The sequence below is a fragment of the Mustela erminea genome, chromosome 20 (genome assembly GCF_009829155.1).
Source record: "Mustela erminea isolate mMusErm1 chromosome 20, mMusErm1.Pri, whole genome shotgun sequence".
NCBI classification, from domain to species: Eukaryota; Metazoa; Chordata; class Mammalia; order Carnivora; family Mustelidae; genus Mustela; species Mustela erminea.
Window position 1 is genome coordinate 14,896,157 of NC_045633.1, and position 280,760 is coordinate 15,176,916.

At 53.3% G+C, this 280,760-nt stretch overlaps 5 protein-coding genes, 4 long non-coding RNA genes and 1 other non-coding gene across 15 annotated transcripts; 6 read left to right on the forward strand and 4 right to left on the reverse strand.

Moving 5' to 3' along the window:
- The first annotated feature begins 11,147 nt into the window (after window positions 1-11,147).
- LOC116580920 lies at window positions 11,148-149,539 on the forward strand. Of its 5 annotated transcripts, XM_032327786.1 has the most exons (73): window positions 11,148-11,297; window positions 14,271-14,324; window positions 15,492-15,652; window positions 20,781-20,851; window positions 22,465-22,630; window positions 22,716-22,850; window positions 23,445-23,625; window positions 25,616-25,761; window positions 30,493-30,596; window positions 32,846-33,011; window positions 36,679-36,864; window positions 36,998-37,150; window positions 38,402-38,546; window positions 40,593-40,751; window positions 41,281-41,405; window positions 42,412-42,606; window positions 45,757-45,912; window positions 46,555-46,739; window positions 47,747-47,929; window positions 49,068-49,159; window positions 50,449-50,612; window positions 53,297-53,456; window positions 53,594-53,673; window positions 57,197-57,383; window positions 58,254-58,409; window positions 58,770-58,903; window positions 60,007-60,165; window positions 65,766-65,946; window positions 70,404-70,615; window positions 72,256-72,444; window positions 72,860-72,999; window positions 73,938-74,100; window positions 74,210-74,296; window positions 77,807-77,944; window positions 78,040-78,159; window positions 79,193-79,285; window positions 88,746-88,963; window positions 90,756-90,949; window positions 97,456-97,764; window positions 98,489-98,718; window positions 98,805-98,966; window positions 99,883-99,960; window positions 101,243-101,602; window positions 102,563-102,916; window positions 104,120-104,473; window positions 106,351-106,482; window positions 108,655-108,804; window positions 108,919-109,035; window positions 111,311-111,518; window positions 114,082-114,248; window positions 115,375-115,487; window positions 116,586-116,667; window positions 119,536-119,673; window positions 121,267-121,429; window positions 123,186-123,313; window positions 123,848-123,988; window positions 125,536-125,649; window positions 125,750-125,878; window positions 126,471-126,638; window positions 128,133-128,297; window positions 129,586-129,754; window positions 130,166-130,350; window positions 130,582-130,674; window positions 130,805-131,009; window positions 131,936-132,075; window positions 132,150-132,247; window positions 132,837-133,018; window positions 134,546-134,751; window positions 134,899-135,076; window positions 135,977-136,086; window positions 136,300-136,413; window positions 136,567-136,708; window positions 136,822-137,664. In XM_032327786.1, the coding sequence occupies exons 1-73, from the start codon at window positions 11,201-11,203 to the stop codon at window positions 136,944-136,946; spliced, it is 11,544 nt and encodes a 3,847-aa protein (XP_032183677.1). In that variant the 5' UTR covers window positions 11,148-11,200; the 3' UTR covers window positions 136,947-137,664. The 5 variants fall into 5 exon arrangements, with proteins under 5 accessions (XP_032183677.1, XP_032183673.1, XP_032183676.1 ...); XM_032327782.1 differs by having other exon boundaries at window positions 72,842-72,999; window positions 123,189-123,313; window positions 136,567-137,664; XM_032327785.1 differs by lacking the exons at window positions 11,148-11,297; window positions 136,822-137,664 and adding an exon at window positions 147,333-149,539 and having other exon boundaries at window positions 14,079-14,324; window positions 57,176-57,383; window positions 72,842-72,999.
- Window positions 92,550-92,618, reverse strand: LOC116581568. The gene has a single exon (XR_004282111.1). It is a non-coding gene; the product is annotated as a small nucleolar RNA SNORD103/SNORD85 (small nucleolar RNA).
- A 9,925-nt stretch (window positions 149,540-159,464) lies between the features above and the next one.
- RMI2 (RecQ mediated genome instability 2) lies at window positions 159,465-180,289 on the reverse strand. 2 transcript variants are annotated; one of them, XR_004281974.1, is made up of 4 exons: window positions 179,935-180,289; window positions 177,199-177,462; window positions 165,374-165,376; window positions 159,465-159,475 (listed from the first exon to the last, which is right to left on the reverse strand). XR_004281974.1 is itself a non-coding variant. In XM_032328370.1 (2 exons), exons 1-2 carry the CDS (start codon window positions 180,248-180,250, stop codon window positions 177,314-177,316), a joined length of 465 nt encoding a protein of 154 aa, XP_032184261.1. In that variant the 5' UTR covers window positions 180,251-180,289; the 3' UTR covers window positions 176,262-177,313. The 2 variants fall into 2 exon arrangements, 1 of the variants encoding a protein (XP_032184261.1); XM_032328370.1 differs by lacking the exons at window positions 159,465-159,475; window positions 165,374-165,376 and having other exon boundaries at window positions 176,262-177,462.
- Window positions 180,290-222,855: 42,566 nt separating this feature from the next.
- Window positions 222,856-223,402, forward strand: LOC116581177. Its single transcript, XR_004281935.1, has 2 exons — window positions 222,856-223,082; window positions 223,208-223,402. It is a non-coding gene; the product is annotated as an uncharacterized LOC116581177 (long non-coding RNA).
- Window positions 223,403-226,781: 3,379 nt separating this feature from the next.
- On the forward strand, window positions 226,782-227,238 carry PRM3 (protamine 3). Its single transcript, XM_032328246.1, has one exon. It carries the CDS (start codon window positions 226,862-226,864, stop codon window positions 227,138-227,140), a length of 279 nt encoding a protein of 92 aa, XP_032184137.1. The 5' UTR covers window positions 226,782-226,861; the 3' UTR covers window positions 227,141-227,238.
- A 3,008-nt stretch (window positions 227,239-230,246) lies between these two features.
- Window positions 230,247-231,744, forward strand: TNP2 (transition protein 2). The gene is made up of 2 exons (XM_032328244.1): window positions 230,247-230,700; window positions 231,566-231,744. The coding sequence occupies exons 1-2, from the start codon at window positions 230,322-230,324 to the stop codon at window positions 231,580-231,582; spliced, it is 396 nt and encodes a 131-aa protein (XP_032184135.1). The 5' UTR covers window positions 230,247-230,321; the 3' UTR covers window positions 231,583-231,744.
- A 9,297-nt stretch (window positions 231,745-241,041) lies between these two features.
- Window positions 241,042-244,647, forward strand: SOCS1 (suppressor of cytokine signaling 1). The gene is made up of 2 exons (XM_032328245.1): window positions 241,042-241,175; window positions 241,732-244,647. Exon 2 carries the CDS (start codon window positions 241,782-241,784, stop codon window positions 242,442-242,444), a length of 663 nt encoding a protein of 220 aa, XP_032184136.1. The 5' UTR covers window positions 241,042-241,175; window positions 241,732-241,781; the 3' UTR covers window positions 242,445-244,647.
- Window positions 244,648-256,348: 11,701 nt separating this feature from the next.
- Window positions 256,349-262,771, reverse strand: LOC116580818. Its single transcript, XR_004281801.1, has 3 exons — window positions 260,812-262,771; window positions 257,852-257,959; window positions 256,349-256,596 (listed from the first exon to the last, which is right to left on the reverse strand). It is a non-coding gene; the product is annotated as an uncharacterized LOC116580818 (long non-coding RNA).
- Window positions 259,366-260,840, forward strand: LOC116580819. Its single transcript, XR_004281802.1, has 3 exons — window positions 259,366-259,968; window positions 260,070-260,153; window positions 260,621-260,840. It is a non-coding gene; the product is annotated as an uncharacterized LOC116580819 (long non-coding RNA).
- A 334-nt stretch (window positions 262,772-263,105) lies between the features above and the next one.
- On the reverse strand, window positions 263,106-278,028 carry LOC116580817. The gene is made up of 5 exons (XR_004281800.1): window positions 276,714-278,028; window positions 272,336-272,574; window positions 271,628-271,846; window positions 271,106-271,196; window positions 263,106-263,709 (listed from the first exon to the last, which is right to left on the reverse strand). It is a non-coding gene; the product is annotated as an uncharacterized LOC116580817 (long non-coding RNA).
- Window positions 278,029-280,760: the final 2,732 nt, after the last annotated feature.

The window sequence follows — 280,760 nt, forward strand, 5'->3', positions numbered from 1 at the left end:
CTTTATTTTGTGAAGATAGAATCCACCCATTTAAAGTATACACTCAAGGGGCGTTTTGGGGGTTCTCATTCATAATTGCATAATTGCAACTATCACCATAATTGGTTTTACAACTTTTTAAAAAATATTTTTTTTATAAAATATTTATTTGACAGCAGGAGCACAAGCAGCGGGAGAGGAAGAGGGAGAAGCTGGGTTCCTACTGAGCAGGGATCCTGGCACCATGGCCTGAGTTGAAAGCAGACTCTTAATGACTGAGCCACCCAGGCTCTCCCAATTTTACAATATTTTTATCACCCCAAAAAGAGACCCCGTTCCTTAAGGTTGCCAACCCTCAAATCTATCTCCAGCTTCCCAACCTCCCACCCCCCACCCCGCCACCAGCCCTAAGCCACTACTAATCGACCTCATCTCTATGGGTTTGCTCCTTCCCGGATATTTCATACAGTGTGTGGTTTTGCGCGTCTGGCTTTTTTTTCCGCTTAGCAGAGCGTCTCCGAGTTTCATCCTTGTTGTAGCAGGTGCCGGGAAGTCTGCTGCTGTGTGGATAGACGGCATTTTGTTTCTGTTTTGATGGCGACGTTTTGCTGAGAAATTCACGGTTGTGAAATGGCTACTTGTAATGGGCCCTTCAAAAGAGAATCACCTGTGTGCTGTTTATTAGTAAAATGGTTGCTTGTTAGAGGGTTTTTTGTTTGTTTTAGTTTTTTGTTTTGTTTTGTTTTGTTCTTAATTGTGGCAAACCAAGTTAGGAACTTTTGAGGATGAAAGGGGTTGCTGTTTATGATTGTACCAGACGGCAGGTGGGCAGGGGGGCGATCCTGGGCAAACCAGGAGGCATGGACGCCCCGGCTCCTGGACCGCATGGGGGCAGGGAACTATCTTGCTCCAGCGGACCCTCGATAAGGGTGCTAAGGAGACCAGCTCCTGCTGAAGACCCTGTGTGTGATTTCTCAGGCCTGACCACCGGGCTCAGTGCTTCCCACTCTTCTCCTATCGCCCTCCACCCCAGGGTCCATAAAACAACCAGAGCCTTGTGTTTTGGGAATCCCCCAACAGTGAAAAGACTCTCCCACAGTTGGCCGATGCACTTGAACCTCAGTGGGCCCCTGTTTCCCAGGGCGGGGGCGGGGGGGGGCTGTTGAGGGAGGAACGGGAGGGGATCCCCCTTACCCCCTCACATTGGGTGAGGAAAGCGCTTTATGGTATCCTTTTGGGCTGGTTGCTTTAACTCGCTGCTCCCCACCTGACAGCAGCTGGAATGGGTCCTTGATCTTCGACTGTGACATGGTGACTGTGTTGGGAGGCCTGCAGTTGGTGTGTGAAATTAACCATAGGCAGGGCCACCCCACCCGCTGAATGAGTGGGGGGCCAGCCCCCCACGTGGAGTCTGTGGGCAGATAGTTCCCTCTGCATCAGAGCTCCCACCTTGGGGAAGTGAAACCCACTGCGTCGTTTTCTTTGAAGATGTGGTTTCAGTACACCCGCACAAGGGAAGTAGAGTCACGAGATTTATTAGGTAAAGCAATGGAGAGGGACCCCATTGAGTTGGGGGGGATGGGCCTTCCTCTGCTTCAGGTCACCAGGGAGCAGGAGAGCGAGAGCAGGGTAAGCCTACACTGAAGACTTGATGCGGGGGAGGACCCTGACCTTTTTTTTTTTTTTTTTTTTAAAGATTTTATTTATTTATTTGACAGATCACAAGTAGGCAGAGAGGCAGGCAGAGAGAGAAGAGGAAGCAGGCTCCCTGCTGAGCAGAGAGCCCCATGCAGTGCTCGATCCCAGGACCCTGGGATCATGCATGACCTGAGCGGAAGGCAGAGGCTTTAACCCACTGAGCCAACCAGGCGCCCCGGACCCTGACTTTTTGAGTGCTCAACTCTAAGTGGTTAGTGTAAAAGGTGCCCCCCCACCACCACCCTTGGAAAGCAAGGTGGGAACTTGGAGCAGGGATCTTAATCTCTTAAATGTGCAGATACGGGGTGCGAGCTGGGTTGTCCTAGGGTCTCAGGCCTGCGTAGCACTCAAAAGAGCTAATTTCTCATCACAGTCGACCTGCATTGAGGGATGCAGAGAGAAGGGTGGTCTTTGCCCTCGACGTTATTACGCTGTTGTTTAGGGTATTGTGTCCTTGGTGCTTACCTGCCTTCCCTCTTTGCTGCAAAACATCCAGTAGCCTTTTGTGTTCCTTTTCTCTCGTTCTTCACTAGCTGCCAGTATTACATGCAGACTTCTTGGTCTCTGACTCATAAGCAGGTAAAAATGTTTACATGTTCCCAATAATATCTTTTAGAGTCTTTTTTCAACTTTATTTTTTATTTTTTTTTAAGATTTTATTTATTTATTTGACAGAGAGAGATCACAAGTAGGCAGAGAGGCAGGCAGAGAGAGAGGAGGAAGCAGGCTCCCTGCTGAGCAGAGAGCCCGATGTGGGACTCCATCCCAGGACCCTGAGATCATGACCTGAGCCGAAGGCAGCGGCTTAACCCACTGAGCCACCCAGGCGCCCCTCAAGTTTATTTTTTAATAGTCTCTGTACCCAACATGGGGCTCAAACCCACGGTCTCCTTTCAACAGAGCCAGCTGGGGTGCCCCCCCATAAACCGTTAATTTTCTTTTTTTAAAAAAGATTTTATTTGTTTTGGGGGACCTGGGTGGCTCAGTGGGCTAAAGCCTCTGCCTTAGCTTGGGTCGTAATCCTGGGGTCCTGGGGTCGAGCCCCGCCTTGGGCTCTCTGCTCAGCGGGGAGCCTGCTTCCCTTCCTCTCTCTGCCTGCCTCTCTGCCTACTTGTGATCTCTGTCTGTCAAATAGATAAATAAAAATATTTAATAAAAAAGGATTTTATTTTTTTATTTGACAAAGAGAGCACAAGCAGGGGGAGCGGCAGGGAGAGGGAGAGGCAGGCTCCCCACTGAGCAGTGAGCTGGACATGGGGCTGGATCCTAGGACCACGAGATGATGACCTGAGCCATTGGGGCGCCCCAAACAGTTAATTTTTGAATAAGCATTCCGTGTCCCAGAGCAAAATTCAAATGGTGCAGTAAGAATGGACTCTTCCTCACACCTCCAGCTCTCATACCCAGTCCCCCCTAACTCCCTCCCAAGACAAAACCACGCTTACCAGTTCCTGGCAGTGTCTTGCCCACAGAGCTCTACACATGAGCAAGCCCACACATTTATTTTCTCTCTTCCTTCAACCTTTTAACACATGATGATGGCTTAAAACCTGCAACGCTCTGCATCTTGCTTGCCTCGAAATACAGGCAAAGCCAGAGGTGTTTTGCAGCTATGATAAGGTCATTCTGATCCCCAGACCCTGTGAATGTCACCTTTATATGACTTTGCAGATGATGAATGTAGGGGACCTTGAAATGGGGAGAATATCTTGGATAATCTTTCAGATGGGGCCAGGATCCATAAATCAATGAGCGTAGGAAGCCTCTAGAAGCTGGAAAAAGCAATACAATGGGTCCTCTCCACTCAGAGCTTCCAGAAGAAATCAGCCCAGCCAACACCTTGATCTGAGCCCACTGAGATTCACGTTAGATTTCCTTTTTTAATTATTATTATTATTTTTTAAGATTCTTCTTTTTAGGGGTGCCTGGTGGCTCAGTCATTAAGCATCTGCCTTTGGCTCTGGTCATGATCTCAGGGTCCTGGATGGAGTCCCACATCAGGCTTCCTGCAGGAAGCCTGCTTCTCCCTCTCCCACTCCCCTGGTTGTGTTCCCTCTCTTGCTGTGTCTCTATCAAATAAGTAAATAAAAATCTTTAAAAAAGATTCTTATTTTTAAGTAATCTCTACACATTGTGGGTCTCAAATTCACAACCCTGAGATCCAGAGTTGCATGTTCTACTGACTGAGACGGCCAGGCTCCTGAGTTAGTTGGATGGAAGTCTACTGATGTGTTGTTTTCTGTGAACAGGGTGGTCATATACCTTGTTTATTTATTGAATAATCTGTCTTCCTCTCCAATTGTACATGATGCTATTTTTATCACGTGGGAACTTCTGTGTGTACTTGATTTTTTTTTTTCCTGGTCCCTCTGTTCTCCACTTGAACGCAATATGGAGCCAGAAGACGCTTGACCAATAATTTCCAGCTCCTTTATTAGGCCAGTGAATAAATATATCCAGAGAGGTCATGTGACTTTTCTAAGATCACACTACTAATTGCACAAGTTGAAAGATGAACTAACACTCCCCACCCCACGTCAGCTTTTCCAAACGCGTTACTCAACAGGGAGCAGGCTTCATTACAAGGATAAAAGATAGGGCAAAAAGTAGAACTCATACAGTGCCAGCTCTGAGATGACGATGAAATTTAATTGGAAACTAATAGCAAGATAGCAGGAAAATCCCAAAGTACTTGGAGATGAAACAACACACTTCTAATAACATATGGGTCAAAGAAGACATCTCCAGAGAAACTAAAAAACATTTCAAACTCAATGAAAAGGACAACACAACCAAAATTTGTGGGGCTCAGCAAAAGCAGTGCTTCTAGGGAAATTTATAGCATTGAGTGCATTCATTAGATAAGCAGAAAGACCTACAGTCAATAATTTAAGCTTCCACCTTAGGAAACTAGAAAAAGCAGAACAAAGAGAGCAGAAGAAATCATAAATATGAGAGCAGAAAGCAATGAAACTGAAAAGGGTTATCAGAGTCCACAAAACCAGAAGCTGGTTCTTTGAAAAGATAAATGAAATTTACAAGCCTAGAGCCAGGTTAAGAAAAGGAGAGAAAGGATACAAATTAATAACAACAGAAATGAAAGCAAATGCATCACCACAGATCCTGTGGACATTAAAAGAATAGTAAAGGGATCTTAGTCACTCTATACCCACAAACTTGATAACCCAGATGAAATGGGCCAGTTGAAAAGCACAATCTCCCAAGAAGGAACAGACAAGGGGTGCCTGGGTGGCTCAGTGGGTTAAGTATCTTCCTTCTGCTCAGGTCATGATCCCAGGGTCCTGGGATAGAGTCCTGCATCAGGTTTCTTGCTCAGTGGGGAGCCTGCTTCTCTCTCTGCCTTTGCCTGCCACTCTGCCTGCTGTGTACTGTATCTCTTTCTCTGACAAATAAATAACGAAATCTTAAAAAAAAAAAGGAACAGACAGTTTGACTAGGCCTATTTCTGTTAAGGAAATCATAATTAACCAAACACTAATTAACCTTCTTATTATCAATAATTAACTTTCCAAAGCAAAGCAACCCAGATGAGCTTACTGGTGAATTCTGCCAAACATTTAAGGAGGTAGGAATACCAGTTCTCTAAAATCTTTTTCTTTCTTTCTTTCTTTTTTTAAGATTTTATTTATTTGCCAGAGATAGAGAGAGTACACACAAGCAGGTAGAGAGGCAGGCAGAGGCAGCGAGAGAAGCAGGCTCCCTGCCAAGCAAGGAGCCTGATGCGGGACTCAATCCCAGGACCTTGGGATCATGACCTGAGCCGAAGGCAGCGGCCCAACCAACTGAGCCACCCAGGCATCCCTCTAAAATCTTTTTCAAGAGCTCAAAGCAGAGGAAATACTCCCGAGCTCTGTGAGCCCAGATTAACCCACTATTGAAATCAGACAAACACATTACAGAAACAAAACAAAAAACCACAGACCAATGTCTTTCATGAGCATAGATGCAAAAATCCTCAACAAAATATTAGCAAATTAAATCTAACAATGTGTAAAAGGAATTAACGTATCACGACCATGTGGGATTTATCCCAAGTTTCAACATTTGAAAATCAGTAAATCCAATCCATCACATCAAGCAGGCTAAGGAAGAAAAATCACATGATTATATCAGTAGATGCAGGAAAAGCATTTGACAAAATCAAATGCCCAGGGGCACCTGGGTGGCTCAGTTGTTAAGTGTCTGCCTTCTGCTCAGGTCATGATCCCAGAGTCTTGGGATGGAGTCCCTCATTGGGCTCCCTGCTCAGTGGGAAGCCTGCTTCTCCCTCTCCCACTCCTCCTGCTTGTATTCTCTCTCTCTGTCCAAAAAAAAAAAAAGACCAATACTCATTCATGACCAAAAAATGGGTCAACCAGAAATAGAAGGGATATTCCTCAACTTGTTAAACAATATCTACCCCAAAATCTGCAGTTAAAACTATACTTAATGGTGAGAAACTAGAACCTTTCCCACTAAGATCCAAAATAAGGCAAGGATGTTCCTCTCATCACTCCTTTTCAACATTGTTCTGGGAGTTCTAGCCAATGCAATAGGACAAGAAAAGGAAATATATACAGATTGGGAAGGAAGAAATATAACGTCTTCCCAGATGACCTGACCATCTATGTATAAAATCTGAAAGAATTAACCAAAAGACTCTTGGAACAATTAAGCTATTCTAGTAAAGTTTCAAGATACAAGGTCAATACACAAAAGTCAATTGCCTTCCTCTCTATTAGCAACAAACAAGTGGAATTTGAAAATAAAAAACACCATTTCTAGTAGCATCCCCCAAATGAAATACCTAGGTATAAACCTAATAAGATACATGTTCATATATATGAGGAAAACTACAAAACTCTGCTGAAAGAAATAAAAACTAAATATATATGCAAAAGACCCTAAGAGACACCTCACCAAAGATTTATGGATGGAAAATAAGTGCATGAAAAGATCCTCTATATCATATTTCACCTGGGAAATGCAAATTAAATGAATGACTCTTACTTGATGCTTGTTTATACCTATTTGAATGGCTAAGTTCTGAAACACTGACAACATCAAGTGATGGTGAGGATGTTGAGCAACAGGAACTCTCCTACATTGCCTTTGGGACCATAAAATGCTGCAGCCACTTTCAAAGACATTTAGTGGTTTCTTAGAAAAGTAAATGTACTCTTACCATGGGACCCAGCAGTAATGCTCTTTGGTTTTTACCCAAAGGAGTTAAGAACTTTCGTTCACACAAGGGGGCCTGGCTGGCTCAGTTGGTAGAGCATGTGACTTTTGATCTCAGGGTCATTAGCTCAACCCCCACGTTGAGCATAGAGCTTGCTTAAAAAACAAACTTCCGTCCACACAAAGCTTGGCACCCAGGTGTTTACAACAGCATTATCCATAATTGCCCAAACTTGGGCAAGTAACCAGGGTGTCCTTCAGTAGGTGGATGGATAAACAAACATGGTACATCCAGGCAACGGAATATTCTTCCATTCTAAAGAGAAATGACCTGTCAAGCCAGGAAAAGACCGGAGGAAACTTAGATGCATATTCCTAAGTGAAAGAAGACAACGTGAGAAGGCTATGTGCTATGTGATTTCAACTATATGACATTCTGAAAAAGACAAAAATATGGAGACACTAAGTAAAGAGGTCAGTGATTTCAGGGACTGGGGGAGGGAAGGTTGGACCAGTGACTCACAGATTTTTATGGCCGTGAAACACTCTGTATGATACTGTGGTGGTAGATACAGATTATTATACGTGTGTCCAAACCCACAGAATGTACGACCCCTAGAGTGAACCCTAAGGCAAAGTATGAACCTTGGATGATAACAATGTGTCAGTGTAGGTTCTCCAATGGCCTCAAATGTCCCAATGTGTTGGGGTCATTTGCTAACAGGAGACATTCTGCATGTGCAAGCACATGGGAAACATCTATGCCTTGCTCTCAGTTTTGCTATGAACCTAAAACTGCTGTAAAAAAAAAATGAGGACTTGAGAAGTATGATGAGTGTGGTTCATTAAGGATCAAAATGTTTTGGGACTTCCTTTGCCCATGTAAGTAGAGCTCACTGCGCCCCCTACTGGTTAGTTGTCTATGATGGACTACCTCTTGCCCCACCTATGCAAAAATAATGCCCTCTCTTGATGGCTTAAAACGAAATCTTGTTAATTTTCTTTCTTTCTTTCTTTCTTTCTTTTTTTTTTTAAGATTTTATTTGACAGAGAGAGATCACAAGTAGGCAGAGAGGCAGGCAAAGACAGAGCGGGAAGCAGGCTCCCTGCTGAGCAGAGGGCCCGATGCAGGGCTTGATCCCAGGACACTGAGATCATGACCTGAGCTGAATGCAGCGGCTTAATCCACTGAGCCACCCAAGCGCCCGCTTGTTAATTTTCTTAATTCAGACATGGGCGTGATAGGCCCTAGTTTATCCTCTGCCTGAATTCAGAACTGGGAGCTCAATCCTCAGTTCCTGGCAAGCCCAACCTTGCCTCCTGCCATCCCCCCCCCCCACCCCAACCCCGAGGAAGCTGGTCTTTGCTTTGTTGGGAGGATGAGGGGATGAGAAGGCTTGTCTCGGAGGGTCTTTCTGTGAATCAAGTCCTTGAGTCCTGGTGCTCCATCCAGTGGGTTCCTCAGCTTTTTGTCGAGTAAGGATAGAAACATGGAGAAGGGGGACCAGAGATGCGGGGAACCCTGTCTTGGCCAGCTCTGGTCCAATGCGGGTGATGGCACTATCAGCGAGTCATCAGCATGTTCTGGAGGGAGCTCCTCCTCTTCCTTGGTGGTTCTGATTTTTCAGGCCTAGAATGTGATGCCACCATGTTGTCTGGGAACAACCATGTTGTCTGGGAACAACCATGTGAAACATGGCAAAGTTTTCTCTCCAGTTCCTGACTGTGAACAGGGGAAGATTCTAGGACTTTGGGCAGAGACTAGAGGCTCCTGGAGGAAGAGGAGGAGGAAGTGATAACCACTGAGCTAAGCAGCAGAGTTGAGAGAAATGATACTTTGGAGCCAGGTGGAGTCCAGCTGTGTGATTTGGGACAAATGACTTAACCTCTCTGTGTCTTACTTCCTTGTCTGAACTATGGGATGATATTAGTTCCACCTCACTGGTGATTTTTGGTGGTGGGGTGCAGGGGAGCTTTGATGGAATGAGTTAATACTCAGCGCAGGGCTTGCCCAGTGTCTGATACAATTTTTAAAAATAGATACGTTTGACATAGAACATTGGATAGGTTGGAGGTTTACAAGGTCTTGACCTGATACATGTACATTGCAACATGGTTGTTTTTGTAGCATTAGCTACCACCACCAGGGTACCCCATAACCATCATTTCTTCTAGTATCAGGGGCAACTCAGATCTAATCTCTTGGGGAGTTTAATGCTTATAATCCAGTTTTCTGATCTGTGATCATTGTCCTTTGCATTAGGTCTCTAGGACTTACGTATCTACTAGTTGCAAGTGTCCAATTTTCTAATAACATTATTATCCGTCTTTTTGAGGTTTCAAGGCAATCTCTCTGTCATAAATTCCCAACGATCCCCTGGCATAAAAACCATTCTCTCTCAGAACCAGGGCTCTCCTTAGTACGCTTCACATCTTGTCTGTATCTCATTCCCCCATTGGGATTTTAGTTCCTAGAGGCCCGCCCTGTTTGATGCAGTTTTCTTCTTTCCTTTATAGCATTTGGCACAGCCTTGACCTAGCTGTAAGATTACTCTTAAATCTCCAGCCCTATGGGTTGGGGGGCCCATGAACATGTTTGAGCTGCAGGATGGGAAGGCAGAATTCCTGGTTTCAAAATATAAGCAGGAAGTGGACCTAGTATAAAATTTGAATTGTTTTCTAGACAACATCATGTGTCAGCCTGTCAACTGTGTCTCAGTTTAACTCCAAGAAAGTTGCATTGAATGGTCATTTCACTCTTTGTCAAGGGATGAGTGAATAAACAATCTGGTTTCTCTCTCCTGTGGAATAGTACACAGCCATGAAAAGGCAGGAACCACGGTCAGCCTGCTACAATGTGCATGAGCCTGGGAAACATGACTTCCGGTGCAGGAGACCAGTCACTAGAGGCTACCTAGGGAGTGATCCCATTCCTATGAAATATCCACAGTCAGCAAATCCATAGAGACCGAATGCAGATCAGTGGTGACCAGGAACTAGGGTGACAGGGAATAAGGATTCTCCTGGCGATGGGGTTTCCTTTCCTGGTAAAGAAAATGTTCTAAAACCATTGTGGTGATTGTTGCCCAGCTTTCGGTGGGCCAAAAACCATTGAGTTGTGCACTTGCAGTGGGAGAATTGTGGGATCTGTATTGTATGGTAATAAAGTGGTTTATAAAAAGCAGATTTAATGGGAGGGGGCGGGGTAGGTGCTGGTGAGGAGGTGCTGGGCCCACAGCCCTGAAGGAGATGGTGGCCCAGGCTGCCTGGAGCCTAAAACCAGAGGTGTGCGTGGAGGCCACTATGAGCTTAGAAAGAGGAGGTGGGGTCTGGGAAAGGACACGGAGCACAGGTGAGCAGACCTCCCCCATCTATTTTTTTTTTTAAAGATTTTATTTATTTATTTGACAGACAGAGATCACAAGTAGGCAGAGAGGCAGGCAGAGAGAGAGGAAGGGAAGAGAGCCTGACGCGGGGCTCGATCCCAGGACCCTGGGATCATGACCCGAGCCGAAAGCAGAGGCTTTAACCCACTGAGCCACCTAGGTGCCCCTATTTTTTTTTTTTTAAAGATTTTATTTATTTAGCAGAGAGAGAGAGAGCACAAGGAGGAGGGCCAGCAGAGGGAAAGGGAGAAGCTGACTCCCCGACATGGGACCTGATCCCAGGACTCCGGGATCATGACCCAAGCCAAAGGCAGATGCTTAACCAACTAAGCCACCTAGATGCCCCTCCCCCTCCCTTAACTGCTCATCCTGATGTGTCAGGGAGGGAGGCATTGGGCCTGAGCTCTGAGAGACCCTGCTGCTGTCCCCTGTTTGGTGACAGCCATGCCTAAGGCCTGGCTTCGCCTTCCTGGAGCAGTGGGACAGACTGGCCAGACCTGACAGCGATGATGGTTCTCTGGACATTGTGAATTCACTCAATGTTATCAAATTGCCATTAAAAATGGTTAAAATGGTAAATTTAATTAGCATTTAAAAAAGAAAGAAAGGAAAGAAAGAAAGAAAAGAAAGAAAGAAAGAAAGAAAGAAAGAAAGAAATCGGACCATGGCCTTGTTTGCCTTCTGGCCCGAGAGCTCCATTTACAAGGCTTGAAGAGGCAAACCTTTCTTCTCTTTCCCCTATCCAGAAAAGGGATTATCCCCCTCGTTGGTCAGAAGCCACCTCTCCCCCTGCTTTCCCGGGGAGAGCGCTGAGAACTTTATCGGACGCTTCTGATTGGCTGGGTCTCTGCTTAGGAAGCCCCCTCCCTGCCTCCACCACCAGTCCTGGGTTGGGAGCATTGATCCAGGCTGAGCCCGCCCCTTTGGGAAAGCTCAGTGCCCTCGGAGAGAGGCTGATGGTGTGGGGCTCCCTTGGGCTGGTGGCGGTGCTGGTGCCCATGGGGCCCCTGGGTCTGGTCCTGCTCTGGGCGCTGGTGGCAGTGACTTCCGGGAGTAAGTAAAGCTGGGGCGCGGCTGGGACAGCAGCTGGTCCACCTGGGACGGTGTATTTTGCAGCTGGATACCTGGTCACCTGTTCCTCTGGCTCCCTTGGTTTGGCCTCTGATGGGGAGCCAGCTTCTGAGTGGTCCTGCATGTTTTGCTCCTATCTTGCACCAACATCCTCTGAAACCTGAGACCAGATCTGCAATCCTGAGCGAGGAAATGCTGACCTTGGGTTGCAGGGATGCTTCACAGTCCGCTGGGGTATAGGGGTAGTGAGCTTGAAGATACTAAGTAGCTCTCAATGCGGGGTGACTGTATGGAATGAGCTTTTATCTGCTGTCTGCTTCCTGCAGAAGGGCCCAGGGCAGCACTATCCAATAAAATATCATGGGAGCCAATGTGTACTTTGAAAGGTTCTAGCAACCATGTTTTAAAGATGTTAAAAAGGAACAGGTGACATTAATTTTTAGAATATATTTTACTGGGCCAAAGTCTCATTATAAAATATAATCAATGTAAAAAAATATTAATGAGACAAAATTTCCATTCTCTGGAATCTGGGGTATATTTTATACTGAGAGCTTATTTCAATTTTTTTTTTAAAAGATTTTATTTCTAAGTCATCTCTACACCCAACGTGGGGCTTGATCTTAAAACCCTCCAAAACAGGAGTCGCGCCCTCTGCCCAGTGAGCCAGGCAGGTGCCCCCCACCCCCCGGCATTCTGGTTCGGATGTTAAATTTTCATTGCAAGTACTTGATGTATATTTTGATTTCCTACGATTTAGAGCTGAAAAAAGAGTTTTGTATCCTAAGTTGTTCTAAACATAGTTAAGTTTTCTAGTGGCTGACTTTAGGATCAGTTTTTAACTTAAATTAATAACAAAAAATTAAATTACAGAACAGAAAGCACCCCCATAACACCAGTCACATTTCAGATGCCCGATAGCCGTGCGTGGCTGGTGTCTGTCTGTCGAGCTGGATGGTGCAGGTCAGATTATAGCTGTTTTTCTGTTTTGCTTTGTTTTTTTTTTTTTAATTTTTTGTTGTTTTTGTGGGGGATTTGTTTGTTTGTTTGTTTTTGCTATATTTTTAGCACTTACCTGCCCAATGTACAGGAGCTCTTCCGTCAATCTGTGCGGGATAAATGAATGAACAGGGACCAGAACTGACATCGGAGAAAGCCGGAATGAGACCCGATCTCATTTCCAGGCTCTAGAGACAACCTCAGGTTCAGTCTCCTTCAACTCCCCCCCCTAGAAATGAGTAGGATCCGATGGGAAGATTTGTTACCGCCCAAGATTCTGTGTTTCCCCCTCCTTTGTTGATCTCTTGAGTAGGATTATTGAATCGTTTTGAAACTTTTTTTTTTTTAATTAAAAAATTTTTTTTTAAGTGCGTGGGAAGTGGAAGGGAGTGGGACACAGTTTGGGCACTAATGCTCTTTGCAACACACCTGGTTTCTGAAGCTCATGGTGGATGGGGGTTCGAGGGCTTGGCTGCTCTTCAGCCTTAGCTGGGGGGTAAAGCAGGTATAGAGGTTGTTGGTGGAGCAAGCAGGCAAGCAGAATGCTGGATCTGTGCACGATTTGGAGTTTAAGCATCATGCGTAAATTAACGATTATACATCAACAGGTTTTATTTGGTGCCCAGAGTACATGTCACAGAGCTGGAGGACAACTGGAAGAGAAATGCACTGAGTTAAATGTCTTTGAAATGTAGCTTTATCCATCAGTAAATGCTCTACTTGAATGCAAAGAGCATCTTGTTAGACGACACACGTTTCGGAGGTGGGAACATCCTAGCATGTTTATTTCATTGCAAAGGGTCTGTACAAAATGGTATAAATTGCACTTTCCCGGACCCGATGGACGTGCTTTGTCTTTCAAGGGATTAAGCAGGCTGGCGCGGGTCATGATTGGCAGTTGGGGGACAGTGAGGTGGTTTTGAGGATAGAAATGATGTTACTGAAAAGCCACTGTATGAAAATGGCTGTGGATAGAAGGATCCTCGGAGCTGAGGCTGTCCCAGGAGGGCAGATGGTAGCCTGGAAAGACCCAGAGAGGAGTGGCTAGAAGGAAGGACACACGAGGGTGACAGCAGGTGGAAGTGGCCTCTCCAGCAGGCTGGTGTGGCTGGAGGGAAGAATGCTGGGGAGGGGGGCTGGGAGATTCCCTGCAGAGGGACCTCAGCGGCCCAAGGTGGGGGCCAAGGAGGTCGGGAGCCCATGCCTTTCCTGCTGTGATCATCTTCTGCCACTGAGAAGGCGGTGGTGGGCGGCCAGGAGAAGGTGTCCTGAGACGCCCCCTCCCCGGCAGCAGCGCTAGACCCCACTGCGGCCTCTTGGTTTGGCTGTGTTGGTTCATGGTGGTCGGGGACTAGGGCGAGACAAGCAGGAGGAAGAGTGTTTGGGCAGGAGGGAACAGGATGGGCGGAGGCCTTGAGCTGACGGAGAGCCAGGGTGGCCGGACAGTGAGGGCGGCCTGAGATGTGGCCAGAGGGCAGAGCGAGGCTGGCGCTTGCACTAAGGATGTCCTTACGAGTGCACGTGGTGGGCAGGAGGCGTAGGAGCTGTTACACCACGAGTGTTGCGATCAGGTTTAGGTTTTTAAGAGGCCTCTAGCTGCGGACGATGAACGGGGGACATGGGGACTTGTTAGGAGGCTGCTGCGATCATCTGGGCGAGAGAAGGCATGGCGTTGCGTAGAGGGATGGCCGGGGAGACTCCCAGAGGAGTGATGGAGAGAGGGAGGGGGAGAGAGACGGAGGGAGTGGGGAGCTGTCGGGACGGTGGTGCTGGCGAGCAAGATGGGGAAGAGCAGGTTGGGTAAGGAGCGGGGAGGTTACTCCCAGCCGTCCGGGGAAGAGGGGAGCCGCCGTTGCCTCTTATCCCCTCGAACCGGTCAGGGTCCCATTCACAAGTCGGTCAGTGGGTGGTCCTCCTCCTGGCCTTGCCCGCCTTCCGTCTCATCTGTGGTTTCAGAAATTCCAGACTCGCTGGAGAGACCGGCGGCCTCCTGCATGATGGCGTGCCCAGGTGAGCAGCTCTCCGGGGAGACCTTATCACACCTCTGGTGACCAGGAGACGGGATGGGGCGGGGGGTGGTGGTAGGAACAAAGGCGACCAGCTGCCAGGTGTGATTAGGGACAGCCTCGGAGGAGGGCATGTCCCCATTCCCAGGAGAGGCGGGGTGGGCGGAGCGAGGCCAGTTCTGGACAGGCCACCTGGTCGTCAGCAGTTGGGGAAGCAAACAACACACCCACGGTAATACGCCTCGGGCTCGGGCCTCATGCCTCTGTGGTCCTCCGGTGCAATAAACATCTGTGCTGGGTGATTCTATTTGCATTTTGGGGTGGAACACATGAGAGAACCTCAGGCAAATTCTTTGGAGGGAATAGAGCATCCTGGGAGTGGAAGGTGTGTCTCTGTCTGAGCTCAGGAACACGGTAATTCACCTGGGAGCCCCAGAGAAGGGTGGGGTGTCGCACTCAGGTTTTGCAATCGGTCCCCTGGCCTAAATAGAGGGTTAGAGAAGTACAGAGCTGTCTGCTCCCTAAATCAGCCCTTTCTGCCACCTCAGTGCCCCTGAGGTCAGCTTGATGGTTCTGCCCCCAGTAAGGGCTCAGGGCAATGTTCTCCTCACACACACGCCAGTCCTTAAGGCAATAGACGAGGAGTCCCAAGGTTGGCATCCCAGCTGTGTGACATTGCATGAGTTAGTTAACCTCTCTGGGCCTCTGTTTCTACCTGTGTAAAATGGGGAAAATGAGAGCACCCACTCCAGAGTTGGTTAAGAAGCCTGAACGAGTTCACGTAGGTGTAGATCAGTGGTTCTGAACCAGCACGACTGTTCCCTTCAGGGATGTTTTGCAAAGCCTAGAGGTGGTTTTGGTTAGGGCAACTGGGTCCCCCATCAAGTGGGAAGAGGCCAGCGTTGACATTTAAAGCTCTTTGAAGGAGCTCTTAGTACTTGAGAACACGGGTTACCATTTATTAAGCACTAACTGTTAATATTTTAATTTTCTTTTTGCCTTCATAGGTGGGTACAGCCCCCCAGCCTTCTCCTGTACTTGGGGCAGGCAGTTCAGGACCCAGATGGACGGAGGGAGGTGGGAACAAGCATGTCCAGATAGTCTCCATGGGTTGGGTACCCAACGGTGATGGGTTGTCAAGGTGACCCAGTGCCCTCTGTCTGCTCTCCAGGGTCAGCTGATCCCCACCTCCCTGTGGACACCAGATACATCTATCAGTTTTCCACCAACACCAGTACTGGCCTGCAGGGGGACCCAGTGAAGGGGAGCGGCCTTGGCCTCCAAGGCTTAGTCCTCATTGATGTGCTGGGCCCATGCCAGATGGCCTTGTGGGTGAGTGTCTTTGGGCAACAGAGAAGTCACAGTGATACTGGGGAGGGCCAAGGGGAAGCCACAGACCCCCAGCTTTCCAACAGAGAGGAGATTTCGGAGGATTCTCAGAATCAACAAGTCAGGACTCTGGAGGGTGACGTGGGAACATGGCGCCATTTTGGTTGAAGGAAGTGCCCCGTGGGGGGAATAGCAGTGGTTAAAAAAAGAGTGTCGGTATTCCGTGTAGCAAGTAGACCCATGGGATGGGGACAGGGGAATGTGTCTTTGGTAGGAATGAGGGTCAAAGCTGGGGAACCTGCCAGCCTCAGGAGTGAACAAAGCCAAACCGAGTCAAGAACCTTATAGACAAATGAACACTGGAGTGGATACCTGAGGCCTGGATGGGGCCCCCAGGCCTGCTCCAGGCAGCTTTATACTGGGCACTGGGCCTTGCAGTGCCTGGGTCCACGGCTCGGATTAAAGGCAAATGGTAGGTGATGTGGTGGTGGTGTTTGCTCTGGGTTCATTCAAGGCAGAACTATGAGCTAGACTTGGTGGTCACAATTGCCTTTCATCAGGATTTCCGCAGAGCTCCCTTGTGTTCTTGGTAGTGGAAGTGCCTGCCCCTTCTTTCCTGTCTCCTTCCTGCTGATTCTGCTGCATAGACCCTCCCACCCTGCGTAAATGGCCACTTTGTTTCACTGGAGTCTTCTCTCAGGCTTGAGAAGCAGTTTCGATCTGGCTGGAGCGCTTGCTGACAAGAGTTTCTCAAAAATTTTTATTTTTTTATGTTTCACGTAGATCACAGGGTGGGGTATTCCATGGGGTGACTCTGAGCTGCCTCTGAATTTTTTTTTCCTTTTTAAAGATTTTATTTATGAGAGAGAGCGAGAGTGAGCGAGAGAGCACACAAGTGGGGGTAGGGGAGGGACAGACTCCCCACCAAGCACGGAGCCTGATGTGGGGCTCCATCCCAGGACCCTGAGATCATGACCTGAGCCAAAAGCAGATGCTTAACTGACTGAGCCACCGAGGCAGCCTTGCCTCTGGATTCTTAAATCATCCAGAATGTTTGGCTCAGACCTGCCATTTTGGTGGTGTCTTTGCCTGCTCGTGTTCCTCAAAATACCAGCAGCTGCTTGTTTTTTTCCCCCACAGGGCCAGTTTTCACAAAGCAAATGGTGTGCTGCTGCTGATTGATTTGGTTGCTTTGTTCTTAGCATTAAAAAAAATTGATGGGGGGCGCCTGGGTGGTTCAGTGGGTTAAAGCCTCTGCCTTCGGCTCAGGTCATGATCCCAGGGTCCTGGGATGGAGCCCCGCATCGGGCTCTCTGCTCGGCAGGGAGTCTGCTTCCTCCTCTCTCTCTGCCTGCCTCTCTGCCTGCTTGTGATCTCTGTCTGTCAGATAAATAAATAAAATCTTTTAAAAAAATATATAAAAAAAAATTCATGGGACCCTGGGTGGCTCAGTCGGTGGAGTGTTCGACTCTTGATTTCATCTCCGGTCACGATCTCAGGGTCATGAGATGGAGCCTTTGTCGGACTCCACACTGGACGTGGAGGCTGGTTAAGATTCCCTCTCTCCTTTTGCCCCTCCCCCTGCTGCACTCTCTAAAAAATAATTAAAAAAAAAGCAGGTATTGTCCATTGTTTTCAAGAATAGAAAAAACTGGCTTTTATCAAAGATTTTTGGTAAAAATGGAAATTTTACGTGCATGCAGGAAGCCATCAATTAAAGTGTGAAAAGAAGTTTCCAGAACAATGAATTTTCACAAACAAAACATGTGTGTACTCAGCACCAGATCAAGAAATGAAACACAAACCCTCTAACCTTGCCCCATTCTCCCTTCTGGTCACTTTTCCAAAAATCCTGCTGAGTTCTAACACCGTGGGTTAGTTTGGCCTGTCTTTGGACTTTTTTTCTCTGATGGCATCAGGTGGGATGTTCTTTCTCTTCTGTGTCTGGCTTCTTTTTATTCTTTTTATTCTTTTTTTTTTTTTTTAAAGATTTTATTTATTCATTTGACACAGAGAGATCACAAGTAGGCAGAGAGGCAGGCAGAGAGAGAGAGAGGAGGAAGCAGGCTCCCCGCGGAGCAGAGAACCCGCTGCGGGACTCGATCCCAGGACCCTGAGATCATGACCTGAGCCGAAGGCAGCGGCTTAACCCACTGAGCCACCCAGGTGCCCTCTTTTTATTCTTTTTTAAAAGGTATTTATTTATTTGAGAGAGAGAGTGAGAGAGAATGAGCAGTAGGATGGGGCAGAAGGAGAGGGAGAAACAGACTCCCTGCTGAGCAGTGAGCCCAAAATGGGGCTCGATCCCAGGACCCCAAGAGCATGACCTGAGCCACAGGTAGATGCTTAAACTGAGCCACCCAGATGCCCTTAGTCCTTTTTAAAAATTATGGTAAAATATATATCACAAAATTTACTAATTAATTAGTAATTTGCTTAATTATTTAAGCAGACTCTGTGCCCAGCGTGAAGCCCAATGTAGGGTTTGAACTTAGGACCCGGAGATCAAGACCTGAGCTGAGATCAAGAGTCAGACAATTAGGGGCACCTGGGTAGCTCAGTGGGTTAAAGCCTCTGCTTTTGGCTCAGGTCATGATCCCAGGGTCCTGGGATTGAGCCCCGCATCAGGCTTTCTGCTAAGCGGGGAGCCTGCTTCCTCCTCTCTCTCCGCCTACTTGTGATTTCTGTCTGTCAAATAAATAAATAAAATCTTAAAAAAAAAAAAAAAGAGTCAGACACTTAACCCACTGAGCCACCCAGGCGCCCCTCCTATTTCATTAACCATTTTCAGTGTATAATTCCGTGGCAACAAATGCATTTACGAAGTTCTGTAAATGTGTACGCACGTACAAATTACATATGTGATTACAGCTACCGTCTCCAGCTGCTTGTTTATCATCCCAAACAGAAGCACTATACCCACCACATGGTAACACCCCCTTCCTCCTCCCTGCCGGCCCCCTGGATCTCTAGTTCACTTCCTGCCTCTGGGAATTTGCTGGGGAGGTGCCGCCCAGAAGTGGAAACACTTATCACTATCAATACCGCCATCAACATGTCAACGTCTGTGTCTGGGTTCTTTCACTCAGTGTAATGTTTTCAAGGTTCATCCACATCACAGTCTGTATCAGATCTTCATTTTTTTATTGTTATATTTTAAATCAACATATAATGTATTACTCGTTTCAGGGGTACAGGTCTGTGACTCATCAGTCTTACACAATTCACAGTGCTCACCATAGCACATACCCTCCCCAATGTCCATAACCCCACCACCCTCTCCCTACCCCCTACCCAGTACCCCCCAGCAACTCTCAGTTTGTTTCCTGAGATCAAGAGTCTCTTATGGTTTGTCTCCCTCTCTGGTTTCATCTTGCTTCATTTTTCCCTCCCTTCCCCTGGGATCCTCTGTCTTGTTTCTCAAATTCCTCATATCCGGGAGATCATATGATAATTGTCCTTCTCTGAAAGACTTACTTTGCTTAGAATAATACCCTCTAGTTCCATCCATGTCATTGCAAATGGCAAGATTTCATTTCTTTTGATGGCTGCATAGTATTCCATTGTATATCTATACCACATCTTCTTTATCCATTCATCTGTTGATGGACATCCAGGTTCTTTCTATAGTTTGGCTATTGTGGGCATTGCTGCTATAAACACTCGGGTGCATGTGCCCCTTCGGATCACTACATTTGTATCTTTAGGGTAAATACCCAGTAGTGCGATTCCTGGGTCATGGGTAACTCTATTCAGATCTTCATTTTTTAAAATATATATTTTTAGAGATTTATTTATCTTAGAGGGGGAAGGAGTGGGGACGGAGAGTGAGTGAGAGAGAGAACCAGATTCCTTGCTGATAGGGGAGTCCATTGTGGGGCTCGATCTCACAACCCTGAGATCATGACCTGAGCCAAAATCAAGTTGGATGGTTCACGGACTGAGTCACCCGGGCCCCCTCCTTTTAACCATTTTGAAGTATACAGTGCAGTGGGTTTTCAAAAACGATCTTCCATGTCTCTATGTTTCTATGGAAAATCTGGGGCATATGGAACACAGTGGGCAGCTTTCAACCAAGTGGTCGGCCCGTAAGTGGTGTCCGTTCCGTGCCTGAGGGATCCATTGTCCCGGACAGCCTCTGGGGGCCAAGAGGGACTGTATTTCACCCCAACATTTCAAGCCTGGGTGACTGAGGAGATGACAGACCCTCCGCTGGCGGAGGGGAGCTGGTTTGCAGGGGAGAGAGGAAATGGGTTTTAGACAAGATGTGTGAAGATAAGTCACTTTGGAAAAAGCGAAATCCTGGGGCAGGGAAAGTTCTCTATGATGCTCTAATGGTGGATGCGTGCCGTGGTACGTGTGTCCAAACCCACAAATCGCACACCCCTCCCAGAGTGAGCCCCGGTGTAAACCATGGGCTTCGGGTGGTGATGATGTGTTTGTAACGTGTGCCATGCTGGTGGGGGTTTCAGTTTGGGGGGGGGCGTGGGTATGGGTATCCACAGGGTATATGAGAAATCTGTACACCCTTCTCAATATTGCTGTCAACCTAAGACTGCTCTCGGAAGTCTGTTTTTTACAAAGTGGGACCCGTCAGGTTAGGGAGGCAGTTTTTAGGGGCGGTTTTATTTTTCTTCTTTAGGAAGTCCACCTTCTTTGGCAAGAAGGACACACGCACACCCACACACGCGCGTGTGTGTGCGTATGCCCGTGGTGCTATGGGGATATCCAAGTGTTTTATTCATGGTGGGCAAAGTCTTTTTTTTTTTTTTTCTGTTTGTTTGTTTGCTTTACAGTCCAAACCTGTTTTGTTTTTATTGGATAGTCATAGGAATCTCTTACTCCAATTTCCAGGGCCTTTTGGGCAAAAGGAGAAAGTAGGGTGAACCTTCTGAACATTTACTGGGGAGCGGTAGGCCCTGGCTATTTTTCCTATTTACCCTTTGGAGATACTTGGCCTCCCCCACCTAGGAACTAGAACCTTCTGCCCAAGGGAGGGATCTCTCTGCCTACCCCCCTACCTGGGGCTGTGTCTCCTGCTGGACCCCAGAACTGCTTTGTGTGTAGGGGAGCTAGTGAGGTCCTGGGTATCCTGGGAGAGGTCCCTGACTCATGGGCCTTTCCGCTTCAGCTCCAAGAATTCCAGGTGACATCTATCCTGGGGTCCGAGGTGGCAGTTCTGAAGGACTCGGAGAATTTGAGGTAAGACACTAGGCCTTGCTCCTCATGGGACAAGATGTGCAAGCCCTGTATCTTCTTCTAACAGCTGCCAAGTGCTGGCTGCACCAAGTTAGATTGGAAGAATGACACCCCCTTTGATTTTGACCTTGTAGGCTCCCAGAGCAGATCATCAATGAGGACCAATGTAGGAGGCTTAAGTGACTCTCAGTGGCCTTCCCTTACCTGGTGGATGGAACTCACCTTCCATTTCCCTGCCAATCACCCCCAGCATGTCCAGATTCTGTGTTTGTCAGGCAACCTTGGGCATTGTCCTTGAGTGCATTCTGGAAGACACTGGTATCTTCCATTAAAGCAGCCCCCTCACCCCCAATCTCTGCTGAGATGGGGGTTTTCTTGGAGCCCCATGGCCTTTCCCATCCCAAGCTAAGCCTCCCTTTTGTGAGTCAACCAAGGACCAAGCCTGGAATTCTCTCTCCGGCTTGTTTCCCAGGACTCGCTGACAGTGGCCTCTGTGGCCTCAAAGCTCAGTCCAGCCGCCAGACTGAAGACAAGTCCATCTCTGCAGATTCCTCTTCCTTTTTTATTGCAAATTCATTTGTTTAAAAAAAAAAAGGCTTTGTGTGTGGGGGGTGATGGTGGTGCAGGGTTGGGGGACGCTGTGGGGGCAGATGGATCCCCGCTGAAAGGCCTAGGGTGGTCTCCTCCCCAGGGTGGGGAGTGCGGGCTATTGTCCGTGGGCCCCTCATCAGAAATGCTAAGTCACAGGGCTGGGGGCTGTCAGCTCCTTGAGGCCAGACTGACATTTGCGATTCTGGAAGGGGCGGGCACCATTAGCATTTCTCTAGGGCCAGGCCTGAGACCCAGGGGGGCTACTCCCAGAAGGCCCCCAGATTCCTGCTGGGGCTGGAGAAGGGGCAGTGACCTCCCCAGGAGGGGCAAGTAGGGACACTTCCCTGGAGTTTGGCTCTATTCTGCCCACCCCACCCCCCAAAATGGTGGGGACGTCCCTGCCCATCACCTCCCCCCTCCCATCCGCTCACCTGGCGGATGCAGGATGCAGGCTCCGTTGGTCCAGGTGATGGGTGGGTGTCTTTTCCTCATTTGCACAGTGATGGAGTCTCAAGTCACTTCCTGCGGTGGGTGGGGGTGGCGAGGTCGGGGGTGATGCCAGTTCTGAGACCCATGACACTGGAGCCCGCCTGTCTGGGTTCAAATCCCAGCGGGTGTCTGGAACCAGCCACATTCTGGTCCTTTCCTCTGTAACGTGTGTGTGGGGTGGGATGCTAGGTGCCTCCCAGGTGGGCTGGGCAAATGAGAATCTTTGTTCAGAAAGTTCTTACAAGTGCGGACTTGTATTCTTTGAGGCTGGGCACGCACAGGTAATTTGGGGGCAAGTGTTAATAAGGAGGGGGGCAGCTCTGAGCAGAGTCGGCTGCCCCTTGTGTTTGATTCCGAAGTTACCAGTTGCCAAAGAACACAGCTGAAGGGGGGAGCCAGGCTATTTGGGAAGATGCTGCGTTCCCCAGGGGGCTTCCTAGACCCACTGACCTAAAGCAAGGGGAGCAGGGGTACCACGGCCCTGGCGGCCTGGCGCCTCGGAGGGCCTCTGCGTGACTCCCGCCCACCGTCCCCAGCGCCGCCCTGGGCCGCCACCCGCTGCGCTTTGTCCTGCAGGCAGGGCGCGTGGCCCGCCTGTGTCCCCGCCGCGCAGAGCCGCGCTGGGCGCTGAACGTGAAGCGCGCAGTGCTGAGCCTCCTACAGGGGCTCCCAGACGCTCGCGGCCCCCAGACCCTCGAAGAGGTGAGGCCGGGAGCCTGGAGGGCGCGGGGGCAGGGGCGGAGCTGGGGGCTCCCGGGGAGCTGACGGGGGGGTCTCGCTCGCCCAGGTGGACGTCGTGGGCAGGTGTCCCACCAGGTACCAGCCACAGGGTGCCCGACTGCGCAAGACCAAGGACTTGGCCCGCTGCTCCCTGCGCCGAGTGCGCACGTCCCTGCGCTCCCAGGCCCTGCCGCGGGAGGAGGTAAGTGCCTCCGGTTCCCCCCGCCCCGTCCCCCAGGCCCGCCTTCCTTCTCCTCCTCCCTCAACTCCCTCTCCTGCCCCCTCTACACCTCTGCGCGGCCAGCCCCTTCCTTTCCCTTTCCTTCTATCTCCTTCACTCCACACTTCTCCCCTCCGCCCGTGCCCGGCTTTCCTTCTCCCTCGCTCTCCCTCCCCCTCTGCTCCCGCGGGCGGCCTGGCTCCCCACTTCCTCTCCTTGCAGAGAATATGTCTTGTCAACAGTATGTTTCCAGGGAAGAAAAAGAGATGATCCTTGATGCTCTTAAGTACTATGAGACAAAGTCTTGGGCGCAGGTGCCCGTTTCTGGGACCATCTTCCTTACCCTGCGCTCCCTCACCACCCCCACCCGCAAGCGGGCTTTGCTTGGGCTGCTGGTACCATGGCCCAGGTTGGTTGTTGGTGGTGGTGGTGGCTGCTGCTGAGGTCCCCTGTTGAAGGCCCCGGTGTGCCCCACCTCACTCCCTCCTGCCCTCCAGGGGCCCCATTAGCTGGCTTCCTTCCCAGCCTGGGCCCTCCCCTGAGCCCCTGCCTCTCCCTGCCCCTGTGGTCCCGCAGGCTGGCCCGGCCTCCGGCCTCATCTGCCTCCAGAGTTTCCAGGCTGGTGTGCTGAGGGAGGCCTCCTGCACGGAGCTGGACACTGTGGGGCCCCTCTCGGAGAAGGCAAGTGCCGTCCAGATGCGGACCCTTAACTCGCTCACCCTGCTGCGTGAGATGTCCCTGGAGCCGGCTGTCACAGGTGACCAAGGGGGGACGTGAGGGCCCTCAGAGGAGTCTTGGGACCTCCCTTTGTGGAGGGGCTCAAGCAGGCCTAGGCTTTGTCTTGAACCGTTTCTGAAAATGGCTATCGTCAGAAGAGTCAGGTTCTTTTTCTAGAAGTTTCTCCAGAAATTTCTGCAGGCTTAGAGGGCTCAGGCTTGGTCTTGACCTTCCCCCTGGGTTGTCTTCAGTGGAGTTAGAATCTTCTGGTTTCCTGCTTTTGTGGGGAACCTCCTCCGTAAAACCTTCCATCTGATGACCTGACCATTTTTGGGGAGCAGGGGGCAAGCTGACTCAGCTTTCCTGATTTTTCTGGGAAGTCTCTGCCAACACATAGCATTCCCTGGAGCCTGGCTCTCTCCTCCAGTTTTGCATGGGAAGAAAGAAGCAAGGTGTGCAGCTGAGGGGAAAAAGATAATTTTGCATGATTGAAAAACCATTTCTCTGAATAATGAAAAAATGCTTCTAACTGCTGATGCTTGGGAAGGATTTACTCGGGCCACGAGCTGTGCTGAGTGTTTTATGTGGATTATTTAATTTGGTTCTTATTGTGAGGGTACCATAAGGAAGATACTGTTATTAGTTGCATTTTCAAATAAGGAAATGGTACCTCCAAGGGTAAGAGGACTTGTCTGAGGTCACACGGCTAGTGAGAGGCAGAGCCGTGACTCGAACCCCCAGCTCCGTTCTGTAGCCCTGGACGGGAGCCCTTGTGCTTCTGAGCCCAGGCTCACTGCTCCACTGCGGGAGAGCCTGGCAGGTGCGGACGGAGCCCAGTGGTTTCCCAGCACCCTCTCTGGCCCCATGGAACACTGGCTAAGAATCTGCCTCCTGAGCGCTCCCTCAGGCACATTGGAGCCCTAAGGGGGCAGCTAGTTGTGTCCGGTTGTATCTTCACTAGGATAGGAGTGGTTTTATTTTGTTTTTAAAGGTATATTTATTTTTTATTATTCCTCAAAGATTTTCCATATTTATTTGACAAAGAGAGCCAGAGAGCCCAAGCGGGGTGGGGTGGGGGAAGGGAAAGGGAGAAGGAGAAGCAGGCTCCCCACTGAACAGGGAGCCCGATGTGGGGCTCGATCACAGGACCCCTGGATCATGACTGGAGCCAGACGCAGACTCTTAACTGACTGAGCCACCGAGGTGCCCCTAAAGAGTTATTTGTTTCGAGAGAGAGAAAGGGAGAGGGAGGGAGAACCTCGAGCAGATTCCCTGCTGAGCGTAGAGCCCAACGCGGGGCTTGATCTCATCACCCTTACATCATGACCTGAGCCAAAACCAAGAACTCAACTGACTGAGCCACCCAGGTGCCCCATAAGTGGTTTTATTTTTATTTTTTATTTTTCAGTTAAAATTTTTTTAATTGGCCTGCTGTACAATTAATCTATTTAAAGTGTATAATTCGATGGCTTCTAGTATAGTCAGAGTCTTACACCTACCATGGCAACCAACTTTGCAACATTTCCGTGACTCCACAAACAAATTTCACCCCCCACCCCGCCATCACCCCCTGTCCCCCCCCCAACCCCTGGCAACCCAGTCTGTCTGTCTGGATTTGCCCCATCAAGACATACCATGTGGATAGAATCATACAGTATGTAACCTTCTATCACTAGCTTCTTTCACTTAGTATGTTTCAAGGTTTGTTCACATTGTAGCAGGTGTCTGACCTTTTTGTTTCTGAAATAACCTTTGATTGCACGGAGGGACTTCTCATGTTTTCTCTGTCCATCCCACGAGGGCTTTGGAGTTACCTTATTGGACTATCACTCACAGTGTATAAAGGTGGTTTCCTGTCTTTTGCTGGTAGAAACAGTGCTGCCATGATTTTCCTTGCGCATGTCCCCTCCCCCACCTCCTTATGCCTCTTGTCAGAAACATGCAGAAGGAAGCATTGGTAGGGTTGGGGGTGGCTCTCAGGGGACATTCTTCTCATTCTGGCATTCCCCCATATGGTCATCCCCATCTAGTGCTTCCTATATCAGATCCAGATGATGGAGATGTGACTCCAAGCAGCCTGTTGTACGAATGGGAGGAAACACCGTCTCAGGCTACGGTGGTCATGGTGGCCGCATCAGTGAGGAAACTGTGTCTGTCTCAGACCACGAGCTTTGAGGTAAGTGCTTTCTCCAGCCCTAAGCCAGAATCTGGCCTGGGTCCCTGGCATACCCTGTTCTTTTTTTGTCAAATCTTTTATGGTCTACATGTTCACGATCAGAGCTGCTGTGTACAGTTGCACAGGTTGTGCACTGCATAGCCATGCCTGGTTACACAAGCAAAAGAAGGGGTGTGTGCCAAATTTTGTGCCTCAGTACAGATAGGATGTGAGCAAAGAGAAGACCTTTCTTTCCTCTCTATATGGACAAGTAGTCCTGTTGGGCTCTCAGGCTAGCTTTCTGAATGGGGGAGGGATGTGGCTGAGTGACCACTTTGGACTAGGAGTCTCAAGCAGAAGACACTGGAGTTGAGACCTGGGGTGGTCTCTTTGAAATCTAGGGGGAAGGAGTTCTGAAAAGACCTTGGAAAGGCCAGAATCCAGAGCCTGAGCCCTGAGGACAGGTCTGGAGAGCAGGTCACCCAGCCTCCCTGGAGCTGGACGGTGAGGACCAGTGGGGCGGCTCCTGCAGGGTCTTACGGTCAGGATGATTTCTAGAATGTTCCAGCCCACATACTGATCTTTCTCCCACCATCCTGCCCTTCACAGCACTGGGTGCCACCACCACTGACATTGTGGAGAATTCCTCCGCAGCCACGATTTCTGCCCCAATCCAGAGTTGCTGCTGACTTAGCATGGGAGCTCCGGCCTCCCATGGAAGGCATGAGAGATACGGGGATTTTTCTGATTCAGGCCCCAGCGCCTGTGTGCTGAGAACAGAAAGGGGTGTTTTTCCTCTGGTCCCGTAACAGCCTGGGAGGGTTCCCACTATCCTTGCTTGCTTATTCCAGATCATACCCGTTTCACTGGCTGCTTATGCAGGACCCAGGATTTGGGGAACCAGAATTGGTCACTCGGGATGGGCAGAGTTGGGTCTCTGTCCCCAGCTGTAGGCATGGTGCCAAGTGTTCAGGTACACCGTCGCCTTCCAAAGCTCAGCCGTCCTGGCAGCATGGGGTGTGGGCGCTTCTCAGGTACACCGATGCCCAGACCCTGGGCCCCGATACTCGGACGGGGTAGGTGTTGGCTGGGTGCCTTGGAGGGTGTTGTGCAGAGGAGGGAGGTCACGATCTGATGTGCATTTTAACGCTCACATGCAGGCTGGGGCTGGAGAATGGACCCAGGGCCAGGCAGGTTGCCGGGAGCCCCCCTAAGAGGTTCTTGCAGTAACTCGGGGAGACGTGACATGAAGGACGATGGTCTGGGTGGCAGGTGGGAGGCAGGGAGAGAAGGGTCAGATTCAGAAAGACCCTGAGAAAATATATAATATTTAACAATATATTGAATACGTAGGGAGATGATACTGTCTTTATTAACTACATATTAAATATGTAGTAGAAAATATTGAATAAGCAGACTGTATTACATATGAGTATATTGAATGCAGAGTGTACACACACGCACATATGCATGCACACACACACACTATACGTTTTGTGTCTGTGTGGATATCTATCCTCGGTGTTTTGGGAGGCGGGTTCCCAGCTTGTCTATCTGGTGGGCCTCACCGGGGGCTTCTGTGGGAGTCAGAGAGCAGCCCATGGGAAAGGGGCCACCTGCCTCATGAGATGGTCCTCCAGGCCACCTGCCAGTAAGTGACCGTGCCAGCCGTCAAGCCAGGCGGCCTGCCCCCAGAGTGGGGTTCTTACCTTGACGTGACTGGCCCCCTGGGCCAGATCATTCTTTACTGTGGGGGCCATCCTGTGCACGGTAGGGTGTAAGCAGGGCCCCCTTCCCCAGTTGGGAGCACCAAAATGTCTCCAGGTGCTGCCCGGTACCCCTCTTTGAGAATGGTCGCTTTACAGCCTCTGTGCTAACCGTCGTGCTGCTGATCCTCGTGACCCGCTGGGAAGCCGCAGGACAAGCCTGCTTCCTCTCGTCTGGCCCCCAGAGCACGCTCTGACTCCCAGACTGGGCATTTCCCCCTGGCAGAGGTGACTCAGGGTAAGGCGTGCTGCGAGCCTGCCGCTCCCCCTCCCATGCTCCCCCTCCGGGAGACTGGCAGCACCAGCCCCAGGGGGCACAGGTCCACTGCTGTGTATTTATAGCTCGAGGAAGGAAGTACATTGTTCCACTGGGGAGGTCCCCCCGGGGTGGGGGTGAGTGGCTGAGGACCTTGTTCCTGAAAATGGCTTTCCAGGGATGCCTCAGTTCTCAGCAAGCAGCTCCTTGCCTCCACCCCCCAGAGGGGTGAGGGGGGGCCCCCCTGGTTGCCGGGGGAACCGACCTCCGCAGCTTCAGCGTGGAATGCCCCTGCCCCTCTCCATTGTCGGTGGGCAGGAGACAAGATTGGTTTTTCAGTTTGGAAACAAAACCAGGACTCTGTGCTCAATAGAGAGCATATTCTCCAGACTGACCCTCCGCAGAGAGGCCCGGGAGCTTCGACGTGGGGAGCAGCGGGCTGCCTAGCCGTGCGCATCAGTCAGCGATGCTGGAGGGGGCCTGAGCAGAGGCAGGGTGGGTCAGCTCCCCCCTACGGCCGCCCGAACTCCCCCTACCTACCGCCCAAGGGCAGTAGGACTCAGGGAGACAGCACGGCTCAGGGTTAGCATCCAGTATTCTAAGAATAGGGAGCCCCAAATCATGGGTCTTTATTAAACGCCAACTGTGTACAGCCAAGGGTAGGTAGACCATGGTGTATCAGAGCTGATGGTAGGAATTCTGCAGCCTGGTTGTTCCATGGAGACATTATGAGCGATTGAATTAGAAATAAGTCCCATTAGAAACAAAAGTAGTGAGTATTCAGAACTGTCCCTTGCCGGTGACCTCCACCCTCGAGGTCTTTCGCACCTGTTGTCGGCGCCTGTGGGAACAGGACGCACCATGGCACCTCCACACTGCTCTTCCTGAGTCTGCATCCTGTGCCGCCCTTGGACCGCTGGGGTAGGGCCGCAGCGGGCATATTGGCACCATGGAAATCAGCAACTGCTACAAATCAGGGCTTTCCTTTCTCTTGTGATTTTTGGGTTTTTGTTTGTTTTTACTCCCCCTGCCCCCGCCAACCCGGAGGACACTGGTTAAGACTGTGGGTTTAGGAGCTAAGTGGTCTGGGTTCACTTCTTGACTCAGTGCTGAGACCCCTGGCCCCTGACTTAAGTGCTCAGAGAGTCGCAGATCTTCTCGGTTAAGTGGGGACAGTGACAGCTGCTCTGCATAGGGTGTTGTGAAGGTCAAACGGTCTGATGTGTGCACATGGCCTAGAATGGTGCCTGGCGCACAGCAGGGGCTCCGTTCAAGGTGACTGGTGCTTGTGGTATTAGTACTGTGTGTTCTTGTTATTAGTGGATAAACTACTCTCTTCTTTCCCTGCTGAGGGGGGAACCAGGACGAGCTGTTGAGATCCTTCCAGCCATGCCTGGCTCTGGAAAGCTAGTCTTGATGCCAACACTTCGAGCTGGAGGCCTCCCTGGAGGAGGCAACGTGCTTGGCTAGGGACAGCAGTGTGCGTGCTAGCTGGAGGACTTAGAAGCATGTGTGTCTGAGCCCAGAGGATCTTGGGTGTTGCTGGGGAAAGGAAGCCACCAGCTGGAAGGAAAGGGGTCTGAGCCCTTCCAGAAGGCATGCAGCAGGCCTGGAATTGAGAGGCCCCAGGGTAGCTGCCCCGAGCTGGGAGGACAGAGTCTTCAAGGCTGATAGCAGTCAGGGCCAGCTGTCACCTCCCCACCTCCCGCCCCAACAAGGGGCTGGCTTGTGTGTTCTGCACAGGGAAGGAAAGACAGCAGTAAGAGTAGCCACCAGCTCTGCTAACAGAAGGCACATGGGAATGCTGCCTGGACCCTGGGCGGCAGACGTGCTGGCAGGAGTCTGGGGGTGGGCTGAGCTGGCCGATAAGGGGTCTGGTTTGCAGCCTGTGTCTTGCTGAGCCAAGCTGTGTGCACGGAAACTGGGTCCCCACCACTCAGCACAGGAGGCTTGAGGCCAGACACGCCACTCCCAGCCCCAATGGACCCCTGGGTGTCCAGGAGGTGGGGTGGGGGAAGGGCTCAATCCTGGCCTTGGCCAAACCTGGGGAATGCGTGGGTGCTGCCAGCAGTCAGCCAGGACCAAACCATGTATCTCCTGAGATCTAAGCGGTGCAGGCTCTGAATATAGTCCTTTATTTCCTTGGGCGTGTTTGGACCTTAAGGGACTGTGCTGGTCAGGCCTGCCCACAAGAGAGAGAACCTGCAACATCATTCTTAGCCATCTCTGCTCGGAATTCTGAAAAACGTTCTTGTATTTCTTTTTCTCGATTATGTGTTTCTTTCATTACGAATACTAGAAATATTGCTGTCTCACTATACAAAATCTGCTAAGACTCCTTGTAATAACTAGATATGGTCATGGTGAACACTTACTGATTTTATTAGAGCATAAAGCCCACAAATGCGGATATCATGTCTGATTTTCTCCCCACCGTGTCCCTGGCTCCTAGTGCAGGGCCTGGCACACAGTAGGTGCCCAATAAATGCTCGTTAAAGAGTAAAAATGGGCCAGCCCATGAGCCGAGGATTCCATGGAGAAAAGCCCAGACCACGTGGCCTCATTTCATTGGGTCTCAGGACACCTTGGGTGGAAGATGATGCTGATGCCTTTCCCACTTTCTCTGCAGTCCTGCGCGAAGGCAGGGGAATGGCTGAGATGACCCTGGTGTCCCCTCCTGCCCCCCCAGGTTGCCTGGTTTCTCACGCTGCCCCTCCCTCTGATTCCCAGGCTGCAGAACTGTTCTCGACGCTGGTGTCCGAGCTCCAGGGCCTCTCCCCAGACGAGCTGAGGGCACTCTGGCGACAGTCTTCCTTTAAATGCCGGGACAACTGGTAAGGACCGTTCTGCGGGGAGGAGGGGGACCAGGAGCTGGCTGGTAGTCCGGGGGACGGGGGTGGGGCTGGCTGATCTTGACACTGTCCCAGGTCCCCGAGGAGGCGTGGACGGTGATATCTCCTCCTCTCTCATCCCTGGGATATTGACTTGTCCTTCAGTCTGGGGAGGGCTGCCAAGAAGGTGATTAAGCAGGGAGCTTGGAGGTTCCCACGGGCCCGAGCCCTCTTGGGACTGAAGCTGAAAGGCCTGGCAGGATAAATACAGGCTTTGTTCTCTCCCCAGACTGGGACCCTCTTGCCTGGAGCTGGAATTAGCATTCCAATGTGCCTCGGGTCCCCCTCTGCCTGTGGGTGGGGGGAGCCAGCCAGGCTAGGATCCCACCACCGGGACCCTCCTGATGTGGGGCCTGCAAAGGGGTGTGTAGAGACCCCGGGGGCCAAGTGGGATCTCTGAGGAGCTCTCTGAGCTCAGGGCTGTGCAGGTGGGTGGCAGTGGGGGGAAGCTTGGGGCTCCTTCTGGAAGTCCAGCTGCTCTCTAGGCCCTGAGATCCAGACGTCTGGGACTTTCTCGAAGGCTATCAAGAAGATCTCAAAAATCTTATTAGCTACAAAATATGAAAGGGGGGACCCCTGTAAAGTCAGCATTGCCAAGTGTCTAACCGAATGACTGTAAAACGGAATGGCAAAGTCATCTTCTGAAACCCTCTCTCTGTATTCTGGCATTTATTTTTATTTTTTCAAACATTATTTATTTGAAAGGGGGTGTGTGGGGTAGGGGGAGGTGCAGAAGGAGAGGGAAAGAGAGAATCTCAAGCAGGCTCCACGCTGAGCATGGAGCCCAATGCGGGGGCTCGATCCCATGACCCCGAGATCATGACCTGAGCTGAAATTAAAACTTGAACATTGAGCCGACAGAGCCACCCAGGCGCCCCCGTATTCTCTGATTTAACCCCTGCAAGGACCCCATGGGCTAGGTGGCTTTATTCTGTTTCCTGCTTTACATGTGCAGAAGGAAGCCAAGGCCCAGAGAAGTTGGGAAACTGGTCCAGAGTCACACAGCCGAGATGAGACTTGAACTTAAGTGGTCTGGGCTTCTCCATCTGGTACCCATGGGCTTAAATAGAAGTGATCCTGACTTAGGCACGTTTTAATGTTGTCTGATGTAGGCAAGGGCCTGGAGACTTTGGGAGGAACTGCCTCTTTCCCCAGTGACCTATACCCGGCCTGCTACTCTGGATTTTCCTACAAGCCCGTGTCTCCCCGGTCCACGTAGATGCTGGGAGTCAGGGAGGCGGGAGACCCATCCCAAATCTAGGAGTTTCTGAGAGCACAGATCCTTTTGGAGGTCTCTTGCCTCTGCTGTCTCCTCCGCACGGGACCAGAGCGTGGTTCTCCAGGGCCCAAATCTGTAGGGAAAAGAGGAGTGCGGAGGTGGGAGGTGGGAAGAACAGGTAGGACGTTACTCGGACAAAGTGACCTCTGTGTTTCCAAGGGCTCCTGGGCACGTCGGGGCAGGTTCATTCACCAGCATCCCCATTTTGCAGATGAGCAAACTGAGGCCAGGGACCATTTACAGGCAGAGGGTGGCTTGGCGGGTTGGGCTGGGGTGTCTGGTCCTCTCCAGTCACCGGCGTCACTCATCAGGGGGTGCGTGGCCTGGTCTACCCACAGCTGTGTGCCCTGCTGGCTCATGGTGCCTCCTGTTTCTACTGTGCCCCCGGGGACTGTCCTCTCCTTCGGCCCCCTCCCTTGTCAGAGCCACCATTGCATAAAAGTTAAAAACCTTTTCTGAGCTTCTGAACCTTTCTGCAACCCACAAAAAGAAAAGAAGAGTCTTGATGTTGACCTTGGGGAGAAAGCACCTCCTGGCTTTGGTTTCCCGTTTGACGGCAGGGGGTGCCGGCCCCTCCCTGGTGACCATGGCGCACCTTTTAGCAGAACAGTGGGCAGGGCTCGTCTTGCCGGAAGCCACTCTCTCCTGGGGGCGAGGGTGGGGGGCAGACCTGCCAGGGTTTGGATTGAGCTGCACTTGTCCCTGTAGACCCTAAAAGCTAGGTAGGGTCTCAGCCCTAGCTCAGGGCTGTGTGGATGTGTGATCCTGGACATGTGTCAGGGTTTGTGATCCTGGACACATGTCCGTCACACTTCCTGGAGCCTCAAAGCATTCCCGGGATGCTCAGAGGAGGCCTGGAAGGCGCTCTGCAGGTGCAGGCCACCTCCGTGACCTCCCTAGGCATCTCTTGTAGGCAGCCGCTGGTGGACGCCCTGCCCTCCTGCGGCTCCGAGCCCTGTGTGGGCCTCATGAAGGACCTCATCGTGTCGGGGGAGGTGGAGGCGGATGAGATGGAGGCGTGGCTCTGGTCGCTGGCCTTCGTCCCACAGCCCACGGATGCCATGGTCCACACGCTGCTGGTGAGCACCCCGCCCAGACCCGGCCCCCTGTCTTCCTTCCCCCACTCGGCTGCTGAAAGGATACCGGAGGTGACCCGCTTCTGTCAGGCCTTTGTGCCAGACCCTCGTGGTACCCGTGGGGACAGAGCAGAGAGATCTTGGGTTTGAGTCTCAACAGTGTTCTGCCCGCTGGGTGATTCTGAGCAGGTGACCTAACGTCTCTGAGCCCGTTTTTCTGATCTGGAAGAGGGGGATGGAACAAGTACTTTCCTCCTGGGCTGGGGTTCAGACACAGGACGGTGCATGTAAATTCGTTCTCCCAGAGTCCGGCACCGTATCTGAGCACTTTAACATGAGAGCCGCTCTTGTTACTGTAAACACATAAGTCCACTGAGTCTTGAAACCAAGAAACGTGTGTGAAGTCAAGGCTGAGGCTTTGTTAACCTGGAGGTCTTAGTGATCCTGATGATGCCTCTGGGAGGTAGGTGCTGGGATGGCTCCCCTGTGGCAGGAAACTGAGGCCCCCTGCTGCTCCCTCTTCTCCATGGGGTGTGTCCTCGCTTGCCCTAGGGGCACCATCTCTTGTCACCCCTCACCCTGCTGGGCCAGGGAGGTCATGGGTAAGGATTCAGAGGACACCAGCAGGGAGCAAGGGTGATCCAGATTTGGACCCCAGCTTTGTCCCTTACCGCGATGACCTCTAACCACGCACTGAGCTTTTCTGTGTCTCTGTTTCTCCATCATGTGATGGGGGCAACGGGCGGGGAGACTCTTGTGGATTAAGGAGTTGTGATGTGTCCCAAGTGTCTTGCACGCGGCACGGGACGCTGCTGTGACCCCTTGTCAGGGAGACACAGTGAGCAGAGCTGGCAGGGTCCCTGGGCTCACAGAGCCCAATATCTTCACCCCCTGCCTCACCTGTCCTCCAGGCCAGAGCTGACATCTCTCTGGATGGGTTTGGACGCGTGCGTGCGGGCGTGTGCTGGGCCTGTGCTGGGGGTGCGGGCTCGCTTGCTGCAGCCTGGAAGGGGTGGGGAGAGGATGGGGGGAGGGGCCAGGGAGAAGAGGGAGGGGGTTAGAGAAGGGTCGAGGAGGGGGATGGGAGGCAGGCAGGCGAGGGTTTTAATATACTTTTTATTGTGCAATAACTTTTTGTGTTCGGAAGAGTTGCAAAGCTAGACAGAGTTTCTGTGTATCTATGGCTCAGGGTCCCCCAGTGTTAACGTCCGCCGTCACCAGAGTGTCATTGTCACATCCAAGAAATTGATGTCAGTATGTTGTTATTAACCAAACGCCAGTGGTTCAGATCCCACCGCTTGCCCCACAGACTCCGTCTGTGGCACGGTCCCAACCAGGGCCCCCCACTGCAGGGAGAGGCTGCGTGTTTTAAATTACTCATTAAACCACACAATCAATCAGGAGACGGCGCCCCGGCGTCCTGCCTGATGGTTTTACACCCGCGCACCCTCTCCTGGAAGATGGGAGGACATTTCCCGCTTCTCCCCTCCCACTTCTCATGCCCCTCCCCATCCCTGACCTCACAGGTTGCAGGGATGCTGACCTTTCTGGTCTTGACTCAGTTTTGCCTGCTCTTGACCTTCATACCGTGAGCTCACGTGCACCTGAAGTGTGGCTGCTTTCTCCCGCATCCTCTGTGAGTCTTGTCCGTGCTCTGCGCGCATGCGTGCATGTGCATGTGTGCGCGTGCACGTGCATCCCCATGCAGGTGCATGCGCGTGCATGTGCGCGCGCGCATGTGCAGACTCTGTTCCATTGCTGGGCCGCATTCAACCTCTTTGCCGTTTCTTCTCCAAATGGTGTCTCTTGAAGAATGGGAGTTAGAAGTTCCTGGTTTGGAAAATCCAGCCCAGCGGTCCTTCTGAGCTCCCCAGGGTGCTGTCGCCTCCTCCTCCTCCTCCTCTTCTTCTTCTTTTTGTTTCCTACTAGTTTTGCGGTTTGGCGTCTTGGGGAGTGTTGTTTTGGGACAAGAGGAGTGAGTATTCAAGTCCCATTGGAAAAGGGAAATCGGTTGTGAAGAAAGCCTGGCAGTTTGGGGCAGACCCCCCCAGGACGGCCATCCACTCAGGATCATTCCTGTCTGGGCTTCTCCAGGAGCCTTGGCCTGAGCTGGCCTGGCTGTTCGGGTCCGGCAATGAGTGGAGTGGCTGCAGCCACCCGGCCTTCCCCACGGGGTTCTACCGTCTCTCCCTACCGTCTCTCAGGTTCCATCCGGGTCTGGGAGCCGGGAGGCCCTGAGTCCACCCCGCCTCCCCTCCGCAGCCTTGCTGGAGCAGAGCCTCTGGCCAGCAGGAACCCTCCTCCCATGTGCTCAGTGGCTTCTCTCCACTTTCCAGAACCCCGGCACTCTCTCCTCTGTATGCAGAATCGGGAGGGTTTGTCTTCACTTGCCCAGGCTACACTAACGGCGGACGCACTTTTCCAGCCCGTACATCCCCTTCCTTTCACAAAGAAAACACGCACTTGGAGACTCCTATACCCCAAGGACACCCCCCTGAGGCCACACGGGGCCACACCCCCCCCACTGAAACATATGGAGACATACCCACCAAGATGCACACACACATACCTGAACGTGTAGACGTCCACACCCAGATGCATCTTATATGTGCACACACCCCCCAGAATCATAGGGACAAGTGGGGACAGCCACCCGCACCTGGCTACACACGTGCCTCCCAGGATACACTGGGACGGGTACATATACACATCAAGACACACGTGTATATACGCAAGGCACACACTGATGTTGGCCCATGTGCACACACACGCACTGGGACACACTCAAGCACGTGCAGCTACATGCACAGGGTCACGCGCCCCAGAATAGACGTGTGTGCTGGAGGACAGGTGCACACCCATATGAGAACACACACGCTCGCTCATACCGCCCAATGAGCTCACACAGGCAGAAGTAATAGAGACTTAATTCCCCATTCTGGTCCTGCAGCGCGCGTCTGCTGCTGGGCTCCCGTACGCTGGCTGTGCGCGTGCACCTGCCGCGTGGCCGCCGCTCCCTGCATGCCGGACGCGCGCGTTCTTCTTGCCTTGCAGCACTGAGTCTGCAGAGAGCACGTGGTGGGAGCATTTACACCCCAGAAATTGGCAAGCGCTCCACGCTAGGGCTGGCATTTTCCCCAGGGTGGGGGGCAGCGGGTTGGTTGTTAACCATTTACCCTAATGTCCTGCTCTGAGGACGTCCCGCCAGCACCTCGCTCCTCCCTCCTGGTGGCCACGCCCAGGGATTCTCAACTAGGGCACTGTGGATGGTGGGGGTGGGCCTTTCTTCATCGTGGGGGGGGCCGCCCTGTCTAGTAGAGGGCCTCTGGCAATAGCCCAGGTCTTTGCCTGCTGGACACCGACAAGCCTGCTTCTCAGGCGTGACGGCCAAAACCGTCCTCAGACATGGCCGAGCACCCTGCCCCAGGTCAGCTCAATGGCGTGGTCTTCCCTCCTTGATACATAGGGCCACCCGGGTGCTTTAGGAAGGACACTTGTGGACAAGTCCCTGCTCGGAGTAGCCTCTTCAGACTCTCAGGGGGGCCAGGCCTCTGTCTTTTCAGGAATCCGTGGGCAGCCAGGGTCGGGGCTCAGCTCTCTGTGGGGAGACCTGGGAAGGGCCACCTCACCAGCCTTCTGGGCTTGGGTGGGGGCCGGTTTCTGTCCCCAGCCTCTTCTGCAGACCTCAGGGACCAGTCCCAGTGCCTTCCTTGGTGTCTCGGCCCTGACGCACAACCTCTGTGCCTCCCTGGACGGGCCCTGTGGACACCTGCCTGGTGTCAGCTCCCTCGTGAAGATGCTAGGAGAGGCTTTGGGGGCCAACTGCACCTTCCGGGAGCCCTCAGACCCTGAGCAGGTGAGGACAGGCAGAATCCTGGGCACAGCCCCTTGGTGGGGCCCAAGCCACGCAGGGGAGCCTAAGGCTGTGTGGGTGGGTGGGCTGAGCTCCCCCACCAGGCCTCAAGGCCCCACCGCAGTCTCTTTTCCAGCTCCAGCTCGTGCTGAAGGCGATTGGCAATGCGGGCCTGGCGGCCACAGCTCTCACCCCAACACTAAGTACCTACGCATCTCAGAGGGACTGCCCCCCTGAAGTCCGGCTGGGGGCCATCCAGGCCTTCCGGAGGGTCCCCTGCTCTGCAGATGTGAGCTCCTGCTTGTCATCGGCTAGGGTGACGATGGGGCGACTGTGGGTCTTGAACCACCATTTGCCAGTTCACCTCTTTATGTGGTCATTCATTCGTCACATGTTTACTGAGCACCTACTATGTGCTGGGCCCGGGTGTGAAGGAGAGCCCATGTCTCTGTTCTCACAGATCCCATGTCTGGTGGGAGGCACATACTTGTCCAATAAGCACACAGACAAACATATGATTGCAAACCACAGAGAAGCCATCCCTGCAAACCCTCTCGTTCAGGGGGTGGCGAGCTCTGGACCGCAGGCCCCTCCTCGTTTGCTGCCTGTTTTGTACACAGTGCTTTGCTGGAATGCGGCTGTGCCTGCTCTCTGTGTGTTGTCTGTGCTGCTGTCTTGCTCTCGCTGTGGAGTTGAGCAGTGGCAGGAGAGACGGTAAGGCCCGCAAAGCCAGAAAAATGTACCATCTGTCCCTTTGCCGAAAGGTTTGCTGGCCCCTGGACTAGTGGCTCCCTTTGAGAAGGGAGCCACTAGCCAAAGTCTTTACAGTGACCTAGCAGGGTCACTGTGCTCTGACCACAGGCCCGCTTAGCACCTTGTGGGTTCATCTCCTCCTTCCTTCACCCCCCACTGCTTCCAGGCACGCCAAGCTGCCTGTTGTTCCTCAGATACGCCAGGCCCACTTCTGCCACAGGCCCTTTGCATGTTCTGTTTCCCCTTCCCTTGGACATCCCCAGGCTTCCCTTCTTCACCTTCTATAGGTTTTTGTTTAAAAATCACTTTCTCCTTGGGGTCATTCTTGGCTCTTTCACCTGAAATTGCTTCCCCACTTAATTTTTCCCTTTTTAGTACTTAGCACCTAATGTGTTCTATACTTTGCATCTTAACCTTGTTTGCTGTCTGTCTTCCTGCACTAGAAGGTAAGCTTCGGGTGGCTTCCATCACCTAGCACTGTGCCGGGCACATAGTAGGTGCTCAGTAAATATTTCTACAAGAGTGGACGGTTGTGCTGGGAGGACTGGGGGAGGATGGGCTAAGCAGTGACCCTACCACTGGCCACAACTGGCCCACAGATGAGCGTGTCGGGGAGGCCTCCTGCGGTGAGTACTTTGTGACTTCGTGTGAGCTGGGACAGGGCAGCAGGGCCACCCCCACCCCCGGCCCCCAGAGCCAGAACAGCTCGGGGGACCTTGTGCTACTGAGTGGAGGGGGATGGAGGTGGACGGGCCCCAGGTGATGGCCTTTGCTCTGCCCAAGCCAGCGAGCTGCACTCTCCCATCTATACCAAAACCCTGAGGAGGATGCCGAGATCCGCATCAACGCCTACCTGGCCCTGATGAGATGCCCTGGCGAGGCCGTGTTTGCACAGGTGCGGCGGACCCAGGCAGCCGAGCGGTCCACCCAGGGTGAGCAGGGCAGCTGGGAGAGGGGGTGCTGGGGCCGGCCCAGAGCTTCCCGGAGGGTGCTCTCTTAACCCCATCCTGCTCTCCTATTCTCGCCACCCCACCTGGCCAACTGGCCTGGCATACCCCAGCCTCATACATATGGCAGTGGGTTAAACTTGCACGCATCCCTTTTCCTCTCTGGTCCTCCATTTCCTCATCTGTAAAAAGGGATGGAAGTCAGTGGCTTCCCTTGTAGCTCTGGTCAGTTTGCGACCTAGTACCTGGAAGGGAGACTCGAGACAGAGGAGGGATGGCATCTGCGAATCTCAGATCCCTGCCGGGGTCAGAGAGTTTCCTTTAAATGGGGGTCTCTGGCCACAGTTCCTAAACCTAAAAGTGAAAATTCAAAAAAGAAGTTCAGCTGATTTTCAACAAATCTTTCCCTGATGGACAGTGAGTTGAGTGCCTGGAGCCCAACAGCATGGGTTCAAATCCCAGCTCAGCCACTTCCTACCTGCGTGCCTTTGGACAAGTTACGAAGCCTTTCTGAGCCTCTGTTTCTGTATCTGTGAAGTAGGGATGATCACAGCCCCTTCCTCTTCGAGGGAGCATAAACTGAGTTAATACACAAAGACCTTTAGAATATTTTAAGGGCTGTGTGTGTGTTTGTGTGTGTGTGTGTGTGGCTGTTTAGAGTTTCAAAGCGGACAGGAAAGTAGAAGTGGCAAACTAAAACCTACCTGCTTCTTCCCTGGGCCCTCTAGTCCCACTGCCTGAATGCATTCATGGTGACCAGTTCTTTTCCATATCCCAGCAGAACTGGGAGCACACAGACGAGCCTGTCCGTGGATCTCCCAAACACCAGCACCTCAGGGTCATGTTTTAGAGGCTGTTGTGCCTTTGCTTTTTGCCTTTGGCATTTCTGGAGGCTCCTTCCATATCAGGACATGTGAACTCTTATCTCCTGTTGCATGATATCCTACTAGGATCTTACACTAGGCATTTCGGTCGTTTCTGGGTTTTTGTCACAAGAAACAACCAGCAAATTGAACCTCTCCATGCATCCACCTTCCGGACCATGTGCTAATCTAGCCGTAGGATAATTTTCCAGAGGGCATATGGCCAGTTACGGGGCGTACACATTTAAAAGGCCGTGATACTGCTGAATTACCTTCTAAAGAAACGGTACCCCCCAAAAGGAAAAGAAACGGTACTGCTAGAAGATGCAACTGTTCATTGGCAGTTTCAGGGATGGGGTGAGATGTGTGTGGGATAGGAGGCCACCGGGCCAAGCCCTGTCACTTGGGGATCAGCCAAAGGGCTCAGCTTTGATAGAGGCCCTGGGGCACCAAGCCTATGTGTGCTGCCCAGTGGAAACAAAAGCCTGATTCCATTCTCTTCCTTGATGGATTGTTCTAGAAGCTCTTTCTTGGGCCTTCTGAGAGCCTGAGACAACCAAGAGGATTCAGGGTTCCCAGTTAGACTCTAGTATCCCTAACTGGACTCTCCCCTTGGTGCTGTCATTTGATTTTTACTCCTCCAGAGAGCCTGAGAGAGAGGACCCCCATCACAAATTGCATATCACACCTTTGTCAAGCCTGAAAGACATTCTGTTCTTTGGGCCCAGGCTTGCTCTTGACTCGTCTGCACCATCAGCCCTGGGAGATGGGTGGTTACTGCATTTCACAAATGAGGAAACTAAGCCTCAGAGAGGGAGTGTACCAGCCCGAGGGCACACAGCTCCTGAGTGGTGGAACCGAGATTCAGACTTGGGTCTGACTGTCAAGCCAGAGCTTTCCCCACAATGCCTCCTTCTCCCTTTAGGAGAGGCATGTCCCAGGGCTATGCACAAGCTAGATTTCCATATTCCATTAAGGCCCTGCTGTGTGCCAGTATTTCTGGAAAGAAAATGTGGATACCCAACGGATACCCTGGCATGTGGACATAGTAGGACTTGGGATCGGGGCTCAGGGGGCTCTTTTCTCTGGGCTGTGTCAGTTCCAGATTCATCCTTCCCCTCCTCCATCCTTTTTCTTTCCCGGCCTGCTGGCTGTGACCCGACTCCAGTGGGCTCCTTTGTGTGGAGTCACCTGACACAGCTGCTGGAGACCGGCGACCCCCTGAAGCGAGCTCTCCAGGAGGCCCTCCCCGAGGACATCCTGAGCCGGGAGTTCCAGCCGGAGGCCTGGAAACACTCGTCCTATGCTGATGTCACCTTTCGCTCTGGTATGGCCATCCTGGGCAGGTGCGGTCCTGCTCTAGGGCCACAAAGCCCTGGGGACCCGGGAGCTCTAACCCTTTGAGGACACGTGGCTCAAGGATGTTCATTCCCTAGTGTCATCTGTTTCTGTGTAAATCGGCATTGATTCTGTGGCGCACCTGCGAGTTGGAGAACTTTCTCCCCGGTGTTACAAGGAGATTAGATCCACACTGGGGCTGTCACCTCCTTATCACAATGACACAGAGCGTCCAGAAGGAAACCCCATTCTAGCCCAGGCACCCAGACTACTTCAGCCGCTCTGGAGGTCTGGGGGCGAAGGGTGGGGTGCCCTGGCTGTGCCCTCTCTCTGCCTGTTAGCAGGGGTTGACCCTTCCAGCCTTTCCTGGGCTCTTGATGAGGCCTAAGGCTGAGACACGTGTCCTGCTGGAGAGGACACACCCCGTCCTTCCCTTTCCCAGGCTCTTGCCCCTCAGTGGCCAGACCCTGCTCTGTGAGGGGCAGGAGTGGACTGACTCTCTCTCTCTCTCGTCCTAGTGTCTGGCAGCCTGGGAGCCAACGTGGAGAGGACCATTCTCTTTTCTCCAGCCTCCTTCCTCCCCCGCTCTGCCACGACCAACCTGACCATCCACGCTCTAGGTCATGCCTTCAACCTCCTGGAGGTACGAGGGGGCCTGCTGTGATCTCTTGGGGCCTCTTCTAGACTTGGGGCCAGAAACAATCGCATCCCCCCCTCTTTCCACGGATGACTTCTTCTCTGTATAGATCGACTGCTCTGTCTTGTGCCTGTTCTCCCGGTCAGCCGGCCGTGCACCCGGCCGTGCACCCAGCCACCCACACAGCTGTATGCCTGTCGGTATGCATCAGCCATCCACCCCGTCATCACCATCCATTCATGTAGCTTCCCGTCTATTTCCCTGTCAAGCTCTCACCCTGCATTCTCTAGTCTCACACACACACACACACACACACACAAAACATGCACATATACACACAGAATTATGTACCCACACACTCATCTGTCTGTACCCTATATACATCCGTATATCTGTCCATCCATCTGTCCATCCATCCATCCATTCCATCTTTCCGTCGTTCCACCAAAAAAAAACGTTAAATTTATCCAGAAACACTCTCACAAAACACCCACAATTCTGTCTGACCAAATATGTCAGGACCCCATGGCCCAGTCAAATCCACACAAAATGATGAACCAACCGGGCCGTCAGCATGCCTAGAGAAGGAGACGTGGGTCCCTGCTCTCAGGGAGCTCAGAATCGTGCAAGGGAGACACACAGACGACAGCATGAGTGTGACCCAGAAATTCTGTGCTGGACTCTCAGAGGAAGCAGTGATAGATTTGGTCTGGGGGTGGGGAATATGGGAAGGGAGTGATGTGGGAAATCAGGGAAGACTTCCCAGAGGCGGTGACATAGGAACCAGGGCCTTAAGGTAAGGATTTTTGCTGAGGGACATTTGCCCAACAGTTGTGGAACTTGCTGGTTTGAAAAGGTGGTGCCCCTTGCCTTGGGCCCAGGTGGACCCTGGGGAGCCCAGAGTGCACTCCCCAAGTCTGCTACCCTCTCCCCCAACTTTGAGCCCCCAGGTCTGCAGCTTTGGATCAGCCAACCGAGCTGCTCCTGAGTGAGCCCTGGCTTTTCTTCCCAGCTTGGCCTCCGGCTGGAAAATGCAGAGAAAATCGTCCACAGGCTGTTTGGCAGCCAGTCCTTCTGGGGACAGGAAGAGGAGACAGAGCCCCAGCCAGAGAAATCCCCAGAGCCGGAACCAGAGCCCACACCATGGGGACCCCACCCTGACTGCCCAGGAGAAAGGTCCAGAAAGCTGAGAGACATACAGCAGAAGGTAAGGGGAGCGGGGAACTTGCACCCACCCAGCTCCCTCTCCTCACCAGGCTGAGGTTTTGGGCTGTGGACTCAGGCCTCCATCACCTCTGACCGGGACAGGCTCTGAGCCCTGGGGCAGGCTCATAGAGACAAGGAGCTGGTCCAGAGCTCAGTCGTCAGCTGTTGGCCTGCTTTATCTCGAAAACATATTGATCAAAGTGTCACATACAATTAGGAAATTGTCCAAGTCCTAAATGCATCTCCACCAACAGAACGCCTCCTTCTAATCAATGCCCGGCCCATTATCAGTCCCCCAGAGGCCCCCCTGCACCCCCTCCACCACTCTACCCGCCCCCAACAAGGATGATCACTAATCTGCCTCCTAACTGCGCCAATGAATTCTACTTTGTAAAAATCAGCTTTGCAGAGGTATCATCTACATTGAATAAAGGGGTGGGTGTTTCAAGTATACAGTTTGGTAATTTTGGACGCGTGGATGCACACGTACCAAGATGAGCAACACCAACTTCCGTCTGATTCTAGAACATTCTCATCACCCCAAAGGAGACCCCATCATGTCCTCCCCCACCCCTGGCAACCACTAGCCTGCTTTGGGTCTGTGTGGACTGACCTGTTCTGGACACTTCCTATAGATAGAGTCAGACGGCACGTGACCTGTCGTGTCTGGCGTCTCTCACTGAGCATCCATCATGTTTCGAGACGCATCCGTGTAGCACAGATGGGTCCTCCATCCCTCTTGAAGCCTGAAGAACATTGCATGGTGTGGGTAGACCTCCTTATGTTTACCTGCTCGCTCCTGATAGACATAGGGTTTGCAGGTGGTTTCCACCTTTTGGCAAGTGTGAATAATTCTGTTCCTGTCAGTGTGTGTGTGTGTGTGTGTGTGTGTGTGTGTGTCTGGCCTCTTTGGCTTAAATTTTGTGGGTGAGCTCCAGCTACGGGGCTGGGTATAGGCACGCTTTGCTCGTCCTCCCCGCTGTTCAGCGCTGCTGTGATGTGAACACAGCAGGATTTCTTTGTCCGTCCTACTTGCAGTGGGCTTTTGGATAACTTAGAGTTTCTGGGCTCATTGCAGATAGTCCTATGAATATTTTTTTAAAGATTTTATTTATTTATTTGACAGACAGAGATCACAAGTAGGCAGAAAGGCAGGCAGAGAGAAAGGGGGGAAGCAGGCTCCCCGCGGAGCAGAGAGCCCGATGCGGGGCTCGATCCCAGGACCCCAGGATCATGACCCGAGCCGAAGGCAGAGGCTTAACCCACTGAGCCACCTGGGCGCCCCTCCTATGAATATTCTTGCACTTGTTTTTTTGTTGAAGGCATGTATATGTTTCGGCTGGGGATATGCCTAGGAATGGAGTTGGTGGGTCGTGGGGTCTTAAAATATCCATTCTGTGGGTGGGAATTCTATTTTGCGTGATGATTCTCCCACTGATGGGCATTTAGTTGTGGGCACCTTTTTACTCTTGTAAGAGGCCATTGCCATGTACATCTGAGGGGGATCAAGGACGGGCGGGGGCATTGGTTCCCATGTTCACAGCTTTACCAGTCATCAGGTGTGAACCCCTGGGCCCAAGGGTGCAGAGATGGTCAGGACGCGGTCTGTGCCCTTCAAGCCTCTCGGACTGGAGCTGGGGCTGGCAGGCAACGAGGAGGAGGGTGGTGGGCGGTATGTGAAGACTTTTCCGTAGAATCCGCGTCCTTTTTGTCTGTTATTTTCCCACTCGGGATCGGGAGTCCTAATCCCAGGATCGGGTTAGCACAAGCACAGCGATAGTGGGAACAACGCTTGGCCTCAGTGTTGGAGGGGCGATAGGGAGTGGTGGGGGCTGTGGCAGGGGGGAAGTGCTCGTGCCTCAGTTAAAAGCGGGGGCCGCCATCCCACTCTGTTTTCTTACCGCCCCTTGTTGTGGTGGGCAGGAGGCCAATAGTTCTCTGCTTGGAGAAGCCAGAGAGTCTGGATTTTTTTTTTTTTAAGATTTTATTTATTTGACAGACAGAGATCACAAGAAGTCAGAGAGGCAGGCAGAGAGAGAGGAGGAAGCAGGCTCCCTGTGGAGCAGAGAGCCCGACACGGGGCTCGATCCCAGGACTCTGGGATCATGACCTGAGCCAAAGGCAGAGGCTTTAACCCACTGAGCCACCCAGGTGCCCCTGAGAGTCTGGATTTTTATAGGTAGTCTCCTAATTTTTAAACATTGGGAACAAACTCAAATTTCGTTATTTCTTGGCTAAAGATTTTATTCATTTATTTGACAGAGAGAGAAACAGTGAGAGAGGGAACACAAGCAGGGGGAGTGGGAGAGGGAGAAGCAGATTTCCCTGCTGAGCAGAGAGCCTGATGTGGGGCTCAATCCCAGGACCCTGGGATCATGACCTGAGCCAAAGGCAGACGCTTAACATCTGAGCCACCCAGGTGCCCCAACAAATTCAAATTAAAAAAAAAAATATATATATGCACTACGAGGGACTCCTGGGCGGCTCAGTCAGTGGAGCAGTCTGCCTTCTGCTCGGGTCGATCTCGGGGTCCTGGGATTGAGCCCCATGTTGGGCTCCCCATTCAGCAGGGAGTCTCCTTCTCCCTCTGCCCCTCCCCGCTGCTCGTGCTCTCTGTGTGTCTCAAAAAAACATGCACGGTGAAAAATACGAAGAAAGACAAATGGTCGCAGATGGGAGGAGACAGGAGAGATGGGACAAGCCAATGCACTGTGGTCGCTGGAACGGAGGGAGAGCCGGACTGGAAAAACGTGAAATTTGGGGTTTTCTTACTACTACATGTCCGTGTTGGCTTTTTTGCCTTCCTTGCATGCTGGCCATGAAAGATGGTGCCAGCAGAGACAGGGCGAGGGGTGTGGGGGAGCTCTCTGCACCATCTTCGTAACTTTTCTGCAAATGTAAGATGATTCCTAAACAAGAGGATGGTGAGAACACTCACAGCCACACACACTGCCCAGGGCATTTCGGCAGCACCGTGCAGCCCAAAGAAAACCCATCTGGGGATTCTGCCTGAAGGCCATGAGTTTTGCAAGCCATATTTCAGACACCAAAAGTCCTTGGCCTTGCCCTTCTGCTCCCCCCCCCGGCCCCCACCTGCGTCCAGGCAGCAGACCTGCTCCTAGTCACCCGTCTGGTCTGGGCTCTCCCTCAGGTGACCCGGAGGCGCACAGAGCGGCGGGCGCTGCGGTGCCAGCTGAGCGTGAAGGTGTTCGGGCACGAGCTGAGCTTCGTGGACTGTGGGGCGATGGCGAGCCGCGTGAACCGTCCATCCTTGAACGTGGCCGAGCTGGCCGTCAAGCTCCTGAAGGTACCTCCGCCTGGGCTTGGCCCCTCCCAGCCCCGCTGACCCCGTCTTGTTTCCTTCGATGCTTCAGGTTGGGGGTGGGGAGTACGATAGTCCGTTTCAGACCTAAGACCACGGTATGTTGAGCCAGGCTGAAGCTCAAATCGCGGCTCCACCTCTTACCTCCTCGGGAGAGTTCACGGGTCCTGGCCTCGGTGTGTGCATCTGTGAAATAGGCATGATAGCGTAACAACCACGGTAGCCGCAAAAGCAGCAGCTTCATGGGGCTGTTGTGTTAAATGAGATAATGCAGTAAAAATGCACCAAAGCATTTAAAATGCATCTGGCGCTTACTGGGTGCTCTGCATCCCGGGCATGGCCCACATTCCCTCTTATCTGACTCACCCTGGATCCCCGAGCTCTGACCCTTTCCTGCAGGAAACTGGGTTTGAACTGCGCTCTACCTGTTTCTACCCACGTGGGTTTGGCCAGGTGATTTCACCTGTCTGTGGGCTCCGTTTCCTCCTCCGGAAAGACGGCGTAATGATCTTGTCCCTCCCTCCGACACCGCTCAGGTGTGAGGATCTTATTTGATCAGATAAGACTGTGTGCTCAGTGTGTGCACCAGGGGCTGTCACCTGCGTCATGACGGTCCTCTGGCCGCAGGGGCAGGAGGTCCAGGTGACCCGGAGGCTGAACCTAGCGCTGCAGGAGCTCACCTTTCCCACCATATCCGGCCTTCCCGCCCGGCTGACCCTCCATGCCTCGGCCGCCGTCAGCCTCCGAGTCCGGGGGACTGCCAACTTCCAGCACCCTCTGGACTTCTCTGTGAACGGTTACGTCAAGCCCAGGTAGCTGGCTGGCTTCTTGGAGCTGGAGGAGGGAGGTGGGCGGGCGGGGGCCTCCCCCTACAGAGGGCCGCGGAGAGCTGAGCCATTAGCGCCGGGCTGGAGGGGATCCCCGCCCTGCAGACCGTCCCTCGTACCATCACACCGCCAATCCCATGACTGAGTGTTTTTTGTGTCAAGAGACTGTGAGAAGATGCTGGGCAGCTGTGCCCACTTGACGGGTGAGGAGACTGAGGCTCAGTGAGGGGACGTCATGTGCCCAAGGATGAAGCAGGGGCCAGGCCACGGGACTCTGGTGTCCTGCCACGTGGCATGCTTCCCTCTGCTCCACTCTGCCTCCGAGAGGAGACGAGGGAGGGGCGGAGGACCATCTGGGATGTATGGGCTGGGACTCTGGTGACCCCGCATCGCCACCGACCAGGCGGGCAGTCTCTCCGTATTCCCAGTAATGGTTGAGAAAACAGGCCCTAGGCAGGCGCGCTGCTGGTCCAGGCCCCACAGCATGGGAGCATGGGCAGAGTTGGTTCAGGGCTTGGTCTGATTCTGGAGGGGTCCGGGGCCTGCTGGGCGACTGTCCACTCACAGGTGTCCCCCGTTCACCTGTCCCGTCTGTGGTTTCTGGGTCCGATGTGGGGAGCCTGGACATCCCGTGCTACCCGCTCTTTGGCACGAAGACCCCAGCTGGGGCTCAGACAGCCTCCTGGTCCGGGTCCTACTGCCCTGCGTCCCGGTGACAGGGCCTGAGCAGGTGGTTTTGCTGCTCCCAGCCTGGGTCTGCGTCTCTAAGTTGAGGCCGGTGATGGCGAGGTCCAGATGGACCAGATGGCGTGCCTGGCACACAAGGGGGGTGTGGTGCCCAGAGAGCGTGGGGGTGGGGAGCTGCAGGGGGGTGGGAAGGGGGACAACGGGGCAGGGCTGCCGAGAACAGCAGGGGCGGTGCGTAAGGGGACGCTGTGTGTGTGGCCACCCGGGGCCTGCAGGCTGCAGCCAGTGCCTGGCTCTCCCCGCAGTGCCCTGCTCTGGATCTCGGCGCAGATGGGTACAACAGGTGTCCTGGGGCGGGCCGGGCTGCAGTGGGTGACCAGCGTCCGTGGTGCTGCCAGCCTGGATGGGGGGATCCACGCAAGGAAGGGCCGGGACCTCAAGGTGCATCTGAACACCCCAGAGGAGGCCGTGGAGCTACTCAGCTTCAGGTGGGGCGTCCTGCACACGCGAGAGGGAGCCCGTGCGCGGGTGGGTGTGGCCTGAGGGCTTGGGGACGTGTGTCTGGGAGCACCCATGAGCATGTGTGCGTGATCGCCCATGTTTCTGTGGGTGTGAGACGGTGTGTGTGTGACCACATGTGTGTGAGGGTGTGTGTTGCACCCTTGTTGCACGAGCGTGTGTGTTGCACCCTTGTTGCACGAGCATGTGTGCGCATGAGGGTGGATTTCTGAGTCTGTGCGTGCACAGGTATGTGTCTGAGCATGTGTGTGAGTGCAGTGTGCCTGTCTGATTGTGGGTGTGTGAGCGTGTGCATGTGTCTGTGAGGGGGTGTTGGCGTGTCTGCGAGCATCCTGTGTGTCTGAGTGTGTCAGTATGGGGGGGTCTGTGACAGGGACTGCGGGGTGGCTGAGGGTGGGGAGCCCCCATACTCATCAGCTCTTTATAGGGGTCCCTCCTGGGACCAGCTTGTCCCCACACAGGTGCTTTGTCTATGTTGTCCCCCCTAGCCAGGGACACTGTGTCCTCTGGCTGTCCTCTAGGCCCTTCTCCCAGCGGCAACCAGTGAGGTCCTTTAAAATGTCAAGTCATGTCACTCCTCCCTCGCCCCCCCCCCCACCAACTTGTTTAAAACCCTATACTTGTTTCTAGGATAACCCAAGACTTTATGATTGTCCTTCCTCCTGGGGGGCCTGCCACATCTCACCTGTTTCCTTCCACTACCTCCTGCCCTTCACTCACGCCCTCCCCCTGCACCCTAATCCCCCCTTGAACCACCCTTCTTCTTACTCTCCCAAAGAGGCCACATTAATCCCACCACAGGACCTTTGCACCTGCTGTTCCCTCTATCCAGCTCCTTCTCATCCTTTGAGTCTCTGCTCACACGTTAACCTCTGCAGAGACCCGGCTAAAGGAGGCCTTTCCCTGTCCCCAAGACAGACCCCATCCATCCCCATTCAGGTTTGTCGTGGCCCTTGTCACTGAGTGCTGTGGGTGAGTTCCCCCAAAGACCCAGGAATCCTGTTCATGACGTAATTCTCCCCATGTCAAGCTGTGGCAGCTCCAGGCCTAGCTGTCCAGTGAATGAATGAAAATGACCATCTGGGACTTTCCTCTTTCCTCACCCAGCTCTAAGCTATATCTCATCACTGGGGACGGCGTGCGGAGCCTCAGTAATGCCCACAGCCCTTCGGAGGCCCAGTCCTGTACTGACGAGAAAGGTAGGCGGCGGGGTCTTTGCCTTTGCCTCGGCAGACGTCTGGGTACCGCGGGGAGCAGTGTCGGCTCCAAATGCTGCAGTGGCTCTTCTGCCGTCGGAGTGTTTATATCCCTTAATTATTTGCTTCTGCTTCTAGAACTCCACCCCAGGAAAATACACCAAAATCACTTAAAAACGCACACTACACAGAGATGATCGCTGCATCGTTATTGACAAGGGCACGGTCATAGGTGAATGGGTCGTTATAGGAGCTTACAAGCTGCCAGCAGGTTGGCGCATTTTCAAAGGGTGGGAAAGTCATCGAAGAATAGTTCATACGTGAAACATTTGTGAAGTTGATGTTGCAATGGCCAGAAAGAAAGCTTTATGGGCACATGGCCACGCCCATTGGTTTCCCTGTTGTCTTTCGCCGCTGGGGTCAGTCACCAGCAGAGCTGAGCCATTGTGAGGGGACTCTGTGATCTGCAGAGCCTCAGGTTATCTACTGTCTGGCCGTGGATAGAAAAAAATTCTCCACTTTCAAGTTGAGGGAAAACACCTGAGCTATCCTGTAGCTTAAAAACCCCATCACGAAGGACATAGTTTGATAACACTGGAAAATTCTTTGATAGCAACATCCGGTGAAAAGCAACAAAACTGATAAGAGATCAGAAAGGAAATACACCAAACACTAGTGGATCTTGAAGGTCATTTTTTTTTTTAGTCAGGTGGGGGAGGGGCCGCTCTAAATGAATGGACACCTTTAGGCGAGGCGTTGTCATAAATGCTGACACAGACGGTCAGTCCCCACAGTTACACCATGAGGCAGGAACCCATTACTGGTCCCAGTGTACAGAGGAGTGACACTGAGGCACAGAGATGTTAAGTAACCTGCCCAAGGTCACACAGCTGGCAAGTGGAGGGGCTGGAATTTAGACCCAGGTGGTCTGACTCTGGAGCCTGCCTTTTACACTTGCACTCTCAAAGTCTCCCCCAGGGGGCCTCAAGAGGGGCGGTTTTGTCCCCCGAGGGGCCATTTGGCAGTGCCTGGAGACGCTTGGGTTGTCCGAACTGTTGTTGGGGTTGCTCCTGACTGACACTGAGCAGAGCCCGGAGCGGCTGCTCACTACCCTGCAGGACGGCTCCTGCTGCAAAGCCTTCCTTATCTAGCTCCGAATGTCAGAGGTGCTGAGGTTGTCAAAAAGACTGACAAAACCCTTGCCCTTGCTGGACAAGCAGCCAAGGCTCCCGCCTAGAATTCTCTGGCTCTCTGGTGACCAGAGCTGCCCACCTGAGCTGCTTTCTCCACAGCATCCCAGACCTGGGGCTGGCAGCTGTGCACGGAAGTCACCTGGCCGGCAGCCGGGCAGCCCTACCTGCTCTCGGTGCCTGTGTTTGCGGCCGTGACACTGACAAAGCAGGACCGGGGCCTCCGACAGTATCTGCTGGAAGCTACCTATACCTTCCATCCCCAGGTAGGCCCTGTGGAATGGCCCCTTCTTTCCCAGCCATGCTGTGGGTCTCCCTAGGTCTTCCCCTCCGGAATCAGCCTCATAAGGACATGGGGCTCCTCTCTGGAGCTGTTGGGCTGGGTTGGTCCATTCGTGGTCTCCCTCCTGCCTCAGGACCCTTGCACGTGCTGATCCTCTGGCTCTGGCTCTGTGACTTGTTAACTCCGAATCAGCCTTCAGAGCTCAGTTCAGGGGTCAGCTGCTCAGGGAAGCCTGCCTGAATTATCCCCAACTGGTCATGTTCTTTTGTTACTTGCTCTAATAGGACCATGTTTTTCCCCTTTAGATCAATTTTATGTTTTGTTTTTTTGTGGTTTGTTTTGTTTGGGGGTTTTGTTGTGTTTTTGTTTGTTTGTTTGTTATTGTTTTTATTTTATTGAGAGGGAGAGAGAGAAGGGGTGGGAGCAGAGGAAGAGAATCTTTTTTTTTTTTTAAAGATTTTATTTATTTATTTGACAGGCAGAGATCACAAGTAGGCAGAGAGGCAGGCAGAGAGAAAGGAGGAAGCAGGCTCCCTGCTGAGCAGAGAGCCCGATGCGGGGCTCGATCCCAGAACCCTGGGATCATGACCTGAGCCGAAGGCAGAGGCCTTAACCCACTGAGCCACCCAGGCGGCCCTAGGAAGAGAATCTTTTTTTTTTTTTAAAGATTTTATTTATTTATTTGACAGAGAGAAATCACAAGTAGATGGAGAGGCAGAGAGAGAGAAGGAAGCAGGCTCCCTGCTGAGCAGAGAGCCCGATGCGGGACTCGATCCCAGGACCCTGAGATCATGACCTGAGCCGAAGGCAGCGGCTTAACCCACTGAGCCACCCAGGCGCCCTAGGAAGAGAATCTTAACCAGGCTTCCTGCCCAGCATGAAACCTGGTACAGGGGTCAGTCTCACAACCATGAGAGCATGACCTGAGGCGAAATTAAGAGTCAGACGCTTAACCACCTGAGCCACCCAGGTGCCCGATCCCTCTTACGTTTGTTGCTCAAAGCTGCTTGACTAATACCAGTCTTCCCCCTTTTCCGTCCCAGCCACTCAGTTCCGAGGAAGAGCTTTAATGCCTGTGTTTCTCATTCCTGTGTCCTCAGCATCTGGCCCGGAATGGGCATTCATCACCCTCCTATGTGATCTCCCAGTTTCTGCTCGTCTCCTTGCCATCTCTTGTCTCCCAGAGAGGTGTTTCAAAATCCTAAAACAGTCTTGTCGCTTCTCTGCTCAGACCTCTCCAGAGGCTCTTATCCCTCTAAGTGGGAGCTGGATACCTAGACCTGCTGGGCTGTTCTCCCCATCTCCTGATTCTTCACGAGGCGTATCACTCTCCACACACTGACCTCTTATTGTTATTATTTTTTTTGATGCTAGGCACATTGCTGCCCCAGGACCTTTGCACTGGCTCTTCCCTCTCCCACACACCCACTTGGCGCTCTCACTGTCTCTCTCTCTCTCGCTTCCTTCGCTTTCTGAAATGCCACTTCCTCAGAGGCAGCCTTCCCTGACCACCCTGGTTGACCCCTTACTCCCACAGAGTTTGTTAGCAGAGCACCCATCCCCCGCTGTTGTGCAATCTTCATTTGTGTCTGGTGGTCCCGTGCTTCCCCTCCCCTGAATGTAGGTGCCATGAGGGGGCATGTCTTTGTGGGTCTAATGCTCATTTGCACTCCCTGTGCCTATAACTAGCCTCGTACAGAGGAGTGACCCTTTGCTGGTGGTGTAAGAATGTTCATCAGTGTACGGTCTTAAAGGGGGCTTGTGTCTTAGGCTGTGTTTTCCTTAAGGCAGACCTGAGCTAAGGATTTGGGTAAAAGTGATAGGTTAAGAAAAGTCTCCCGGGGGGACGCCTGGGTGGCTCAGTTGGTTAAGCAGCTGCCTTCGGCTCAGGTCATGATCCCAGCGTCCTGGGATCGAGTCCCACATCGGGCTCCTTGCTCCGCAGGGAGCCTGCTTCTCCCTCTGCCTCTGCCTGCCATTCTGTCTGCCTGTGCTCGCTCTCTCCCCCTCTCTCTCTCTGATAAATAAATAAAAAAAATCTTTAAAAAAAATTAAAAAAAAAAGAAAAGTCTCCCGGGGGGCCCAGTATAAGAGAGTGGGGAAGTTAGGTCAGGGAAGGGAAGAACTGAGTGTGTGTGGGGGTGATGTCAGGTGAGCTGGCAGCCCCCACCTGGTCCCGGGGGAGCCCTGGAGCATGGGTTACGTCTCAGAGTGTGGTCCCCTTGAGGCTGAGGAGCTGGGGTATTTTTTACCTCTGGGAAAACATAAAGGAGGTTAATGTTCTGGAGGCCCATGTGCCGGGTGTTAACAGCAGTATATGCAAAGGCTGAGACAGGGGCAGGCAGAGCTGGCTAAGGGATGTGAAAGGGTCTCTGCAGGGTGCCCGTGGTGCACGCCATACCTTGTGCCCCCCTCCGTGAGGCTATTTGCTGGACAAAATGAGACCCTGTATGCGTGGTCCTGAGTTGTCCCGCACGGTTTTGTTCTCCAGATACCGCCTGAGATTTCCAAACTCCCAGTGTGTTTTTTTTTGTCTTGTGAGGGCCAAGGAGGAGCCCAAGAACTTGCATTTTTTAATGGTGGGGCTGAGGGTCTTTTCCTGGGAAGAGGGAGAACCTTTGGAGCTAGATGAGGTTCTCAAGACTGAGAAGTCCTCTGCGCTTTCAGAAGGACAGCTGGCTCCCTCAGGAAGCTTATGTTCACCTTTTCATGGGCACGCCCAAATCAGAGGTACCCAGGGACGTCGGGGTGGACGTCAGGTACAGCTTGCCCCAGGGGAAGTTCCGCCTCAAGCTTCTGCATCCCAGGAAGAAAATGCAGCTGGATGGTAATGAGTGTCCCCTCCATGGGTCGGTTGGTCACTCGGTCCGCTGGGGCTCAGAAAACCTGGCAGGAGGTTATCCCCTGGGGAACGCAGGGGCGGAGCTTAAACCTTGGTCCCCAAACTCTTGTTTTGTTCCCTAGGAAAGATCGAGACTCTGCAGAGCACTTGTGTGGGTCACCTGGAGCTGATACTGGATGACAGGGATGTCTACTACATTAAGGTTTGTTCCACACCCTCAGGCCTCCTGTGTGGGCACCTGCCACCTTCCAGGCTCCTCCGGCCTCAGTCCCACAGTCCCTACTTAATACTCGACATCACCTTTTGTGTGTTAGTGGGTTTTCCCCTTCCTCCTACCGTAACATGTGTGACCTCTTGATGCTCAGAAACATATAAAGAAGAAAAACATGGGCTCGAAACTTACTACCTTTTAGGTCAAAAATTGATATACGAAAGTCAGTGGAAGAGGGGAAGTTGAAACATGGCACTCCCCGAATTCTCCGAAGAAATGGCTGTGTATGTCCCAGGCCATCTCTGTAACAGCGTTGCCCAAATGGGGTGTCTGAAACACCAGAAATTTCTCTTGCACAGCTCTGGAGGCCAGAAGTCCCAAATTAAGGTGTTGGCAGGGCTGGTTCTTGGGGCGCGGGGAGGGGACACTGTTGCACGCTTCCCTCCCCTCTCCTGGTGGTCTCGGGCATTCCTTGGCCTCTAGCATCTTCTCCCTGTGTTGTTGCATTGCCTTCCTCTGTCTGGGTACAAATTACCTGTTTTCAGAAGGATATGAAAAGGTATAGAACCGAGTATCCCACCCAAATGATAGCACACATGGTTATTAAAGTAAGTTAGGATTAACTTACTTCCCCAGTGGCACGAACCACTTCCCAAGAATGTTTTCATCCTTGTCAAAAGTTCTGTGGGTCAGGACGGGTCTAGAATTACAAACTCTCCCTGCCACACCTCCCCAGAGCCAACCACTGTTAGGTTTTCGCATGCGAGTCTTCTCAGAGAGACCTCCGTGGCGGAATTCCCAAGAGCAAAGGGCACTTGCATTTTTCCTCGTAGAAGCTACTTCTGAAGCTTCTACACCAGAGGTCCCTGGATGGGACTCAGCGGGGCCATTGAAGGCCCCTGCCATTGTGCATAAGTTTTGTGTCTTTCGGTCTGCCCTGCTGGGGAGAGGCTTGAGACATTCCATCTGGTGTTCAACCTGGTCTGGATAAAAACCGCGGTTTTAGCCTCACTCCCACCAAACAGGATGACGTCTGGGCACCAGTGGCATTGGGTCTGGCCTGTCCATCTTGGTCTCTGGGGGCTTCTCAGGTCTGGAGTTGCAACTCTGGCTGGGGCTGGGATTTCGTTGCACAAACAGACTCTCCACTCCCAGATCTGCTTCCTTTCCCCGGGGTGGGGAGAACACCAGGCATCAGGGGAGAGCGCCTTCCTCCTAAAGCCCCAGCTGCCTGACTCCTGAGGCTACAGATCAATGCCAAACTCCCAGGAGCCCGCCAGCCTCCAGGGTCAGGTCGTTTGCCAAATACACAAGTGCTAATTGCCTCCACTCTCCTGCAGACCTTCTGGCTGTCCCCCAGAGGGCTGTCTGCAGCCTGCAAATATTTGCTTGTAGAAAACCTCCAGTTGCAGCTGCCCCAGATGCAATGGTAACAGCCGGGGTCTGGAACTTTCCAAAGCCTGTTCTCAGGGAGTCCTGAGTTGCCTTGGGCTCGGAGGCCCTCAGTCCTCTCAGCAAGACCGTAGGAGATGAGGGCACCCAGGCAGAGGACTTGTCTGCGGGGCTTAAGAATGGCGTGGAAGAGCACATGGCTTTGAGTGCTTGCTCCCGCTGTGCAGGGATAGGACACCTCGAAGTCCCAGGCTGCCCCAGGAGCTCCAGTTTCCCTTCGACCCAGCTCCTTGTGGCTAGTGAACTCTTCACCTGCTAAAGGTCCCGGTTTGGATGAAATACTCCCCAGTCGTCCTGTTCACGGGCCGCACTTGGCTAACGCCACGCAGCCTTTGCAATCACAACATAAAATTATCACCAAGACCCCCCTTGAAGAGAGAGAGAAGCAGGGCAGAGTGGAGAGCCTCCATCTGTTTTTGGGAAGAGCAAGAGGGAGCCTCTAAGTGTATGCCTCTGTGCACACATGTGCCTGAGCTCACGCACACATGCATGCGTGCGCGCACGCGCGCACGCACACGCACACACACACACACACACACACACACACAGAGTTACCTAGGTCTTCCCTTCCCCTGGTGGGGAGAAAACCAAATGTCAGGGAGAGTGCCTTCCCCCCCGAGCCCCAATTTTCTCAAGAATGCACGAGAAGCTGGGCGCAGTGGCGGCCATGGACGGAGATGGGGAGACTAAAGGAAGGGATCAAACGCTGTATTTTTCAGTGTCTTCCTCCCCCCCCCCCCCCCACCAATAGCTATTTATCAAGTACCCACAATGTGCCAGGTACTGGGAAGATAGCTCAGTGAAGGAGACACACTTTTCTCCTCTTGGAGCTTACACTGTAATGGGAGAGCCAGTAAATGAGCTAAATAAGCAAATTGTACAGTGATGTGTGCTATAGGAAAAGGGAATCTTTGAGCTGGGCACAGGGGTCTGAAGTTATGAGAGAAGAGTCTGGGGCTTGGTTTCAGTTTTAAACAGGATGAGAAAGTAAGCCTGATGGAGAGGATAACTCTTAGCCGAGACATGAAGGATGTGCAGAAAAAAGGCACAGATTTCTCTGGGGGAAGGGTGTCTGGGTAAAGGGTGCAGCATGTGCAAAGGTCCTGAGGTGAGAATGTGCCTGGAGTGTTAATAGCATAGCACACAGGCTCATGTGTTTGGTGCAGAATAGGAGAGGGGACAGAGAGGTGGGGCGACAGATCATGTAAGGCCTGGCCACCGAGGAATCAGAAGAGCAAATCATGACTGTCAAGAAACAGGCAGAAATGGGATTTTGAGAGCGCTTAAAATAGCAGACAGTCTGGGAATGGTGAGTTCAGTTTTACACCTTTGGGGTGAGTGGGTCAGCTGGCAGTCAGCACAGAGGTCTGTGGGATTGGTCTACACTTGGCAGTGACCATCAGGAATAATGGTTGTAGTTGCTTATGGGTTTTCCAGAAAGTCTCAGGCACGGTGATGTGTAGCGTGTGTTTTGGGCTCTCTGTGTGTCCTGCCTGCCAGTGTCCTCCCACAAGCAGTCCCTTTGGCCAGGTCTGCACTGCTGACTTCCAGAGAAAGTCTCACCCTTGTTGGTCTTTGCAAGGACTTTGACTTTGACCCTTAGGTAAATGGGAGTGTGTGATCCTACATGCCTCAAAGGGGTTGCTCTGGTGGAAAGGGTGAGGAACAGACATCAGGGCACAGGGCAGGAGTCAGGACAGCCAGGACTGATGACACAGGGGCTGCTGGCCAGGGCTTGAGCTGGGGGAGTGGTGGAGGTGGAAGTGGTCAGATCCTAGAATATTCTGCAGGGAGAGCTGGCCTAGAGCTGACTGCTGAGAGAGAGAGAGAGAGAGGAGTTCTTAACATTTACATCTGAACTTACAACAGGGACTACCTACTTTGGAAAAGGGCAAGATGAAGAAACTGGAGAAGAACCAGCCAAGATGGCCATTGGCTAAGCTCTGTCCTCTGTTCTGTCTTAGTTCTTACGGTCAAAGCCAGCTCTGCTGGCCAAGCACCACCCCCATCCCCGGCCCAGCCGCCCCCTACCCCCACCCAGGTGATGCTGGGGCCTTTGCAGGGCCGGAGCGACCTGTGGCCAGCAGCCGGTGGTGAGGCCCAGCAGTTTGAGGCCCAGCTGGAGGGGAAGCTGGTGACGGCAGGCAGCCCTGTGGTCCTCCTGGCGAACCTCAGCTGGCAGGCCGGTCGCAAGTTGGCCTTTTCCGCGTCACTGAGCAACATGCTGAGCGACCAGGCCCACCTGTCAGGTAGGAACAGGGACCCCTCCTTCCACTCCCTCTCTTCAGCAGGCCAGGCTACAGGAGCCGGAGGGGTAGCCTGAGTAGCCCACGTGGGGTCCCCCCCCCCCCCGCCCAGAATTAACATCCCACCCCAGGGAAAATCAGGTTTGCGCATGTGCTCACAGCTTCCCGCCAGTCCCCCAACACTGACTGCCCTCCATGAGCCACAGAACAGCAGCTTTTGGACCATTTTGATTCTGGCCTGTGTTACACCATGCATAAAATACACATTTTGCGTCGTGACCCAAGTTGCCCGGTGCACGGTTTAAACCTTGAACCCCTGGCCTGGCCTGGGCCTGGCCGGTCAGATCCCCGCCCTGACAGCTGAGCTGGGATGCGGCCCTCAGCTATGCTCTGCCTGGGATGTTCTGGGAGATTCTGAGGGAATGATGTCAGGGGCTGGGGTGCTGGCCGCCCAGTGGGGGCACTTCGGGAATTGTCCCGGGCCCTGCTCTCCCTGTGTGATCGGGCTGGATGTCCACGGAGCAGGAGTGAGGTTTACCAGATGGCCTAGAAGGCCCTGTCGTTTCCCTTCTGTTCTATCCTTATTTTGTTCTACTTAAACATTTTGGCTGAACCCACCAAAGTGACTTTCGGGCCCCCCACCGTTGCCACCCAGTAATGCGGTGAGCTCTTGGACACCAGGGTTCCTCGGCAGAGACGCGGGCATGGGTTCTGCTAGGACCCCCCCCCCCCCTTTCTGGGTCTCCTGGACGGTTCCCATTTCCTTGGCTTCCCTGGAGCCGGGGTGGGGTGTCCGTCCTGGGGTGTGGGCTGTGGCCGCACCACACCTGCCCCTCTCACTGCCTGCCCCGCCCTCCCCAAACCTGCGTGCAGTGCGGCTTGAGAAGAAGGCGGAGGACAGGCTGCAGGTGGTGGCCGTGGGCGGCGAGCTCTCTGTGCCTAGTGTGGTGGCACTGCACCTGGAGGGCCTGCTGCGGACACACCGTGGCCTCTGGACCAGCTCCCTGAGGATTAAGTACGGCCTCCTGGGTACGGCGCCCCGTGCTGGGCTGGGGGGAGGTGGGAGGTGGCAGAACCCACATTATCTCCTGGGGCTCCTGCTCTGAGGGCTCAGGTGCCACCTGGTCACCTGGTTTGGCCCTCACCACACCGTCCCGTAGCCCCTGAGCACCGGCCAGTTTAAAAAACAAAACAAAACAGTGTGTGTTTGGGGGCCATAAGCCTGTCTTTTAAAACCTCTCCAGCCATAGGTTCCAATGGGCGACATGAATCGGAGTGCATCAGAGCAGGGGTCGGGGGTGGCTGAGACCGGGCTGGCCGCTCCTCTCCCTGGAATGGGGGTGGAGGGCTGGCAGAGGATGGGCAGGTGTCTCTGGTCACCCTGCACAGGTCAGGCAAGGCAGTTGGCCCACGAGTGCCGCACCAGCCAGAAGCTGCAGACACAGAGTGGCTCACAGGCGACCTATGAGCTGGAGCTGGATCATGAGCTCCACTGCACGCAGAACCCAGCCCTCAGCCACAAGGTGGGTGTCCTGGCTGGCCGGGGGTCTGAAGAGAGCCCTCAGCTCGTCCTCACGGAGAGGGGTTTGCTCAAGGTCATGTACGGGAACAGGGCTAGAATTGGAGCTTTGCTCTCAGGCTTCCGTGCCTTGGTTCTGTTGGTCTTTATTGAACGCCTGCAGTGTGTGTAACATTCAGGGGAGAGCTATGCACACGGCAGCACTAGGTCTGTGCCGTCCCATTGCTGGGCAGAGGGGCACAGAGAGAGACAGACCAGACCAAGAGAGCCATAAGTGACATGGGTGATAGCGCAGAGACTGAGCGAGTGGGACAGTGGGGAAGGCTTCTTTGGGAAAAATAAATTTTAAGCAATGCAACAGTTCCATTCCTATGGAAGCATGCTGCCGGCAGAGGGCATGGCAAGTGCAAAGGTCCTGGGACAGGAAGGAGAAATGAAACAACGGGACCTAGCAGTTCACCAGAGTGGCTGGCAGGGTCAGCAAAAGGGAGAAGCAGGCAGCTGTGCCTTTGTTAATTTCCTTAGTTCACATTTGCCTCTCCCGCTGGATTCTAGCCCCTGTGAGTGCGGGGTCTTCTCGATTCTTTATGCTTGGGTATCTGACGTCCAGTGCTGGGCATCATACTAGGTACTCAGGAAATATGTGCTCAGTGAAGGGATAAATGAATGAACCTGTATTGCTTGACCTGTATTTCGGAGATAGGAGAGGAAAGCCAAATGCTGAGTGTAAAAGCCTTGTCCACTTAGAGTCTATCTGGGGAGCCAGAGGCTGACATGGGAGAGTCCGGGGTTGAGGACCTGGGGTTGGAGCCATTTTCCCATGGCAGCTGGCTCTTTCAGACCCTTCATGGGGCATGCACCAGGGTGAGGCCCACCAGCCACTCGCCTCAGGCTCAGCATTTAAGGGTTACTGACAACACAGGAGGGTGCACCAGATTCGGGTGCCCCATCTTGCCAAATAAAAATCAACACAACGACCGTTCTCCTACACAACTGTCTTCCCAGAGAAACAAGCCCGCCTTCCCCAGGGTGGGCGGCTGTGAGGGGGCCCGGGGATGGACAGACAAGGCTTTCTTGGGGGCTCTCCCTGGTGGGGTGTGTCCCCAGGTTCAGGTGCGGCACGAGGAGGGCATGGACTCCCTGCACTCCCAGCTGGAGGTGAGCTACGGGGTGCGTTGGAACGAGAGCCGCGGTAAGAGGCAGCTTCGCATCAGCCAGACCTTCCAGAACAACTCGGGTCCGGCCCTGAGCAATTACTTTGTGGAGGTGAGCCCAACTCCTGCAGAACTTGAACTTGCCCCCACCCACTTCCCGCTGGGAGTCTAACATCTGCAAGGCAGGGGTGGGGTGTTCAGCCGCAAGGATATTTGCCATCAGCTGCCTGCCAGGGGACTTGGGAAGCACGGATCTCCATCTGTAAGTGCATTTGGGAAATGGCTTCGCTTTCAGGTTTCAGCCGAGGGTTCTCTGTTCCTGGTAAGTAACATACACATGAGTGCTTAGCCGCAAAACAGTCAATACGCTGCTGTAAGGCACGCACTTAGTGTGTTTCTTTTTAAATTGTTCCATATCTTTTTTTTTTTAATTGCAGGAAAAGAGACACAACATAAAATTGACTGTTTCTGCCATCTTTAGGCATACGGTTCAGGGTCATTAGTTACATTCACCAGCATCCGTCCCCAAAACTTGTTCGTCTTGAACATGTGAGCCTCTGTCCCCGTTCAATCAGAACTGCTCACTCCCCACTCCCCCCAATGTTTGTTATTTTCTGTCATTTTAGAGGGTAGCTATGCTGATAGGGGTTTGGGGGTACCCCGTTGTGGTTTTGATACTGAGTGATGCTGAGATCTTTTCTGCGCCCTTGTCAGCCATTGGTTTGTCATCTTGGGAGAAATGTCTGTTTAAGTCCTTGGCCAGTTTTTGAAACAGATTTTTTGCTTTGTTGCTACTGAGTTGCGAGAGTTCTTGATACATACGGATATTAACTTCTAATCAGATACATAGTCTGCAAACACATTCTCCCATTTTAACCCATTGCCTTTTCCACCTGTCGACAGCGTCCTTTGATCCTCCCCAAATTTTACCTGTGCATTCGGTCTGATTGATTTCTTTTTACATTTGTGGCCTGGGTTTTGATTGTCCTAGCTAAGAAATCCTTGCCACATCCAATGTTCTAGTTTTTCCCCTTTGCTTTCTTCTAAACGTCTTCTAGTTTCAGCTGTTAACATTTAGGTCTTTGATGCATTTTGAATTAATATCTGTGTGTGGTGTAAGTTAAGTCTCCAGCTACATTCTCTTGCCTGGGGATAGCCCCTGGTCCCAGCTGCGTGTGCTGGACAGGCTGTGCTTGCCCCCGTGGAGTATGCATGCTGTGTTTGTGGGAAAACCACTTGACAGATGTGTGAGTTAATTTTGGGGCACCCCGTTCTATCTCGTAAGTCTGTATGTCTGTCTGTATGTCCCTGCCATACTGTTTTGATTACCGTAGCTTTGTGAGACCTCCAACTTTCTGCTGCTTTTTTGAGATTGTTTGGGCTGTTTGGGGTCCCTTGAGATCCCATATGAATTTTAAGATGGATTTTTCTGTTTCTGCCACACACACGAAAATGCCATTCCAATTTTGATAGGGGTAGAGTTCAATCTATAGGTTGCTCTGGGGAGTACTGCCGTCTTACCAATATTTAGTCTGTCTGTCTGAGAACACAGGATGTCTTTCTCTGTATTTGTGTCTTCTCTAATTTCTTCCAGCAACATTTTGTAATTTCCAGTAGGCACGTGTTTGGCCTCCTTGCTTAACATTATTCCTAAGCATAAAATTGCTTTTAAATACCAATACTTTGGGGCGCCTGGGTACCTCTGTCTGCCTTCAACTCAGGTCATGGTCCCGGCATCCTGGGATCAAGCCCCGCATCAGGCTCCCTGCTCAGCGGGGAGCCTGCTTCCCCCTCTGCCTGCCGCTCCCCCTGCTTGTGCTCACTCTCTCTCACAAAAAAATAAAATCTTAAAGTAAGATAACAAAATCTTAAAAAAAATACCAATACCGTGTGATTAAATTCCCCTTGTGAGAAAAATGTCACACTTGAATCTAAAACTCCTTTTTTTTGGTCCATGACAAGCTATTTCCATACTCTGGCCAGTATTTTACTATGACCATTTAAAACACATTGCTGATCTGGATGGAAGGGGCATCTCGTTTGAATTTACATTTCCCCGATAATCAACAAGGCTGAGCGCCATCTTTCTATATTTTTTTCCTACCTCTGCATTACCCTTTCCGGGGACAGCTTTTTTTGTATTGGCATTGGAAGAAAATTAGAATTTTGACTTAATTGGTAGTTTTTTCTATAATCGCAGTATGTGTTGTGTTACTATTCTAAAGATTATTTATTTATTTATTTATTTGATAGAGAGAGATCACAAGTAGACAGAGAGGCAGGCAGAGAGAGAGAGAGAGAGGGAAGCAGGCTCCCCGCTGAGCAGAGAGCCCGATGGCAGGACTTGATCCCAGGACCCTGAGATCATGACCTGAGCCGAAGGCAGCGGCTTAACCCACTGAGCCACCCAGGCGTCCCCTATGTTACTATTCTAAATCATGAAATTTTTTTTTTTAAGATTTTATTTATTTATTGGACAGAGATCACAAGTAGGCAGAGAGGCAGGCAGAGAGAGAAGGGGAAGCAGGTTCCCCGCTGAGCAGAGAGCCCCATGCGGGGCTCAATCCCAGGACCCTGGGATCATGACCTGAGCCACCTAGGCACCCAATCATGAAAATTTCTTATTCCTGGAAAGCATCTGGTCCCAAAGGTTTTAGGGACAAGATTAAAGACTGCTTGTTTCTGCAAGCCCTCTCAGGTGTGGCAGACACCACGCTAGCTTCTGGGGAGACACGTGTGAGATACTGTTTACCCTTAAGAAGGTGACAGGGAACAGAAGAGGGAAGGGCAGAGTGGGCAGTGATGAGGCATTTGTTAATGCCAGGCTATGTTTTCAGATACGTTGTTTGTATTATTTCATTTAATCCCTGAGAAGTAACTAACCACTATCCTCATTCTGCTGGGGATAAATTGTGTAAACAGACTCATCTGAGGTCTCACAGTGACTATGTGGCAAGACTTTGAATTGAAACTTCAGTAGGTCTCAGTGCCCACCTCAGGCTCTTAACCTCTCAGCTGGGCTGGATTGTGCCAGAATTAATTGACTAGAAAATAATTTACTCAGTGATTTGTCAAGACAAGAAAAGACTTCCCAGTTAATTCTATGAGACCGGAATCATCCTGATGCCAAAACCAGACCAAGACACGAGAAAAGAAAAACTAAAGACCTCTTCTAAATAAAGATACAAAATCCTCAAGAAAACACTACCAAACTGAATTCAGCAATGTAGAAATGGAATTACACAATATGACCAGATGGGGTTTATCCCCCGAATTCAAGGTTGGTTTCACATTTGAAAATCAGTCAAGGTGTATTACACCATATTCATGGACTGGTGGAGAACACATGATCGTCTGAATAGAAGCAGAAAAAGTATTTGGCAAAACCCTGTACCCTTTCTTGATAAAAACACCCCATAGAGTAGCAATGGAAGAGCACTGATAAAGACCAACTATGAAAAAACCATGGTCAATGTCCTACTTCATGGTGAAAGGCAAAATGCTTTTCCTCTAAGATCAGGAAGAAGAACATCTGCTCTCCCCACCTCTATTCAACATTGTCCTGGAGGTTTTAGCTAGGGCAGTTAGGCGAGAAAAAGAAATACAATGCATCCAGATTGGAAAGGAAGAAGAACTATCTCTGCTTACAGATGACCTTGTATGTGGAAGACCCTGATGAATCCGCAAAAAGATCTATTACAGCTGATAAACGAGTTCCTCAAAGTTGTAGCAGACAAGATAAATACACAAAAGTCAGATGTCTCTCTCTACACTCGCAGTGAAAATTGTGAAAATGAAATTAAGCGAAAAATTCCATTTGCAACAGTGTCAAGAAAGGATAAACACTTCAGCATAAGTGTAACAAAAGAATGTAACCTTAATACTCTGAAAACCACGAGGCATTGTTGAATGAAATTAAGGCAAACTGAAATAAATGGGAAGGCATCCCAGGTTCTTGGATCGTAAAACAAATGTTAAGATGGCAGCATTTCCCAAATTCACCTAAGTTTCGCTAGTCCCTATCTGTCCCCATCAAAACGATGTGATCTTTTTTTTGCTAACATTGACAAGCTGATCCTAAAATCCATACGGAATTGCAAGGGACACAGACTAGCTCAAACCACCTTGAAAAAGTAGAACAGAGTTGGAGAACTCATTCTTTCCAATTTCAAAATTGACTACAAAGCTCTGATAATTAAGACAGTATGGTAGTGGTGTAAGGATAGACCTACAGACCAATGAAGTCTGAAAGAAACCCTTATATTTACAGTTAGTTGATTTTGGACAAGGCTGCCAAGACCATTAAAGAGGGGAAAGAACAATCTTTTCTCCAACGAGCGCTGGTACCACCGGATTTCCATGTGTGAAAGAATGAAGTTGGACCCTTACCTAATACCATATATAAAAACTAATGCAAACCAGATTGTAGAGACCTAAACTGAAGAACCATAAAACTCTTGGAAGAAAACTTAAAAGTGAATCTTTACAACCTCAGAGTAGGCAAGGGTTCCTGAGCCATGACACTAAAAGTGTATTAATCAACAACAAAAATGGATACACTGGGCTTCATCAAAAGTCAAAAAGTTTGTGCTTCCAAAAGAGAAATGACCCACAGAATGGAAGAAAACATCTACAAGTTAATGATGGGTAAGGGATGTCCCCCCCAAATATATAGACAACGCAACAAGAAAAAGGATTTGGAAAAAAAAAAAAAAAAAGGATAGGTATCTCTTTACAGAGGGTAGATACACGGCCAATAAGCATATGAAAATATGCTCAACATGATTAGGGAAATCATAATCACAGGGAGATACTAGTACAAACCCACAAGCAAGGCTAAAAATGAAAAAGACGGGGTGTTGGTGAGAATATGGAGATGTGAGAACTCTCGTATACTGCTTAAGATCATAAAATGGCAGGACGATTTGGAAAAACAGTTTGGTGTATCTTTAAAAATGTTAAGAACGGAGTTACCATATGACATAACCATTCTACTCCTAGGTCCTCGAGAGAATTCAAAACCTATGTTCACACAAATCTGTATGGATTATTTATAGAGTGTTATTTGTAAGAGGCAAAAAGGAAGAACATTGCAAAGTCTTCTCAACAATGAATGGACAGGGGCACCTGGGTGGCTCAGTGGGTTAAGACTCTGCCTTCGGCTCAGGTCATGATCCCAGGATCCTGGGATGGAGCCCTGCATCAGGCTCTCTGCTCAGCCATGAGAGAAGGCAGCCATGGCTCTCAGCCTGCCTCTCTGCCTGCTTGTGATCTCTGCCTGTCAAGTAAATAAAATCTTAAAAAAAAAAATGAATGGATAAATAAAATACGATTTATCCATACATAGAATTTTGTTCAGCAATAAAAAGGAATAAAGTGCTGATACACACTAGAATATATTCCCGTGTGAATCTTGAAATCATCATGGTAAGTGAAAGGAACCAGACACAAAAGGCCACGTGTTATGTGATGCCGATTCTATAAAATGTCCAGAATGGGCAAATCCATAGAACCAGAAAGTAGATTCGTGGTTTCCAGGGACAACGGGGAGCAACGGCAGATGGGTACAGGGCTTCTCTGGGAGCGGGCTGGGCAGCTCCTGAAAACCGGGGAACTCAGCCCAACCCCTGGCTGTCGTGGTGAGCCGGTGGAATGTTCTAGGTTGGGAATAGACTGATCTGATGAGCATCTCAAGCCATGGCTCTTCTCCAGTTTGTGCTGCAGGTGCCGGACAGGCAGGTGAACTACCGAGTGCAGCTGTATCACTCAAGCCTTCGCCAGCCACACGTGGAGAGCAGCACACACCTGAAGGTGCAGCACAACGGGCAGCTGCCCCTCGTGGCAGGTTTGCAGTGGAAGGACACATCTCGCGCTACCCTGTGGAAGTGGGACGGTGAGTGTCATCTAGGGGAGACTCTTGGGCTAGCAGTTAAGATCTGTGGTCCCCAGGCCTTTGCTCGGGCTGTGCCCATTACGTGGAATAACCTTTCCTTTGCGTTGGTCTGGCTGTCAAGACTCAGACCTTCCATGTGTCCCGTGACACTTACGGTTCTATCCTGACAGCTTAGCCTCATGGACAGAGCTCTGCGTTCCAGCCCTTTGCCTGGTTTTCTAGCCTATTCTTACCCCACTTTACCTGTTGCCTGTTATCTGCAGCCCCACTGGCTTCTTTCCCATTCCTCCAAACATACCACAGGGCCTTTGCAATTGCTGTCTCTTCTCCCCGGAATACTCTCTCACTTAAAAAAAAAAATGGATTTGCCATAGCTTATCCTTGAATTAATTTTATTTTTCTTGCAGTAATACGCAGTTTGAAAAATAAAGTAGAAACTATGAGTTGGTAGTTGTTGAAGGGGGTGAGTATTATGTAGCGGTTCATCATGTTATGTTCTGTACTCATATACATACCTGAAATATTCTTTAAAAAAGCTAGCGTATAACAAATACAGTAATCTCCTGTTCCATGTTTTCCTATCCCAAGTTTTGCCTAAAATAGCAACCACTGTAAACTGTTAGCTCTTTTTTGTTAAACCCTTTGGTTCTTAAAATACTGTAATTATATTGTTATTTCTTGATTGTTCTCCTTAAGGCATCCTCGATATATTTCTAACCAGAGAGGATGAGAATTTAACTCTTAAACCAGCCTTTTTCCGCATAACTATTTCCCTTCATTCCCCTATGAGAGCTGGTCAGTGAATAGTCAATGTTACTTAATTGTGACTGTATAAATGTCCTTCACAGCTGAGACACATGGTATTCTAAGATTCTAACTTTATGTTTTTCCTGGAGTTATAATTGTCTTTTCCCCGTTTGACTAATTTTCTAGTTTTCTCTTTATAATTATTCCCCGAAGTTTTAGTGTCAGTACAAAACTTTTTTTCCAGGTGGTCAGACACATCAGATTATGTATCAGCTTGAATTAGTTCTTGTATCTTTCTTGGAGACCTTCTTCCTGGATCCTCTGTCTTTCGGTTCCGACGTAGACCAGTTGCACAGCTTTGGTTCTGGGTCATCCCTTCCCCGTCATCCTGGGAATTCCTTCCACTTCCTTGGGGCACTGTCCTGTTTCTTACACTCGTGTCATCTTCTTTCTTGGTTTACCCTTTTGTTTTGATCGAGCACATCTTCTAGTAGCTTCCTGAGATAAGTGTGTTAGTTTCCTAGGGCGGCCTTACCAAAGGACCACAAACTGAGTGGCTTAAAACAACAGTAATGTATTCTCTCAGCAGTTCCAGAGACTAGAATTCTGAGTTCAAGGTGTTGTCAGGGCCATGCTCCCTCTGTTACCTGAATAGAATTCTTCCCTGCCTTTTCCTAGCTCCTGATGGAGGCCGTTGCTACTTGGAGTTCCTTGGCTTATAATGACATGGTTCTCATCTCTGTCTCTGTTGTCACATGGTTTTCTCCTGGGTGTGTGTGTGTGTGTGTGTGTGTGTGTGTTTAGATTTCCCTCTTCTTTAAGATTTTATTTATTTGAGAGAGAGAGAGAGAGATCACAAGTAGGCAGAGAGGCAGGCAGAGGGGGAGGGGGAAGCAGGCTCCCCGCTGAGCAGAGAGCCTGATCCAGGACCCTGAGATCCTGACCTGAGCCGAAGGCAGAGGCTTAACCCACTGAGCCACCCAGGTGCCCCTAGAATTCCCTCTTCTTATAGGGATACCAGTCCTATTGGTTTTAGGGCCCACTCTACTCTAGTATGACCTCATTGTAACTACTTACATCTATGATGACCTCATTTCTCAAATAAGGTCACATTCTGGGGTATACTTGGGGGGGGCAGTTGGCATTTTGTATATTTTTGAGAGACACAATTTAACGCATAGTGGAATATCACCCTGAATTTAAACTGTCTTCGTTCTACCTGGGTAATTTGGCTGAGGAGAGAATTATAGTTTTCCCCTTGGGATTTTGAGGACATCGCTCCAGTGTCATTTCAAATAGTTAAGATCCTATTTCTGGGTCATGATCCTTTTGTATGTGCCCACTTTATCACTGTCTGGATGCTTTTAGGAACTTCTTTGTATCCCGAGTGTCTTCAGATCTTTTTATGATGTGCCCTGGTGTATGTCAACTTTCATCCATTGTACTGGGTGCTTTGCTTAGACCCTCTCAACTTGGAAACGTCATTTGGGCCTGGGTAATTGGCTTGTACCATCTCTTGGATAATCTCCTTCTTTCTGGATTCTGGAATTCCAGTTAGACAGATGTTGGTCCTCAGAAACCGAGCCTCTAATTTTCTTTCTTTTCTCTCTTTTTTTTCCCCATCTCCTTGTCTTTTTGTTGTTGTTGTTCTGTTTTGAGGACGTATTTCCTGAACTCCATCTGCCCCCCCTTCTACTACATTTTAACTGTGGCTCTCTTGTATCTCCAAGAGCTCGTCTTGGTTCCTGAGAGTCCTTTTCTTACATGTCCTGCTCCGAGAACACAACTCCTCTTACTTCTCGAGAGAATACCTTACAGACCTGGGGGACTTTGAATTTGTTCTCCCTGAGTTTCTCTTAACTTTTTTTTCTGAATTCCTATTAGAGGCTTTCAAGTGTCGGGCAAGACTTCGGTATGTGCTGTGTTTAAGGACTGGGCACTCAGCCCTCATTTGCAAGAAGCTCTGCATGTGTTTGGGGGAGCACTTTGATGGGGTTCTTTGTTGAGCAGTTGAGCGGGGAGCCCTGTGGTCTGTATCTGTGGACTTTTCTTTTTCATTCTCTTCTTCCGCAGAGTATCCCCCGTGGGAGGGATGCAGCAGGGCAGGGCCATACGCCACTCTATTCAGCATCTCCCTGTCCTCAGCTGGGCAGCACACCCCCTGGCCTCCTTGTATCTGGTCTGCCTACCTCCAGGCCTCCCTGCCTCAGTTTCCCCAGACCATAAATCTCCCATCTCCAGCAGGTGGCAGGTCACCCTTCCCTTTGACAGACTCACACTGCTTCTCATTTAGGTCCCCAATTGATTGTCACTTCCTAATGGGAACCTTGGCCGACCTGGCCAGATCCTTATCAACTCCCCCCCCCCCCCGCCCTTTTATTTGCCTTCATGGCACTCAGGATTTTTTTTCCTAGGTCTCCTTATATGTTTATTTGTTCAAGATCTGTCCCTTCTGCCATCTGCTGCCTCTGGGCTGCAAGTTGCATGAAGGCAGCAGCCGTGCCTGCTTGTTCACTGCTCATCCCAAATGTCCCAAGCAATCTTGTGTGAATTACTACTTCAAGGGAATGGGAGTATTCATGACAAAAGACGAGACCTGCTTTTAGTGAATCCTGGAAGGGGAAAAGGTTATGTTGATTGTCACCTTTTTGATGATGATGTTGGTGATGGTATTTACTCTTTAAAAAAAAAAAAGATGTTATTTATTTATTTGAGAGAGAGGGAGAGACAGTAGATGGGAGAAAGCAGAGGGAGAGGAAAAGGGAGAAGCAGACCCTCCACTGAGCAAGGAGCCCAATGTGGGGCTTGATCTCAGGACCCTGAGATCATGACCTGAGCTGAAGGCAGATCCTTAACTGACTGAGCCACCCAGGCGCCCCAGTATTTGCTCTTCTTGATGAGTGCTTCCTCTGTCCCAGTACCCAGTGAGCAGTCTTCCTGTACCCATAATAGCAGCAGAGGCTCAAAGAGGTCACAACTTGGAAATTAAAAGCCACTTTCTTCATTACCACATACCTGTGCCCCCTCTCCAACTTCTTCGTGCATGTCTTTTGTCCAACATGTCCCTATGAAAAATGGTCAAACCAAGGGTGCCTGGGTGGCTCAGTGAGTTGAGCCTCTGCCTTCGGCTCAGGTCATGATCTTGGGGTCCTGGGATCGAGCCCCGCATCCCGCATCGGGCTCTGTGTTCAGCAGGGAGCCTGCTTCCCCGCCCCCCGCCTGCCTCTCTGCCTACTTGTGATCTCTGTCTGTCAAATAAATAAATAAAATCTTAAAAAGAAAAAAAAAGAAAAATGGTCAAACCAGAAAAGTGCAGTGGATCGTATTGGTAATGCCAACATGCGGTCAGCCCAGATTCCACTGCTAACATGTTTCTCCCACGTGTCTTTCCACTTATCCATCCGTCTTATTTGTTGGTGCAGTTCACACTAAGCTGTAGATCTCTGTGCATTCATCCCTTAACTAGGGTGGAATGCATACGACTCCAGGGTACCCCTGACTGAGCTCTGACAGGTGCACACACCTGTGTCACCCCCATGAGGATTCAGAACATGACCAGCGTTCTGTAAAGTCCCCTCCGGTCCCATCCTCGTCATCCTCCGTTCTGACACATGCCCACAGTGGCTGTGATGAGGCCACGGGGGACCCCTTGGTACCTGCCAGCAGCTCTTTTCCTACTGGGTGTACCTGCTTCTCTCTACCTCTTGCAGGAGCCTTGAACCTGGACTGTCCATGGCTGACGGTCTCCGTGGCTCACAGGCTGTACTGGCCGCACCGACCCACGTTCCAGGCTGTCCTGGAGCTGACGCTGGGCAAGGCCTGGACCCTCAAGAACCTGGTGATGAACGTGGCCTACAGGAACCAGGGCCTCGGCGGGGAAGGCAGGATTCACATCTACACCCGGGCTACTACTTACCTTCGGGTGCGCATGCTCGGCCACGCCCCCTGCTCTGCTGGCCACGCCCTCTGCTCCGCCAGCCACGCCCCCGGCCCCCCCCCCCCCCCCACCGCCGCGGGACTCCTGGCCCAGGAGCCTGGTTCCCTGACATTTAGAACTTCTTGTGTCCAGAGGGAGAAAGACACCCAGGCCTGGTACCAGCTCACAGATGTGGGCAGTTTGGATGACCCAGAATTAGTTGCCAAGTGAATTTGGGAGAGGGGACCGCCCTGTCCCGCCCTCTCCCGCCCCCCATCTCAGTTTCCCATATTCTTGCTTAGCAGCTGATAGATTAAAATACGAAAGCAGGTTGAAGGGGAACTCGGGAAACCAGTAGACATCAGGCCTTTGCTGAAAACCAGAATGAAAACTTCAAGGTCGTAAGTCAGTTTCACAGCCAATGCTGGGTGTAATTGGTTGTGCTTCTTTGCACCTGTTGGTTCTCTGAAACATAACAGTTTGGAAGAAAACCACCCCATGAAAGATGCCCCAGGGGTCACTCAGGGGGGCCTGACGCATAGCCTCTCCCAGTGCTGGGATGATGCGTGGACACAGCAGGAGGTCTGGCCCTGACTTGGACCCAGAGAGAGGCAGCTCTGTGGGTCCACCTGGGGACAGCAGAGTCCCCTCTGAGGCAGGGCTGAGTGGTAGCAGGGTGGGCTCAGCCAGCCAGCTCTGGCAAACCCCCAACCAGGGGCCTCACGGGCCCATCCTGGGGTGGGGGAAGGGCAGTAGAGATGGAAGCATGTGTCTAGATTCCAGAACTAGTTTGCAGGGGGAAACGAGAGATTTGCCGACAGACTTGCTGGTGATTGGGCGGTGGGGAGGGAGCGCAAGACGGGATCTAAATGACCCCAAGGTTTATAGCGCAAACAGCCAGGTGGACAGACGGAACTTTCCCTGAAATGGGAATCTGGCCGTGGGGGGCCTGTAGGTTCTGGGGCGAACCCAAGTCTGGGGCCCATGGAACAAGGTGCTGTGGAGTTCTAGAATATGGCCAGGGGTTCGGTCACGTCTAGACCCCATTTGACCCCATCACCTTCACTTGGGAGGCCCTGAGCCATGTGAACAGGGACAGTAGCCTCCAGGGTACAGGCACCATGCTATTCCTGATGGGGCTTGTGTGGGGCAGTAGGCTGGGGTGTATGGCCCCATGCAGAGCTGTAGTGCTCTAACTCCCTGAGCTCTTCCCAGGGCTCTGAAGACCACAGCAATGATGCAGGGAGAGAGGGCCATCCACTGGCACATGTCCCTCAGGACACAGAGACCCTGCCTGCTAATAATAGTGGCCCACTGAGATCATACTCCTTTCCGAGCCAAAGAGGAGAGAGGGAGAAGGGAGTTATCTTCTCTAATAACTGATGCTTCAGATTCTCTCTTGGCTCAGGGCTAAGAGATGGAAGGAAGTGTGTCCTTTTTCCTCAGGACCCCGTAGGGAACACCCCATTCTGCCTGGACCCCTCAGGAAAGGCCTCACAGAGGTGGTATCGATGGGGTTTTGAAGGATGAGTAGGAGTTCACCAAGTGGGAATGAGGAGAAGGGGCATCCCAGGGGAGAAAGGGCATCCCAGGGGAGGGCATAAGGTGTGCAAAGGCTTTGATTACCTTCCCCTGGCTTGCTGTAGGTATCCATGGTGACAACTGTGGCCCAGAGCCTCTTCCGCAGCCGGAGTGAAATAGAGTCAGCCTGGACTGCTGCAGTGCAGAGTGAGATCCACGCGGAGAACAGCCAGGACCTTAAGATACTTCACTGCTGGTTAAAGGGCCCCGTGCAGGAGATGAACCTAACAGCTGCCTACAGGCACACGGAGCAGGTGGGTCCAGGCGGGCTCTGCTGCTGAGAGACCCCCAAATCCTGGGGGATGGGAAAGCACTTAGTGCTTGGCCTATGACGCTGGACCTTCCTGAGCTCAGTTTCTTTATCTGTAAAACGGACCCCGGCCATATTAGCGCAGACCCTGGAGCAAAGCTCTGCCTCATGGAGCCAGAAGCCTGAGACCATTCCCTGCTGGGCACCTGGGGAGGTCCAGGCATGGCCATGCACCTGTGTGGTCTCGGGGTCTGCTCTGGGGCAAGACTGCGGTCCCGTTCAGCAGCTGCTTCTCAGGTGGTCACTCCCGGGACAAAGGGCGGGTAGTAGGAGCTGCTCCTTGAACCCCTGGGCACCATATTTAAGGAGCTCAGTCCCCGCTGGACCATCCTCTCCACCAGCCTGGTCCTTTGTTGCAGCCCCGGAAGACCCACGTGTCGCTGATGGCTCTGGTGACCAGCTCCAGGGGCCAGCCTCAGGGCCTGGAGTTGGAGAGCAACCTGAAGGAGGGGACACACGACAGGAACTTGTACCAGAAACAGGGGACCCTCCTCCTCAGGTCTGTGCGGCCCCTTCCCCTTATGCACGGCATCTGCCAGGCTTCTGATTCTGGGTCCCGGGGTATGGGGTGACTGATGCTACCTGGGAGACCCACGCTGGCCCATGGGGCCCAGGCTGAGCCCAGAGCTCGAAGACTAGCTGCCTGCCCTCCTCGGAAGTCCCTGCATCCCTGGCCCCCTTCTATTAGGATGCTTAGAGACCTGGGAGCAGAAGTCTGGCCTCAACCCAGTTTCTGGGGTGATCTTCCCAGTTCCTAGAAGTGTGGCTGGTTGAAAAGGTTGTTCCTGTGGTTGGGGGAGTGGAAGGGGATGGGGAGGGGGTGAGATCGGCAGACCTAACCTCAACCCCAGCCTGTGACCAAACCAGCTGCCTGACCGGAGTGATCTGTCAAAACAGCAGTAACCACGAAGTAACAGCAGCCGTCATCTGCAGAAACCTCATTCCTCTGTTCATTTCTCTCTGATTTGCTGAGCACCTTCTATGTGCCAGGGCATACTTCTCTGGGAAAACAGGGAATCAAAAGGACAGAGCTGCTGCCCTCAGGGAGCTTGCATTCACCGCACAGACATTATCTCAGTGATTCCAACCATTGTTGGGAAGGAGGGGGGGGCTTGTATTTGAACCCACATTTCACAGATGGGAAAACTGAGGCACAGGGAAGTCAACCATGTCCTGTGCTGCCCAAGGTAACAGACCCCAGGGGCTGTCCTTGGGTCTCTGCTGCCCGAGGGTGATGATGACCCCTGCTGTGGCCAGGTCACTCGGCTGTCACGAAGGCGTGGCAAAATGGTAAATGAGTGTGAGTTGGCGAGATGCAGGGCTGATGTGTGTCTTGACATTCTCCTCTCTGTGACAGGCCTGCTCGGAGCTCCAGTTGGGCCCTGACCCTGCCAGTCATGTTAATGGCTTCGACCCATTCTCCCCTCTCCATGCCAGGCACGCCTTGCCTCTGCCCATCCCGCAGAGTCTCCTCCTGCAGGAGACCTTCACAGCCGATGGGCATCACCAACGATGCTCCCTGGAAACCAGGCTCGTCCTGAACAGCCAAGAGGAGACCCTGCAGACCATAGTAATGGGCTACCAGGCCGGACACCCCTACGTGAGTGGGCTCTCAGTGCAGCCGGGAAGGGGCCTGGGAGCAGGGGATGTCCCCCATCTGTCGCTGACCCGTCTCTGTATGTGTGTGCACGTGTGGCCTTCCCTTCCAGGTCTGTGCAGGCCTGACTCACCCGTACGACGGCAAGGCCATCCCCAGGAATGTGGAGGGGTGCGCCGTGGCTTGGAACCAGCACGCTGTAAGTGAGCAGACCCCGGAGACCGGGCACCCCAGTGGTCCCCGATCCAAACTGCCTTCTCCTCTGAACTAGATGAGCAGCATGCTCCCCGGCTTGGGTTTTCTGTTCCACTCTGCCCCTGCTGTTCCTGCCTACCTGATAGCCAGAGGGGGCTTTCCCATATGTCAGAATTATTCTACTTCTTTTCTCTATATGAAGACCCCAGCCCTGCTTCTCTGGTCTTGCTCATGCTCCAGGCCACCTGAGACCACTCTCTCCCTTTTGCTGCCTCTTTTCACTCAGCCTCCTTCCAGTTCCTCAACTGGCTCTTTCCTGCCCCAGGACCTTTGCATGTTCTGTGCCTGGAGCTGTTACTCCCTCATCTTTGCCTCCTTCCCTTGTACTCATTGCTGAGGATCTGGCTCACACATTCTGTCTTCCAGGAAGCTTTTCCTGGCCCCAGACTGCCTCCCATCCCCTGGTCCTGCACACCCCACACTTCTGTTTCTAGCACTTTTCACAAATCCCAGTCCTATTTTGACATGATTCTTTAACCAATCAGTGTTCCCCCTGCTAGTCCCTAAGATCCATGATTGGGATCGTGTCTGCATTCTCATGGGATGGCTTTTTATTTGGTGACCCTTTGCAGATGTTGCCTTTTTAAAAATACAACTTGAAGGCCTGGGGCCACCCTGTGTCCGGCAAGGCCACTGGTGCCGTTTTTCCAAACAGCGTTTGCTCACTTTGTGTCTCTGGGTCGCATTTTGGTGATTCCGGCAATATTTCCCTTTCTCGTTATTATCCTATCAAGTGTGGTGATCTGTGATCACAGCTGGTTGGAAGCTCAGATGATGGTTAGCATTTATTTGCAATGAGGATTCTTCAGATGAGGTTACAAACGTTGTTTCTTCAGTTGTGTGGCTAGGACGCGTTTAATTGACGACTGTGTACACCAAACTTGCATGCGCTGGGAAAGCAAGAATTTCATTTGACTCACTTGTTGCCAGACTCGCTGTATCAGGGGCGGTCGGGAACCAAACGCACCTGCGCCTTGGTAGCACAGACACATTCTAGAAAACACACAAGGGAACGGGCACGACTGTGTTCCGATCAGACTTTTGCTTTGGGCTAACTGCTTGTGTGCCCCCTCTCCCAGATTTGTATGCTGAAGCCTGAATCTGAAGGCACAGGGAGGCGGGGTCTTCAGGAGGTGGTTAGGTTCCCCTCCCCCCGACCATGAGCTTTGTGTCCACCTTGTGAGGGCACAGGAAGGAGGGAGCCGCCTGCCAGCCAGGAAGAGGGCCTTCTCCGGAATCCAACCATGTTGGCGCCGTGGTCTCGGACTTCCAGACCGAGACTCGGACTCTCCAAAACCGGGAAGAATAAATTTTGGTGTTTCCACCGCCCCGTCCATGGGAGTTTTGTGAGATCAGCCCGAAATGACAAAGACAGCCTCATTTACAAACACGAGTCCGGCTTGGCTCCCTGGCCGGGGCTCTGGGACCCCTGACTTAGAGGGTGCCAATTGGCCTTAGTCATCCCAGGAGAGAAATTCATTCTTGCTCATGTGCCCGTGGTGAAGGATTCCACGTCTCTGGGCCCCCGTTTCCTCGACAGTAAAACGGAGACAGCAGTAGCCATCTTCTGGGCTGTGGTTGTGGGGACCGAGACATAAGGTAATAATCTGCTTCAGGTACTTGACACGCGTCCACTCGGCCGACTCCTTCCTGATCCTCGGAGGAGTAGAAGGCCTGGGAATTAACCTCATTCTCCAGCACGCATTGATTGAGCACCTACTGTGTGCCAGGCCCTGGATGAGGAAGTTCCTGGTGGATTCCCCCTCAGGGGAGATGCAGAGAGCTGCTGAAGGATGAAGGGGAACCCACTGTCGAGCCCCGAGATAGCCTTCTAGGGTCCCTTCTTCCCGCACCAGTTAAACAGGGCTGTGGAGGCTGCCAGAGGCTTGGTAGCCAGGAGCTTGGTAGCTCCTGAGAGGAAACAGAGCCCAACACACCTGCAGAAATGCCTCCCCATGGTGTTGAGTGGGGGTTTTTTTTCCCCCCCAAACCGGAGATCGCAGAGTCTGACGCCACGGGCCGGGTCTAGCCTGCAGATGTGTTTTGTTTGGCCTGTTTTGTACTTTACATTTTTCAAACCATCATCCCCATTTAAAAATCAGAAGATTTGGGGGCCAAACCCAGATTTCTGCTTCTAATTAAAAAGAAATCAGAAGATCGGAAGCACGGGGCCTAACATCCCACCCGCCGGCAGGAAGCGGCGGCAGGTCGCCAAGTCGACGGCGACCCTGAACGGAGCTGGATGTGGCTCTCCGTGCTTTCTAAAACCCTGTCTTTGTTCGATGACACACATCTATTTTTCTCTTCTTGGGCTTTTATTTATTCCTCTGCCATCTTGTTTCTAAAATCAAGCCACGAACTCTTCCAAAGTTACACGCCGACAATGAAATTCGGTGGCAAGACACTTTGAATGTCTCCGTCGGCACGGATGGGCGCAGCCGGCATCCCCCCCTGCTTCCGTGGCCTCGGCATGTGGCAGAGGCTGCAAAGTTGCTGAGTGTGAACGCGTGACGAACCGCGCGTGTTAGTGTCTTGTGGCCACTGTACCTCCGTATCGCAAACTTGGTGGCTTGAAACAACGCAAGCTCACCTTACCTGTCTGGAGATCCGAAGTCCAAAATGGGTGTCACTTGGCTAAAATCAGGCATTGGCCAAGTTACATTCCTTTGAGAGGCTCCAGGAGAGAACCCATTTCCTTGCCTTCTCTAGCTACTAAAACCCACCCACGTCTCTTGGGTCATGGTCCCTTTCTCTGTCTTCAAAGCCAGTAGGAGTAGCATTATCATTTTCTCTCTCTCTCTCTCTCTCTCTCTCTCCCCCACTCACTCCCTTCTGCCTCCCTATTATAAGAACGCTTACCATTACCTTGGGCCCACCGCTGATCTGTGATAATCTTCCCATCTAAAGATCTGTACTGAAAAGTCCCTTTTACCATATAAGGCAACATATTTATAGGTTCTGGGGAATCGAGATGTGGGTAACGTTGGGAGGGGGGGTATTATCCTGCCCGTCGCACTATGAATTCAACGTTCTTTCACTTCAGCCTGACTTTGGCTTTGGGGTTGCAGGCGATCCCATGGGATTCTGCACCCTTCCAGGTGTTAACCGAACGCCTGCTGTGTGCCAGGACCTGTGTTAAGTATGAGGGACACCGCAGTGAACGAAATAGACTAATACCAGGGCACTCCCTTGGAATGAGACGTGGGTCCTCAGATTTGCGCCCTCAAGCCCGTGCTGCTAACCCTACCTGCGGGCACTGACTTTGAACATCCCTGTCGGAAAGGCCCTCGTGCACCTGTCCCTTGCTGCTGCCCTGTGTGTGGATGGTGTAGACAGCTTTATCCCTTCCATCATGGGGCCATTTTCTTCTACCTGCTGGATTCTAAGCGGGGGGCTTCTGCAGGTACTTGGAGATGGGAAGTCCTCTCTCTGCCACCGCTTCTTGTTCACCCAGGCTCAGAACAGGGAGGTCGAGGCCACTTTGAAAGTCAACCAGAAGGTCGTACTGCACTTAAAGGGTCTGCACCGTGACCGATCTCAGCGTGGGGAGATGTGGCACAGCCTGGCGCTGGACGCAGCGCACGCCTCCCAGGTACTGGTCCCCGGGTTGGGCAAACACTGGTTTACAGCCTCTGAGTGGACCTCAGGTGTTGGAGAGAGGGAGTGAGTGGTGCTGTTTCTTTCCAGCTGAGGCTCCCCCAGGCCCTGCGTTTGGATGGGGACATCCTCTTCAGATGGGGTCCCCGGGGAGCATTTGATGGCAGCCTGGACACAAGGGCCACCATCAACCACAACGTCACATCCCAGGTCAGATGGCTCAGCTCTGCCTTCTCGCTGAGGGGGGTGTGATGTTCCTGTCAGAGGGCAGGGGTCCCCGTGTGCGGTGGCTGAAGAGGGGGTGGGATGTATCGGGATGCCCTGGCTGTTGTAATAAAAGCCTGTTTGCCTGGTCATGTCACAGTGCAGTGCAGCTCTGTGTCCCTGCCGCCGCTGGCACAGGGGGACACAGAAACAGTGAGAATTACTCAGGAGGTTTTCATGGGCTAGATCCTTAAAGGGGGGGGGCACTCCTGCCCACATTCCATTGGCCAGAACTCATCACATGACCCTTCTCAGCTGCAAGGGAGGATGGGAAATGTAGTTTCAGCTGTGTGTCCGGGAGGGAAAGAAAGTGCAGCTTGGTGACTTTATATAGAAGGTGCCATCCGTGTATTTGTTTGGTCCTTCATGCTACACGGACTGTGTCTCTGCCACATGCCGGGCTCTGCAGTGTGTACGGGGGATGCACGGGTGACTGCTTCTGTCTCCATCTCCAGGGAGGTTTCAAGTTCAAATCTTAGCTCCACTGCTGATTTGCTGTGTGACCCTGGGTAAATGACTCAACCTCACTGAATATGGTTTCTTCCCCACCAGCTGTGAAATGGGGTAGTGATACCAGCCTGTGAGAGCAGGAGCGGGGATTAAGTGAGGTGACAGTTACAAAGCTAGTAGTCCAGTGCCTGGTTCACGGTCGGGGTCAGATAGAATGCAGCCGTGGACATGGGAGGCATGAGCAGGCAACGTGGCAGGGGACGTAGGGTGGCCGAGGTCCCAGAGTTATCATTCCAGCCCCATGCCTGGGGCCTCGCTTCTCCTACTTCCAAGTAACGCAGCCTGAGTGAGATTGGGGCTAAGAAGCGTCACAGAAGGTCGTTTCTGGCATCTGCTCTCGGCTTGGGTTGTGGGCAAATTCTGGGATGACCTGTCCCTCTTCGGGTGCCCAGCCAGCTACCTTCCGGAGTTCCGCTGCTCCCTCCTCTGCTCCCTCTGACCCTCTTCCTCCGCCTCCCTTGTTCCACAGGTCTCGGTCCAGATGAACGGATCCGACTCCCACTTGGCATTCCTCTTCCAGCTCAGACATCCTCACAGACCAACATTTCCTCCAGACTTACAGGTACACACGTGGTCCCTCTGGGATGACCTCGGATCGCCGGCCAAGTGTTGTCTCCGAGCGGAGCAGCCAGCTTGCGGGGAGATGGGGCGGAAGGAGGGGAGGGCGGAGGCCCGGGTGTGGGGTGGGGGAGGCCACTGCAGGATGTTGAGCTTAGCCAGACAGCCAGTCCAAGAATCAAGAACAGATGGGCAGGGAGGTTTCCAAATCCATCATTTGGAAGTGATTGTCCAGGCCAGAAGGAGTTTGAGCTCCCTGGGGTCGGGGGGTGGGGGTGGAAGCATCACATTTCACCCTTGAAAATGGGGAGAGGTAGAACTGTCCTGTCAACCCTGTCCTGTATCGGGAGAAGCCTTCTGGACCTTTTTGGACTAGGGAGTATGTTTGCGTGGTGTGGGGTGGAAACAATGAAGGGTTTTACCCTATAAGGAAATAAAGGGCAGAGAAAGGGGGCCAGGCGGGAGGGCTGGGCTCTGTTGCCCCAGGGCTGGGTGCTTAGAAAACCCCACATGTTAGTTGCTTCACCGAGCAAGCCACATGGGCCATGTACACAGGAACCAGGCTGCGGATGGAGGTATAGAGGGGAAGTTCCATGTGGGATGAGGTCCGGAACTTGCCAGCAATGTTTAAATGCCTGCTGTGTGCTCAGCCCTGTGCTGGAGGCTTTGGGAACACTAAAGGAGCCCCAGAAGAGTTTTCGAGGATGGGAACTGGTCCTTCTTGGAGGCACCTGCTTTCACGGGTCAACAGCTTGGAAATCAGGATGTGTCTTCCAATTCCCGCAGGCACATTGTCTTGTTACCAGCTTTTTTGCTTTCATGGGGGAGGGCATTCCGGTCCATAAAATCCTGGCACACCTCAGAGTTCCTAGCATCCCAGATCCGAGATGAAGGGAGGCGGCGGAGCTCAGCCTTGTCAGCCCCTCCCCGCTCTGGAAGCCCCCGCACAGCATCCACTGGTGCACCCTGTCCGCAGGTGGCTCTGATAGTGTATCAGCCAGCTTAGTGATGATGCGTAGCCCCTCCCCTCTCGGCCAGCGCTCCAAGGGGATCAAGGCCTGTTATCCCGGCATTCTTCATTATCAGGGAGGTGCACCCGGTTGGCCATCCCCGGAGCTCCTGACCTTGAACCCTGAAAGTGTTTTTTCTACATATCCTGTTTGATGGAAATATAGAGGGAGCACAGCATTCGTACATTCTCAAGATGTGCATTGGCAACGGTGTTAGGGGTGGGTTTGCACGAACCAGTGGCCTGGCCTGGACCACACAGTCCTCCCTGATATACCCCGGGGGGCCCATAGGTTCTTGCCACGCCTCTCTTCCATGGTAATGCCTGGGCTGGCTACGCGGAGACGCCCTGCCACCAAATCCTGCAGCAACAGTGTAAGCCACAGTGTCCAGGTCCTAGGAAAACACAGATGGCTCAGAAACTCTTTGGCTGGGAAGAAGGCAAGTGATCTAAGCAATTGCTAAAAGGGTCAGTAGGGATTTCAGCAGCTTTGCTCTGTCTTTATGCCAGCCCTGGCTTAGGGAATGTTGTGGGAATACTCAGGTGTCTACAGGCAGCATTCTGTCTTAGGGAGAGCTCACGTCCCCCCTTGTGCTGTGGCTTACATGTCACGAGCCGTTCTGTGTTGCAGGAAGTTCCTGTCTTATTTGGGAACTCGCCAGGGAAGGAGGGGGACTGCCTTACAGGCGGAATTAGAGGCCGTGCGTCTGCCACTCTCATCTTATAAATGAGTATATGGCCCAGCAGGTAGGGGGAGCTCCTGGGTGTAGCATTCAGCCCAGTTATAGGGGAAGCAGGGCCAGGGTGTGCCACATGCTTGTAGCCAGGCCCAAGGCGAGGGGAAAGCACCTGTGGGATTGGGTGCATGCTGTCTCTCCAGCCAGACACCAGCGGTGACAAGTACCGTGTGATCGCATTGTTGTGTGGCTGTCTACCCGACATTACAACCTATAGGATTCGGGGTCCCGTAGTACCTCCCTGCTACATCTATAAATGGCACCGAGGACCATACCAGGCCTTCCCAAATAGCATCTTACTGGCGGAGTCTTGATTTATCTGCCCCCTCATCAGTTGGAAAATTTGCCTCTTTGTTTCTTTCCCCGAGGGGAGCCCGCCCAGCCCGGGAACACGGGTGGGCCCAGAGATGGGCGAAGAGGGATTATGTTAAGGGTAGAGGCGTTTCAAGGCCATTTGGATTCGCTGGGGTGGGCCCACGGTGACTGATAGTGGAAGTTCATGAGGCCCCAGCTGGCGGTCTGATGGTGGGTGGGAGCCAAGGTTAGCCCAGTCACCGAACAGCTTCCCACGCGGAATCGAAGCGGGAGAAGTGTGCCGTTGAGTGGGCACCAAGTCACAATTGCGTAACAGCACACGGGAGATAAAGCCACACCCCCCGCTGCGGTTGTGTTTACCGGCACCGGATTGTCCCCACTCTGTTACGCAGTGGGGCGAACCTGTTTCTAATGATCCCTTGTAAGGCGATTATGATAGTGTCCCTGTTTATATGAGGCCCGGGTTGTGTCCCTCTGTTGTTTTTGGCAGAATGGGGTAGAGGAATGAGGCAGTGGATAGGTCCTGTCCTGTCCCTTTTCCCCGTGGGACCCAAACCCCAAACCACAGTGGACTTGTCGGCCATTTCCAGGGTCATTTCTTTATATGTAGGTAGATCTTGTGTCAGGGACATGAAAGGTGACCTTGCGTCCCTGCCTGCAGCAGAGAACATTCTTCCCACATGCTGGGTCTGCTTGTATTCTAAGGGTGAGGAGCGTACCGGCACTGGGACGGCGGGAACGTACATGGGCATTCATGTCCGCACAGCTGTTGAGAGGAGGCATGTCCACAGGGCCAGGGAATGGGTTTGTCGTCCCAGCTGTGGCAACATTGTATCTGTACCCTGCTTCGGTCCATCGGTCCAGCTGCAGCGGGCTGGGATGGTACGTGGAAATGCCACTGGGGGCCTTGGTGGTTGTCCATGTCAGTGGACACCCCACGTGATGTGCACAGGTGTTCCAGGCCCCCGACGGTGGCCTCACTGGGGACCACGCTTACTGGGGCAGCCTTGCAGGCGGTCTTTTATTAGTGTCCACACACCTCCGAGCAGAACGGCAGCCACCAGAGAGACACAAGGGACCCATGCCGTCAGTCTGTGCCCTTACTCCCTGTCCAGTGTGTCTTGGCCAAGGTCACGGTGATTCCCGGCATAGGTTGGGCGTCGTTGGCAGACGGGCGTGAGGTCTTTGTAAGGAGGCAGACACAGGCCAACCCACTGGCCTGTTGCTTTCCAGCTGGGGTGTGTGCGGTGTGTGCACCCACATGGAAAACGGTGATGTTTATCCTTCTTAGGCATTGGAGTATGTCCTTCTGTAGGTCATTTCCCTGGAGTGGGCGCCCTGCCCCCATTCTGTCCTGTGCCTCTGCAGGAACAGGAGGTCCTCCTACAGGTCAGTCCTCCATAGGCCGTCCAGCTGTCAGCTGTCTGTGCACAGAACAGTGGCATCGTGGGGTATGTGGCTGGCTCAGTCAGTAGAGCACGTGACTCTTGATCTTGGAGTTGTAAGTTCGAGCCCCACGTTGGTTGTAGAGATTACTTAAAATCACTGAAGGGGCTCCTGGGTGGCTTAGGGTAAGTGGGTGCCTTCTGCCCCAGTCGTGATCCTGGGGTCATGGGATCGAGCCCCATGTTGGGCTCCCTGCTCTGGGGTGCACCTGCTTCCCCCTCTCCCTCTTCCCCTTGCCCCACCCGTGTTCCTCTCTTACTTTCCTTCAAATAAATAGATGAAATCATTAAAAAAACCCATAAAATCATTAAAAAAAAAAGGAACACTGGGATCAGGCTCACGGAACCATAGCGTCCATGCTCGAAGCTCAGTCCAGTGCTGGCATCTATGCAGACATTCCCTGTGGAGGGCGGGATGGCCGTAGGGCTGCCCCTTGCTGACTCATCAGGGTACCGCACGTGCTCAGGGATTGGTCTGTCTCCTTCTGGCCCAGAGGATGGCCCCTGCGGGGGCTCCGCTGCTCCCGTGAACGGCTGTCCTTCAGGATGACCTGAGTCACTGGGCCGTGGGTGGAGTGCTTCTCCCCACTGGGGGTTTTTGTCAAGGTACAGCATTGTTGCAAGCAGGCATGGTCTGTGCACTGCCTGACATGGACTTTTGGAACGTATCCTTGAACTTGCATGGCTGTCCCTGTCCCTGAATGCCCAAAGCTGGGGTCTGTCCACCAGCCACCTTGGCTGGATGATCACATGCTTTGCTTTGGGTGCTCTCTCTCTCTCTCTTTTTAACCAATCTAAAAGAGGCTGAAGCAATGAGGCCAGGTGAGGGCTGAGTGGACGCTGGTACCCTAACAGTCTTAGGAAGGCCTCCATCTGCTTTGGGGTGGCGAGGCATGGTATGCCTGTGTCTTTCAGTGGTCACTGCGGCAACAACTTTGTCTTCTCCAATCAGATAACACCTGAGTGCTTGGCTGATAAGCCAGGGCCCTGAAGTGTCTGTGGGTTCCCTGCCCATCGTCTCCCTCAAAGAAACCCCGGCAAAGCCTGCAAGGTTTTCTGCAGCCGAGGCAAGACTTTGGGTGCTAATGTTAGTATCATCAGTGCTAGGTGCCTGTCTCACTGATGCGGGAATGGGAGAGCAGGAGAGGTCGCGGGCTACCGTCCCATGACATAGTGTGGCAGTACACAGGTGGCCCAGAAACTTCCTTCCCAGAAACTTGTACCTGTCAAAGTCCTTTCCATGAATTTCTGGGGAGACGAGCACTTTTGCAGGAGCGCATTTTGCTAAAGCGTCAGAGTAGAACAGTAACTCTGCCAACAACCAAAGTCTCAAACAAATGGCCGTGGTTAAAAATCTCATGAGAGTTTCTTATCAGCCCAGTAAAGGCAAAATGTAGAAACTTTGTTTTTCTGGGCAGAGTAAAAAAAGAAAAATTGTTGACTTTTTTTTTTTTTTTTTTTTAATCAAGAGCAGACCAAGAAACCTTTTGTCATTTTAACAGAGGGATGAATCAAATTCTAATCTTACACCAATGTACTTTACAAACTTATTCCAATCTTAGTCCTGACCAGGCATAAAACTCTTTCCTAAGATTCCCCTTCGTGAACCTTCTACAGCTTTCTTTTTTCATTTAGATTTTGTCCTAAGCTTTCCTCTCTCTAAACAGCCAGTCTCATTTCAGGACAAATTTACTTTTTTTCTCTTTAACCAAAATATATTCTCATTCTGAAAGCTTTCTTAGGCATCTCCTGCCTTTCCTACATACCGAGCGGCTTTCCTTATTATTCCCAGCAATCTGAATTTTATTATTTTTTTTAAAGATTTTTTTTTTTAAATTTATCAGAGAGAGAGAGGGAAAGAGAGTGAGCACAGGCAGACAGAATGGCAGGCAGAGGCAGAGGAAGAAGCAGGCTCCCTGCTGAGCAAGGAGCCCGATGTGGGACTCGATCCCAGGACGCTGGGATCATGACCTGAGCCGAAGGCAGCTGCTTAACCAACTGAGCCACCCAGGCGTCCCCCAGCAATCTGAATTTTTTTTTTTTAAGATTTTATTTATTTACTTGACAGACAGAGAGAGATCACAGTAGGCAGAGAGAGAGAGGAGGAAGCAGGCTCCCTGCTGAGCAGAGAACCCCATGTGGGGCTCGATCCCAGGGCCCTGGGATCACGACCTGAGCCGAAGGCAGAGGCTCAACCCACTGAGCCACCCAGATGCCCCAGCAATCTGAACTTTAAAGAGTATCTTCCCTCCTTTTTTTTTCTTCAGTCTCTGTGTTGATGTTTGGTTATTTCCTGGGATGTACATGTTATAAAGATGGGACAAGATTGACAACTTCAAGGGACAGAGAAAGGATTTTAGTTTTTCTTCTAGGAGTTAGGAGGATAATGGCTGTATAAACTTTCTCTTTGTAGTGGCGGTTAGAAAACATGGCAAATTTTGTCTGTTTTCTCGTCAGTTTTCCCTAGATAGATAGATCGGCCACTTTTTAGAGATTCTACCTCTTAGTGTCCTAACTGGACTTTATTACAAGTTGCCTGGATTTTTTTTTTTTTTTCTTTTCCAAGACTATATGTAAATTGCAGTTAAAATACAATGTAATAAGGGCGCGTGGGTGGCTCAGTGGGTTAAGCCTCTGCCTTCGGCTCAGGTCATGATCTCAGGGTCCTGGGGTTGAGCCCTGTGTTGGGCTCTCTGCTCGGCGGGGAGCTTGCTTCCCTTCCTCTCTTTCTCTGTCTCTCTCTGCCTGCCTCTCTGCCTACTGATGATCGCTCTGTCAAATAAATAAATAAATAAATAAAATCTTTAAAAAAAAAATACAGTGTAACATTAGTTTCGGGAGCACAATATAGGGATTCAGCACTTCCATACGGCACCCGGGGCTCATCACAAGGGCACCCCTTCATCCCCTATCACCCGTCTCCCCCATTCCCCCCACCCCCGCCTGCCTCCCTTCTGGTGACCATCAGTGTGTTCTGTAGAGTTAAGAGTCTTTTTGTTGGTTCGTCTCTCTTATATCCCACTATGTGCATGTGTTTTGTGTCTTAAATTCCACATATGAGTGAAAGCATATGGTATTTGCCTTTCTCTGACTGACTTGTTTTGCTCAGTATAATCCCTTCTAGCTCCATCCATGTCATTGCAAATGACAAGATTCCGCTCGTTTTCTGTGACAGAGACGTATTCCGTTGTCGTTGTGTGTCCGCACCACATCTTCTTGATCCGTTCATCAGCTGATGGACATTTGGGTTCTTTCCACAGTTTGGCTCTTGCAGATAACGCTGCTGTAAACATCGGGGTGCGTGTTTCCCTTTGAATTAGTATTTTTGTATCCTTTGGATAAATACCTAGTAGTCTAGGGCCTGGATCTTAATCCGTAACATCCTGGGACCTCCTGGCTTCGCACAACGGTGCGTGGAGGTCTCTAACTTATTATCCTGCCCTCCCTTCCCTTCCCTGCCACAGCACGCAATTTCCCCCACATCCATTAGACTTGCTGGCATATCCGTCCCCGTTCTCATGCGGTGGTCCACAAGCGTCTGACCCATAGGCCTCTCCACCCCACACGGAGGTCACTGGCCAACTTGGCATTTCCCCCCACGGATTTCCCTTTTCCCCTTTCCGGCACCTCAGAACTCATAGGGTTTTCTCCAGCTTCCCAGCTAGCTCCCCAGTTAGGCCGCGGATCCCTGGCAGGCTCTAAGCCAAGGCTGGGGGATGGCCCAGTGATACAGGAAAAAATGGCCTGGAGATAGCAATCGAGAGAGAGGCTTAGCAGGGGAACTTATGTACGGGGAGTCCGGGAGCAGAGGACTGGACCCAGGCTCCATGGCTGGGATCTCCGCACGGCAAGCTTGAACAGCATAGCACCCGTTTGTAGCCTCTCGCTCCTTGCACGACCAGAGCTCCAGGGAGCTCAAGGCCTGCCATGTGGACATTCTTTGTTACAAAGGAGATGCTCTAAGCTGGCCACTGTCAGAGCCCATGACCTTGAGTGCGGAACATGTTTTTTGCTGCACATCCTGCTTGATGGGAATATAGCGAGAGCCCAGAATCCGTACATCCTCAAGACAGTGACCAACAGGGTCCTTCAGGGTGTGCTTGTACGATCTAGCCAGCGCGTCCCATAAACCCCCCTCTGCGATATTTTAATGGCACAGACATCCCGTATTTTTGCGTGCTGTATGCACATCGGTGATTTGCACATACGTTGTTGTTTTTTAATTTAAATCTACCCCCAACAAACAAGGTTTTGCATTTGGGGACTGCCCCTGTCGAGAATGCATGGTCTGTGGGAGTCTTCAGGTCCACAGAGAGGCCAGTCGGAGGAAAACGCGGGTGCACCCTAAAAGTTCCCAGCCCAAGCCACGTCGGACTCATGGGGACGTCATGGGGGATTTTAGAACCTGCCTGGACCCCAGTGTGGAGATGTTGTGTTGATTGGTCAGGGGATCTGAGGCGAACTTCTTCTTTTTTTTTTTTAAATCTTGATTTTTTAAAAGATTTTTATTTATTTATTTGACAGAGATCACAAGTAGGCAGAGAGGCAGGAAGAGAGAGAGAGGAGGAAGCAGGCTTCCTGCTGAGCAGAGAGCCTGATGCGGGACTCCATCCCAGGACATTGGGATTATGACCTAAGCTGAAGGCAGAGGCTTTAACCCACTGAGCCACCTAGGCGCTCCCTAAGGTGAACTTCTGAAAAAAATTAATAAAGCTTCATTTTTCAGAACACTTCGAGGTTTCCAGAAAAGTGGCACAGAAAATATGGAGAGTTACAATGCAACGCCCCATCCCCCACACTGTGTTCCCTCTTACAAACCTCTTGCGTTAGTGTAGTACGTTCCAACTGGAGAGCTGATATTAACACATTATTACCAGCCAAAGTGCCTCGTTTACATCCACGTTCACTCTTGGGGGTCTGTAGTTCGGTGGGTTTTGCCAAACGCAGAATGTCATGTACCCATCTTTACTGTACTACACAGAAGGGTTTCACTGCCCTAAAAATCCCCCATGTCCCACCTGTGGATCCCTTCTCTCCCCCCCGCCCCGCCCCAACCCCGCCCCGCTACCACCGAACCACCTTCATCTCTCGTTCTACCTTTTTCCAGAAGGCCGCAGAGCTGGGCTCATCCAGCACTGGCTGCTTTCGCTTAGTAAGATGCATGTAAGGCTTCTTCATGTCTTTTTGTGGCCTGAGAGTTCGTTTCTTTTCATCACTAAATGATACTCCCTTGTGTGGATGGACCCCTTTATCAGCTCGTCTTTGGAGGGACCAGGCGTGCTTTTAAAAGTTTCCCATGTGACTACAATATACATCCTAGGGCTGGAGCAACTTCTGCCTTGGAGATGGGTAAACTGAGGCCCGGATGAGGAAAGGGGCTTCAGGTCCTGCAGAGTTGGTGGTGGAGCAGGGCTCTCTGCTCCTATCCCCACACCTGGGAACCTGACCCCCAGTGTAGCTCTTGCTTGTGCCCTGGGCACCCTCCCCTTTGAGCTCCAGAACTTCTGTGGGTCTTCTGGGTCCCCCCTGGGGGTGGGGCATGGTTGGAGGCATCCTTTCCTGTAACAGAGTGGCCCAAGGTCTTCTGTTCCCACCCAGCTCCTCCCTTCCGGCACAAGCATGAGTTTTAGAGCCCAGGCAGGCCCATATTAAATATGTGACCCTCCTCAGGCCTCGGTCTCCCCAGCTGTAAGATGGTAATCCCCATTGTGCACATGCTGGGAAGGACAAGGTATGACTCTGCTCCTGGACCAGGAGCTGGAGTCAGGGAAGGCACTCCACCACCACTCCCTCCACCGCCCCTCTTCCTGTGTGCTTGCTGTCTGCTGTGCTTGGTGGTTCTCAGAGCTGGTGAGGCTCAGGAAGGCTTCCTGGAGGAGGGGCCCTCTCACCCAGCAGGCTTCCACAGATCCTTCCTGTCCTCCCTCCACTTCTAAGCCCTCTCTTGCCTCCCCTCAGGTGCAGGGAGCTGCCCGACGATACAGAGACCACGGCCTCAGTGGCTCCCTGGCTGTACACACGTCTAGCCAGGAGCTGCTTCTGCTGGAGGCCGACACCAGCCAGGACGCCCGGAGACGCAGCCGGGGCTGGGACACGACAGTCCTCCTCCACCAGGCAGTCTTCAGCGCCCCCCGAGCTGTTCACTTGCAGCTGTCCAGCAAGGTGGCCCCAGCCAGGTGAGGGTCTCTGGGGGCTGTGCAAGGCAGGGGAAGATGGGCAATCCTTGCGCAGAGAGGAACTCTCTTGCATCACTCAGAGACCAGGTCTAAATCCCTGTTCCTTAGGCCGTTCTTGATTTTAAGCCATTGAGGGAAAGGAAAGAGGAAGCATTCAGTTTTCCACGTTAATCTTTTTTCTTTGCTTTCTTAGTAATGACTGCATTCATTGTCCCTGGCTTGAAAGATGGCAATAAAGCATGAAGCATAAAACACGAGTTTCTGGAGATAGTCACAGGGAGTGTGTGGGTGCAGCCTTTCACCTCGGACTGTATCTTCGCGTGGGGGGTTGTCCATTACAATATGGCCCTCAGGATCCTGGGTCTGGAGCCAGCCGCCTGGGTTCACACCCCAGCTCAGCCTCTGGGACTTTGGGCCAGCCACCATGCCCTCCTGTGCCTGAGTTTCTCCACCTGCTTCTTGGGGTTGTCCTTGGGTTAACGGAGCGTTAACATGCCTGCCCCACCAGTGCCTGGCCAGCGAGGATGTCCACTGCCCAGCTGCCGTAGTCACTGGCCCTCTGAGTAGGACTCATTGTGGCATAGTTCGGTTCTCCATTAAAGGTCAGTGCCCTGTTTCCCCCGCCATCCCAGCGTTGGCAGCTTTTGTGAATTTGAGGAGACTCAAGGCTCTGGGGATGGTTCTAGATAACCCTGTCCCCAGAATTGCCACCTAGAGCTGTCCATCCGTGGATTCACCCATCTGTCTGAATGCCCGTCATTGTCTCCTGTCTGTTCTAGATTTTTCAAAGCACACGAGGGCGTGAGCGTGAGCGGAAGAGAAGAATGGAGGAAATAGGAAGGTGCTCAAAGTGGCTTTAGGAAACAACATGCATGTCATGAGGTCCCGGGAGTTTTTAGAGCTCAGCTTAAAATTTGGCTCTGAGTTGGGACGCCTGGGTGGCTCAGTTGGTTAAGCAGCTGCCTTCGGCTCAGGTCATGATCCCAGCGTCCTGGGATCGAGTCCCACATCGGGCTCCTTGCTCGGCGGGGAGCCTGCTTCTCCCTCTGTCTCTGCCTGCCATTCTGTCTGCCTGTGCTCGCTCTCTCCCCCTCTCTCTCTCTGATGGATGAATAAAATCTTTAAAAAAAAAAAAAAAACTTAAGATTTAAAAAAAAAAAAAAATTTGGCTCTGAGCATCCTAGTAGTCAAGGTGAAAAGAGAAACCAATGGGTGGTGTTATTTGCAAAGGCCATGGGGAAACACAGACACATGCCCGCTCACACCTGTGTGCGTGTGCATCAAGGAAGGCGTGACTGATCTTGTTTCTGGTGGTGACCCTCAAGGGAGGCGTCTCCCATGGTGTCCTATGAAGAACATCTGGGTGGATGATTGGGACCGTGTCCTCTTCCCCAGTTCTCCAGGGAGTTGAATATCAGGCTTGTTGAAGCTGTTTATTTTCTCATTGCTCATCATCAGATGATGCACTGATAACTTACCAGCACCATCAGCTCCGCATCTGTGGTTCTGTTTTATCCCCCGCTTTATGGAAGGAGAAACTGGGCCTCAGAGAGGTCAGGTCCTTGTCCAAGGCCACAGTTAGTGAGTAGCGAGCGGCCCTGGGATTCAAACCCAGGTTTGGCTGACCCCAAAGCCTATGATCTTAACCCCTATTACACTGTGTCCCTGGGGGTTGAGAACCCAGTAAAAGCAGTCCTATGATGGGTCTAGACAGTGGGGTTCAGGGACCCACCTCTTATAACCTGCTACAGGGGTGGGTTCTATCTGTTACCCTCATCACGTTCCTTCCTAGGGTTTGGCTGTTGTATAAAGTGCTGGTGGACCAGAGCACAGCTCAGCTGTTCTTCAAGGCCTCCTCAGAGCAGAGGCGAGGCCAGCTCCTGACCCTGCAGAGCCACGCCCAGCACACGGTGGCTGGTTGGACAGCTGTGCCCCGCCTCCTGACCGTCAAGGGCATGCTAAAGAACAAGGAGACGCTCAGAGAGGGTGAGCCTGGGGAACGCCACAGGGCAGGGTCAGGGAGGGTCTTGGGCAAGCACTTTCTGTAGAACCTCAGAGCAGACTAAACCCTGCATGTTTTCAAGTCCACTAATACGCTGTTTCAGCACCTCACACACTGATGTGTGAGAAACAAACACCCATTCTGGCAAAGATACCAAACAGGCTTCCTTATGCAGGACTTATCAGAGTCTTTAATGTACTAATGGATGTTGGAAAAAGCCAGGAGGAAGAGTTATGGGCAGTGTTTCCCAAGCATATATTTTTGAGTACTTTTAATTCTGACGTAATTTCTGACTTACAGAAAAGTGGCAAGAATAATACAGAGAATCCTATAAGCCTAGCTATATCAGTTACTGACATCTTACCACCATTGCTTTATCATTCTTTTTCCTTATCTCTCTCTCTCTCTCTCTATACGCACATATATGTGTGTACATACCACGTTTTTCATTTTATTCCTGAACTGTGTTTTACACAGTTGTAAGGTGCGGCCGTGATGGTTCTTCACCCCTAAATAGTGCAGTGTTTATTTGTTTATTTTTTTAAATAATATTTATTAACATATAATGTATTATTTGCCCCAGGGGTACAGGTCTGTGAGTCATCAGGCTTACACAATTCACAGCACTCACCATAGCACACACCCTCCCCAGTGTCCGTCACCCAGCCAACCCATCCCTCTCACCCCAACCTCCCAGCAACCCTCAGTTTGTTTCCTGAGATTAAGAGTCTCTTATGTTTTGTCTCCCTCCGGATCCCATCTTGTCTCATTTTTTCCTTCCCTACCCACAAACCCTCCATTCTGCCTCTCAACTTCCTCATGTCAGGGAGATAATATGATAATTGTCTTTCTCTGATGGACTTATTTCGCTCAGCATAATGCCCTCTAGTTCCATCCACGTGGTTGCCTATGGCAAGATTTCGTTTCTTTTGACAGACAGTGTTTATTTCTTAAAAATAAAGATACTGTCTGGGTGCCAGGGTGACTCAGTAAAGCCTCTGCCTTCGGCTCAGGTCATGATCCCTGGGTTCTGGGATCAAGCCCCGCATCAGGCTCCCTGCTCAACAGAGAGCCTGCTTCTCCTTCTCTCTCTGCCTGCTGCTCTGCCTACTTGTGTGCTCTATCTCTCTGTCAATTAAAAAAAAAAAAATCTTAAAAAAAAACCCAAATCTTTAAAAAATTATAAAAAAAAAAAAAACAAAGATGCTCTCTGGGTGCATGGGTGGCTCAGTCAGATAGTGTCCACCTCTTGATTTCAGCTCAGGTTTCCATCTCGGGTGTGAGTTTGGGCCCCGCATTGACCTCTGCACTGGGGTTTGGGGCCTACCTAAAAAGGTGGCTCAGTGGGTTAAACCTCTGCCTTAGGCTCAGGTCATAATCTCAGGGTCCTGGGATCGAGCCCTGCATTGGGCTCTCTGCTCAGCAGGGAGCCTGCTTCTCCCTCTCTCTCTGCTACTCCTCTTGCTTGTGCTCTTTCTCTGTCTCTGTCAAATAAATAAATGAAATCTTTAAAAAATAAAGATAGCCTCCTACATTCCACAGTGCAGGTATCAAAATCAGAAAATTGAGAGTATTTCTTTCCCTTTTGTGATATTTACATTTTCAGTACCAAACTTTGTTCTCAGTGAGGGCAAGCGGCTCATCATTTTCAAAGGGTACGGGACAGTCATTTTGTAGACCATCCCTTATTTGGGGGTTGGTCTTACGCTTCCTCATGACTACTTTCAAGGAGGTCAGAGTAGTGATGAGTCATCATATCTTCATATCTAGAGATACCTGAGGCCAGTATGTCCCACTACTGGTGACATTAGCTTTGATCACTTGATTAACATAGTGCCTGCCGGGTCTCTCCCCTGTTTTTATTTTTTCCTTCATATTCTGATCTCATAGAATGGGTTGAAGAATATTTCCTTCTCTTTTATTTTCCAAAAGAGTTTGTGTAAGGTTGGTGTTCACGCTCCTTAAAGGATCTGATAGACTCTACCCACAAAGTCACCCCAAGTGTTCTTTGTGGAAATGTTTTTTGGGACATGCAGGGATATAAAGCTATTGAGGTTTTTATTTCATCATGTGTCAGTTCTTAAGTTACATATTTCAAGGAATTTGTCTGTTTCAACTAAGTTGTCAATTTATTGGCATAAAGTTGTTCATTGTATCTATTATTATCCTTTCAACATATGTGGGATCTATAGTGCTGTCCATGCTCTCCTTGATAGTTGTTACTTTGTGCTTCTTTCTGTTCCTTTGGGCTAATTAGGATCTCATCAGTTTCATTAATCTTGTCAATCAACAATTAGTTTTGTTTCTCTCTAGTTGTCTCTTTCCAGTATCTTTGATTCTAGCCCGTATCTTTTATTTCCTTTCTTAACCTTAATTTGGATTTACTCTAGTTTATTAAGGTAGACCTTCAAGTGGTTGATTTTTAGATCTTTTTTCTTTCCCAATATAAGCATGTAAAAACTGTATATTTGGCTCCCACTATTCTGTGAGCTGTTTCTCACGAATTTTGATGTTGTCTTATTTCCATTATTATTTATTTTGAAATATTTTTGGATATCTTTTGTGATTTTTTTCTTTGACCCACCAGTTATTTGGAATCATGTTGCTTAATTTCCAAATATTTGAAAATTTTCTGGGTAGCTTCTTGATATTTATTTCCATTGTGGCCAGAGGGTCAGGTTTTTAAAATTTGTTGTGATTTGTTTTACAAGCTAGTATATAATCTATCTTGTGAACATATTTTCTGCACTGACAAAGAATTTGTGTTCTGCTGTTGTTGGGTGTAATGTTCTATAAAGTTCAGTTAGGTCAACATACTTGGTTGTGCTGTTCTGATATATATCCTTACTGATTTTCTTTTTGTCTTGTTATTTTGTCCATTAATGAGAGAGGAGTGTTAACCTCTCCAACTGTGATTATGGATTCTGCCGTTTCTTCCTTTGAGTCTGTCCATTTCTGCTCCAAGTGTATTGACATGTTGGAAATAGGTATATGACCATTTATGCCTGTTATACTTTTTTGATGAAACAACCCATTTATTGTGAAATATGCCTAATGTACCTGTTCTTGCTTTTTTATTGGCATTTACATTGTATATGTTTTTTCTTTAAACATATGTTTTTTCTAGATGTTTCCTTATAGTCAAGGTAAATTTCTTGTAGACCACATATAGTTGGATTTTGCTTTTATGTCTAGTGTGACAGTCTCTGCCTTTTAATTATACTAGTTAGTTGATTGATGTTTAATGTAATTATAGATTAATTTGATTCATGTCTATTTTACTCTTTTTTTCTGTTTTCCCATATATATATTTTTTCAAATGCAAAATAGTAGGTAGAAAGTAAGATCTGGGTGCTAGCTATGTTTATTGTTACTGGACTGTTAGTCCTGGGCCTTCTCAATGGATTGATCTAGAAAATAGAAATATATACACACATTCTCTCTCTCTCACATACACATTTCTATATCTGTCTACAGATAGTTAAGTTTAAAACCATTAGTTCACACTGATGTCCTCAATTTCAGTCTATCCTCAAAAATGTCATTCTCATTGTTTTCCATTTTTGTATTTTCATTTCCTTCTCCAACAAAAAGAAACCTGACTCCAATCATCCACAATGTATTTACTTACTGGTTCAGCCTAAGGATACATAGGAAGTAAGTTTCAGAGTTTCTAACCTATACCTCTGTGAAAGTCAGCTTTATTAACTAGAATTCAACATTTGATTAGAGTTCTTTCCATCTTTGGCCTGAACATAATGTGGTTGAGATCCCTCCGGGCAGTCGTTGAAGGCATAAATCCAAACACTGTGTTCACAAGTTCGTTAGGGTTAATCCCCTACACACACCATGTGATTCTGTTAATCATTTGAAAGGCAGTCGGGTTCACTGGTTTCTGTTTGTATTCCATTTTTTAGGTTTTCCCTTATCCTTACTGATTTCCTGCATTTGTTTTCTGATTATGTGAAACATTAACAGTGTTTCCGAAGCCAGGATTCCACAAAAAGGGACCTTTTGCTCAAGCATCCTTGACCCTAGCAACCTAGCTAGACATCTGTCCAGGGCCCAGTGTTTCAGGACCTGAAGACTCTGCTTTTGCCCAAGAGGTGAATGCCCTTCTCTGGCCTGGTAGCAACATTAACACAAACCCTCCAAATCCCAGTTTGGCGAAAACGTGCCGAAACCAAATTTCATCATAAAATAACGAAGGTTTGAAAAAATTTAAATGCAATCGAGTGAAAAAAGGTCACAGAGAACTCTTCTTGTCCAGTTTACTTTGGGTTACACTGATGGTCTCTCTTTCATCCTTTGACACTGAACACCTTACATTTCATTTTTGAAGGCAATTACCAAGGTATAATTTCTTGGAGTGTAATTTCCATACAGGAAAAAGCCCTTTACATTTTGATAACCTCTTAGAGCTGTGTAGCTACCAACACGGTCTTGATACGGAACGGTCCCATCTCCCCCCAGAATACCTTCCTGTCACCCATTGTAGTCTGTCTTTCTCCCACCCCCATCCCTGGCAACCACTGAGATGCTGTCCATCCCCACAGTTTTGGTCTTTCTGTAATGTGACATCTGTGGGAACATAGAGTATGTAAACTTCGGAGTATGGTATCTTTTGCCCAATAATGTGGTTGCAATGCATCTAAGCTGCGGCCCATATCTATAGTGTATCCTTTTCATTGCTGAGTAGTACTCCGTGGTTTGGTTATCACAGTGGAAGGATGTTTGGCTTGTTTCCAGTGTTTTCCAGTTACGAATGAAGTTGTCATAATGATTGGCCTACAGGATTTTGTGGGATCGTATGGTTTCTTTGCTCTTGAGTAAATACCTAGAAGCAGGATTGTAGGATTGTACAGCAAATATGTGTTGAAATCTATAGGAAACTACCAGAATGTTTCCAGAGTGGCTGTCCCATGTCACATTCTCACCAGCGTAGTGAGAATCCTTGTTGCACCCTTGCTGGCCATTGGTGTTGTCAACTTTTAGTGTTGGGGTTTTCACTTGTGATTTATCATTGAATCTCCTTTTGGTTTAAATTTGTGTTTTCCTCGGGACTAATTATGTTAAGCATCTTTTCAGAGGCTTATGGGCTACTTTTAAGTTTTCACGAGTCAGGTGCCCATTTAAAAAATTGAGTCGTTTTCTTGAATTCCCAAACGGAATTTGGGAATTACTTACACAAGTCCTGCGCAAGATGTGTGTTTTCAAAATATCTTCTCCCCAGCTGTGGCTTTATAGTCTTTCACGGGGGTCTTTTGAACAGCAGAAGCTTTAAATTTTGATCAAGTCCAACTGATTTTTTTTTTTTTTAAACGAATAATGCTTGGGCTGTCATATAAGACATCTCTATTTACTAAACCTGAGGCCCATCTTAGAAGTTTTATGGTTTGGGGTTTTTAAATTTGGGCTCGTGGTTGATTCTGAATTAATTTGGGTGTTTGATCAGGTCAAGGTCAAGGTCATTTTTTTGCTTGCAGATTTTCAGTCTTTCAGCACATTCGTTACAAAGACCTTGCTCTCTCTGTGGAATTATCTGTGTGCCTTCGTCAGATACCAGTCAACCGTGTGTGTGGGTCTGTTCCTGGACTCCATGCTGTCCCATCAACCACATTTCTCTTTTACTTCTTAACAGTCTAGTGAAATCTTAGTCTGGTTACCCATGATTAACTGGTTATTAATACCTTCTAGGATATGGTGACGTAGGGCCCTATGACGTAAGGAATTTGGAAAAAGATGATCACAGGATTCTGCAAGAGACTCTATCTTTGCAGAAAGTGGTGTGTACTCTGTGATTGAGACTTGTGTGCTTTCTGTGTCTGAAAGCACAGAACAAGGGGGGTTAAAGCAGCCCAGGGGTACAGAAGGGCCATGAGTCCAACCTTGAGTGATAGGAGGGGGAGGTATAAGGGCACTTGGACCACACCGAGGCTTCGAGAGAACCTGGGAGGGGCAGGAGAGGCAAATGGTTCTGATAACAGCAAGAATTTCCCTATTGCATGAGTTATATATGGACGTGGACTTGCCCAAAAGTGTGGAATCTTCTTCTCTGGGTGGATGAGACCTCCAAGAAAGGATGAGACCTTTTCTGTCCCTGGAGTTCCGGGTTGAATCCCTCAAGTCTTCCTGGGTCTCAGTTTTGTTGTCTGTATAATGGGCCCTTCTGTCAATATGGCCCATGAGTCTCTTGAGTGGGAATGGAGCACTGGTATTAACTGGCATCCCCTGGCAGGCATGCTGCTTTTTCCACCGGCCCCCCGCAAAGTCTTTTTCTTTGTGAATTAGCTTGCTCGGTCCTCAGAGCATCCTGGGAGGGAGCTGGTGTAATTTGGTCCATTTCCCAGATGGGCTCCTCCCCCAGGACAAGAGTCAGAAGGACATCACAGATCTAGGAGCTTCTTACCCCAGGATCCTCCTGCCCAGAGCAGCACAGTCTCCTGGGCTGACCCTTTGCTCTGTACAAATTCTCTGCCCTCCTCTGCAGGTACCGTCAGGATCACTGCTGACTCAGCTGTGCTGGGCTTCGTCCTGCGGGACAAGCATGAGACGGCAGGGAACAGCACCAGCATACACACCGTGACGGGCATCCTTACCCAGAACAGCAGCCAGATCTTGCCAAGAGAGCTCTGGCTGAGAGGGCGTCTGCAGGCCCAGACGGGGAGCCTTGGGGGCCAGGCCCGCCTCCGAGCTGATGAGGCCAGCCTGGCTCTGGGTGGGGTCTGCGCCTGGGGCCCCGGGCACGGCCAGCTCTCGGGGAGCCTGAGTCACAACATCAGAACGTTGAGTGAGGCAGGTAGGAGGGGTGGATGGGGCCACATGTCTTCCTCCCCAGGGGCTCCCAGTGCCTGAAGCCAAGGGGGAGGGGAGAGAAAGGAACCCCCAGCCCCCAAACCACCTTCCAGCTGTGTTGCCTTCCCCAGCCAGCATCTCCCAGGGCTTCTGTCTTCCTCATCTTCCTCGGGCTTTGGGTGACTCATTCAGAACACACAAGGCAGGGACAGCAGCATTTGCAGAGTATTGACACACTTCCCAGCCTGGTGGCAGAGAGCCCCTGCTGCCAGCCCTTCCCCCACGACCCCCCACCATACCCCCACCCCCGGCTTCTCAGTCTTAGAAGCTGGTCTCTCTGGGCTCTAGGATATGCTCCTGCACCACAGTTAGGAAATAGGACACCCCCAGCTCTAGCTTCTTGGGGACGTAAGGAAGGCCTGGGGGGGTGGCCCAAGGGTGCAGCAGCTAGGGGAGAGTGGGTCAGACCCGCCATTCGCCTCCTACTCCCTGAAAGCTAGTTTGTGTCCCTGGAGGGTTAGAAATGGGAAGGGGACACCCGACCTCTCACTTGCTGAGTGTGGCATCTCTTCTGAGGATCAGACATGGTTTAATGCTGACGCTTTATATGCTTCCTTCAGGTATATTAGGGGAAGTGGGACCTGGGAGGCCAGAGTTTGCCTCAAGACCCTGTCCTGCATAGTGTAGACTGGGTTCAGCCATCTCTGTGGTTCCTTTCGCCCCTCCAGGACTCCCCTCGGAGGCAGAGATGCTCCTGTCACACACCCATGGGGCTTCCAACCTGTCGGCAAGCCTGGCACTGCGGAGTGCATGGGGTCAGTTGGATGCTGCCCTCGGCCTGGATGGCCCAGCCCCTGGAGCCCCAGGCAGCCGGCTCCACACCAGCCTGGCCCACTCCGTGCCTGGCCTCAGGCGCTGGGGCCTCCCCTTCTCCATGGACGGCCAAGGCCACTTCCAGGTGGGTTGGGGGCTGGGGGCTGGGTGCCGGCCGGGGTTGGGGAGGTAGCGGGTCCCAGGGACACCCACAGCTTTGCTTCTGCCCAGAGCATGGGACCCCACGTGGTGGCTGAGCTGATGGCCAGCGTGGACGGTGAGCAGCTCCGTGTGGTCCTGGAGACAAGGCGACAGCGTGGCCACCACAGGCTAGCCCTGGGGCTGCACCAGGGCCTCTCTGTGCTGCTGGGCACCGTGCCCACGCGGCTTTGGGTAAGTGACCCGCCCCGAGTGGGCACACCAGAACTGTCTCCTGTCTCTACAACTTCGGAGGTCACCTTACCCACCAGCTCCTGCCACCACCCGAGACCCTCCCAGGGTCCTGCCCATCCCTGTCCAGCCGCTCCCACCCAGCCTGGCCCCTCCCCTGACCCCCCACCCCTGTCTTCCCTCCCAACTTCCCATTCTCCCTTCCATCCTCCCCACCATGCCTGTATCTCTTTCTTTCTTTCTTTCTTTCTTTCTTTCTTTCTTTCTTTCTTCTGTCCACTCGTCCTCTTGCCCACCTGTCCTGCCCGCCCTAACCCCCAGCCCCATCTAGCAAAGTTAAAACTGCCCGCACCCTGGCCGGCGGCTAGTCCTCTGGGTACTTCTGTTGGAGGAAAGTCCGTCACTGCCGAGGGAACGGCACGCCCAGCTGACTTCGGCATTATTGTCCAGAACGAAAAGCAGGAAGCCTCCTGTGTGCTGGCGCGGGGGTGGCCGGACCCGCCGCGGTGTGTGGGAGGCGGGGCGAGCGGATTCGGGCGTGAGGGGTGCAGTGGGGCTCCCTGCAGCCCCGCTACCTCCTGGCTTACCTTCTGTGTGACTTTGGGCAAGCTGCTTGCTCTCGCTGGGCATCAGTGTCCTAATCCGAAAAACGCGACTGCTGATGGTTCCCAGAACCAGTTAGAGCCTGGCACACACAGGCCCCTGAGCACATGAGCTCCGGTTCCTTCAGTTTAATGACGATGCTGTGGGGTAGCACTGGGGTTTCTGGACTTCTCCTTGGGGGCTGTTCCCAGGGAGGCTTCCACAAACGGAGATGGGGTGGAGCTGGAGGTCTGTGCTCCGTCTGGGCTCTAGGTTGGGGACCATATTCCCAGTGGTGGCAGTCAGCATGGCCTCCTAACCCCCCTGCTCTCCGCAGGTCAACTGCAGCGGAGACGCCTCGCCCACCCAGCTCTTGGGGCTCTGCAAGGGGGACTTCGTGGGGCAGCCTCTCGAGGTACGTGGGTCCCTGTCATAGGTGGGCAGTGGGTCCTCTCTGTCACAGGCAGATCGTGGCGGGCTGAGCTCCCTGAGCTCTGGCAGGTCCCGTGGCTCCTGGACCTGGGGTGAACTAGACACTGGGGCAACCACAGGGCTTCCTGCAGACCTTGTCAGTGCTGCTCTGTAGGCACCTGAGTGGGCAGCTGGTTGCAGGCCTGGCCTGGCGGAGCTCTGTGGCTTGATGGCAGTGGAGGGGGACGTAGCCCAGAGCACTGCGGGGGGTGGAGGACAGAGGTATTCTGCCCCTGCGGCTCGCCATCCTGGCCTGGCTGTGCGCTGGCATCCCCCACCCGCAGGAGCTGGGTCGCTTTCCCAGGGTCACACTGGGGCCTCAATGGTGGGAGAGTTAACTAAGAGAATAGGGGGTCAGGACTGAAAGGGTTTTTAACAGGCTGGACAGAGGGGCTGCCTTCCCCCCATGAAACTGAAGAGCCAGGGCACGTGGAATGGGGGAGCTGTGCGCCTGGCACCCAGTCAGGGTTTGGGGGCGGGGCTTGGTTGCTAGAAAGAGTGACTGGGGAAGGGGGTTGGGACAGGAGCGGTGAGTGGATAGCCCTTCCTTCAGGTAGCTGTGCTCTGGAATTCCAGGAAAGGGCTAGAAATCAAGGCATTCACCAGTTCTAGAGTAGGAGGGAGAGGCAGGAGAGCCTGTGGTCTGGGCCCCCCAGCCGTGTGCCCCCCAACCATGTGGCCTCCGTTTAGCTGCGGTGGGACCGATAGTGTGTGTTCGCTCCCGCGTTGGTGTTGCTGTCCCCGCCCCAGGGGAAGGGGCTGCGAGCAGCTCCGGGTTCTATGATGGGGGTGCAAGCTGGGCCCCCAGGTCCTGAGAATACATGACCCCCCCTCCAGCCCAAGAAACGGGGACTTCCTCTGGGGGCATTAAGAAAGGACATGTCTCCGACAAGCCACATGAACAAGGCTGAGTGACTTGAGACTCTGTCACAGAAATGGGACCAGGATGCTCAGGGTGGGGCGACCCAGAGACGGGCCTACAGGGAGGGGACATCAGGGACCCAAAATGCTCTGAGGGGCCGAACTTCTTCATGACTCTCTGAGTGGCCGTTTCCAGCTCTTCAGGGAGAAGCACTTGTCAGGACTAGAGCTGGTTCCCTGGGTATGTGGGTAGCCCAGGGGTCGGGGGTTCCCTTGACCACCTGGGCCAGACAGAGGCGCACCACCGCTTGGTGGGGTGTTCTGGGGACACCTGCTCAGCCTCACCTTGCCTTTCTTGGGGGCAGAATCTGGCCGTGTTGTCCTTGAATGGCTCCCTCCTGATCGGCGCCTGCACGGCTAGGCTGGAGGCCCAGATGACTTCAGGGGACACATTCGCCCGGACCCACGTCCACACAGCCTGTGGCCACCGCCGTACCCACCTGGACGCCAGCCTCCAGCACACATGGCCTCCCCTTCAGGCTCTGGGGGTTGCCCCCGACAACCACATCCAGGTGTCGCTAGGGGGACACAATCCTCCCGGGGCCGGGCTGGAGGTGGCCCTTGGCCAGTGTGCCCTGACCGTGCGTGGGGATGTCGGTCCTGAGGCCAACATCACTCACACCAACTGGACCCTCTCCCTGGTGAACCACTGTCCTCTGCTGGAGGTAAGCCCCCTCCCCACCCTGCACCCTGCAGTGCAGAGGCCTGGCCAGACCCCTGCCCCCCTCTATATTATTAACTTCCTACTGTATACCCAGCTCTGCCCTCAGCATGAAAAACTCCTGTTGTCTTGCTGTTATCCCCTGATTTGGGGGGAGGCTTCGAGTACAAAACTTTGAGCCAAAAATGGAACCCCGACGCGAATATTCTCGCTCACAAAGGGGCCTACCTGGTTGGCTTCCGTTCTGGGGCTCAAGTTTATTCTTTTCTCTTGATCTCGCTCATCCTGCCCCTAGGATACAGGGTCTGGGAGCACTCATGAGAATATTGAGAAGTACGTGCTGATTTTTGTGAGCACTGTGTGCTGAGTACTCTCTGAGCCTTCTCAGATGTGCTCCTCAAACCCTCACCCCCCCGCTAGGAAGGGGCTGCTTGTCTCCCTAGTCCCGGGGTCTGGGGCCCAGAGAAGCTGGGAGACCGGAGTGGAATTAACCCCATCACTCCCCTCTCGTTCCCATCTTGGGTCCGTGCCTCCGTGAGGGGCATATCGTCAGCCCTTAGTGGGACAAGTTACTTAGGCTCTCCGCCCTGCAGCCAACCATCATTGATGTCAGTGCTGAATTTCCAGCAGCTGGTGTTTTCTGGGTGCCTGCCTCTGGCCAGCAAGTCACAAGCATTAACTCATTGACATTTCCCAGGGACTCGGAGTGCTGTGATCAACCCCCATTTCCCAGATGGGTAAACCGAGGTTCAGGTTCAGCAAGATAGAGTCAGTGGGGGACCCAGAACCGGAGCCTACCTCTGTCCGTGGGGTACCCAGGGTATCAGCTACTTTGCAGAGGGAGGTGCTGGTGGAGTTGAGCCCGTAGGGCGACACCGCCGTCTCCCCAGCCGGGCTCATGCCCAGCTTCCCGACACTGGCTTCCAAAGCTGCCCTTAACTCCAGCCACTTCTCCATATTCTAGGCAACGGGCATCCCGCAGGCCCTGCACGCTGAGGGCAGCCTGAGCTGGGGCCCCTGTGAGGTCATTCTGGCCACAGGCCTCCACAGTGACCGAGGAGACGCCCTCCTGCAGCTGGCCCGCACCTGTGGGCCCCAAACCTCTGTTGTTGGGCACCTGGCCCACTCCCTGCCCCTGCTGGGCCGCCTGGGCCTTCCCCCCAGCAGCGCCATCAGCCTGGCTGTCCGGCCCCGCCCTGCCGCCCGCAGCTCCCTGGCCCTCCAGCTGGGGCCGTGCCGGCTGCGGGGCATGCTGGAGCAGCGTGGGAACCAGAGCGCGTGGACACTGGCCACCGAGCCCGGCTGCCCGCTGCTGGAGGTGTGTATGGTGGGCCAACGAGGCAGCTGGGGGTCGGGGGAGGCCTCCAGAGCCCCTGCCAGTGTGCAGCCTGAGCCTGGCCGGCTCTCTCCTCCACGCTTCTCAAAATCCCTGCCACTCTTCCGCAAATTCTCTCTCCAACACTCGGTTCCTCTCTAGTCTTATATTCCCATTTGGCAGACGGGAAGATTGAGGCCGAGAGAGATAAGGGTCACTCAGAGCCGTGCCATGGAAGGACCACACAGTTGCAATTTATGCATTTGCCATTTCAGTGACCTTCTGAGCGCAGGAAGGCAATGAGGGGCTCTCTCCTCTGCTGACCGTGGGGACAGGCACGTCTCGGTTATGAAACCACAGCCCGGGCTTTATCTGGGCCACGAGATGGTCTGAGAATTCTCCTGTGATATTTGGGGGAGGAGAACCTAAGTCTCAGGAAAGGGGGACACTGAGTCGGACAGTAGAGACTGTCATCCTGCCTGTCCCCTTGTCTCTCCCCTCCCAGTGGAGCATCCTGGGGGTAGGGACAGGGTCTGGTCCCCTCGGCATCCCTGGGCACTCACAGATGCCCTGTCACTATTAAATCAGCACACCCCTGAGCCACCCACGAGAGCGTAAAGCATCATGGGAGACCCACCCACTTGCACTCTAGGAGGATGGATAAGTTCTTCCTTTGCTGCCTGGGCCAGTAACCACTAGCCTCATGTAGCTACCAAGCACAGAGCTCACCAGTGCAACCGAGAAGCTGAATTCCTCCTTTTGCTTCATTTTAATTTCAATGGAAACAGCTCCACATGGTTAGTGACGATCCTACCGGATGACCTAGATTAAAGGCACAGACTGTAGAAGACCAGTTGGGTACAGACCTGAGCTCTGCTGGTAACCCCTGGTATCCTGGGCATTCATTCGTTTTGCCTCTTTGAGCCTCAGTCTTCCCATCTGTCACATGGGGACAGCGACTGCCCAGCTCCGGGCTGGGAACAGGCTGAAGAAAGGTGATTCCTGCAGAGCACTTAGCATGAGGCTGTGTGGGTATTGACTTTCTACACTGGTTACTTGTGTGTTGGAACTGCTGCTCTTTCGTGGGGCGAGGGAAGCACAGATTGGGGCGCCGGGGGGGCTGGAGGGGTGAGATGGTGGGAGATGGAGAATCAGATTCGCTCTCCTGACCTGGGACCTCTCTCTGACCCCCTTCTGGTCTGCCAGGGCCTGGGTCTCCCAGCAGGGACGCAGCTCAATGGCTCCCTGCGAGCCACAGGTGGAGAAGCAGCGGTGTCCGGGGCCCTCGCATCGCCCGGCCAGACCGCGTCCCTGACCTTGGTGGCGGCCGTGCACCCATCGGAGGCCACACTCCGAGTGAAGCTGAGTCACACGCTGCCCACGCTGCGGGCCATCCCCCCAGAGGCCTTGCTGAGCGTCCAGCTTGGGTGGGCGGCCGGGCACTGGCTGGGTCTGGAGCTGCAGGCGGGGGCCTGTGAGCTGCAGGGCGGTGGCGAGCTGCGCCTAGACCACGGGCTGCACTGGTGGGTGCTGGCTGAGAGCTCCTGCGAGGCCCTGCAGGTAAGGGGCTCTGCGGTATGGAGGGGGCGTAGGCCCCACAGTCTCCAGGGGGCAGGGGGGGGCCGCTTTTTCAACCACTGGAGAAACAAGAGAGATTAAACCCCAGGGGAAGGGACTCGTCAAATACGTATTGAGCCCACTCTGTGCCCTGGAAATACAGCCATGAACCAAGCAGAGGTAAATGCCTGCCTAGGGGAGACAGGCAACCCCAGGCATCCATCAGCGAAGTGCAGACTGTATCAGTTAGTGGTAAGGACTATGGGAGGCAGAAAGTGGGAACGGGGGTGTGAATAACAGGACACACACTGCAATTTTTAAAAGTTAGTCAAGATTGGCCCCAAAGACAAGACGACATTTGAGCAGAGACTTGAAGGAGAAGAAGGAGGAGCCACGTGGCTATCTGGGGAGAGAGCCTTCTAGGCAGGGCCAGTGCAAAGGTCCTGAGGCAGAGCCAGAGAGGCAAAGCGTTTTCTAGAGCCAGGGTCACCAAAGCCTTTCTCTAAAAGGCCAGAGAGTAAATATCTTCAGCTTTGCAGGTTGTGTAGCCTCTGTGGTAACTACTCAGCCCTGTGGTTACAGCACAAAACACGTATAAACAATAAACACACAAATGGGCGTGACCATGTGCCAATAAAACTTTATTTATAACAGCAGGTAATGGGCTGGGTGTGGCCCATCCACCTTCCTTTGCTGACTCCTGCTGTATGAAAAGCACAGGAGGTGGGGGAGCGCTCAGATTCAGGATCCTTTGTAGAGGCTGAGACAGAGGACTGGCTGGAGGTTTGGGAGCGGGGGTGCGAGAGAGGGGGCAGGGGAGCAGGGCGTCTCCTCTGCTTGTGTCCCGTGTGTTGAGAGGGCTGGGGTTGCTGGTGCCTGTGACGGGCAGCACAGTGGGAAGAGGAGGGCTGGGGAGGCGTCCCTGACCCAGCTCCATCTTGGACGTGTTAAACTTGCCAGGGCTGTTGGATGCCCAGGTGAAGCTATGGGGGGCCGCTCTTGGGGTCAGGAGCTTGGCTGTGGTCTCTGAAAGCCAGGGGGACTGGCTGAGATGTTAATGGAGTGGGTGTGGACCCGGGCAGGGCATCAGGGAGCGGCTCTGGGTACCAGCTACCAGGGACAAGCAAGGGAGGGTGAGAAGCCCAAGGGAGGAAGGGCCTGGAGGCCTGGGAGGAAGGCCTTTCCGGGAGGGAGGGGGTAAGAGGGTTGGAGGCTGTGTCAGGCAGGTGTGGGTCTCAGCAAAGCCCATGCTGGCAAGGCCATCTGGGAGGCCAGGAAGCATTAGACTGAGACGTGGCTCTGCCTCCTTGTCTCTGGGTGGCTTTGAGCAAGTCATCGTTTCTTTCTGGGTCTCCGTTTTATCACAAAATGAGGTGTGAAGACCCCTCTGCTATCAGGATTAGTTAAAACGGCAGACACCTGCTGCCCAGCACGGCCCAGTGCATGGTGGGGTCTGGAGAATGGACGTGTCTTTCTCTGCCCCATGCTAAGGCAAAGAAGCCTTGGAGGGCTCTTGCATGTGCTGGCAGCTCTCTGGGAGAGCTGGGTCTGCCCCCGGAGGGGAGAGGCAAGAGGAGGAGGGCTCTCCAGCTCCTCTGGTTGTAAGATTGTTGGGCAGGTTGGTCCACAAGACCGGGTTCTCCTCCGGCCAAAATCAGATCCCTGGGGATTTGGGAAGGGCAGGGAGGCAGGAGGGGGAAACCCATTAAACAGTGGACAGAGCCACAGCCAGGGGGGCCCTCGGGCACTTTGAGACCGTGATCAAAGCGACAAACCCTGTCCTAGAAAGACGTTCACATCCCACTGGGTGAACAGTTCGAGAGGGAGGTCTTAGGACCCCTGATCGAGAGCCCTGCTTTTGTGTCTCAAAACCTCTCCAGGCCCTGGGGGTCCCCGGCCGAGTCAACAGCTCCGGGGCCGTCACCGTGAACTCCATGGCTGTGGACGCCCGGGTCCTAGTCGCCATGAACCACAGCTCGCTGCGAGGACTGCTCACCCTCAAGGCTACCGAGGTCAGATCACAGGGGTCGGGGTGCCTGGGGACACCAGGGAAGGGGTGCTGAGGCCCGAGGAGAAGCACCGGGTGCTCTCCTAGCGCCGAGATGGGAGCCTTGGGACCCATACGTGGAGGCATGAGGCTTCCAACAAGAAGCCCCACAGCCCCCCACTTTTCTCTTGCTCGTTTGCTTTAAAATTAAAAAAAAAAAAGTCTTATGGAAATGTAACAAACATGACAGGGAGAGGACAGAGATGAAAAGTACTCAGTCTGGTGGCATTTTCACAGAGCAAATGAAAGTGCAGAATGTGACCAGAACCCCAGAAGCCCCACTCGGGCCCTCTTCTTCTCACCGGGCACACCCAGGAGCCCCCCCACCCCCATGCACGTTCCTGAATGTCCCGTCCGTCCGCAGAAGCACGCAGCGTGTTCCTTTTCACACTTGCCTCCTCTTCAACATGTTTGCGCGGGGCACCTGGTGGGCACGGTCGTTGGAGCATCCGTCTCTTGGTTCCGGCTCAGGTCCCTCTCTCGGGGCTGTGAGTTCGAGCCCCGTGTCAGGCTCTGCGCTCAGCGTGGAGTCTGCTTAAGGCTTTCTGTCCCTCCCCTTCTTCCTTCTCCCCTCAAATAAGTGCATCTTTTAAGAGCCACACCAAAAAACCATTAGGTTGTGAGATTTCCTGCCTTGTTTTCGATCGTACCTCATTGCCGTATAGTATTGGACAGTGTAGATGTATTACAGGCCATCTGTCCTTCTACCCGTTAGCTTTTGGGGGCTGTCATCCTCTTACTGTAGATCTTGTTAATTAGTCATGCACCTGTTTTTATTTTGTTTTAAAAATTTGTATTGTAAAATACATATAAAATTTATCATCTTGGGATGCCTGGAAGGCTCCGTTGGTTCAACGTTTGCCTTCAGCTTGGGTCATGATCTCAGGGTCCTGGGATCGAGCCCCACATCAGGCTCTCTGCTCAGTGGGAAGCCTGCTTCTCCCTCTGCCTGCCGCTTCCCCTGCTTGTGCATGCTGTCTCTCTGACAAATAAATATGTAATTTTTAAAAAAATTAACCGTCTTAACCATTTCTAAGTTGAATGTTCAGTGGTCTTCGTACCCATGTTCTTGTGCAGCCCTCTCCACCCCCCGTCTCCGGGACTGTCTTCCTACTGCACAACGGAAACTCTGTCCCCATGACACAGCAACTCCCCGTCCCCTGCTCCCCCCACCCCAACCCCTGGCAACCGCCATACCCTTTTCTGTCTCTTTGGGTTTGACTACTCAGGGCATCTCCTCCAGGTGGAATCACACAGCATCTTTCTATGACTGGCTTCGTTCGCCGACCATCACGTCCTCGGGGTTCCCCCACATTGTCGCTGCTGTCAGAGTGTCCCTCCTTCCTTAAGTCCCAGCAACCCGCGCAGTGTGGACAGACCACACCGTGTTGCTCATCCGTCCCCTGATGTTCAAGTTGTTTCCGACCTTTGAGTACCGGGAGCAGTGCTCCTAGGGCCACGGTTATGCAGATCTCTTTCCAAGACCCGGCTTTCAATTCTTAGGGATGCAAGCATCCAGTTTTTGCCTCTTGCAAATAACACTGCCTCAAGCTCGCTGGTATGCCTGTGTTTCGGTGAACACGGGCCGAGCGGAACCGCTAGATCAGAGAGGGTGTGCGGGCTCAGCCCCGCCTGCTTGATTCTCTCAGAGCTCGCCGGCCTGCCCGGAGCTGCCTGGGAAAGTCTCTGACCATCACTTCAGTAGACAGAGCCGTCTTGCAGGGCTTTCTTCACACCCTTCTGTGAGCATCGTCTGAACGTCTCGGGAGGTTTTTTTTGTTTTTTTTTTTGTCTTTTATTTGTCCAGATGTTTTTCTCTCTGCTACATCCCAACCTGCAAGGCGTGTCCTTCTCCAACAGTCTGTGGGTCCCTCCCTCAACCTTGCCGAAGCCTTTCTCTCTGAGGTTCCTTTCCTCCCCCCTGAACTTTGCACTCGCCCCTTCCTTTCTATCAGGCATCCCAAAATACGTTCGCTGCCTCTGGTGGGAATTCCCCTTACTGTTCTTCTAGGGTGCGGTAGACAACAGGGTGGGGGAGACGGGGCTTGATTTAATGTCTGAGTAGTTTATGCTCCCCTCCGTGGGGGACTCTGGCCACCTACCAGGCACGGAGTCTGTTTCTCTGCCTCCTTTGCAGACCCAGCGGGAGGTGGCTATGTTGCTGGTACACAGCTTCCCCCAGCCCAGCCCCTTGGGCCTCCCAGCCCGTGTCCTGCTGGATCTGGCCACCGAGAGCTACGGGCCGGGCTACAGACGCACCCTGCGGGTCCAAGTCGACGACAAACAGGTGTGGGGCTCAGCAGGCCGGGCCTCTGGGAACTGGGGGGGGGGCGGGGGGTTGTGGGGGTCCTGGGGACAGCCCAGCCCAAGGCCCAGGTCTCACAGTCGTCCCCGTGGGCAGGTCTCGGAGGAGTTGACGTTCACGCGGCAGCCAGAGCACGTCTCCCTGTCCTACACGCTCTGGCACAACGTCCCCGTGCTGCGGACTCTGTGGCGGGCGGACAAGCTGGGCCTGCAGGTCAGCCTCGGCGAGCGCCGGTGATCATGGAAACTCGTGCGTGCGTTTGTGCTTTCGTGCATTCGCTCAACAAACGTTGTTGGAAGTCAGGGGGATACAAAGGGGAGGTGGAACAAGGTTCCAGACTTCCCTCTGAGCCTCAGTCTCCTCATCTCGATAGTAGGGAGAGGGCTCCTCTCCCTAGCCTAGCCACGTGCCCCTGGGTTCACAGCCTCCCTGTGGACCGAGTGCGTGTCCTTGACCCCCCCTTTTTAGCCTTATCCACCTGCTCTCAGCCTGGGCATTCTGGGCCGGTGTCTCTCTCTGCTGCACGGAAGCTCCCCCCTTTCTTCTTCTTTAGGCCCCACACGCGCAGGTCTGTATACTTGTGTCTCTCCCCTTGGAGGCGGATGGGCTCCTGGCTGGCCCAGCCCGGCCGCAGACGCGGATGGTGTGTCCTCCCAGATGTGCCTGGAGCCCAACCCCTTGTTCCCCACCTCCAGCTGTGTCCTCTGCTCCAGGCCATCTCGGGTCACACCCAGGTTCCAGCCACCTAGCTGGGCTCCCGCCTTCACTGCTGCCCCCTCGGGTCTCCACCCAGAGCCCCTCCACGTCCAGGTTGGCCCCAGAAACCTCATGCCCTCTCTGAGCTCACCTGCCGGGGGCTCCCCGCTTGCTGACTTCCCTCGGGCTCGCTGGCCCCTGTACTCAGGCTCGCCAGATGTTTCTTCCCTTCGATGCCCACCGCCCGCTCCTGGCCTCCCCAGGTCTTTGCACACATGTCCCCTCTCTGGCCTTCCCTGAGGACCCCTGCCCTGGCCTGTGTCTCCCCCACCCGAACCCTCTGTGAAGAAGATGGCTTTGCTTCTCGTCTGCCACTCAGAGCACACGTGGGTCCAGATGGCTGGGGACTCCCCCACCCACGACCCATTTGCTGGTGCCCCCTTCCCTGCCCGCGGATGTGGTCAGCCCTGAGCCCTGCTTGAGGGATTTTCACAGGCGTTCATCCGGTGAGTGTGCTGGATCCTTCACTCGCCCCGCAGCCTCTCCTCCCCTCCCTGAGGACAGGGACGGGGGGGGGGCTGAAGGTTCCAGCTTCTCACCAGGGTTTGGTCTTTCTGGGGAACCCACCGAGAGTCCCCTCAGTAGAACAGAAAGCACTGGTCTCACCCACGAAATCCCAAGGGATTGAGGAGCTCCAGTAAGACGCTCCTCTCTCCCACTCACTGGGGAGCTTTCAAGGGCGGGAGCTCTGGGTCATGGACGGGGATCACAGACCAGATGGGGGCAGGACCCGGGGACAAAGGCATAGATAGCTAAGCCTGTGTATTTCTTACTATCTCACATGCTCCCCGACTGCTTTCTCTTTTCCATCCTCTTTCCGTCCGGCCCGCGATGGCTTCTACCTTGTCCTGGTCTGTCTCCCGCAGCCGGCCTCCAGGCTGCACGGCCCCGGCAATCCCGTGTGTGGTGCACGGTGGCATCTCCAGGTGCAGGACAGGGCCCGGCACTTAGTAGGCGCTCAGCCAGCATCACCGAAGGGCAGGGCAGCACTTCCTGCTTTGTAGAGCCGCTGACGCCACGCAGCGAGGGGCTTTATGCCCCTGCTGGTCGCTGCTGCTCCAGTGGGGGGCAGAGGCCACAAACTCAAAGCCTTTGGGGGCCAGGTAGAGAGCTGAAAATGGGTCAGGGGGCTGCTTGGGGACATAGAGAGCTCGTGCCTGTCAAAAACCTTCCAAAGCTATGTTTTATTTTGCAGACATTTTTTTATGATAGTATAATATATTAATGTATTACATTTTAAGTCTTTTTAAAAAAATTTTATTTAATGGTGAGAGAGAGCACAAGCAGGAGGAGTCGCAGGCAGAGGGAGAAGCAGGCTCCCTGCCGAGCAAGGAGCCCAGCGTGGGACTCTATCCTAGGACCCTGGGATCATGACCTGAGCTGAAGGCAGACACCTAACCCACTGAGCCACTCAGGCGTCCCCCATTTTAAGTATTTTCAAGCATTTTAAGGGCACCGGGTCTGTTCATAGTGGTGTGCCTTGCTTCTCTCATTCTACCCCACACGGAAACCCCATAGCTGCAAGCAGCCGTTCCTGGGCCAGCACACCCCACCCAGCAACATAGCGCATGTCCCCTTGCTCTTTTCTAAACTGACTCCTGCAAGGCGCGGGTCTCAGCTCCCCACCCCCCACCCCCACAGTGCTGTGGGTCTTTGGGAGCTGGAGTGAGCTGGGCCGGGCTGGCTGTCTCTGCCACCCCCACAAGCCACCCTCTCCGGCGGGTCATTCTAGGCCTCTGTGGACGTTCCCAGCAACGGTTCCAGCTTCCAGCATTCCGGACGCCTCTCGGCAGGGCCCACGTCCGTGAACTACTCTGTGAGTGGCCGTCACCGTGCGGGGCACCTGCAGCTCTCTGGCCGGAGCGAGCACAACAGCGTGACCCTGTTGCAGGCCGGGCTCCCGGGCCAGGCCCGCCTGAGCGCCAAGCTACAGACACACGGTAAGGCACCCAGCGCCCCGCCCCAGGACCTGAGGGCCGGTTCCCCCCACCCCGGGGCCTGCTCGCCACTCTCGGAACCAAAGGACATCCTTACCCTTGAAGCCCTGGTTCCCGGGGGGAGCCTGTATTCCTTTCCTAGGCTTGCGAAGATGTGTCCCCTCTACAGTCCTGGAGCCCAGGTGTCCGCAGGGCCGTGCTTCTGCCGAAGGCTCTGTGGGGGGATCCTTTCTGGCCTCTTCCAGCTCCAGGAGGCCCCAGCCGATCCTTGGCTCGTGGCTGCCTCTCTCTGATCTCTGCCTCTGTGTCCGGGCCTCTTCTCTTCTTTTAAGTGACCTCAGTCACTGGCCGAGGGCCCTCCCTACTTCTGCAAGACCGCGTCTCAACCTGATCCGCTCTGCAGGGCCCCCATTTCAAGATAAGGCCACATTCCATTGGTACTGATGCTTACGGCTTCAACATGATTTTTAGGGATAAACAGTTTAACCTCTAATGGAGGGGGTAGGTAGTAAGAGCCAGTGTTGATGGGGTGCTTACCATATACCAGGCAAGCTCTCTGAACACAGAAGCTCAGTGAGTCTGCTCAGCCATCCACTCAGGCCAAGGGAAGCTCGAAGCCTGTAGTGGGGCCTCTGAGCCTTCAGGATCCACACCCTCTGTTCTCTCACGCCGTCTTCTGGCCCCTGCTCATTTCACTCCTTGCTAGTCTTCAAACACATGGGGCTGGCTCCTGCCTCAGGACCTTTGCACAGGCTGTTCCTCTGTCTGGGAGGCTCTTCCCCTGCACGTCTGCTTGTCTCGATCCCTCCCTGCCTTCAAATAGTTTTCAAGTGTCATCTCTTCAGCGAGGCTTTCCCCACCCAGCTTATTTACTGGCATCCCCGCCTCCCTCGAGCTCACCCCATCCCTGGTCCAAGCTTTGTTGCTCTAACATCCTGTGTGACTGACTGACTCAGGACCTTCATTTCTCATTGCCTGTCTTCTGCCCACCCCACCCTAGAATGCACTCTCCACAAGGACAGGGATGATTTTTGCCTGTTTTAGAGAGTGGAGCCTAGTAGTTACTCAGTTAATCTGTTGAGTGAATTCCTGAATATATGAGGTAGGGGTTAGTCACTGTTCCCATTCTGCAGGGGAGGAAAGGAAGCTCGGAGTGGTGGAGTCACTTGCCCCAGGTCATACAGCCTCAGAACTACGAGATCAGGACCTGACTCCAGGCAGCGTGGCTCCAGGCCCCCCTTCTGGCTATCCCCCGTGTAGAATGCAGAGATCAGGAGCCCTCGGGGGCTCCCCTGTCACTTGGGTCATCTTCTCCTGGCCTCAAACTTTTCCATCCTTGGCTTTGAGCCCCCTGCGAGGTGACTGGGTACTTGGAGCAGACAGGGGGACTGACCTCACAGACTGCTCCGAGGAAGGGCTTATTGGGGACATGGTGTCAATGAATGGGACGGTCATTCCAGGGTGACCCAGTTCCTGGCCCCTGAGAGGCCTGGCGTGGTCACCTGCGGCCAGGCAGGCATCTCCCCTCCGCACGGCTGCTCACGTTCGGCCATCCCAGCCCCTCGGTGGGGGGCGTTCTCTGCTTGGCCTTAACATTCTCGCTGTCTCGGACCATCTGAAACTTCCTCGGGCTTGGGGACCGGGGCTCCTTCAATGTGGGTCCCTTCCTCCTCGGGCCCCACACGTAGCAGGTGCTTGGGGTTGAACACCGCCTCGGAAGGAAGGAAGAGAACCCTTCCTGGGACCTGTGTGTCTGACGGGCAGGTGTCCTCCGGGGTGTTCTCTCTCTTCATCGTGGCAGGGTCACTCAGGGTGGGCTGGCTGGGCCCACTTTATTGATGAGGAAATCGAGGCTTAGAGTGCCACCTACCCCGATGGGCCCAGATGGCAGGTGAAGCAGGTATCCCGGGCAGGAGCTGTGAGCTGCACCAAGCCCACCCCCGCTGACGTAGGCTAGGGTTCGCCTCTGTACCTGGAGAGCCACTTCCTACTGCAGCAGGGGGGATTTAAGTCCCAAAATAAGAAGGACGAAGCTCCTGGAATCATCTTTCCCGGAGGGTCCCATGGAGGCTACATCATGGAGGTGTGGTCGGGCTGGGAGGCAGGATCCCGGAGGTTCCCCGGGTGCGTGGGATGGGCGGGGACCCTCCATCCTGGGCCGGGTGGGCTCCAGGTCAGTATCATTTGATATCCTCTGCATGTATGATAAACCCAGAGAGATGTGTTTATTCGTCTGTTTCCCCACTGCCTGCGATGTGTCCGGAGCCGTGCCAAGTGCTGCGAACAGAGCAGGGAACAGACTGACGGTCCTGCCCTCACGGGGCTGACCAACCCCAGGGAGGGAGAAGGAAGGGTCGGGGGGTACTTCAGGTGGGCTCTCAGGGGTGTTACCTCAGCAGCAATCCTGGGGAGAGGAGCTGGCCTGGCCACGCTCATCGAGGGGACACCACCTGGCAGATGAAGTCCCAGAGGCTCTTGAGAAGCAAAAGCCTTGTCTGGCATCAGTCCCACACGCACAGGGAGGTGAACCAAGCCCCCAGTAGCCTGTGCCCTTCTCTGCCCCTAGAGACCCAGACCCGGGCCAGCGTGGCCCTCCACGGAGGGGATGGTGCTGTCAGCATGGACGTGGCAGCCCTGGTGTCCTGGCCGGCGAATGGCTCCCTGGAGCTGCTGGTGAATGCCAGCCACGCAGCTCCCGCTCTCCGGAGGCTGGGCCTGCCCTCGACCACCCAGGTGAGGAGTGGGTGCACCCGCCAGGCTGGGCTCCCCGCTAATTCCGTCCACTCCATCCTGTTCCCCAGCGTGCAGGGGACCAACCACGGGCTCGCCCAACAGATGTCCTGCGCTGTGTCTCTCCAGCACTCGACAATTTGTAGATGCTGGAAGCCCCCGTTCCAGGTGCCCGCCCTGTGTGCTTTCTGCCTTTCTGCTCTCGCCCTCGAGCCAAAGCCCAGCTTTTGCTGTTGGAGCCCCTGCTCCACGCTCAGTGCCGTCCAGGGGGTTTTCCATGGCCTGATTCCTTTCCTCCTCCTAATGCCCCGCGAGGGGCAGGCAGCATAGTTCTTAAGAACCCCAGCTCTGGACATCAGATCCCAGCTCTGATTCACACAGCGTGCTGTGTGACCTCAGGCAAATTCCTTAGCCTCTCTGCGCCCTCAGTCTGTTCCTGAAATGGGGATGATGGTGGTACCGACAACATGGGGTTTGGGAGGATGGAGACAGGGGTGCCGTCTGGTCAAACAGATGCTGTAGAAGCATTTGCTGCTGTGACGACAGTCCCCGTCGTCCCCATCTGTGGGACACGCGTGTGTATGTCACCTACTCAAGGTCCCCTAGCAAGGAGGCAGCAAAAGGGACTCAGTCTGGCACCTGGGCGCTTTCCCATGATGCCCTCCCACCTCCGAGAGGGGGAATCTGCTGTGGTCTCCTGAATGGGGCCAGGCCCTGGTCACTGTCACTTGGCTGAAGGTCACCTGTCCGGGCTGGGCTCTCTGGCTGCCCATTCCGGAAGCTTCATTCGCAACCTCTTGTTTCCGGTGACCAGCACTGCCCTGCTCCCACTGCCCTCTGCCGTGTGGAGAGCCCCGGGTACCCCTCATGCAGTGGGTCTTTGTCCTTGGTCACTGTACCCCACAACAAAGCAGACCTGGTTTCGCTCTCCCTCACCACCTCTAAACCTCCTTTCCTTGGCTTCAGGCCAGTGATGGGGAGATGTGGGGGGGCTCGTTCTTTGCCGATGTCTGGGGTGCAGGTCTGGTGGGGTGCAGTGCCGGCTGCCGGGGGAGAGCTGCAGAGTGGGGCCAAGGCGGGTCCTCGGGCCCGCTGCAGTCCTCACACCTCACGCCTGCCCCTTCCACAGCTCGTGTTCCAGAAGCTCTGGGCAGAGGAACAGATGCTGTCTTCCCTACGGCTGACCTGCGATTCTCAAGCCAGCCTGGTCCTCGACGTGCGTGGCCAGAGCCAGGAGTTCCGGTGAGGGGTTCTCTGCAGCTCTGGGGGTCCCCTCTCCTCCCACCAGAAGAGGGGGTGCGGGGGAGACAATCAGTGGAGCCCCTGCTGTGCGCTGACCTCCAACCCCCAGCACCTCCTTGACCCCTCCCTGCAGCCCCACTGCCCAGATGTGGAAAGGAAGGCACAGAGAAGCAAAGTAACTCACCCGCGGTCACACAGCTGGTAAAATAACCTTGAGGTTCAGGGATACGACATGGACGAGGACTTGGTCTCACAAGTGAAATGCATGCTAGGCCTCAAATACAAATTAATAATTATTATAGCTCTTCAGCGTGAGGACCTACTGGCTGCCTGGCCCAGCGCTCAGCGGCCTCGCACGTGTATGCATCCGGGGCGAGGGCTGCCTGGCTCCAGCAACCACATGGGGTCCCTGAGGGGCATGAGGAAGCCAGCTGGGAGTGGTCTAGACCAGTGGTTCTCACCTGGGGTGGGTTTGCCCACCCGGGGTCACTTGGCGACGTCTGGGGAAATTTCCAGTGGCTTCTGGTGGGCAGAGGCCAGAGGCAGTGCTAACACTCACCCAGGGCACAGGTCGGCCCGCGGCCATGGGCCTTCTGGCCCAAGATAGCAGCGCTGCTGTGGAAGAAGGACCAGAAGGGGGCAGCGCCCCACGGCAGCAGCAGTGGGGAGCCCCAAGCACCCCGGCCTGAAGGGCCACGGTGAGCACAGGGCTGCCAGGAGTGAGCGCAGTTAAAATCCTGCCGTCCAGACCCCGCGGAGGCCTCCCCTGCCCAAACCTGAGCCGAGACACTCAGCCCAGTACCCCTGCAGCCCCTTTTGCTGAAGGGGAAACTGAGGCCTAGAGGTGCTATATCCCGCATGCCAGAACCAGGCACGGGCCAGGTGGGGGTCGAAACGTGGATCATCTGGCACCAGGCTGTGGCCCTAACCACGGCCCTGCTCGGCCCCCAGGCCCGGGGCACGTGAACGGCCCTGCCTGGGTTCTGGGTGTGTCCGTGGATCTCCTGTCCTCTGCGGGTGGGGGAGGCTGGTCTGAATCCTGACCCAGCCCTGGGCGCCCACAGGCTGGCCTCAGACACTCTCCTTGTCGCCTTCCAGGAAAGAGCTGCAGCTGTCCGGCCGGCACAGCCTCCCCGCCCTCCTGGGCCGCTGGCCCCGCAGAGCCTCAGTCTCGGCCAAGGTAACTGTGCCCAGCCGCCCCGAGCCCTAACTGGTTCCAGAGGCCCTGCCCGTGGTGGGCGGGGGCCGTGCCGGCCGGGCCCCCGCAGGGAGGGCTTACGCATCCACATCTGTGTGCACAGGCCTGCTGCAGGCCCCAGGGGGCTGCCCCCTGAAACCCCTGGCTCCAGCTTTCTCAAACATCCCCAGGCTTACATTCCTGGGCCCGGCCCGGAGCCCCCAGCTGGGCCCACAAGACCCTGGGGAGTAGGGGAGGCCTGGCGCCGCCTCACCTGACCTGGCGTGCTGCCTTTGAGCCGAGCCCCACCGTCTCCCGGGTGCCCCAGCTTCTTCTGATGGCCCAGGCTTCCTGCATATCTTCCCGCCCTTGTCTGCAAATCCTTTCCCCACCTGGAACCCCCAGGACAGCCCGCGGCCATGTATCTGCCTTGCATGTAGCATTTGGGGGCCCTGGGGTGGAGGTAGGGGGGTTGACAACAGGCCCAGGCTGGCAGCCCCCCCGCACTCTGTTGCCATGACCTGTTTGTCTGTCTGCCCCTCTTCCCCAAATCAGGAGTGCCCAGCATCCGGCCCAGGGCCCAGCACATAGTAGGTGCTCATGAAAGATGTTGGCTAACGAGTGAGTGACTGGTTGTTACATTCGCCCAGCTCCTTGCTTGGTTAGCCCCCCAGCCACCCAGTTTTGTTAACTGCCCACCCTGCCCAGGCCGGCTGCCTTTGTTCCCAGAGCACCTACTGTGTGCCTGGTCCTGCCCTAGCACGTTCCCACATGGTTTTAGCATTTCCCACGCATCCCTGCCAACTGCACGTTCCGGGGCCTCTTTGTATCCCCCCGGTCTTTATTTTGAAGAGTTTTCAACATATAGAAAAGTTATTTTAGGACCGAGAACATTCCCTAGTTGTTAATAACCTGCCACAACTTTGTTTGTACTTATCGGTCACATATCTTCTTTCTCTAGTCCTACACATGCCCAAGTACATTTTCCCATTAAGGGACGATATGGACATGTTTCTGGGCACATACCTCTTTACTCCTACATGCTTGGCCGAGTGGTTCCAATGACAAGGCAATTTTCTTACATGACACAGCATAATTAGAAAATTCAGGAAGTTGAACATGATGTAGTCATGCTGTTATTTAATATACGGTCCCTAATAACCTTTCCCAGTTGCCCCAATAATGTTCTTTCATGCTGAATTTTTTATTTGTGTGTTTTCAGTTTGTTTTAAACCCAAGAGACACTTCAGGATCACCCAAAGAATTTAGTTGTGTCTCTTGAGGGAGTTAATCTAGAACAGAGGTCTGCAAACTTGGACTATAAGTAAATGTCTTATCCTTTAAACCCAGTACAATCTCTGTTGTAACTGCTCAGTGCTGCCACCGTCACAGAAAAGCAGCCATAGACAGGATGTAACTAAACGGCCATGGCTGTGTTACAATAAAACTTTATTTACAAAACCATGTGGTGGGCCGAATGTGGCCTAAAGCAGATCCCTGAACCAGAAATTCTCCCACCCCGTACCTAGTTTTCCCCCATTGTTCCGTTATTAAATGTTTTAGACCCTGGAAAATTAAAGCAATTTTATAGTGAATGTCCACGTTCATTTACTCACCCCTGTTCCACTCCACTTGCTTTGTCAGCACTTTATCCTGAATTTTTGACACATTTCAAAGTAAGTTGCGGGTATCGATAGACTTTGCCCCTAAGCATTTCATTGTCTTTAACCGCTTTTTTTAAAAAAGATTTTATTTGTTTATTTGGCAGTAGGCAGAGAGAGAGGAGGAAGCAGGCTCCCCACTGAGCAGAAAGCCTGATGCGGGGCTCGATCCTAGGACCCTGAGATCATGACCTGAGCTGAAGGCAGAGGCTTTAACCCACTGAGTCACTGAGGCGCCCCTTTAACGACCTTTTAAAAAAAGATTTGAGAGAGAGAGAGACTCTATGTATGTGTGTGTGTGCGCATGCCCACACAGGGAGGAGGGGCAGAGGGAGAGGGAGGATCTCAAGCTGGGTTCACGCTGAGCACAGAGCCTGGTAAGGGTCTCAATCTGAGAACCCCGAGATCATGACCGGAGCCAAAATCAAGAGTGGGACGCTTCACGGACGCCGCCACCCAGGGCCCCAGTCCTTAACCACCTTTAAGAAGCCACATGTTGACAATTTTGAAATGTCCAGGCACTGGTTTTGCAGAAAATCCTCCATGTGGATTTGTCAGACTCTTTGTTCAAGATTCAGGGTGACCGAATTAGCCTTGACTGAGGTCAGACCTATCTGCGGAGCTGTTTAAGAATGCCTCCCCAGCCTGTTCGCCGAGGTTCTGTCTCTCCCAGCTGTCGGTAGGGGACAGAGTCTCTGTGTGTAGCTGGCGCCCTACCTGATTCTGTCACGTAGCCAGTCTGGAAGAGAGCACACTGTCTGGTACAATTTTCACATCGACACATTAAGGAAGTGTCATCATCCCAGTGTATCGGGTCAGAAAGCAGAGACTGCGGTGGTGAAGGACCCAGGCAGCAGGTGAACTACCCAATGTGACGGAGCGCCGGAGCCCGCATCTGTTGGATAGCCCAGCCGGTGCCTCGTTCCTTGCGCTAGACTGCCCCCTGCCGTCCACTGTGGTAGTGCAGCTGGAATTCTTGCCTGATGGCCCGTAGCTGTCTTCCAGCCCGTGGGACAGCAGCAGGAAGCACGGGGAGGTGGCTGTCATTGGCCTACACCGAGGCTCAGGACCCTCCTTCCACCAGATTTCAAACAGTCCAGGAAGCCGCGGGTGTCTGGGGCCACAGCCTCCAGCCTGGAGCCAGGATCTGCAGGAATATGCCATCAGAGACCAAGGAGAAAATATCTTACCTGCTTTTCTTCTGGCCCAGCTACAGTACTTGGAGCGTGAGGCCGAGAGCACGATTTTCTTCGAGGGGGAGGACCATCATTTCCATGTGGGCACCAGGCTGGTGACGACAAAGGCCAGTGTTACCAACATCATCAGGCTGGAGCAGACCTTCCCCCAGGTGCATGGAGGGTGGCCAGGGTGGGCTGGGGGAGGGGGCTCCGGGGGCAGCTCCGGGAGAAGATAGGGATTTGTGAGGGGCTCTGGAGTGGGGGAAACATGCTGGAATGGGTTCTCAGCTGCTCTCATTGTGCATTTCTTCCTCCCTCCCATGTTATTTGTTGAACTCCTAGTAGGGCCCAGGGCAGGAACCACTCAGGAAGCTGAGAGAATTGCCAGGGACAGGACTGGTGGGTCCTTCCTCTCACCAACTGCACAGTCTGCTGGGGAGGAAATCATAAAAATAAATAAGAAAACGTTCCAGATGGAATGTATCCAGGTGGATACATTCTAGAGAGAAGAGAAAATGGGGTGACTAAGAGTGGGTGTGTGGCCAGGCAGCTCCTCAAGTGGCCAGGAAGGCCTCACAAAGAAGGTGACATCTGAGCTAGTCCCAGATGACAAGCAAGTGACAGCCATTTGAAGATCTGGTGGAAGGGCATTCCAGGCTGAGGGAACAACACATACAAAGGGCCTGGGGCAGGAACGAGTAGGCTTGTTTGAGGCATGGCCGCTGGCCTGGAGCAGGGTGGGGCAGTAGGAGATCGTGGGGTCCGATCGTAGGGCATGACAAGCCACAGGGAGGAGTTTGGATTTAGTTTTCTGAAATTGGAAGCTTTTGGGGGGACACAGTCCAAATGAAGATTTCAGATCCCTCCAGCGGCTGTATGGGGAGAGACCTACAGGGGGCAGCAGAGATAGCGGTGAGGAAGCCACTGTGCTTAGTGGGGCAAGAAATAATGGTGTCTTGAGTCAAGGTAGGGCAGTAAGACCTTCAAGAGTAAACTCCCCCCCTCCTCCTGGCAAGTCTCCCTGCAGGGCCCCTGACCACCCCCTCAAAGGGGGCACCCACCTAACGGGGAGAGTCCCCTTCTCTGAGCCTTTGCACAGACCCATCTTCCTGCCTAGAATGCCCTTCCTTGCATTGTCCTCCAACTCTTTCCCTGTGTTCCTTTGCCTCTTGAGTATCTTTCATGCCACCCTTGTCACCTGAGCCCATCATTTTCTGTCTCTGTGATGTCTCCCCATCCATCAGGAGCCCCTGAAGGGCCAGGGCCCGTCTTGGTTATTTGTACCCCCATGCTCAGCCCTGGGTTCGGATCCTAATACATGCTCAGTACCTGTCTGAGAAACCCTAGTCCCGGCCACAGCAGCTCCCACGCGGCAGTACCCACGGGTCGGCCCTGGGCGGACACACCCTCGCATCATCTCAGAGGTTAGCGCTGTCCGTCTCATCCGCTCTTACAGACGGGGAAACTGAGCTCAGAGAAGTTAGGAAACCGGCCCAAGGCCACACAGCTTGGAAATGGAGCTGAGGTGATGTGTTCAGAGGGCGACACAGTCTCCCAGTGTCCCGCTCCCCGTGCCCCACACCCCTCCCTCCCATTGTCTGCCCATCCCTGGGGAGCCTTTGGCTTTATGACGTCCCCGTAAACCGTTTGTGCCCCACAGACGTTCCCTGTCTTTCCTTCTCTGAAAGTACCTCTTCTTTCCTACCCGAAGCAGGAGCATGGGCCGGGCTCCCCGGTGACCCAGAGCTGTCTTTCTCTTCTAGCTCAGAGCCCTTCCCAGGCAGCTGGTCCTGCAGACCTTGTACAAGACAGCCCGTGGGACCCACATCCTGCACCAGACAGTTCTGTGGGATGACCAGGAGGCGGAGCTCAACGGGAGCCTCTTGGGGCCCTTCCCCAGGCCCGCTGGGAACCTCAGCATCCAGGGTGAGTGTGTGAGAGGTCACCAGCAGGGGGCGCTGTTCGCTCAGCGAACGATGCTTGAACAACTGTATCCCAGGTGCTGTCCCAGGCCCTGGGGATCCATCTGGAAGTAAGACGGCCCCAGGTCCCTGCCGACAGGGGCAGAGGTGGTGAGCAGGGGTGTGAACATGAAGGAAATTGCATCAGAGTGTTTCTGAGAGTGAGAAGGGGTTGAATTGAGGGGTGTAGGGCTCCTTCGGGTGGGGTAGGTGGGAAAGGCGTGTTTGAGGAGGTAACGTCCGTGCGGAGCCCTGAATGAGGAGGAAGAACTGGCCGTGGCAGGGATCTGAGGAGGGGTATCTCAGGCAAAAGGGAAAGCAGATGCAAAGGCCCTGAGGTGGGAACAAAGTGGGTGCTGGAGCCACAGCAGCAAGGCCGGTGTGGCCGGAGTGCACTGAAGTCGGGGGGAGGAGAGGAGACCAGCGGGAGGGCTGAGGGACCCAGGTCACACAGGGTCCCGGCCCCCCAGCCCAGAGCTAGGGCTACCCTGAGTGTAAGAAGACAGGAAGTGTGTTAGATGGGGCCCTGAGCAGCCCCAGGGGGTTTCAGAGCGGAGGCCGACGGTCAGCAGGGGAGGCGAGTGCTGTCCCCCCAGCAGCCCTGTGGGTGCCACCTGTGTCTCCTAAGGGCTTGGAAGGGGCCATGCTGTCACATAGACTGTCAGTTTCTGTGAGACGAGCCCCCACCACACAGAGCAAAGCCTCCCCTGCCGTCTGCCAAATGGGAAACACAGTGCAGACCCCACTCCCAGGGGCACGGCTTGCTGGGTGGTCAGACGGCATCCCCCCAGGGTCACGGCTGCTGCCACCCGTGTACCCCACAAAGCAGAGGAAACGCGTAACTCCTCCACCCACCAGGACAGCCAGCATGTGTGTGCATGTGTGTGTGCAGGTGTGCGTGCACGGGGTTTGTGGGGGTGCCGAGCAGCCCGAGGACCCTGCTCTCTGGTTACAGAGCATGGGAGCTTGGGGGGGGGGTCAGGGAGTGGAAGGACTGAGGGTTATGGTGCTGAGTGTGGGGCCCACAAATGTGGTCACTGTTCCCTGGACCAGTGATGGCTCCTCAAGATGCAGCTGTGTTGGCGTCTCTGGGCACAGTTCCCAGGAGCCGGTCTGGGGACAGGTGGCACCCCTTCTAGAGAGTTGAGGTCCCCGAGGTGGCCTTTGTCTACTGCGGCATCTCTGCTTGCCTGCAGACCCGTGCTGCCCAGGGGTCTGGGAAGACAGGACCCACTGGTGGCCTCACAAGCTGCGGTCACCTGAGGCAGGAGGTCAGGGCAGCTGGGCTCTGCTGAGGGGACAAGGGAGGAAAACCTAGAGGCATGGAGACTGTCCGCTGTGAGGCCTCAGCTGTGGGGGCACCACCTGTGTCACACTCTGGGACAGAAGGAGAGCGGAGGACAGCTGAGTGTGGCCCCAGTGGGACACCGGGGACCCACAAGCGTGAGGGAGGTTAGATGGTGCAGGACATGGGCTGGGAGCTGGACCAGGTTTTGCTGGGTGACAGAGATTTGGAGCTCTCCTGGGGACAGCTCGGGGAGTGCATGGAGTGGTGTGGTGGCCGAGTGAGGGCTGACCCTCTGAATTTTGAGCAGATGACCTGAGCACAGGGGGCGGGGGGGGGCCCGGCTACCTGCCCTAGTTGGCGGCTGTGTCCGCTGAGCTCCCCTGAGCCCACGTGCTCCCCTCACGTGCCTGCCTCTCCCTGTGTCCCCTCCCAGCAGAGCTCACCCACCCGCTGCCTCTGTCCCTGTCCCCACCGCGACATGGCAGCCTCCGTCTGTCCTGCGAGCACTCACGACACAGACACCAGGACGACCTGCTCGTGGGCTGGGGTGGCAAGGACCAGGTAGATGTCAGAGCCAGAAGGAGACCCCAGGAACTCCACGGAGCCTGGAGCCTGAGCGGGACACTCGGGGCTTGGGCCTGCCTGGCGGGACGCAGTCCCCGGGAGACAGCAGGAAAGGCCTTGGGTAGGCGGTGGAATCGGGTTCCAGCAACGTGTGAACCACAGTAAGAATGCCACTGGGTGACACCTCTGGGGGCTCTTCAGTCCCCCTTTCACGTGACGGAATCAGAGCCCAGAGAGGTATAGCCACTTGCCGGGAGTCACAGAGCTAGTGGAAAGCAGGGCTGGCATTCTTAGAAAGGCCTCCAGTCCCCTCAGTCATACACTGTCCCTGTCCGCTCTGCTCCAAGCCTTGACTTTCTCCTCTGCAGAACGGGCTGCCTCTCCCAAGGGCCCCCTCAGTGCTGGGCTGTGTGCTCGGAGCCCGCTGGCCCCACACCTGGCCCCGGGAGGCTGTCTGTGCAGGGTTGGGGGGTGGGGAGGGAGTGGCCCCTCTGGGCAAGGCCTCCAGCTCTGCCTGCCCCCCCACTGCAGGTGCTGGCTTCGTCCTCTCTGCAGCTGGGGAAGGGCAAGCTGGCCGGCCGCCTGGCCCTGGCTCACCCCTTCAGCCTCTCCTTGTGGCGCATCGAGGCCAGTGGCCTCGCTGAGGGCAGGGGTGGCCGGCGGAGCGCAGAGGTGAGTGGGGAGCATCCAATGGGCCCCTGATGGGGGACTCTGGGGGGGGTGGGCAGCTGCATGGCTGAGCCCCCAGCCCACCCCCTGGGTACCGCGTGCAGGGGCAGAAGGTTGTGCTTGTCTCCTGTTGGGACGGACTCTTCCAGAGTCAGACTCCTGAAACTTGCAGCCCAAAGCGTCCTTCATTTGTTCATTCCTTCACCTACTATTAAGCACCTACTGCATGCCAGGCAGGGCTGGGAGCACACAATCCTGCATTTAAAGAGCCCACACGTTAGCAGGGCAAGAGCTTACAGGCATGACCTCACTGGACACACATACGTACATACATAAAATGATTCCTCATTTATATCCTTGTCACTTGAGTCGGGAGCTGCAGGGGATTCCCACAGGGCGGCTGGGCTCCTTGACCAGCCGGTGGCCTCTGGTCACTCATGGACTCTCTCTGAGCCACGGAGTTCTCAGCTGTGAAATGGAAGACAGTTGGCCAGGGTGGGTCAAAAGTAGATCCTCCGGGCCAGGCCAGAGACCCTGTCTAAAATTCAAGCCAGCGAATGAAGGAAAAATAAAGAGCTGTGATAAGCCCCGTGAAGAAAGTGGTGAGGAGGCAGAGACAGACGCTCATCAGATGGGGTGGTCGGGGAGGGCCTCCTGGGGGAGGCGGCTTGTCAGTTGAGGGCCTCCAGATGCGAGGGATCCACCTTCTGGCAAGCAAGGGGAATAGCATTCCAAGGGGGGACTGGAACAGCGAGTGCAAAGGCCCTGAGGTAGGAGTAGGCTGGCGAGCTTCAGGAAGAGCCAGGGGCAGTTAGGCTGGGACAGAGTTAAGTGGCAGGGCAGGCGCCGGGAACAAGGAGGTCAGCTGAGGGCCCCTGCCTTAGTCGGCTTGGGCTGCCATCACAAACCACTCTGGGGTGTGTGGCTAGGTGGTTTTGGTTGCTTTAAACAGGAGCAGGCATTTCTCCCACTTCTAGAAGCCCGAGATGAGGTTGGCGGCCTGGTCAGGTTCTGGTGAGCGCTCTCTGGCTGGCTCACGTCTTCTCCTGCGTCCTCACGCTCCAAGGGGAGAGCTCTCTGGGGTCTCTGCTCGGAGGGGCACTAATCCCATCTGGAGGCCTATCCCATGACCTCATCGACACCGGCTCCCCTCCTGTCCGCCGGGCATCCTAATGCTGCCCCCCTGGGGATGAGGGCGTCAACAGAAGGGCAGGGGGGTGGGGCCCACTGTTCAGTCCAGAGCAGCCCAGGGGCCACGAGTGAGGGGCGCGGAGCTCCTTCTGGCTTTGAGACAGCCAGGCTGGGTACTGGCAATGAGGCATCTAAGGTCTCCCAGGCTGGGCTGGGCTCTGACGCCTGCAGACAAGGAGGGAGGCCAGTGTCTCTAGGTCCCCGCCTTAGTCCCCTACAGTGGCGGGCTCCACCCTCCCCACTGGCACCAGCCTTTCCCACCCCCTCCTCCCTTCTCCTCCATCCCTAGCGCACACCAAGATGGAGAGCATCAGCCTCCCCTCTGCCCCTCCCCTCCACCACCCTCCGTCTCCGTGCAGGTCCAGCTGGCCTGGGACAGAGGGCAGCCCGTGACCTTGCACCTCGCTTGGACCAACAGGTCCTCAGCGTTCAGTACCATCTGGGATGGCTGCCTGGCCGCCTCCCCGGGGCAGGTATGCACTGGCTGGACTGCCAAGCCACGCACGGGGCTCTCCCTAACGCGGGGTCTCTGTGTGGACTCCCCCGAAGTCCCACACTCCATCCTCTTGTCAGCTCCAGGAAATTTGGGGTCTGAGTGCCCTCAGGGCCTGTGGGGCCTTAACACAGACCCCAGCCGTGTTCAGCGAGCAGCTCGATCTGGCCTGGGACCGACGCCGGGTGCAGCAGAACCTGACATACGAGGTGAGGCCTAGAAAGCCGGGTCCCAGGCAGGTCACCCTTGGAGGTGGGCAGGCGGGGGGACCTGCTGTAGAAAGTGCCTGGCTCTGAGGCCATGGGGTCCTGTGCCAGTGCTAGCCGGGCTGCAGGATCGTGAGCATTTCATTTCTCCACTGTGAGCCCCGGTGCACGCATCTGTAAAATGGGTACAAAAATCCCTCCCTGACTGGCACGGAGGGGCAGCTCTGGGACATGAGGGAAGCAAGACGTCCTGCCCGAGGTGAACGCTCCCAGCAGAAAAGGGAAGGGGCTGGTGACACCAGGGGGCTTTTGGGGGCATGAGTTCAGGTTCCTGGAGGTGTCAGGGTCGGGGTCTCCCCAGTATCACTGCCTACGGGGGACTGCTGCTGGGGCCGAGCACTGTTCTGTAGAGCCTGGGACAGGGACCGGGCCGAGGAGAAATGGGAGCAGCTGGCCCTGAAAGCCAGCCTGGCTCCTGCTGGGGTCTTGCACCGTGGGTTCTGGGACCCCTTAGGCTCAGGCGCCTGGTGCTCCCAGCAAACACTGCCCAGAGTACAAAGGCGTGTTGTGGCCTCACGGTGCCCTCGCATTGCAGAGGCACTGGCCGTCCCAGCCAGACCGGCTCCACGCACAGGCCGTGCTCGAGCACGTCTTCACCTTCCCCGGCTCCTGCGCCACACACAGCCTCCAGGGACAGGTGGAGACCGACTACGCCCACTGGTTGCGCCACTCCCTGCACCTGGGGCTCTGCGACCTGCCCAGGGTGAGTCTGGTCTGGGGAAGCCGACTGGGGACCCGTGCGGGGGAGGAGGAGGAGACAGGACAACATCCGCGGAGCGCAGGGGTGTGAGCGAGGCAGCTGGGTGCCCACGTGCCCGCTCTGCCGTCTGCTGGTGGGGCGATCCCGGGCAGGGCAGGCCGGCCCTCTGTGTCCCATCTGAGCAGCAGAAGAGGCAGTGGGCTTCGGCAAGGAGCGGGGTGGTGATACCAGAGATGGGACAGGGGACGAGAGCTTTACACGTAGATGAAAGGTGCTCAGCTTCATCGTGGTTGGAGGGGAGGGGTCGGGACTCCTTCCCCCAACAGTCTTCCTGGGTTCGTTAGCTGGGTCTTTGGCCCCTCCTCCTACCCACCCCCCCTTCCATCTGTCCATCCATCTCTCCCCATCCCCCTGTCTGTCCGTCTATCCATCCACCTGTCTACTCACCCACCCTCTCATCCATCCGTCCACCCATCCACCTACTTCCCACTCTCCTGTCCATCCTTCTGTCCATCTACCCACCCTTCCATCCATCCTTTCATCCTCCTACTTTCCACTCCTGTGTCTGTCCTTCTGTCCATCCATCCACCCACCCACCCATCACCTACTCAGCCTCCTGCTCACTCCCCCAACCAACCATCCATCCATCCATCCATCCGTCCATCCATCCGTCCGTCCATCCATCTCCCCATCTACCCATTCATCCCAGGGGCAGAGTTTTCCCTGTACAGGGTCAGATAGCAAATATTTTATCTTCTCCAGCCGTATGATCTCTGTTACACTCACTCCACCTCACTGTCGTGGGACTTACGTAAATGAACGGGCGAGGCCATCTTCCGATGCATATTTATTTACAAGAACAAGCACTGAGCCAAACTTGGCTCTTGGGACAGTTTGCCAACTCCATCCATCCATCCGTTAAGGAAGCATTCGCGGGGCCCTATACTAGGTTCGGGGGCAAGGATGGCGAAAGGGACAGACCCAGGGCTCCACCCCCTGGAGCTCACGTTCCAGCAGGTCGAAAAAGTTAAACAAGACGCCTGATACGTACTCAGGTGTAGGGAGTGCCGTGAAAGAATGACACAGGGAGAGGGGACGGGGGACTGCGGGGGCCTCGCTGACAAGTACAAGTTCTGCAGAGGCAACAGACAGTGCAAAGGCCCTGTGACAGGACATGCTTTGGGTAGTGGAGGAACATAGAGCAGCCTTTGTAGAGAGCAAGGACGTGAGGTTAAGAAGGTAATGCTGACTCCTGGACCACATCAAGGCAACCCCCTTTTTTTCTCGTACAGTGGGAAGACAGGATAATGTCTGATTTGCATTTTCAAGGTTAGTCTGGCTACGGTGTGGAGCAGGGACCATGGGCTGAACTGGAAGGGAGACCCAATAGGCTATTGTGACAGCCCTGGAGGTCTGGAAGAGGCCAGGGCATGGTGAGGAGAGGAAGCTGCTGCCCCATGCCTCCCTGACCGCTGACACTCCCCCGCATCATTCCAGGCTCTCTTAGTCTCTGGGGAGCACACCCTGGGCCACAGTGGGCTCCTGCTGCATTCCCACTGCCAACTGGGCCTCGCCCCGGACCCAGACCATGGTCTGCGCCTCAACCTGACCATCCGCGACCACAGCAAGCCTCGGGCACCAGACTTCTCTGGGGAGCTGCAGGTGAGTGGCCAGGTCAGGGCTGTCAGCCATCCCCCCACCCCTGGAACCAGGATGCCCTCCCTGCAGCGCTGGCCTGCAAGGCCACCACTGCCTGGATGGCCCTGCCACCTAGTGGCCACTTTTAGAACTGCAGGCTGGCAACCTGGTGGGGACCCTCTGGCCTGGCCCAGCCCCAGCGCTGAGACGAGGCAGCGGCGGGACTGTCTGGGTTGGAATATCAGCCTCGTCCTTGGCACCTGACCTCCCTCCCCGGGGATACGTGGTGTGAGGATTACACGTTACTGCGTATAGATCATTGGGAGCAGGGCCTGATAGGGAGTCCCCGGCCCCAGTAACACATATTCTATGGGTCTTCCTACCTCCTGGAAGGTCAGAGGGAACAGAGCCGAGCTCCATGCCTGCTCTGTCCCCACTGGCCCAGTGATCTTGGGAAGGGTCCTCGCTGAGCCCTCCCTCCTCCTCTGTAAGTGGGGAGTGGGCTTCTCTCTCAGGGCAGCTGTAGGGTTCTGGGCACCCCCTTCCTCTGCCCCCTTTGGCATAGGCACACAGTAGGAATCTCATCACTGTTCCCATCTGCCCACCTCTGTGTCTCCCTGGCCGAGTGCACCTGACTTTGGGGCTTTCCTTCTTCTGACCTCAGTTGTCTCCTCTGTCCAGTGGGCACAAATCCCACCTCCTCCGCAGAGCTGTTTGCACAGTGCCCGTGCATAGTAGGTGCTCCTGGGGTGGGTGTTTCCTTCCGGCCTCCAGAGCTGGATGGGGACGGCTTTTCTGCCTGTTTCCCTGCACTGTAGCATGGTGATTTCAAAAGAGCGTGGCTTTCCAAGATGGTCCGGGGCTGGCCGCTTCATTTCCCTGACGGCCAACCAGGCCCCTGGGCGCTCCAGCTTCTGGAATCGCAGTGCCCTAAGCCCGCCAGCCGGGGAGTGAGCCCCTGCCCCAAGTGGGGGTCCATGCGGTGGAGAGAGGCCTTTCCCATCCTTGTTTGGTCCTCACGACGCTGTAAAATTTCATAAGGTTTTCTGGGCTGTACCCCGCGCACCTGGAAACCTTGCGGATGGATTTTCTGGAACATTGTAGGGAGCCCCCTGAATCAGGGGGCTGCTGAACAGAGGACTGCCTTCTGCAGTTGGCAGGGGTAGCGAACCTTGTAGGGAAATACGTAGTTGTCCCCATGCTGTGGGAGATGTGGGGCAGGGGGTGGGTGCTGCCTTTCCTCTCCCTGGACCCGGGGCCAGCAAGAGCGGGGGGCCAGGCCTCACTTTGCCCTCTGTCCTCCTGCTCGCAGATCCTCAGCCCCAAGGCTCAGCAGCTCAGCCTGCGGGGCCGGCTGTCCACCTCGGCCTCTCAGGCCAGCGTCCGGCTGGAGGGAATCCTGGACCACGGGGACAACAAAGTGAGGCTGTCGGTGTCCCGGGCCCAGAGCTGCCTCCAGGCCACTGGGGCCCACGAGGAAGGTGAGTAGAGACAGCGGGGACTGCTCAGATGGCTGCGGCGCGGCCCAGCTGGACCTCAGAGAGGACAGAGATTGGGGTGTTGAGAGTTGAGTGCGGGAGCCCCGTTAGGACTTCACGGCACCCCCAGCTTGGAGGAGACGGTGAGCTCCCTGCGGCCACCTGCATGGGCTTGTGATGCCTGGAGAGGCTGGCAGAGGCTCTAGGTGGGCAGAGCGGAGGGGGGTGTGGTCTGCAAGGAGGACCCGAGGCCTCGCCGGGCTGGGAAGCTGCTTTGGGTGGTGCGCTTCCAGGCCCGCAAACATTAGGGCCCCGGGGTGACGGGAAGCTCTTCGTGGAGAGGAGGTGGTGTGCACAGCTGGGCGGCAGCCAGCCGAGCCCCGGGGGCAACAGCAGGACCCTTCCTGGCCCCAGGGCGTCGAGAGGAGAGCGTGCTGCTGCGGGCATGTGCCCACGGGCGGACGGCCGAGGCGGAGGCCCTGCTCCTGGACGGCGGGCGGCCCGTGCAGCCCCTGGGACGCCTGAGCCTGCAGGCTGCCCCCCAGGTTCTCCGCCTGGCAGCGCATGGCTGCCCTGGAGCCCTGCTGGGCCGCGTGGAGGTGAGACAGCCTGGGGCTGGGGGGCGCTGTTCTCCCTGGGACAGAGGCCCCGGCACCAGGGGTGCCAGGCCTTGGGGTCCAACAGGGCCCAGAGAACCAGAGGCAGCTCTGGGGCCTGCAAACACATCCTGGGGCCCTAGGGCTGGCACCAAGAACCTGTCGGCCCCTCCAATTCCATGAAGCACCACCCCCCAACCCCGGTGCCCCCAACCTGTCCCTCTCTGTCCACAGTCCAGGATCGCAGCCATTGGGGCCCGGGGGGGAGCCCCGCTGGAGAGGGAGATCCGAGGCCTGGATGCCTACGTGGAGAGGTTCTGGCACCTGGTGGGTGGACCGCACTGGGGGGCCGGGGACACACTTAGAGAAGGGGAGGTGCTGTGGGGAGACGCCCTCCACTCACCAGGCAGGGGGCCCCAGATCCTCCCACCGATCCTGCCTCGATTTCCCTGCCCAGGTGTGGCCGGCGGGGCCCCCGGACAGCGCCGTGGGCCCCCTCCTGCGGTTGTCCCACGCGGGCCTGGGGGCCCTGGCGGCGAGTGGCCGGGCAGTGGCCACAGCGTGGGGCCAGAGCCAGGCCCGGCGGGCACTGACACACCACGTGCCCCTCTACCTGGACAGGCTGCAGGCGGGGCTGGAGCAGCTGCGGAAGGAGCTAGAACGTGAGTGCGTGAGCGAGGCCCCCCCACCCCCCCCCCCCGGGAGCCCCGCCCCGCCCCGCCCCGCCCCGCCTGCGCAGCCTCCAGGGCCTGCTGCCTTCATGTTCCGTCCGCTGCCTCCGCTCCTGGAGGTCCCCAAGCTCATCTGCCTCATGCCCGCTGCCTTAGTTTTTTGGGGACTGGGATTTTTTTTCCCAGTTCCTGCCTGACTTCTTTTGGGTTTCAGCTTGCTTGCTGTTGGGCCCAGTGCTGGGAGACTCCACAGCCCGTTTCTGGTTCTGGGATTAGCACACGTGTGGCTGTGTGGTTCGGGCTCCTGTTGTGGTTACTAAGTAGCCGCTGCCCCGAGCGTCCTCTGAGTGATGCTGGGAACCTCCGGCCTCCCCCCCGGGAGCACCAGGGCTGCCCGCGGGTCCTCCTCTCCCACCCGCTTCTGTCTCTGGGTCAGAATCCCCCCAGCTCCCGCGGCTCGCTAGGGCTCAGTTCTCAGACTATCTTCACGCTTGCGGCTAGGATTAGTTACAGCAGGAGCCCACAGAGCAAGATCAGCAAAGGGAAGGGGTACAGAGGCCAAGGCCTGAGCAAGGGAGAAAAAGCAGGCCCAAGCTTCCGGAATCTTCTCTAGGGGAGGACACCCTCAATCTCTCCAGCACCCCACAGTGATGACAGGTGTTCACCACTGGTCTGCTGGGGAAGACCCTGCACTGAGGGTTTTCTTGGGGGCTGGGCACGTAGGAAGCCTCCCCTGGGTGAACCCCACCATTCCGGACTCGTGGGGAAAGGGGGGGTCGGGCACAAGCCACTTGTCCCTATGAAGGGGTGGTCCAGGGGGCTGGGGTCTGGGATCGTGGCATCGTGCCTGCTGCCTGGACCCTGGAGGTGGGGGCGTGGGGAGGGGGCTCACGGTGGGTGTTGGCCCCCCGTTGCAGGGCCCCTGGCCACGCTGAAGGACGCCTACCTGGAGGTGACACCGCGACCCCTGGATGAGGTGTGGCGGAAGCGGCTGGAGGGGGCCATGCGGCTGTGGCAGGCCCTGGCACCCCGGCCCATCGGGGCAGCCGTGGAGCTGGTGAGGTGGGGTGAGGGGTGGGATGTGGGCCGGCCCGCCGGGGCCAACCCTGATGGCTCCCCCTGCCCCCGCAGGCCGCCCGCCAGATGCTGTCGTGGGCCGAAGCCAGTCTGTCGCAGGCCCTGAGGAGGCTCTGTCGGCCCGTGCTGGCCCTGTACCGCATCTCAGCCAGGTACCGCGGGGCCTGTCCTGCCTGCCTCCCTGCCCCAGGCCGGCCCCGGCTGGCAAGGGATCACCACCGGGTGCTGGTGCTGAGGAAGAGCTGCGCCGGGCAGGGAGGCCTCGGAGCCACTTCTGGCCTCCTGGGGGAGGTGAAAGCCCTCCCCGCTGGCCCCCTGCACCCGTCTCCACCCACGGTCGAGGGCGGCCACCATTCCCCATCCCCCTCCAGCCCGAACAGATGCTGAGACCTCTTGGCTCCCTTACACCCCATGAGGTCGACCTAAGCCCCCGTTTTCCGCCGAGTTTGAGGGTCCTCCCTTGATGGAGGAACTCCCAAGGTCCCCTTTGGCTCTGACCTCCCCTTTCTCCCATGCTTTTGCTGCCCTCATCCACCCAGATGGGTGCCTGCCCACCTCAGGGTTCCCCCAGACATGGCCCCGCAGACCCGCAGCCCTGGGGGGCAGCACGCACGTTCCCACGCCCAGCAGGAGCTCAGGCACCTGTGTCCGAGCCCGGACCCCCCAGTGCGTCTTGCTCGTTCCTGAAGCACAGACGGCTCGGGCCGGGGTCTCCAGTTCCTCCATGCCCCCCCCCCCCAGGGACTGTTCGGTGCTGGTGACTCTGCCACTGCTGCCCGCGGGGGACGAGCCCCTGGCCATGGCCCGGGTGACCAGCTACGTGGTGGAGAAGCTGCTGCGGCCGCTCCGAGAGCTGTCCAGGACTAACCTGCTGGCCGAGTACTACGGGCTCCGGCGACGCTGGCTGGAGAGCCCCCACGAATGTGAGTCTCGGGCCCCCCTCCTCCCCGGGGAAGGCCTGGGCCCTGTGCGATGTGGCAGCGGGATGTGGCAGGGGCAGGCAGAGAGGGGGGGCTTGTCCTGGGTGGCCTCTGGAGCCTGAGCCCAGTACCAAAGGGCCCAGAGCTCCCTGGACTGCCCAAGGTCATCCTGGATGAGGCCTGGGCTGCAGCTCCGGGCTTCGGGCCACAGTAGGAAAGCCTGAGCCGGAGGCCCAAGCCCAAAGTGGGCCAAGCGGCTTAGGGCTCGAGGCCAGGGCTTTGTCCCTCCCCCCGGACAAAGCTGGAGCCACAAAGGCAGACCTCCAATTGGAGCCGGAAGGCGGCTAATTGAGTCCAGACTCCGGGTCAGGCAGGGCCTGCTGCCACGGGCTGGGCCTGGACCAGATGCGGCTCCAGGGGCTTGGGGCCCCGAGGGAGTTTGCATCCAGCTCGTGCCCAGTGGGGCCTGGGCATGTCTTCTCCTCTCTCTGGGCCTTGGTTTCCCCTTTGTCCAGGGGAGGTGGCAACACAGCTCACCCGTCTGGGTCACAGACATGTGTGGTCTGTGAGCCGAGCTCCTTGATGCGGGGGTAGGTCTCAAGTCCATGGGCAGGGGTGGCCCTCAGGGCCTGGTAGGGCTGGGGGGGTCAGCGTCCATGCGGGAATGCTGAGGCTCGGGGCACGCAGACCCCGTCTTAGAGTCAGGGGCTACGGTCTCTGTTAGGCAGCACGGTGAGCTCAGACCATCTGGTCTTGGGGTTCCTTACACGTATCACCTTCAGCTCTGATTGCTGGTGAAGGGGTGTTCAGGACCCTCCTTGTGTGGCTGGGCGGGCCTCCAGCTCCCTGGCCTGGGACTGTGTCCACTAGTGCAGCCCCCAAGCCCCCAGCTCCGCCCATCCAGACGCCACCCCACGTCACTGCTCACCAGGGGAACGGGCCTGGTGGGTCACGCTGGCCCCTTGTCAGACCATCTTCTGCCCACCTTAAAGAGGGCAGAGCTAGGCCCCCTTACATTGGTACCTTCCTTACACTGGGTGGAGTCTTTAGCCATAGTTTTGTGCACTTTTTTTTTTTTACAGTGGTTGGTGTTCAATTGCTTCACTGACCCATAATTCACATACAACACCATTTATTTCAAGCATGTAGTTCGGCGGCTTTGGGTATATTCACAAAGATACACCCCCCCTCCCATAAATTGGAGAGCATTTTCATTACCTCATAAGCATCCTCGGTCCCTTAGCCGTCACCTTGGGCTCCGTGGATCTGCCTGTTCTAGATAAATGAAATCATGGATCAGCCCTTTCTTTTTATCATGACTTGGCTGGAGCCGGCTCAGCTCGGGGTGCTGGGCTGCGGGGTTGGGGGGGAGAAGACCTGGGGATAGACACCCCTTCGCCCCAGTGGGGCGTCTAAGAGGACACTGGCCTGAGAGGCCCCGGACACCCTGGGGTTCCCCTGGGTGCAGGGCCCCCAGGCCAGCGGGCAGAGCTGACCCGTCTTACCTGTCCTGGGCTTGCTTCCTCCCAGACCACGCTGTGGTGGCCGGAGCCAGGCACGTGGTGACCTTCGATGGCCAGGTGTGGAGCCTGGGTGTGCGCTGTGGCCGTCTGCTGCTGGCCAAGGACTTTGCCCGTGACACGTTCTCGCTGACACTGAGCCGGGCCCCCTCGGGGCTCCTGTCCCTGTCCGTGGAGCTGAATCGCACCACCCTGGTCGTCTACCCGAGCCTGCAGGTGAGCACGCGACCGGGTGAGGGGCAGGTGGCCCAGGCCGACGACACGTTCCTGCCTCCACACACCTGTGTCCTGGGCCCCTGACCCTTCCCCCCCGGCACCCCACATCGCCCACCACCTGTCCGCTCTGCCCCGTCCGGCCCCCAGACCTACAGGTTCCACGACTCCTCCCGGCTGACACAGAGCTGTCCACGTGTGGATCCGCCTCCCGCCAAGACGAGCACGGATGTCCCCCGGGTTGAGCTGAGCAGTGAGGACGGCGTCTCTGTCACCTGTGACGTCCGAGCCGGCCTCTGCAGCCTGACTCTGGGCCTCTGGCTCCACGGTGGGTCTGGGCCCTGGGGGGCAGCCTCCAAGCCGGTGCTGCTGGCCGTGCTGAGGCCACAGTCAGCTTCCAGGGCTGAGGCCAGCAGAGCCCTGGCGAGGGGTGCTCTTGAGGGGCGGTGGGTAGGACACCCACGGACTCCCTCCCCCTGCCGCTGCTCCTTAGGGCTTACAACCTAAGCAGGCAGGAGAAGAACAGTCTGAAGGACTCAGGTGGGAAGGGGGTCCCAGGGCGCTGGCCCCTGCTGGATCGTGCCAGTGCGGTCACCGTCCCCACTGCTCGGCTCTGTGCCCACTGGCCTTGACCCTGCCTCTCTAATCCCATGACTGCCTCCTTCTCTCCTCCCCACTGTGGGCTGTAGTAGGTGTGACCTGACTGAGGTCAATGTACTGGCCCCCGTTCCCATGGCCAGGAAAGGAGCCCAGTGCTCCCTGGCCCCATGTTCTGCCCCTTTTCGGGAAGGTTCCCCTCAGGGTTGAGGGCAGCTCCCGCATGCTCCCCTCGATCAGGTTAGACAGCTTTCCTGCTGGCCCAGGCTACTCAGGATGAGGATGGCGGGCAGGAGGAAGGTCCAGGCTACTCAGGATGAGGATGGCGGGCAGGAGGAAGGCCCAGGCTACTCAGGATGAGGATGGCGGGCAGGAGGAAGGCCCAGGCTACTCAGGATGAGGATGGCGGGCAGGAGGAAGGTCCAGGCTACTCAGGATGAGGATGGCGGGCAGGAGGAAGGTCCAGATGGGGGCACAGACGCTTTCCTCCCTTCCTTGCCTTTCTCTCTCTTTTCCTCTCCCTCAGAGGGAGAGTCAGAGCCCCGGTGGTGGTGTGGGCATCAGGGGTGGAGAGCAGGGCAACCCTGGAACCTGGTACAGGACAGACTCCCCCATGGCCCCCTTGCAACAGGGGTATCTGCTGGCCTTCTGGGCACCAATGACAATGAGGCGGCCAATGAGCGGACACTGCCGGACGGCACAGTGGCTCACAGCCTGGAGGAGCTCGCCCTGGCCTGGCAGGTGAGCTGGTGCACCAGCCCCTCCCCCCGCAGGCTCGTGCATCCCAGGGGCGCTGAGGGTAGAGAATGGCTGCGGGCAGGCATACTCTGGAGACAACGTCCCAGGCCGAGGGGGGGGGTGGTCATTGCCTCTGAAGACTAATGTACCTGCTCTAGCTGCCCAAGAAGGTGGAGGTCCAGGCAGGAGGCCTGAGTCTGGGCTTTGCCTCTCCAGGTGGGTGGCGACTGCAAGGCCATGGAAAAAACTCAGGAGTGCCCCGGCCAGAGCCCCACCTGCTGGGCCTTCTTCCAGGACCCCCGTTCCTGCCTGAGGAACTGCTTCAGGGTGGTGAGTGTCAGGCGGGGTCCGGCCCCCAGCAGAAACCATGCAGCAGGTGGACCAGGAGACCAAAAGTGGCCCTGATCTCGCCTCCGCCCCTCCCCTGAGCTACTCCCAAGGGTGCAGCAGGCAAGGACCGTGACTCTGGGTGCTGGCTTTCAGGTGGACCCCGTGCCATTCCTGAGCCTGTGCGTCCAGGACGCCTGTGGCCCTCAGGAGCTCCACCTGGCCTGTAACCTGGCGGCTGCCTACGTCCACTTGTGTGCCCGGGCCTTCGTGCCCCTGGACTCTCCTCCACAGTGTGGTAAGCCGCCCCAGCCCTCCGTGCGGCCGACCCCTGCCTTCCCTCCTGGAGGGAAAACTAGTTACTGTCTCTTAGTTCACGGCCTGACAACGGAGTGCCTGTCCGCCCGGCAGGAGCTGAGAGTTACGACAAAGTGTTGTGCAAAGGAGCACTTACTGGGAAGGAGAGGCCCCAAGAATGCCCTGCCCAAGCCAAGTCCAGTGAGTCCCGGGAGCTGACAGAGGAGACGGTAGCGTAGACAATGATAACCTCACCTCCCCAAACCGCAAAGCCACAGATCTGCCACTAAGGGGTTTGAATGTTCAGTCTCTCCAAGGTCTGGAAAGCCCTGCGGCAGCCGCTGTTAGGCAAGATTCCGATTCCCACAGCTAAAGCCCCACAGCTCGGGGATGGAAGTCAGCACGTGCACCACAGAGCAGGAGTAAAGGAAACATTATTCATGACACGCGGGAAAGAAGCGTCAGGCAGCTGTATTTAGGGGACTATTGGAGCGGGACAGGAACCACTGCAAGGGGGTCTGACCATAGAGGGGAGAGAGATCAGGCTCTGGTTACAACAGGGAAAAGTTGGGACTGAGAGTCAAGGAGCAGGGCCCGGGTGGGGGTGGGGGTGGATGCAAAATTACCAAGAGGAACCATCGGGGACGGTGCAGTTCTGCGAACCCACCCTGCCAGGAACTTGCTAGAGGCAGCCCCGGCCGATCGGAGGAACCCTGTCAGATGGCGAGGGGACCCGTCATCCTGGCTTAACTGACCTAGCAGAAGGTTTGCTAGACCTGGCCCAGGGTCTAGCAACCCCTAAAGAAGACCTCACTGAGATTTCCACAGAGCCCAAGTAGAGTCTGGTCAGACAACGACTCTTACCCATGCTGTAAGACCTTCAGATGCTAGAATTTAAAACTATTAAATACATATATTAACTGAAATTTAAAACGTAACCCTCCGAGCCACCCAGGCACCCCAAATCTGTTAAGTGTCTGACTCCTGATTTTAGCTCAGGTCATGATCTCAGGGTCGTGGGGTCAGGCCCCATGTCTGGCTCTGCACTAAGCGTGGAGCCTGCTTAACATTCTCTCTCTCCCTCCCGCCAGCTCATGTGCTCTCTCTCTAAAAATAAATATTTAAAGAAAAAAAATCAATGAACAAAAAAATATAAAACAGTCTCACAGAAAGTAAAGAGGTTTGAGAGCTGGAACTCCCTGGATTCCAGAAGCACAAGGTATCCCCCCCTCTTATTAAGGCTCATCAGCGTGGATCTTTGAAGGAACAAGTAGACGACCAGTGTCCCACCAGCAAGGACCAAACGTGGTAGAATATGCACCTTTAAAGGACTAAAAGAACAACTGCCTCATTGGATTTGAAACCCAGCTCAACTCTGACCGGAGTTATCTGCAAATGTCCTCCCCGCGGATGGACACTCCCCCTCACCATCCGTGGCTGCCTCTGTGTTGCAACAGCAGAGTGCTGGCAACGACTGTCCAGTCTGAAGTGTCTACTGTCCGTTAGGGAAAGTGTTGGCTGGTCCTCCGTGTGAACCAGGGGACGCAGGAGGGAGAAATTAATGGAACGAACAAGAAGTCGAAACTACAGATCAGCGGCGATTTTGAAAAACCATTCGCCAACTTCACTGATCAATTTCCAGACGCAGGTTAAAATCCGGTGATTGGAGAAAGAATGTTTAACCTCCAGAGTCTCCTAGCCCTTCAGTCAGCTGAACCTATAGGCTAAAATGTTTCTCTAAAAAACATCAGGGAAGGGACGCCTGGGTGGCTCAGTTGGTTAAGCAGCTGCCTTCGGCTCAGGTCATGATCCCGGCGTCCTGGGATCGAGTCCCACATCGGGCTCCTTGCTCCGCAGGGAGCCTGCTTCTCCCTCTGCCTCTGCCTGCCATTCTGTCTGCCTGTGCTCGCTCTCTCCCCCTCTCTCTCTCTGATAAATAAATAAAAAAAAATCTTAAAAAAAAAAACATCAGGGAAAGCTGAGGGAAGAGGACACCAAAAAATAGATTTCATCAAGGTTAAAATTATTCTGTTCTGTGAAAGATCTTCTTTTAAGACTGTGGAAAGACAAAGAAAATACAAGGCTTATATCTGACACAAGACTCCTATCTTATATGTAAATTCAAATGTAACAGTTAAGAAACCAAAAAACAAAATGGAAAATGGGCAAAACCCCTGGAGACGTTTCACTTAAGAGGACATACGAGTGGCACACACAAAAAATGAGGAACAGCTCCAACCCTCAGGGACATGAGACCACTACATACCGACCAGGACAGTTAAAAAAAATAACACCAAATACTGGCAAAAACGTGGAGAAGCTGGTTCTTGTGTGTACTGCTGGCAGGAGAATGGGAAACGGTACAGTCACTCTGGAAAAAGCTAAGCACGCGCTGACCGGTTGTTCCAGCAATTGCATTCCTAGACCTTCGCCCCACAGAAATTAAGAAACGTGCTTCGGGCAAAAGCCTGTATGTGAGTATTCGAACACAGTATTTTAATAGCCCAGAACTTAAAACAACCAGAAGAGCCTACTTTTGGTACGACCCTCTTCCCTGGGATTCTACTCAGCAATGAAAAGGAGCATCCTTTTTTTAAAAATTTGACAGAGAGCACGCACAAGCAGGCAGAGAGAGAGCGAGAGGAGGCAGCTCCTCGTGGAGCAGGGAGCCCGATGCGGGGCTCGATCCCAGGACCCGGAGATCGTGACCTGAGCCAAAGGCAGATGCCCAACGACTGAGCCACCCAGGCGCCCCAGAAAGGAACACACTCCTGACACAGGCAACAACTCAGATGAATCTTGAGAGCATTACGCTGAATCAATAGAAAGCCAGACTCAGAAGGTCACATGTTATCAGATTTTGTTTTTATAACAATCTGAAAATGACCGGTTATAAAGATGGAGAGTAAGTTAGTGGCTGCGGGGGGTCAGGGGTGGTGGGGGAAGGAGCGGTTGTGGCCACTGCCCTGTGGTGGCACAAGGGAGATGTGTGTGCTGGTAGAAACAATTCCGGCTTCTGATGGTAGAAGTCGTAACACAAGTCCGCGCCTGGGATGAGATGTCAGAACGACATATGTGCATTTCTACCAACGTCCGTTTCTGGGTTTTGATGTGGTACTAATAATAACGGAAGATGTGACCATGGGGAGGAACTGGGAGATACACAGGCTCTGTACTTCCTACCGTTGAACTTCCTGCAAATGTAGCATTATTTCAAAACAAGAAGTTGTAACTGTGACACACCAGGACCAGATTGCAACAGGCAAGTCGTAACCATTGACTATCCCCTGTTCCAGAAGAGAAAAAGAAAACCTTTCTCTTCACATTTTGATGAAGTAGGATGATACGAACATCCCACAAGAATATAGGAAGAAGCCCAATGGTGCCCTCAAGTACAGAGATCAATAAGCAATAAGCCAAATACAACAATATACAGCAATAAGCCAAATTCAACAATCTGTGGGATCCGAGGGACATACTGACGAAGGGAGATCATGCAGAAGGCTTCTGGTGGGCTAGCTAATAACGCGTTGGAAATACCTTGATCAAAATCCAGAGAAGGGCAAGTGACATTGGCAAGATGGCAGGCCCAGAAGCCCAGACCCTCACTCCTTGGAAATACCAAATGTATAATAAAATGGACCACAGTACTCTGACAACTTGAAGAGCAGCAGCAACCTCCAAATGGGTACCCAATCAGAAGCAAGCACAAGACGGTAGGGAGCCCTGGGGTGGTTTCTGCTTGCCTGTTCCAGTACGGTTTCAAGTAAGCCAGCCCATTCCTGACTCCATCCTCGGGGTGGAAGGAAAAACGTGGAACTTGGCTTTCGATGTTCGGATGCACCTGGGGGCTGCCAGAGGGCTCGGGGTGCTGGTGAGAATGGTGGCAGAGTCTGGATGTCGGGATGGAAGTTGCTGAAAGCAGTTACGGGTACCTGTCCGTGCCGGAGGGGGCTTCAAGGAGTCTGCAGAACCCCAGGGGGCTAGGGGTGAGATCACAGCTAGAGGAATGCAATGCTGTATCCAAACCCATTAGAAGCAGGGGTGAGGCTCCAAGGGAAATTAAGGTATATAAAAGCAACTGAGTGTTCTGGGGTGTGGAATTAAAGCACACACACAGGCCCAGGGAAGACACAGCCCTTGCAAGAGCCCTGTGCCTTTCCCCTGGGCTGATCCATGCAAGTCTTCCCCTGGGAAGACTTGGAGAGGTGGCGGTCTTTTTAAACGCCCAGTTTTCAACCAAAGATGATCAAACATACAAAGCAGCCCCGGAAGGAGGGCCCATTCAAAGGAGTACAGCAAACCTCCAGAAACCAACATCCAGGGTACAGAGGCCTCTCGGACTTTCATGGCAGACACTTTAAAACCACCCTCCGAAATACCCTCCGTCACCTGAAGGAGAAGGCAGGCGGACAGCTAAATGCTGCGAAGAAAACCACGTACGAGCAGGAGACTTTCAACAAAGAGAAACTGTAATCACCAAATTCTGGAGGTGAAAAGTCCAGTAACGGACTTCATGCCGACTGCGGACGACTGGCTTTTGATCTGAGGACACACACAGGTTGAAAGCCGAAGGATGGAAAGAGAGATTCTCTACAAAGAGTAACCAGGAGAGAGCACGGGGAGCTGTGCCGATATCGGAAACACCAGATTTAAGAAAAAAATAACTGTTAAAAGGGACAGGAAAGGACATTATGTGACAATCAAGGGATCAATACTCCAAGAACAACAATTTTAAGTATAAATGCATCAGGCATCCGAGCTTCTCAGTATCAGAAGCAAAGAGGGACAGAATCGAAGGGGGAAAAAGAGTTCTCCACTGAGGGCACCTGGGGGGCGCAGTCGGTGAAGCATCTGCCTTTGGTTCAAGTCACGATCTCAGGGTCCTGGGATGGAGCCACGCATCGGGCTCTCTGCTCGGTGGGGAGTCTGCTTCTCCTGTCTCTCTCCCCTAGTCATGTTCTCTCTCTCAAATAAATCAAATCTTTAAAAAAAAATAGTTCCACATTGAGATCTTCAGCCCATCCAACCCCCCCCCCCCCGCCCACTTTCAACCATGGATGGAACCAGAAAGATGCCCACGAAATGAATGGAGAACCTGAGCAGCACGGCAGGTCAACGGGACCTAAAAACACGCACAGCCTCCACCCAACAGCCACAGAATATGTAGTTTTCTCAAGTACACATAGAACATTCTCCTGAACAGACCATATGTTACACCACAAAATAAGTTTTTTTTATTAAGGTTTTATGTATTCATTTGACAGAGCACAAGCAGGGGGAGCAGCGGAGGGAGAGGGAAAAGCAGGGAGCCCGACATGAGGTTTGATCCCCAGAGCCCTGAGATCATGACCTGAGCCGAAGGCAGATGTTCAACCAATGCCCCCACAAAATAAGCCTTAATAAAATTTTGAAAACTGAGATCCTAGAAACTTGCAACTAGAAATCAGTAGCAAGTGGAAGATGGGAAAAATAAAAAATTGTGCAAAATTAAACAACATCCTCTTGACCAATGGGTCAAAGAAATCACAGGGTAAATGAGCAAATATCTTGAAAGCATGATGAAATGAAAATAAAAAAAAAAAAAGCCCAAACCAAGATATTTAGAGAAAGCAATGCCAAGAAGGAAATTTATATTCTTTTCCTGTAAATACTTACATGAAAAAAGATCTCAGATCAACAACCTAACTTTAACACCTTAACAAATTAAAAAAAAAAAAAAAAAGTGAACCCAAAACTAGTAGGAGGAAATCACACAGATTCAGAGACTATCAGTAATTTTTTTTTTCAGACAAATAAAACTGGCAAAACTTAGCTAGATTGGCTGATTTAAAAAAAAAAAAAGGATTCACCTAAAATCAGAAACGAAATAGAAGAAATTGCAGCCAATTTTTACAAAAATAAAAAGGACTGGGGCGCCTGGGTGGTTCAGATGGTTCATCATCTGCCTTTGGCTCAGGTCATGATCCCAGGGTCCTGGGATCGAGCCCCATATCTGACTCCCTGCCCAGCAGGGAGCCTGCTTTTCCCTCTCCCTCTACTGCTCCCCCTGCTGTGCTCTCTCCCTCTATTAAGTAAATAAAATCTTTTAAAAACTAAAAATAGGGGTGCCTGGGGGGTTCAGTTTGTTAAATTGACTGCCTTTGGCTCCGGTCATGATCCCAGAGTCCCGGGGTTGAGTCCCACATTGGGCTCCGGCTTGGTGCAGAGCCTGCTTCCCGCTCTTCCTTCCCACTCTCGTGCTGTTTCTCTGTCTCAAATAACTAAATAAAATCTTTAAAAAAGATTTTAGAAGTACTATGAACAACTGTATGACAAATGGACAACCTAAATGAAATGGTTAAATTCCTAGAAACCTGTAACTTGCCAGGACTGAATCGTGAAGGAGTAGAAATCCAAACAGCCCTGTAAGTAGTGAGAGGATTCAAACAGTAACTAAAAACGTCCTCACAAAGGAGGAAAAAGAAAGAAAAAAAAAAAAAATCCCAGTCTTCACTAGTGAAGTCTCCCAAGCATTTAAGGAATGAAAAGCAATCCTCCTCAAACGCTTACAAAACATGAAAGAGGAAACATGTCCAGATCCCTATGAGGCCAGAATTCCCGCCATACCAAAGCCAGAGAAAGATACTTCGAGAAGAAAAAAAACAAACTAGAGACCAAGATCCCTGATAAATAGGATAATATAGATGCAAAATCCTAAAGAAGAACAAAGACAGAGAAGAGTACTAGCCGACAGAAGTCAAGAGAGCATGGCGGGGCGGGGGGGGGGGTTATACACCACAACCAAGTGCGATTTACTCCTGAAATGCAAGGGTGGGTAGACATAGGAAAATTAATAGTGTATAACCCATTCCCAGAATGAAGGTCAAAAACCACACGCTTGTCTCCGTTGATGCAAAGAAAACACCTGGACAAAAATTCAGTATCCTTTCATGATGAAAACACTCAGCACACAGACTAGAAGGAAACCAACTAATAAAAGGCACGCTCGAGAAGCCCGCAGATCACATATCCGATGGTAAGAAGCTGAAGGCTTTTACTCTGAGATCAGAACTAACAGGGGCGGCTATGTTGGCCTCTTCTATTACGTGCAGCATTAGGAGTGCTAGCCAGAGTGATTAGTCCAGGAAAAAAAATTAAGGCATCCAAATTGATAAGGAAGAAATTCTCTCTGTTAATTACTGTCTCTTCTCAGACAAAACGAACATGTAAACAGACACAAAACCTTCTGTCCCTGCAGAAAACCCTAAAGATGACACACATACATCCTCCATTAGAATAAATTTGCCAAAGTCGCAGAATATAAAATCAACACAAAAACTGCAACATCAATACAAAAACTTGCATTTCTATACACTAACCTAACGGAAGTGAGGAGAATAAGTTTCATTTACGTTAGTATTCAAAGAGATAAAATACTTGGAATAAATTTAACCAAGAAGCTGAAAGACCCATATACGACCAACTATGAAACATTGCTGAAAGAAGTTAAAGATACAAAGAAATGGGAAAATATCCCATATTAATAGATTGGAATACTTAATATCATTAGGATGTCAATACTACCCAGGGATCTATGGACTTAAAGGAAACCCCATCAAAATCCCAATAGCCCTTTCCTACAGATAGTGAAAAAAGAAAAATTGGGGCGCCTGGGTGGCTCAGTTGTTAAGCATCTGCCTTCAGCTCAGGTCATGATCCCAGGGTCCTGGGATCGAGCCCCGCATCGGGCTCCCTGTCCAGCCAGGAAGCCTGCTTCTCCCTCTCCCACTCCCCCTGCTTGAGCTCCCTCTCTTGCTGTCTCTCTGTCAAATAAATAAAATCTTTTTTTAAAAAAATCCAACCTAAAAGTCATATGGATTCTCAAGGCCCCCCAAATAGCCAAAGCAATCTTGAAAAAGAGCAAAGAGGTTTTACACTTCCTGGTATCGAACTTATAACAAACTCCTAACAAAGCTGCAGCAATCAAAGCACTATGGTACTAACACAAGATATACAGACCAGGGGGACAGAATAGAGAGCCCAGAAGTGAAGTAAACCCTTGTGACTTCTCACAAGATTGGCAAGACCATACAATGGACAAAGCACAGTCTTTCCATCAAATAGTGGGGAAGCAGCGCGGGGAGGATGGGTGTCTACATCCCAAAGGATGACCTTGGACCCTTACTTGATACCACATATGAACACTTGCTCAAAATGGATTAGATGTCGGGGCGCCTGGGTGGCTCAGTGGGTTAAGCCTCTGCCTTCACCTCAGGTCATGATCTCAGGGTCCTGGGATCGAGCCCCGCATCGGGCTCTCTGCTCAGCAGGGAGACTGCTTCCCTTCCTCTCTCTCTGCTGCCTCTCTGCCTACTTGTGATCTCTGTCAAATAAATAAAATCTTTTTAAAAAATGGATCAGATGTCTAAATATAAAAACTGAAAGCATAAAGCCCTCAGAATATAGGGGAAAGGCTTCATGACGTTGGCTCTGATGGAGTCCTTAGAGAGGCACCAAGGGCCCAGTCATCTAAAGACAAACAAACTGCACTTCATCAGGGGTAGACACTTCTGTGCACAAAAGGACAATCGACAGAGTATAAAGGCAGCCTATGGGATGGGAGAAAATCTTTGCAAATTTTATCTGATGACGGGGTAAATACTCTGAATATATAACGAACTCCTGCAAACTCACCACCAACAGAACAACCTGATTAAGAAATGGTCGAAGGCAGGGCATGTGACCCTTGATCTTGGAGTCACGAGTTTGAGCCCCACATGGGGGATTAACTAAAAATAAATCTGCAAATGTTAGAGAAAATGGTCCAAGGACCGGAATAGACATTTCTCCAAAGATGACATTTCTCCAAAGACGACAGGCATGTGAGATGTTCAGTATCGCCCATCGTCAGGGGAATGTGAGTCAAAACCACAACGACCTAGCTCCTCCCACCCACCAGAAGAGCTTCTGTAAGAAAAAGAAATTAGGAAATAAATGTTAGCAACGATGAGGGAAAAAATTAGAACTCTTGTGTACTGTGGATGGAAATGCAAAAAAAAAAAAAAAAAAAAAAAAAAAGACACAGCCATTCTGGAAAACATGATGATGGTTCCTTAAAAAATTAAACATAGAATCACCATAGGATCCAGCAACTGCCACTTCTGGGCACATACCGAAAGGAATGGAAAGTCCGGACTCCAGCAGGAATCTGTACCTCCATACTGTGATATATACAATAGATAAAGTCTAGACCTTCTGACACTTGCTACGAATGGACGAACCCTGAGGACATTATGCTCAATGAAGGAAGCTGGTCATGGAGACCCAGGTTCTCGGAGTCCACTTAGGGGAGGCACCTCGAGTAGTCACAACCATGGAGCCCAGGACTCCAGCTGCTGGTAGAAGCGGCGGTTCAGGGGTTGTCGGTTAATGGGGACAGAGTTTCAGTTTTGCAGGACAGAAACAAAAGAGTTCTGGAGCTGAATGGTGGAATGGTGGTGTTGGCCGTTCAGCACTGGGAATGTCCTCAAGAGGGCTTGTCTGTGCCCTTGGACGCGGTGATTAAATTTCTTTACATGAAACAACATTTACGGAGCCCCCGCTCCACGCTCGGCCTGATGATAGGCCAGTCAACACTGTACTCCGGAGCGAGGGGATGATAAGAGACGAACACACTAAAGGAGCCAGAAATCTAGGCACAGGAACGAGCTCAGACCGACAGACACCCAGATATGCGGGAATTCACGACTGGGTTTATGGGACACAGACCGTACGTTTTGGCAGGAAGCTGGAAAGTAGTTTAAGAGTGCTTCTTATCTGGAAAAGAACCCAAAATCTCTGGAGAGGACAGAAAAGGCACTTAATGGAGTTCTCTCGTGTTCCTATTTTTAAGGAATTTCAACCCAAGGACCTCCCTGAAGCCTTTACCGTCCAGGGCGGGTGGGGACACATCAGAAGCCCTCTGAGGTCGGCAGCCAGAAAAGATACGCTGTCCCTGCTTCTCCTGCACGCCCTGTCGGCAACCCCATCCCACCGAGGCCGGAGAACAATCAAGGACCAGCGATCTCCAAGAATAATGTTTCAAACTCACCTGCTAATGGCGACTTGCCTAGGGAGGGTGCAGAGGGGCCGTCCCTTCTCAGTTAACGGGATCCACGCTTCCATGTGAGCCAGAGGTCCCGGGGTGAGCCTGGGTTGCTCTAAAGTAGAGGGAAACCACGAAGAGGTCACCAGATACTCTAGATCCATCTGACTGTCCCTGCTGCCGTGGTGCCCTGGATCCCCTCCCCTTATCCTTCAGGAGTCAGCTCGGGCATGGACCCCCCCCCCCGAACTTCCCTTCACTCCGATTTGGGTTTGGGGCGTCCCCTGTGCTCCCAAAGCTTGGGTACTGGGGTCCAGCCCCCTCGCCAGGCTGGGAACTCCAGGGTGTGGACGGGGTGGGTGGGGAAACCAGGTCTTGGTTCTCTGCCTCGAAGGTGTAGGGAACGACCGGCCGCTAAGTCCTGCTCTTTTCCAAAGGGGGAGGGGTCCTTTTAAAAAGCCCCCCCCCCCCAGGCCTGACAATGCTGGGGCTGCCAAAAGGTGCCCCCGCCTCGTCCTCTGGGCACCCGGCACAGCACGGCCTCCTCTTCTCTTTACAGTTTGAGACTGTGCCTAGGCCAGCACCAGCGGCCCAAGATTTCAGCCTCCTTCGCCAGAACCATTAGCATGAAACAGCAGCGGGTGGCAACCACACTTGCTCCAGATACAGCAAGGGAGGCTCGGAGTCGAAGATTTCAAAATACTTCTGGGGACCATGAAGTTCCCAGCTGGTCTGGAGGATTCTTTATGCCTTCCTCGATACCTGCGCTCTCTCCAGAACACAGCCTGGCTCCCTGGACCCCCACTCTGCAAAGGGACTTCCATTCCAGCAACTGTTCTAGCCCTAACATTTTTCCTCGTGCTTGGCTGCTCTGGCTGAGGCCTCCGCAGTGTGAGCCTGGCCTGCCCTAAGGTCTTCCTAGCTTGGGACTGGCTTCCCTTGTCCTCTGCAGCATCTCCCCTAAGACCCGAGGCTCCTGGAGGGGGACTGATGGTCCCCAATTCCTTCAGCATAAGCCTGGTGGGAGAGAGTCCCTCTTTGGGGTAAACACTGGATCTGGAACTGAATTGTTTCAGGGGGCACTTGAAGCCTCCTTTTTGAGGGGCTGGTTCCCAGAGACACCTGCTGGGGGCACTCAGGCCCCAAGGTTACAGCCTTCAAAGCTGTTCACTTCCTTTGGGAAGGCAAACCTATCCCTTGAATTTTTGACCGAAAAATAAAGCTGGCAGAATCCCTAACACATCCACCGGATGGATGGGACTAACCGTCCACAGGAATGATTCCCCGGAGTCTATGAGATCTGCCCTCCAGGAGAAGCCGCACCCCACCCCCCAGGCCCTCTGCACACAGATTCCTAAGATCCTGATTCCAGAACAAAGGGCAAAGCATCAGACACTAGGAACGGGTCAACCAGAAGCTCAGATGCCAGATACAGTTTTCCTGGCCTCCCCACACATAAATAATACTCAGCACACAGCAGGTGCTCAATAAAGTCTAGAAGAAGGAACTCTAGAGAGTCAGAGAGTTTTTTGAAGATGGCGTGAACGGACCAGCCCAGGACACTCCCACGTGCTGGTGGTGTTCTGATTTGCTGAGTGTGGGCTATGCAGTCACGGTTACAACCGAAAGACCCCAGAGTCCAGGCACGACTCTTTGATGTCTGACCTTTTCTTAGACCTTAGAGTCGCCCAGGGAGGCCTGCGTGACCCCATGTAATGGAAGAAACGGGCTCGGAGAACCCAGCGGACTTACACGAGGTCATCCAACCGGCCGACGGCCAGGCTGGTGCTGATGTGGGCCCCACTGGACCCGCAAGGCTGCCGGCATCAGTCACCACCTCCTGTGTTCCAAGAGCTGTGCTCATAGTCTACCACAGACATGAAGAGAGCCAAGCGCGCTTTCGCCCTGTCCCAAGACACATCCATAGTGCTTACTCATTTTTCCTGAGTCCACATTAAAATGTCCCCATCGGCCACGTCACACGTGATCAGAAACGCACCCTGGAGGTGCAGTCGGCCCAGAAGGCAGAGGAAGGAACCGGACTTCACAGTGAAAGCAAATCACTGGAGTGTGGGGCGGGGGTTGGGGGGTGGGAGGGAGGCAGAGCAGTTCAGGGTTTGACGCACCCATGGTTTATAACCACGTGACCTCAGTTTCTCTAGATCTGCTCAAAGGATCGGTGATTTCTGGTCCAGACAGGAAACTGCTGAAGGTTCCCAACCTGCATCCCACACTCTGTCCCCAGCCAGACACTTAGCAGGAAAAGGGCAGTAGGCTGGGCATGGGCCCGGACCCCAAGGGGTAAGCGCAGTTCTCCTCTCTCAAGGCAGATGTGACAACACCCACGCTTTGCAATCTGGGGCGTGTGGCTGGGTGTGCACGCACACGTGCAGGATTCAGAGAAGGATGGATGGGACAGGGGATGATTCCCTTAGAAATACCTAGAAACTGGGCTACAGCATATAAAGAGCAGGTCCAAAGAAAGTTTTTTTAAAAAAATCTAGTCTCCATGGAGTGATGTGGTAAAGGAGAAAGGTGCCATCAGAAGAGAAATGCAGCTAAGGGGTAAACATTAGGCAGAAAATTTGATTTTACTGGGGACCAAATGCAAATGAAAATAACAATGGTCATTTTGTTCCGCCGCAGAGGAGGTACTGAAGTAATAATACCCAGAACCTGTGAGGCTGTGGGCAAAGCCAAAGCCCTCTGATTCTGTAACTGGTAGTTTTAATTTGCACCTCTGTAGTGGGTTTCTTTCTTTCTTTCTTTCTTTCTTTTTCTAATTTGACAGAGATCGCAAGTAGGCAGAGAAGCAGGTGGGGGGGTGGGGGGTGTGGAGCAGGCTTCTCGCTGAGCAGAGAGCCCGATTCGGGGCTCGATCCCAGGACCCTGGGATCATGACCTGAGCCAAAAGCAGACGCTTTAACCCACTGAGCCACCCAGGTGCCCCCTTAGTAGTGGGTTCCTAACGTCTTTTTAAAACCATTCATTCCTTTGACCTAATTAGCCCCGCCTCTGGGACTTTATCCAAAACCAGGGAGGAGGGGAAACAGGAATGATTCCCAAGAATTTCCAAATAACTTCATTATTCAAGATGATGAAAAATCAGAGACAGCTAACAGGGAAATGATTTTTTAAAGCTGTGGTCTATTAATCTGATACACTATCTCGGACTCATTTGTCAAGAAGTCCAGCATAGGGCAATATATTAACATGAAGAAAAAGATTAGCTTCCAAGTCAAGCAGAAGGCAGGACTGCACAAATACTTGCACTAAGAATGACCGCATTTGGGCAAGGACTGGCAGGGATACTTCAAGTATCCCTGAAATGGAAACAGCTCATATAGGAAGAGGGATCACATTGTAGGTGATCGTTTTTCTTTTAAAAATTCCTTTTGGGGGTGCCTGGGTGGTTCAGTTGGTTAAGCATCAGACTCTGGGTTTTGGCTCAGGTTATGATCTCAGGGTCCGGACTGAGTTGGACATGGAGGCTGCTGGAAACTCTCTTTCCCTCAGCCTCTCCCCCAACCCCACATGCTTCCTTTCTTCCTCTCTCTAAATGTGACTCTTGATCCCCAGGTCGTGAGTTTGAACCCCACACTGTGTGTAGAGATCACCAAAAGGAAAAATAAACATCAATGGCACCTGGGTGGCTCAGTCAGTTAAGCCCATGTCTCTCTCTCTCTCTCTCTTTTTTTCAAAGATTTATTTATTTGACAGAGATTGCAGGTAGGCACAGAGAGAGAGGAGGAAGCAGGCTCCCTGCGGAGCAGAGAGATAGATGCAGGGCTCAATCCCAGGACCCTGGGATCATGACCTGGGCCAAAGGCAGAGGCTTTAACCCACTGAGCCACCCAGGTGCCCCGCCCATGTCTCTTAACCTCAGCTCAGGTCTTGATCTCAGGGCCATGGGTTCAAGCCCTGTGTTGGTCTCCAAGCCCAGCATGGACCTATTAAAAATTTTTTTATTTACAGGGACACCTGGGTGGCTCAGTGGGTTAAGCCTCTGCTTTCGGCTCAGGTCATGATCTCAGGACCCTGGGATCGAGCCCCGCATCGGGCTCTCTGCTCCGCGGGGAGCCTGCTTCCCCCTCTCTGCCTGCCTCTCTGCCTACTTGTGATCTCTCTCTGTCAAATAAATAAATAAAATCTTAAAAAAAAAATAGATACCTTGGTATGATGCTGTTTGTCCCAGAGAATTTTAGAAACTGAAAAGAAGGGAGAGGAGAACAGAAAGATAGTGTTTACTGAGTACAGAGCCTCAGGGAAGATGAGAACATTCTGGAAATGGATAGGGATTATAGTTGTCCAACACCGTGAACGTGTCTGATACCACTGAATGAGACATTTAAAAATGGTAAATTTTAGGTTATGTGCATTTTACTGTAGTAGAAAAAAAAAAAAACCAGGAAGGAAAACACAGGCTCGGAGGGCTTTTTTTGTTTCTGAAATCAGACAGGTTGGGGGTAGCCAAGAGTGGCACGCGTTTATAGGAACAGACGCGCAGAGGGAGCGCGGGAAGGTGGAGACAGAGGAGGGTGAGGAAGAGGGAGGAGGCGGCAGGGGACCCCGTCCTCCTTGAAGCTGCTTTCCGTGGTCAGGGAGGGTAACAGGCAGGTCGTTTCTCGGAGGAAGCTCCTGGAGGGAAGGGGAAAAAAAATGTTTATGCTCTACCAATCCTGGCTTCTGTGGCTGGGGTCCTGTCAATTATGCTGACGAGAGACTGGCAAGAGGAAGGGAGAAGTGTCTTAGCGTGTGTTTCAAGCATGTACCTGGGAGAACCGGCATGAGGAACGGGGGGAGAGAGAGAGCGAGCGTTCACAAGAGAACGACACGGTTTTCGAGAAGAGACAAGTCGAAGGAGAAGGTTGAGCTTCTAGAGGCAGAACACGGAGGGAAGGGGTAAATACACAGGGGAACTAACTAACAGGGTTTGTTATGTGGATGCCTTTAGTGATCCTAAGGGACTGGAGTTCTCTGCCAGGAATAGCCTGTACCCTTCTGGGAAGGGAGAGAGGGAGTCAGGTTTATAAATTTAGTCCTGCGAAGGGCACCTGGTTGGCTCAGTTAAGTGCCTGCCTTCGACTCTGGTTATGATCCCAGAGTCCTAGGATCAAGCCCCGAATCGGGCTCTCTGCTCGGCGGGAAGCCTGCTTCTCCCTCTCCCACTCCCCCTGCTGTGTTCCCTCTCTTTGCTCTCTGTCAAATATATAAATAAAATCTTCAAAAAAAATTATTTTTTAGCCCTGCTCTAGGCCAATAGGGGAAGAGCAACAAGCTTTTCCTGTGTCTGCCTTTTCCCAGCTGCCTTCAGCATCAAACTCTTTGGGGCATATTTTCAGGTAGCACGTTCCGCTGCCCTTTGCCTCTGTCAGTCCTGTTCTTGCCACCTGCGGGGCTTCTGACCAAATTAAAAGCGTATAAAGTCTGTGTGTGTGTGTGTGTGTGTGTGTGTGTGTCCCCGTACACACACACACACACACACATATACATGTGTGTATGTAATTATATTTTTTTAACAAATCTACTCTCCATGAGATGGTGTGAGTGAAACCTGAGTTTTACAACAGAAGGGGGCCAAGGGAAAAACAGCTTATGTTTGACCATTGTCTGAGTAAGCAGGAAACTGACCCAGTCTACACAACAGCTTAGGAAAAACCGTGGGAGCTTTCATTACCTAACCTCAGTTCTCAACGATTCTTTAAAGACAGGGAAAGGGTAGAAGCTCTCTGGCCAGGACTTCCTCCCTCAGGAGAGGAGCAGAGCCGATCCTTGGCCGCTGAATGCAGAGGACGCATTCCAGGGACTTCCTACTGCCTGGGATGGGGGTGGGGTGCTCTAGGAGATGATGTATATCTTAGCCTACTCCTCCAAGAACAACTTGGAAGAATGTAGCATTTCCTGAATGTAAAACTTTTCAAAAAATTAATTAAGAGAAAAATGGTAACCTCAAGTCAGCTTAAGACTTGTCTTATTTGGTAGTGGGGAAGGGGGTTTATGCTCATCAAGACTAGAAAGGGGCATGTCAAGGCCACAGTCTAGGCAAGCAGACTTGAAAACCTAGAGGAGACAGATTTTCTGGGGGCTGGGGGGGAAGTACCAACAAGAACATGAAGGGGTTTAGAACAAGTCTCCCCCAAATGTACAACTTTGGCACAGTCTACTTTGCCCTGAAGACAGCTGAGATCCTGCAAGTTCAAAAGAATGTTGCCCCTCCCCTAAGTACCCAGAAGAATCTAAAATGAGGGCTCTTTCCCAGAATGAGAGCTATTACCAGAGATAGAGTTTATCTGCAAGATCCATCTGCATGGCAGGGTAAGCATCTCATTACCCAACATCTCTTCTTATTGGCCTGCAAATGCCCTCCTCCCCCTTCGAAGCCCCAGACCCGCCTTCCCATCTCTTAGCTCAGGACAGCATATAGACCTCTTTTTTCCTTTCTGTCTTTGAACCCCTCCTCTGTATTCCTGTAGATTCCCATACATATCAGATTAAATTTGGTTTCCTCCTGTTAACCTGTCTCATGTCAATTTCATTCTTAGACCAGCCAGAAGAGTCTGTGAAAGGTAGAGGAAAACTTTTCCTCCCCAACATACCGAAAAGGGAAGATAGCTATACCCGAAGAAACTTGGGAAGGCTGTTGCAGACATACCACCATTTCCCTAAGCCCTACGGTGGGCAGGGAAGGGAGAAACCATAGGCATGGATCCATTCCCGGATGAAGGGAACCAACCTCAAGTCAACCTTAGGGATGCTCATAATGCCATTTAAATTTAACCAGCGCCTAGAGGAGGAAGGAACACTTCCAAATTCTTTATTAGGGACATCGATATGGAAAGCCAACGATTACAGCACAATAAAGGAAAACCATAGACCAACTTTGCTTACATAAAAACCAATGCAAGGCAAAGAGGGGAGCCACCGGTGGTAACTGCCCTTTGGGGGGAGAAGTCATCGCGGCAGAAGTCCAGCTTAACAACGTGCCAGTGTGCCTCTCAGCATTTTCTAGCAGGTTAGCCCTTTGCTGGCAGTTATCACCCTGTGTCTCCATGGATGTGGCTCAATGAACTGAAGTAAGACGGCAAAGGGGTAGGAGGCCTAAATATCATCGGGTCCCAGGAGTTCAGCTAGATAGTTATCAGACCATTCTGAGCACCTACAAACTCAACAGGAGAGCGAAAAGAAGAAGAGCCACAATTCTAGGAACAGAAAACCAGCCACTTTCTGGAAGGTAGGACGTGCGGAGAAGTGAATCCGAAGCGACGGGAAGACAGACTGCGGGGGGAGAGGCCAGCTCCCGACAAGTGGTGGAACAGCAGAGCACAAAATCGGAACTTGTAGAAGTCTGCTCCACTGAGGGATGTCGCTCCAGAGCCTAAGCAGGAGGTGGAGCCTCGTGGGGACAGTGTCATCTCAGGACACAGAAGACCAGGGGTGCCTGAGGCAGTGGCAGAGCTCCCAGGTATCAGAGCGGGGAAGCCAGATGCAGAGATGGAGCCGAGCAGTGGGCTCTCAGCTCATGGTTACCTTAAGCCGTGATTAACAGCACAGTTGGTCCACTGCTCTTGGGGCAGGGACCCCACAAGTGGCAGATCTAGGGAGACGCCCTCCTTCCTCCTCCAGGAGGAGCAGCGTGGGAGCGAGAAACAGGAATCAGCTGGGTTTGGAGACTCCAAACGGGGCCGTGCACCAGAGATAGAAATGCTCGGTCACAGGCTGGGTGAGCTCAGAGTGTGGCCAGAGACCCGGGAGATGGGAGGGAGTGACTGTTTTTCTCTGAGGGTGCACTGAGGAGTGGGACCCTGAGCTCTTGGCTCCTCCAGGCCTGAGACGGGGAGGCCGCCATTTTCATTCCCGGCCTCCATTGCAGTCCGGAAAGTGTTCAGGGATAAAGGCTACTGAGAGAACCCAAGAGCAGATGACTTAGCCCGGCCCAGGCAAGGGCGGCGCAATCGGCAAAGACATTTGAGAATCACCGCAACAGGCCCCTCCCCCAGAGGATCAGCAAGAACATCCAGCAAAGACAAAGTTCATCGATCAATGAGAACTGCAAAACTTCAGAGCTATGGGAATGCATGGCTTCACCCCCCCCCCATGATTCTTTAGTCTTTCAATGTTAAATTTAAAAAATTTTTTTCTTATTCTATTTTTTAAAATGTTTCCTCTTTCCTATTTTAACGTTTTAACTATTTAATCTTTCCAATACCTCTTTAAAAAATCTTTTTTAATTTTCACAGTGATAGTCATATTCTATCCCTTCATTATATTTCACCTTATTTTTTGTACACATATACGCTTTTCTTTCCTTAAAATTTTGGGATACAGTTTCTTCTAATAGATCAAAATATACCTTAAATCTAGAGAATGGCTTTGTTCTAGGCTCCAGACTGACGACCTTTTCTTTTTTTTTAACCAACTTCTTATGTTATCAATTCCTTTTTTAGAATCTTTTCAAATTTACATTTTTACAGTCATAGTCCATCCCTTGTGTTTACCCTTATTTTTGTGTATATATATATATATGTGTGTGTGTGTGTGTGTGTGTGTTTCTCTTTCTTTAAAATTTTAAAATTCTAACAGACCAAAATATACCCAAAATCAAGTGTATGGCTCTGTTTTATTCACCTGTCTAATATACATATATATATACACTTTTTTTCTTCTTTTTTTCCCCTCCTTTCTTCTCCCCCGTTTTGGGTCTCTTCTGATTGGGTTAGTGTATATTTTTCTGGGGTCATTGTTATGCTTTTAGTATTTTGTTCTCTCACATTCATCTATTCTCATCTGGATAAAATGAAAGGGTGGAAAAACTCACCTCAAAAAAAGAACAAGAGGCAGTACCAACCGTTAGGGACCTAATCAATAAGACATTAGTAATGTGTCAGAAATAGAGTTCAGAACGATGATTATCAAGGTGCTAGCTGGGTTTGAAAAAAAGCATGGGAGATACTAGAAAATCCCTTCCTGGAGAAATAAAGGAACTAAAATCTAACCAAGTTGAAATTTTAAAAAAGCTATTAATGAGGTGCAATAAAAAACAGAGGCTTTTACTGCTAGGATAAATGAGGTAGAAGAGAGAATTAGTGATATAGAAGACCAAATGATGGAGAATAAAGAAGCGGAGAAAGAGAGAGACAAACAACTACTGGACCACGAGGGGAGAATTCGAGAGATAAGTGATACCATGAGACAAAACAATATTAGAATAATTGGGATCCCAGAAGAGGAAGAGAGAGAGAAAGGGCAGAAGGTATATGGGGGCAAATTATAGCAGAGAAGTTCCCTAATTTGGCGAAGGGTACAAGCATCAAAATCCAGGAGGCGCAGAGAACCCCCCTCACAATGAATAAAAATAGGTCCACACCCCGTCATCTAACAGTAAAACTTACAAGTCTCGGTGACAAAGAGAAAATCCTAAAAGCAGCTCGGGACAAGAAGTCCGTAACATACAATGGTAGAAATATTAGACTGACAGCAGACTTATCCACAGAGCCCTGGCAGGCCAGAAAGAACTGGCATGATATATTCAGAGCACTAAATGAGAAAAATATGCAGCCAAGAATACTATATCCAGCTAGGCTGTCATTGAAAATAGAAGGAAAGATGAAAAGCTTACAGGACAAACAAAAACTAAAAGACCAAACACCAATCCAGCCCTATAGGAAATAATGAAATGTGTCCTCTAAGCAAAGAGAGAGCCTAAAAGTAACAGACCAGAAAGGAACAGAGACAATATACAGTAATAGTCACTGTAAAGGCAATACAATTGCACTAATTTAATATCTTTCAATAGCTACCCTGAATGTAAATGGGCTAAATGCCCCAATCAAAAGACACAGGGTATCAGAATGGATTAAAAAAAAAAAAAAGAAAAACAAGACCCATCAATATGCTGTCTGCAAGGAACTCATTTTAGACTGGAAGACACCTCCAGATCTAAAGTGAGAGAATGGAAAACCATATACCGTGCTAGTGGTCATCAAAGGAAAGTGGGAGTGAATCCTTATATCAGATAAATTGGATTTTAAATCAAAGACTGTAATAAGACATGAGGAGGACACTGTATCATACTTAAAGGATGGATCTGACAAGAAGATCTAACAATGTTAAATATCTATGTCTCTAACATGGGAGCAGCCAACTATATAAACCTATTAATAACAAAATAAAAGAAACACATTGACAATAATACAGTAATAGTAGGGGACTTTAACACCCCCCCTCACTGAAATGGACAGATCATTCAAGCAAAAGATCAATAAGGAAATAAAGGCTTTAAATGACACACTGGACCAGATGGACATCACAGATATCTTCAGAACATTCCATCCCAATGCAATAGAATACACAATCTTCTCTAGTGCACCTGGAACATTCTCAGAAGAGATCACATCTGGGGTCACAAATCAGGTCTCAACTGGTACCAAAAGACTGGGATCATTCCCTGCATATTTTCAAACCACAATGTTTTGAAACTAGAACTCAATCACAAGAGAAAAGTTGGAAAGAACGCAAATACATGGAGGCTAAAGAGCATCCTACTAAAGAATAAATGGGTCACCCAGGAATTAAAGAAGAATTTTTAAAATCTATAGCAACAAATGAAAATGAAAACACAATTGTTCAAAATCTTTGGGACAGAGCAAAGGCAGTCCTGAGAAGAAAAGTATATAGCGATATAAGCCTTTCTCAAGAAACAAGACAGGTCTCAAATACACAACCTAACCCTACACCTGAAGGAGAAAGGAGCTTGAGGAAGAACAGCAAAGAAAGCCTAAACCCAACAGAAGAAGAGAAATAATAAAGATCAGAGCAGAAACCAATGAAATAGAAACCAAAAGAACAGTAGAAGAGATCAACGAAACTAGGAGCTGGTTCTTTGAAAGAATTAATAAGATTGATAAATGCCTGGCCAGACTCAGCAAAAAGTAAAAAGAAAGGACCCAAATTAATAAAATCATGAATAAAAGAGGAGAAATCCCAACCAACACAAAAATACAAATAATTACAAGAACATATTATGAGCAACTCTACGCCAGCAAATGTGACAATCTGGAAGAAATGGATGCATTCCTAGGGACGTATAAACTACCACAACTGAACCAGGAAGAAATAGAAAACCTGAACAGACCCATAACTAGCAAGGAGATTGAAGCAGTCTTTAAAAATCTCCCCAAGAAACAGGAGTCTAGGCCCAGAAAGTTTCCCAGGAGAATTCTATCAAACATTTAAAGAAGAATTAATACCTATTCTCCTGAAACTGTTCCAAAAAATAGAAATGGAAGGAAAACTTCCAAACTCATTTTATGAGGCCAACATTACCTTGATCCCCAAACCAGACAAAGACCCCGTCAAAAAAGAGAATTACAGGGGTACCTGGGTGGCTCAGTGGGTTGAAGCCTCTGCCTTCAGCTCAGGTCATGATCTCAGGGTCATGGGATCAAGCCCCGCATTGGGCTCTCTGTGTGGTGGGGAGCCTTCTTTCCCCTCTTTCCCTACCTGCTTCTCTGCCTAATTGTGATCTTTGTCAAATAAATAAAATCTTAAAAAAAAAAAAAGAATTAAGAGACCAATATCCTTGATGAACACAGATGCGAAAATTCTCACCAAAATAATAGCCAATAGGATCCAACAGTACATTAAAAGGATTATTCACCACGACCAAGGGGGATTTATTCCTGGGGTGCAAGGATGGTTCAACATCCACAAGTCAATCTATGTAATACAATACATTAATAAGAGAAAGAACAAGAACCATATGACACTCTCAATAGATGCTGGAAAAGCATTTGACAAAGTACAGCATCCTTTCTTGATCAAAACTCTTCACAGTATAGGGATAGAGGGTACATACCTCAATATCATCAAACCCATCTATGAAAAACCCCACAGCGAATATCATTCTCAATGGGGAAAAACTAAGAGCTTTTCCCCCTAAGTTCAGCAACACAGCAGGGCTGTCCAATATCACCACTGCTATTCAACATAGTACTAGAAGTCCTAGCTTCAGTAATCAGACAACAAAAAAATAAAAGGTATGGGAATTGGCAACGAAGTCATCAAACTCTCACTCTTTGCAGATGATATGATACTTTATATGGAAAACCCAAAAGACTCCACTCCAAAACTGCCAGAACTCATACAGGAATTTAATAAAGTGTCAGGATATAAAATCAATGCACAGAAATCAGTTGCATTTCTATATACCAACAACAAGATAGAAGAAAGAGAAATTTAGAAGCCAATCCCATTTACAACGGCACCCAAAACCATAAGACATCTAGGAATAAATCTAACCAAAGAGGCAAAGAAATCTGTACTCAGAAAACTATAAAGTACACCTGAAAGAAATTGAGCAAGACATAAAGAAATGGGAAAACGGTCAATGTTCATGGATTAGGAGAAAAAATATTGTAAAAATGTCTATGCTACCTAAAGCAATCTACACATTTAATGCAATCCCTATCAAAATACTATCAATTTTTTTCAAAGAAAGGGAACAAATAATCCTAAAATTTATATGGAACTAGAAAAGACCCTGGATAACCAGATGGATGTTGAAAAAGAAAACCAAGGTTGGCGGCATCATAATTCCAGACTTCAAACTCTTTTACAAAGCTGTAATCATCAAAACAGTATGGTATTGACACAAAAACAGACATATAGATCAATAGAACAAAATAGAGAGCCCAGAAATGGACCCTCAACTCTATGGTCGACTAATCTTCAACAAAGCAGGAAAGAATATCCAATGGAAAAAAGACAGTCTCTTCAACAAATGGTTTTGGGAAAATCAGAGAGCCACATGCAGAAGAATGAAACTGGACCACTTCCTTATACCACACACAAAAATAGACTCAAAATGGATGAAGGACCTCAATGTGAGACAGGAATCCATCAAAATCCTTGAGAAGAACACGAGCAGCAACCTCTCCGACCTCAGCTGCCACAATTTCTTTCTAGAAACATTGCCAAAGGCACAGGAAGCAAGGGCAAAAATCAACTATTGGGACTTCATCAAGATCAAAAGCTTAGCACAGCAAAGGAAACAATCAATAAAACCAAAAGACAACCAATAGAATGGGAGAAGATATTTGCAAATGACTTATCAGATAAAGGGCTAGTATCAAAAATCTATAAAGAGCTTACCAAACTCAACATCCAAAGAACAAATAATCCAATCAAGAAAAGAGCAGCAGACATGAACAGACATTTCAGCAAAGATATCCAACAGGCCACAAGAAACAACAGACACAAGAAAAAATGTTCAACATCACTCGGCTTCAGGGAAATATAAATCAAAATCACATGAGATACCACCTCACACCAGTCAAAATGACTAAAATTAACAAGTCAGGAAATGACAGATGCTGGCAAGGAGGTAGAGAAAGGGGAACCCTCCTACACTGTTGGTGGGAATGCAAGCTGGTGCAAACACTCTGGAAAATAGCATGGAGGTACCTCAAAAAGTTGAAAATAGAGCTACCGTATGACCCAACAATTGCACTACTGGGTATTTACCCTAGAGATACAAATGTAGTGATCTGAAGGGGAACGTGCACCTCAATGTTTATAGCAGCAATGTCCACAATAGCCAAACTATAGAAAGAACCTAGATGTCCATCAATAGATGAATGGATAAAGAAGATGTGGTATATATGTACAATGGAATACTATGCAGCCATCAAAAATCCTGCCATTTGCAATGGCATGAATGCAACTAGAGGGTATTATGCTATGCGGAATAAGTCAATTAGAGAAAGACAATTATCATGATCTCTCTGATATGAGGAATTTGAAAGGTAGGGCAGGGGATCATGGGGGCAGGGGAGGAAAAAAAATGAAACAAGATGGGACTGGGAAGGGAGACAAATCATAAGCGACTCTTAATCTCAGGAAACAAACTGAGGTTTGCTGGAGGGTTGGTGGGGAGGGACAGGGTGGTTGGGTGATGGACATTGGAGAGGGTATGTGTTATGGTGAGTGCTGTGAATTGTGTAAGACTGATGATTCACAGACCTGTACCCCTGAAGCAAATAATACATTATTATTTATTGTTAATAAAATAATCAATGCAAAAATCCCAAATAAAATATTAGCAAATAAAATCCACCATGATCATTAAAGGGAGAAATCACCAGAACCAAGTGAGACTTGTACAGTCTGACAGACACCTTTTAATTTACTTTATATTAATGTATTAAAGTGGCTTTATATTAAAGGATACTTTATATTAACATATTAAAGCATCTACTCATCATAGATGCTGAAAGGCATTTGACCAAATTTACCATATATAACAAAATCTCTTATCAAATTAGAAGGGTGCTTTCTTAACGTGATAAAATTTACACACACAGACTCGCACATCCATCAAGCCAACAATCAGCATCATCTGTGATGGTTGGAAGCAAGAGAAGTTTCCATGAGACTCTGCAACTAAAGAATGCCCCCTATCATTACTATTTTGTTTGGACGATTCCAGCTGATGAAAGTAGTTAAGCGGAAAAAAAGAAATTTGAGGAGAAAGAAAGAAGAAAAGTAACTGTGTTTACTCTGGAGAGTCCAAAAGAAGCAATGGAAAAATGTGGCAAGCAGAAAGAGACTTCCCTAAGGGATAGGGTATCGAAGCAATATACCCAAATACCTAGCCTTCCTATGTATGAACAGTAAGCAGTTGGACAAGTTAGCAAAAGTAAATGTTCCGTTTACAACAGACTCCAAAAAAAGAAAACTCCCAGAAACAAAGGCACCAGAGTGTATACAATCCAGATGGAGCCATCTTTTTAAAGCAGCTGGAAATAAAAGACTTCAACTGTAAAGAAAGCTGTAGTGCATACATTCTTACCTAGCAAAAACTCAACATGAGGAAAAGCGCAACCGTCCACAGCGAGGGTTGGGGAGGATGTGGAACCCTCATACGGGGTGGGGGTGTGAGAGGACATGGCCAATCCAGAAGGAAGACACGTTGGCGATTTCTTCATAAGTTACACACCGTTTTGCCATATGGCTCAGCAATGTCCCTAGGCTGCTACCCAAGAAAAATGAAGGTGTGGGCTCCCACAGAGACTGGTGCTCAAGGACCCTCCAGCTGATGAACGATCAGACAGGCGGTGGCGTGTCCTGTCTATGGAAGGCTGCTCGGCAGTGGAAAGGAAACAGTGGTGCCTGCTACAAGAGAGACGAGTCTCGAACACAGCAGGCTGGGCGAAAGAAGCCAGACGCCACAGACCACAGGCTGTGTGACTGCATTTACATGAAATGTCCAGAAAAGGAAAACTGGTAAAGACAGAGAGCAGGAGAGTGGCTGCCTGGGGCTGGTGGTAGGAACCAGGAGTGACAGCCAGAGGCGCAGGTGTTCTTCTTGGGGGTGGGAGCAGTGTTCTAAAACTGGACCATAGTATGGTGCACGACTCTGTAAATTCACTAGACATCACTGATGCATCCACTTAAAATCGGTGATTTGTTAAGGTATAAAAATAAAGCCACTAAAAAAGTAACTTCTTAAATTTAACATGTAAATATGATCTCAATGAAAATACCCTGCAGGGATATATGTGCCTCTGTGTGTGTGAGTGTGTGCCCACACATAATTTTTCAACTAGATGATCTGAATCTAAAGTTCTCGACAGGGCACCTGGGTGGCTCAGTCATTAAGCATCTGCCTTCGTCTCAGGTCATAATCCCACGGTCCTGGGATCGAGCCTCGCATCGGGCTCCCTGCTTGGTGGGAAGCTTGCTTCTCCCTCTCCCGCTCGCCCTGCTTGTGTTCCCTCTCTCACTGTGTCTCTGTCAAATAAATTAATAAAATATTTGAAAATTTTTAAAAAATAAAGTTCATGAAATTTTTAAAAACAACAATAATCAGGAAATTTCTGAAAGAATAAAGAATGCTATTGGGTACTAAAACAGATTATGGTCTTATAGTAATTAAAACAGTTTCATACCAACATATGTATGTGTGAAAATGTACATAAAACCTATCAATGGAACAGAAGTGAAAAATACACATAATACATTCAAAAATTTAACATATAAGGAAAGATGTCATTTCAAATCAGTGGGGGGAAGTACTCTCCAGTTATCGGTATTAGAATGACTTGGTAGACCCCACTAAACGCTGTTAGACCCCACTCTACCTTTTTTTTTATCCAAATGAATTACAGAGGAGTCAGAGATTTAAACATAAACAATGAAACTGTAAAAGTACTAGAAGAAATAAAGTTTCAAAAGAAACTTTTAACCATTTCTTGGTAGGAAAGTCCTTTCTAAGCAGGACTCAAATCCCAGAAATCCAGGATATATAGATCTTTTATGATCTAATAAAAAGTTTAAAAGTCTGCAAGCTGGCCTCACTGGATTACTACCACTCCCATCATAAACAACTCTGAAACTAAGCAGGATATATAAAACAATCATTAGCAGGAATTGGAGAGCACAGCACAGAGAGGCAGTTCTTGACAGGAGAGAAGTACTTGAGATGAAGCCCATGTTCACCATGGCTTTCTTTGGCAAGGAGAAAAAGAACAGACACTGAGCAGGTCACAAGAACACAGGTCTTGTTAACTGGCGGTAACAGAGATCAGAGTTCAGAGATGTTAGAACACCTAAGACCTGCAGGGCAAGTGCTAACGAGGAAGGAGCCACACAGAGAGCCCCAAAAATCTGCCTGGAGGTTCACCTCAGATCCTTGACCAGATCCTGAGCTGCAGAAGTGCAGAATGAGATTCTGAGGTCTAGTGGAAAACAGCTCAGATGTGTGCAGGTAGGGAGGGCAAGTAAACGGAACAGAAATATTAGAGGTCCTACAACTCCTAGGAGGAAAGATTCTGATTATTCATCTGAGGTTTTCAGCAGACACCCCCGAAAAGCCAGGCTTTAAGAGTGTGGAGCATACTCTAGGAGTAGGGGCCATACACTAGAACTTGGGAGAAGAGGAGGCAGGATTTGAAATAGACCCATTCTAACAAAGCAGAAACCAAGCCTTGATATGTGCAAGCTGATCAGTTAGTCAATTTCACTGTCTGCAAGAACACAATTCAGCATTCTCAGGGCATCTGGGTGGCTCAGTTGCTTAAGTGTCTGCCTTCAGCTCAGGTCATGATCCTAGGGTCCTGGGATGGAGTTCCGCAATCAGGCTCCCTGCTCAGCCGGGAGCCTGCTTCTCCCTCTCCTCCCCACTTGTGCTATCCCTGTCTCTCTGATAAATAAGATCTTAAAAAACAAAAAACAAACAAACAAAAAAAACCCAAAGCTCAGCATTCTTTAGAGGAAGATAATATAATCCAGAGTCCTTACAACATGTCATCCACAATGCTCAACATACAATCCAAAATTACTAGCTGTGTGAACCAGAAAAACACAATTAATAAAAGCAGATCCACACATGACCCAGATGCTGGAATACACAAAGACTTGAAAATATGTTAAAGAATTTGGAGGTAAAATGGGATGGAAGAGGAAGAGATGGAAATTTAAGAGAAAAATGGAAACTCTACGAAAGAACCAAAAGGAAGTTTTAGAATTTAAAATACAAATGTCTGAAATGAAAAATCTATCAGAGGAATTTGAATTTAACCACAGACTGGCCACAGCCCAAGAGAGGAATCAGTGAATTTGAAGACAGGTTGTTAGTAGTTATCCAAACTGAAGCACAGAATGAAACAAGAATTAAAAACGAGATGGAAAGAGGGGAGGAAAATGTAAGAAAGGACACATGTCTGAGACCTGCAGGACAGCATCAAGTTGTCTCATATATGTGTAATTGGAGTCCCACGAGAAGAAGAGAGAAAGAATAGGCTAGAAGACTATCCTAAGGGATGATAGCCAGTAATTAATCAAAATTGATGAAAGATACCAATCCACAGGTCCACGACACTCTGCAAATCCCAAACAGGATTAACACAATGACCACACCTAGACACACCATAAACTAATGGAAACTGAAGGAAAGGAGAAAAATCTTAAAAGCAGCTTGCTGATGAAGAAGACATGCCACTCATGGTAACAGCAGGAAGAATGACCAGTGAATTCATTAGGAACAATGGAAGCCAGGGTTGGCCATGGGCAAAACGTTTGCAGGAAGGCCTGGGGCTATGGGCTGAAGGCAAAGAAAACAAGAAGCAAGGATCACATTTTGGGTGACACTTCCATGTTCATATGTACTCAAGTCTCCTGGCAGGGATGGATTTGTTTTTGAATTGGGTCAATTGGGTCGGTTTTCTCTGATAGAAATAACAAAAGTTGTATCACCCAAAAGCATGGGTGGTTTTAGAACATGATGACCTAGGGGGTGGTGGCTTCAACGCATCATTGCCTGGACCTCTGTATTTTGCTTTGAGCCCTGTGAGAGAAGATGATGTCAGGCGTCCATGCTCAGGCACCTCCCATTCTAGAGAAAAGATGTTGCCTGGCCCAGAGCATCTGTTGTCCCCCTCCAGTGGTCCCTACCTTTTCTTCACTGCATGTCACACCCAACCAGCCTCTCAGCCTCGACTAGGGCAAGTCCTGTTCATGTCACTAGTCTCCACGGGCTGGCAGCCCAAAAAAGATGTCGGGATGAACAAATCCATCTGGGTGCTCAGACCAGCCGCCCACCACGCACTCGCTCTCCAGACCACGTCTGGCTTCATGGGTGTGCATGCTGCAGAGTCAGGGTCCTGCCCTCAGAAGCACCCGTATGCTTGCCCCAGTGCCCCGCTGTCACCATCTTGAATCTTAATAGTGTTTTGATCCAGGGGCCCTGCATTTTCATTTTAGGCTGGGCCCCAGAAGTTATGTAACTTGTTCTGATTCAAAGCTACTAATCCCTAGGTTCTCAGGTGCCTGAAACCGACCAGAGTTTCCATAAAGCAAGGGGATGGCCAGCCACAGAGCCCTCCAAACAGGGCACCCAGTCTCTAGCCTCAGAATAACCATCCTGTAGCCACTTCCTAAAAGAGCCTTCAAGAATGTGACCCCACTTGCACAAGAGTGGGTCCATTGCACTCCCCTCGTACACATGCATTCTGAGCTAAAAACTCCTGGGAGGCAAAGGACCCAGGCTGCCCTTATGGGGTCCCTGGAAGCGGCCTGTCCTGAGCAGGATAAGTCTCCACAACATTTTTTTTTCCCCCAATGGTGGAACAGCTCCCAGGGTTGAACAAAGGTGACATTGGCACACTGGCTGGGCCCAGCTGGCCCAGCTGAAACAGCTGTGTCTCAGTGGCCCTGGTGAATCAAGCCCATACTTCAAGCTGGTCACCCCGGGCTCGAGCTAGCCATCCTAACTGGGCCTAGCCATTCCCAGCTGGGCTCCCGGATCCGAAAGGCCCTTCCTTTCCTGAGAAGGCTCTTTTGGGGTTTCAGGAAGGAAGCGGAGACCGAGAGAGGAAACCACAAACGCTTATAACTCTAATAACAGGATCACCTCTTGGTCGGCACCCCCCTCGTTTAGACGCTGTGGTGACGAGGGAGGGGTTGGGGGCAGAGCTCCACATGCTGCATTTCATTCTGAAACCACCCAGTGGCTCTGAGAGAGGAGGCCCAGGGACAGAGACCAGCTGGCCAAGCTGGGTCAGGGACGCTCTGGGTCCCTCTGGCCTGGGGGGGCCTGAGATCACACGTTGGCCTCTGCAGCGCTTGGACCAGAGTTGCTGGTGGGGTTGGCCAGTTCCACTCTGCTGATGGAGGTTTCTCTTGAAGGACACTGGGGAGCCCAGGGCCCAGCCAGCTCATCTGTCCCTGGGAACAGAGAACCCCAATTAGGAAGGGAAAGTAGGACAGTCTGCTTCTGTGTCTCTGAAGATGGTCTTGCAGAAGGATGGAAGGACCCAACACTGTGCGCTTCTTAATCGAAGGGTGAGGGCTTCCTCGGGTCAGAGAGGACTTAAATGTTGCCTGTTTCCTTTTCCTGCCTGGACCCCAAACTTGGCCTCCAGAGCCTTTCCCTCTGACGGCTAAATTTAAAGCCAGGATGAGTCCCTCCTCTCTGCTATCCCTGACACCTAGTCCCATGCCCTAGCCAAGACAGCTGGCGACGGGCAGAGTCCTTGCTCCCTGAGACCGAGTGGGCAGTACACCTGAGGAAGACCCTGAGATGTAGGCATAAGCTCTCTGTCCCTTGTGGAACTGTGGGGACCACCCTGGGAGCCAAGTACACCCCCGTAAGCCTTCTGGGAACACTTAAGTCCTGGGCACTACAGAAAGGATTAAGTCAACCGAGAAGACGCATGTTTTTCCAATTAGTTATAAACCACCCATGTTAGAACTTGCGCAAAACTGGCCACTGGCTTTCATATTACCCAAGATCCCTTGCTTGGTCTTTCTCCATTAGTAAGTTCACAGGGCTTTCGGGCACATTTGGTTCTCAAGGCCCATGACCATGGAACAAACAGGAGGCTCGCAGAGAAATGCCTCCACCAGATTGCTACAGCCCCAAGTCTCATCCTCCATGAGCCATGCGGCAAGGGAGCAGATGGAAATGCGCTCAGACCTACCAAACATTTCCTACCTCGGGCTCGTTAACACACGCCAACGTGTGCAATTATGTTTATGTTGGAATGGGATATGCATTGGACTACATGCATCCATTTTTTTTCTCAAACAGATTTTTTTCCCACCGACATTTCCCTCCCATGCCAAGTCTGGTCCAGCCTGCCAAGCCCAAGCCAGTGAGCTCATTCTGAAAGAGCCTTGTCGCAAGCCAGAAAAGCAAAGAATGTGGGGAAAGCAGGGAAAACGCCATTCTCACGCCTACAAAGACAAGGCAGATCCTGCAACGGGCAGGGCGGGGGGCGGGGGGTGGCACCAAGACGAATCGGCGATCAGTCAGAGTTCAACAAGGTCACGCTTATTCCCATTTTGCAGATGAGGAAACAGGCTCATAGAGGCCATGTGTCCCAGGTGTCCCACACACCGAGTGGTGAGGGAGCCATGTGGTCTGGCTTAGAACCCTTTATCCCTTCTGTGGTTGTATGTCACAGGTCCTCGTGGTGGCCAGAATTCTAGGATGCCTTTCCAAGACGCCCACCCCTGGTGTGGACACACAGTTCCATTATTCAACCCAACCCTAATCTACCTATTGCTATGAAGGGAATCTGGGGAGGTCATCAGAGTCCCAGACCAGCCGACCTTGAGGCAGACCAACCTGACCTTATCATAGATATGCTTCCAACTGGAGCCTAGAGCGCAGAGGGGGAAACTGAGGACTGGGAACCGAAGAGGAATGTGACACTGTTTCTGGCTTGAAATGGGGGTGGGGGGAGAGAGGGCAAGGAATGGGGGTGAAGGGCAGCTCCCAACTTGCAGCCAGTGAGGGAACGGGGGCCACAGTCCTGCAACCACAAGGAACTGGATTCCGCCAACAGCCCGAATGAGCCTCAAAGTATATTCCCTCCCATGCGCCCCAGAGCCTCCTGCTAACAGCTCAGCTGGCCTGATGCCTTCATTTCTGCCTAGTGAGGCTTTGAGCAGAAAACCCAACCATGCTGTTTCAGTTGGGCTGCTGAGCCCGTGGCAATCTGTTACGTGGTCTGGCGGTCCCTAAGCCATGGTCTCAGCTGTCACACCGAGCAGAGACTCAGAGCTCTCCCGTGCCTCTCCTGGGCTCCTGGAGGCCCCACACTGCTCCACTGGGCTCCCAGCTCGTCCTTCAGAGCACTGGTCCTCCTCTGCGGGAACCAGGTGAGCGCAGTAAAGAAGACCAGACCTGGAATTAGAAGATGTTTCCAGGGCCTCACCTGCTTTCTCACTGCTGACCTCAGGGCCACAGAACCCAGATCTCTGCTTCCTGAACCACCTGTAGCCACTGGCCGCACAGGGCTGTTTACAGTCAAATCCATTAAGGATTAAGAACCAGGGGCACCTGGATAGCTCAGTCAGTGAAGCATCTGCCTTTGGCTCAGACCTTGATCCCGGGCTCCTGGCACTGGGCCCCACGTCCGGCTCCCTGCTTGGCAATGGGTCTGTTTCTCCCTCTCCTTCTGCCCCCTGCCTGCTTGTGCTTGTTCGCTCTCTCGCTCTTAAATAAATAAAGTCTTAAAAAAAAAACAACAACTAGGAATTCAGTTAGGTAAGATTGCCAGACAAAACGCAGGACACCCAGTTCAGTGTGAAAGTCAGATAAACAATGGACAATTTTTTAGTATAACTAAATCCCAAATATCCCACGGGACATACTTACACACCAAGAGTACTAGTTTATCTGAAATTCAACTTTACCTGGGCAGCCTGTATTTTTAATTCATAAAAGCCACTTCTGGGGGCGGGGACCCCAGTTTTAGATCTACAGAAGAATTGTGACAAAAGGAGACAGTTCCCAACTACCTCACCCCCACATCCGCCTATTGGTAGGCGGATAGAACGTAGATCCTACGTTCTATGGTAATTTTTTGCAAGCAGACCTTGTCCAGACGTTATTAACTGAACTGCGTACTCTTTTCAGACTTCCTCTTGGCCTGTGCCCTTCCTCCCTGCAGGATCCCACATGACATTGAACTGTCCGGTGTCCTTAGGCCTCGCCTGCTCTTAATAACCACCTGTGGCTGTGGTCCTAGCTCGCCCTGAGCACAACAATTTCTCAAGCGATCCTTGTTTTTGAGGACCTTGACAGTTTTGAGGAGTATTGGGCAGGGATTTTGTTGAATGCCCACCAACTGGGACGTGTCTCAGGTTTTTCTCATGACGGAAGACAGGGCTTGGGCGTGGGGAGGCAAGGTCACAGAGGGAAGGGGTCGTTCTCACCACACCCAACCAAGGACAAACCATACTCAGCAGGACCTACTATAGCTGATGTTTGCCTTGGTCACCTGGCTGAGGTGTGGGGGCCCAGGTTTCTCCACTGGAAAGCTACCCTCTCCCCTACACCTTCCCAACGGGTCCTCTTTGGAAGGAAGCCACCGCACACGACACACACTTAGGAAATGGGAGGTGTCCTGTACTTGTCGGCTAAATCTGGCAACCCTACCAGCAGCCCCGGACGCAGGACAAGCGCTCCACAGCGTGGCGAGGCTAGCGGCTGCTGCACGGGACCACACGGCTCTGTTGTAGGTCAAGGGAAGGGAACGGGCTACCCAAACACAGGCCTCCTTCATAGACCACCGGTACTGTGGTTCACATAACGTTTTTCCTTCAGACGGACTCACTTTTTAAACAGGAGAGCTGAGGGACGCCTGGGTAGCTCAGTTGGCGAAGTGTCTGCCTTCGGCTCAGGTCATGATTCCGGGGTTCTGGGTTTGAGCCCCGTGTGGGGCTCCCTGCTCAGCAGGGAGTCTGCTTCTCCCTCTCCCTCTGCGGCTCCCTCTCCTCTACCCCTCCCTTTCCCTTTGCTTTCTCTTAAATCAGAAAAAAAAAAAAAAAAAAGCCTTGATATCACTACCTTACGACACCTCAGCAGCAGTGGTCCAGCCCTGTTCCTCGGCGGGGGCTTTTTCCCATCCTCTGGTCCTCCTCCTCCTCCTCACGGAAGCTGGGGGATGGGTGCCCCCCTCGGTCCCGCTCTCCAGGGTTCCCGAGTTCTTCCTTTGCCCTTCCTGTGGACTCCGGGGGCCCCATCTGAGAAGGCAAAAGGCCCGAGCCGTCAACCAAGCTCGGGCAGCTCTGACTTCCCCCCCAGGTGCCCCCGGCCAGGAAGCCGTAGATCTGGGCCTGCTACCCTTGGCTGGTTATAAGACTCACCGGGGAGCTTTCTGCATGCTTCCGTCTTCCTGAGCCCTGCCCACACGAATTCTGATTAAAGGTGTGGGGAGAGACGAGGTGCAAGGCAGCCCAGGTGGGGCTGATAATTAGCCACGTGCGATGGCCCTAAGGCTCCCGTGGGGACGCCCGGCCTGGGAGGTACTCGGAGGAAGTCTCGGCACCCAAAGGCTGCACAGCCCTGCCCTGGAAGACGCCAAGGTGGGGTCTGGCCCTGGCTGTCTTTCCAAAACTGGCCCCACCTATTTGATGGAAACGGCTGGGTCCACTTTCTCCCCATGCCCCGGAGAGGTAGGTGCCGAGCTTCTAGAAAGAAGCTCCTTTCCTTTCCCTACTTGCTCAGGGGGAAGGGATGCCCAGTAGTTAGATACTTCCATGTGCTAGGGCTTCATGGTTTCTTCTAATTCACCATCTTTGCCTGGATATCTGGTCCCTTGGATTAGAGACAGAACCTGACCGCGTCCCTTCCAGGTTGTCACCCACCCATTGTGGGGGAGGAGCTTGGTTTCTTGGACAGAGAGGAGCGGCACTCAGGATGGGTTACACCCAGGGCCCGCCCACAGCACACCCAGATTACCTCAGAGATGAGATTTAGGGAAGATGCAGGGCCTCTGGACCAAGGGTCTGCATCTTTGCCTTTGGGACAGACATACAATTTTGGGGGGAACAGAGAGCAGACTGGGTAGGGAGAATGCCTCCCTGGAAGAGGTCTGAGTCCTAATCCCCGGAACCTGCGAATGTTACCTTTGCAGACTTTGCAGATGTGATTAGATAAAGGCCTTGAGATGGGGGAGGCTATCCCGGGAAGCCCGATTTGACCACAGAGGCTTGTGGGGCTGTAAGCCGGAGAGAGGAGGCAGAGTGGGAGGTCAACGATTTGAAGCATGTGTGGACACCGTGCTCCACAGGGAGCCGCCATGTGTCTTTTGGTCACTGTGTGGGTCCCCAGAGCCTGGAACCCAGCAGGTGCTCAGCAAGTGCTTAAGGGTAGAAAGACCAATGAAGTGAACATTTTTTGAGCGCCCACGTGAACGACCTCTCAGACCCCAAGTCACGCCCTGTACCGATGGCAGAAATAGGATTCAGAGGAGTGAAACCCACTCATGCAAGATCACCCAGTTAATAGGCAATAGGGCAAGGGTTTAAAAGCTGAGCCACTGGAACCCGTCCAACACTGTCTCCCACCACACACCCCCAAGATGGCTTGGCCACGATGGTCACAGCTCCCAGGGTGGACAGCTGTGAGCTTCTCATGGCCCCAGTTTGTTCCTTTGCCTCCTTCTGTGGTTTTCCACGCCTGTCAGGCAGGTATCCCATTTCCCACAGCACAGGGCAGCGGTGTCTGGGGGCCGGCCAGCAGGGGGAGCCAGCACCTAAGTGGAAAGACCAGGAGCTTCCAGAATGGGTCTGAGGACTTCATCGGAGAAGAGCCAGCTCAGAAAGAAGGCGCCGGCCACCTCCCCTACAACGTGGGACCATCAGCAGGCCTGCGTCACCTGTCTCTGCCACAGGCTGCTGGCTAGATGCTCTCGGGCGAGGGACTGCATCCCTTTTCCGGGGTGGGTGGGTCGGGGAGGAGGAAATGAACATCCGGGAGGCACTGACACAATAAAATGAGGTAACAGAGGGGAAATCTGGCAGAGTCCCTGGCATGCAACTCCTGGTTGAATTTGCTTTTTTTTTTTTTTTAAATCAAGACAGGTTTACTGATTCCTGTGGGACTGTAATTTCCGAGTCTGCCCAAAGTGCAAACATTTGCCAGGAGGGGAGGGTGGGGTGTGGTGTGGTGCTCTGCTGTCTCTTTTCTTTTCCTCCAGCCTTTTTTGCATCAAGCTGTCTGTACTTCAGAACGCCCTGCTCTCACCAACATTCTAGCGAGCACCCTAGGGTTGATTATACATTAGCCAGGTGCTCAAGTCAAAGGGTGCTTTTCGTTAGGCCTGGCCTGGAAGGGCTCCTTTGGTTGGAAAACTGCTGTGTGCCCAGAGTCAACTCAGAAGCATTGTTCCCTGTGGAACCCGTCTTCTGACCTAAAATGTGGCCATTCACCCCCCCAATTTACTGACAGCCCACCTCGGTTTTGCAAGGCCCCACACGGGGCAGAGATAGATAAGCCACGATCACACCAGGGGAAAGCCTCCACTGATGGGTACAGAGATACCAAGAGCCGATTTCAGAACAATGTATGTGCCTATCTACAGAGATTCCCCACTGAGAAAGGTATCTACGCCAGTTCCCACGAACATTCTGCGAGGGAAGAACTAGCTCCACTTCAGAGACTGCCCTCCAAGTGCAAGGTTAGACAGGAAAGGGCAGGACCAGGACTGGACCCCTGGTGTGGCTCAGCCATGATCTCCCATATCCTAAGCGGGCAGGGGCTCTTGGGAGACCTCCTGCACCGGCTCCAACATGGCTACAATAATGTAGGTCACTGTAGCTGAAAAGTGCGGTTTTTTTCTCCGTATCATTGCCAACAGGCAGCCGTTCTGTGATCTGGACTGTGGCCTGGGGGGTAGTGACACCAGCCCTAGCCCACTTGGTGGCCTGACGGCTCTTGGGGCCACACACTCATGCCAGCGACCCTGGGGATCTGAACGTCACCCCACAGTATGTCCATCCCTGCTCGTGCCCTCCTCCAGCATTAAATCATACTGGAACCAGCCAGGACCCAGCACCCTCGACTGTTTCACGGGCTTCCTGCTTCTCCTTCCTGCCTCACCTGATGCATCAGAATTTTGCGGTAAAACTTCAGCTTTACAAGAAGACACAGCAGGAACGACAAGGGAACTCAGTGATCCAAAACCAGCTAAATGAAGGCGTGTGTGTGTCTGTGTGTATATGTGTGTGTGTGTGTGTTTCTTCTAATGTAAAGCAGTTCCAAGAAAAGTGAAGTCACGGCCTCTGGTGCTTATTTTCAGTTCTTAGAAAAGAGCCCATTTCAAAAGGGAAGCTGGGTGGCGGGAGCGCACACAGCCTGTCCTCATCTGGTGGGGAAGTGGGGGGGAGGTGCTTGCTGATAAACCGACTGTGATTTGGCTCCTGAAAACTAAAACCCCCAACCGAGATGCGTTTTCATTTAGCGGTGTCAAGGAGGAAATGCTATGAATCGGTGAGAGCTATTAATATTTGGGAGAACCACAAGGGCTCGCGCCCCCGCACGGGGGTGGCAGGAGCCCCTGGGAGCGGCAGGCAGTCTGCGGGACTGTCGGAAAAAGTGCAGGCACCCTCTGGTCCCCACCTCCCACACTTCTGACAGAGGTCGCCGCCCAGGCAACCCTATCAGCTAAATCAGCATTTCTCAACGGGGCACTATTTACCAAAGTTAGGTGAAGACAAACGCCAGGGAGATGAGAAGGTTCTGGGCAGCCCACTCCGTTTTCTAGCTGGAAAGCGGGTTTTGGGGAAGGGCGGGGGGTGGTGGGCAAGGCTCAGGAGGGCAGACTTCTGGGCCGGGAGTCAAGGAGCAGGCCACACTCCCAGCTCGAGGACTCCAACTGGGAGCCTCGCAGCAACTCTGAAATCATGTTTTAGGCTGAGGGTCCTGTACCGGAGATCCCATGGACTATGTTGGAATTAAATATCTGTGTAATCAAAGCAACTGGTCCATGGGCTCGGCCAGGAGGAGCCTAAGGAGACACGACGACTAAATATAACAGGGTATCCTGAACGGGATCCTGGAACAGAAAAAGGACGTTAGGAAAAAAAAGAAATGAAGTCTGAATAAAGTGCAGACTTCAGTTAATAATAACATCTCCGTGGCGGTTCATTAATCGTCACAAATATGCCACGTTAACGTACGATGTTAATAATAAAGGAGACTGGCTGCAGTGCATGGGAACTCTATGTACTCTCTCAGCCATTTTTGGGGGGATCTAAAATTATTCGTTAGAAAAAAATTTTTTAAAGGCAGTCAGTGGCTCTAAGAACTCTCTCCTGCTCCCAGAAACAATCACTCGATGCCTGCCGTGTGCCGGGTACGCAGACGTGTGATTTCTGTGCACCCTCCTTTATTCCTCATATCGGCGCCGGGCGCTAAGGAAAATCTGTATTTTTAGGAGATGAGTTAAGTAAAGCACAGAGACGTTAGTTAACTTGCTCACAGTCACACAGCACACGTAACGACGTGAGAACGGCTCATGTTCAGGTCCGCCCCTTGCAAAGCTACTGATGAAAGTCAGTAACCAGGCCCGAAAAATTCCCAAACTTTGAACGGGAGCTGGCTCGAAATCAAGCTTTCAGCAGTCCATGAACTCAGATCAGTAATAAAAGACAGCGGGTGCTTTCTGATTTGCCTTGCCTTTAGAAGTTTCAAAACATAAAATAAAATAGAACTAGTATCGGGGAGGGGGCGGGAAGCCTAGCAAATCCAAAACACCAAAATACACTGACCACACCAGGGGCTGGCGACGATATAGGATAATCATACACGCGCTCATACACGGCCGATGGAAGAGTGGAGGGGTACAGCCGGTCCAGAGGACGGTGCTAAAGACAGAGCACGTGTCCCCTCTGCCACATGCCTACGTTGAAACCTAACCCTCAGTGGGATGGTATTTGGAGGTGGGGCCTTTGGGGGGTGACTAGGTCATGAGGGTGAAGCCCCCACGGGTGAGATCACTGCCCAGCAAAGAGGCTCCAGAGAGCTCCTTACCCCTTCCATTATGTGAGGACGGCCATCTATGAACAGTAAAAGGCACCCTAATCTTGGCATCTTGGACTCGCCAAAGCTTCCAGAACCATGAAAAATTATATGTCCGTGGTTTTCAAGCCCCCAAACCCCTAGTCAATGGCATCTTGTGAGAGCAGCCTGAGTGGCCTGGGACAGCCCGGCATTTTCCCCCAGAAGCTAATACAGGCTTCCGTGGGACCCCCAGGGGTGCTCCCAGGAATTTATGACAGAGAAATGGAAACTTGAGTCCACACGAAACCCACACACAAACATTTCTGTCAGCCCTATTAATAACTGGCAAAAACTGGATTCAGACAGGGGTCTTTCAGTAGAAAAGTAAACTAAGGGATATTTATGCAACGGAGCGTCATTCAGCCATAAGAAGAAATGAGCACCAAGTTACAGAGACACACGGAGGAAGCTTAGACGCATACTGCTAAGGGAGAAGAGGCCGGTCTGACAAGACGACATCCCGTAGGACTCCGACTGTGAGACATTCTGGAAAAAGGCAAGCTATGGAGACAGTAGAAAGATCAGCGGCTGCCAGGGGTCGAGGGAGAGGGAGGGCTTGGTGGGTAGGGCACACAGAAGTTTCACGCCGGTGCTCTGATTCTGTAGGACACCGTCATAGAAGATACACAATATTTTGTCTTTGAGAAACTTGCAGAACCGGGGATCACAAAGCAAGAACCTGATGAAAACTGCGGACTTGAGGTAGTGATACTTTATCAGTGTGGTGTCGGAACTATAGCAAATGTAACCCACCAATGCCAGGTATTAACAAGAGAGGAACCTGCGGGATGGGGTACACGAGAACTCTGTACTTTCTCCTTTTTTCTATAAATCTAAAGCAACTCTAAAAAGTAGTCTATTTTTTTCTAAAGTAGACTCCACACCCAATGTGGGGCTCGAACCCATGATCCTGAGCCAGCCAGGTGCCCCCCAAAATAGTCTATTTTAAAAAAGGGGGCGCTTGGGTGGCTCCGTTGGTTAAGCATCTGCCTTCAGCTCAGGTTGTGATCCCAAGGTCCTGGGATCGAGTCCCACATCAGGCTCCCTGCTCAGCAGGGAATCTGCTTCTCCCTCTACCCTTCCCCTTGCTCTCTCTCTCTCTCAAATAAGTAAATAAAAAATCTTAAAGAAAAATACAGCATGTAAAATAATTTATTAGTGGTAGAAGATCAATAACCCAACAAAACTGTACAGCAGTGTAGGAATGTAATTCCTTGATATTTACAATCTTGGGAAAAACAGGCACCGGTAAGAGAGCAGAAACCCACCCTGAACATAATTGCAACAAAAAGCCATTCCGTCCAGAAAATGCTAGAACTCTAAAATCCTTAGGCAGTACCCCATACACAATGCCATATGTCAATTGTATTTCAGTAAAACTGGAAGGAGAAAAAAAAAAGCCCCAAAACCTTTGCACCAGGACATTGCTGCCTTGTGGCGTCTCACCAGAAGCTACGAGGCAGAAGTCTGATTAATGCCTAAAAGTCATTCTCAATCTTGATTTTAGTTTCAACAAGACATTTTCTGAGTGTTTCAACAGCTCCAAGAGAGGAAGAGCGGCAGGTGTTAACCCTCGGTATCTCCAGGAAATGTACCTTAATGGCTTGGAGGCCCTGGCAGCACAAAGAGTGAGCTGTCTTGGAGAGGCTGCTGGTGCCCGCCGCAGGAAAACGCTGTTGGACCTGCAAGCTGGACATGGAAGTTGTTGATGGAAGAAGAGGCGGGCCATGATGTCATTCCCATTTCACGCAGTCCGTTTCTGAGCCCACAACCACAGTTTAATCAACGCAGGCAATGAGCGAGATTCAACTTCGACATCGTAAAAACAGGGTCCCAGCGGCAACGGAAAAAGTACCATCACTTATAAGACTTGGAAAATGCAACATGAGATTTCTGCGTGCTTTAAAGAGCATTAACACACATTAACCAAAAGGGGGGAAAAAAAAAAAGGAGCACACATCTGCTTTTCATCTACAGTCGTCAAAGCAAGGGGCATTGAGGCTTAAGTTAAGAGAAATGTCCTAGTGCACAGAAATCCCACCTCTGGACCCTTGGTCAACCAAAGCAAAACTCTTGGAGAAACTTATGAGAAATGTATGCGGAATGCTACCTGTGAAATCTACATGGTGTAAGAACCTAAATTGTTTCAGAATTCCTGTTGTTATTAGCAAGGGTTCCAGTGTTATCTATGGAAGATGCCTCTGTAAATCCTCCACTTCTAGCTCCCACATGCTTTCGTGGATGGGGTTATCGGAGAGATCTGTCATCTTCACAGCCTGAAGGCACGGCTCAGGGCTGCACTCCTGCACCACTCCCATTACCATCACATACTTCCCTAGAAGAAGAAAAGCCCGGGATGATGTTCGCATGGATACAAAACCAAAACAGAGACCCCTATCCTTCAGAGCTTAACTTTATCAGAGAAGCAAATTACACACACACACACACACACACACCAAAAAACCAAAAAACTATGGAGAGTAGATATCAATGTTTAACTCTGGCTTCTGGTTTAAAAACCAAAAAATAAAATTGCAGCAAGCTACCATCATGCACGAAACAATCATGCCTAAGGAAGGGAAGAGACTCGCAATGGAGTTAGGAGTTATAATTCAACTGTTCTAAGGCAGGGGCAAAAGCCCCAAGCTTTTCTCTTATCTCTGTTTCTTGCCCAGTGCCGCAGGGTATGTGGCTGATCTCTGTGCTCAGGAGCAGTCCTCTTTCTGCAAAGATATCTCCAGATTTGCCCCAAAGCAAATCTGACTTTCCCTTGATGCCCAGAAGAGCTGGGCAGGCCACAGCACCCGGCCCGGCCACCCTGCTGTTCCAGCCGCCAGGGACCAATCCCTGCCACCAGCCAGGCACATGCTGGCAAATCAACAAGAGAACGGGCTGCCATTGGGATGATCTCATGACATATTAACCACGACTCTCTTCCCATTCCCTTGGGGAAGTGGCTCTCCTTGAAAGCAAAACTTGGCCAGGCTTAACCACAAAAAACTCAATTGTTTAAAAAACCCCAAACACAGCAGGAAGGACGGGCACCCTGCCAGCCCCCACTGCATGCCCCTACGAGGCTACTTTAATCACACTGCTTCTAACAGCAGGGCTGAGTTCACACGCAGCGCCCCCCCCCCCACCACCACCACCGACATCAGGCTCTGGCTGAAGGAAGGCTGGCAAGCTGACACCTGCCTCTTTGGACGGCTACCCCTTGCACGATGCAGGATGTAATTTGGTTCCTCTGAACCCACCTCTAGATTCTACTTGAGCAAGTAACGTGCGGCTCCTCGGTGATAGGAGCGAGTGCTAAAACTATACTTTGCCAATAACTCCCAAGGGACTTTCCAGTGCTGGTAAAGACAGAATCCTCAGAAAAAGAATGACGGAAGACCCAAGGAAGACGAACCAGTCCCAGGAGATCCCTGCCAGGGGAGCATAACAGGATATCTACACGAGGGCACCAACGGCTAGAAGGATGAGCAGGCTGGAAGGAACTTGCTCCTCCGGCGATGAGACAGTCTGGTTAGGAGGGTTCATCCTACCCACACCCTCTCTGCCCCCAGCACTGTCTCCACACTGTCTCCCTTCTCCTGGGCCCCACCACGCCCCCTCCTTTACACCAGGCCTTCATCCGCTGGCCTGGACCACACCATTTCCAGTAGGCCCGCCTCCAGCTGCTTCCTCTTCATGGATCCGCAACTACTCCCACCCCGCTGGGGCCGCGATTTTCCCCAAATGTGGCTCTGGCCCTTCCAGATACTTGAATTTCTTATACTTTCCATATGTCATGAAATCATCCTCTAGTTTTTTGAACCATCTGAAAATGGTAAAAAAAAAAAAAAAAAAAAAAAAGGAAAAGGCTCGTGGCCATTGGGAGAGGCAGCAGCCTGTGGTTTGCTGACCGTGTGCTTCAATAATGCTACAGCAGAGAGGGCGGAGAGAGGCGGCTGAAGGACAGGGCGAGAAGGGAACAAGCGCATAGTAAGGACAGCGCAATGTCTTGAACCTCACTGTGAGCCGGGCACTGTGTTAAGACCTTCTTTTTTTTTTTTTTTTTCCAACTGAAGCCACACAACAGGCCCCTTTCTGACCCAGGCAGGACAGATCCAGAAAGGTTAAGAAAAGTGCTCCAAGGAGGCTCAGCGGGGGAAAAAAAGCAGAGCCAGGAATTCAACCTCATGCTGAAGTCAGAGAGGTCAGAAAGGGTCCTGGTCCTCCAGTTCTCCAAGTGTGGCCCCAAGGCCATCCACACTGGCGACACCAGGGAGCTGGTTTAGAAAGACAAATTCTCAGCCTCACCCAGACCTCCGGGTGGTCACAAGCCCTCAGGGTAAGTCTGAGGACCCCGCTGATTTAAGAGGCAAACATTTGATAACTATACAGCCTAAGGCAGTTCCACGAAGGGGAGATGCCAGAGAGCTTCCATTCCTAGAAGTCAGGGAGGGCTTCCAGGAGGAAGGCACACTCGAGTCTAGACTTTAGGGATGAACAGAGGCTTCCTCGTAACAGCGTCTTCCAAGACTTGATGGGGGAGGGGAAAAAAGGTCACCCGTGGGGGAGGGGCTTGTTACAAATACCGCTGTGGGGGGCTGGTCCCTCCACCGGAGATTCCATCTAGGGGAGAGTCTGGATCCTGCGGCGTCTAAGCGGGCTGCAGGGGAGGCTAATCAGCAGGTCAGCCTGGCCGCGGGCGGGGAACAGGACGAAAGGGCACCGCGGCGGGTGACCAGCCGGGGACCGGCCAGGCCCCGCCCTCCGGCCGCCCACAACCAGGGTCAGCTCCTCGTCCGCGACGGGCCGTTACCTGGGACGAGGCAGGGCCGCCCGCGCGGCACCCGCTCCAGGCCGCGCACCGAGAAGGCCCCGCTCGGGTCCCGCAGCCGCGCCTCGCCGCCGCCCGCCGCCACCACCGTGCCCTGCATCCACACGGTCACCAGCTCCAGGGGCCCGCGGCCGGTCGCCGCCCGCGACAGCCGCCACGCACCCGGGCCGCCCTCCGCGTCGCGCCGCAGCTGCTCCGCCAGGACTTTGAGCGGCGGTGACCGCGGCAGCCGCACGGCCGCTGGGCCGCCGCCGGCAGCCGAGTCCCCGGCCGGTGCGGCCGCCGCCGCGGCCGCCATGCTGCCCCGCCTCCGCTTTCCCGCCAACTTTGATAGGCAGCGGGGCCCGGTCCGTAGCCACCAATCAGAGACGCTCTGGCGGAACGGAGCAATGGTCGGCGCCGGGAGGCGGGGCTTCCCGGTCCCGCGGCCTCCTCCAGCCTTCAGGAGTGCGCATGCGTCCGTCAAGTAAATAACCGTTCCCAAGCTGCGAATGAATGGGCGAAGCCAATTACCACAGAATACATAAATGAACGAGGGAGAAGAACTTGTTTCAGCGCATCTCAAAACCTGCTGTGCATGCAAGGCACCCGGACAATGCCCGTATTTACGTCGCCTCGCATGGCGGGATTACTCTGAGGTTCATCAATACTAATCGATGCTGGAAGGAACTGTAGCGTGAGCCCATGCTTTTTGGGAATGATGGAAGAACCGAGTCAAGGGAGAAGGCCGGGCTGAGGGACAGAGACGGCTGCCAAAACTGCCCCCTTTACTACTATTTGGATTATTGTTTTATTATTTATTTTATTATTTTATTACTATTATTTGATTGTTTTATTTTATTTATTTTTTAAAGATTTTATTTATTTATTTGACAGACAGAGATCACAAGTAGGCAGAGAGGCAGGCAGAGAGAGAGGAAGGGAAGCAGGCTCCCCGCCGAGCAGAGAGCCCGATGCGGGACTCCATCCCAGGACCCTGGGATCATGACCCGAGCCGAAGGCAGAGGCTTAACCCACTGAGCCACCCAGGCTCCCCTATTGCTATATTTTAAAAACAAAATAATCCAAAACCTAATATATATATATATATATTTTTTTTTTTAAAGATTTGATTTATTTATTTGACAGAGAGAAATCACAAGTAGATGGAGAGGCAGGCAGAGAGAGAGAGAGGGAAGCAGGCTCTCCGCTGAGCAGAGAGCCCGATTCGGGACTCGATCCCAGGACCCTGAGATCATGACCTGAGCCGAAGGCAGCGCCTTAACCCACTGAGCCACCCAGGCTCCCCTATTGTTATATTTTAAAAACAAAATAATCCAAAACCTAAAATACATTTTTTACCAAAAAAATGCACATTCATTGTAGAACATTTAGAAAGGGAAATCTGGAATCACCCACAAATTGTAAAAATCACTCAGAGATATCCACTGTTAACTTTTGAGTATATTAACATCCATATATATATATATATATATACACACACACACACACACACACATATACATATTTTTGATATGCAAATAACGTTTTCTGGGGCACCTGGGCGACTCAATGGGTTAAGCCTCTGCCTTGGGCTCAGGTCTGAGGATCAAGCCCTGCGTTAGGAAATCTCTGCTCAGCAGGGAGCCTGCTTCCCGCCTCTCTCTCTCTCTGCCTGCCTCTCTGCCTACTTGTGATCTCTCCCTCTGTGTCAAATAAATAAGTAAAATCTTTAAAAATTTTTTTTATTTATTTACAGACAGAGATCAGAAGTTGGCAGAGAGGCAGACAGAGAGAGAGGAGGAAGCAGGCTCCCCGCTGAGCAGAGAGCCTGATGCGGGGCTCAATCCCAGGACTCTGGGATCATAGACCTGAGCCGCAGGCAGAGGCTTTAACCCACTGATCCACCCAGGTGCCCCAATAAGTAAAATCTTTTAAAAAATAACGTTTTCTATAATTCTTCTCTTAATAATAACATTTTCCCATAACAACAAATATCCCTTTGGTTCCTCTCGGACTGCATAATATTCAGACTACATAACTGCTGTCCTATACAGTTGGACGTTAAGACCATTTCCAGTATTTCATTTTATGAAATCCCTACTGTGAACCTACTTGGACTGGAATCTTTGTACATATGTTTCAGATAAATGCCTAGAAATGGAATTTCTCCTTTAGAACTGTATGTCCCCAGTCAGCAAAATCCACAAATCCTTAACCAGGCAAATCCTGAAAGTCAAGGCCAGTCCTTAGGAAACTTTGTATTCCTAGAGCCCCTCATGGTACAGAGGGTACTGCATTCAGAGAGCACAGGGAGGATATTTAGCAAGAACTCGATGTTTATAAAGCAGTTAAGACATTGAGCCAGGCCCTGTCCTAAGAACTTTGTAGGGAGTATTTCTCCCACACCCTAGAAAGACTGTGTTCTATCCAGATAAGGAAGAAGCTCATGAAAGCTAAGGAGCTTACCCTTGAGCTCTCTTGCAGTAACCTCTATGGGGTTCTGGCCTCTACACCTCAGCTCTGAACTGCAGCATAACACACTACTGGGTTAAGAAGAGAGCAGGCACGTTAACCCATAGAAAATCCAACGCTTTGGGGCGTCTAGGTGCCTCAGTCAATTAAGCATCTGCCTTTGGCTCCGGTCGTGATCTCAGGGTCCTGGGATCGAGCCTGGCGTTGGGGTCCCTGCTCAGCATGGAGTCTGCATCCTCTCTCCCTCTAACCCTCCCCCTGTTTGTGCATGTGTGCACTCTCTCTCTCTCTCTCTCTCTCTCAGATAGATAAAATTTAAAAAAGAAAAAAGGAAAGCCAACCCTTCATATGTGATAGGTCCCCATTGGCCTGCCCCTAGGTACCTAAAGGCCAGAGAAGATGGGGAAAGGAGCTGGGATAAAGGCAGAGGCTCCGATGCCTCTTGTCTGAGCCTGACAGTTTCCCACCATTCTCTTGGCCTTCAAGTTTACACACACACACACACACACACACGGGCACACACAACCCTCAAGCTCCAGTGACCTTTCCAAAACACCAGTCTGAACACATCAATGCCCGGTTTAAACCTCCTGATGGTGTGACCCATACACCTGGAATACGAGCATCCTGGGGAGAGAGGGCACCCCACATGGAGAGCCCAGAGAGGAGAGAAGGAGCCAGAAGCAAGGCGCCAACCACCAGAATTTCAGGATGGCTGGGAGGCGGAGTGCCCACGGAGGAGTGGGGAGGAGACAAGGCTGTACCCACGTAACCTCATTTCTTAGCTCCATTTTTCAGATGATGAGAAGGAGGTTCAGGCCAATGACAGGCCTGAGGCCACATGGCCCCTGCTGGGTAGAGCCAGGATTCACGTTCATGTCCGTCGGACCCAAACTTGATGCTCTTGAACCACTCGTGTCATCTCATTGTGCACACTCTCTGCCCCTTCCCCCTTCGAAGATGCCCCCTCACCTCAGCTCGGGCTGTCCTGACGTGCTTTCCCCTCAGTCTCTCCCAGCTGAACCCTGGCTGAGTCACCAAGTGCCCGCTGCCACTGAGACCTGTTCAGGGAGACCTTCTCGAGCTAACGATGTGAGTCAATCCCTCCCTTTCCAAGCAGTTTGCTGACACCCCTAATCCGAGGTCTCTTCTGACCCTTGAGGCTGGGTCAGTCTGTATTGTGGAAGCTGCCCGAGGTGCCCGTAGGACATCAGCCGCATCTCTGGCCTCCGCCCACCACACGCCGGGAGCCCCCTCCTGGAGTCGTGGCTTCTAGAAATGACTTCAGACATCGTCAGTGTCTCGGGGAGGCCTAGATCCCGCCGCTCCCCCGATATTCGCTTTACCCTGTCTTGAACCATAAGTGCGGACCTGTGTCCTCAGAAGCTCTGCCAGGGATCCAAGCTCAGAGTCCAGCTGCCCAGGCAGGGAATGCTCGGAGAGCCGTAAAAAAAAACTGGTCTCTGTGTGTCCCAGTGAACAGGCCGATCCGATTTGGGCCATGGCTGCCACAGAGGAAGGTGGGCCCAGGATTGCCAGATTTGATTTCTCAAGACGGAAAAAAAAATGCGGGCAACGTATTCAACTCTAAACAAATGACCAAATAAAGATGGTCTAGGGGTGTCTCTGGCCCAGGAGCAACCAGTCTGCAAACTCGGTCTCTACAAAGTAAGCTCTTCTCCTAGTTCCCTGCGGGGTGGGGGTGGGATGGGTGGGGGCCTCCTGTGTTAACCAACGTGCAGCTCCTTGGAACCTTGGGGAAAACGTCTAAGGGCCTCCCACGTGTCACCAGCTCCCGGTATTGCAAAATTGGTGTCTTCCCTGCCCACAGGGCACAGACCACGGGGGTCCATGGACCCACGCCCGGCGAGCCTTCCCTCCATGGGAGATGATCTCTCTCCCTAACTGCCACCCTCAGTGGGGGCCTGAAGCTCCCACCCCGGGCCCCTGCTTCTTAGCCAGATCAAAGACCTTGAGCAGGGAATTTCCTGCCACCTGAGGACAAAGGTAAGACAAGGGGATTTCCAGGCCTTGACCTCACATTCAACCTACCCATTCACTGGTTCCCTGGAGGATCAGGACGAAATGCACCGGGGTGAACCAGAGCAGAGACTGAACCCCACTTCCCTAAGGAAGGACTTTGTTCTGGAAGGATATTCACACAGTAGCTTCTTCAAAATAGCCGTAACTGTCATTAGCTGTGCATTTACTAAGTGCAAAGCAGCAGGCCATGTGCTTCATGGGCAGAGTCTCCGTTACTCCTCAGCACTGCTCTAAGAAGTCTTTTATTTTTTTTTTAAATTTAAATAATCAATCCATCAATTTAGAGAAACAGAGAGAGAGAGAGAGAGAGAGAGCACGCGTGCATGAGTGGGGGAAGGGGCAGAGAGAGGATCTCTGAGAGAGAGGCAGAGAGAGGGCAAACTCTGCCCTGACATGGGGCTCGACCTCATGATCCTGAGGTCGTGACCTGAGCCAAAATCCAGAGTGGAGCCAATCAGATGCCCCAGGAAGCGTGTTTCTTTTTCTCTTTTCTTTATCTTTTAAGGTTTTGTTTATTTAGGTCAGAGAGAGAGAGCGAGAGAGGAAACACGAGCACAGGGGGGCTGGAGAGGGAGAAACAGGCTCTCCGCTGAGCAGGGAGTCCGAGACGGGACTCGATCCCAGGACCCCGGGATCACAACCTGAGCCAAAGGCAGACGCTTAACTGACTGAGCCACCCAGACGTCTCAGTAAGTCCATTTTATAGATGAAGAAACTGATCCTTGGAGAGGTGCTGTGACCCCCCCCACACACACACACACAAACACCAAAGACCGCACAGTAGTAAGAGCTGAAGTCAGGCACTCTGATCTCCACATAGAACAAAAGGTCCCTCTTGGGTATCTTCATAATCAGGCCCCCATCAGATGAGGGGGACTTTTCCCTACGATCCTGGGTCATCCAGGGTAGAATTCCCTGAAGAACTCAAGACAAGAAGGGACAGAGGGAGGCAGGAAGAAAGGAAGAAGGCCAGTTCTATAAAACAAACATATCTTGGATTTTAGTCAATGGGATGCAAGCCCAAAGATACAGGCCAAGAGGGCCCTGTGTGGATGTCTCCAACTTACTCTGAACTCTAACCAAGAGATGTCTCCAACTCACTCTGAACGGGTGGGTGGATGGAGGGACGGACAGGTGGGCAGGTCTGCAGCAAGGTGAGTAAACTCCAGAAGGTCTGGTGCTGGAGCAGCCCTGCACAGGGGGTCCTGCCTAGGGGAAGGGGACTGGGCCTTCGTGCTCCCTACTGACCAGTCACTGGATGGGGGGTTGTAACTTAGGGCCATTCCCACAGACGGACTCTTGCTGGGCGCCATCAGGTGCCAACTCGGCCAGCAGCTGGGGAGTGAGCCCCTCCGTCCTGAAGGCAGGTCTGATGCCTCCCACCTGCCCAGTTCAGTTCCCACCAATAGGCATGCCTTTGTTCGACAGGCATGTTGGAAGTTCAAGCCCCCACACCGGGTGTTAGAGATAATTTAAAAATAAATTCTTCAATACATAAATGAAAAGGAAAAAAGAAAAAGTTTAATCTGGCACATTCTGTGCATCTGGTACTATTACAGGTCTTTGCCTGTAAGCCTCTTGATGTCTCTATGGGATGTCTCTATGGGATGGCACCTCATGGTGCCTGTTTTACAGATCAGAGGGGTCAAAGAATGTACTCGAAGGATACAACTCATAAGAAAAAGGCAGGATGAGAGGCCCTAGAAGGCTGGTTCCAGAGCCTGTGCTCATACCGGCTATGCTGTCTCCCTCATTCGTTCACTCATGTCCCAGATCCCGGCCACTGGAATCAAGGGGGACATTCACCGGGCTGGAGCATCAGGAGGCCTGGGGCTAAGTCTTTCCCTACCACTGCCTGGCTGAGTGGCCTTGGGCAAGACTCTGTCCCTCTCTGAGCTTTTAGTTATCCCTTCTGTGGGTAACTAAGAAGGTTGTCCCTGCAAATGGGACCTCAAGTCTACAGCCAGACTTGGTCATGAATTTCCTAGGACTCCGACCTCTGATGCCTCAAAGGAAATCACCTCGCCACATGCCAAACCCCTCACCGTAGGCAAAAATACAACCAAAGACACACAGGAACCACTACCACCACCACCACCCCCCCCCCGCCAAAAAAAAAAAAAATAAAGAGCAAGAAGTGACGATTACCAGGCACTTACATGGTGCCTCGCATACAACATCTCATTTCATCCCCACGATAACAAGAGGTACGTACTCTTGTTATGCCCATTTTACAGATGCAGGACACTGAGGCCCAAAGAGGTTTACCTCGCCCAGGAGCAGAATCATGCACTTTGGCTGTATCTCACCCCGCCTGTATTCCCCGTCCGGATTATCTTCCTTCCAGAAATGGAAACTTAGGTTCACACCCAAAATAGGAGTATTTATAATAGTCTGATCATGAATGCCCTGAACTGGGGACAACCCAGAGGTCATTCAGCAGGTGCATGGAGAAACAAACTGCGACACATTCATGCCCTGAAATACTACTCAGCAAGAAAAAAGAATAGAAGTTTGATAGACACAGCAACTTAGGATTGGGCACAAAAGAAACCAGACCGCACTGTGGGATTCCACTTACGCAACATCCTGGCATGACTAAAACTACAGGGACAGAAAACAGATCAGTGGTTGTCAGGGGCTGGGGGAAGCAGAGGGGACTGAATAGAGAAAGGGGTAGCAGGAGGACACTTTTTGGGGTGACGGACTTATTTTGTGTCCTGGTTTTGGTGGTGATTATTACACAAATATCTACCGGTGTTAAAATTCATAGAACTGTGCACACACACACACACACACACACCCTCAGTGCAGCAGCATCCCGGCCCCGGGCTAGATGCTCGGTGCACAGGGTAGCAGGCTGCCTGTTGGCGTGGGCTGTGGCCCAGCCAGAAAACCCCGCTTCCTCTTCAGGGGGCTCAGCCCAGGGGACCAAGCAAGTTCAACTGCGTTTACGTTAATGCTTCTAGAGTGAGTACCAGGACTGATGAAAATGTTCTGGAACTAGGTAGAGACAGCCGTTGTATAGCACTGTGAGTGTGCTGAAGCCATTGAACTGGACACTTTAAGATGGTAGACTTTGAATATAAATTTCAACTTTATTTTGGGGCACCTGGGCGGCTCTACCGATGCCTTCAGGTTGGGTCATGATATCAGCGTCCTGGGATCAAGTCCTGTGTCGGGCGCCCTGCTCAGTGAGGAGGCTGCTTCTCCCTCTCCCTCTGATGCCCCACCCCCTCCAAGCACCCCGGCTCTTGTACTCTTTCTCAAATGAATAAATAAAATCTTTTTTAAAATCCCCCATGATTTTAAAAAAGGGGGGGGGAAATCTCAAACCAGAAAAATCAACAATATATCCAGAGAACCCTATACCCTTAATCTACCCCCCAGAAACCAGGCTTCACACGAGATCAAGTGACTTGGCCAAGGCCACACAGCCAGTATGAGGGTGACTCTGGGTCAGTAGGCTTCCATGCTTGAATCCTTTCCACTGGACATCATGTGACAAGGTGGGTTAAAGGTCACCCCCGCTCCAAAAGGTGATGTTTATTACCTGGAAGCTATTAGCCAAAAGCCCTGGGCAGCTGCTTCTCCTTCACCACGAAAGACCTCAGATCAGTGTAGGTGTGGCTTGGAAGAACACTTTTCCCCACACCGAGAATGGGGACAGAGTCCCATCCAGGCTGCCTTCTGCCCTGAGTGGTATGACCTGCTTCATGTGAAAATCCTCTCAGGTGTTTAAATGGGAAACCCAAGGGCGCCTGGGTGGCTGAGTCGGCAAAGTGGCCGACTCTTGGTTTCGGCACTGGTCGTGATCTCAGGATCGTCAGATTGTGGGGGGGCTCCATGTTCAGCAGGGTTGGGGGTCTGTTTAAGGTTCTCTCCCTCTCCCTCTGCCTCTCCCCACCCCCCGCTTGTGCTTTCTCTCTCTCAAATAAATTAAAAAAATAAGAAACCCAGGCCAGTATTTTGTACTTGTCACGGACCTCTTTTCCCAAAACGATCACACTTCGGTGAAAGTGCAACTGTGTGACACGGTCAAGAATGAACAATGCCCTGTGTGTTTGTACAGAAAGAACAAAACGGCCTGAGCAAAGCAGTGGGCAGGAATGCCTTAGATCGGGGGCAGACAGGAAAAGGGGGGCACATGGGATGTCAACACGGGACTCCCCCCAAGGGCAGCAAGGGCTTGGGCTGAGGAGGCAAGGCTGCACAGGGACAGACAGGACGATCTCTCCTCCCGCCCGTGACCCACTCCCTCCCGCCCCACCCCCTCCGAAGCCTCAGAGCAGTTTCTCCAAATCTCAATACCTCAACGGCCAGAAAGGGGGTAGTTTCCCAACTGTGCTGGGACTGTGGTTTTCTCAGGGGGCCATGACCCTCATCAGAGGTTCACCGAGGCATAGAGCCCGGCTCCTCACCTCTAAAGGACTCCAACCTCAGCCCTGCAAAAACAGCGACACTCCTGAGCGAACCCAGCTGGGAATAAAGGAAGTTGAGTCAGCCCTGAGAGGCTCTTGAAAAACGGCTGTATTCAGGTGCTCCCAAGGGCCAGAGACAAGTCTGCCTGAGCCTGGGTTGGGCACCAGGTGCCGACCCCCACCAGCCATCCGCGGGGACCAGTGGGCAGCGGGCTGGCTGCAGAGGGCTGGGTTGCAGACCACTGGGGCACTCCCAGGAAGGCACTTCGTGTCCAGGCACCTGCTGGGCAGGAGGCTTGGGCAGTGGGAGGGAGCCGGGCTCCAGGAGAGCCTTTGGACAAGGGAAGAAGAACCCCGTTGTAGGCAAGCATTGTTGTATGCAAGGAATTGACTGACCCCCCTTCTCCCTGCAACCGGCATCACCCCCCAAGGGAGGAGACCCAGAGTGCCCCGTGCTGCTACCGCTGCTGGCCTCCATCTCTCCATCCTGAACTCGCGCTGTTCCCGGAGGCACAGGGTGTCTCCCAGTCTTTCCCCGGACATGCCATCTCTGTCCCGCCCCCACACCTTTGCTGCTCAGTCCATCCCCAGTCCAGTCCATCCCGCCAGAGGCCCTTTCTTCCTTGGGCTGGGAGGAGGCCCCCCACCCTGCACCCCCATGTTAGGGTGCCTCTGAAGGGCTGGGCAGGGCAGCAGCTCCAAAGCCAGTGCCTCCTTGATTTGAATTCCTTCACCACGTACTCCTGGGCAAGTTCCTTCATGGGACTCAATTTCTGCATCTGCAAAATGGGGTTGAGAATCTAAGTCCTGAGCACCGTGGGGCAGGTGCAAGTGAAAAGAAGGTGCATTCGCTCATTCAGATCCTGGGACATGAGGAGTGACACCAAGGGTTAGATGGTGTTTTTCCAAGTGGAAGAGAAATGGTATGGAGGAAGCAAGCATTCTTTGATATTTCTGCCCCTGGACCCCTGTGTTAACCCAGGGAAGCACATCTGGGTGAAGGAAAAGGCTGGTGCCCAGCAGGAGGACTGAGTCCCCAAGGCGTCCCCAATGGATGCACACATGATCGTGAGGACTTCCTCGCCTGCCTCTACAGGAGGGGAAACTGAGGCCCAGGCCCACACATGGATATGCTATGGACAGGCTCCCTCATGAGTCTTTCTCTGGCCAGCTGGGACCTCCAGACGGGTCCCCCAGATGCACCCACATTTCCTGAGGTGCTGCACCCTCAACAGCCCTGGTAGCACACGCCCTCCCTCAGGCCCCCCTGGTTGGCTTCATGCCACAAATGCCAAAGCCAGTCGGGCCTGCAGCTGCCACGAGGGCCAGATGGCCTGCCTTCATTTACATCCCTTGCACACCGTGCAGCCAGAGGAGCGAGAAGGGGAAGCCACAGGTCAGACCGAGCCTCGGTCACAGTGCCTGCTGCCACGGCTGTGCATTGTGTGCTGGAAACCAGACCATGAGGTTTACAGGAATCAGGGCCTCTGAGCAGCACCAAATGTGAAAGCAAAACTCACACATGCACACATGCCTGCATACAGAAGAACATACATGTGTACGCGCGTGCACACACACACAGACACACAGACACACAGACACATACTGATGCCTGCGGGCACACACGGGCAAGGCCCGCACGCTCCTCCCCCTGCACACCAGCCCCATCCCAAATGGCAAACTCTTACCACCCTGCCCACCGGGAAGCCCCCCACTCCCGGCAATCACCCCTCCGCTCGGGAGCAGGGGGAGACCGGAGAGACAATCGCAATCAGAAAAACAACTTCTGTCCTCCAGAGGGGGCTCGTGGCCAGCTGAGTACAAAGTAGGTGCTCAGGAAAAGCCTGCTGAGGGACTGAAAACAATGCTCACGACAGACTGGGAGGCTTTGTGTTTACAGGTGGAATGCCGTGGAGGCTCCCAGCTCCCACAGGAGGCAGCGGGCTCGCATCTTGCAGAAGAGGAAATAGAGGCCCCAGAGGTAATGGTGTCTTGTCCAGAGCCCCAAGATCTGCACATCTTCTGCCCCTAGCCCTGCGTGTCTGTAAAAACAGTGCTGTCCTTAGGGGATGCACCCTGGCCCATGATACCCCACTGATCCTGGAAGGGTCCCCTGTGGGCTGGCATCGGGGGGGTCAGGGAGCAGGCACCCCAGCATCTGCACGGTGGGGCTGAAGGGGAGGGGACTTGCCCAGGGTCACCCACTGTGTAGGGTCTCTAGAGCTGCTGTAACAAATTATCACGAACCAGGCAGCTAAAAAAAATAGAAATTGATCTTCGCACAATTCTGGGGGCCAGAAGTCTGAAATCAAGGTCCTGGCGGGACCACGCTCCCTGTGGAGACTCTGGGAGAGATTCCTTCCTTCCCCCTTCCAACCACATGATTCCAATCTCTGCCTCCGCCCCTCTGTCTGTGTGCCCAAATCTCCTGCCCTTCTCTTTTAAGGACACTGTCACTGGGTTTGTGGCCCACCCTAAATCCAGATGTTCTCGTCGAAAGACCCTTAATTATATAGCTGCAAAGACCTTTTTTCCCCCCAAATAAGATCCCATTTACAAAGTCTGAGGGCACTGGATGTGAACCTGTTTATTTGGGGTCACTCTTCAACACACTATATTTGATGAGCCTGGGCCAATACCAGGCAGAGGCCTCCCCACATCCCAGCCCTTATCTGGGATATCATTACCATGACCAGAGGTGGGACAAGAGACAGATTCTGGACCCTCTCAGCATGGCTCGGAATCCTGATCTTACCTCTTAATTGCTGTGGGACCTCAAGCAAGTGACTTAACCCTCTCTGTGCCTTGATTTCTTCACATGTAAAATAAGGATAAGACAGTCCTCATTTGGAAATAGAAATTACATGAGTTGATACCTATAAAAGCCTCAGAACAGTGCCTGCCTGGAACCTAGAAAGCTCTCATTAAATATCTGACAAATAAATACATAAAATCACGTCTGGCACACTTGGTTCAGTAAACGCTAACTATTTTCAGAGGGAGGTGCTGGGGAGAAAAAAATTTCCTCTTCTCTTTAATGTTCTTTTGGCTGGTCTAAGAATGAAACTGACAGACCAGCAAGAGAAAATCAAACGTAATTACACACAATGCAGGGGACCCATGAGAACAGGAGGCCCAGGGGCAGTCAGGCAATTGAAGCTTTGATGGTATCTAGAGCTGAGGAGACGGTGGTAGGGCTCTGGGACCTCAAAGGGAAGGAAGACAATTCACAGAATGATGAAAAAGAGTGAATGTTTGGTAAGTATTTGCAGAGCCACTCAGAGCAGTGGGACACAGAAGAATTTTAATCAACAGACTTTTGCCACCTTCCTCCCTATCTACCATCATCTAGTTCATGCTGTGGTTATCCGTGGGGACCGCTCCCTTCCTACAGCAGGTCCTCTGTCTAAATTCTTTCTTCTTCTTCTTCTTCTTCTTTTAAAAGATTTTATTTATTTATTTATTTGACAGATCAGAAGTAGGCAGAGAAGCAGGCAGAGAGAGAGAGTGGGGGAAGCAGGCTCCCTGCTGAGCAGAGAGCCCAATGCAGGGCTCCATCCCCGGACCCTGGGATCATGACCTGAGCCGAAGGCAGAGGCTTTAACCCACTGAGCCACCCAGGCACCCCTAAATTCTTTCTTCTTAAAAAAAAATTTTGTTTATTTATTTTAGAGAGACAGAGTGTGTGCACAAGTGGAGGGGGAGGGACGGAGGGAGAGGATGGGAATCCCACGCGGACTCTGTGCTGAGCATGGAGCCCACCACAGGGCTCGATCTCACGACCCTGAGACCATGACCTGAGCTGAAATCAAGAGTCAGTCGCTTAACCAACTGAGCCATCCAGGCATCCCTGTCTAAATTCTTTCAGACAGTTAAGGGGAGACGTCAAACTTCCTTCCTGAACCTCCTGTTTCTTAAAAATAATCAATCCTAAAATAAACTATGTGCCAAAGAGACACATCTTGGGGCGGCTGGTAATGTTCCAAAGGACTCCTCATCGAGTGTCTACCTGGGTTCCCCTCTCTGCTGCCCCCACCCCGAGAGAGGCAGAGAATATCACGATTGTCCCACTTATTAGATGAGAATACTGAGTCCCAGTGGTGGCAGGATGGACAGCTGCTATCCTGGGGTCCTGCCCCTGGGTGAGGGTCCCATGTGCTGGCTCACAGACCACATCTGACCCCCAACAATGGCCCTGAAGTAAAAAGAGAAAAGCAGGACAAGTTCATAGGTGATTCATAAAGCCCAAGGTAATCCTGGTGAGTAGTAAGAGGAAGAGCCCTGGCTCTCTGAGCGTGGGCCTGGGCCAGCAGCATCGGGGTCACCTGGGGACTGGCTAGGAATACACATCCTTGGGCCCCCTCCGGAGCTTCAAAAGCTGCAGACAGGGCTTTCTAGGGGCTGCTGAAGCATGCCAACATTTAAGGACCACTGGCCTAGGGGTGCAAAGTCCAGACAGAGAGCCAGCCACCCCGGGGTGGGGGGTTTGGAATCTGGGATCTGCCACCTGAAGCTCTGTGGCTTCAGGCGCATCACTCTGTGTCCCCAGGCATCACTTTCCAGCTGGAAATGAAGATCGTGATCAAGTCTGGGGCACGGGTCCTCAAGTTCGCACCTGGCTCTGAGAAAGTGTGTGTTAATCACCGTAATTATTCTACTGCAGGGACTGGCCGGCCCCGGACTTCAGGAGCTTCCGCCGGCGTATCTATATTCCTTTTACAAAGGGATGAAAATCGGAGATATTAACTGGTTTCTTCAAAACTCTTCTTGGTAAGGTTTTAAGGTTGGTAGTTAACTTTCCAATCAAGTCTGAGGTCCTTGAGATCCTAAAATCAGGGAGCCGATGCTTTAAGATGGGAGGTCACTGGCCCTTTCACAAGTAGGTAAACTGAGGCTCCCTGGCAGCCCCCCCTGGGAGCTGAGATGGCAATGGAAGCTGGCCTTTGGGCCCCTCTGGGAAATGCTAACCCCATAGGAAATAGCATTTGGCTTCCATGGAAATTTCCATGGAAATCCTTCATGAGAGATCAGAAATGGGTAGTTCCAGGAGATGGGTGGGGCCTTTCCCCAGATGCCTAAATTTTCTTAGAGCCTCACCTGGGCAGAGGGAAGCCATGACCCCGCTAGTCTGAGTGGCACCGCAGGGGGGATGCCAGGGACCACAAAAATCCCAGGGGCCCTTCATGGCCACCTGTCCTGCAAAGGGAGAACATTCCCACCTTACAGCCAAGGACGCTGAGGCCCAGAGCTGAAGGTGTGAGCCCAAGGCCACCAAGCTGCTAGGTGACAGAGCAAGGATTCAAACTCAGGTGTGTCGAGCCTCCAAGCCCAGGAAAGTTCCAGGTTTGGGGCCCTCTGGGCACTTCTGGAGACCACCCCCCAAGCCTCCAGCCTGGCCTGACCAAGGCTGAGGAAGAGGGATGCTGCGGGTTCCAAATCTATCCACTGTCCTTGTCTTCCTGCAGAGGAAGCTGGAGGTGGGGGTGGGGAGCAGTTCCCCAAAGATGCTGTGCCTCTCCCACGAGGGGTTCAGGGTCCCTCCACCTCACCCGACTTCCCCACAGCTGTCTGGGACATGGAGCCAAGCGCCAGATCGCAGACCGAGAGGCTGAGGCACGATCTACAGAACCTGCCCATCTCAGCTTCGGCCTCTGAAACATGGCTTCCTGCTCCTGATCTGGGGATCTTGGGTTTCTGAGAAGCAGCAACACCAGCCCACTGTTTCTGGTCTGCCTGTCATCCCCAGAGAGCCCCAGGGGCAGGATTCCCAGGAGGAATGCAGCTGCTGGGCTCAGCACACAGGCAAGGAGCGGGGACCCATGTGGGAGGGGTGGGGACACCGGGGCAAGGTCGGCTCCCAGGCTGGACGGAGGGGTCCCTCCCACCCCGCCAGCAAACAGGGAAGAGCAGGGGCGTGAATGATAGTGGGTGGCAGCTGGGGGCTCCCCAGCACTTACTATGGGTTAGAATTCCAAGGGCTCCTCCTAGGTTTGCACATTTCATCCTCACCAACAACCCGGAGAGGCTGGGTTTTATGGCAAGGAGATCAAAGCACAGAGAAGTTGAGGAGCCGCTGGAGGTCACACAGCACGTCCGTGTGGAGCTGATTGGAACCTCGCACAAGGGTTCCAGAGGCCACAGTGCATCATTCAGCCCTGCGGCCCTGGGGGACCAGCGACTCAGTGAGGAAATGACAGCATGAAGAGACACAGGGACCAGGGAGGACAGGGTGGGGACAGCCACGGGCGGGGAGCAGGCAGGGGGACACAGGCGCTGGGGTTGCCCCAGCAGGGGCCTGCAGTGGTGCTCCTGAGCCAGGAGGTGTGTTCAGACAGGCAGCACGGGGTGGGGGTAGGGGCGGGTTGTGGGGTGTGGCGGGGGTGCGGGGGTCCAGCGGCTGCCCAGGACCTCCACCCCTCTGTCATCGGCTGCCTTCCCTTTGAAGCCTCAATCCCACTTCTTGGAACCAGCCCTGAGGCAATGCTCCCCTTCCTCCTGCTGGGGGCCGAACACCAGTGCGGGTGGCTCTGTCTCCCTAACCAGGGACCACACGCATTTCCTGAGAAAGGCTCTCCTTCCCCCAGCACCTGCTAGGAAGGCGGGGTGGTTACAGAGAACACTGTGGGTGGCCAGGCCAGCGAGTTCCTCTTGAGACCATCCCCAGGCTGGGTATTTTCTCCAGTATCACTCAATGCTGTTTCATTCCCCCATCCGTACAGCACCCCTGTGCCTTTGTGATCCTCTCCACGGAGGTAACTGCTTCATAGAGTACAGTGCATGCATCTGAAGCGTGCAGCTCCATCAGTTTTCACACACACACTTGAAAGTCACTGCCCCCACCACGATTCAGGCCCTGGCTACAAGTGTGGTCCTCAGGCCAGCGGTACCCAGCTCTCCAGGGAGCTTAAGGAAATGCAGATCTGCCTGCCCGTCTAGCACCTACCCGGTCTAACGCCTACCCAGTGGGTCAGAATCTACCTTCCACTGAACAAGACCCCAGGGGGTTCATCCTCCTGCCCAGCCCCGACACTCGGACACTTTCTCACGCATATCAAACAAGTTTGCAGCTCTCAGGTTGCAAAACAAGCTTATGGAGCAGGAACCATTATTATTGTATTAATGTCAATATTCATATGCCATACCCGTGCCATTTCACCGGGGAGAAGACCAAACCTTGGAGAGGTTTCACAACTTGCCCGAGAGTGCTAAAAAGTGGGGCAGTCCAGAAGGGAACCCAGACTGAGTCCGCAGCACTGATTTGACTAAATCTCTCAGAGAGTGAGCTACACAGGGCGTCCCTCGAGAAAGCTGGTTTAAGCAAAAAAGCCTCTTTTCTTTTCTTTCTTCCTTCTAAAAAGAACCCCACAATAATGATGTGTGCTGATGATTTAATCAAAAAATTCGAAGCCTCCAAAGGCTTTCAGAAGACAGTCAGCTTTGGAGTGCCTGGGTGGCTCAGTGGGTTAAAGCCTCTGCCTCCGGCTCAGGTCATGATCCCAGGGTTCTGGGATTGAGCCCTGCATCGGGCTCTCTGCTCAGCAAGGAGCTTGCTTTCTCCTCTCTCTGCCTGCCTCTCTGCCAGCTTGTGATCTCTGTCTGTCAAATAAATAAAAAATAAAATCTTAAAAAAAAAGAAAGAAGACAGTTAGCTTTCCTACGAGCCTTCGGCAGCCTCCTGGCTGTCCTTCCTGGGGGCACCCGCTCTGGTCAGTTTCCCGTGTGCCTTTCCAAAAAGATGCTCTGCTGGTACCAGCTTGTGGAATTAACTCGTGTTTTCTCTTCCTTATGCAAACGGTAGCCTATTCTGCTACCAGACCTGCCCCTTGTTTTTATCACCCTGTACTTCGTCTCCCTATCAGCACATAAAACCTGGGTTATGGTGTGGAAGCACCATAATTCACCTTGCCCTTGCCCTGGGCTCCTCTGAGCCTGTGGGGCGTCGCTGCAGGACGTCTGCCAGAGGGGGACCAGCCCCGCCCCCGCTGTGTGAGAGGCTGACCTTGGCAGTTGCAAGGAGCTTTCCTTATCTGCCAGCTCTGGACGGCTTCCAAAATGCTTGGCGCCTCTGGGGTGCATATCCTGGGTGGGGGCTGACAGGAGGGGTCCAGGGTAGGGAAGATCAATGCTTTCCAAGAAACTGAAAATGGAACCAGAGAACGTGCAGGCAATTCTAGAGCCTCCTTGAGAGCAGGAAACCTGGTTGTGCAGCCCCTTCTCCAGAAAGGGAGCCTCCCTTTCCGTGAACCTCCTAGGGTGACAGCCTCACCCCTCACCCCCAACATACACACCCCAAAACCTCCCAGACTTGAGCTTTGCCTTGGACCAGGGTCTGGAAGGAGGTGGAAGCTCTCTGGTGTGTCACTTAACCAACAATCACGTGGGGCAGATGTATGAGGACATGTGGGTATCTGCCTCCTTTGGACCAGGCAGCCCTACCTGTTCCTTTTCTACTTATTTATGGAATGCGATCTGGGTTCAAGAACAGGAGAGATATTAGTTCATCAAATCCTCAAAAACATACTGAGGTAGGTATGGTTATTATGCCCCTTTCACAGAGGAGGAAAGTGAGGCCGGACAGGTTAAGAACCATGGCAAGATGACACAGCTACCCAGGACAGAGCCCCTGTCCTCACCATGAAGCTATGGGCCATGGCTCTCCCATATGCGAAGGCACGAACAACCCCCAGGGGCGGGGCTTGTTGACACCCACTCTGCTGGGCCCCACCCACCCTCAGAGTTCCTAAACCCCTAGGTGCTAGGCTGGACCCAGAGTCTACATTTCTCACAAGCTCCAGGGGATGCTATGCACCAGGTCAGGGACCACACTGTGGGAGTCGCTGCTGTAAGTCCTGTAGAACTTTCTCAAAACAAGCCCATTAACAGCGGCCCTCTGTCCTTTACCAGACAAGGGTTGGTCATCAAGGCTCTTGCACTAGGGATTTTTCACCGAAGGTCTCATGCACGTTCACCCGTACCCCGTGGCCTGTGGTCTGGGCTTCACCAGACCCCAAATGAGAAACCACTTCAGGACACACTCACCTGAAGGCACGAAACGAAAAAGACAAGAGCAGGTACAGCGGACGTGCGGCGGGGGAGCTCCCATGCATGGCCACCGGGCATGTGAGCGGGCCCAACTTCGCGGAAATCTGTTTGGCAGCATTTACTGAGGCTGGACACATACGCAGCCTGCAACCTCGCGATCCCACTTCCAAGGGTATGCCCAGGCGAGACGTGGTCGCGAGTTCGCCAAAAGACGCACATGCGCAAGAACGCTCGGATTGGCGACACTCCTAACACTCCCAAACTGGGAACACCGGCCTCGGCAGGAAGACAGCAGCTACACAACAGGACGGCACGCAGCACCCAGAGGACGGGAGCGTCTCTGCGCACACAGCCTTCGAAGCAGCTAGACTCAAATGAGGACAGTCTGTAGGACTCCATTTATGACATTTGAGAACAGGAAAGGACGCTGGTCAGAGGGGAGTCTGATCGCCGGGGACCTATTTCAGGGAGAGGTTTTGAGGGTGCGGGGGGGCCCACGGGAGCTGTGTTTTCTCCGTCAGTCCGGTGGGCCCCACGTATGTGAGTGTACAAGTCAGATTGCACCCACGATCCAAGACTGTGACACTTTACCACTTACAGGGTAGACCACAATAATTTCATTTTTTATTGTTGTAAAATACCCGTAACATAAACTTAACCGTCTGGACTGCTTTTTTTTTTTAAAGATTTTATTTATTTGACAGAGAAAGACACAACGAGAGAGGGAACACAAGCGGTGGCAGAGGGAGAGGAAGAAGCAGGCTTCCCGCTGAGCAGGGAGCCTGATGCGGGACTTGATCCCTGGACCCTGGGATCATGACCTGAGCCGAAGGCAGACGCTTAACCCGCTGAGCCATCTAGGCGCCCCTTAAGTGTTTTTAAGTGCACAGTTCAACAGTGTTAAGTACATAAACGTTGTCAGGCATCCAATCCCTAGGACCCTTCATCTTGCAAAACGAAAACTGTCCCCATTAAACAAGAATGCCCCAGGCCCCACTGCGGCCCCTGGCAACCACCATTCCACTTTCTGTCCCTGTGACTTTGGGGACTCTAGGCCTATCTGAGAAACTGGCAATATTGCCCTTTTGTAACTGACTTCTCCCCTTAGCATGATCTCTAGAAGGTTCGCCCGTGTTGTTTAAGTGTCAGAATCTCCTTCCTTTTTCCAGCTGGATGATAGGCCACAGGATAGAGAAACCACACTGGGTTTAATCTATTCATCCACTGATGGACACTTGGGTGGCTTATGCCTTTGGTGGTTGTGTATAACGATGCGATGACCATGGGTGTGCCAGTGCACAACATTTTTTCTTTAAGATTTTATTTATTAGACAGAGAGAGGGAGAGAGAGCACAAGCAGGGGGAGCGGCACGCAGAGGGAGAGGGAGAAGCAGGCTTCCTGCTGAGCAGGGAGCGCAACTCAGGGCTCGATCCCAGGACCCTGGGATCATGACTTGAACTGAAGGCAGAGGCTTAACCCACTGAGCCACCCAGGCACCCCAACGACACTCTTGTTTTACTATGTCACACACACAAATGAAGCAAAGGCAGAACAGAGGTTCTGAAGCTGAGTTCTGGGGACCCAGCCAGGCACTGACAGGTCGGGGGACTTTGTGGGGAATGAATAATCCCACTGTCCTTGGGGGGCTGGGCGATGGTGTGCACTGAGCATGGGCCTGGCCGAGCATGGGGTCCCATCAGTACGAGCTACCCCGTTGCTCCTGTTCTCACCTACACACACACACACACACACACACAGCTCGGCACCCAGTTCCCAGACCCCAGAGGAGGTCAGGATCTCGCAAGGACAGTCCCTCCTACAGAGTGGTGCCAAGGTCAGGAGAGTCCCGGAGGAGTCTGGGAAGGATGGCCAACGCCAAGGCTGTCTTCTTTGCCCAAAGCCAAGAGGCATTCAATTCCAGGCTGGAACGGATTTGCAGGAGGGGCTCTTCCTAGGAACTGAGTGAATGAGTGGGGGTCACTGAACACTGCCCAGTTTTAGCTCTAGTTTATTCCCCTCCAGTTCTGGGTAACCAGCAAGCTCATTTCTCACGGGGCTATATCTAGTTATAAGCAGCTTGTGGGTGTGTCCTGTGTCCCCAGGGCCCAAGAGTCCTAATCCCCTGAGACCTCTACATCCTGAGTGTGTGGTTTTCTGGGCAAAGGTCCTTGGTGCTTAGTGGCACACACACACAGAGTCATCTTAAACCAGGGGTTTGCTCCTTTCCTTTGGAGGTTAGAACATTTTCACCCCAAATAGTTACCCTCCGCTACCCATGTATAGTCACTCCCCGCGGCCCCATCTCCCCAACCCTAGGCAAAGCCCTAATCTATGTTCTGTCTCCATGGATTTGATTTACACGTTTCATGTAAAGGGCGTCCTCCAATACACGGTCTTCCTAGTCTGACGCCCATCACGGAGCGCGTTTCCAAGGCCCTCTGCATTGTAGCATAGATCCGAGCTCTGCTTGTCTTTGTCGCCAAGTAAAATTCTGTTATACAGCGGCGGGTGGGGGGGAGGGGGGGCGCTACCGCAGAAACGCTGGTCCATTCATTCAGTCAGCAGGGAAGGAGCAGGATGAGATTCTGCAAGGCTGGCGGTCGGGAGCGGTCCCATCTGCTGCTGAGCCCACGGTCCCTGCTGTCCCTCCGTCCAGATTTTTTTTTAAATCTTTTTTTTTTTTTTTAAGATTTTATTTATTTATGTGACAAACAGAGATCACAAGTAGGCAGAGAGGCAGCCAGAGAGAGAGAGAGGAGGAAGCAGGCTCCCCGCTGAGCAGAGAGCCCGATGCGGGGCTCGATCCCAGGACCCTGGGATCATGACCTGAGCCGAAGGCAGAGGCTTAACCCACTGAGCCACCCAGGCACCCCATCCTCCGTCCAGATTTTAGGAGAGGACTTAAGGGCACGGTTTCACAGACTGGGAAATCAGGGCTCAGAGAGAGAGAGAGAGAGAGAGAGCGAGCGCGCGAGCGCATACCACCAGTCCAGGGTCCCACAGACAGAGCAGCTGACGTGGATCTGACTGCCTCCTTCCACTGAGCCAGCATGAATGAGGTGCCAACTGTATGCCAGGTGCCATGAGACCCAAACGGCCAAGACAGAGATATTCCCTGATGTTATTCAGTGCCCTTGACCCAGGCAGAAAGCCTGGCCTCTCTTTAATCTTAAGTAAAGTGAAACTGAACACAGAAAGGAAGAGAGACGGTGAAGACAGGGGATTTTTTTAAAATGAATGTTTTAAATAAAGTGACAGTTCTCAGTCTTTGGGGAGCGCCCACCCACAGAGAATCTGGTGGGTACAATGAGACCCTGTGTCTGGGAAAACCCTTTGGCGAGGACCTTGTTTTGCCTGCAATTACAGAGGATTCTGCAACCTTTGAAGCCCACAGGTTCACGACAGATGAAAGCACCTTGTCTTAAAGAGCAAGACCCATATATCCCTACATCGAACACATTATTTTCTGAGCATGTGTGATTTGCTGGGTGCTAGGGCTGCCGCTGGGAGCCAGAGGATATACCCTTGCCCCCAAAGGTACTGTGAACTGATGTAAAGAGGCAGGCAGCACATACATAATGAGTCGGGACAAAGCCAGGTCTAGATCCATCCAGACGTGTGGTGGGGCAAGTGCAAAAGGTCGGCACGGGGCGTGGGAGGGCAGGATGCGTGTGTGACATTTTGCTGAGATCTGGATGGAAAGAAGGCATTGCAGGCTGAGGGAAAAGGCAAGCAAAGGCCCTGAGGCAGGAACATGATTTTCATTCCAGGACCTGAAAGAGGGAACAAGGGCCTCAAACATAATGGATGGTGGGAGGAGGTCACCAAGATGATTAGGGGTAGGACGAGAGAGTTAATCCTGCAATCACCCAACGTGTGTGTGCCTGGCTCCTTTTCTAGGCCAGAGGATAGAGCAATTAATAGGCAGGACGTGGTCCAGTTCTCTGGGAGCTGGGGGTAAACAGGGAGTAAGCACCTTTTACAAAATGCAACTCAGAGACGGCGTGGGCGGACCCATTGGGCCAAGGAAGGCAGGAGTAAAAGCCCGAGGCTGGGAAAACAAAGGGCCCCACTCACCGGGAACCGTGGCACAGGCCAGGCTTGCATGGACAGGAATGGCGGGTTGTTTGCCAAACATAAAACAAGACGAAAGGTGTTTTCCACAAAGACCCAGGAATTGGGGTCCCAGCTGTAGTCACACCAGCTAGCGCTTCCAAAATCGGGGAACATTGAGGCACCCACACATTTTTTTTTTTTTTTTTCTGAGACTAGGGATTTTACAGACCTAAGTATATGTGTATATAATTTCCCCGTATCAGGCGCCGGGCCACATGCTAAGATATTACTATTATTTATATCCTGGTTTTTGCTTTATCTGCATCTGGCTTGCAACCGGTTGAGTAGCGCCCCTACACGTGTGCGAGTCCTAACCCCGAGACCCGGGAGGGCGATTTGGAAACAGCCTCTCTGCACGTGTGAGGAAGGCTCTGGGGACATGATCATCCTGGACTGGGGTGGGCCCTGACTCCAACGACAAGGATCTTCCTAAGAGAAGGCTGTGTGAGGACCCAGGCGGAGATCGCAGCGCCTGGGTCTCTGATCCAAGGACCAGCAAAGGGTTCCGGCAGCCACCAGACGCCAGGGGAGAAGCAGGGAACCCACCCTCCCCTAGAGTCTCCAGGAGGAACCAGCCTGGCCGAAGTCTGGTTTCGGACTTCTGGCCTCCAGGACCGCAAGACAACCCATTTCTGTTGCTTTGAGCCACCCAGTTTGTGGTCATTTGCTGCTGTCGCCCCCGGAAACGAATACAGCATGTGTAACTTACCCACCAGTTCACATACACAGACGTTCTCGCTGATACTTTATGTCGTTACGAGGAATGAGATGGCAAACGTTTGGGGATCCCTCCCTTGTCTGTGTGATTTTGAATCTCCCACTCACTGAGTGCCCTCGGACACATTCTCTGGCTCTTCTGGGGCGACACCTGTCCCATCTGTCTCACGACGGGAGCGGTGGATTACACGAAGTTGGGACCGCGGGTGCAGATGCCGTGCGCCCACCTGCACGGGTGGCCTCTTCCACAGAGCCAGCTGCTAACGTTCCTGACTGTCTATTGCCATGGTGGCTGTCACAGGAATTTGGTAAGCCCCGCCCAGGACCTCTGGCTCCTCCCTCCAGGAAAGGGGCAGAAAGAGCAGGGGTCTGGGCTCATGGGGTAAGTTCCAGGGGGATTCTGCAGGGGAAGCACTGTTTCCTGCAAAATTCTGAGCCAGCTTTCTAGCCCAAGGGAGGGATGTCCTCCCAGGAAGAGGGAAGGGGAGTGACTTATAATCCACTGGGCTCCATGGGCACAGTGCCTGGGCCTAGGATGCTTTTAGGGGCCCACGGGAATGTTTTAGGTCCTTTAAAATAAAAGAGAAAACCAAGGGGCCCCTGGGTAGCTCAGTGGGTTAAAGCCTCTGCCTTTAGCTCGGGTCATGATCCCAGGGTTCTGGGATGGAGCCCCGCATCGGGCTCTCTGCTCAGCGGGGAGCCTGCTTCCTTCCCTCTCTCCCTGCCTGCCTCTCTGCCTACTTGTGATCTCTGTCTGTCAAACAAACAAACAAACAAACAAAAAAAACCTTTAAAAAAAAAAAGGGAAAACCAAATATGGTTAATAACCAATGTGTCATCATGACCCCAGCCTGGGTTACATAGATTTTTAGGCCAATGCAGTCATAAAATATTACCTTTTTTCTTTTTTTTCTGGAAGAAGGTATCCACATCCCTGGACAAACCACCTGGGGGAGGGGCGGACGCTGAGGACCAAGAGGGCTCAGTCAGCCTGAGCGAGCAAGGACTTTCAGACTCCACACTGACCAGGAAAGCAGAGAGGCCTGATCTGGAAAGCAACCGTGGCCAAATTCATGCTCCCTGCCCTCCTGGTCATCAAGCTGCCATTCGGGGAAGGCCACTGCTCTGGGAATAGCAAACCGAGCATTTGGGGTCCGGGCCTTGCTCTCACGCCTCCTGGGGAATATGGTGTTTCATCCTCCCAAACCTTACGAGGCAAGCGCCACTGTTCCCATTTGGCAGGTGGGCACACTGAGGCCCAGAGAGCCCCTCCATAGCACCGGGCACAGCATCGGCACCGGGTAAATATTTGCTGAGTGTGGACTGTATACATAGAAGGGACGTTAAACCCTGGGCCCAAGCTCACACGACTGGCAAGGGAGAGCTAGGCTTTGAACCCAAGTAGCCTTGTTCCAGAACATCTATAATAACCACACATCTCCACGGCCCTTTGGCAAAGGTATCAGGGTGTAGTTTCTTTCTTTTCTTTTTTTTTTTTTTAAGATTTTATTTATTTATTTGACAGACAGAGATGATCACAATTAGTCAGAGAGGCAGTCAGAAAGAGAAAGGAGGAAGCAGGCTCCCCGCTGAGCAGAGAGCCCGATGCGGGGCTCGATCCCAGGACCCCGGGATCATGCCCTGAGTCGAAGGCAGAGGCTTTAACCCACGGAGCCACCCAGGCGCCCCCAGGGTGTTGCTTCTAATCTTTACACAGACCCTCAAAGGTTGTGCTAATGAGCCCAGTTTCCAGATGAGCAAACTGAGGTTCAGAGGCCTGAACACACCTGTCCGAGCTCCCCCTAACTCCATGGACAGCTCTCTTCCGTCCACCTGCAGAGCCCTTCCATCCCGTGGGCAAGCTGCAGTGTGTGGCCGGGCAGCCCGAGCGCCGGCGTTCACCTGTCGCCCTACCCTGCCACGGCAGGCTCCCCACGGTTAGCTGACCATCGCCCACTATCCCAGCAGGAAAACGACAGATGACCTCCCACCAGGCCAGGTGGCAGGGGCAGGACTGGCAGCTGTCCAGTCCCATCATCCTGACAGCCAGAGGGTTCCCACCCCGATTTCAGGATGGCCTCCCCAGACTGCTAGTCTTAGAGAAACCAGGCTTCGGGGCAAGAGAGGAAGGCCTGGGAGAGTCAGGCCATGATTGCACCAGACTCCCCAAGGCCAATGCAAAGAACCTTTGACCCAGGTCCCTCCATCGGCCCTTGGATGACTTAGCTCATCTCCTCCAGCCTCAGGTGATGCCCCTGTTAAATGGGGACTCTGGGGACAAGAGAGTGAGTTTTGATCCTTCCTGGCTAGGGGTATGTACCCAGACTGTGCTGGCCTCAGTTTCTTCATCTTTAAACTGGGGATAATAGCGATGGCCAAGGTTTCTCCTGGAGAGCAGACAGGCGAGAAGACCCATCTTGGATGGTCTCCTAGACACCCAGGCTCCTACATTTTTTCCCAGGTGTCCCAAGAGGTTCTTGCCCACGGATTCTGGGGCCAACTATACACTGTTCCCTCCTTTCATTAGCTCCTGTTGATGGTGTGAAACCGCAAAGCTACCCCCCACCCCGCCTGCTGAGACCTGTCGCCCAAGGTAATGACAGGTGTGCTAGGTGCTAATTTTCTCCATTTCATCCAGTCTCCTGGAAAAAACATTGTTAGCAATGTGGTGTGCAGTCTTTTATTCTCTTCTCTCCTCTCAGACAGACATATTTGGACATAAGTTGGGTTTCCTCCCCGCGGTTTTATTTTAATTAAAAAAAAAAAATCGGGGCTCACGACCCTTCTTGTTTTCTGCACCATCGCCAGGGCTGTGTCCTTGACCTCACGTGCCCGTCTCCCCAGACTCGGCGGGCAGCAAGCTGCTCGACCTGACCACAGACCAGGCAGGAAAGTGAAAATAAACCCTGGCTGGCAGCTGAGTTTCTCTTTCCTGTCAAACAAGCGCCTTATCGTCCCCGGGGCTGTGTGTGTACAGGGGCTCCCAGAACTGGTTTTTATTTTCTCCAGGGAGAACATTTACATAGCAAAGAGCCTGAACTGTATCAACCTTAAGTATTCAGCCTGCTGACTTTTTTTTAAACCTATGTATTCACCACTCCAAGATCGCAGGCATTCCTGGCCTTCTAGAATTTTCCGCTGTGACCTCTGCCTTTTGTAAATATCATATAAATTTCTTAAACCGCATACAAAGCAATGGGTCCCATGGTGTGACCCTTTTCTGATTGGTTGGTTTCCCCAAACAGGACGCAGGGGAAGGTCATGCATGATGTTGTGTGTCTCCGTAGTTTGCTTGGTTTGAGTATTTTTTTTTTAAAGTAGGCTCCAACCCCAGCATCGAGCCCAGCACGGGGCTTGAACTCACGACCCCTGAAATCAAGACCGGAGCTGAGATTAGATTCTCAGGGGACTGAGCCACCCAGGGGCCCCTCCAGAGTTTGCTTGGTTTTGCTGCTGAGCTGTGTCCTGCTGCCTGAATGTACCGAAATTGTTTATCTAATCTCCTGTCGATGGATATCTGGCAGGTTTCCAGTTTGGGGCTGTTAGGAACTACAGTGCTGGGAATGTTCGTGTCTAAGTCTGTGTGTGGGCATATGCTTTCTTTTCTCTTGCATACAATACCTAGGACTGGGGCTGCAGGGTGGTAGAAGAGGGGTGTGCTAACTCTAAATATAAGAGACTGCCAGTCGGTTCTCCTGCCTGGCTGTGCAGAGATGTTTTAAGGACTCAGGGGCCCTGGCATAGCCCGTTGAGGAAGCAGCACTCCACAGAAATCCTACAAAATGACCTGTGATCCACATTAAACAGCTCCCCACCCACCCCCTGCCCCCCAGATTCTTTTCTCCTTTTGCTTTTTGAGATTCTTTTGTCCCAAGGGACTCATTTGCTATATGGGTCTACTGGAGTGTCTCAGCAATGGTGTTTAGGCTCTCTGACAAAGGAGACAGGCCACCAAACCCCCAAACTCCTTTTCATTTAGAGTAAGGCTTTTATGAGCACCTAACGAATATCCTTCCCTTCGTTGCTGGATTTGTGAACTTCTATTCACCCCTCAAAACCCTACTCAGAGAAACTTACAGGTAACACTGTCCACACTTCCATGAAACTTACAGGTGGCTGCAGCTTCCCCCCTGCCCCCACCAAGCCCAGAGCTTGATGTGTGACCCTGATGTCACATCCCCTTGGAGGAGAGCACTAGGGTACTATCACAGACAGTATGTTTGAGCAGAGGACCTACATGCCTCTCTGTATGTCTCACTCATGCTGGATACCTGGCACGTCTGCTGACCATGTCTGTTTCCAGAACTGCAGGGCTGGGTGGCAAAGGACTGGAGACAACCTTGAATATGCACGCAAACTATTGAGTGCTGAGGGCGAGGGCTGTGGTTTTCTTCCAATTCTCCAAAAGTTTGTCTTTGGCCCCCAAAGAACTGAGAGGGAGAATCTTTCATGGTCCTATAAGGAGTATTTGCGGGAAGAAGGCTCAGAGGCTTACGGCCGTAGAAAGTAAAGTAGGGGACAGAGAGCATTTATTCAATGAGCATTTGGTATGCACCTTGGCTCCTTGCCCTGGGCCCTGGGACAAATGAGGCCTAGGGATAAACAGTAAACACCTAAAGATAATTTCAGATCCTGATCAAGGCTATGATCAAATAACATCAAATAGGGAGACCAGGGAGGGCCTCTTTGAAGAGTCAAAGACCTAAGGGACAAGAAGAAGCCTCCAGACAAAGCTAAGGAGCAGAGTGTTCCAGAAAGAGGGAACAGCTGGTGCAAAGGCCCGGAGGCTGGTACACCTTACCTTGAGAGACCAGCCAGGTGCCTCTTAGGATCCTGGCTTTCTGCAGCATGCAGGGTGAAGAAGGTGAAGTCAAGGTGGAGGTGTGTGCGAGGGACAGAGTGAGAGGTCCTCACTCACATCTACTCTGAATATTTGGTGAATGTATTTGCAAAATCGAGGCTCTGCCTTCCTTAGAAAATAGTCTAAAAAAGACAAAACAATGGCGGTGAGGAGATCAGCAGGAAAAGAGGGAAAGAGGAATAGGCAGGGCGCAGGGGATTTTTAGGGAAGTCAAAACAGTCTGCATGCCGCTGTAACGCTGGACACATGTCACTATGCGTGTGTCCCAACCCACGGAATGCGCGCCACCAAGCGTGAACCCTGATGGAAATCACGGACTTCAGCTAATAGTAATGTATCAGTATACTGGTTCATCCATTTTAGCAAATGTGCCACACCAATGCCAGATGTTAATTATAGGGGAAACTGAGGCAGAGGGTAAAGGGGGTAGGGTGGGCACTTTCTGTCCTGGTAAGGAAGCAAACTTTGCCACCCCAAAATATGTCCCTTTGGCATGTCAATGTTTAGGCTGATTGATCTTAAGAAACGGAAGGCTCAGGAAACCTTTGACCTTCTCCCTAACTTCCAGAAAGTATTTATTTATTTATTTATTTTAAAGATTTTATTTGTTTATTTGAGAGAGAAAGAGAGAGACAGAGCAAGAGTGTGCAAGCTGGAGGGAGAGGGAGAGAGAATGTGAAGCAGACTCCATTCTGAGCCTGCCATGGGATTCCATCTCACGACCACAAGATCATGACCTGAGTCAAAACCCAAGAGTTAGCCGCTTCACGGAGCCACCCAGGTGCCCCTTGCCTGAAAGAATTTAGGCAGAGGACCAACTGCAGGAAATGAGCTGTCCCCACAGATCACCATAATGAGAACAGGGTATAGTAAGGAAGCTGGCAAAGTCTGTTGGTTAAAATTCCTGTGTCCCACTGCTTGAGTGGCCCAACAAACACTCGCTCACCAAACATTTACCTTTTTCATCTCCCTGTGAAACGTCTTCCTTCCTTCTGAAGTTCCAGACACCCCTACGCTTTTCTCCTCAGCTCTGGATGGCCTAAAAAACCTGCCTCACTGCTTTTCTTATGGGGCCCCCTTCCCATATTTAATTACATTTGCTTTTCTCCTGCTACTCTGTCTCATGTCCATTTAATTCTTAGACCAGCCAAAAGAACCTTGAAGGAAAGTGTAAAATTTTTTCCTCCCCGACAGCTGGCATAGGCGGCAGGATGAACACGTAACTAGCTGGGCACTGCTTTCCAGTGACTGGCCCTGCTGAGATTCCAGAACCAAAGCCAGCAGAAGGTGAGAATCCTGACCACACTGGTCTCCTGGATCTCTGCCTGCAGGGTCTGATGGCCGCGGAAGTGGTGACAGTCCTTTTCTTTGTCTCGATTTAGATTAGCCGAAGAAAATATTTGTGAAACTAGTTTGTAGGGTATACTGACTTTGGTCAAAACTTGTCATGAGTGCTCTTGGTTTTTAATCAATTACTTTCCTTCCAGGGCCAGTCACTGTTTCCTTCTGTCCCTGTCTAATGCGTCATTCATCATAGAAAGAAAGACCAGAGGGTACAGCATAGGAATAAGTGCCATAAGTCTGGTGCTTGGCCAGCCTTACAGACTAGAGAGTTCAAGCTCCTAACCCTACTGGCGTCTGAGTTAATGGTCACCTCAGGTAGAAGCTGTTGCTAAGACACTTTGGAAGCCAAAGCTATAGAACTGGTGGGCATGGGCCGAGCATTTAAGCACTGTTAAGAGTGCTTCCTGGGGTGCCTGGGTGCCTCGGTGGGTTGGGCCTCTGCCTTCGGCTCAGGTCATGATCTCAGGGTCCTGGGATCGAGTCCCATATTGGGCTCTCTGCTCAGCGGGGAGCCTGCTTCCCCCTCTCTCTCTGCCTGCCTCTCTGCCTGCTTGTGATCTCTCTCTGTCAAATAAATAAAATCTTAAAAAAAAAAAAAAAAAAAAAAGTGCTTCCCACCAGGGCGCCTGAGCCGCTCAGTTGGTTGGGCCACTGTCTTCAGCTCCAGTCATGGTCCTGGAGTCCCCAGATTGAGTCCTGCTTGGGGGAGAGCGGTCCCTGCTCAATGGGAGGTCTGCTTCTCCCCCTGAGCCTCCCCTTTCTCATGCTCTCTCTCTCTCTCTCTCTCATTCTCTCTCTCCCAAATAAATAAATGAAATCTTAAAAAAAAAAGGGGGGGGAGAGTGCTTCCCACCTAATTCAAAGACTCCCATGTTAGGATAAGCTGGCACAGAACAGGTTACCTTGATACTAAGCCACCTGCCAACCTGGAGAAAATTTCTGAGCAAACGAGGTACACTGCAAAATAACACCACAGTCACATGGTCCCCTAACCCAGGCACACACACTCTTCCATTTTATTTTGGCTCAGAGACTCAAGGCTTAATCTAAAGTTCATCTGTTCCTTTTTACCCATCCTAAAACCTGTCCTAGTTATCTCAGGAGTCTTGTTAATTATTGGCCTTAGGAAACCAAAGTCCTTCTTGGAGAAGCTTGCATTCTGTGTCTGTTCCTTGAAGATATAAATCTTACCATGTCTTTGAATTGTAAACACTCCAAGAGGTACCTAAAACAATGTTCACGCTCACCTAAGACAAAAGGAGAAACATTTTTTACAAGAGGCCTTTAAAAATACAAATTGTGAGAAGGGTTCTCTTGCTCAGACCCTAGATCACAGCCTCCTTAAGATTTACTTTCAGGGACAACACAAATCTTAAAAGTCTTCTCCACGAAGAGTTAAAGACTTCAGCCCTCTGGGCAAACTTGGTTATTCCAACTGATATGTACAAACCAGTGAGTTTCCAATGTTTTCATGGAAGCTACTAGATCTCTTTTTGTGGTCTATGTAGCTCCATTATAGATCTGTTATGTTTCCCTCTCCACACGGTACTGCCAAAATTAACTCATATAAAGGTTCTATTTAACTTGCGTACAGATTAAGCTTATAGAGGAAGCATTTCTGAATCCCAGAAATAGGACAGAAACTAAACTAACTGGTTTTTAAGTTCATGTAACCTAAGATCAATTTTTTAAAAAAAGATTTTTATATATTTATTTGACAGACAGAGATCACAAGTAGGCAGAGAGGCAGGCTGAGAGAGAGGAGAAAGCAGGCTCCCTGCAGAGCAGAGAGCCCGATATGGGACTCGATCCCAGGACCCTGGGATCATGACCTGAGCTGAAGGCAGAGGCTTTAACCCACTGAGCCACCCAGGCGCCCCTAAGATCAATTTTGGTAACTAAAACCTGGTTTAAGTTTGCTGGTCTCATGAACACAGACATGCTAAGAGCTATCAACATGGAATACAATGCAGACATATGCAACATTGTATTTTACCTGGGTTTGCTACTCAAGTAGGTTTATGTTGTGTCTGCTGCAAAATTTGTCGGTAAACAAGGATGATGGTGGTTGATTTTGTCTCAAGTGTCATGAAGTTTTCGTCTGGCATCTAAACACGCCGTTTCAGAGCAGATGATGTACACAGATGTAAGTGGGGTAAGAGATTTTAGGTGAGATTTTTAAGGAAAAGTTATGCTTTATGGATGTGTACTTAAAAATGGCTTCAATGGGGGGTGCCTGGGTGGCTCAGTGGGTTAAGGCCCCTGCCTTCGGCTCAGGTCATGATCCCAGAGTCCTGGGATCGAGCCCCGCTTCGGGCTCTCTGCTCAGTGGGGAGCCTACTTCCTCCTCTCTCTCTTTCTGCCTACTTGTGATCTCTGTCTGTCAAATAAATAAATAAAATCTTTAAAAAAAAAAAAAAAAAAGGGCTGTGAACTGAGCCTGATGTGTGGGGCTCCATGCTGGGTGGGGAGCCTGCTGAAGATTTTCTCTGTTCCCCATCCCCCAGTGGCTTCCAAAATCTTTTGGTAATCTCCAGTTTCAAAGTTTTGCTAGGTTGAATTCAGTGATGAGTTAAGTTAAATTTATTAATGTCTAGATCACTTCCAAATAAGGTTTTAAAAATGGAACACTAAGGACGCCTGGCTGGCTCAGTTGGTGGAGCATGTAACCCTTGATCTCAGGGTTGTGGGTTCAAGCCCCGCACTGGGTGTAGGGATTACTTAACAGTAGACATTTTTAAAAAATGAAACATTGGGGCACCTGAATGGCTCAGTGGGTTAAAGCCTCTGCTTTCGGCTCGGGCCATGATCCCAGGCCCATTTATTTATTTATAAATAAATAAAATCTTAAAAAAAAAAAATGAAACTAATTACTGCCCCTCTGCCTATAAAAACCTTCCATTTTATTATTTTTTTTAAAGATTTTACTTATTTATTGGACAGAGAGAAATCACAAGTAGGCAGAGAGGCAGGCAGAGAGAGAGGAGGAAGCAGGCTCCCTGCTGAGCAGAGAGCCCGATGCGGGGCTCCATCCCAGGACCCTGAGATCATGACCTGAGCCAAAGTCAGAGACCGAACCCACGGAGCCACCCAGGTACCCCCAAACCTTCCATTTTAAACAGCACCCCGGAGCTCTCTTTTCCTTGCTAGATGAGATGCTACTTGGTTTGTGAATCTTGCCAATGAGATCTTCAAATTTTGCTCAGCTGAATTCTAGTTTCTCTCTTTTTTAAACACAATTATAGAAAAACTAAATATATCTGGGTCTGTCGGTAAACACATCTGTGTCCTGTTCAAAGACTGTATTCTGAAGAAACATGTGTTTCTAGAAATTCTAAAATGTGTTCATGTATTTGCCAATCTAAAGAATGCTGGTGTAAGGTTTCACAAACGCTTACTACTTCATTTTCACTGAAGTTTCTGAGAGTTAAGAATTCTGATATGTGTGACGGAAGCTACTAGATATAATAAGGGAAACATCTCTGGACAGAAGGAAAGTAGGATGTGTTTTGGGAAAGAAATGGTATGAGGTGAAGGAGATGTTTTTGCGAAGGGAAAAGAAAAGAAATTTGGGGCACCTGGCTGGCTCAGTCAGTAGAGCCTGCGACTCTTGATCTCGGGGTTGTGAGTTCAAGTCCCAAGCTGGGTGTAGAGATTACCTCAAAAGTAAATCTTAAAAAAGAAAATTTGTTCTAACATAGAACCGTTTATGAGAAAGAGGAAATGACCAAACCTGGATATAAAAAAAGGAAGTTGTAGAAGGTTTATGGAAAATAAATCTTTGGGGGGACAAAGTTTACATATGGCCAGAATAGCTAAGATTGGAATAAATGTGATTAAGTAAATGGTTTTCGTATCAAAATTAAGTGGGTATGTAAGCAAAATTTGGTTTTTCTCTGTGTTCAAAGGATACCGTTTTCTCCGGCTGGTGGTCTGCTCTTAACAATAAGGGATTATGATGACATTTTTCTTTGCCCTTAATCTGTGTAAAAAACAAAAAGTATGTTTTATCAAAGTAAGGTCCTGTGCTATGTGATGTCTTAAACAGACATTTCATGACTAAGAAAAATGGAATCTTCCCAATGATAAAAGAGCTGGGGTTCTCCTCTTTTTTTTTTTTTTAAAGATTTTGTTTATTTGACAGAAAGAGGTCATAAGTAGGCAGAGAGGCAGCCAGAGAGAGAGAGGAAGAAGCAGGCTCCCTGTGGAACAGAGAGCCGGATGTGGGGCTCGATCCCAGGACCCTGGGATCATGACCCAAGCTGAAGGCAGAGGCTTTAACCCACTGAGCCACCCAGGCACCCCCCCCCCCACCAGGGTTCTCCTTTTGACAGCCATTTAACTCTTTGTCTGCAAAGTCTCTGTCACCTTGGCTAAGGGGCTCATTAAATATCATTTCACAGTGACCCAGGAGCCTATGTGACAAGTGGTTTATAACTGTCTTGATATTCTGGACATACTTCCCCCAAATCATATCCTAAATGAAGTTCTTCTGACCTCAAATTAACTTGGGGATTTTTCAGAGTGTCCCTAAAAAACTGCAAGAGATTCATTCCTCCTTCTTATAAAGACATTACATTAACTAGGCTAACTTGCTAGGTGTTAAAGCACATGGCAAACAACGTCAACTAAGTGATGATAAACCGTATTAGATTATGTAGCGAGGGTACACGTTATCTACGTAAGTGTTCTGGGAATTGTATAATATTCCTGAGAATTCCGATATGCCTGCTATAACGCTGTCAATCACAGTTCTAGATGTTATCTCAAAAGGTCGTACGTCACAACACGCTCCTTTTCATCTGCTCCGTAATGAACTCTAGTCAGACTTTCAACCATGCTGCTTTAAGTCTTTCGTCATTTACGGACAATCATTCTTCCGCTCACATGCTTTCCCAAAAGGGCTCCTGCAAGAGTGCTTCGTCTTCAAGGAGACTGGTGAGAAGGCTCTAGACTATGGGTTTCTGGTAACTTGACGATCATAAAACTGGACGCGGCAAACATTCCCAGAATGAACAGGACAACTGGTTTCCAAGCATGAGAATTAATTACGTGGGACTGAATAAACTCAGGAAGAAGATTATAATTTTTATGACTTTTTGTTTGAAATATTGCTGGTTCTCTAATCTCTCTTCCGGATACGAGGAGATCTTTCCTCTTCAGCTAACTAGGGCATACGATAATGTCAGTGATTGCACTTTCGGATGCAGAACTGAAACAAATTTTCCTTCTCTCCCTACGTGATCCTTCCAGAATTTAGGAACTCCTGGGGAGCTGATTCTCGTATTTTCGTGGCCATAGAGTTATTTGCGTATGTTCGATAAGAATCTGCTTCCCTTGTAACAGGACATTGCTGGAAACATCGGTTCTAAGGCTTTGACTGGAATCCCCGTCCAGGGGATTGAGAGGGACGTGTAGACTCGGATGTGGGACGTGTAGACTCGGATGTGACCAGACCGCTTTAAGGAACTAAATAAAGACTGACTTTATGGAGCCAATCAAGCCCCTTGAGGTATCAGTCGGGATGTGTACAGAGTTCCCAGCAGACATGGGGTGTGAGGAATGAATGTCACTTCCTGGCAGGTGTGCGAACCTTGGGATGTTTTGGAGACCTCCACAATGAAGGAATTAACCCAGATCTATAGGTACTGAAAGTGAAGTACGATGGCAAGTATTTGGCTTGGCTTCTGGGTCCCAAAAGGCTCCTAAAAAGTTCAACCTGAGATTCCTTACGGAAAGTTCCAGCAAAGCAGATTTAAAAGATCCTACAGGATCCGTTGCCATTCTCGCCACACTTATGCAAATAACCACACAGAAAGGACTTACTGTGTAAACAAGTTAGTGTTTATTTAGCCATCTTTGGTAGAAATGAGGGTGATTGTGGATATTAGATTCTAATATCCCTCAGAAAGATCAACAGACATATTCAAACTGCCGACCAGGAAAATCTACCAGATTGCCACTGGCTGGCTTCACTCCGTCTGAAGATACTTCAAGCTGGACATCTAAACATCTCAGCCGGCTGTCTTCAGAACTCAGAAACTAATTCGTGCTAATCATGAACCATAGGTTTTCTTTTGTTTCCATAGGAATGCCTCTCGTGTCACATCTGGTGACTTGGACCTCAGGCCTCACTTTGGCACACCGCCTCCTGAGATGAGTGTGGGCGGACAGAATGCGAGCCCTGAGAGTGTTTCAGTGAGATACAATTACCTCCCAACTCAATGGGTGGACTGTGAAATTTCTTGGAGAAGTTTGAAAGGTGGGACTGACCGTAGGGCAGCCACTGTTGCCGCCCCTAACTGCGTCTCTTGGGCATATGGATAGTTTAGGCTTGTGACTTTTTTTTTTTTTTTTAAGATTTTATTTATTTATTTGACAGATAGAGATCACGAGTAAGCAGAGAGGCAGGCGGTGGCAGGGGGTGGGGGGGAAGCAGGTTCCCTGCTGAGCAGAGAGCCCGATGCGGGGCTCGATCCCAGGACCCTGAGATCATGACCTGAGCTGAAGGCAGAGGCTTTAACCCACTGAGCCACCCAGGCACTCCTAGGTTTGTGACTTTTAAGAGACAGAAGGCTCCGGAAGAAATTCTGACCTTCCCCCTAAGTGCCTGAAACAATTTAGAGAGAGGACCGGCTGTAGGAAGAACTGTCCCCACAGATAACTACAACATAATATGGACAAGGCGCCATAGTCAGGCAGGAGCTGGTTGAAGTCTGTTGGCTGAAGACAAAGATGGACAGATTGATTGGTTTTTGAGAGAGAGAGAGAGAGAGAGAGCGAGCGTGCATGAGTGAGAGCACAGGGAGAGGGGCAGAGGGACAGGGAGAAAGAATCCCAAGCAGGCGCCACGCCCCGCACAGACCCCAGTGTGGGACTCCATGTTACGACCCTAAGATCATGACCCAAGCCAAAATCAAGAGTCAGAGGCTAGGGGCGCCTGGGTGGTTTGGTCCGTTAAGACAACCAGGGTCCTGGGATCAAGGCCCATGTTGGGCTCCCTGCTCGGCAGGGGGCTTTCTTCTCCCTCTGCCTTGCACTCCCTCTGCTTGTGCTCGCTTGGTCGCTCTCTCTCTCTCTCTCTCTCAAAAATAAATAAATAAAATCTTTAAAAAAAAAAATAAAAAAGAGAAGAATCAGAGGCTTAGCGGGCTGAGCCTCTCAGGCACCCCCAGAGTCTGTTGGTTAAAACCCGTCTTGGTGTCCCACTGCTTCTGAGTGGCCCAGCCCACATTTACTGACCAGACATTTATTCTTTTTCAAGAATGTGAATTGTCTTCCTTCCCTTGGGAGGCCCAGAGCCCCAACCCCTTCTCCTCATCTCTGGGTACCATCGAAGCTTCCATTGCCTGACACCCATGGGCCTCCTACATTTCTAGGGCCCAGCATTACTGTGATGACACTTGATTTTCTTCTGTGACCCTGTCTCATGTCAGTTTAAACCAGCCAAAGAGCCTTGAAGAGTGTATACAAAGAAGATGATTTTTGTCCCTTAATAAACGCAGGTGATGGGCGCCTGGGTGGCTCAGTGGGTTAAGCCACTGCCTTCGGCTCAGGTCATGATCCCAGGGTCCTGGGATCGAGCCCCACGTCGGGCTCTCTGCTCAGCGGGGAGCCTGCTTCCTCCCCTCTCTCTCTGCCTGCCTCTCTGTCTGCTTGTGATCTCTGTCTGTCAAATAAATAAATAAAATCTTTAAAAAAAAAATAAAAAAAATAAACACAGGTGAGCTTATCGAGAAGAACTAAGACTCCTGCCAGCCCCTGCTCCGGGAAAGCCAGCCGAACACTCTGCTGGACACTTCCAGACCTTTACACACACGCGCATGCACACACACACACACACATAGGCATGCACGCCCGCACACAGACGCATGTGAAGTTGGTTATCTCTAAAAAGAATAGATAACTATCTAATCAAATCTTCCAACCCAAAGAAGATAGGAACAGACGTTTCTCCAGAGAAGACATCCAGGTGGTCGACAGACACATGGAGATGTTCCACATCACTCATCATCAGGGAAAAACGCGGCTCAAAACTCCAGTGGGGGGGTCACCTCGCACCTCCCACCTGCGCCGCTGGTGGGACGCAAACCGGCGTGGCCACCGTGGACAACGGTGTGGCGGGTCCTCAGAGGGTCAAAACCAGAACTACCGCAGAATCCAGCTTCCCCAGTCCTGGATACCGAGCTGGGGAACAGGAAAACGCTCATTTGAAAAGATAATCTGTGTCCTCCTGTCCACGGCAGCGTGGTTGACAGTGGCCGAGACAGGAAGCAATGTAGGTGCCCGTAGGTAAACGGATAAAGACGACGGGGGTGTACACATTTACAACAGGACGCCAGTCGGCCGGGAAAGGAGAATGAAATCTGGCTGTTTGTGACAACACGGATGGACCCTGAGCGCATCATGCTAAGTAAAGTAAGTCTGAAAAAGGAACCCACTAATCTGTGAAATCGAAAAAACCAAAAAGGCAAGCTCGTAGATACAGAGAACAGACTGGTGGCGGGGTCGGGGGCTGGGGGGGGAATGGGTCCAGACTCCCAGGTATAAAACGAAATGAAACATATGTCCACACAAAGCCTTCAATGTAAATGTCCAAAGCAGGTTTATTTGTAACAGAATGAATCAGCGCCCCTATAAGAAGAGCTTCCCCCCGCCCCCCGCCCCAATGCCCCCGGAGAGCTCCCTCACTGTTTCTGCTTTGTGAGGACAGGTGAGAACACAGTCTTCATTCCAGTTGTGTGTATCCTCTGCCCCCGGGGGGGTGGGACATCCCCTTCTGTCCCTTGAGTGTGGACTGGGTAGAGTGACCTCCTTCCAGACAAGGAGAAAAGAGTAACACTCTAGTGGAGAAAACTGCTGAATACATCTCAGCCAGGCGATCAAGGTCAATGCCAGCAACAGTGACAAGTCCTCTCCAGAGTACAGGCCCTTGATAGGTGGACAAGGCCCCTTCCCTTTCATGGTCTTTCTCCTCAAACACACAGCCCCCAGTCTCATCAGAAAAACATCAGACCAATCCTCATCGAGGGACAGGCTACAGAATATAGTACCGGTTCTCCTCCAAACCAAGACGGTCTTCAAGGACAAGGAAAAGTCTGAGAAACACTCACAGCCCAGAGGAACCCAAGGAGGTATAGGATTCCCCGAGGGACTCCTGGCACAGAAAAAAAAGGACAAGACGGGAAAACTAAGGGAACGGGAATCCTGAAGTACAAACTTTAGTTAATCATGCATCAAAATTAGTTCATCAATTGTGACAAATGCACCATCCCGATAGAAAACTTTAAGAAGCGAAAACTTGCATTAGTGGGATAATTGGTGAAATCCCAGCCAGCGCCTGGAGTGGGTTAAATACAGGGTCGCTTTTGGAGTTGTGACCAACATGCCAAATGACAGATCACATCAATATCGATCAAGTGGGGGAAACTGGGTGAGAGGTATATGGGAAAGGTAATTGACGAACACACTTTTTCTTTTGGGGAAATTCTGGAAAGCCAGTTATAATAATAAGCTCACAGATAAATGGGATCATGGCACACAGCAATTGCTCGGCTCCTACGGTAATGGATAATTCTTTCCCACTATTTTTCTTTTTCTGATCATGGAAATAACTCATTCGACCTTCAGCAGGGCCTTGGCCCTGAGGTTTAAGAATACTGAACCATACGAAAACAAGTCAAAGAGAAAGAGAAGCTTAGCCATAATGCCACTCCCCACTGCTAAGTCAATGTATTAAATTCTGGACTTTCCCCTGAGCCTGTGCAATCACTTATATTTACATTTTTATTTTTTAAAATTTTTTGAAAGACTTTATTTTTTTATTTGACAGACAGTAGGCAGAGAGGCAGGCAGAGAGAGAGGGTAGGCAGAGAGAGGGAGGGGCAGGCTCCCCACTGAGCAGAGAGCCCGATGTGGGGCCCGATGCCAGGAACCTAAGATCATGACCTGAGCCGAAGGCAGAGGCTTTAACCTACTGAGCCACCCAGGCGCCCCTATATTTACCTTTCACACGGACAAGAGATGAGGCCCTACATTTCAGTAACATGGTCACTGTGGATACACTGTGGACTTCTCTCTGTGTCAAGGTCACCCCTGCACGGTGCTCTTCGGGATGGCTGGGGAGCCTGCTCTGCAAGACGGACGGAGCGACTCAGTGATCATTCCCTTAAGATGGACCTGCAGGACAGATGGCCGGCCACAGAACCATGCGTGCCATGGCACCGTACTGCCAAATTGCCCTGACTGTCCTCAGAATTGGCTGGCTTGGGGCACCTAGGGGGCTCAGTTGGTTAAGTGTCTGCCTTCAGCTCAGGTCACGATCTTGGGATCCTGAACTTGAGTCCCACATTGGGCTCCCTGCATTGCAGGGAGTTTGCCACCTGCCTCTACAGGTCCCCCTTCTTGTACTGTCAAATAAATAAATAAAATCTTTAAAAAAAAAAAAAAAAAAAAAAAGAACCGCCTGCCTCTACAATGCTCAAAGGTAGCTGGGTGGCGAGAGCTTCCCACGCCTGCCTTTGTCTCTTTGGTGATGTCTGCCCTTGATCGAGGCAGCTGTGGGAGGCCACTGTGACATCACAGGTGCGGGGGTGGGACAGGACACCACCGCAGGGGACAGTACAGGATGTCCCTCTGGATTCAGCATGTGTTTGAGATGGCAGGAGTCTTGGCAATCGGTACTGTGTTTCTCGGCCTGGGTCCACACCCGGCAGGACTGGGGCAAGTAGGTGAGGAGCGGGTGCCTGACGCTTCCAAAATCATACTACGGGACCATGACTCTGTGGTTGGAAATTGACAATAAAAGTGTGTAATCGTAAAAGCATCCGTGTACCATTCATTTCCTTTTTTTTCCCCATTCATTTCTTCATGCAACAAATAGTAGGGTTTCTGGGTTACCCGGTTACTGTCCGTAGGAGGACTTGCTACGGTGACCGAGAATCCCCTCCCGAGCTCACAAACTTAATTCCACTTGGAGACACAAAGCACTGTAAGCACCGGTAGCAGCAAGTGCTACTTCCTTCAGGGTAACAGCTAGCCGCACTAACGAACTCCCAACATTTCAGCCAATGGCCCCTCTCCTTCCCAGGGCTTATTTCTGTAGCGATTAGATTTAACACATGTCTCGCCCACGAAACTGGAAGGTCCTGTTTGGGTTCCAAGCTTTTCCTGTCCCCCTGCCAAGCCTTCACACCAGCGGACCACCCCCACTGTCGAGTCAAGGGCCTCCTCAGAGAGGCCCTACTCAGATGTCCCGGTGCCCGAGTTTCCTGCCAGCCACTCTGCCCGCCATTTTCGTGTGATTTTGCACTCAACTCCAGAGTCTTGGGTTTGTTGAATGATTCACTTGCATGCTGTCTGCCCCAAGGAGAATGTAAGCTTCTTGGGGGCAAGAGCTCCCATCTCTCTCGCTCCTGCTCTAGTCCCACTGCCCAGAATCGTGCCTGGCACACAGTAGGTGGTCATTAAAAACCCCAATGAATGAGTCCTTCGGCCTCTATGGCTCAAACTTCTCATCACTCATCAGAACCCATACCAACCCTCCATCTCACGGGGGCTCCTCTGGGACGGCGCAGGTTACCTTTACAAAGTAGTAAGAGTGCGAAACTGGATCTACGCACGCACCGATAAATGAAGAGGTACTTCGGACTTACTGTGTGCCAGGTGAGTAACTCTGAGTAACTCTGTGGACTTCAGCTTCAAGGTCACGGTTTTCCCACCTTGATGTGGCTTGGGGAGTAGGGATCTGGAAGCTTCCGGCCACATCCCGTCTGAGGCAAAAAGCACTAACTATCCACTGTTCCCTTTCTTCCTCTGGAGAGCCCAGCTTTATCCCAAGGGGCAGGGGGCTCCTGAAGTAAGACAAAAAGAGCAGAAGGGAAGTTGCTGGGGGTTAAGGTGTCTGGGAAAGCTCTTTATAGAATAATGACTCCTTTTGCACCCCACCCCCTCCTCCTCTTCCATCCTGCTTGCACAGGGCACAGGGTTGAATTTCCAGCAGGGCTGAGGCTAGCCCTAGTGTGCCTTTGTTATAATTAGAAAAAGACTTCCACTGTGAGTAGTCAATTAGAAAACAGCTCCTGTGGGCAGAAGCCTGCCTGTGGGTGCTGGGCCTGGCTTGGCAAGCAAAGCACAGGCTGGGTTTCAGTTCCCATTCAGTCCCCTGGCTGGGAGCTTCGAGCAGTACAGGAACTACACAACTGTCCATGGCAGCCCTGATTTTGGACTAGGAGGCAACATTAAGAATGGAAAGCGCTTGCGGAAGTCAGGCCCTTCAGAAGGGTGGAGTTCCTGTACCAACCTTGGAAGACCTTCCTCCTAACTTCTTTTCTTTTCTTTTTTTTTTTTTTTTAAGTAGTTTTAATAATTTATTTGGAATTCACTTCAAAGTTACATAAAAGTTGCAAAAACTATACAAAGAACTCCCCTTCATCCAGACTGGCCTAGTGTTACCCTTCCTTCCCTTCTGCCCTCCCTCCCCCTCTTTCCCTAAGTAGATACACACTTATTGCTACTGTTTCTTTCTGAATCGCTTGATAGCAGCTGGCAAAATGACTCTTACCGTGCCTACATACTCTGGCATGTGTGTCCCCAACGCAAGGACAGGATCTGCCAAAGCACCTCTGACTTCTTCAGTAAAACCTCAAACTCCCATCCAGAAGTCAGTTCAGTTTTCGGTTGTAACTAATCACCTCTAATTCTAACTGCCACTCTCTTTATCCCGAAGACTCGCACAGGGCGTGGGAACAATTACACAGAGCCGGGCTTGCTGTCTCGCCCAAGCTGGCCCGTGCTCCCTGCCCTGACCACAAGGGTCCCTCTCCGATTCCACACACGTGCCAACCAGCTCTCAGCATCGGGACTTTTTTTTCCCCAACTGTGGTGAAATTCACTTAACAAAATGCACCATTTTATTTGTTCATTTCACGGACAGAGAGCACAAGCAGGGGGAGAAGTAGAAGGAAAGGGAGAAGCAGACTCGTCGCTGAGCAGAGAGCCCGATGCAGGGCTCCATCCCAGGATCCTGGGATCGTGACCAGAGCCGAAGTCAGATGCTTAATGACTGAGCCACCCAGGTGCCCCCAAAATGCACCATTTTGAAATGAAGAGTTCAGGGACCTTTAATAAGCTCACACTTTCATCACCCCAGAAAGAAGCCCTATGCCCACTAGGCGGTCATTCCTCACATCCGCACTCCCCAGCAGCTCCCCACCCCCACCACCATGGACTGGTGAGTCTACAGATTTCTGTCTTCCGGACACTTCGTATAAACGGGAACCATGCTACTTTGCAGCTGCTGTTCCTTGCCCCCTGCATGCTTTTCCCTCCTCCGACCTTGACACATCCCTTAGGAATTCCCTTCACCAGAGCTTCCTTAGGCAGCCTTCCTGGCGCCTCCTGGAGGTCAGGCCCTCCCCAAACTCTCACACTCTCAGAAACTCGCACCCCCTCACCCCGCCGCCCCCGTAAGTGACCCTTAGCGTTTTTCACAATTTCAATTCCTCTGTGTGGTTATTTCATTCCTGCTTCCTAGAGTTCATTTACAAAGCTGATCAGGCAAGAACATGCCGGCCTTATTTGTCCCTGGATGCCAGGGCCTAGCCCAGAATCGGGCACCTAGTAGGGAGGTGTGCAACAATTTTGTGTTCACTGAATAGCTGAATGAGGGACAGACTGAGAGCCCTTTGCAGAGAGGCCCCTCCTTGTCTCCTTGGGGTTGGTGACCTGGTGGGGGCAGAGGTCCCCACCTTGAGCCGAACGGCCCCACCCGGTCCCCTCCCCGGGGCCTCCCACACGTCCATATATGGACGCAATCAGGACCCCTGCAGCCTGGGTGGGGGGGTCTGTGACGTCCAGGCCTCTGTGACCTCACAATGTCCTGGGCCGCCCCCCGTGTCTATAAGAGGCCCAGGCGTCGGCCCCCGGCTCACAGCCCACGAAGTTCCACCTGCCCACAGGTTGGCTGGCTCAACCAAGGAGGTCCCTCTGCTCTGAGCATCCGGGCCGGTTCCATCCAGCACCATGGCCAGATACATATGCTGCCGTAGCCACAGCCGGAGCAGATGCCGCCGCCGGAGACGCAGATGCCGCAGACGGAGGAGGCGGTGCTGTCGGAGGCGGAGAAGGAGAGGTGAAGGGGCCCAGTGGGGAGCTGAGGGGGAGCCGGGTGGGTGGGGGAGGTCCCTGCCGTGCTGAACCTCCGTCTGTCCCCCTGACCTGTCCCCCTGGCCTTGTCCCCCACGCCACCCCCCACAGTGTGCTGCCGTCGCTACACGGTGTTGAGATGTCAGAGAAGATGAACGCACAGAAACCAGTCCACCGCACCCCTGCCTGCCGTGCCACCAGCCGCCAAGACCCTCCTGCCGCCTCATGAACATGCCACCGGCCCAATGACATGAACAGGAGCCTGCTAACGAACAATGCCGCCTGTCAATAAACGATGAAAAATCATTCTCGCCTCTTTGCCTTGAGGGGGCTGGAGGGAGGGCTGAGGGGAAGAGGGTTCACGAGTGCCAGCGGTCGGTCGGCTCTTGGTCCAAACTCTGCACTCTGTTCTGGTCACTGCATCTTACCCCTCCGCCTGCCCCCGTGTCCCCTCCATAACCACCCCTTTGGGAGCCCTAACCCCGGGGTGGGGGTTGGCACAGGAGCTGGGTCCTCTCCCCAGCGGTGCTCCATGGCTTCCTGGGGACAGCTTGACATGGGCCAAAGAAATGGGCTCAGGGCTGGCTCCCCGCCCCCAGAGAACCAAGGAAATCTTTACCAGCTCAAGCTCTGGTTCTGGTTCTTGTCCATATCCCACTACTTCCCCCACGTGCCCACCTTGGTTTCTTTCCTGCACTGAAAATACCTCCAGTGGAGGAAACTAGGTGACTGTCCCACCTCGCCTGCCCACCTGTCCGCTCCTCCCACGGGCCGCACATGAGCCGTGGAGATGGTTCAAGAGACTCATGGACACTTTTGGAGTCAAGTGGACCTCAGCCTGTCGATTACAATCCTTACATGGTGGCAGAGCCCAGCCCGCAGGGCAACTCCTCAGGGACCAGGAGTTCAGGGGCTGTGTCCTAAAGTGACAGGGCTCCTTAGCACCTCAGAAACGTCCCTGGCCATGACTTCCCTTTTATCAAACATCACGGGTTCATCACACTAGGGTCTCGCATTGACCTTGCAAGACAGGAATAGATGACAGAACCCGCTTGCGTGACCCCAATCACTAGATGGCTTCTAGGACGGCTGGGCCTAGGCCCCCCTCCCCACTCCCCTGCAGCCGAGCAGACTGTTGTAAGTAGATCAAGCTCCAGCCACCGAGACGGGGGTGGATATCCCTTCGTACTAACAGGTGCCAATCTCAGGGGCACTAGTAGCCACTGAGCAATACTAGGGTGGAATTAACAAACTACCACACACTTCATTGCTGTAAACACAAATTTATTCAGTTTTGCAGGACAGGATTCCGAAATGGCTTGAAATCAAGGTGTGGGCAGGGCTGTGTTTCTCCGAGGGAGTATAATCGGTGTCCTTGCCCAGATCCCGGAGATCCGCTGTGTTCTCTGGCTCACAGCCCCCCTGTGACCCCAGTGGACCCACCCACACACATAAGGGAACCTCCACGGGAGAGACGCCTCATTCCGTCGCCCCAATTCTGATTCTGGATTTTAATGGGCTCATCAAAGGACCTTGAGGCCCAGGTGACAAGAAGAGGGCCCCTTATTTGCACAGGGACCTTGAGCGAGTCACATGACCTCCCCCATGCCTGTCTTCTGGAAAAGAGGAATTGCAGAAGGAGCGCACGTATGGAAAGTCCCTGACCAAGCGCCTGGCCCTACAGTGACGTGTGAGGGGACTGGTCAGGCCAGGGTGAGGACAATGGTGGGGTGGGGCCCCTGAGTCATAGTGGGGGGCCCCCTTTATATACAAGGCCCCAAAGAGCTGCCCGGCAAACCAGTCCAACGTTAACAGCAGGAGCAGGCGAGCAGGCCTCAGCCCTCCTCCCCCACCCCCACGGCCAGCTGCAGCCTCAGCCTAAGCCCCCCGCCCCACCAGCACGATGGTCCGCTGCCATGCACTGAACCCGAGTGAGCGTTCGCAGCAGGGGCAGGGCCAGGGGCAGCAGGGGGAGGGGCAGCAGCAAGAGGGCCAGGAGCTAGCACAGGCGCAGGCACAGGAGCAGACAGTGAACCAGGAGAATGTCCCCGTGGAAGGAAGGACCCACAGGGACCGACATCACTACAGGCACAGGCACTGCTCCCGGAGACGGCGGTACAGGGTCCACAGGCGGCGGCGACGCTCCTGCTGCAGGAGGTGCCAGAGATGGGCTTGCAGGCGCAGGAGGCACCGCAGAAGTCTGGCGGGTCCCCGCCCCGGGTGCGCCCCACCCCTGGGGCCACCCTCTCCCCGCCGCCACCGCCACCACGGAGCCCAATCCCCACGGCCTGGTAACCTGAACTCTTTCCCAAAAGGCTCCAGGAAGGTTGGGAGGAGGAGATACAGAAGGCGGCACTAAGCCTCCCTGGGGCCATTGAAGCCCCAGGTGGGATTTCAGGAAAAGTCACCCACCAAAGCACCATCTTGTGAGGCCACAGCCTTCCCCCTGATGCCGGATGCCACCAGAGCCCACCTCTGGACTAAAATGAGCAAAAGCCATCTGCCAAATAAAGCTTGAGATAATAAACTTGGCTGTCAGAGTCTCCTCTTTGTCGACTAAACCCTGTACCCTGCTGGCAGGTCGCCCCGTGACACTGTTGGTGCCCTCAGTGGGTGATGGGTTCCCTCCATCACCCAGAGCCAGGGTTTCCTGCTGAGCCTCGCTATTCCACCTTCATGACTATTCGGGGGTGCTGGGTAGCTGGGTAAAGTATGAATTGTACTGAGATGGACAGCAGGTCTGGTATGCTCCAGCAGCATGGAGGGAACCAAAGCCCCTTGCTGGACGGAATGGGCCTGGTACACTATCCGAGGTCCTGCATTACCACACACAAATTTTAAGGCCCTGTCAGCAGGCCATGCTCTCTCTGGAGGCTCCAGGACAGAACCCGTTCCTGCCTCTGCAGTGAAGCTCCTCTTAGTGCTCTAATCTCTGCTTCTGCGAGCACACTGCCCTCCTGTGTAAAATCCCGAATCCCTCTGCTGTGAGTACATTAAGGGCCTACCCAGATAAGCCAGGCCGGTCTCCCCACCTCAAGAGCCCTGGAGAGTCATTTATTCAGCTGACCATGGCCACCAAGGATTTGGGGCAGAAAATTTGCTGGAAACCAAAGTGCTAACAAGGCATCCCTCCCATGCTGAAACTGTGTAGTATGGGTGTGTGTCAGGAGACCTGTGATCCCCAAACAGGAAAGAGTTACTAGGGCTTTCTTTAGTCTTCCAGGAGCATGACTTATACATAGAGGACGGGTTTTCAGTACAGCTGCGTAGCCTCCCCCACCGGCTCCTGGTCAAGAAACCAGACATTTCCAGCCCCACCCCTCCCTTGTGCCAACTCCCCCAAAAGTAGTCACTCTTCTGACCCATCTTCACGTACTGTCAACAGCCCCCTTGAGCTGGGTATTTCTGGAATGTGGGAAGGAGTCTGTGGGCTCTCCTGCTTCTGGAAGTTCTACCCCAACTGTTATCCCAGCTATAAGGGGAACTTTTGCCAGCACACATGAGGCCTGGAAGAGGAGGGAACGTGGCCACGCTGGCCTGGAATCCTCTTTCCCAGCCTGCAGGTGGTGGGAGCTCAGGGGGGCTGCTGGTGGTCAGGGTTTGAGGCAGGTGTTGGCCCCGGACTCAGGTATCAAAGGGTGGGGGTGGGGGGACTCCAGGGTCCCTTTGTGAGGTCATCGCCTTGCCTGCTGTTCTCACAGCCCCTGCACTCCCCCCACCTCAGTGGCCTTCCTGCCCAGTCTGGAGAGGCAGCCAGAGCGGGCAATGGGTTCCCGTTGTGCCAAGCTCAGCACAGGCCACAGCCGGGGCCACGAATCGTCCATGAAGAAACTCGTGGCCTGCGTGAGTCAAGATAACTTCTCCTTGTCATCCGAGGGTGAGGAAGAGGAGGAGGGAGAGGAGGAGGAGGAGGAGGAGGAAGAAGAAGAGCTCCCGGTACAGGGCAAGGTGCTGCTGATGGAATCTGAGCGGCAGGAGGAGGAGAGCACCGAAGAAGATCCTGTGGCCCAGCAGAGCCCCAAGCCTGAGCAGACGCGCTCCTGACCCACGACGGTGGCCCAGGGGGAGGAGCTTGCCACTGCTCCAGCGAGAAGAACTTTCAGAAAAGAGTCAATAAAAAGTCTCCGAGGGCTTTAGCTCTCCTGTGGTGGCCGTGCATTTGTGTGTGTCTGCGGGGGGGCCCAAGGGGCAGGAGTCCGTGACTCCTGTTCCTGAGTTTCAGCCACAAGTTCTCATGCGGCCCACCCCCATGACTCGTCGGCCTCCCTCCCCTGCTTCAGGGGCTGGGGAATGTGGTAGCCCCAGCTGGGAGAGTCCACCAGTTCTCTCTGGGGGGTGGGGTGGGGGAGGACGAAGAGTCCTGAGTCTGGGCAGATGCAGGCGAGGAGCACGCAGGGGCCCAGTGAGCTTGGGAGCACCACAGACCCAGGCTCCAATTTCTTTCCGTTAGCTGTGTGACCTTGAGCAAGCCACTGTCTGAGCCTCAGCCTGCCCACCCTGTTGAAGGCTGAGATTGACCGCTGCCTCGCAGGTTAGTCATTTGGGGGAAGTAACCACGAGGTAGGGGGGATCAGGCCCCGCACACCAGAAGTGCTGTTGGTGCCCCTCGGGGCCCTGGTCTGGGGTCAGAGCACAGGAAGGGGACTCAAGTGTTCTGCTACCAACCTCAGTCAAGGGGACAGCCTGGGCCACAGCCTGACCCCTCGCCAGAGGCTCACTCCTGCCTTTATCAAGGGGTCTAGCTGCCTCAGCCCTCATCACAGCAACGGGCAGCTGGAATCCAGAGACACAATGGGGCCCTGCATGCACTCACTCTGGCCTTCGAGAAGCCTCAGACTGTGTCTGTGGCCCATCCTTCCCCAGCTACCTTGACCGTCCCTTTCCCCAAAAGAAAGGACAAATGTCTTCACCATCCCCCGGCCTTTCCCCAGTGTCCCAAGCATCAGCCACCTGGGCCTGAGAAGGATCCTGATCAGGGCTGCTGGGGAGAGGGGTGCAGGGGACACGGTGTTTCCAGAAGAGCCTCAGTTTCTTGGGGAGCTGTACGCGAGGGTAAAGAGGGGCCCTGAGTTACTCCAAGAGGAGGCTGCCCTGAGGTCTGCGGCAGGTGGGGGGCAGGCGGCTGAAGGAAGAGGCCCGGCTGTGGCTCGGTGGGTCGGAGTGCCCACGCAGTCATTTGCCAGCAATGGTGGAGCCCCTGCTGTAAGCCAGGCACGACGAGCCCTGAGATCAACAAAACACTGTCTCTGTCCCACTGTGCTCTGGAGGGTGGGGAGGCAGGCAGTCTGCTGCGGTGGGTGGTAGCAGGGTGGGGAGCAGAGCGTAGAGGGGAGGAAGGGGGCAGGGAGAGTAGGGGAGGGTGGGGGCGACAGGCAAAGACCCAGAGAGGGTCTTCACAGAGTGGCCCAGCTGCGATCCCCCAACCGGCCCCATGGAGCCCACACAAGGCCAAGCCATTGGAACAGAGCCACACGCACCTTCCGTAATCCCCACGGGTCCCTTTGTGACTGAAAGGAGGGAATGGAACGGGCCAGACCTGGGTGTGAATCCTGGCTCTGCCCCCTGACGAGCTGGTCACTCACCTTCTCTGCGCCTGCTTCCCCTTGGTAAGATCTAATAATCACACCTGCCTCCCGGATGCACTCGTCTTTTACAGCTGCTAGAACAAACGATCACCATTTTGGTAGTTTAAGGCAAGGGGAATGTATCCTGACCCAGTCTTGGAGGCCAGAAGTGGGAAATCAAGGCAGGTCCCTGCTTTCTCTGGAGGTCCTAGGGGAGAATCCTTCCTGCCTGGTCCCGGACCTACCTTGGTTTATGGCCACGTCACTCTAATCTCTGCCTCTGCCCCCACGTGGGCTTTCTCCCCGTGTCTTGTCTCTCATAGGGACACTTGTCACTGGAGGCTTCAGGGGCCGGGACACAGATGTATCTTTGGGGGCCCCCCATGCAGCCGCCCACACAGAGGTCCTAGGAGGCTTGAGGCCTGAGCTGCCGAGACAGGGTGGGGCCTGGGGCCAGCCACACAGGAAGTGCTCCGATGGTGAGACCAGTGTTCACCATGACCGACGGGGAGTGCTTACTACTGACCGACAACAAAAGCAGATCGTAGCAAAGCCTCACAGCGAGAGGCAAAGTTGTGCATGAACGAGAGAAGTAGAGGCCGGGGAAGCAAGAGGGAGTCCCATGGCAGGGGGAAAGTGGGCAGTACTAGCCGAGTGGCCAAGAGCTGAGCCCTTGTAAAGGCTTTGGCCAAGGAGTGGGGAGAGGTGGGCAGCCGCAGTCGGAGCACTGGCAGCTCCGATGGGGCCATGTGCAAACGCAGGTGTGGGCTTTCTGCTCCAGAAGCTGGGAGGTCTGAGTGGGGCCAGGGTGGTTCCAGCTGTATGGCAGGGCTCCCCCAGCAAGGAGGGGAGCAGGGTGGGTAGGCGGGAATCAGGAGAAAGGCAGGCTTGCGGCGGTGTCCTGGGGCTCGCCGGACACCTCAGGCTCAGAAAAACTCCGTGAAGGAAGGAATGCCGTCTTTTTGTTGGATAAGGAAACCGAGCCTTGAAAACCAAAATACTCTACCCACAACTGCCCATCAGTGCAAACTGGGGTTTGGGCTGAGCTCTAAATCCTCTCGCTTTAAATCTTGCTGGGGAGGCGAGTTCACCAGACTGCCCATCAGTCTGCCAGTGACTGCTGTCCAGCCCACTGAAGGTCCACCTACCCAGCCACCTGGCTGACCCACGGCTTCCACGCCGCATGCGGCGAGAAAGGAGACGCACTGGGGATGCTTAGACAAAGGGTATTGGGCTCTTTCTGGGGGCTGGCCACAAGCCAAACGCTGGACGTTTCTTCTCTCATTTAAATCATCCCATGGGCTAGGAGCCAGGTGCTCTTATTGCCCCGTTCTACAGAGACAGGGGAACGGGGACATGGAGAGGTGAATGCCCAGGTGAGCAACCAGAGGAAAGGAAGCAGATCTGAGACGTGGGCCCAGCGCCATCTGGCCCAAGGGTCCCTACTTTTAACCAGCAGATGGGACTCCCCCAGACTGCCCCTGCAAGCAGCCCCGCCCTGGGGTTTGTCCCAGCCCGGCCGCATCTGTTACACCCCCCCTGGCCTGTGCCATCACAATCAGCCCCGACTATATAACCAGGGGCCGCCGGGGCCTCTGTCAAGCTGGGTGTGCTGCAAGAGGAGGGGGAGGCGGCCTCTGCCCCTCCCAGCGTGGCCTCCCATGGACACCAAGACGCAGAGCCTTCCCAACACCCACACCCAGCCCCATAGCAACTCTCGGCCCCAGAGCCACACCTGCGGCCCGTGCACCTGCAGCTCCCACTGCCAAGCCTGCGGCCAGAGCTGCGGCCGGAGCCAGAGCTGCAGCCGGAGCCGGAGCTCCAGCCAGAGCCCCACGGGCCGCCAGGGCCAGAGCCCGTACCCTAGCCCGCCACCGAGGCGCCAGAAACACACCATGCACTCCCACCACCGTCCCCCGCGGCCCACCGCCCACTCCTGCAGCTACTCCAAGAACAGAAAGAATTTGGAAGGAAAGGTGAACAAGAGGAAGGCGGCCAAGAGGAGCCAGCAGGTGTATAAAACAAAGAGACGGAGCTCAGGTAACCTCAGGCAAGCCAGAGGGGAAGGGCTGCGGGGCTGCCCTCCCCACCCCCAGGCAAGGGGGAGCCGCCCTGCAGGACCAGAGGGGTAGTGAGGCGAGGGCTGCGTGAGCGCAGAGCCAGCAGGAGGGAGGGTGACGAGGGAGAAGTTGTTCCGATGTCCAGGGACTAGTTCTTGATGGGATGGATGGGTTGCCAGGGAGACCAGCTAAGGGAGGCCTGGAGCTGCGAGAAGCAGCTGGATGGGGAAGTCATCAGGGAACGTTGGTTGGGACGGGGATGGAGGGTTTGGTGGTTGCTTGGGAGGGAGGGAGGGATGAACTGTATCCGCTGAACGACTGGAAGGCGGAATGGATGGTGCATGGCCGCGTAAACCGGACGCACGCTCTCGCGGGCTAACAGAGGCATCCGCTGAAGCCATGGGGTGGCCATCGGACTGGCTGGATACGGTAAGAAGCTGGACTGGTTGGATGCTGAGGACTGACGGGAGGATGGAGGAGTTGGCTAAGCAGTGGCTGCCCAGGCGGGTTGATGATGGGGTCAGAGGACAGGTTAACGGGTAGACGAGATGACCGGACGGTTGCATGCGAGAATACACCGGCGGAGGGAAGCCTGGATGTCTGGACAGTTTAGTAGTGAGGTCGTGTTGGACAAATGCAGGGGCTGGGGGAGATGGTGAAAGGGAGGGTGATGAATGGGAGAAATGGATGGGGTTACGGATGCTCATTTGGATCCTGACAGTCTTACGCTCCAGCCACACATCCCGTATTTGGTCACAGACGAGCAGTCCAAAACCCAAAGGAGGAAGTGAATGTGCGAAGTGTTCCACTATATTAAAGGTCCCTTTCCCGTTCCCATCCCTCAGGGCGGAAATACAACTGAGACGGCCCTCCCCCCACCCCGTGGCTCGTTCCTGTGTGGTTTCACCCAAATGAGAAATGCCATCCCGTGCGGAATGCTAGAAGGAAGCCCACCTTCGTGCAGGAACGTGTCCCTACAGGAATTTCTATGCAACACTGATTAAAGCGTGTACACTGGAGACTATTCCTTGCGTGGGCATTTTGATTTCACTAAAGGGGTCACGTGTTTGGGGGCCTGGCGTGGAAGCTGGAAGCAGGGGGAGAGGCTGGGTAAGGAGCAAGGGTGAGGCTTGGGATGGGAATGGACTGGATGGGAATGTGCATTTTGTTGGAGTCCAGACCACCCCGAGTTTGAATCCTGGCTCCTATCTCCCTGCCGTGACGCTAGGCTGCTGCTGAACCCCCCCTGGTTCCAACGATCTTATACTAAGGGAACAAGTATGTTGGGCGCCGTGCTAGGCTCTGGGAACCCAGAGGGTGCACAAGGCCCGGTCCACAGAAAGACACACAGACATGGAAACCCAAGATCTGCTAATCACAGTCATCAAGAGGAGGGGGGAGGCCATGCCGTGCAGAACCACTGTGGACGTGAGGGAAGAACTTTCCGGGCCCAAAGCAAGAGCCTGTGCAAAGGAGGACGGAGAGGAAGGGCTTCAAGTGTTCCTGCATGGGATCTGCAGGTGGTGGGACAGGAGGCGGCGGAATGCCAGGCAGGGGCCAGGCCACGCAGGGATTTGCACGGGGAGCTGGGCCATTACATTTGGTGTGAGAAGCCCCAGGAGAGTCCTAAAATGGGACAAGAAAAGGGTTCCCTGTGCTTTTAGAGGTGGTGTTAGCTGCTGTGTGGAGACTGGAGGATTATAGGGCACAAGATACGGGAAAGAGGAGCCGTTGGCAGTGTGGGGCCAGGAGAAGGAACGGAGGCCTGGACTGGAGCACTGAAATCAGGAGAAAACTGCAGTCTTCCCATCTGTAAAATGGGTACTCTGGTTGGATGGCAGGGAGGGGTCAAAGAGGTGGTGGTTGCGAGTGATATGAAGGCTGGGGGTTCTGCGTGCGGTAGGTACTTTGCAATTAATATGGCCTTGAGTACCAGACGGTAGGAATGGTAAAATCACCTTCCAACCCAGAAACCTCTTGGCGTCAGACCCAAGTTCCCAGCTGAGGGAACTCAAAATCCCTCGAGACACCCCTCATGCCTAACGGGGTAACCTAGCACCATGCCGGACACAGGGATCCTTGGGATCTCCTTCTGTGTTTCATGTGGCATTTGGGCTAATGGAACGGGGTGGAACATGAGGAGGTGGGCGTGTGTGGAAAGGATGGGGGTGTCTGCAGTGGAGGAAAAGGGGCCAGACGCGGAGCCTCGGGGGAAGGCGGTCCTTCCAACACCTATCAACCTGAAACTACTCTCCTGCCGGAGGTCAGTTACAGGGAGTGTAACTCAAGCTCTGATGCCTGTGCCCCAGGTGGCAGCAGGAAGTGCAGGGCCTCCTGAGAGCTCTGCTGTGTGACCTCCGCAAGGCATTTTCCCTCTCTGTGCCCCTCTCTCGTCTCCCAAGGTGTCACTGCGGGGTGGGGGGGCGGGGATTCCCTGAGATGATGCATGAGGCCTGGCACACAGTCTGGGGTTCCTGGGTCCCTCTCCTCCCCTCACAGCAGGGAAACGTTCCAAGTGGGCATCACGTACCGATGGGAAGACGTGGGGACGGGCCCAAGCAGGCTGGGGAAATCACCCTGCTCTGAGCACCTATCAGGCGCCAGATGCTTTGACATCAGTGTTTCCACTGAATCCACACACCTCAGAAAGCAGCAATGCTCCCGCTTTAGAAGAAGCAGCTGAGACTCAGAGGTCAAACAGATTGATAAGGTCAGCTGGAGGGCAGGTCTGAGGTCAGACATTCATGCTTTGCCCCAAACCACCCTGTTTCCTAATAAAAATGTGAGGTGGAGGGGCACATGAGTGGCTCAGTCAGTTAAAAGCCTCTGACTCCTGACTTCAGCTCATTCTCGGGTCGTGAGTTCAAGCCCCATGCAGGCTCCATGCCAGCATAGAGCCTACTTATGAAAAATAATGAATGAAAATGCAGATTATGCCAGGATGGCCACTGACACCTCAAGAAAAAGAGTTTGGGGAGCACAATTTAAGGGAGCGGGTAGACACTAAGGGTCAGAAGATAAGGTCAGGGACTTTAAGCCCTGCTCATCAAAGGACCTCCCTATTCCCTGAAGAGTGTCCTTCGATGATCTGATCACTGAAGGCAGGAGATCCTCTACTGTGGATAGGATCTCTGTAATAGAGGAAGTCAACTGGAAAGCAAGACGGGCTGGGTCGCATGGACCCACTCTTACCCCACTCAGCAAAAAGTGGCACAAACCAACACTCAGCAAAAAGTGGCACAAACACACACAGATAACCACCAGTCCCATAGACGAAGAAATGGCCCTTCCAGCCCACTCTGACACCGAGAGGTTTACATATGGACTCCTAAACACACACACACACACACACACACACACACGCCCCTCTACACACACACCCCCCTCACATGCTCCCCTCCACACACTGAAACACACGCCCGCCGGCGCTCACAGACACACAACCCCCTCTCACAGTCAGTCACCTGATGACAAGAGGAAAAACATCAAACCACAGATTTATTCTTTCACTTGCTTGGTTTCGGGTGGGGAGGCAAGAGTTTGGGGGCAAGTCTGCTGGAAACCCAAATTCAGGAAACAGAAACAGAGGCTAAATGTAGCCACAGGGAGGCTGTGTAGAGTCTGTCATTGGGGGAGCGGGCACGGAGCATGGCCCAGCCTCCTCTGTGGTGGGACCAACAGTCGGCCCCACTGCCCTGGGGGGAGGGGCTGCCATTCCCAAGGGCCCATGTGGTCACTCAGGAGACCCAGCGGTCCTGGGGTAGATGGGAGTAGATCTGGAGAGGCTGCGGATCCTGGGTCAGAAGCCCATCTAAGGAACATTCCGGAGGAAAAACAGCTCCCGCTCTTCCGCCCTACAAAGCCAGATTCCATTCCCGGCTCCCTCCCTCGCTGGGTGACCCCAGGCCTGTCTCTCAACCTCTCTGGGCCTTATTTGCATCTCACACTCTGAAGAGGTCTAGAGCTCTGTTCCCAGCACTTAGTAGGGTGCCTGGTATGTAGGAGGAACTCCGTGAACTCAGAATGAGCAGGCATGAAAACAAGAGGGAGAGGCCCACTGTGGACCCACCTCACGGGCGTAAGTGGGAAAGGCTGGGTTGCAGCAAGGGAAGCAGATCCTGTCATGGGGCCGCGGAGGGGGAAGTGTGCACAGGCACGGTGGCGGGCAAACAAGAGGGGTCTATTAACACTAAAAGTGTGCAGAGTGTTGGGGCGCCTGGGCGACGCCCCCGGTCAACTCTTGATTTCCGCTTAGGTCACGATCTTGGGGTGGTGGGATGGAGCCCTGGGGAAGGTTCCTCACGGAGTATGGAGCCTGCTTGGGGTTCTCCGTCTCCCTCTCCCTCCCTGCACCCCCAACGCTCACACATGCCCACTCTTTCTCTTAAAAAATAAATAAAAGAGTACAAGTGTTTCTCACACACAGGTGCCAAGAGCCCAAAGGTGTCCATCCACAGGGACAGCTGTGTGAACACAGCTGGGTGGGTGAGAAACACTGCCCCGTTTTTTTAAAACGATGGGGGTTGATCTGTGTCCAGATCACCAGCGGGGGGGGGGGGGGGGGGGGGGGGGGGAAGCAACACGGAGAAGGATGTATCATTTACATACAAGTCCACGCAGAGTAACACTGTAGTTTCATGGAGCAAATGCAGCTCCATGAGTGCGGGGGTGGCAGGGGGGATCGGGAAGCAGAGGCCAGGCTGGTGCCCGCGGTTAGTCAGGGGAGGGGAAGTGCTTTCATTCTTTCCTACAAGGAAATGAAAAAGTAAAACAAGGAGGAAAAAAAGCAATGAGCTTCCGTGAGGTATCCAGTAGGGGCTCAGCAAAGCTTTGCGGACTCTGAAAAGAGAACCGTGAGCGTAATGTTGTTGATCAGCTCTGCTACTGCAGGCCTTGCTGGCCCAGACAAGGGGGCCCAGGAGGTGCTCCCCAGAGGGGCTCATCACTGCAGGGTAGGGAAAGGCCAAGGCCAGTGCATGGCCATCCCCCAGCCCGGCCTCTGCCGCACCCTGGCCTCCTCTCTAGCCACCGGCCACTCAGGTCCTCCAATGGGTGTCTCCGGGCCTTTGCTTGTGCTGTGCTCGGCCAGGAACACACTCCTTCTGGCCCCTTGGCCGAGACCCGCTTGTTCTTTAAGATTCAGAGCCAAGGATCACCTCCTTCCAGAGCCTGCTCTGGGTCCTGCCGGCCTAGCTGGGGACCTCTTCGGTGCCTGCCGACGAGCCCCCTGCCGGTTCCCTGTGTGCCCCGAAACGAGATACCTCCACAACCCATGAACGGGGTTGGATGTCATGTGTCTAGTTTCCTAGCTTTTCTGCCCTCTGTCAACTGCTGTTGCTTCTTGCGGTCAGCGGCTCGCACTTATGGGGTACAATAGGGCGGGAACCAGATCGGCTTATCCGAATGGTGGGTAAACACAGAACAAGTAGGCTTCGAGCAAGGTCCGGAGGGATTTGCTGATGAAAACGGCGCTGGGCCTGCCAAGCTTGGAGCGTGTGGGGAGTGTGCTCTTGCGGCCGCCCCATTAAGTCCACCTGCCTGAAGGCAGAGCCCTGGTGGGAGTGGTGGGGGCAGCCAGGGCCTACAAGCGGATCTGTCCGGACTTCACAGCCCGGGCTCTCGGAATTCCGCTCTCCGGCCCCTCCGCTGTTCTCACGATGCTGCTTAATCCTGATGGCACGTGACCTCTGACCCATCTCTTTCTTCACCGGTGACATGCTGGAAGGTTCTCATCCAGTCTCCCCAGGACCAGGAGCCATCCTATCTATCATCACTTTGGAGTCAACACTCCTGGCCGTCCGGCCTCCTCTGTCCTAAGGAAGAACTTTCTCCTCCGACTCAAGGCGGCACACACCTTCCCCCGGATGCACAGTCACTCCCGCTGATGGGTCGCACGGGCCCAGGTTCTACCCCAGACAACAAGGCAGGCTCTTCAGCCAGAGGCCTCTGAGAGGTTCTCGCCCTCCCCAAAACACCTGATCCAAGTTCCACCCAAGCCACACTCTCTCCTATAGTTGTCCCAACTGTCCCTTGGAACCGGCATCACACCCATCTCGGGAGATCGTGTGGTGACACCCCGGCGGGTCAGGGACAGTTGTGAGGTGTGCCCAAAGCCTCTACCGTGAGTCACTGTGGCTCAAGACCCAGCTCTCTGGAAGGTCAATAGCCAAGGGGCTCTTTCCACACCTAATCCTATAGTATTTTCCAGGCCTTAAGGACTGTCTCCAGCTCTTGTTGCCTCTCAGCAAGGCCCTGTCTGATGGACTGGACCTCTACCAACCTCTATGCCTCACCCCTGCACTCACCCCCTTGCTCTCTACAACAGTGTCACATGCCTCTCTCTGGTCCTCAGACATGCCTGTTGTTCCTACCACAGGCCCTTTGCACGAGCTGCTTTCTCTGCCTGCAGTCTTCTTCAGCCTGTCTTTAGAAAAACTCTGTCACCATCCAAAAGACCTTTTCTGACTGCCGGATCTCATTCCTGCACCAAGCTCACAAATCCCTTTCTCCGTGGTTATTTCCCCCACAGTACTGGCCATAATCCAAAACAATCATGTGAGCTCGTGGCCTTCTCTACGCTTGAAGACCCCTGAGTTCCCAGCACCTGGCAGACAGGAGGCACTCAACAAATCCCTGTGGAATCAATATTAAAGAAGGAAAATATGCATTCTTACCCCCATCTTGCTCAGGAGAAAACTGAGGCACAGAGAAATTAAGAAGCTTGCCTCTGGCTGCATGCTTGTTAAGGGACAGATTTAAACCCAGCCCTGTTGCTCAGGGCTCCCTGGGGGCACAGATTCCCCTGGGAAGCTCGGCAGCCCCACATGTTAGAGGCAGCCAGGACAGAGAAGCAGGGGACAGGGGACAATTTCAGGATTGCATGTCCTGGCCAGTACTGGCTTTTCCCAGCAGAACTGCCAAAGCAGGAACAAGAAACCAAAAAACCAAGCCGTGTGTGCCAGGATCTGGATTCCCCACAGCAGCTGGCTGGGCCCCTCACTTCTAGGCTGCCCAGAGGGGAGGAGGACCACCCCGCATATCAGACTGCAGATGGCTGGTGGTCCCAACTGCCCTATGACAAGTCGCCTGTGCTAAGTCCTTGCTCTGTGCCTGACACTCTGCTTTGGGCTCTGTGTGCTTTGCAGCTCGGTGCAGTACAAAACTTCCAGGGATTGTTCTGCAGATGGGGCAAATAGGGCCCAGAGAGGGCAAGCTGTTTCCCTAAGGTCCCACAGCTGGGAAGCAGTGGGCATAGAGTCCAAATGCAGCCCACTCTTGCAAGCCTGGTACCCGTCCAGGGAGAGGCAGCTGGTCCTCAATCAGCATATTTCCTTTTTCTTTTTGGCGTCTGGATGCGGTTTCATTCTGATCTCAGGGCTTCAGAAAATGAAACCAAAGCCAGAGTAACTGTCACTGCTGGTGGGTGAGGAGAACCCACGTGTGTTCGGCGACATGCACCTGACTCACCATGGCTTTCACAAGCAGCTGGTCAGCTGGGAGAAGGGGGACACTGTACAGGCAAAGTCACGGACAGGCAAGGTCACGGATACTCGGAGATGGACTCAGAGCCACAAAGGGTGAGGTGGAGGCTTGGATGCCGAGACCCGGGGCCTCCTCAAGCTCATGAACAAAAAGGGAACCCAGCAGAGCTATCCCCACTCCCCCTCCCAAGGCAGCCTCCGGATGCAAATTAATCTCTAATTTTTTTTGGCATCTACGGTTTTTTTCTAGCAAACAGACCAGGATTTGAGATCACCAGGACTTGGGGGGAGGGAGTTTACAGCACAGGAGACGAGGGCGAATGCTTTAGAGCTTTCTGACATCCTAGCTAGGAATCTCAGCTCTGTCCCTTCTGAGCTGTGTGCGCCCAGGCAAGAGACTCCCCTTCGGAGCCTCAGTTTCTCTACCTGTAAAATGGACAGAGAAGATCATTGTGCCAATCCAGTGATCTAAGTACTCTGCAGCATTTAGCACACAGTAAAGGCAACGAAGGAGGGGGGGTGGGAGTGTGGCGTTGAGAAGGGGGCCCCATCCCCATGAGAAGTGGTGACTCTCCCGTGTAGCCATGGACGCTGTCAGTGGGGGTTATGGGGGTTGGGGGGCATACAGACGGTTAGCTATTATGGATTGCCCTCTGCCCAGAGGCCTGCGGAGGAGACGGGCTGGCAGGAAGACAAGTCTTGCAGGAGCCAGCCCAGCCTGCTGGCCTCCTCTGGGCCTGGACCACTGCCCCCAGCTCCAGTGCGGGGGAGGTGCTACCCTTCCCCACTGCCAGCATCCAGGGGCCTGGTTTACCCCCACGAAACTCCGCCCATGCCTTCTCAGGCCTGTGCTCCTAGGGCCAGGGCTTTTAGAATGGGCCCGAGATATGAAGCCACATGTGTAAGGGCTCCAGCACGCTCCCACGCTCACTCGCACCCCCGGAGGCACAACAGCCAGAGCAGACCCCTGCCGAAGGCTTACTTTAGCTAGTGGCTGATCTAAGCCCTTGACCCAGAATTGCTCACTTTAATCCCTGCCCCAGGAAGGAGGTTTTTTTCTGTATCACAGAGGGAGAAACCAAGGCGGGGGTGGTGGTGGTGGTAATCACCTGTTCAGAGTCACAGGACTAGAGAGGTGTATGCCTGAACTGGAGTCCAGGTAGCCTGGGTCCAAGATCTGGGTTTTAACCACTACCTTCTATTTTATTCATCACCCACCACAGCAAGAGCTCTGGAGGGCCCAGAGCACCTGACCACCGGCACACTCACGCCCGTCAATCCCCTCCCCCACCACCCTGCAAACCAGAGCATGCACCCCCCCCCCCCCAATCACACTCAACCCAGGACAACGACATCAATGACCGAAGCCAGCTGCCAACATGCACCCAGGGAGCTGATGGGGTCCTAAGCAAGGCTGGCTCTGGGTCACCCCCTGACGTTCAAGAGGAAACACAGGCAGTCTGGGGCCAGGGAAGGAAAGCGCCAAGAAGGCAGGCTAGGCTGGAGGGTCTGGCACCCATCAGGACTTCCGAGAGGCCTGGGCTGCAGCCTGAGAGCAGCCCCTAGAGGGCAGTGTGTGTCGGGGAGAAGCTGCTGGCCAAGCCCCCAGCCTGGCCTGTCTTCTGTGTAACCCCGGGTGATTCCGAGACTACTAGCCCCAGCCCTCATTTGTTCTGTCTTTCCTTCAAAAATACACATACCAGCCAGGCACCTAAGGCATGCCTTGCCACGACAGACAGGGCCACGGGATCACACGCTCAAATGTACGAATTATTGCCAGCACCTTCAAGTCTCCCGGGTCCCAAGCCACAGGTATGAATGCCAGGTGGGGACAGATACTTAACCTGGCAGCGGAAGGGGGACTCTACAAGGTGGGGGTTGGGGGAAAGGAGGGCAGGCCAGGAAAAGTCAAAGCACGTTTGTGGAATCATCACATCAATGAACTGTCTTTTCACTGGGCTCCAAAGTGCGTTTGGAGGGGCCCAGCCATTCCTCTCCCCAAAATAAGAGAGGAGGGCACGGTCGTCCAGAGCTCCCCAACTGCCAGTCGCTGCAGATCACAGCCCCTCCCCAGGGCCTCAGTTTCCCCAGCTGCTCTCCGGCAGGGAGCGCGAGCCAAGACCTCCGGGGACCTTGACGGCCCCGCCCGGTTTCCGAGGAACTCGGATCCGCAGTCTAGGCGCCCTTCTCGTGCCGCCGAAGGGTTCCTCCGAAGCCTGTGGTCAGGCCACCGCTTCCTGGGAAGCCCAAGCCAAGACCAGGGACAGCGAGCGACAGGCTAGAAGGGGTGCGGGGGCAGCCGCCTGAGCGTTCAGGGCTGCGGGGATGCGGGGCGCAGGCGGCTGTGTGTGCAGCCCCGAGGGGTCCGGCGTCGCAGGCAGGACCCCAGAGTCGGGTGGGGAGGGGTCTGACTCGAGGAGAACAGAGGCCAGAGGAGCTACGGGAGACGGGTACTGAGGCACCTAGAGGGCGGAGGAGAGGGGGTGTCTGCAGCTTGGCTGCAGAAGTCTCCGACCCAGGAGAGTAGTCGGGGCACAGGTTGGGGGCTCCAGGTGCGGCGGGGGCATCGCGGAGAGAAAGCGGGTCCAGGGGCGGGACCTGAGCCCTTGAAGAAGAGGGTCCTAGGACGACTGTGAGGCTGGATCAGGGGAGGAAGGGGCCCCCCGAAAGGGTCCCCAAGTGTATGCAAAAAGACGAGCCCATGCAGCTCGAGCGCCGCGCCACCGAGGAAAAAGAAACCGAAAGTGGCGCGGAAGGGCGGAGCCTGAGAGGGGTGGAGCCTAAAGGGGGCGGGACCGCCAGCGCCGGCGGGCCACCCCTCCGGGCCAGTTTAAAAGACTGGTGCAGGGGCGGGCGCGGAGCAGAGCGAGCTGCGGCCGTGGCAGCTGCACGGCTCCCGGCCCCGGAGCATGCGCGAGAGCCGCCCCGGAGCCCCCCGCCGCCCCGCCCGCGGCGCCCCGCGCCCCGCCGCCAGGTGAGCCCGGCGCTAGGCAAAGAAGCGGGAGGGAGAGGGGAGGACCAGACAGCCCAGGACACAAGAAAGGACGGCGGAGGGTCGGGCGGGCCTCGGGGGCTGCGTGATGGGGTCGCGGCCGCCACGCCCCTGGCCCCCGGCGGCCCCACCCTGGCAGCCCCCTGAGCGCGGGGTTCCCGCAGCGCAGCTTCTCTGTCTTTGCCCAGTCGTTCGGACGAGGCGCCAGTCCCCGGCCTGGCCAGCAGGCGGCGGCCGTGGGGCGGCGAGCCGAGGGCTGGGTGGCCGGAGTCGGGGCACGTTTCTCCCCGCACCTCTCTCCACGCCCCCCTCTTACCCAAACTCTGAGCGAGACGGCGGCGGACTCCGCCCCGGCCGGGCTCCCCGCCCCGCTCCCGGAGGGCTTCGCGGACCGGGAGGCCCGTTTTCTGGGTGAGCCCGCTAAGGCTCCCGGCGGCCGCGCCGACTCGGTCCTGCGCCCTCGGCCCTTTCGGGTCGGCTCCCCCGCCGGCCCCGGGCCCGCCCAGCCTCGCGGCTCACCGCCCGTGTCTCCCCCCAGCGCACCCCCGGACGCTATGGCCCACCCCTCCGGCTGGCCCCGCGTGTAGGATGGTAGCACACAACCAGGTGGCAGCCGACAATGCAATCTCCACGGCAGCAGAGTCCCGACGGCGGCCAGAGCCTTCCTCGTCTTCGTCTTCGTCCTCGTCCTCGTCCCCGTCCTCGGCGGCGCCCGCGGCCCCCGCGCGCCCGCGGCCCTGCCCGGTGGCCCCAGCCCCGGCCCCCGGCGACACGCACTTCCGCACGTTCCGCTCGCACGCAGACTACCGGCGCATCACCCGGGCCAGCGCGCTGCTCGACGCCTGCGGCTTCTACTGGGGGCCCCTGAGCGTGCACGGGGCGCACGAGCGGCTGCGCGCCGAGCCCGTGGGCACCTTCCTGGTGCGCGACAGCCGCCAGCGGAACTGCTTCTTCGCCCTCAGCGTGAAGATGGCCTCGGGCCCCACGAGCATCCGCGTGCACTTCCAGGCCGGCCGCTTCCACCTGGACGGCAGCCGCGAGAGCTTCGACTGCCTCTTCGAGCTTCTGGAGCACTACGTGGCGGCGCCGCGTCGCATGCTCGGGGCCCCGCTGCGCCAGCGCCGCGTGCGGCCGCTGCAGGAGCTGTGTCGCCAGCGCATCGTGGCCACCGTGGGCCGCGAGAACCTGGCGCGCATCCCCCTCAACCCCGTCCTGCGCGACTATCTGAGCTCCTTCCCCTTCCAGATCTGACCGGCCGCGTACGCAGCATTAACTCGAGCACCTTGTTATTATTTTGTATTATTATTATTTCCCTGGAACAACATGGGTGCCCTCCCCACCCAGGTTGGAGGGAGCCGGGGCGTGGGGGCGAGGCGCCTCCCCCTCTCCCCCGCAGACAAGGCTGCAGACCCCTCCCCATCTCTTGGGAGGGTGCCCCTCCTCCTGGTGCTCCCTCTGGGTCCCCCCTGGTTGTTGTAGCAGCTTAACTGTATCTGGGGCCAGGACCTGAATTTGTATCTCCTACCTCTTCATGTTTACATATACCCAGTATTTTTGCACAAACCAGGGGTTGGGGGAGGGTCTCTGGCTTTATTTTTCTGCTGTGCAGAATCCTATTTTATATTTTTTACAGCCAGTTTAGGTAATAAACTTTGTTATGAAAGTTTTTTTTTTAAAGAAAAAAAAAGTTTCCAGCGCATGTGCTTGGTTCAGGGGATTCCCTTGGTTGTGAGTGGGTCCAGGGCGGAGGGGTCCTCCGAGGGACCTGCCTCATTTTTTACAGACGAGAAAAACCAAGGCAAGGGTCCACTTGCCTGTGTCAGAGACAACACTGGGGCCTTTTTTGGCCATCCACCCAGAATGTGTTTGAAATGGATGACAGAGAGGAAACTTCTTTCATTCTGTGACCACAGCACCTTCCAGGAAGAAGGTGGGGGGGGGGTGTGCTGATGAGTTTTTGGAAGGAGAAGTGGCGCATTCTGAAACTGGCGTGGAGAGAGACAGATTTCAGAGGGTGGGATGGGGATCGAGGGCTGGGCCTGACTTCATCCTTCCTGTCCCCTTCTCTCCGTGTACTTTCTGGTAAGCACAACACTTGGAGCCCAAAGAACGCTTTGCGGTCTGTGGTGGCAGGAGGGCCCTGCAAGCGGCTGTGGGCAATTCCCTTTGCTTCTCAGGGCCTCAGTGTCTACCTCTAAAATGGGTTTGCTGGAGGAGGTGCTTGCCGGGCAACAGGGACGAGGGGAAGCTCTCGGGAGGGGAGACTGGCTGCAGGGCACAGGGGGGCTGGCCCACGTCGCCAGAAAGTGCCCAGGACGTGGGCTCTATGGCTACTCCCCGGTCCGTGGCCTGACAGGTCAGCCACGCTGGCGACCCGGGGCGGGGGGTGGGGTGGCTGGGCGGCCACACTGGGTGAACTGACTCACTTTCAGGTTTGGGGTGAAACAGCCTCACGGACAAGTTGCAGTTCATTTTTAGAAGTTGGACTGGCCCTAGGCAGCCTTGGACATGCTGATGATGGAGTGTCCTAATATTTAATAATACCCTTTCAGGCTTGAAAGTACAACATAAAATTAACGTTATCGAGAACTGGAACAGCCCAGGCCTGTCTGGGGGATTAAATAGGTTCCAGGCCTCAAGGTTAAGGACGGCTGGGAGAGATTTAGGATCTCCGAGAGCTTTGGCAATTGCATCCTTGAAGAAGGTGGGGTGGCGGGGAAGGAGGTGACGTCTTCTCTCTGGGCTTCTAAGGAACGACTGCTTTTCTCTGGACCACCTCCCTGCCCTTTGTTCACTGCTGTGCGGATCAAGCCCTTCTGCTGACTTTCCAGGTCTCACCCTCCCCAACCCCCTCCGCTTGGGTAGTGCCAGGAGAAACACAGAGAGGTCCGAGAAGGCACTGCCTGGGCACCCGGCAGACCCTTAGTGAGCACTTACTGTGTGCGGGGCTCCTGTGCTACCTTGTTTAATCTTCCCAGCCCGCCTGTGAGTTAGAAACCTCTCTCCCATTTTGCAGACAGGACAACTGACACTCACGAGAGGCAAAGCAGGCCACGGGATAAATGGTGATACCAGATTTTCAAAATTTGGTACTGTTCCGGAGGCTGGGTACCACTGGGCAACACAGCCTCCCAGCGAGGGCCTAAGGCGTAGCAGGCACCCCAATTGATAAACCGCATTATTCTGCAGAAGCCGTTCCAGCCCCTAGAACCTATATGAAAACACTCAACCTTTCCCCCTCCGCCAGCCTTAGGATCCGGGTACTGCTAACATTCCCATTTCACAGATGAGGAAACAGGTCCTTGTCTAAAGAGAAACAAAGTTGTCTGCAATATTTTCAGGCCTCTTTCATCCTTCTTAGAAAAGTTTTAAAAATTAACATCCTCATGGCACAAACCCATTCCCTTAAAAACCTGGCGCAGGATGGCTAGGAATAAAGGCCCCTCTGATCACACTCCCCAGAGCTGTGGCCCCTTCTCTTTGCCTGTCTTTTTTTTTTTTTTTTTTTTAATCTTTACTAACATATGTACAATGACCTGAAGTGACCTAACACCCCCCCCACCCCCCCACCCCCCACCCCCCCGCCGTGCTCCGCCCAGTGTGACTGCGATCTTGTGCACACACCCCAGCCGCAGAGGAAAAGCAGGATGGGGGGGGGGTGCGGGGAGGCGGGGGGAGGTGCAGCCGAGGTGCCGTGTGTGCCATGCAGCTCCGCTGGTGGTGGGTATGCTGTCTCAAACCTTAGCTTCATGATTCAGCAGCACTGACGTCAATTTACAAGAATGAAAAGTGAGAGGAGGGTTGGTGTGCGACGGGGGCAGGGTCGGGGGTTGGGGGGGGAGACCCAGGTGCGGCTGAGGCATCCTCCCCTCGGAATGGGTAAGCTGGGCATGGCGGGCAGGCAGAGAGCGAGAAAGCGGCAGCTCAGGGGCCTGCGGGGGCCGGGGGGGGCGGGGTAGGGGGGAACAGGTGCCAGGACAGCCTCGGACCTGCACCCGAGCTAGCCCTGGGCTGGGGACTCTGATCCCCGTTTTTAGAGATGCAGAAATGGAAGCTCAGAGAAGCAGAACCACTCACTCAGGGTCACACAGCTCAAAAGGGACAGCCAAGACTCGCCTCCAGGTCCGTGGCATTCTAGAGGCAATTGGTTTCTCAGAGCGGAGGAAGAATCCTGAGAAAATGCATATTCGTAGGTCTCACCTCCCCACCTGCTGGATCCATCCATCATCCCAAGCTTATGAGCAGAACTGTCACTGCCTCCTCCCTGCCCCCAGGGCAGGAGGAGAGCTAAACATCTGGCTGGGGTGGCGCACAGAAGCTGGTGATAGTTGAGCTCCGTATAACACACATTCCCTGAGCGACTACTAGCTTCCAAGAATTGCTCCGGGCGCAAAGGATCGAGAAATGAACGAGGTCCCTACTCTGGGGGCATTCACACCCAGACACCCAGGGCTTCGGACAGTAAGTAACACAGCGGGAAATAAAGGAACGAGAACATTCCAAGTAGTGACAGCGCTTGGATCAGAGCTCAACAGGGCGATTGGACGGTGCGGTGGGACTCTGTTAGAAAGAAAGGTCAGGAAGGCTCCTCCGAGGTGACACTGAAATCGTGCCCGGAATGACAGGAGGAGCTGGTCCAGACACCGTATTCCACGCTGAGGGAACCGCAAGCACCAAGGCCATCTTGGGTTGGGGACCAGCTGAGCCCACTGCAGAGCAAAGGCTGGTGCACCAGAGGGGACAAGGACGGAGCAGAGCAAGGGCAGGGCAGAGCAAGGGATGGGTGGCCAGGGCCGGAGGGCAGCCGGCCAGAGGTGACCCTGCAGGTCACCACAGGGGCAATGGCAGTGTGATGGGAAGTCTGGGGTGACCCGATCCATTCAGATCCTTTGGCTAAGGCAGGGAAGCCCAGGAAGATGGCCTTAGGCTTCCCGCCTTCTGGGCAACCCTAGGGAAGGGGTGAGATGGGACATGGCTTAGTCAGGCAAGGCAGGGACAGCCACAGGACCCGCCTCCCCCAGCGCTGGGACAGAGTGTGGACTCCCAAGTGGGACAGAGGTCTGGAGCAGCTAGGCCTGGGCAGGCGTCGGTCAGAAAACCCAAGCCTGGATCTAACAGTGCCACAGAGCATGGCTTCTTGGAGCAGTGGCCCCGCCGGCCACCTGTGTTGGGCAAAACCGGTCTCAACTTTGGGGAAGGACATGCGGCGCCCCGAAGGTGGCAGCTTGGGGTCTCCACATCCAACATCCAAAGACTCCCCGGGGCTCAACACGGAGGTGGCCTGATTCTGGAGGGCCTCAAGATCCCACAGAAAGCGCAGTTTTCCAGAAAGCCAATTCCCACAAGAACAATGGTGTGCGCGGTGGGCGCTCAAACCGCCCCTCCCAACTGCGCTGTTGGCCCTGGGACCTGGTTGGCAGACGACCTTCATGGGAAATTTGGGTTCCATGGTCTGCACTGGCGGCTTCTCCCCGTTACTAACGTGACCCCCCAACACACACACGTACCCCATGTGTGGTTGGCAGCGCCAAGCCCCAGTCCTCGAGTGCTCCTGCGGTGCTCAGGAGGAACCCCCCCACCCCCGCGCCGAGGACTCACGAGGCCTATAGATACCCGCCCCCCCCCCCAACGCCGCCCGCGTGTCTGGCCTCAGCACTCACCACTCGCTGCTGCCACCGGGCCTTTGCACATGCCAGGCTGCTCCTTGTACACCATGACTGGTGTTTCCCAGCCTGAGCAATGTCGCCCAAGCCCAAGGCCCAAGGGCTCGGAAGGGCTCCCACGCTCAGGGCCGCTGCGTGCGGCGTGCGGCGTTGCGTGCTGCGTGCTGCGTTGCGTGCTGCCTGCGCCCTTGACGTCACTGCCGCCCCCCCTCCACCTGCAGGCAATAGAGCAAGCGGCCTCTTCGCTTCCGCTTGGTCCTAATGCCGCCCTACCCATGCTGCACCCTGGCCATCTTGGAGCTCCCAGGGCCCTAGCAATACCCCAGAGAACCAGAGGGTACATGTTCTAAGGAACTGGGGGAGCAGAAAGCGCCTTCCACCCGATCCCAGTCCACACGGACCCTTGACCGCCCCAACTCACCCAGCCCTTAGGTTGGGAACCCTATCTTTCTCACTTGGAAATATAGGACTACCTGTATCCACCCCTTGGGTGAAATTAAGTAAAGGGGTACCTATAAAGGGCTTAACACACTAATTAGGACTGGCCCTCTCTGCTTCTTGATTCTTGCATTTCTACTGTTTTTAAATAATGCCATGTACTAAGCACCTCGTGGGTATTAATACTTCACCCAGCCTGCCTTGCAAAGACACAGGCTCAGAAAGGCGAAGGGATTGCCCCCGTGGGTGTGCAAATAGTCCAGGCACTCTGACTACAGGTCCTTGACGCCCAAGCCCATGATCTTATTCCCTGCAATGCTCAACAGTTCGTATGTCTATGCCTCGTTTCTGCCGCTGAGACCACCCTGGAGGAAGCAGCGAGGGCTCAGAGCATCTCACTTGCCTGCCCTTTCCCCATAGCACAGGCTGGGGAGGCAAGAGAGGAGGTGGGGTGTTAATGTCCGTGCAAGACTGCATCAGGATTCAGCCTCGGAGAATGGCCAGGACCACCTGGTCGCTGGGGACCCCGGCAAGCAGTTCTGGGGCAGCCCTGGCACCTGGGGTGGGGGGGTGGGGGCATGGATGCAAATGAGGATGAGCAAGGTCAGGGATGCTATGACCCAGATAGCTGGATCCTTTGCGAGAGCAGGGCTAGGAGGGTGACACTCAGGGTTGGCCCCACCTGGGGAGCCGCAGGGATCTGCATGTTGAGACGTGTACTCCCTACCAGACCTCGGTGCCCCTGGCAAGCCCAGCCAAGAAGTATGGTGAGGCAGAGGAGGGTGCATGGCCTGTGTCAGTCAGTCTTAGAGGGCCCCTCCCCATCCACGTTTTGCTCTGGGAGGCAGCTTGGAGGCGCCGGGAGAGTCAGGCCCCAGGAACTGGGTTCGATCCGTGCCTCTGCCAACTGTGTGACTGGAGCGACCTCACCGATACAAGGAAAAGTAGACTCGACTCCCTCCGCCCTGGTTCACAGGGTCTTGAGGGTCCATGATTCAGTATAAATGGAAACAAAATGGATCACCATGCAGATAGAGGAATCGCAAGAATTTCTTGTTGTTTTGGATCACAGAGGCTGCCCGGGCATATTTGAATCAGCCTAGGCATTAAGTCAGGCAAATCTGCTTTTATTCTCAGCTTGCCTTTTAGGAAGAACAGCAGTGGCTCCCAGTACACTCACATCGGTGCTCACTGCACACTCGGGCTAGGGCCCCGTTGCATGTAATGCATGCCCAGTATCTCATGCAACCCTTGCAAGGACGCTTGGAAACAGGTGCAATTATTACCATCCCCACTTTGCGGATATGGCAGTTGAGCACAGAGAGGTTACATAGAGAGTCCAGGGTCACACAGCAGGCAGGTAGCGGAGGCCAGGGCGATCGAACACGGGCAGCCAAAGTTTACAACCATTTCCTCATTTGAGGCTCCAGGCGGAGGTGGCCAAGCTGTCCAACACCAGAGTGCTCTGATCTTGGCCGGACCTAGCCAGGTGCCAGCTGTTCTGTGATTCCATTAGTATCGCCTTCAAGTCGAGTCACTTGGTTGCCTTAAGCGAGCTTTAGTTTTAAGGAGATGTGTATCATTACCACAAAAGGAAAGCCAGCAAGGGGTTACTCCGGAAAAAGGTAGTGCAATCCCAGCAACGTTTATGCTCCTGGTGTATGCTGGGGCCTCATTCTGCCTTTGGTTGGGAGGGAGGGGGTGAGGGAAGACCGGGAGTGACAAGCATCAGAGAGGTTCAGAGTGGTGCTTACTGCACACCAGCACCCATCTCAGACGCTCTGGACTTTAGCGGAAAGATCCCTGAGAAGGTGCAAAGATGAACTCACTGTTCTCACGGCAGGGTGGGGAAAGGTTCCAAGTTTTGTAACAATGTCCCTGCGTCCCACGGGAGATCATCATTCCCAGAGAGCCTCGGGGACCCCCATCCCACACCGGGGGAAACACGGCCCTGCATGGCTGCCGGCTATGTGGTCCAGGGCAAGCAGTGCTTTCCCGAACTCTGAGTCTTAGTGAAATGGAGTAAACACTGGGATCTCAAAGGGTCCAGAGGCATGAAAGCCATGGTCATAAATGATTTGGCACAGAGCTCGAGATCAGTAAGAGGTTGGAGCTGGCAGGGCAAGATGGCTCCATGTCAGAGGACACTGAAAGTGAAACCCCGGCCTGCCTGGCTCGGGCTCCTTGGTGCCAGCTGTCTCATCTCTGTCCTCTGGGCTAGCCCGGTGACAGGAAGGGCTGCAGTTCCTGGAAGGTGAGTCAAAGTGAAACTCCCTCCCTTGGGTCCAGCCAGGTGGGCAAGGGCGTGGGGGCAGGGGGAGGAAGGCACACTTGAGCCTTCAAGCAGGCTTCCCCTGTTCTGGATTCGAGATGGGGAAACTGAGGCCAGAGATGTGGGCACCAGCTCCCTCTGCAGGAGGGAGGTGGCCGTGATTGCCCACACTGTGGATGGGATCACCTTCCACCCTTGGTCACAAGCACCCTGAGCTCCCAGTGCCCGTGAGTAGTCCTCTGAGCTCTCCCGTAACTAGCACTTTCTAGGCAGGTGCCATTACTGTCTCATTTGACAGACAAGGCAACTGAGGCCAGAAGAGGTTAAGCTCCTTGTCCACGACCTCCCAGATGGTCAAAGTGGTACAGGCAGGACGTGAACCAAGTAACATGATTTCACAGCACCCCACTGGCTCCCAACTGCTAGATCTTAAAGCAGGACCCCTTTCCCGGGGGATTTGAGGTCCCTCACCACCTGGCCCCAAAGTACATTTCTAGTCCCACATGGTGCCCATCACATTCCCCATCTGCTTCGTCCTCCCCAATTTCTCAGCATTTCTTAGGCCTTTGAGCCACCTGAGAAGGTTCTGATGTTTCCCTTGCTTCCTTTTCACTTGGGAAACTCCTACTCAACCTTCAAAGCCCAGCTCAGTTCTCACCTCCCCAAGCAATTCCTCCTTGATTCTGCTGGGTCATCATGGTTTTTATTCCTGCCTCCGTTAAAGCCCACATCAGGGTGCCCAGACGTTTGATCTGTCTTCTCGACTGTGAGGCCAGGAAGGAAGGTGGGTACTGGTTAGCTGTGTGATACAAGCAAGTTACTTAGCCTCTCTGTGCCTTGGTTTCCCCATCATCATCATGGCTATCTCTCAGGACTGTTCGGGGAGTAAATGCATTAATATCTGTAAAGTGTTTAGGAGCATGCCTAGTAGAAACGAAGTTCTCTAGAAACTGTCCTGACAGTCTCATGGTGCATACGTGTGGCAGGTTAAACTGAGGAGCAATGGAGAGAGAAGGGTGCATCAGGGTATGCAGGTGAAGGATGCTCCAGGTACCGGGGGCCCCGCCCTGGCGCTCCTGGTCCCCCACGGGATATGTTGGGCACAAGACTGGCAAAAATTCTCTTACATGTCTATTTTAATGTGCATTAGGGGAGAAAAATGTGTCACATCAAACATGAGATGTGATGACTGCTATCACCCAACCCAACACTAAAGTAGGTATTTAGATTTTTTTTTAAAGATTTTATTTATTTGACAGGCAGAGATCACAAGTAGGCGGAGAAGCAGGCAGAGAGAGAGAGGAGGAAGGAGGCTCCCCGGCTAGCAGAGAGCCCGATGCGGGGCTCGATCCCAGGACCCGGGATCATGACCCCAGCGGAAGGCAGAGGCTTTAACCCACTGAGCCACCCAGGCGCCCCGGTATTTAGATTTTTAAGAAGTCTGGTGATGGGGCATTTGTTTAGAAAACGTGGCGAGCATTGTCTTAGGTGAACGATGGAGTTTGGGGAATACGGGACAAATAAAAGGAAATGAGAGAGACAGAGACGGGGAGGGGCCAGGGAGAGGGGGAGGCGCCAGAGAGATGGGGGCGGGGCTAGAGATCTGGGGGCGGGGCTAGAGAGAGGAGGACAGGGATGGAGAGAGAGAGGCCCAGAGAATGAGGAAGACAACTGCGGAGCCACAAAGGGAAGGGGAGAGGAAGGAAGGGAGAGGGGAGAGGGGAAAAAAGCAAGAAGGAAAGAAAACAGAAAGGGCCTAAGAATCAAAGGCAGGACCCTCGGCTGGATGGGTGAATGAGTGAATGAGTAGGTCAAGAAATCAGTAATTCAAGGCACGTACTATTCAGAGGACGAACAAATGAAGGGAAGGCGTCGGTGACCCTGCAAGGTGGCAGCGGTCCCTTCACGGGACCTCTCCAGGCTTCGAGGCGGTGGCTATCTTTGACCTTCGGCCCTGGGAAGCCCAGCCTGCCTGCCACACCCTCCCCTCCCAACCAAGGACCCCGGGCACCTTCTGCAGTCCAGCCCTGAAAACTGAAAGTAAAAGCCTCCCGAGCTTTGCCCCAGCCTTCCTGTTCCTCTGCTGGTTTCTTAGAAATCAGCTGCCTGGGCGTCCAGCTGCCACCCAGACTTCATCCCTCCCCGAAGGGCTCCTTCACCCTGGTGGGTGCTGCGCTACCTCGGAGACAGGGCTGGAGGCCTGTGCCAGAGTGGGGGGACCCCCAGGAAGCATGGGGGTCAGGCGTTCACCCCACAAACGTTTTAATTCACGCCTCCTGAGTGCAAGGGGTCCAGGAAAAGAGACCCGATGTGAGTGGTCCGGACTTAGGAGAAGGACTTAGGGAGGGTTTCAGTGTCTCCTGATTCAGGTCCTAACAGGAAGGAGGCTGCAGGGTGGGCGGAGGACCCCCAGAGAACAGTTGCACCTGGGGCCCAGCAGTCATGGGGAGGAGGTTGGGAGACAGACAGGGGAGGCTTCCTGGAGGCGGTGTCATCAGAGTCTTCAAGCCTGAGTGGGAAGGGGTTCACCTGGGGGGGCCTCGGTGGGGAAAGACATCTGAGGCAGGGGGAACAGAATACACACACTGACCTATGTGACTTCCCACAGCTCACAGAACCGCCCCCAAAGTACGCAGCTGTCTCCATCTTCGGGAGATGCAGGAACTAAGGCCCGAAGAAGTGTAGCGATTTATCTGCCCAGCTAGGGTGGAGGTCCAAATGCAGCCCATGTGCCTAGCCTCTCCTGACTGGGTCTCCGGAGCTATCCAGGTCCTCGCCCTGTCCGTCTCCCCCTGGAACCCTCCCTCTGTCCCGGGCCTCTGGCTCCTACACACTTCATGGAAATCTTCAACACACTCTGTGGGAGGGAAACTGAGGCCCGTGGAGGGAAAGTGGCCCGCCTAGGTCACACAGCCTGACTGCTGGGTCAGAGTTAGGATTCAGGGCCAGGTTTGTGGGGCTTCAAAGTGCCTCCTCCTTCTTCTCTGTGAGGCATCAGGACATGAAAGGGACAGCAAATAACAGCATCAGAGGCTGGAAAATAGGGTCCGCCTGCAGTGTACTGTGAGCCCGAGCTTTGCTCCGGGAACCGCCCTGCTGGTTCTCTGGGGTCCTGAAGGGGCTGTCAGTCACGGCACTGGCCACAGGGGGTTGGTACCAGACCTGGCCCATCAGAGCTCCCCATGCTTCAGTTAGTAAGCCCAGGACCCAGGTTGGACCAACCTGAGATCCTTCTGGGACTCTTCTGCCGGAACAAACAGGAATTCTTTCCTCTAACCCGGCACCCCTTGGCAGCCACTGTGCCCATTAAGTCAACAGAGATGAAGAGAAGAAGAGGAGACGGAGTGCTGATGTACTGTGTGAGTCCTGCCTCCAGCCGCACCTGAGCTCCACCTCTGGGCTTACCTGTTCCACAAACCACACGTTTCCATTTTGGCCTGCCCTTGTCTGACTTAGGTTTCTGGCACTTGCCACCCAAAGAGTCCCGCGTGATCAGAAGAGCAGCCAGAGTCCGGGATCGGGTCTGGCTAGCGTGAAGAGTAAGCAGAAGAAATGGAGCCCGGAATCCTAAGAAGAGACCAAACAATGTCCTTGTCTCTTAGAGCCAAGACCAGTTTTGCCAGGATCTGGGGCCCTGGAGTGATCCCTGCCCCCCCATCACTGGCGTCTGCCCTGCAGGAAAGGTGGGCTGCAGACACTTCCACACCTCCCGGTCCACAGTTGTGAAAAACTCACCTTTTTTTAACTTTGGAGAAAAAAAAAAAATCCCACATTAAAAAAAATTTTTTTCCTTCCCATTTTTTTTTTTTTTTGAGCAGACTATTTTTAGAGCAGGTTGAGGTTCACATAGAAATTGAGTGGAAAGCACAGAGTTTCCATGTACCCACGGCCCCCCTCCAAGCCTGCCCCAGTGCGACACCCCACACCAGACCTCATTCTTCCTTAACTTCCACATGTTTCTAAATTTAGTAAAAGAATCTACCAGTAACATATGGGTATTAAGTACATTATATATATTTTTTTCCTGATTTTTTAGATTACATTGTTTTTTTTCTTAAGAGAAGGATAGCATTCTTTATGACCCATATTGTAAACCACTTTTTCCACTTAGCGCTTCAGGAGGAGCCTTCCAGCTCATGGCTGACAAGGGAGGGGGTGATTGAACCCACCTGGACACCGAGGCAGCAGGGATTGGCTAAGGGGCCGAGTATGGACCTCGTGAAGCCCATTTTATCGGCTGCTCTCAGCTGAGGTTGTGTTCCGTGTTCATGGCTGGGCATGCTGCTGTTCAGAGAGGGAATGTGACTCTGGCGGGCGGTGGGGGGGAAGCCCTGGGCAGGGTCAGGAGGGGCCGCTGGTCCACAGCTGTGAACATAGGCACCTCCGAGACTCTGGGAGCTTTGCTGTGACAGGTGGGGAGGCTGGCCCTCCTCCGAGGAGTCGTCAGTGGTGACATGGGGGCTCCAGTTCCCGAGGGACAGGCTCGCCTCACCCCTGCCTCAGTCCCCCTGCTGCTCCTGGGGACACCAAGCTGCCAAACCTCCCGGGATCCCGCTGAGGCAGATACACTCTGGGATTCCGGCTCAGGCTCACACCCGAGCGTATGCTAAGTGCCTGCTGTGGGCCGGGGGCTGCTGGCAGCCGCACGCAAGCCCTCTTAGTTCCTCCTTCTCGCTGCCCTAGGGGGCAGGGTCGCTCTTATCCTACTTTCTCAGGTGAGGGAGCTGAGGCCCTGAGAAAGGGAAATGACTTGCCCAGGGTCACACAGCTAACCTGCGGCAAAACCAAAATTTGACGTCAGTGAGTTCTGAGTGAGTCCAGACCAAAGCATCCACATCCAGGCTGGGTCCGTGACTTTGTAAACTGCTAACTGCACACCACACACACACACACACACACACGTGCGCATACACATGGCCAACTGTTGAGTGCTGAGCCGCAGAGGTCCCGCCCCTAGCTACGTCCTTCTGCCCATCTCCCTGGACTCCTTCCTAAGATTCCAGACAGCCTGCCTCTTGCAAAGACGGTGCGCCCATCCCGCCACAGTCAGGATCCCGAGCAAGTCCTGGGTGAAGACGGGGAGAAGGGGAGAAGGTGAGAAGGAAGACATTCACGGGAAGTCCTGCGATGAGGGTGAAAAGAACCAGTTGCCCCAGATGAGTCCAAGCTGGAGAGGAAGCGTGGGCACAGCGTAGCCTGCCTCGATGCACGGACGCTTCGCCCTCTCCCCCTGCCCTCACACGGTGCTTACCCGGGAATCCTGGGGGCCACTGAGCATGGGTGACAATGCAGAATGCGGACGCCCACCCTGGGCACACGCCACATGCTCAAGAGGTGGACGTTGCTACTGGGTTTGAAGGGGGAGAATGGGAGCAAACCATTGCTGCCCTGTGTGTTCACAGCCCTGGTGGTATGTTTTCAGCTAGGAGACGTCAAGTGGATACGGTAGTATAACCTAAGGGCTCTTCTTTACTTAGCATTTCCTTTTTTTCTTTTCTTTTTTTTTTTTTAAAGATTTTATTTATTTATTTGACAGAGAGATCACAATTAGGCATAGAGGCAGGCAGAGAGAGAGGGGGAGGCGGGCTCCCCGCTGAGCAGAGAGCCCGATGCGGGGCTCGATCCCAGGACCCTGAGATCATGACCCGAGCCGAAGGCAGAGGCTTAACCCACTGAGCCACCCAGGCGCCCCCCTTTTTTTATTTTTATTTATTCTTTTTTTTTTTAGAGAGGAGCGGGGGGGGGGTGCAGAGAGAGAGGGAGAGAATCCCAAGCAGGCTCCACGCCCACGGCAGATCCCGTTGGGGGGCTCGATCTCACGACCCTGAGATCGCGACCTGAGCCGAAATCAAGAGTTGGGTGCCTGACCCACAGAGCCCCCCCCACCCACTCCCCGACCCCATGCAGGCGCTGTGCTAAGCATTTCACGGTATCTCGTCCAATTCTTAAAACAGTCTCCCGGGTGGTGCCCGTGAGGCTGAATCCCGTGAAATCGCCGTTTTTGCACGCCGAGAGACTAGAGTCCTGGCCATTTCATCCGGTTCAACCTCATAGCATCATTTTGCTGTTAAATCAGCCCCTCCCCGTAGGGCCTGGAGGCTCCCGCTCAGTTCAGAGGATTCGGATTCTGTCCTTAGCCCCTCCCCCGCCCCCACCTCGTCATTCTGGCCCCCACCACCCCGCCCCATTGCGGCAGGGTCTATATTTACAGCGGGGGGGTTTCTGTGAACTGAGGAAGTGACTTACACGAGAGTCATCACAGCCACCCAGAGATAACGGCCTCCATGACCCCTGGGGTTTCTGACTGGTTCCCTTGCACCTGCCAGAATGGGATCATTCCCCGCCCCCCCCCCCCCCCCCGCCTCCGCTCTGGATCTCCAAAGCCAGCAAGACAAAACAAAAGCAAAAACAACAACAAAAAATTGAAATGGGGTGCCTGCCTGCTGAGGGGCCACTGTCTGGTGGGCAGAAGACATGGGAAGGGGGGAGGTTTGTGTCCATTTACTGCCAGGAACACTGAGGCGGATCTGTGCCCAGCCTGGCTGCCAAGAGCTTGGAGTCAGAGGGGCCAGGCCAGGGAGGAGGGGTGGGTTTCTCGATCCCTGGGGGTCGCAGGCTTGTCCAGCCCAGCCCGAGCTTCCCAGGGGCTGTCGGAGCGGTGCTCCAGAGGGGCCGTGCCCGGGGCTCCTGGGGATGTCGATGAGCCGCCGGCCCGGCCAGAGGATGCGGGCCCGAGTGGGGCGCGGGGTGGGGGTGTTTCCAGGTAGTCAGACTGAGACAGGCGGGGGGGGGGGGCGGTTGCGGGGACAGCGGAGGAGGAAAGGGGCAGCAGGGACCGTCGCACACAGCCGGTCTTCTTCGGGGAAGCCGCCGAGTCGGAGTTCCAGGAACCGATAACGCTTGTTGAAACCTCTTTCTTGTGGCCTGGTCGCGTCACATGGCTTGGTGGGGACCAACGTCAGGCAGGGCCGCGGGGCTGGGCTGGCTCACACTCTGGCAGCCGCCGCTGTCCTCTGCACTGCCCCCGAGGCTGAGGGAGCGGGACGGGGGCTGGGCAGGAAGGCAAGCACCACGGGCCCCCCACAACACACACACCCGACCCAGGCCGAGAGCAGGGGTATTGCCCCATACCCCCACCCCCTGGCTGGTCTCCTCCCCCTCCCTAGCCGCCCCCACCAACATCCTCCTGCGGCTGGTTCAGCCTTTAATTCTCCATCCAGCAAATGGGCTGAGGCTCTCTAAGCCATAGGGTTGCCGCGAGAGCACACAGCAGGTGTTGAGGAGGAATCTAGAAATTCTCCCCTCCCTGCCCTTGAAGGCAAGAAGGGATCTTTGGGGGCGTCTGGGTGGCTCAGTGGGTTAAGCCTCTGCCTTCAGCTCAGGTCATGATCCCAGGGTCCTGGGATCGAGCCCCGCATCGGGCTCTCTGCTTGGCAGGGAGCCTGCTTCCTCCTCTCTCTCTCTCTGCCTGCCTCTCTGCCTACTTGTGATCTCTCTGTCAAATAAATAAATAAAATCTTAAAAAAAAAAAAAAAGAAGGGGTCTTTGATCATGGCCGAGCAGGGACATGCCACTTCAGCACTGCTGCCATTCAGGGGTAGGTCACCCTTTGCTGTGGGGGCTGTCGTGTGTGTCGTAGCAGACCTGTCCCCACTAGACACCAGTAGTACCCACAACGACCGCCCCCGGCCCCCACTATGACACCAAAGAAGTCCCCTCTGTTCCCTGAGGGACAGAACCCTGATCCAGATTCTAGACCCAGCGCACAAGAGGTCCTGAGAAATTTGCAGGTCTTCAACCTTGACAGCAGAGCCTGTCCTGAGAAATTTGTAGGTCTTCAACCTTGACAGCAGAGCCTGTCCGGTTCATTTTTATACCCCAGCACCTGGCCTCATGGAGGTGCCACGGGATAATCTGGGGAGCCCTTAGCCCACCCGTCTCTAGCAGCCTCTCACCCCACACCCTTAATAAACATACCATCTAAATAAAAACTGTGCGGGGAAGACTTGAACTTGAGGATGACAGGTTGAATTGAGGGCGGGGTCAGGCCTGACACAGCGGGGCGAAGGGAAAGGCCACACGCTTGTCAGCAAGGCACCCCCTTCCCCGTGCCCCTGTTTGGTCCTTGCAAGCCGGCAGCCCTGCTCCCCACCCGACCCCGTCACACCCCACCCCCTGCAGGAGGCTGGGGGTCCTCTTCAGAGAAACCGACCTGCCCGGGAGAAGACAGTTTGCTCGCCAAGTCTGGGATCCAGCCCCTGCCCCGTCTCCCGGGTGAGACTCACGGGTCCACACGCCCTGCCTCCGGGCACGTGGCTTCCATAACCTGTTCTCAGCTTCCCGCGCTGTAATAGGAACTCATCACCAAGGATCACCGGACACGCAAGGCAGACCTGTAAAACGAAAAGAGACCCAACTCGGCCGAGGAAGAGAATTCCCTAAATAACACACGGTGCTGGGGGGCTCGGACAGCCAAGACGGCAAGCGACCCTCAGAGAAATACAAGACGTTGCATGTGTCTAAGAAAAGAACACGGGGCTTTATAAAGGAACGTTGGGACATGAGCGCCGGAGCGGAAGCTTCCAGAAATCTCCCAGAAAGGCAAAGAGATTGAAAATATGAGAAAGGAGACAAGAAAACCAGAGGATTATTCCACAAGCCGGCCACATCCAACTCCTCGGAGTGGGAACAGAGAAAACAAAGGGAAGAAGGAAGGTCTCAAAACAGGAGGACACGAGCTTCCGAGTCAGAATAACTCCGCCACCGCGGCATCCGCGTTTTACTTCCGCAGAGCAAAGCATCCGAACCCTTTGCATGACGGCAGGAAGAATCCCAAGACAGCACTGTCATTTCCCACCACCTGCCCCATCCTGAGGACCCCAGGACGCCCACGGGACAGATTCAGCTCCTGTGATTAGGGTATGCTCTAAGGCGCAGCTGACTCTACGGAAGGGAGACTATCGAGCGGCCCGACTTAATCTGGGGCCAGAAGACAGGAGATCGTAGGTTTGCTGTCTGAGAAAGATACGACCCACTGTGGCTGGAGTGGAGGGGGCGGGGGGGGACCACGTGTGGAGGTCCCCTCTAGAGCTGACAGCAGCCCCCCGCTGATGCTCTGCAAGGAAATAGGGACCTCCGTCCCCATGGGGACTGAATTTCACCAAAATCCAGAACGAGCTTGGGAGCAGAAATGGAGAAACACCTTCTCCCACCAGCAAGATTGGAAGGAATCGGATGCAAACGGCACCCTTGAACAGGGTGAAGGATCTTGTCTTGTCCCCCAGCTCCCACCCGCATAGCCACGTCCAAATCACCCCTGGGACCCTAGGCTCGAGCAAGAGGGGCCCAGAGCAGGGGGTCAGGGAGGGTCTGGAGCCCGAATCCAGCTGGAAGGGGCTCACCCCTGGAGGTGTGAGGAATGCCGTCCTCTTGGGGCTGGTCCGGTCCCTTGGATTCCCAGTCGCCATTAGCTTGCTGCTCAGAAAGGCCTTTGTCCACTTGGGGGACCCCTGGTGTCCTGTGGCTCCAGTCCAGGTCTCTGTGGTTCTCCCGGTCACGGGCCACCAGCGGAGATGCCAGGAAGAAGCCCACCTTGAGTCTGCCCCATCTGGCAGATTCAGGAGCAGAGACGGGCTAGAGGACCAGGACAATCTGAGGCCAGGGCTGGGACACGAGTCCTGGTCCTGAAATTCAAAGCCAAGAATCTGCGAGCTTTGGGTTAGAGTCCCATCAGGGCTCCTGGTGTATGGCCAGGAGCAAGTTTCTGTCCCTGAGCTCGGAGATGTCAGCCAGGAAGCAGGAGCTACCCTGGCATTTACCTCATAGGGACCTTGATGCCTTCATTCTCAACAAACATGGGTCGAGCCCCTACTACATGCCATGCATTCTTTTTGGCTCCGAAGTCTTAGCAGTGACAAAACCAGACCAAATCTCTCCTCCCCTTCAGGATCGCACAGTCTAGCAGGAGGAGACACAGGCCACAATTATTAACGATGTTAATGATTAAGGAGGGCGTCAGATGTGGCTGAGTATTATGGAATAACATAACACTGGCAGGGGGGCTAGAAAGTGCCAGGTGTGGGTTGCTTTATTATTTGGATGGTCGGGGGAAGGCCTTTCTGAGAAGCAGAAAGCTAAAAGGGGTGAATGAGCTATCTATCTGGATATGGCAAGAGCATTCCAGGTAGAAGTAAGAGCGGGTGCAAAGGCCCTGAGGCAGCATGTTCAAGGAAAGAGGTAAGGGTGACTGGTGCAGTGTAAGGGAGTGAAGAAGAGGTGAGGCCAGAGGTTAGGGGATATTAGATCACATAGGGACTTGTGGAGGGAGTTTGGCTTCTACTCAGAGTGGGACAGGAGCACAGGAGGGTTCTAAGCAAAGGAGCTGCTGGGAGCATCAAATGAGGTGCGTGTAAAATGCTCAGTAGTGTGCCTGACCCATCATGGGGGCTGTGTGACTGCTGGATCTTTCTATGACCATTGTCATTATTATTGTTTTGGTACTAGGAAGCAAGAATGCAAATTTTCCGGGCTTGATGGAGCTTTTACAATATCTCCAACTTCTCTCATTCAGCGTGAGCCATGCAGAAGGTAGGTTTCATTTCTTCATTTTCTGGAACCTCAGGTTCAGAGAGGTTAGGAGACTCCCCTGGTGCTGCACAGGGAGGAACGGGCAGCGCCCAGCTCGCCAGAACCCAGGGCTTCTGGGCCCGGATGGATGGCTATTGGTTCAACCATGGGGGCTGAGTCTTAGATGCTGTGGGCAGGCGGCAGCCCCGGCATGACACGGAAGGCAGAAGCTTGGGGGTTGCATGCAAGAGCATCACTGAAGAGAAGAAAGCCTGAGCCCCAGAGCTCTGACCTGGCCTGTTCAGGCAGGTGCGTGTTCACAGAGACCAAGAGGTCCTGGAGAGTTATGAATGGTGCTGTGGTCCAAGCAGCAGGAAGCCTTGGAAGGTGTCCCATTGATGGAACGAAATAGCCCCAGTTCTTCATCCTTCCAAGTGTCCGTGCCTTGGCTGTGCCTCTCCTTACCAAGTCTACACCCTCATCCCCAGAACCCGGGCTGCTTTAGGCCACAGGAAGCAACCAAGGTGACAGAGTGTCCCTGTGCCACCTCCTGGCTTCTTCCTGCTGGATGACGAGAGGTCACACGAAGCAGAGAGGGACCGTCCTAGCAGCCTGGACCAGCCCCCGCTGGGTGCACCAGTCCAGATCAGCCCAGCCCTGCCTGGACCAGAAGCCTCACCTAGCCGAGCCACAGACTCGTGAGCAGTAGTAAGTGTGTCCCGTTTGCCATCACTTTTTCGGGGAGGCTGGTTTATGCAGCAATAGCCAGTGACACAGGGGACTGACAGCTTCAGTGGGTGCCTGCTCGTCAGACGCGAGGCCTTTTAGAGGACCAGGACATGTCATCTGTTCATTGACTCCATCTTCCTGCCAGGATGCCATGGCTGGATGCAAGAAAATCACAGATGGATAAGGTTTGGCTTCTGCCTCCAGAAGCTGGACTTGGCGACAGGAGCTCATAGCCCTCCAGTTGCTCCCCATGGCCTGGGTGGGCAGGGTCTGACCGAAGGGTAGCAGGCTGTGAGATCTGCTCCAGAAGACTAGCCTCATTCCTTCTCCCTCCTCCCAAACCCCTGCCCCTGAGCCTTTGCACCTGCCAATTTCTCCCTCTGGACTGCTTGGGCCGACCTTCTAGGACTCATGAATACGATTATCCTTAGAAACTCTGCTCATGGGTCTCCTCTCCCAGGAGCCTTCCTAGAACTGCTTTCTGCCCAAGTCAAGGGACTTGGGGCTCCCATCATCCCGTGGGCTCCTTTAGCTCTGCCTCCAGGACTCTGCCTGTGTCCGGATGCCTCACTTCATAGACGTGGAAACTGAGGTCCACAAAGGGGCAGGGACTTGGCCACAGCAGAGCAGAGCTGGAGCCCAACCCAGGGCTGTCTTGGCTGCCCCTCACCCCTGCCGTATTCTCAGCACCCAGCCTGCGGGGGATGGGACTTTGGCAGTCCAGTCGGGGGTGATGGGGGGTTGGTGCGGAAGGAGACCTGTGCTCCCACTCTGTGGGGATCCCCTGCTGGGATGAGATCGCTGGGAGGTTCTCCAAGGAGCTGCGGTCCGCCAGGGGCGCTGCAAGGCAAGCACGAGTAGCATCCCACTTTCCAGATGGAGATGTCAGGTGCACAGCGAAGAGGCTGGCCAAGGTCACCTAGCCAGGGAAGCACAGAGTGAGGACTCACACTCTGCGTACGCCTTGCCTCTGGCCTCTCTGACTTTAGGGCTGAGCCCTGGGGAGACAGGGGTATGGAGAGAAAGCTGGGGCGGGTAAGGGGGAGCACGGGGTGTCGGGGAACCACCGAGGCAGGAAGAGGCAGAGCAGAAAGTGAAAGGGGCCAGAGGCCCAGAATAGTTGTGGGTGACAGAAGCGGGGACGGCAGATGCCGCCAGAAAGAGAAACCAGGCTGGGTCTCGGGCTGGGAGTGGCGTCCACTCCCTGGGGAGGTGACCCTGGGCCCAGGGAGCCTGGGGCGGGGCGGGTGTTCTACCTGGCGGGATGGGCCTGGGTGGTGCCCCAAGCTGTGGGAATGGAGGTGGGGTGAAGGGGCCGTCTGCGGGAGGCGGGAATGTCACCACTGGCTTTGCGGGCTTCTGCTGCGGGGAGCTTAGAGGGTCTGCTGGCTGATGCAGCCCGAAGCGGCAGCCTGTGAAACAAGGGCCCGGGCCACGGAGAGAAACCTGTGTCCTACCGTCCTCATCATGGGCTGCCGTGTCCCTGGAGAGGGAGCCCGGGCTCACTCCCGCCTCTGCCCCTGGCTGCTGTGTGACTTTGGGCAAGTCACCGGCCCTCTCTGGGCCTTGGTGTTGTAAACACTTCAGGGGGCTGTGCTGAGGCTGAGCTGAGTGAGTACATGGAGAGCACACGGAACAGCTCGGAGAAAGTGTTCGACAAACACCCTTGCTTGCCTTCTGCCTCAGGGACATCTACAGTCTCGCAGGCACGGAAAGTCCCTCCACGACGACAACAGAGCAACAGCAGAGACTTGGTTTTGTTCCCTGATATGTTTCCAATGCCTGGCATACAGCTGGTGCTCAATAAATGTTGGTGGGAAGAAGGAAGGAAGGAAGGAAGAGTTGCGGGGGGGAGGTGGGGGAAGGATGTGTTACCTATATATTTCCAGGCATGGGATATTCAGTTTCTCTGTATTTTATGCCTTTTTTTTTTTTTAAGATTTTATTTATTTATTTGACAGAGAACACAGGTAGGCAGAGAGGCAGGCAGAGAGAGAGGAGGAAGCAGGCTCCCTGCTGAGCAGAGAGCCCGATGCGGGACTCGATCCCAGGACCCTGAGATCATGACCTGAGCCGAAGGCAGCGGCTTAACCCACTGAGCCACCCAGGCGCCCTATTTTATGCCTTTTTAAAAAGATTTACTTATATGAGAGAGAGAGAGTGAGAGAAAGCGGGGGGAGGGCAGCTGGAGAGGGGGGGAGAGAGTCCTCAAGCAGACTCCCCAGTGAGCGTGGAGCCCGATGTGGGGCTCCATCCCAGGACCCTGAGACCATAACCTGAGCAGAAATTAAGAGTCAGACGCTCAACCGACTGTGCCCCCCGAGTCGCCCCCATATTTGATGTTCTATCACATTGCCACGCATCGCTTGGATTAACTGGGGGAAAAAAAAAATTCCTTCCGTGAAGAGCCAAGAGGGGCGGCGTCTTGTAAGCTATGACGGCCTTTTAGCTCAGGAGTGCCCCCAAGATCCCCTCTCCTGTGCTGGGAGCCCCAGAGACAGGCCAGGAGATGGCGGGGAGGGTGGGGGAGGTGACAGGAAGCCAGTCAGGACAGGCTGTCCCCAGTCTACTGAGAACCTTGTAGCGGGAGAACTCGGTGTTCAGGGCTGAGATCTTCATGTCCCAGCCCCGCCCTCCCAGGGGAAGTGTCACCCGCGTCCAGGGTGGGGACCTCTGCCCTGGCCTGGGGATCTTGTGGCTCCTCTGATCTCTACAAGGAACCCAGGGCCGGCTTGCTTTCCAGGAACGCTTCCTGCAACGGTGGCGGGCGATGGCTCACAGCCAAGGTCTAGGAGGGCTGTGCGACCTCGGACGGGATGCTCACCTCTCTGGCCCTCAGCTTTCTCACCTGCAAAATGAAGAAAACAGGGCCACAGGCAGGATTGTTACACCATCAGTTATCTTCTTAAAATGCTGTAGTAAAGACACATAACATAAAATTCACCATTTTATTTTTTTTAAAGATCTATTTATGTATTTGTGGGGAGGGACGGGGGGAAGGGGAAGCGCCAGCTGACTCCCACGCTGAGCACGGGAGCCCGACGCCGGGCTGGATCCCGTGACCCCGAGACCCTGACCTGGGCTGAAACCAAGAGTCGGTCACTCAACCGACGGAGCCACCCAAGTGCTCCCACTGCCACCGATACTTGTAAAAATCATTTTCTCTTTTTTAAAGATCTTATTTATTTATTTGACAGGCAGAGATCACAAGTAGGCAGAGAGGCAGGCAGAGAGAGAGGGGGAAGCAGGCTCCCTGCTGAGCAGAGAGCCCCATGCGGGGCTCGATCCCAGGACCCTGAGATCATGACCTGAGCCGAGGCAGAGGCTTAACCCACTGAGCCACCCAGCCGCCCCTCATTTTCCAAAAGTATTAGCGGATTGATTGTGGGACTCACAGGAACAAAATTCTCATGCTACAACACGGAGGGACGTGGAAATGGTCATGCTAAGGGAAAGAAGTCAGACATGGAAGACTGTACGATTCCATTCGTTGGCAGCGTCCGGAAGGGGCAAAGTCATAGACACAGAGAGCAGGGGGGTGGTTGCAGGAGGCCTGGGGGTGCAGAGAATGGGGGCTGACTGCTAACGGGCACGGGATTTTATTTGGGGGAGATAAAAATGTTCTAGAACTAGTAGAGGTGAGGATTGTATGGCTGTGAATGTGCTACGTTCCACTAATCAGCTCACTGTAAAACGGTGAATTGGGGGGCACCTCGGGGGGAGCAGTGGGTTAAGCATCTGACTCTTGATTTCAGCTTTAAACCTAATGGCAGGAGCAGCTGACACCTTCGAGCAGTTCCCACAGCCCAGGCCCTGGGCCGAGCACTTTCTCAGCGCCAATGCCCGGAATCCTGACCACTGTCCTGTGAGTTCCCATTCTTATCCCCATCTTACAGAGGGGGAAACTGAGGCACAGAAGAGGGTCTGTGGGCTGCCGAGATCACAGAGCCGGCAAGAGGCAGCTTGGTCTCAAGGAGAAGAGCCTCAGCCCCTGGCACCCCCGCCTCCAAGCCTGGGGCCTCCCTACCCTGCCCTGAGGTGAGGGCCCAGGGGGCCAGGGTTTGGGGGGTTTCTTGAAAGGCTCGTCAAGCTTGATTTCAGGAGGATAGAGCACCAGACCCTCACCCGGCAGCACCCCACTCGCCCCAGCACACATCTCCACACACCGGAGGTGCTCAGACTTACACACACTCACACACACACAAGCACCACATGCACACACGCACACAGGCAGGCTTCAGAAAGCAGAGCCTCGTCTGGGACACCCCGCCGAAAGGCAGGGGGTCGGTAAAGGGCCGTGGCTGCCAAGCCGACCCCCTGCCCCCCATCCTCACATCTGATGTGGGTGCTTGGCTGCAATCCCCATGGACAGCACTGGCACCTTCCAGTGGGGCCGAGCATTTGGCTGAGGGGCCCCCCACCCTGGTCCCTCAGTGCCTACCTCTCTGGTGCCCAGCTCCATGCCCCGAGCTCGGCCCTGGCTTCATTCTCGAGACCCTCTCAGAGGGTCCATGAAGGAGGATGTTATCCCTGTCTTAAGGAGGAGGAAACTGAGGCCCAGAGCAGTCTCGGGGTGTCATTTAGGGAATGGAGGTGCCAGGCGTGGAGGAGGGCGTGGGTCTGCTCGTTTGCTCTCAGACCCACGCCCTGCTCACTTCTGTGCGGTTGGACAGGAGCCACGTTTCCGAGGCTGGCTGGGCCACGGGCTGCTGGCCCGTGGGGGCCATCCTGTCAGTGGGGGGCAGGAAGGGAGAAGCAGGGCATTCCTCCCTCTGTCCGTGTTGGGGGGCACCTTGGGCCACAGTGGGGACTCCTCTGTGGCACCAGCTCCTGTGGGAAAGTCCCTTCTTTTATTTAAAAGAAAATAAGATTTTATTTATTTGGCAGAGAGAGAGAGAGGGAGAGCGCACACAAGCAGGGGCAGTGGGAGAGGGAGCAGAGAGTTGAGGAAGGAGCCTAATACGGAGCTCGACCCCGGGAGTGTGGGATCATGACCCGCGAGCCGAAGGCAGACACTTCACCCACTGAGCCACCCAGGCATCCCGGAAAGTCCCTTCTCTTAAAAGTCCCACTGCTGGGGCGTCTGGGTGGCTAAGTCAGCTGAGCGTCTGACTCTCGGTTTCGGCTCAGGTCAGGATCTCAGGGTCTGGAGATCAAGCCCCGCGCTGGGCTCTGTGCTCTGCCTGGAGTCCACTAGGGATTCTCTCTCCCTCTCCCTCTGCTCCTCCCCCTGCTCGTGCTCTCTCTCTCTCTCTAAAATAAGTAAATAAATACAATCTTTAAAGAAATAGATAAAAGTTCCACTGCTATTCCTGCTTCCACAGGGGGCACCACCTCCTGGGTTCCTGGGCACTATCTCCTCCTCTTCCCCTTGATGAAAAGGGGTGCTAACCTCTAGTGGCCCCATCAATCATGCGACCATTTTCCTTTGTTTGAAATACTAGCTGTGGTTTCTGTTTCCCTAACCGACCTGTGGCGGGGCAAGGATTTGAACTCAGGTCTCGGACCCCAGAGCCTGCAGGCTTAGCCAAGACGTGGTGGGGCAGGGATTTGAACTCAGGTCATCGAACCCTGGAGACTGCAGGCTTAGCCAAGACGTGGCGCTGCCTCTGACCGGAGCTGTCCTTCCAAGCATGCCTCCCGCTCCTGCAATGGCCCTGGTGCGCGAGCCTCTCTCCAGGTCCCCTTTGTCTAGTAGAGCTGAGCTGCAATTCCACCCACCGCCAGCAGGGGGGAGGGCCCACGTGCTCTCCCGCAAACTGCTTTGACTGGATTTTCCTTTGCAAGAGTTTTCCTCCTGCTGAAGGAAGCAATGCCTTTGTTAATTTGCTGGTCAGCAGGCGTCATGAATGGCTGATGAGAACCTCCAGCCAGTCAAGATTCTCAGTGGACAGAATTCCTGGCAAGAGGAGAAAGCTGACGTTTCCCTTTCTGCCTAAACTACATTGGCAGGGAAAGTAAACGCATCATGTTCAAGTGTGTTTTGCCAAAGATAGCTCTCAGCGGTCCCAGGGCATGGGCCTTTTGATCTAACGCGGTGTGTCCCTTCGATCTAGAAATTCCGTATGGCTGAAATTCCATACGGCACGTTCTGGAAGGTGCCCGGCGCCCTCCTTCTGCCGACCGCTCTGTGCCTGGCGGGAGGGGGGCCTCTGGAGTCAGGGAGACCCAAATGAGCATCTCAGTTCCCCAGTCCCTGCCTGTGAGGTCTTGGGCAAGTTGCTGAACCTCTCTGAGCTTTGGTCTCCTGATCTCTAAAACAGGGAGATGACAACACCGGCCCCGAGGGGTCGTTGAGCGGGTGAAATGAGCTGACGTGTGTGTTATGTGTCTGGCACAGGTAAGCCACGCCCCCACCTTTAATTCCAGGTGTGTAGTCCGTGAAGTCCGAGGCCTCCGGGAAGTAACTCAGAATGTCTGGAGACTTCTTTGCTCAGGTGACTGGCACCTTTGCTGGCAGGACTCAAAGGCCGGATGTCACTGGGGCTGTTGACCAATGGGCAGATACACAAGGTCTTCACGTCTTGGGTTTTGCCACATCACGGCAGCCTCCCCCTGCCGTTCAAGGGCAGAGTTGCAGCAGACAAGGTGGGAGTTGTGTGACCTTCCGTGATGTAGTCTCAGATGTCACATATCATCCCTTCCGTGGTGATCTCTCTGCTGAAGTCCTTGAGAGTTCACTCCAGGGGCATTGGGGCAGCTCAGTCGGTAAAGCATCTGACTCTTCACTTTGGCTCAAGTCATGGTCTCAGGGTCATGAGATTGGGCCCCACGTCGGGCTCCGTGCTGGGCATGGAGCCTGCTTAAGATTCTCTCTCTCTCTCTCAACAAACAAACAAACAAAAAACAAGAGTCCACTCCAGTTCAAGGGGAAGACAAATGGGCCTCATACGTCAATCCAGGAAGTAGCAAAGACTTTACACCTATGTTTGCAAATGACCCCATCCTTTGACGTAACCATCCCGTTCTGAGTATTAACCCTCATGTAGGCAGGAGATCATTCCTGTACGAAGGCGGTCACTCTAGCTCCAACTGTAAGAGCAAAAGATTAAGAATAACCCGGATAGAGGACCCAGTGGGGGGGGCTGGGTAAATGAATTGCGGTGCCCCGACAAGGAATACTGTGCAGTTAAAAGAAATCAAGTCACTCTAGTGCATTAACATGCACCTATTCTGGAGACTTGTTCAGTGAAAAAAAAAAAGCAAGGTGTAGGATGGTACATGTGGTAGGCGTCCTCCAGGGGACCCTTTTAATACTTACCTCCTAGTACCCGTGCCCTGGTGTGGTTGGTCCTCTCCCACACTAAGTAGGGTGGATCCGTGTCACTAAAAGGATACAGCGGGAATGTGTGTCTTCCGAGGTTCGCTCATAAAAGCTACTGTGGCTTCTACCTTGCTCCCCTTTTGGCTCCCTCATCCTGGGGGGGAGCCGGTTGCCATGTTGTAAGGACGTTGGAGCAGCTGTGTGATAAGCAAAGGCCTTCTGCCACAGGAGGGCGCCATCTTGGAAGCGGCTTCTCCGGCCCCGGTCGAGCCTGCGGATGATCAGGCCCCAACTGACATCTTGACTGCAGCCTTGTGCCAGACTTGGAGCCAGAACCACGCTGCTGGGTTGTTCCCAAATTCCTCCGACCTGCAGAGACAGTGAAGCAATCAAGGTTTATTGGTATTTTAAGGGGCTAGGTTTGGGGGTAGCTCGTTTTGTAGCTGTGGATAGGTTGGAGTAGCCACTCTAAGTCTCCTTGAAGGAAACAGAAACTTGTATCATGGAGCGAGTGGGGTGGCTGAGGTCTGGTTGAGGGGGGCCGGGGCAGCTCTTGGGCCCCTTTGGCACTTGAACCAAATTTTCAAAAAGACCAACTGAATGTCAAATAAGTAAATAAAACCTTAGGCCATCAGAGTGGTGGCTGCAATGCATCGCACAGATCTCTCTCGAGCGGCCAGAAGGCCCTCCTGAATGTGCATGGCTGGCCCTACAACAGGGGTTTATGAATGGGAAAGGCAAGGTGGGGGGAGCCACAGAGGAGCCCCACCCAGGGCCCCAAGGTATGCCAAGGGCTGTGTCCTGGCCTTGCCCCAGGACTCACAGCCAGGAGAGGCAAGGCAGGGCCCACGGACCACGGAGCATCCCTCGGAGGCATGGGAGGGGTGAGGGGTACATGTAGGGGCTGAAAAGCCCCAGGGCTGAGCCGCCGTCTGCCCAGAGCTTGGCTCTCTCCCACGCTGGTGCTGGGAAGAGAGTTTGGATGACGGGTACCCGCACACTGTGATGACTCCACGGGGTGTGGGGGGAAGAGGGAGAGAGACCTGGGGAATTCCCATGTGGGAAATCTGGGCATTGGCCTCGCAGAGCAGAAAGGTGTCAAGAGGCTGCGCCGGAGCTCTGTATCACAGTATGACTTTGCCAAGTCCAGAGCTCAGCCCCCTATCTGCCCAGTGGCCACGGCCCCTGGGCCCCGTGGGGTTCACGGGCGGCCTGAGGTCAAGGCAGAGATGGGAGGAGGGGTCACCATGCCCATCCCAACTCTGAGGACGACAAGAGGCTGCGCCCCTCGGGGGCAAGCGCCTGGGAGGCACCCCTTGCCTTGGATGGGGGAGAGCTGCTTGATTGGGTTGCTTCCCTCATGAGTCATGATTTCTGGGACCAGCCTTGTCCCCCGGGAGGCACTTTCCAGAAAGGCCCCCTTCTGGCCCCTCAGTGCAGATGTCCAGGCCTCAGTGCATCCAACTGGGGCCAGGAAAAGGCTGGTCAGCCCCTGGCTGGGAAGGGGGGCCTTGCTGGGATGCAGGCCCATTTATTCTGGAGGGCGACTTGCCCAGGGTGCCATGGGCGACATATCAACTCGTCTCGTATCACCTGCCCCCGTTCATTGACCTCGGTCCTGCGCACCCGGTCTCGGGACAGCCGCAGGAGCCAAAGCCTGGACTCAGCCTCTCCTTTCTTCTTGGCCTCCCCAGTCTGATCACCAACTGTCCTCACTGTCAGGTCCTTCGAAGCAGACCCAAGAAGAAGGTTCTGCGTGTTCCCAGGAAGGGTGTGGGGTGGTGGGGCGGGAAGAGGCCATCCTTCATCCACGCCGTAGGCTGATGTCCTAAGTACACGTGAAATGTCCATCTGCTTTGCCCCATCCTGGCTTCTTCTGAGAGCTGGTTCCTCAAGGAGGCCCCGGACCAGGGAAGCAGATGGACGCTAAAGGGACAGTGGAAGCTCTCTGTGTCACGACAGGGGGACATGCAGAAGGTGGGGGCCCACAGGAGGCCCTGGTCCTCCTGAGGGCATCCAGGAAGGCTTCCTGGAGGTGGCAATGCTACGCAGACAAAATGCCATCCCAGGAAAAGACAGCAGCTTGAGCTAAGCCTTTGAGGCGCGGGAGCAAGCACCGAAGAAGAGTTGTGGCATTACTTGGGGTATGTGTGAGGCAGGGGTGCAGAGAGAGGAGGCCACACGGGGACTGGGGTGGGGGTCTGACGATGCACCAGTCTGTGGCGCCCAGATCCGAGGGAGGCTTGATGTCTGGGCAGTGGAGTGACATGGTCCGTTGTACGCTTAAGAAGGACCCCTTCCTTGCACAGCAGGGCCTGGGGTGGGAGACCAGGCAGCCAGGCTCGGGCTGGGACCCGAGGCCGCCGAGGCCGTGGGGGCTGGAAGAGAAATAATGGCGAGCAGAAATGTGCCGCCGCTGCTGGGGTGAGGCCTGGTGAGTGGGAGAGAGGCGACACCCAGGCAGGTCCCGGGCCGGTCTGGAGTCCTCAGTTTCCTTGTGTGTAAATAGAGGGGACGGGGCATGGCGGGCTCTGGGCCCTGGAAGGGGAGCCAGCGAGGCCACCTCTGATTCCCGCTCCCCACCCACCAGGCCAGTGCGGGTACGGCTGCCCCCATCGGCCTCACACGCAGGATCCCATGTCCAGGGCTGCCCCAGGAGGAAAAGGGATCTTAGCTATTTACAGCTTTCTCCTCTTACAGAGGGGGGGCCCCCCCCGGGGCCAGGTTTCTCAGGACAATCGATGCCATCATTCCGGGAAGCCTGCCCCAGGAGAGGCCCAGATCCCCCCCACCCCTGCATTTGCATAGCGGCGGGAACAGGAAGCAGGACTCAGCAGCCGGGCTGGGCCCCGCCAGTCAGCTCCCGGCTCAGCTCCAATGACCCAGCCTGGGTGGCAGGCGCACCCCCCCCCCCACCGCCCCCGCAGCCCTCAGCTGGGCACCCTGGGTGGCAGCCAGACAGGTGGCTGGAGAGGCACACCTGAGTATCAGACGTGGAGACTCCAAGCGGTCCAGCTGTGTTTCCCTGGGAAGGAGGAAGGTGCTGTCAACAGCTCCAGCTGGGTGCTCCCCTGGGTGGGGGGGTGGTGTCAAAGGGCACCGTGCTATCACTGAGCCATCCCAGTTCCCAGAAGCGATGGGTCGACTTTCCTCTTGCAGGAAGCGTGCCTGTCGGCTACCTGGCCCCTCTGTGTTCCTTCCCAGCTTCCCCTGCTCCTTTCCGGAAAGTTGGCCGGACTTTGAGCAGGAAGCCTATTTGTCAGATGCCCTCCGGGAGGCTCCAGGCAAGGCACAGACCTTCATGGGCCCAGCCGGGCTCAGAAACCAGGGGTGTGGGGGCCAGCCAGGGCTTGGCGTCGTCGGAGCCAGGTGGGCTGGGAGCCGTGGGCCTCCTGGGCCTCAGTCTTCCCCCACCCCAGCAGGGATGCACGATCAGCCGGAAGGAGAGCCGGCATGGGGAGGCATCACAGGAAAGCTGGGTTACTGGAATTCCAGGACTCACCTCTGCCTGTCGGTGGCCATGCCCTGGGCCTCTCTGTGGCAGCCGTTGAAAGAGAAATCAGATTTTCACATATGACGAAGCACGGTAGAGGGAGGTGGGCAGACTCTGAGACGTTCTGCAGACACAGCCCGAAGCGGGCTTGGATTCCAGCTCTGGCACTCGTTGGCTGTGTCGCCGCCTAGCAAGCCCCTGAGCTTCCCTGAGGCTTGGTTTCCATGGCTGTAGAGAAGGGATACACAGTGCTACTGTCCCCCAAACCAGGCGTGGTAAGGACCCCATCAGATATGACACTCAAGGCCCTGGTGGGGAGAGAAGTGCAATTCGAGGTGGTCAGGGACCCCAGCAAGAGGGTGGTGAGCTCCACTTTGCAGCAGTCCCCGTGGGAGGGGCTAGCATTACCAAAATGGGCCCCCCCCCCCATACCCTGATGGCTGGGTTGGGAGCCCTCAAAGAGATCAGAGTTGAAGGGAGTTGTTTGGAAGCCCCAAGTCTCATACAAGGAATCTGGAGAAGTACCGAGGAAGGAAAATGCCTGGCTGGCTAGGAAATCTAGGAGGCTTCCTGGAGGAGGGGATGTCTGAGGTGGTCTTGAGGACTGACAGGTTTGACCACGAGGGTGGCAAGGGAGGCATGCCAGGCAGAGGAATCATTCCGGGCACCCGCTCTGCCTTCCTCCCTCCCACCCCACAGGGCCCCGAGCCTCCTCACCTACCCACTGCTCCTCTCTGCCCTTGGCCCTGGGGTCTTCAGATCCTCATTAGTGGGGACACTCCTTTCCCACGACATGGCAGCCACCATCACAGAGAAGGCAGGACGGCTTGATGGCACCACGCCTGGAGGGCTGGGCCCCATCCTTCCGCATGGGACCCTGCCCTCTGTCCTCCGGGGTTTCTGCAGCTAGCCTTGGAACATCCCCTCATCTGGCCATCGTTCTAGGAAAACTCTTCCTAAACGAACAAAAGTATGTTGTCGCCCTCCAACTCTTGCAGCTTGCTTTTTCCCATTAAGTACACACCAGTGACGTTTTCCCAAAGGAAGAGATATTCCCAATCACCATTTTCATGGCTGGGGATGGTCCATGGTAGGGATGGACTGTAACGAACTTAAGCGAGTCTGTAACCCCAGCAAACCTTTCCTGCGGCAGTTGAGGTGTGAGTGGGCAAAAGAATCAGAGCCCAGAATCCGTTCTGAGAGCTGATCCTGACTCCACTTCCTAGAGCTGTGTGACTCTAGGCAAGTTACTCAACCTCTCTGGTTATGCTCGGCTTCCTGGAAGATGAGGAAAGCGCAGCTTCTTGTAGTGACACATCCTGGACAACTTGCGTGCCAGGTACTTCATTGAGCCAGTGCCCCACAGATGGACAAGAGATGTCCCATCCATGGTGTCTGGGCGGCTGGGGGCGGGGGCGCAGGGGTGATGCTGGTGGTGTGACTTGAGCCAGCCCTGAATTCACCATCTGGGGGGGGGGTGGTGGTGGCTACAGCGAGGAAGACACAGAGGGAGAAACTGCTCCCAGCTGCCTCTTCCCCCTCCCCACCCCTTCCAAAGAACGGCTGAACCTCCTAGAGGCTGGCTGGTCTCCAGATTCCCAGAACCGACTGGGACTGGTCCACCCACAGGGTGATGACATGTGTGCCTCTGCCCCACGAGTCCCAGCATCCTAGAAAGTCATCCTTGGCGGAGAAAACCCCACTCAGGTCGGCCTGAGCGCCAGCCCACCTCCACGGACCCCTTCCTTTGTTTTGGTGCTGTCTTCTCCCTCCCCTTTTCATGGGCAATTTGTGCCCCACGAGGCTCTGCAGACCCTCTGGCGAGAGTCACTGCTGGGGACCGAAGGGTCCCCAGATGGGTGGGCAGATGGATGGAGGTACAATCTCCCCACTCCGGAGGGGGAGCCCAGCAAGAGGGCAAGAAAGCCCCAGCCTCAGCCTCCAACGGCTCACATCCCCAGCCCAAATTCCCCTGCGGGGATGGCTGGAGGCAGCCTCGTGCCTCTGGCCCAGAGTCTTTGCCACATGCCCCCTTATTTCTGCCTCTCTCATGCAAGCGCTCCCTGAGGATCTCCCAGCCCGGGGACCCAAGGCTGCCCACTCCACAAGCCCCTTTCCCAGCTGCTCAGCTGCTCTGAGACTGTTTCTTGCAAAATGCCGCCAGTGAGACTATCAGAGGCAGTGGCGCTGGTGATGGTCAGTTGTGCAGGTGGGACCCAGACAGAAGGTGGACAAGGTCGTGGGCAGGAGGCCATCCTCCACCCGCCTCCTGGTAGGTGCAAGAAGACTAGAGGAGGAGTCTAGTCTAGCCCCCCGCCTTGGCGTGGGGCCCGATTCCACAAATGTTCACGGTCACTGCTATTATTTACTGCAGTGCTAGGACTGGCTGCGAGGTGGGGTCTCAGCCCCCCAGAAGCTCAGCCAGAGTTGGGGGGTGCAGGAGGACCACCCCTGCCCCGCCTCCCCAGGATCTCCAAACTCCCCAGCAGCCATGGGCCCCGGGGCCCAAGGGCTCCCTCTCGGGGCTGGACACTCCTTGCTGAATGGTTGATACACAGTTCCCCCGAAAAGCCCTGATTCATTGTCTGCAAGGCCCAGGAAGGGGTAGGAGGGGCACCCGAGGCCGCCTTCATGGCCAGTGACTCAGGGGAACCCTGCTCAGGCCCTTGGTGTGTTATCCGTGGCGGGAGTGATTAAGTGTGGAGTCACGGCGTGTGCCATGCTCCCTGGCGACTCATCGCCCGGCCTCTGACCTCCTTCTGACTCAGGGCTGGCCTCTCCTCCCCTCCCCGGGGGGCCAGGCCCCTTCTCTGCAGGGGCTGGGGAGGCAGGGACTGCGCCTTTCATTCACGGACTCATTTTTCTCATCCGTCCATTCACAGAGTTAGATCAATCACGGTGGCTCATTCAGGCGAGTCATCAGCTGGGCCGGCCATTCATTCATTAGTAATGAGCCCAGTAACCCTTCTGTGGGCCACGCTCCGGCGGCTGCCTGTAATCCTCCCAGGGCCCAGGAGGAGGGCTGTTGTTGCCTGCTGTCCTTCTTGAGCCATGCCCTCCCCTCCCCGCCTCTGGACGGGCGACCCCTCCTCTGGAAAGGTAAGGCGTGTCTAGATCAGCTTTGCCCCAGACTGTGACTCCGGAGGGCAGGGACCTGGTTGGCCACCGTGTCCCTGGGCCCATCATAGGCTTCTTCGTGCTCAGCTCTTGGAGACAGGCCTCACGAAGGCCAACCGTCCCTCGAGGCTATGTAAGACCCCCTGGACCTGTGCTCACCACCCTCAACCCCCCAGGAAGGCCAGCACCTTCCCTCCTGCTCTTGGAGAACTTCTGAGACATCCAGGGTTCCCACCGTCTCCTCATCCCCCGGACCCGGGTGGAAAAACTCAGCCCCTCTGTCAGTGCCTCCGCACAAACCCACATTCCCACGAGGCATTTGGGAGAAGGGCGGGTTTCCCAGAGTTTGGAGGTAGGGAGCAGACAAGGAAGGGGGTGGTCAGCAGGAACCCCTTTCAGACTGACAGCCCACGGTGGATGACAGAGGGCCGGATGCTCTGATAGAGACCCCAGGAAGGCGGAGGGGCGGGGGGTCCTGCAAGGTAGGATTTCTCCGGTGATTTCAAGAGTCTCTGTGAGCTCCTCTTCCGCCGGGACATTCGGGGCATGTGCTGGTCTCGGGATGGGGAGTATCCCCCCTGGGTCCTGCCCAGTTCACTTTGGCTGCTGCTCTGAGGGCATCGCAAGCGGGAGACGAGTCTTCCTACCACTGCTGCCTTGGCTTGAGATGGCAGCGGAGTAGCGTGAAGCCGATCCAGACAGACCCCAGACTGCCCGCCCTGCCCCACCCCACCCCACCCCTGCCATTCCTGTCACGGACTTTCAGTTTCTCACGGGAGACTCCTTTCCCTCCCTTGCGTGTGGCCACGCTCCCAGCCCCAGTGAGCAAAGTGAAGCCCTCTTTCACGGAGGGGGAGCTCTCTGGGGTCCTGCTTTCATCCCGGTCCCTTTTCTGCCCTCCCTTGCACATTTCTGTTCCACGGCCAGATCCCCGGGCGTCAGATGGGCAGAAAGAGAGCCCACCTTCCCACGTGTCTCGTTTACCTTGAATTCCTTCTTTCTTGTTGGGTCCTGGGATTTCCTTTTCTTTCTTTTGAGCTTATCCCCCTAACCACCCTCCCCACAGGGCTACCCAGAGCCCCCAAGGATAAAGCCCAGCCTCCTTGCAACAGCCCTGCCAGCCCCACACTGGACATCATTTGATTTGCACAATTCCAGGAAGGAATATGCCCACGAACCAGATGGGAACACTGAGGCACGGAAGGGCAGGAGGAGCCCTGCCTGGTGTGACGGGGAGGGGGAAACAGGACCCTGGGGTCCACGCCTCCTGCTCCACCCACCGCCTGGGTGCCAGGGAGAGGCCCAGGACCCACAGGAACCCTGCCCCAGGCCACCTGACCACTCCCGCCCTCCCCAGAAGTGGACACGTGGCAGGATCTGCCATGATCCCCTGGCAAGGGTGCCCAGCGGGTAAACACCGGGTGTGGTCCTTCCTTCGAGGAACAGGCTGCCTGGAGGTTTCCTTCAAAGAAGTGGGTGAGGTCCTGCCCATCACGGCCACCGCACCCCCCTCTGGGGCCTGGGCCATTCCTTGGGCTGGGGCTATGCAGGCAGCAGCGCTGAGCCTCCTGGCTTTGCCAGCGAGGACGTGTGGCCAGAGGGTGAGATCCTGGCCTCTGAAGTCAGAAGGACTGGGTCCTGGCCCCTTCTCCACCCTGAGCCACTCAGGGGCCCTCAGGCTGGTCACCCACCCTCTCTGGCCCTTGGCTTGCCCATCCGTGCAACGTGGCGGATTACAGCTCGCATGCAGTGGGGTGTGGCCAGAGAGAGAGAGAGACCCTGCGGGTATCCTTACGCCAGCCTCTCTGGGCCTCAGCTTCCTCCTCAGTGACATGGGGTCTCCTTATAGGCTCGGGAGGAGAAAAGGAGCCATTGCGTGCAAAACGGAGCAGGGCAGGGCAGTGGCGTGGCTGCTGGAGCTAACCGGGACTGTGGTCACCCCCCCAGACGTGCCAACAGCGGGCAGTTTCCTACTCACCCCTCCTGATGGCAGAGACCCTTCTCTCGTCACTTGCTAGCCTCTTCTGGGGCAAATGCACTCCCTTTTGGGGTAACCCTTCCAAGGACTCTCGTCTTGTGGTTCCTCCTAGCTCTATCCGTGTCCCCAGGGACAGGGGGAGGGAGAGCATCTTCTGCATGTCTTGACAGTCCCTGGGTCCTCACCCAGCCCTGGGAGCCCAGGACTGGGATCTGTCCTTCTCGGCATCAGGCTGCTCAGGTCTGGGGGTCCCCTGGGGTGTGAGGGAAATCGCTAGCCCCCCACCTCTCACCGAGATGCCCGGTTCTCCTCTCCTCCCGGGTGCGGGTCACTGTGCCTTGCAGTGACCTTGTGGGTCCTGGGCCTTGCAGTGGCTCGTGGAATGTGAGCAGGTGTCCCCTGTCGCCTGCAAACCAACCCACGGAGCTGGCCAGGGAAGCTCCCTCAAGCTCTCGTGGGTCTCTCAGCCATGTCCACTTCCAGGATGTTCCACCAAGAAGCAGGTTGCCAGGCTCCTCTGCTTTCAGCTGGGGCCCCTCCAGCCTGTCCGGTCTCCACGGCCCCACAGCCATCTCCCCGTCCTGCACTGAGCCGGGGTGGTCTCACCCGGCAACCACAAACAGGATCCCCGTGTCTACGCAGTCTCTTTTCTTTTCAAGGTTCTGCAGAGAAGTGAGATCAATGGTGTCCGTCCGGCTCCCGATGACTATCTCAGTGAGCGCAAGATGCTCGCCGTTCATCTGCACTGTCACGAATGGCAGGACTGGGTTCTTTTTTTATGGCTGGCTGTAGACACCACATTTTCTTTACCCGTTGACCCACCGGGGTCCCTCAGGCTGCTCCCGTGTCTTGTGAATGATGCGGCCATGACGGCAGGGAGGCAGATGCCGCTTGGACAGAGCGATGTCCCTCTCTTTGGATAAACACCCAGAAGTGGGGTTGCTGGAGCCTACGGGTGATTTTCTTTATCGTGTTTCAAGGAAGCGCCGTATTCTCCGTGGTGTCTGCGTGGGCTTGGATTCCCAGCACGATGCCCCGGGGTCCTCGTGTCCTTGCTGGCCCCTGTCTCCAGTCTTCGTGACGGCAGCTGGGAAGGGGTATCCTGTTGTGGTGAACACATTTATTTTAAACCCCACACTTTGAAAAAGGGATTTTCGTGGAAAGGGACATTTCGTGATACCAGCCCCAGCGGAACACTAGTCTGGCTGGACACGCATGGTGGGGAAGAGTGAAGAAGTACAGAGGAAATCAAAGAAAATTGTCACTTCTGCCTTCAGAGGTGGCCTGTTGAAGGTGAGGTGGGGGTTCTTCTAGGTTTTTCAGAAAGGGAGGAGCAGCACATGTTTAAAAGGCTGTTAAAGACCTGGCGATTCATAGACCTGTACCCCTGGGGCAAATAATACATTATATATTTTTTTAAAATAAAAAAAAATTAATTAAAAAAAAAAAAAAGGCTGTTAAAGGGGTGCCTGGGTGGCTCAGTCAGTTAAGTGTCTGCCTTCGGCTCAGGTCATGATCCCAGAGTCCTGGGGCCGAGCCCGGAGTCAGGCTCCCTCTCGGCGGAGAGTCTGCTTCTCCCTCTACCTGCTGCTCCCCCTGCTTGTGTGCTCTCTCTCTCTCTGACAAATGAATAAATAAAATCTTAAAAAAAAAAATAAGAGGCTGTTAAAAATGGAGAAGCACTCTGTGGAGACTTTCTTTTTCCCTTTATGTGACGGACCAAAAGGGAGTGCAGGAGGGGGTGGCTCTATCCCCTGTGATCTCTGAGGTCACGCGAGACCCTCAAGGCATCTCTCCTGCGTGGGAAGCCCCCGGCAGGCGTGTGGAGAGCCCCTACAGGAGCTGGGGGCTGGGCTGGAGGAAGCCCCAAGCTCCCCGGCTGCCACCCCGCCCCCTTGGTGGTCTATGGATGCAGTGTGGGAAGGGGGCTGCCTCCTCTGGGAAACACGGCTGAGCCCCCTGCACTGAGGACAAGCATGCTGGGACACGTGGAAGGGAAGTTAGTGTGACCATCCACCCCTGCAGGGCCTGGGTGCAGAGCTTCCCGCTGGGCTGGAGGCAAGGTGCAGGTACTGGGGTAGGCCTATCGAGGATCCGTCCCAGTCTTGTCTCCTAGATCAGCGACCTTGGGCAAGACTCCTAATCTCTCCGTGCCTCGGTTTCTTTATCTGGAAAATGGGAGATCATGGCGCCCACTGCACAGGGCTGAGAGGCAACAAGGGATGGATCATGACCGTGCACTTAGCACTACTCCCAGTTCAGAGGTGGTGCTCAGTACAGGCTAGTGACTAAGACACCGGTGATGAAGGAGAAGGTGAACAGAACCAGGATGAAGAAGCCAGCACACGTTCCCCTGCGCCCAGCCTTCAGGGTGCACGTCTTCCTGTGTCTCTCACCAATGCCCCCGCACGGCTTGGAAGCAGGGGAGGCAGAGGTCTGAGTGGCTCCAGAGCCTCCACAGTCCCTCCAACATGCCCCAGGGCCTTTGCACTGGCCTTTCCCTCTGCCTGCGATACTCTTACTGCCCAGACATCCCTTCCCAACCTCTTTCAATCCTTCTCCTTCCTAAACACAATCTTCCCCGATCACTATTTAGAGCTGCCGCCCCTTCCTCTCCTCCCCCGGCTGGCCCGACCCTCCTTCCTCAGCTCTCTCTGTGCTTTCTCGTGCACCTGTACTTGCTAGTCACTGTGGGATTTATGTGCTTATTTCCCCTACCAGGAGCTCAGCTGCACACGGTGTGGAGTTTTGTCTGACTTGTTCCCAGCCGCCTCCCCAGTGCCTAGTACAGCGACGGGGAAAGTGAAACTTGCCTCCCCGCCCACTGGGGCCTCCCAGATAGCGGCGGGGGGGTGGGCTCTGCAGTCACCTTTTCTCAGTGACAGATGCCACCAAGGGCAGGGTACAGTTCCCAGGGTATTTTGGCAGGAGCTACCCCCAAAGGACTGTTCCAACCCAGGCAGATTGGCAAGAAGCCCAGAGTTGTTAATGCAAGGGAGATAAGCGGGTTCAAGAGAAAACAGTGAGATAGGGCATGCTCTAGGCAAGTTCCTGTGAATTCTCTGGGCAGGTGTGTGTGTGGGGGTTCCCTCTGCCAAGGCAGCTGGAGCTGGCCAGGGCCCTGCTCAGGCCCATGGGAGGAGTGGCGTGGGGACTCTCAGCCTTGTTCTCTAAGAGGCAAAGGGTACGGCTTGGAGCCTCACAGACCCTAGGCTCCTCCACTTCTGAGCTGGGTGACTATGGGCCTTGGGTTCCTCATCTGTAAAAGGGGGATAATGCTAGCACCAGCGTGTGGTGGTGTTTGGGGAGGATAAACTGAGATCAGGCAAGTACATCGCTTAGCTGGGGTCGGCATGTGTGCAGTGCCCAGGAATCGGGCGTTGTTGCGATTCTAGCCCCTGCCATGCCACTCAGCAGCTGTGTGACCTTGAGTAAGTCACTCCGCCTCTCTGGGCTGGGTCTCAGTTACTTCTCTGTAAAAGAGCACCATGCTGACCTTACAGGTTGCTGGGAGGCTGGATATCGGTGGGGTGGCCAGGGGGGGCTCATGTGCCTCAGAGGAGGTCTGACCCCTCCCCCCGCCCCACCACAAATGGTAAGACCAAAGTCAACCCCAGCTGGGAAGCTGGGACGGAGTAGGAGCAGGTAGAGAGAGGGGAGCGAGCGGCCACAGGAATGCAGACGATGGAGAGGGTACGTGTGAGGAAGCTCTCCCTAGAGGAGTGAGTTCTGAGCCCTGTTGGCAAATGGGAAGGAATTTAGAACTGACAGCGCTTTGTGCTGGGGATGCTGGGGGGCGGTTGGGGGGGTGGATTGGCAGGGGTGAGGGCGCCAATGCTCTGGCCTTTCCGGAAAGCCAACTGTTAATTTGTAGCCAGAGCCTTAAAGTGATTTCTGTCTCTACCAGATGGGTAATCCCCAGGTTCAGAACCTCTCCCAGGGATTGATAATATACAATGTGGACAAAGGTTTATGTCTCAAGCTGTTCGGCAGGATGAATCAAAATAATAAAAGTACAAACAACTTCCATGTCCACCCATGGGCGAC

Bases quoted from the DNA above. Each gene is read 5' to 3' on its own strand.
- LOC116580920 (XM_032327782.1), top strand. From the start codon at position 11,201: ATGGTGTGGGGCTCCCTTGGGCTGGTGGCGGTGCTGGTGCCCATGGGG. The intron at 60,166-65,765 runs GTGAGCCCAACT...GCTCTTCTCCAG, and splicing joins TGAGCAATTACTTTGTGGAG to TTTGTGCTGCAGGTGCCGGA. The intron at 98,719-98,804 runs GTGGGTTGGGGG...GCTTCTGCCCAG, and splicing joins ACGGCCAAGGCCACTTCCAG to AGCATGGGACCCCACGTGGT.
- RMI2 (XM_032328370.1), bottom strand. From the start codon at position 180,250: ATGGCGGCCGCGGCGGCGGCCGCACCGGCCGGGGACTCGGCTGCCGGC. The intron at 177,463-179,934 runs GTAACGGCCCGT...TTCTTCTTCTAG, and splicing joins GCGGCCCTGCCTCGTCCCAG to GGAAGTATGTGATGGTAATG.
- PRM3 (XM_032328246.1), top strand. From the start codon at position 226,862: ATGGGTTCCCGTTGTGCCAAGCTCAGCACAGGCCACAGCCGGGGCCAC.
- TNP2 (XM_032328244.1), top strand. From the start codon at position 230,322: ATGGACACCAAGACGCAGAGCCTTCCCAACACCCACACCCAGCCCCAT.
- SOCS1 (XM_032328245.1), top strand. From the start codon at position 241,782: ATGGTAGCACACAACCAGGTGGCAGCCGACAATGCAATCTCCACGGCA.